Source organism: Podarcis melisellensis (assembly GCF_964234715.1).
Source record: "Podarcis melisellensis genome assembly, chromosome: 15".
NCBI classification, from domain to species: domain Eukaryota; kingdom Metazoa; phylum Chordata; class Lepidosauria; order Squamata; family Lacertidae; genus Podarcis; species Podarcis melisellensis.
In genome coordinates, this window is record NC_138532.1 from 20,402,834 (window position 1) to 20,688,032 (window position 285,199).

General features: G+C 45.7%; 8 protein-coding genes and 2 long non-coding RNA genes across 20 annotated transcripts in view; 6 read left to right on the forward strand and 4 right to left on the reverse strand.

Moving 5' to 3' along the window:
• LOC309357676 (inactive serine protease PAMR1-like) overlaps positions 1-14,581 on the forward strand; it is a 15,830-nt gene extending 1,249 nt beyond the window's left edge. The window contains exons 1-6 of the mRNA XM_081890060.1: positions 1-1,189; positions 2,957-3,091; positions 9,811-9,978; positions 10,504-10,707; positions 12,869-12,937; positions 14,437-14,581. The exon at positions 1-1,189 is cut by the window's left edge and continues 1,249 nt beyond it. Of these exons, the coding sequence (XP_081746186.1) occupies positions 1,123-1,189; positions 2,957-3,091; positions 9,811-9,978; positions 10,504-10,707; positions 12,869-12,882 (588 nt within the window). The 5' untranslated portion in view covers positions 1-1,122 and the 3' untranslated portion in view covers positions 12,883-12,937; positions 14,437-14,581. The remainder of the gene's footprint in view (positions 1,190-2,956; positions 3,092-9,810; positions 9,979-10,503; positions 10,708-12,868; positions 12,938-14,436) is intronic.
• A 20,533-nt stretch (positions 14,582-35,114) lies between these two features.
• ABCG4 (ATP binding cassette subfamily G member 4) lies at positions 35,115-75,127 on the forward strand. 2 transcript variants are annotated; one of them, XM_081889849.1, is made up of 15 exons: positions 35,115-35,897; positions 40,540-40,778; positions 58,423-58,540; positions 59,174-59,306; positions 60,894-60,944; positions 61,103-61,248; positions 62,561-62,684; positions 63,618-63,732; positions 64,152-64,291; positions 65,501-65,599; positions 67,792-67,870; positions 69,763-69,863; positions 70,688-70,846; positions 72,924-73,042; positions 74,441-75,127. In XM_081889849.1, the coding sequence occupies exons 2-15, from the start codon at positions 40,550-40,552 to the stop codon at positions 74,664-74,666; spliced, it is 1,839 nt and encodes a 612-aa protein (XP_081745975.1). In that variant the 5' UTR covers positions 35,115-35,897; positions 40,540-40,549; the 3' UTR covers positions 74,667-75,127. The 2 variants fall into 2 exon arrangements, with proteins under 2 accessions (XP_081745975.1, XP_081745974.1); XM_081889848.1 differs by having other exon boundaries at positions 35,118-35,897; positions 67,702-67,870.
• Positions 75,128-86,163: 11,036 nt separating this feature from the next.
• Positions 86,164-105,952, forward strand: NLRX1 (NLR family member X1). The gene is made up of 9 exons (XM_081889772.1): positions 86,164-86,834; positions 93,170-93,318; positions 94,420-94,501; positions 96,062-96,159; positions 97,209-97,825; positions 98,624-100,044; positions 102,094-102,180; positions 103,550-103,801; positions 104,923-105,952. The coding sequence occupies exons 2-9, from the start codon at positions 93,195-93,197 to the stop codon at positions 105,239-105,241; spliced, it is 3,000 nt and encodes a 999-aa protein (XP_081745898.1). The 5' UTR covers positions 86,164-86,834; positions 93,170-93,194; the 3' UTR covers positions 105,242-105,952.
• Positions 105,953-110,013: 4,061 nt separating this feature from the next.
• On the forward strand, positions 110,014-125,636 carry NHERF4 (NHERF family PDZ scaffold protein 4). 2 transcript variants are annotated; one of them, XM_081889944.1, is made up of 11 exons: positions 110,014-110,049; positions 110,241-110,396; positions 113,054-113,081; positions 113,427-113,491; positions 115,175-115,386; positions 116,273-116,459; positions 117,932-118,068; positions 118,631-118,835; positions 120,734-120,930; positions 122,712-122,906; positions 125,322-125,636. In XM_081889944.1, exons 2-11 carry the CDS (start codon positions 110,348-110,350, stop codon positions 125,349-125,351), a joined length of 1,305 nt encoding a protein of 434 aa, XP_081746070.1. In that variant the 5' UTR covers positions 110,014-110,049; positions 110,241-110,347; the 3' UTR covers positions 125,352-125,636. The 2 variants fall into 2 exon arrangements, with proteins under 2 accessions (XP_081746070.1, XP_081746071.1); XM_081889945.1 differs by having other exon boundaries at positions 115,175-115,347.
• A 142-nt stretch (positions 125,637-125,778) lies between these two features.
• Positions 125,779-136,496, reverse strand: DRC12 (dynein regulatory complex subunit 12 homolog). Of its 3 annotated transcripts, XM_081890027.1 has the most exons (8): positions 136,008-136,493; positions 133,596-133,877; positions 133,282-133,365; positions 132,863-132,919; positions 129,488-129,607; positions 127,350-127,442; positions 126,526-126,656; positions 125,779-126,033 (listed from the first exon to the last, which is right to left on the reverse strand). In XM_081890027.1, the coding sequence occupies exons 3-8, from the start codon at positions 133,343-133,345 to the stop codon at positions 125,905-125,907; spliced, it is 594 nt and encodes a 197-aa protein (XP_081746153.1). In that variant the 5' UTR covers positions 133,346-133,365; positions 133,596-133,877; positions 136,008-136,493; the 3' UTR covers positions 125,779-125,904. The 3 variants fall into 3 exon arrangements, with proteins under 3 accessions (XP_081746153.1, XP_081746154.1, XP_081746152.1); XM_081890028.1 differs by lacking the exon at positions 127,350-127,442 and having other exon boundaries at positions 136,008-136,496; XM_081890026.1 differs by lacking the exons at positions 133,596-133,877; positions 136,008-136,493 and having other exon boundaries at positions 133,282-133,516.
• A 306-nt stretch (positions 136,497-136,802) lies between these two features.
• Positions 136,803-185,041, forward strand: CBL (Cbl proto-oncogene). Its single transcript, XM_081889785.1, has 16 exons — positions 136,803-137,170; positions 147,703-147,950; positions 164,748-164,894; positions 165,981-166,137; positions 166,856-166,977; positions 167,963-168,100; positions 168,830-168,917; positions 169,460-169,591; positions 170,523-170,726; positions 173,713-173,844; positions 174,238-174,615; positions 176,022-176,116; positions 176,967-177,122; positions 178,437-178,540; positions 178,892-179,074; positions 180,867-185,041. The coding sequence occupies exons 1-16, from the start codon at positions 137,024-137,026 to the stop codon at positions 181,148-181,150; spliced, it is 2,715 nt and encodes a 904-aa protein (XP_081745911.1). The 5' UTR covers positions 136,803-137,023; the 3' UTR covers positions 181,151-185,041.
• A 2,482-nt stretch (positions 185,042-187,523) lies between these two features.
• Positions 187,524-238,539, reverse strand: MCAM (melanoma cell adhesion molecule). Of its 5 annotated transcripts, none has more exons than XM_081889846.1 (16): positions 238,424-238,539; positions 212,346-212,476; positions 209,408-209,621; positions 207,971-208,041; positions 206,811-206,898; positions 205,350-205,529; positions 203,935-204,062; positions 202,727-202,880; positions 202,009-202,136; positions 201,026-201,173; positions 200,802-200,923; positions 199,675-199,816; positions 198,441-198,473; positions 189,656-189,797; positions 188,590-188,707; positions 187,524-187,679 (listed from the first exon to the last, which is right to left on the reverse strand). In XM_081889846.1, exons 1-16 carry the CDS (start codon positions 238,494-238,496, stop codon positions 187,650-187,652), a joined length of 1,902 nt encoding a protein of 633 aa, XP_081745972.1. In that variant the 5' UTR covers positions 238,497-238,539; the 3' UTR covers positions 187,524-187,649. The 5 variants fall into 5 exon arrangements, with proteins under 5 accessions (XP_081745972.1, XP_081745970.1, XP_081745969.1 ...); XM_081889844.1 differs by lacking the exon at positions 238,424-238,539 and adding an exon at positions 221,659-221,773 and having other exon boundaries at positions 202,727-202,877; XM_081889843.1 differs by lacking the exon at positions 238,424-238,539 and adding an exon at positions 221,659-221,773.
• On the reverse strand, positions 189,804-196,738 carry LOC309357696. Its single transcript, XR_014163167.1, has 3 exons — positions 194,651-196,738; positions 192,755-192,823; positions 189,804-190,958 (listed from the first exon to the last, which is right to left on the reverse strand). It is a non-coding gene; the product is annotated as an uncharacterized lncRNA (long non-coding RNA).
• A 31,040-nt stretch (positions 238,540-269,579) lies between the features above and the next one.
• Positions 269,580-279,782, reverse strand: LOC309357721. Of its 3 annotated transcripts, none has more exons than XR_014163195.1 (3): positions 279,581-279,782; positions 278,235-278,291; positions 269,580-270,483 (listed from the first exon to the last, which is right to left on the reverse strand). It is a non-coding gene; the product is annotated as an uncharacterized lncRNA (long non-coding RNA). The 3 variants fall into 3 exon arrangements; XR_014163196.1 differs by having other exon boundaries at positions 279,577-279,782; XR_014163197.1 differs by lacking the exon at positions 279,581-279,782 and adding an exon at positions 279,407-279,548.
• Positions 279,783-279,809: 27 nt separating this feature from the next.
• Positions 279,810-285,199, forward strand: part of RNF26 (ring finger protein 26) — a 6,292-nt gene continuing 902 nt past the window's right edge. Inside the window, exon 1 of the mRNA XM_081889915.1 lies at positions 279,810-285,199. This exon is cut by the window's right edge and continues 902 nt beyond it. Within this exon, the coding sequence (XP_081746041.1) occupies positions 280,832-282,337 (1,506 nt within the window). The 5' untranslated portion in view covers positions 279,810-280,831 and the 3' untranslated portion in view covers positions 282,338-285,199.

Below are 285,199 nucleotides of genomic sequence, written 5' to 3' on the forward strand. Positions count from 1 at the left end.
GCCTCTGGGAGGTTTCCCAAGGGGGGAAATGGTTCACTGAACTAAAAAGGTGCCTCTGCTTTAGCCACATGATGGGTACCTGAAGCCTGGTAAAGAAAGGGCTGGGAATTAGTAAATTGTATTTTGCATCTGCTTGCTATTCCACCTCAGCCTTAATCTGGGATATATCTTGAACAGCTGGTTCTGTTTGCTGCACATTCCCAGTACAGGCTCTTAATCCAGAGTTTAGCATTCTAGGTTTTGTCCCAGGAAACTCTGGATCAAGGTTCCTACAATATAACTCGCACTTGGAAAGTTGAGACTCTCTCTCTCCCTTCGCTTTAAGATTGTCACCTGGAAATGACAGACTGGGGCAGCATTTACATGCTTTCCTGGGTTCCCCCTTTTAAAAACAGTCCATTACACAGAGAGAGACACACACAGCCAATATCCTCAGGAGACCCTCCTGTAATCTCCTTACCCATCCCTTTACGGAGCTTGTCTTGCAAAGAAGCTGCCTTCTGTTCCAGAGGTTATCCCAGGTTTCTTTCTTTGAAATGCTCTCTCTCTGTAGTGTCTTGTGACATTTTCACATGCAACAGCCCTGTAAGGTAGGTTTAAGGCAGCTGATAGGACATGGTTTGCTCAAAAGCCACCCAGTCCTAGTTCTCCATACCCCAAATTCTATCCAGTGTGTCTCACCATTCTCTGTGGTCCTTTCCCACTTCCCCACACTAACTACTTGAAAATGACTGGTTTAGGAAAGCATCTATGTTTGGTGCTCCTGTGTGAGATTCCAGGTTTGTGTGAGATACAAGGTTTTCGGAAGAGAGAGAAAAAATAATCGCTCTTGCTGCTGTGGGATTATCTGTGGCATGGAGAGGCGGGGAGGGTTTGTGGAGGGATTTGTGGAAGCTTCCTAACCTCCCCCTGTGCTGCATAGTATCTTGGAAAAAAAGAAGTGAGGGTGATTTTCTCTGCAGTTTGAATGGATCTGGGCTGCTGCAAGGCCCTCTGGCGATCAGTTCAACTTTGCCATGCCCATGGGGGCAGGTGAAAAAACCTATTCCCCAAATTCCACTTCTCCCTTTGAAGCCACTGAAAAGCTGTCTCCTGGCGGGGTGCCAGCCCTGCTATACCACCATGGTGCTGATAATTCTCTTCTTCCTCTTTTCCTTCTGCGAATTCCTCTCGGGCGAGGAGTTGGAAGGTAAGTCACAGGGAGCCAAGGTACAAGGTAAGGGCTGAGCGTCCTCCTTGGTATTGGAAGCTTCATCCATGCTAAAGTAGCTCTTTGGGTTAAGAGGCACTGATTTCTGGGTCAGCGGCTGCTGAAGGCGTGGTGAGTCTTACAAGTCAGGTGCGCATATAAAGTTTCCAACTCATGGTGCATAGTTAAATGATCCAGGTAGCCCCTGGTTTATATTTCACTCTGCCAGAAACTAGTTGGCTGTCCTTGGACAAACTACAATCTATCTGAGCCTCAGTTACACATCTGTAAAATGGGGGAAAGAATACTGACCTTTTTATTGTAATTCAAGGGAAAGATGATGATAAAAGTTTACACACACAAAAACCTGCTATATAGCAAGTTTTTTAAAAGGAGAAAAATACTGACACACTTTTATAGGGTGGCTAGGTTTGCAGTCTTATCTGATTACTTGGGAGCAAGCCTCATTGAACTCTGGGACATGGATAGGCTTGTCCTATAAAAAAGGGTTATCAAGATAATAACTTAATTGCTCTGCATGTTTTGATGCTAAAAGCCATTGTTGTTTATTGTGCTGTGTAATTCCAGGAATTTAAACTAAGATTAAATAGTTCACAAGTTTGAAATTTGAAAAATTTGAAACTTTAAATTTTTCTGATGTCAAGTTTAAATCTTGACAGATTTTTTATTTCGTTTTAAAGACCTCTTGGCCAAACTTCAAGGCAGCCTTCTTAAATCTAGTGTCCTCCAGGTGTTTTGGACTACAGTTCCCATCAGCTTCTGCCAGCATTGTTGTGGGGCACTTTGCAGACTCTGAAGTAGGAAAGTAGCAAACTCCCATTTAAACAGAAAAATAAATGAAATGTTATGACACTAAATAAAAAAATTCCTTCCGGTAGGACCTTAGAGACCTACCGTAAGTCTCTAAGTTTGTTATTGGTATGAGCTTTTGTGTGCATGCACACTTCTTCAGACACTGACACTTAGTATGTACACTACCTAGTTTTATTTCTGTCACTTAAATGCTGGGGTTTACCAAATGTTGTAACTTTTTCATTCAGTTATACCAATCTGGCTGACAGAAACAGGCCGCGATCCTAACCTCACTTACCTAGGAGTCAGCCCCATTGCATTCAGTAGGATTTCCTTCTGAATAGACAAGGTTGGGGCTACAGCTTAGAGCTCTGCATGTCATAAATGGATACAGTGGTACCTCTGGTTACGTACTTAATTCGTTCCGGAGGTGCGCTCTTAACCTGAAACTGTTCTTAACCTGAAGCACCACTTTAGCTAATGAGGCCTTCTGCTGCTGCTGCGCCGCTGCTGCACAATTTCTGTTCTCATCCTGAAGCAAAGTTCTTAACCCAAGGTAATATTTCTGGGTTAGCGGAGTCTGTAACCTGAAGTGTATGTAACCTGAGGTACCACTGTATAACAATCACATACAGTCATGCCTTGGGTTACAGACGCTTCAAGTTGAGTTTTTTTGGATTACGGACTGCCGAAACCCGGAAGTACCGTAACGGGTTACTTCCGGGTTTCGGCGGTCGCAGATGCGCTAAATCGCGCTTTGCACATGCGCAGAAATGCTGAATCCCAACCCACGCGTGCGCAGACGCACCACTGCAGGTTGCAAACGTGCATCCCGCACCGATTACGTTCACAACCCAAGCGTCCACTGTACTATAATTTATTTTTAGGATATAACAAATTATTACACTTTGGGTTGTTGTTGTGTGTTTTTTTTAAAAAATATTCTTTTTCCAGAAAACTCGGACACTTACTGGTCTGGAACTGCCCCCATCTGCATGGGAGGCTGTAAAGGAAAGCACAAAGAACTGAAGAAAAGCACGTGTGGGAATGGAAGCTGCTGCTGGTTGGGGTACAAATCATTTTGCCGGGGTATGTGCAAATCCAGAATACGTAGATTCAAATCCCAATTATGCTGCAAGCTGCAACTGGCGCTGTAGTGGTCTAGGGTCATGACAGGTCAAAGGCCATTACTAATTCTGCTGCAGGGTCCCTGTCGCCAATATCCTGAAAGGGGAGGGGTTTTTTTTAGCCACTGAGAATAATTCTTCTCATCCTTGATGCTGATTGGAACCAATCAAAGTGAAAGGAGGTGAATCAGCCATTGAGGATTGGCTCCTAGGGAGAAGGCACTCAGGAAGAACAAGGAGGAGGAGTTCTGTATGTTCCAAAGCTCTATGGGGCCCTGGTCTTTTTGTCCGTCCCCCCCCGATAAAATATTTAGGGGGTCGCCCTCCATATTTTCTGCAAGTTGGGGGGAAGTGGGGGCAGGGGGAACACACATTTAGGAACACCCAGGTGCTGAAAAGAGAATGGTGTGCAATGCAACATCATGGAAAACAAAATTTTAAGTCACTTTAAAATAAGATGTTGGAGGACTCAAATTCATTTGCCCACGTAGGTGCATAGAAATCTAGCTGAAAGGCAACACATCGGATATCTGAACTGATTGTTGCATTGCATCCCTAGTTGTTGTATAAGTCTAAGATTATTGTATAATTATAAGATTATACAACCTTCTAAAATCATACAATAATTTTGGAGAGCGTGTGGGTCATGAAGGGACCCTGTACTTCTGAATTTGCCACAGCATTACTGGATGCAACTAACTTTCCCCCAAAAAACCAAAAATGTAGCAATATCATTTGTTGCTGATGAGGAATATGGGGTTGTTGTTTTTTAAAGGATTTTTATTTTAGGGTGGAAAATCATTAATAATTTAGCACACGGACCTCCTGCAATCACATGTCATCACCGCTCTTGGGAATGATTGTGTTGTTAATGAGGGCAAAACAGAATGGAGATTGTAAAGCGTTTAGCTAATCGTATAGTAGTAACTGGGAGGGGAAAGGGGCGACGTGGAGGATTTAAAGAGGATTAAACTTCTCTTTTTTAAAAAGGATTACTCAGGTTCACGGTGGAGGAGAGGCTGATCAGGTCGGCTGTCATCCTAGTTAAACAGAACTTCCATGTGACTAGATAGTCTACCTTGATATACAGGTGGGACAAACTCAAGGGAAAGAGTTTGTCCCACCTGGTGGATGAAGCTCCCAGAGACGCCTGGTTAGCCTTGGTTGGGAGCAGAATGCTAGACCAGGTGGACCTTTGCTCTGATCCAGTGGGACAATACTTCAGCAGCATGCTGGCCTGGGACTGGAAGCAGGGCCCAATGTTTGGGGTGGAGGGATGCTTTGGGGGGGAACAAGAACTGAAAATGGAATGAGGCCAACTGAAATTCGGACTCTGAGGATTATGTAAGAGTTTCAGCACCAGAAACCAGCAAAATCACATTTTTTTCTGCATTATGATTTGTTCTCATGATGGCATCTGGGGAGTCACACTTAATCTTCAGTACTGGATATGCCTGCAAAAGTTTTGGGGCAGGCATACCACCTCATTTCCAACCAGTGCATGTCCCCTGACTTCCTGCTAAATCCTGCAACTTTTTCGACCGCAGACGTTCTGCATTTGTTTTGATTTTGTCCTTTATTTATTTATTTATTTATACATACATACATACATACATACATACATACATACGTACGTACGTACGTACATACATGGAAAACTCAGCAGTGGCCAGAGGATTGGAGAAGATCAGTCTACATCCCAATCCCAAAGAAAGGCAGTGCCAAAGAATGCTCCAACTACCGCACAATTGCACTCATTTCACACGCTAGCAAGGTTATGCTTAAAATTCTACAAGGAAGGCTCAAGCAGTATGTGGACCGAGAACTCCCAGAAGTGCAAGCTGGATTTAGAAGAGGCAAAGGAACCAGAGACCAAATTGCTTGAAAATGGTATAGGTGCAATATATTCTGAGCAAAAGGCTAAATTAATTGTTAATGGTATGGTGATGGATGAGATCCCGATAGAAAAAGGGACACGACAGGGATGCCCAATATCCCCCCTATTGTTTATATCGGTCCTGGAGGTACTGTTAAACATGATTAGAAGAGACCAGCTGGTGGAAGGGATACAGCTCGGAGCTAAACATTATAAGTTAAGAGCATTTGCAGATGACTTAGTTTTGACCTTGCAAAAACCAGAAGCCAGTACAAAAAGGGTATTGGAGCTTATTGAAAAATTTGGTCAAGTGGCAGGTTTTAAATTAAACAAACAGAAGACAAAGGTGTTGGGGAAAAATTTAACAATGGAGGAAAAAGATAGTTTCCAAAGGGAAACGGGTTTGGAAATAACAAAAAAAGTGAAATACCTGGGGGTGAATTTAACATCTAAGAATATGAATCTGTTTAAGGATAATTATGAGAAATGTTGGTTGGAAGTGAAGAAAGATCTTGACATTTGGTCTAGACTAAGACTTTCCTTGTTAGGCCGAATTGCTGTTATTAAGATGAACGTGTTGCCGAGATTGTTGTTTTTGTTCCAGACACTACAAATTTTGGACAAGATGGACTGTTTCAAGAAGTGGCAGAAAGATATATCTAATTTTGTCTGGCAGAGCAAAAAACCCAGAATAAAATTTAAGATTTTAACTGATTCAAAGGACAGAGGGGGCTTTGCCCTGCCGGACTTAAGACTTTATTATGAGGCTGCAGCTTTTTGCTGGCTGAAACAATGGCTACTTCTTGAGAATACAGATGTCTTGGACTTGGAGGGATATGATAACAACTTCGGCTGGCATGCATACTTGTGGTATGACAAGGTGAAGGTTCATAGAGGCTTTAAAAACCATATTGTCAGAAAAGCATTATATAATGTGTGGATTCGTTATAAGGATTTGTTGGAGAATAAAACCCCCAGGTGGTTGTCACCCATGGAAGCCAAGGCGGTAAAAAAACTGAATATGGAATCAGATTGGCCAAAATATTATGAAATTATAGAATACGATGGTGAAAAGCCCAAATTACAGAGCTTTGAGAAACTAAAGTCTAAAGTTCGAGATTGGTTACATTATCATCAGATTAATGAGATGTTTAAGCAAGACAGGAGACTAGGATTTCAGAGGGAGAGGTCAAAGCTAGAAACAGAGCTGTTGGAATCCAATACTAAGAATTTGTCTAAAATGTATAATTTGCTGCTGAAATGGAATACTCAAGATGAAACAGTAAAGTCAGCAATGATTAAGTGGGCACAGGATATCGGACATGATATTATGTTTGCAGACTGGGAACAGTTATGGACCACAGGCATCAAATTTACGGCATGTAGTGCCCTAAAAGAGAACATAATGAAAATGATCTATAGGTGGTACATGACCCCAGTCAAACTTGCAAAGATATATCATTTGCCCAATAACAAGTGCTGGAAGTGTAATGAATGTGAAGGAACCTTTTATCATCTTTGGTGGACCTGTCCAAGAATTAAGGCCTACTGGGAAATGATCTATAATGAAATTAAGAAGGTCCTAAAGTGGACATTTGTAAAGAAGCCGGAGGCCTTTCTCTTGGGCATGGTCAACCAAACGATTCCAAAGAAAGACAGAACTTTTTTCATGTATGCAACCACGGCAGCAAGAATTCTTCTAGCAAAGTATTGGAAGAATCAAGAGTTACCTACCCTGGAAGAATGGCAGATCAAGGTGATTGAATATATGGGACTAGCAGAGATGACCGGCAGAATCCGTGACCAGAGGAGAGAGACGGTGGAAGAGGACTGGAAAAAATTTAAAGTGTATCTTAAGAACTTTTGTAAAATTTCGGAATGATAAGATGTCATGGCTATGAAATTAGAGAATTTATAGCTGTCAAAGTCTAAACTCAAGAAAATTTAAAGAAAGTTGTTGTTTTAAAATTGAAAGAAGGATTGCTTAAAGCTAATTTAAAAATAAGGGTGCAGTGAAGGGAAGGTTTGGGGAAGTCATGTATGTTTGTTTGTATGTCTTTTTTCTTTCTTTTCTTTTGCTGTTTATTCTGTTTCTTATACTGTTGAAAATTAATAAAAAAAATTTTTTTAAAAAAAAAAACAGAGACCAAATTGCAAACATGTGCTGGATTATGGAGAAAGCTAGAGAGTTCCAGAAAGACATCTACTTCTGCTTCATTGACTACGCAAAAGCCTTTGACTGTGTCGACCACAGCAAACTGTGGCAAGTTCTTAAAGAAATGGGAGTGCCTGATCACCTCATCTGTCTCCTGAGAAATCTCTACGTGGGACAAGAAGCTACAGTTAGAACTGGATATGGAACAACTGATTGGTTCAAAATTGGGAAAGGAGTACGACAAGGCTGTATATTGTCTCCCTGCTTATTTAACTTATATGCAGAATTCATCATGCGAAAGGCTGGGCTGGATGAATCCGAAGCCGGAATTAAGATTGCTGGAAGAAATATCAACAACCTCAGATATGACACAACTTTGATGACAGAAAGTGAGGAGAAATTAAAGAACCTTTTATTGAGGGTGAAAGAGGAGAGTGCAAAATATGGTCTGAAGCTCAACATCAAAAAAACGAAGATCATGGCCACTGGTCCCATCACCTCCTGGCAAATAGAAGGGGAAGAAATGGAGGCAGTAAGAGATTTTACTTTCTTGGGCTCCATGATCACTGCAGATGGTGACAGCAGTCACGAAATTAAAAGACGCCTGCTTCTTGGGAGAAAAGTAATGACAAACCTAGACAGCATCTTAAAAAGTAGAGACATCACCTTGCCAACAAAGGTCCGTATAGTAAAAGCTATGGTTTTCCCAGTAGTGATGTATGGAAGTGAGAGCTGGACCATAAAGAAGGCTGATTGCCGAAGAATTGATGCTTTTGAATTATGGTGCTGGAGGAGACTCTTGAGAGTCCCATGGACTGCAAGAAGATCAAACATGTCCATTCTTAAGGAAATCAGCCCTGAGTGCTCACTGGAAGGACAGATCGTGAAGCTGAGGCTCCAATACTTTGGCCACCTCATGAGAAGAGAAGACTCCCTGGAAAAGACCCTGATGTTGGGAAAGATTGAGGGCACAAGGAGAAGGGGACGACAAAGGACAAGATGGTTGGACAGTGTTCTCGAAGCTACAAACATGAGTCTGACCAAACTGCGGGAGACAGTGGAAGACAGGAGTGCCTGGCATGCTCTGGCCCATGGGGTCACGAAGGGTCGGACATGACTAAACGACTAAACAACAACAACTCAATCCTTCAGGCTCATCTTTTGCTGGGATGTAGAGACTGTATATTTTTTAAAGGGGGAAATCATACATGAATCTTTTTTCATATGTGATGGACTTGTAAGAAAGCGAGGAGACATTTTGGGGAATGACTTATCCCCAAACACATCCATTCTTAAGGAAATCAGCCCTGAGTACTCACTGGAAGGACAGATCGTGAAGCTGAGGCTCCAATACTTTGGCCACCTCATGAGAAGAGAAGACTCCCTGGAAAAGACCCTGATGTTGGGAAAGATTGAGGGCACAAGGAGAAGGGAACGACAGAGGATGAGATGGTTGGATGGTGTTCTTGAAGCTACCAGCATGAGTTTGATCAAACTGCGGGAGGCAGTGGAAGACAGAAGTGCCTGGCGTGCTCTGGTCCATGGGGTCACAAAGAGTCGGACACGACTAAACAACTAAACAACAACAACAACACATACATACATACATACATACATACATACATACATACATATCCCACCCATCTGGCTAGGTTTCCCCAGCCACTCTGGGCGGCTTCCAACAAAACACTAAAATACAATGACCTATTAAATGTTAAAAGCTTCCCTAAACAGGGCTGCCTTCAGATGTCTTCTAAAGGTTTGGTAGTTATTTTTCTCTTTGAAATCTGGTAGAAGGGTGTTCCACAGGACGGGTGCCACTACCAAGAAGGCGCTCTGCCTGGTTCCCTGTAACATGGCTTCTCGCAGTGAGGGAACCGCCACAAGACCCTCGTCACTGGACCTCAGTGTCCGGGCAGAACAATGGAGGTGGAGATGCTCCTTCAGGTATACTGGACCGAGGTCAGCACCAACACTTTGAATTGTGCTTGGAAACATACTGGGAGCCAGTATAGGTCTTTCAAGACCAGTGTTATATGGTCTCGGCAGCCGCTCCCAGTCACCAGTCTAGCTGCCGCATTCTGGATTAGTTGTAGTTTCCGGGTCACCTTCAAAGCGCATTGCAGTAGTCCAAGTGAGAGATAACTAGAGCATGCACCACTCTGGTGAGACAGTCTGCGGGCAGGGAGGGTCTCAGCCTGCGTACCAGATGGAGCTGATAAACCGCTGCCCTGGACACGGATTTGAGCTGTGCCTCCATGGACAGCTATGAATCCAAAATGACCCCCAGGCTGTGCACCTGGTCCTTCAGGGGCACAGTTACCCCATTCAGGACCAGGGAGTCCTCCACACCCGCCTGTCTCCTGTCCCCCCAAAACAGTACTTCTGTCTTGTCAGGATTCAACCTCAATCGGTTAGCCGCCATCCTCCAACCATCCTGCCAGCATTACACTGCTGTGCAAAAGTGTCCCTCTCAAAGGCGAAAGGAGGAAACATAGCTGAATGGGCAGTCAAGCAGAATGGCATGCAGACGGTCCGTTATAAACCCACTGCTAAAGCACAATTCTTGTGTCAACGGCATGTTGCGGAACACAGTTGCCACAAAGCAAGCATCTGGAGGGTCCCTGTGTGTGTCTTTTTTCTTTCACAGTGAACTGCGGACGACCAGAAACAGAGTTCAATTCGGTGGTCTATGGGAATGACTGGTGGGTCGGGTCTGTGGTGCGCTACAGCTGCCGGCCTGGGTACCTGCTAGTGGGGGATCCTGCTAGTGCCTGCCAATCAAGTGGCCGCTGGACCCCCAAACCTACTTGCCTCAGTAAGTATAATTGTGTGCCTTTCATGCATGTATCCAGAGCTTTTTTTTCCCAGTGCGAACTTGCTGCAACTCAGTTCTGGCACCTCTCAAGTAGGCACCATTGCCAATCTTTTTCTTTTTTAAAAAAAGTTTTTATTTATACTTTTCATGTTTATACATTTCATTAGTTTTACAATCAATATAACATTTCAAAATTTGACTTCCTCCCCCCCCCCTTTTTGCTGTTCCTTAAATTTATTTTTAATATCTTCTGCATATCCAAATTCATTTAACTTGCTCATTTAATTGTCTACTATAGATATACACTGTAAATATATACTGGAGGTTATTACAATAATCCTGCCAATGTTCTTATCTGTTTACAGTTTATTTGTAAATATTCAATAAACCATTTCCATTCTTTTATTTAAAAGGTCATTATCTTGATTTCTTATTTTTCCGGTAAGTTTCGCCATTTCTGCATATTCTTGAACGAGTCATTCTGGCGTCATGCCTGCTTTTATTGCTTTCTGTCTTTCTGCGAAGGGATCTGCCTCCGGGGTCGGATTGAGATAAATGAGCGAGACATCGATGGGAGCTGCTCCTCAACCTGTCCCCATAAGGTGTACCCAGGGGCCTTTCTCAATCATGGCTGCATCAAGATCTCCTCCTGCGTCACTAAGCAATCTGGCTGGACCCGATGGTTCTCTCGCTGTGACTTTTGTGAGTGCGATTGCTACGTCCCTTGTGGTGAGTACACATCCTCCGAGTGCCCCTATTTTCAAGGGACACTCCTGGATTTACAGAAGCCGTCCCGGTTTCTGATTTCATCCCAGGAGGTCTCGCTCTTCCTTAGGATGTCCCTATTGTCATTGGAGAAATTTGGAGGGGATGATGGCATCTGATTGGCTGGTGTGGAAAGCAGCATGCTGGGTTAGATGGAACTTTGCTCTGATCCTGCCAGGGTACTTAGGATATTAGAGGTAAAACGCGGGTGGCGCTGTGGTTTGAACCACTGAGCCTCTTGGGCTTGCCAATTGTAAGGTTGGCTGTTCAAATCCCCACAACGGAGTGAGCTCCCGTTGCTCTGCCCCACCTCCTGCCAACCTAGCAGTTTGAAAGCTCGCCAGTGTAGGTAGATAAATAGGTACCACTGTGGCGGGAAGGTAAACGGCGTTTCTGTGCGCTCTGGCTTCTGTCACGGTGTTCTGTTGCACCAGAAGCGGTTTAGTCATGCTGGCCACATGACTCGGAAAGCTGTCTGTGGATAAACGCCAGCTCCCTCGGCCTGAAACGAAATGAGTGCCACAACCCCATAGTCGCCTTTGACTGGACTTAACCATCCAGGGGTCCTTTACCTTTACTTGGGATACTCTCAGTTTCTGGTCGTACCATTAGACAGAGTCAAGCAGCTCCCTCAGGTGGGGGATAAGGATAGGGAACAGCTGTCTATGGTATGTGGCCTGTTCTGTGCCCCTTAAGACAGCCTTGTTTCCTCAAGGCGAGGTGAAAAATATTGACCAGTGCTGCAGTAAGATTCAGCTATCAGTCTATTTTTTTTTTTATAAAAATTTTTATTGAGATTTTTTACAGATACATATTTAACAAACAAAATAGGTTTCATAACATCTTTTCATTCTATTGCGGACTCCCTCACGTCTCCCGCTTCCACTCTCATCATTAAAAACGAATTTTTCCAAGCAAATTATCATCTTGTTTATACTCTTAAGTGCAATGTTTAGGTTAAACTCAAATAAAAAATTATAATTTTAATGGTAGACAGTTATTTCTGCTCTGGCTTCCTTGTTAGGATTCAACCAAATTACAATACTTTTGTAAATAAATCTTAAATTTCTTCCAGTCTTCTTCAACCCTCTCCTCTCCCAGGTCGCGGATTCTGCCAGTCATCTCGGCCAGTTGCATATAGTCCATCAGCTGCATCTGCCATTCTTCCAGTGTTGGTAGATCTTGGGTTTTCCAGCTCTTAGCAATAAGTATCCTTGCCGCCGTTGTAGCGTACATAAAAAATGTTCTATCCTTCTTTAACACGTTCTGGCCGACCATGCCCAGAAGGAAGGCCTCTGGTTTCTTGGTGAAGGTATACTTAAATACCTTTTTTAACTCATTATATATCATTTCCCAAAAGGCCTTCACTTTAGGGCAGGTCCACCAGAGGTGAAAGAATGTTCCTTCATTTTCCTTACATTTCCAACATTTGTTATCAGACGAATGGTGTATTTTAGCCAATTTCACTGGGGTCATGTACCATCTATATATCATTTTCATTACATTTTCCTTCAGAGCATTACATGCTGTGAAGTTCAGCCCGGTAGTCCATAACCTTTCCCAGTCCTCAAACATAATGTTGTGCCCAATATCCTGGGCCCACTTTATCATAGCCGATTTAACCAATTCGTCTTGTGTGTTCCATTTCAGCAGCAAGTTATACATTTTTGAAAGTACCTTGGTCTTAGGTTCTAGCAGTTCTGTCTCCAGTTTCGATTTCTCCACCTGGAATCCTAACTTTTTATCAATCTTAAACACTTCCTTAATCTGATTCAGCTATCAGTCTAGTTGGCTTTGTAGCACGGAGTCCAAGGGCTGCCATCTTGTCCTTTTTTTTAAACCTCAGGCTGCCAAATATCTTGGGCTAGCCCCAGATGTTCTTAACCATCACACAGGCTTTCCAAGGAATCCTGGGAACTGAAGTTCTAGGAGGGCAATAGGAATCTCTCTCAGAAGAGTCTCCTCAGCAAAGTATGCTTTCCTAGAATCCTTTGGGGGGGAAGTGATACAAAGCTGATATGAGCTTGTGGAGTAGATGGGGGCCCTGGTATTCACCACAGGGGGTCCCCAGTAGTTGTACTGGTGAGAACCCAAAGGCTACCACCCAATTTCTTCTCTTCCACAGCTTCCTCAGGATAAAAAACCCAACCCCTGTGGAGGGGCTGCTCTGCGCGCTGCAACACCTGACTTTTATGTAAGTTTCAGGCACACCTAGAGCTGTGACATTTAATCTATTTAACTTATTTAATCTATTTAACTTGCCTTAGCAAGTCATTCGCCTCACACAGGAGGGAAGACCTCATCCAAGATGGTGCCTGTTGCAAGGTGGGGGGAGGGGGGAGACACCCTTGGCCCTCTCTGTGTCGTTGGACTCAAACTCCCATCAGGCCTTGCAACTGGCGTGACCAATGGTGGGGAATGATGGGAGCTGGAGTCCAGCGACACTTGCAGGGCCACAGGTTCCCCATATGGTGGCTGCTTGCACACCCTGTAAAATAGAGTGCCAATGGTGGTGCAGTGGTTAGGGTGTTGGACTAGGACCTGGGAGACCAGGGTTCAATTTTCCACTCAGCCATGAAGCTCACTGGGTGATCTTGGGCCAGTCACTACCTCTCAGCCCAACTGCGTCACGGGTTGTTGTGGGGATTAAACGAGGAATGGGAGAACTATGAGTTCCATGGGGGGAAAGGTGGGATATAAATGCAACAAATAAATAAATAAAATGTGCACGTGCTTATTTATATGTAAAAAAAAAAAATCGAAACGTTGAAAAAAGTTACTATAATCTGAAGTCAGAGATACAGTCTTCCCCACTATGATGAAAGAGATTGCAGTGAGGCGACCTGTGTGCTTGTTCAATGCAACTATTGATGGGCCCCTGCCTGGTCTATTTCCCAACTTTGTCTTTTAACCCCAACTTGGACCAGAGAGCCCTTCAAACAGAGCAGGTAGGGGGAACCTGTGGCCTCCCAGAGGTTGCTGAACTACAACTCCCAGCATCACCCACCATAGACCAGGCTTGTGTTGGAATCTGCGTTCGGCCAAGCTGATAAAGCTCATCTTCCGGAATCGCCCTCCCGACGAATAATTAACGACCTGAACCTTTGATGAAGCCTCAGGCACATTCCATTCAGCAGAGAATCCATTCCATTCAGCAGAGAAACAGCACACAGAAGTGATGATATTTATGGCTACATGCTATGCTTTATTTCTTACTACGCAGACAGCAAAGAAACATCCTCTCTCTATGAAAGCAGAGAGCAACTGAACAAAGGAACAGGAAACCAGTAACGTCACATCCGTCTCCCTTCTCCCGTGAGACTTCCAACAGCCTGGACTGTCTCTGGAATGTAAACAGAGCCTTGTGACTCTATGCAGCTGCTCAGTGGCAAAACAGAAACTAACAGCTTGCTAGGCGGCTGTAGTCCAGCAATATCTTGGGGGCTACAGGTTCCCCACCCCTGAAACAGAGGATGTCTCCACATAAAAGGCTGTCCTCTGTAAATCAGGACACAGGTTTACCCAGATTCCCCATCCCTGCTACACAAGCACCATTGAAAATCTCTTATTTATTCAAAATGACTAATTCATTTGTATGCAGATTTATATGACTGATGAATGCATTCATGTTCTGTTGTCTAATTAGCTAAGGTTTCCTTCATACGCCAATGGAATCTTTCCTATTGATTTCAGCAGGTCTCAAGCAACCCTTGTTTTCTCAGGGATGTGGCTCACTGATGAAATAATCCCCGCTGGATTCATCTCCTCTTCCTAACCAGTTTCTGGAATGGCGACTGGAAATTTTTTAATTGTGTGCAAATAAACCTGTTGCAAAGAACGCATGCGTTCTGACTCTCCCTGTAAGCAGCCATGTTCTTTTAGGGTGGGGAGGTTCCCAGAGGACTGGAATCCTTAGTTGTCAAGACACACAGGTTGGTGGCAGGACACCTGCTTGACATGCAGAAGTCTCCAGAATTGATCCCTGGCAAGGCCGGTTCAATACCACCTGGTAGCAGTGCTGAGAGAGAACCTCACTCTGAGACCTTGGAGCGCTGGCAAGTGGTGTTCTTTGAGACTGGTGGAGTGGAAGGCAGGGACATAGCCCTCAAATGTCCTCATTAAAATGGACATCCCATGGGGGGGGCTGTGCTCTCGTGCAAGAGCACAGTGCCACAAAATGTGCAAGTGTAGCACCCTGCTTGTGGTTAACGCTTAGCTGGAATGAAATATTCAACGCAGCAATAGAGAAATTAAAATAATAATTTATTTGTCCGACAAATAAATGATAGGCACAGTGGTATATGGTTACCAAAGCTCTGCCCCCTCCAGCCCTGATGGCTAGCACTTATATTTCCTCAGCCCAGCCCCCTTGCTCCTCCTTTGGCTGCCTCTGTCCAATCAGCCTGGTCGAAATTCCTATTGGCTGTTTGCTAGAACCAATCATAAAAGATACACCCATTTCCTATTACCTTTTATGGGAGACAAAGAGCTATATTTCCTTCTATCCATAAATGGCAGACAAGTAGCCATATATCTTACATTTGCCTCGACAAGGCACCTTAATTACCAGATCACCTTTTGCCCCTGCATTCCAAAACAAATGGCTCATGGTATTAAATTCTATCTAAACAGAGATCTTGGGTTCACATTCTCACACACCATCAATGAAATAAGAATCTAACATTTCTTACTTTCTAAATCCTTTGCCTAATTACATTAAGCCAACAAATGTCATGCATAGATAGCTAACATAGATAGCTTTTTAGAAGAAAAGGCCTTTGCAAAGTAAAAAGGAACTCAGTAAAAAACAGCTTCAAAAGAAGCCTCTTCAGTTTACACCCCCCCCTTTCCCAGCCAGCTGCTTTTCCCATTAGCTCTTCCCAAAATTTATTGCCCTTTAACTCTCTCAGTATACCTTAAACCTTAGGAAAATATGGCTAGGGTCTGATGGGAGGCACATGGTATTATTTTCTGTTAAACAATAAATCTTACTATTTACCAACTCTTAATTAGTGTTTTTGTAGCTTGATTGTGAATATGTAGGGTCAGTGTAACATTTGCTCCCAGCCTGTAATTCCCTTTTACAACTTTGAGAAACTTGTCTCCTGCTACTGCTATAAATCAGGGGGGCCCTTGTTCAGGAGAGCAGGAAGATAAACAACTGCCAAAGTACTTAGCCAGCTGGTTTCCGCCTGACATGAAACATACAAACATTTGCAAATATATCTTTAAGCTCATTTTAAAATACAGGCCTTGATCAGATGCCTCACAAGAGTGCAGCCCTGAAAGTCGCACTTTTTTTCAGGGCCGCAATCTCACAAGAGAGCACGGCACCCAAAAGCACATGCGAGCTTGGCCCCAGAATATGTTTCCCTGTGTGTGTGTGTGTGTGTGTGTGTGTGTGTTTGTGTGTCTGTTTTACAATTTCAAATACCCATTTTACATCCTTAAGACATCAATGACCTCCCTTCTCTTTCCATGATTCATTTTACAAAAACTATACCAATCAGTATTCCATTATTGCACCCATCAAAACTTATTTACTTATTTGCTGTCAGCGTAATAATAATAATAATAATAATAATAATAATAATAATAATAATTTTTATTTATACCCCGCCCTCCCCAGCCAAGGCCGGGCTCAGAGCGGCTTACAAGCAACAACAAAAAACAAGTTTTCACACAACTATTTCCCATATACCCATGTACCTTGGTTTACAACCATAATCCATTCCGGAGGTCCGGTTGTAAACCAAAACAGGTTGTAACCCAAGACGGGCTTTTGCCAGTAGGGCCTCCCCCCCAAAAATTGGTTGTAATCCAAAAAAGGGACACGCACTTCCGGGTTTGACATGGTTGTAATCCAATAGGGTTGTAATCCAAAGCGGTTGCAAACCAAGGTACACTGTATTCAATAAACGTTTTCCAATCTCCTTTAAACGTATGTTCTTCTTGTTCTCTTGTTCTATATGTTAAGTCTGCAAGCTGTGCATATTCTGTCAACCTAAGTTGCCATTCCTCTTTGGTTGGGACCTCGCTCATTTTCCATCTTTGGGTTAACAACGCCCATCCCAGTTTTCTGCTGGGACATATTGAAGGATATGCATAGAGGCCAACACTAGGTAGAACCAGAGAGTCAATGACTGGGGGAGCTAAGGAAGTCTAGTTTTGTCCCCCATCTTCCTCCTCTCTGGAGAGTTCTACAAGGGCAACGCGGAGGAGAACAAAGCTGACCAGAAATGCCATTTCCTGGATTAGTTGCAAATAGGAAAGCAGATGGGTTTTTAGGGGGAGGGACTCCTGGAGGAGGACAGACTGAGGTTGGTGGATTAGTGTTCCTTTTTGCCCTAAAGGCCTTCATTGACTTGGCGTTCCATATCTACTGGGGAGGGAAATAAAGGAGCCAGCAGGCATGTGGGTCCATACAGGACAGCTTTATAGGGTCTCTTTCTCTGTTCCTCGGGTTCTCTCTCTCTCTCTCTCTCTCTCTCTCTCTGATACAATTTATTAATTTTATGAGATCAAAAAACAACAACCCAATAAAAAAATCACAGTCTAAATCATACATCTTAATTGACTTCTCTCCCCCTCTCCCTCCTGGTTCCATTTTTTAATACTTATTTATGCACATCCAGAGAATCTTAGACTCTTACCTATTCAATTTTAAAACCTTATACATATTATTACAAGTGACCTTTAAAAGTTTAACTAATGTACAAAACCAATACACAAAGCTTGCTGCTTATGCCTGAACATTTCTCCCTTTTTAAGGAAGGGGTGGGGGGAGAAAAGAAATTGTCTGGTGTGTCCAGTATAGTTCATTACAGTGGAACCTCAGGTTAAGTACTTAATTCGTTCCGGAGGTCCGTACTTAACCTGAAACCGTTCTTAACCTGAAGCACCACTTTAGCTCATTAGCCTCCCGCTGCTGCCGCATCGCCGGAGCACGATTTCTGTTCTCATCCTGAAGCAAAGTTCTTAACCTGAACCACTATTTCTGGGTTAGTGGAGTCTGTAACCTGAAGCGTATGTAACCCAAGGTACCCCTGTGGTTTGTTTTGCCAATCTCCTTCATCTTCTTTGGTGGTGGCTTCTTCCTCCTATAGGGATGGGCTAGTGTTGGCCTGATGTCTGTTCTCAGATGCAAAGTCTTTTGCATGGTAAATCCATTAAGTTCTGTACCATCCAGGATCATTGCTTCAATTTTATTAACCAAAGTCATTTCCAACATTTTCTTCAAATCTTTATATATCACCGCCCAGGCTTCCTTAATAATTTTACATTGCCACCACATATGACAGCCTCTCACACCCTTTACTTGCCCTTCCTGCTTCATCTCCATCAAAGCTTTCAGATCAATTCACACAGGGTATCATTTTTTTATCTTGGGCCAAGTCATAGGCCTCCCATATCAGTTCACATGAGGTATCATTTTTGTTATAAACCAGGTTTCCTCAACCTTGGCCTTCCAGATGTTTTTGGCCTACAACCCCTATGATCCCCAGCCGACAGGACCAGTGGTCAGAGATGATGGGAATTGTAGTCTCGAAACATCTGGAGGGCCAAGGTTGAGGAAGCCTGTTATAGACCAATCTTCCTCTCCCTTGTATTTTCCTCTAACTTTGCACCTCAGACTTTCCTACCTTAAAAGTTCGTGCATTCACCTCTGACAGTAATTTAGTATTTCCCCAAATTTGAGAAGCTGCCTTAATCGCAGTTGAGTGCATAGGTCTCACCTTCTTCATTAAAAAGACTTGATAAACTTCTCAGCTTGCTTTCGCATCTCAAAGTGTCCCTGGCAAAAACAAAACAAAACCCTGCAATGTGGAAAAATCTTTCTCCTCCTTCTATGTGTTCTGCATTGTATAATGATGCCTTTTCTCCCTGCCGCCAGCTGCCTGCAGTCTGGCTGGTGACAAGAGGGATCTGGGGAGGGTGGGAGCAGATCCTCCTTCCAAGGTTAACCGGGAGAGAGAGAGAGAGGATAAAAGCAGAGGATGAAAGAGGGGGAAAACGCTGGGTTTTCAATGCAAATGTTCTCAGTGCAGCAGTGCTGCCCAGAGTTTCCCTTCCCTCCAGGAGAGAGCGGAGGCCCAGAGAGACGCACCAAGGACAGGCTGAGAATGCAAAGCCAGGCAGCTTCCTCAAACTGCCTTTTCTCTTCACCTCTCTACTCGCCCCCAATGCTGCAGACATGTCTTCCTTGCCTAAACAGACTTCTTGGTGGGATGTGCTGCTGACTGACCTCAAGGCAAAGGGCCTCTTAGGTGGGTGAGGAATTTTGTGGAGCATTTAAGGGGCAGGTGGACACCTCACGTTGGAGGACCTTAACCCTGCCAAGAAAACACAGCCCTATAACCTGGCAATCCTCCACTGCATGCTGCTACAATGGTACCTCGGATTACATACGCTTCAGGTTACAGACTCCACTAACCCAGAAATAGTGCTTCAGGTTAAGAACTTTGCTTCAGGATGAGAACAGAAATTGTGCTCCGGTGGCACGGCGGCAGCAGGAGGCCCCATTAGCTAAAGTGGTGCTTCAGGTTAAGAACAGTTTCAGGTTAAGTACGGACCTCCGGAACGAATTAAGTACTTAACCCGAGGTACCACTGTACTGATCCAGGGTTATCTCTGCCCATCCCCACACCTTCTACATTTCCCAAAGTGCCCCCCTGGTCTTTCTGGGTGGCTAATGGATTTGGCAGAAATCAGATTGAGTGGGGAGATCTATGCCACTGGGTAGCATTTCAATTTTGGAGAAGAATTTAATGTTAAGATTTTCTTTAGACCCGGGATGTGTGTGTTAATGAACGGGCAGTAATTGAAGGGGGATTTAATTGATTTGGAATGGGATCCACTGGGAAATTAATTAGGGTTTAATGAATCAAAGAGGAACCGATTTGGAGTGATTCAGGAGGAGTGAAAATTAACTGAAGATTTTATCTGGGATGATCTGGATGAGAAATTAGTAGGCTTGTGGCTTTTGACACTTAAATTCTAAATTTTGCATCTATCCACAGAAATTGATATATGCAGATTTGAATCTTTTAAACTTACCCAGCAATGCCCCTGCCCAGGTCCTAAAAGTAGGCAGCTGGTTTTGATTACATACATACCGTATTTTTCGCCCTATAGGACGCACTTTTCCCCCTCCAAAAATGAAGGGGAAATGTGTGTGCGTCCTATGGGGCGAATGCAGGCTTTCGCTGAAGCCTGGAGAGCGAGAGGGGTCGGTGCGCACCAACCCCTCTTGCTCTCCAGGCTTCAGAAAGCTGTCCGCAAGCCGTGGGAGAGCTGTGCGAAGTTGCGCAGTTCTCCCACCACTTTGCGGAGAGCTGCCTGGACCCAGAAGCCTGGGGGGCACTGAGCTCAGCGCCCCCAGGCTTCGGACTTCGTGCAGCTCTCCCACCACTTGCGGAGAGCTGCCTGTTCTAGGGGCTGGGGTCGGGGGAAGCTCAGGCTTCCCCCACCCCAGCCCCGCACCTGGGGGGGGGGAAATAAATTTTTTCCCCTTATTTCCCCCCAAGAAACTAGGTGCCTCCTATGGGCCGGTGCACCCTATGGGACGAAAAATGTGGTATATCATTTTCTTTGTAGGCCACCTTTGCATAGTTAACAAAACACTCCAGGCGGCTTACAACATGAAAAAACCCATAATTACAAATATAACAAAAGTAGTCACAAACAATAGATGAAATGCATCAAAAAGTACACAGCCAAATGGAATAATTGCCACATAAATCACAATAGGATCTAAAAATAAAGATACAAAAAAATTTAATATAAATAACAGAAATAAAATGCCCCTAAACAGTAAGCCAATGCAAGAATCTGTTGGAGGGTATGTAAAGTCAGTGACAAGAGTATCTGGAGAAGCTGAAATCTCCAAGGATTCCCCAAGGGAGAGTGTGTGCTTCAGATGTGCTTTAAAGGTTTATGCAGCGCAGATTCCAAAGCTGAGCGGTACCTCCAAATGATAACAAATAATAAATAATAACAACAAAATAAGCAAGTCACCCAACTCCTTCCTCTGTTTTTGTGTTAAACTTAGGAAGAATAATGGGGAAAGTGGGGAAAAAAGCTTACATTTGAACTACAGTGGTACCTCGAGTTAGGTACTTAATTCGTTCCGGAGGTCCATTCTTAACCTGAAAATGTTCTTAACCTGAAACACCACTTTAGCTAATGGGGCCTCCTGCTGCTACTGTGCCGCTGGAGCACTATTTCTGTTCTCATCCTGAAGCAAAGTTCTTAACCTGAGGCAATATTTCTGGGTTAATAACCTGAAGCATATGTAACCTGAAGCGTATGTAACCTAAAGTACCACTGTACTGTACTTTGTTTTCACGCAAGAAGCAGTATTAATTACCCACTGGATTCTCCCCTGTGAATAAACCACCAGGGACAAAGCTGGCAATAAGCAAACTCCCCAGGGCTTCTCTCTCTCTCTCTCTCTCTCTCTCTCTCTCTCTCTCTCTCTTGGACATTCAGTGCTTACTCCAGCAGCAGCTTGGCTCCCAAAGGGGGAGTTCTCATGAAGATTCCTGGGAGGATTTTGTGCTGGCTTTTGAACAGAGTGGAGGGAAGCAAAGAAGATATGAAGGGGGGGAGGGAATGAAACTATGCTTGTATGCTGCCGCTGCAAAAGCATGTCTAATGCTATGGTGCCATGGGGCAGGGCTCACCTTTTCAAAGACCCCTATAAGACCCCAGAAGGAACTCGTCCACGTCCTGCCCCACTTTGTACAGTTGCTGCATGTTAAAGACATACTGTACTGAATTGCATCCGAAACAGTGCTGGCCAGAAAGAGGGCATGGGGAGCCCAATGCCAACAGGGTTAGATTTGTAAAAATGCATCTAAGGGCTCCTGCAGGTGACCTATTTCTGGAACATGCATCCTGATTTGTTTGCAGGTGCACCTTAAAGGTAATGGTAAAGGGACCCCTGACCATTAGGTCCAGTTGTGGCCGACTCTGGGGTTGCAGCGCTCATCTCGCTTTATTGGCCGAGGGAGCTGGCGTACAGCTTCTGGGTCATGTGGCCAGCATGACTGAGCCGCTTCTGGCAAACCAGAGCAGAGCACGGAAACGCTGTTTACCTTCCTGCCAGAGCAGTACCTATTTATCTACTTGCACTTTGACGTGCTTTCGAACTGCTAGGTTGGCAGGAGCAGGGACCAAGCAACGGGAGCTCAGCCCATCGCGGTGATTTGAACCGCCAACCTTCTGATCAGCAAGTCCTAGGCTCTGTGGTTTAACGCACAGCACCACCCACGTCCCACCAGGTGCACCTTAGGTGGGGGTTAGATGATACCCAGTTGTTATCACGCATTCAGACTGTATTCATTCTGATTTGTTTGCAGGAAGGTTCTACATTTTCCAGTAAATAAATGGTTTATCTCACACTTTTCAACTGCAAAAAAGTCTGATTCCTTTTTTTTTTTTAAGTGACTTTGTTGCACCGGGGTGACAGAGTGCTTTCAATCCATTTGTACTGCACAAACCTCACGGTTCTGTTATGTGACTGAATTTCCCCTGCAAAATACGGGCAGTCTGGAGACAGCTGCTGTGAGTTCCAGATTGCTAGTACCTGTAGCTTGTTAAATCTCTGCTCTTGCCACAAGAGGGCGCATTCAAGCTAGGATGGAAATTGCCTTGTGGCAGTGAACGGGGCCAAGGGTGTTTAAAAAATGGGCAAGTTTTCTAGATTCAAAGTGTTGGTGCTGACCTTTAAAGCCCTAAACGGCCTCGGTCCAGTATACCTGAAGGAGCATCTCCACCTCCATCGTTCTGCCCGGACACTGAGATCCAGCGCCCAGGGCCTTCTGGCGGTTCCCTCACTGCGAGAAGCAAAGCTACAGGGAAGCAGGCAGAGGGCCTTCTTGGTAGTGGCGCCTGCCCTGCGGAACACCCTCCCACCATATGTCAAAGAGAACAACAACTACCAGACTTTTAGAAGACATCTGAAGGCAGCCCTGTTTAGGGAAGCTTCTAATGTTTGATGCATTACTGTATTTTAATATTTTGTTGGAAGCCAGAGTGGTTGGGGAAGCCCTGCCAGATGGGCGGGGTATAAATAATACATTATTATTATTATTATTTATTATGTCCCATGTCAAGCACCATTCTAGGGCTGGCTTTCCTTTCCCTGCTGCTCAGAATGCCTTCTTCAGAGGCAGGAGGTTGCATTCTAGGCCACATTCACACTATACGTTTAAAGCACTATGATGGCCGATTAGCTCAGTTGGTTAGAGCATGCTGCTGATAACACAAAAGCCACAGATTTGATCCCCGTATGGGTGCTTCTTTGTCAGGGACTGGGCAGAGGAGGAATGATGGAGATTGCCTCCCCATCCTGACCCTTCCAGGGAGGAGGAAGAGAAAGACAGTATAGATTTACAACAGGGGTTTGAGGGAAGTCACAGCTCAGAGACAAATGAGGGGGAAAGTTGGGAAATCATGGGAGAGCCAGAACAAAACCTGGCTGACACGTCATTAGAAAGCATTCCAGACCCTCCATCTCCCAGAACCCGGCGAGCCTTAAAAGTAGGAGAGCAAAGAGCTCAAAGACAGAGGGCACATAGCAGCACCGGTAGAAGTGATGAATGAGGAAGTGGGAGAGACAGGAGGTGGAGATTTACTTGGGACAACACCATTATCCAAGAAGCTGGGTTCTATAGCCTCTCTCTATTAAAAAAAGGGGGGCTGTAAGAAACTTTCCCTTGTCTTTATACTTTCCTGGACAACCAGCCAGGAGCTGCTGTGACAGCATCCTGACAGTATTCTCTTGAAAAAGAATAGATGATCCACGGGATCTACGATTCTATGCTGCTGCTTTAAATAGTCATGGCTTCCCCAAAGCATTCTGGGAAATGCAGTTCAGGGTGCTGAGAGTTGGTAGGAGGCCCCCTATTCCCTCACAGAACTACCATTCCCAGAGTACCCTTTGATTGGTTGTTAAACCGTTCTGAGAATGGTAGCTCTGTGAGAGGAATAGGGGACCTATTCACAACTCTAAGTGCCCTTAACAAACTACAGCTCCTGGGAATCTTTGGGGGAAGCCATGGCTGGTATCCTGATGCTGATGATGTCAGTCAGGGATGACGTCAGTCAGAGGAGCCAATCCTGAACCTGAGGGACTGGAGGTCTGACTCAGTGTGAGATCTTTGCTTCTCTTTATGTGTTTCCAAGTTTGCTCACCAATCTCTACGCTCACATCAATCAGTTTCCTCCAAACCTCCCCCCGCCTGTTTTTTGTTGTTTTTTTTCATGGCACAGGGAAAGATTGGCAGCAGATGGTGATAAATTAATGCCACTCATTTTTCCATATGCCTTTTGTCTTCCAGGCAAGGTGGTGATGTTGGGTGAAGCAGATGACTCACAAGGGGATGGCAGCGTTCTGCCCATGGAGGAAAACCAGACCTCAGATTCTCCTCCTCAAGTAATGCCCTTAACATATAGAGTTAGACCACATTTGCACCATACATACCGCTTTAAACAGTCATAGCTTTCCCCTAAGACTCTTGGGACTTGTGAGAAGGCCCCTATACCTCTCACAGAGCTACGGTTCCCAGAGTTCCCTGGAAAGAGGGATCTGTTGTTAAACCGCTCTGAGAATTGTAGCTCATGGGGTGCACAGGGGAAATCCCCCGCTATAAATAAGTCAGAAATTAAATCGTTAAAACGAAAGGAAAAAAGCGCTAAGGGAAATCACAAAGAAATTTTCTTTGCTCTCCAGCGCTATCTGGTGTTGCACGTTTAGAATACATTCAGAGTGCTGGGTTTTTTTACTAACGTAGCTGAGTCCCGTGAAAGCTGCTTTTGGGGGAGGAGTTCCAGACCAGGGACAGGTGCAGAAACTGGAGAATCCCTTCAGTGTTAAAAAGAAGAAGACATAAAAGCAAAATAAAACGAAGATGTTGATTAGCAAGACTGAGGTGGCAGTCATTTTTTTTATCTGCTCTAAAATTATATTTGCTTCCTTAAGTAAGTCATAGACTGTTCCATATTCCAAAGAAAACCTCTAAGCGGTTCACAGCATCTTAAAAATACCACAAATAAATGCCAAATACAAAGAACTTGCGGGGAGGGGAATCCACATTTTAGTGCAGTGCAGATAACACTTAGATAAGATTTCCTCCTAAACATAAATAGAAGCTGGAACAACTAACATATGGGGACCCATAATAACTACTAGCAGATCCAAAATACAGCAATGCAACAGAAACAATTAGCTTCACCCAGAAAATAGACACGCATGTGGAACTCTCACTTCTGCTTCCGTCTCCCCATCTTAAGCTCACACCAAAAGATGGAACAAAATGACACACTCCCCACAGCTCAGTTGGTTAGAGCGTGGTGCTGATGACACCAAGGTTGCAGGTTCGATTCCCGTATGGCACAGGTGCACATTCCTGCCTTGCATTGCAGGGCATCTGCACCTGCTATCATCAGGGAGCAATAATAATAATAATAATAATAATAATAATAATAATAATAATAATAATTTATTTATATCCCACCCTCCCCAGCCAAAGCCGGGCTCAGAGTGGCTAACAACAGTAAAAGTAACACAGCATTCTAAAATCAATTCATTCTAAAATCAATGCAGAATCAAATTAATGGCAACCATTGGGCTACCCACAGAAATAACAAAATACAACAATAGCAGGAGGCACCTTCAACATGACCCCAAAGGGATTCTCTCCCCCCACCTCCCGGTGCTGCCCTTTGATGTCGCCCCTTCAGGGATGCCCTGTTAAAGACTGTTGCAAAAGTATCACATGAGAAAGTGAAAATTAAAAGAAGAGCAAACATGCAGTGGAAATGGCTGTGACCAGCATGGTAATATAGTCCTGAAGGTGTTGTGGTGGATTAACATTCATAATATGTCACTGCACACATTCAAAGCCATCCCTCTTCAGAAAGGTGGGAAAGTTGCACGAAGGCAAACTTCACCTGCACAGGTAGCACTCCTGATTCTCCCCCAGAGTCAAATCGTCTGCAGCCTGAGAAACCAGGAGGACAACAATTTGATGGTGATGTCATGCAGATGTTCTGGGGAAAAAGGGAGTGAGGGAAACATGACTGTTTTGGAGTAAACACCAAGGTTGCTTTCAAGCGGCCTGTTTGTTGAGCAAGTTAGAGGGTTAGATGACCGCCAGCTAATTACTGAGCATTCATCCTGATTTCAGAGGTGGATTTAGGGGGCATGGAGCAGTGGTGCCGCAGGAGGGCATCTCAGCTGTGATGTAGACTGAAAGGCGAGGGGCAGGGGGATGGTGAACTTTGGTGTCACACAGGGCCCCGCCGAAATCTGAGGTCCCAAAGTCGAACACCATTTGTTTGTGAGAAAGTTAGATGATGTTGCATCTGTCACGGCTAAAATGGCCGCTGTTTCTTTAATGCGAATAAAGCTGGGTCAGCATGACTCAGCGGTCTGCACCAAGTTGTATATATAAGTGAGAAATGTTAGTTTGTTGCTGAGGCTGGTGTTTGGGTTGGTTGGTGCTGGTGTGTGGAGTTATTCAGTCGTGTTTTGCACAAAGACTTTTAAGAATAAAACTCTGCAAGGACATTCTCGTGGACTCTTTTTGTGCCGACAAGGGTCCGAGGACCAGGCTGAAGAGGCAAAGGGAGGTCAGAACCTTTTCCTCCTTTTTTTTTTGCTTTTTACAAACACTGACAGGTTATGGGCCCAGTGTTTCTGAGCATGTGCAGAGTGCAAAACGACTGACAGCATCTCAGCAGGGAGCTGGTGAGTCCTGGTGGTGTATGGAGCTGGTGGCTGTGCGTTGGAGCAGTTGGTGGCAAGCTGTAACTGTCTGCAGCGACGCTGGAGCAGCAAGGATCTGAGGACCAGAAAAGCACTCAGCGTCGGCTACTGGAACAGTTAGAAGTGCTAGAGGACCACAGTAGGCGACTCACAGAGCGGCTACACCAGTTGCAGAGCCAGGCGGGACCTGAGGGTCAACAGAGGCAGCAGCTAGAAGCCGGTGAGTGCCAGCCAGGACCATCTAGTGGGACTCTAAAGAGAGAGTCTGGAGAGTTTGCTGGAGGCCCCACAGAAGGGGCTCAGCAAGCACCAGCAGAGATGGCAGATTTCCAGTCTTCCCAAGTTGTAAATATTGGGGGAGGCATCCCTTTTGAACTACTCTCAGAAAGCAACTGGCTGAGTTGGTCAATTAAAATGCAGCAGTTGTTAAGGAGAGATGGACTATGGGACTGTGTTGAAACTGAGGTTTTGAGGACTGACTCTGCTGAGAAAAAATGGCTAGATGAAAGGGCTCGTGCCCAAATTATGCTGTGTTTGAGCAACTCTCAGTTATTGCATGTAGCAAATGCCAGCACAGCGTTTGAGTGCTGGAATTTATTAAGGGCAATGCATGTCAGAGAAACTGCTGGAACTATAATTTCTCTGACCAGAAGGCTGTTCAGGACTGTTATGAAAGAAGGTGAGAGTTTGGCAACTCATCTTCAAACGCTGAAATCTCTGTTTCTTCAACTACAGCAGAGAGGTAAGCGTTATGATGAGACTGACCAAACCTACATTATTCTTTCAAGTTTGCCTGAAAGCTGGTTGCCCGTGATTAACAGCATGGAGAGTATGCGTCCCCGAGATCTGACCCTTGAGTATGTGGTTGGAAGATTGACCGAAGAAGCAGAAAGAAGGTCAGATAAACAAGCTGAACTCCAAGAGCGGAGGAGTTACAGTCGAGGGGGCCAGCAGCAGAATCTGCCAATGGAGCAACGCCAAGGTTTGGACTTGGCCATGGCAGTGAGGAGATGCTATAGATGCAACCAACCCGGGCATCTCCAACGTCAATGCAGGGCAAGACTTCCAGGAGACAACGTGGAGCAGAGACAGCAATCAACGCAGAAACGTAAGCAGAAGGGGTTCTCTTCAGAGAAGAAGAACACGCGTTCTGCTCAGTTTGTTTCTGCATTTTCTCGAGAGGAGAGGAAGATACCTCGAGGAACATGGTTGCTGGACTCTGGGAGCAGCAGGATTATCTGCAACAGTCGGGAGGACTTTAAGACCCTGGGGAAGCCAGCTGATGGAAAAGACTCAATTTATCTTGCTGATGGTCGTAGAAGCAAGATTGATGGCCTGCAGTGCTTGAACACTACTCTACCAGAGACTCTGTTTGTCAGCAGTTTGGACTATTGTTTGCTGTCTGTAAGCTGTTTGATTAATGCAGGGTATAGTGTTAACTTCACACGGGATGGCTGTCTGATAAAGAATGGAATTCAGGTATGTGGCCATGCAAAGTTGGAAAATGGGTTATATGTAATGCAGGACAAGCCTGTTAAAACAGCCCAGGTGGTTCAGGATAATTTGCCAGTTCATAAGGGGTGTGTACATGAACTGCACAGAAAACTGGGTCACGCCAATTTCCGTGTGCTTTCAGAGATGCAAAAGGTGTGCAAGAACCTAAAAGTAAACAGCTGTAACTGTTTCCTAGATTGCAATGTATGTAAAATGGCCAAATCTAAAAGGAAGCCTGTGGCTTCTAAAAGTGACAGAGTATCTAAAGAGGTTTTAGAACTTGTCCATTGTGACGTGATAGGCCCTTTTCCACAGAAGACTGAAGGAGGCGCCAGATATGCTTTTCTGGTAATTGATGATAAATCACGTTTTAGTTGGTTGTTTTTGTTAAAGCAGAAATTTGAGTGTTTCCCCACATTCAGAGAATGGGTTGCCCAACTGAAAAGCTCTTCGCTCGCCCTGTTGTGCAGTTGCAAACAGATAGGGGTGGAGAATTTCTGAACAAACAATTTGGGACATGGTTGCGATGTAAGGGGATCACTCATCGTTTGACTAACCCTTATAGCCCTGCTGAAAATGGTCTGTGTGAAAGACGTGGGGCTGTAATACAGTCAGTAAAGGACTGCCTGCTAGTGGATGTAGGATTGGGTCACAACCATAGGCTGTGGGGCGAGGCTTTTCTGACAGCGAATTTTTTGATTAATAGAACCTGGTCTAGCTATATAAAAGATATTCCTTATCGTGTGTTGTTTGGGAAAGAACCAGAGTGGACAATGCTCCATAACTGGGGTGCTTGGGCACATGTAAACATCCCCAAAGCTCAGCGCCAGAAAGGGGGTGCTAGAGCGCAGAGACTGCGGTTTGTGGGATATCAGTCCTATGGCAAAGGGTGGCGTTTCAATTTACGCCCAGGACGAGTAGTTCTGTCACGAAGTGCAGACTTCGCTGACCAGGACAGATGGACTGTGATCCATGCCAACCCAGATTGCCTACTGCCCCTGCAAGTAAGAGAAGAGGCTTCTTCTCAGCCATTGGCAACGCAGGAGCAGGAGGAGGAGGAGGCACAGATTTCCCCAAAAGATGTGACAAAAGATAATACTTCTCTAGAGGAAGAGGAAGAAGAGCCAGGGATAAGGGGGGAAGAAGAAGTAATAGTGCCTAGGCGCTCCCAGCGTTCAAACAAGGGTGTACCTCCTCAGCGTTTGACCCTAGGAGGAGTGAGAGTATGCAATGTGAGTTGTGTGGAACCACAAAGTTATAATGAAGTCTTAGACTTACCCCCTGGGGAACGTGCTTTGTGGGAACAAGCTATGAAAGAAGAAATGGACTCTTTTAAACGTAACAAAGTGTTTGAGGTCATAATGCCGCCACCTGGTGGCAGAGTGGTGTCATGCAAGTGGGTTTACAAAAGGAAAACCCTTGCATCTGGGGAACCACGTTTTCGAGCCAGATTAGTAGCCAGAGGGTTCACTCAGATTAAAGGGGAGAGTTATGATGAAGTGTTCTCTCCCACTGTAAAGAGTGAAACTTTTCGCTTAATGCTTTCCATTGCTGCTGTAAGACAACTAGCAGTGCACCATTTTGATGTTGATGCTGCATATCTGCATGCAAATTTAGACCATGAAGTATTAATGAGACAACCCCCTGGGTTTGAAGAGGAGAATGGTGCAGTCTGGCGTTTGAGAAAGGCTGTTTATGGTCTCAAACAAAGTGGAAGGTGTTGGAACCAGTGTTTAAATGAAGCCCTTGTAAAACTTGGTTTTAAAAGGAGTGTGGCTGATCCATGCCTGTACACCAAGGGATCAGGCAACAAATATCTAATGCTCTTAGTCTTTGTTGATGATTTGCTTGTGGCAGGGAGTTCCACAGATGAGATCCAGAAGCTCACAAGTCAACTGGAAAAGAGGTTTAAGCTTAAAGCCTTGGGGCCTGTAAGCAATTACTTGGGAGTAGAAGTAAGGCAGGAAGTTGATGGAAGCTTCCTATTGAGTCAGAAAGAGAAAATTCTTCGTTTGATAGAGCAGTTTGGCATGGAAAACTGCAAGCCAGTTCAGACTCCCATGACACCAGATTTCCCAAAGACAGTGTGTGATGATAAATTTGGTCAGCCTGAGTTGTATCACTCAAAAATAGGATCACTGTTATATTTAAGCCAGTGGTCAAGGCCAGACATTGCATGTGCTACAAATGTTCTGAGTCAACGTGTATCTAAACCCAGTACTGCTGATTGGTGTGCTTTGAAAAGGCTTATCAGATATCTAAAGGGGACATTAAATGTATGTTTGAAGATATCTAGTACACAAGACGAAAAACTAGAAGTATTTGTTGATGCGGACTGGGGAAGCTGTGTAGCTACCAGAAAATCTACAAGTGGAATGGTTATGATGTTTGCCAATTCCATAATTGGGTGGAGGTCAAAGAAACAAGGATTTGTTGCAACCTCATCCTGTGAGGCAGAATATGGGAGCCTGTCGCTAGCATGCAATGAAATCATGTGGTTTATACAGATACTAAAAGATCTAGATTGTAAAGTTGATTTGCCTATCCAAGTGTATGAAGATAGCCAATCGTGCATTGCATTAGCGGGCTCGGAAATAATGAAATCCGCATCAAAACATATTGCTATCCGTCATGCGAATGTTAGAGATTGTGTACAGAATGGGGTAATCAAACTGGAGTATTGTCAATCACAAGATAATATTGCTGATTTGTTCACCAAGCCTTTGCCAGCAACATGCCATAATGAACTGATGACAAAACTGGGTTTATGTATATAATGTATGTATGTATTGTTTCTGTTGGGGTTTTTCGCATTTAAAGAAACAGAAGGGGTGTCACGGCTAAAATGGCCGCTGTTTCTTTAATGCGAATAAAGCTGGGTCAGCATGACTCAGCGGTCTGCACCAAGTTGTATATATAAGTGAGAAATGTTAGTTTGTTGCTGAGGCTGGTGTTTGGGTTGGTTGGTGCTGGTGTGTGGAGTTATTCAGTCATGTTTTGCACAAAGACTTTTAAGAATAAAACTCTGCAAGGACATTCTCGTGGACTCTTTTTGTGCCGACAAGGGTCCGAGGACCAGGCTGAAGAGGCAAAGGGAGGTCAGAACCTTTTCCTCCTTTTTTTTTGCTTTTTACAAACACTGACAGCATCAAGTACAGTGGTACCTCAGGTTACATGCGCTTCAGGTTACAGACTCTGCTAACCTAGAAATAGTGCTTCAGGTTAAGAACTTTGCTTCAGGATGAGAACAAAAATCGGGCTCCGGCGGCGTGGCAGCAGCAGGAGGCCCCATTAGCTAAAGTGGTGCTTCAGCTTAAGAACAGTTTCAGGTTAAATATGGACCTCTGGAACAAATTAAGTACTTAATCTGAGATACCACTGTAACTGTATCCCATGTTTCCCAGGGCATTTTCCTGTCATCTTCCTTCTTACAAAAAGTCCAATTTGGGGTGCGAGGTGAGAGTGGATTTGTTAAGCAAGGATGCCAAACCAGCTTTAACTGTGCAGCTTAAATTTGCCACCCATTAAAAATAAAACTTGTGGGGAAAATTGTAAGGACTAGATATTCTGCAAAGCACAGTGACAGTTAGACCTCCGAAACGCATTGTCTTAATTTGCTCAGTTACTATGTAAATTAGCAAGTGGAAATGTGATGCAAATTTGTGCATTGGGTCTTTTATGTTCCAAGCATAATGGCCCTGTGTGGAAACACTCCATTAAGATGAGAAACTCATAGAGCTGCAGGTGGAGTCAGGAAATGACAGGTGGTCCAGCCACCTGCCCATAGGAACAAACTTAAGGGAAGGGCCATAGGTCAGTGGGGGAGCATCTGCATTGCATGCAGAAGGCCGCAGGTTCAACTCTTGGCATCGCCAGGTAGGGCTTTGACTGAAACCCTGGAGAGATGCTGTCAGTCCCATGAGAAGCGTGTGTTTGAGAGAAGTCGCAACTGTTCACTTGAAGCTAAAAAAACAATGTGAAGTGACACCTCAGTTTAAGGCTGGTTTAGGAGGACTTGTGGGATGCGGGTGGTGCTGTGGGTTAAACCACAGAGCCTAGGACTTGCTGATCAGAAGGTCAGTGGTTCGAATCCCCGCGACGGGGTGAGCTCCCATCGCTCGGTCCCAGCTCCTGCCAACCTAGCAGTTCGAAAGCACATCAAAAGTGCAAGTAAATTAATAGGTAGCGCTCTGGTGGGAAGTTTCCATGCACTGCTCTGGTTCACCAGAAGCGACTTAGTCATGCTGACCACATGACCCGGAAGCTGTACACCGGCTCCTTCAGCCAATAAAGCGAGATGAGCGCTGCAACCCCAGAGTCGGCCTCAACTGGACCTAATTGTCAGGGGTCCCTTTACCTTTACCTTAGAAAGGCTTGGTTTGGAGAAGGGGGAAGTCCTGATAACGTGTTAGCTAGGGCTTCTTTCCCCACCCACCACCCACCCCTAGGAAGAGGCAGAAATCCAGTGGAGACATTTCTCCCACCCTTATGACGGAATTGCATTAATGATCAAGTCTGCAGACTAGTAGGAGGAAATGGCCACTCTTCTATGAATGCCCAGAAGCCCCTTCTAATTCAAAATGTGTGGTTGCTTGGCAAACTCTGTGCATGCTCTGATGCACTTCCTCCTGTTTCAGTGGTTTTGTGGTGTCCCCTAAGGTTCAGGTACAGGAGACCTGTGACCCCTCCAGATGTTGGCGTCCAGTTCTCATCATCTCTAAGCACTGGCCATGCTGACTGCAAAGGCTGATGGGAACTGTAGTCCAGCAACATCTGGAGGGTTCCTTATTCCTGCCTTATTGGATCTGCCTGAAGGCCCATATGGTTCAGCCTTCCTCCAGAACACTGGTGTCCAAACTTTTTTCAAAGAGGACCAGATTTGATGAAGTGAACATGCGTGAGGGCCGGCAAAGCTTTTTTAAGGATTGAAGTTATTGAGCCTTTTTTAAGGATTTTGCCCCAAAGTTGTTGAGCTTTTTATAATGCTGGGCAGGCCAGGTCTTCCTGTTATATACCTACTAGGATTGGCAGGGCATCTGACCCTCACCTGAATCTCATAGCTCTCCTAACGAGAGTCTGCCCACCAGATACCAGGCACGCTACTATTCAAATTAGGCCCCAGTGTTTTTGTTACAATCCCCTTCTCAATTAAGTAATAAATTTTAATCTAGAATTTAAATTCTCAAAACTTTCTTATTTGTTGATTCGAGCAAGTAAACTACTGCTCTCACTTCATTACAAACAGTATTTCTACCTGCAACACACCTGAGCAAACCTGCTCCTCTTCCTTTCACAGATATTTTGTTGCCATTTGCAACTGTAGCTGCCTCTGATTAGTTATCATTTAACTTTTGGGGGAAATAATTAGCATCACACATCATATGCATGGAAGTTGCCGGACCAATTAACCAGCAAGAAGGATTACTGTTAATAGGACCAGTTTTCCTATAACTTGATATTCCTGGACAGTTTTGATGAACTGCAAAAGCATTTTTGGTTTGCCTTCTGTTGCCACCCTGGAACTTTTCTTTATTAGTGCCACTTTGTTTTGTATGATTCCTTGCAAATGAAGGAAAACAACTTTTTTGCTTGTATATGTTGATAATATAATTTTGGTTACTGAGGACAAACAAGATCGCACAAAAACAAGATTGGGTGCAGGCCTGGCCAGGACATAGGCAACCTGACTGTGAGAAAGGTGACCTGTGTGCGTGCTTGCTTGCTTGATTAACAGCTGTTGGGAACTTCCATGTCAGGAAGGAGGGCAGGTGGGCACCCTATCAAATGACAGGGCAGGAGCTACATGGAACAGGGCCTTTTCACTGGTGGTGCCCATTGTATGCCTCGGTCTTTCCAGACCTGCTGTCTTTTGGAACTTTATAATTTAGGAAGACTTTGGAAGAACTGGTTGACAAGTCTTATCAGTTGCTGAGGTACTGTATGAGTGGATTTTATTTGCTGCTATTCTGGGCTTCTGGTCCACCAGGGTTTACAATAGAGTTGGCCAGGATGCCAGAAGGGATACAATTTACGAGCTTTCTCCATTATCTACACAGCAGGGGGTGTTCAGTCAACAGTGCAAAGGCTGAGCTGAAGCATTTCCTGCTGGTTACCTGCTTTCAGCAATAGGAGCCAGACTTTGGACATGCCTGCTCTAGAATGTTGTGGGACTACAACTCCCAGCACCCCCTTGGCCATGCTAGCTGCAAGGGCTGCTGGGATTCCAACCACATTCTCCCTATCACTGCAGCCAACTGGAGATTTTTTTCTTGCTTTTAGGAGCTTTTAGGGCTGACTGCTGTTTTTAATATTGTATTTCATTTTATTTTTAAATGGTTCTAATCCACACCGGCACCTCATGGTGAAGGGAGGGTAAGAAATAATATAACATTTATTTCATTTAATTTCACAAAATGTATATACTGAGTCTTGAAAAAGAAAAAAAAAGACCCAGATCTCAAAGCAGTTTACAAAAAGAATGGGCATCCTCCTCTCTCTTTCTCAAGACAATGAAGTCAAACTTTTGGAGAATCACAGCGGCTGCTGTGGCTGCAGAGACTGGTAACTCGCTCCTGCATTGTTTTTGCAGCATTAGCAGCATCAAAGTTGACCTTTCCGGGGCAAGCCTGGGCAGTGTGTATGACCAAGATGATAAGACGATAAGACGGATGTGGTCCAAAGGAAAGAAAAGCAATACCCTTGATATCAGCTTGGCTGCAGGAGTTGCCGGAGGAGAAACACAAGACGCCATCCAACAATATAATCACCAGTATAACAATATAACCATCAATAAGAATAATGACAACAATATTAATTTTATTATTTATACCACCCATCTGGCTGGGTTTCCCCAACCACCTGTTAAAAACATTCAGAAAATAATTTAAATCAATGACAAGCTAAAAAAAAAAAGCTGTTATCTTATTTTAAAAGTGGAGGCCAGGGGAAACGTTCTAGCCCTCTCTGCAGAGGACTAGGAGCTTGCTGGGGTTTTTGTGGGGGCGGCAGGAGGAGCGCCCCCTCGAGGAGGAAGCGTGTCCCGGGGGCCTGCCGGGCTGCAGTTCTTGGCATGGTGCTTTTTTCCTTCCTCCTCCTCCTCTTCCTCCACCAGCCCTCCACTTCTAAGAGCACAGCCGCCTGGTCCCTTTAAGGGAAGCTGTTATGCTGGCTGGAAAAGCAGAAACCTGACTGGAAAGCCCGGCCCAGCAATCCCTCCCTCTCCCCCCCACCCTCCGGCCCGCCCTGCTAGCTGGTGCTTGTGACATTCAGCAAGGAGGGGATGAACCTGGAGAGACGGAGGAGCCGGCGGCGTCGGGCTGATGGAGCAGAGAGGAACCCTTCCCACCACCAGCTGGGGCAGAGGGGCTGCTAGGGGGCTGCTGCTTGGCTGAGGAGAAGTGGGGAGCAGGGGGGGCTGGCTGGCTGGCGTCTCCCCCCAAGCCCAAGCCCCACCACCACCTTCCTCTGAGAGGATGGAGAAGGACGGCTGCAGGAGCTGAGAGCTGCCCTCTCTCGGTCTGCTCTGCAGTCACTTCTTGGCAGCCGGGCTGGTCCTTGCCCTGCCCAGCCCATCGCAGCAGAGCATCCTTTGGGAAGAGAGAGAGAGGAGAGCCCAGGACCTCCGTCCATCCCTCAGCATCCTTTCCCTTTTGTCTCCAAAAGGAGGGGGGAAAACCGCTGCTGCTGCAAAGAGAAGAGGGAGGGGGGAAGAGAGAAGAAGACGCCAGCACCCACCTACCCACCCCACATGTCTGCAGCTTGGGGGGTGGCGGCAGGCAGGACCCACAAGCCCCGAGCACCCCGGCAGAAAAGGGGATCTTGCTCTCCGTCATATCCAGACACGAGGGGGCTGAGCCAGCAATAAAAAGGAAGAGAAGAGAGCGAGGTGAGTCTGAACTAAGGTGTGTGTGGGGAGGGCAGCATCTTTTGACACTCTCCCCTCCCTCTTCCCTGCTGAAAATCGAATCCTTTTATTATTGGGGGTGTCCGTCCGTCCCCCATGCATTGCTTGAACTGAGGCTGATGTTGGTGTGGCACTGAGATCAGTGGCACTGGGGGGGTTCATGAGAAGCCCTCCCCCTCACTTATACGGGGGGTGTGGGGCAAGGAAGAAGGGTGTTTTTTTGGGGGGGGAAAGATTAATAATAATAATAAATTTTGAAATCAAGGTGAAATCGAGGACCAGCCTGCCTGTCCTTCCTGGATAGCGCAGGTGGAGAGACTGCTCCTCCCCACCGCCCCCCCTATCTCTAGTGCAGCAAACTTTTTGGCATTCCTATTAGAAGGTCCTTGTGTGTTTGATGTGGGGGGCGGGGCAGGGGGGAGAGGATTTATGGTCTGAGTTGGCCTAAGAGTTGCCCTCTCTGCAGGATGCTCTTTTGGGATGCAGCAAATTTGGGGAGGCAGGTGGAGAGAAGAGAATGAGGGTGGAATTCTCAGTCCTGGAAAGGGAATTCATTCTGGTAGCATCAGGAAAGACTGAGATGAGCTTCAGGGGTGGGAGTGCATTTTAATTTGCCAGAATTTCTCTCTTTCTCTCTCTCTACCACACACAAACATCAACTTCCCATCCTGTAGTTTTGGAAGATTGTGGGAAGGGGTGCTGGAAATGTGTGGTTATGATGGCTGGTTTAAAAGGGTAAATATTATTATTATTATTATTATTATTATTATTATTATTATTATTATTATTTTATTATATGCACATATAAAATATCCTACCCAAACCCAGAAGACTAGCAATTCCGATGCCCTAAAAAGGCCTTCAGAACTTCATTTGTTTTGTTTTCAAATAATTGCCTCAACTGGAAGCCATTAAAAAGAAAATTTGACTAGAGGAATGAGGCTTGCAACTCCTAACTATCACTCCACCCGAAGGGAGGGGGTATTTCAGAGATTTCAACATTTGGATTATCAAAAGATTATCGCTACTGGATCATTTGCATGTTTTTGGAAGCCCCCACTGATCTTGGTGGAACTTGTCTTCTCAGGAACCATGCAAAGAGCCAGGCTTCACTTGTTAAATATCTCAAATGCAGAGGGGAAATTGGGAAGAGGTGTCCAAAATCCATAGCTGCCCCTCCTCTAGGGGGCACTGTTTTGGAATTTCACAGGGTGGGGAAATTGACGAGTTTTCAGTAAAGAGCAGGCAAGATTTACAGGAAAAGGCCAACTGGCCTGTTCTTGAATAGATCCGAGATCAGATTGCAAATAAGCAGTGCATCTTAACACCATTCGCTGGCTTAACCAGAAATAAAAGAGATCCCTGAAACATGATCACATGTGGTTTGAAACCTGTGGGGAGAGAGGGTCCTTAGGAGACCAACCCACACTTCTCACCCCATTTCAGTGGCATTTCTGCCCTCCTCTAAGGAACATTTAGACTAAGAAAAATGTGTGTTTGTGGTATGGATGCTTTTGTATTGAGGCCGGGGGGGGGGGGATCTTGATTATGTTTTATTTATTTATTGGTGGGGGAGGGAAGGAAAAGGACCCTGGGAGAAATAGACAGCGCCTTGTGGTGCTTCTGATGTCAAGGACAGGTGCCAGCCCAGCCCCCAAAAAGAGGCTGCTTACTTCTCTGTGCCTCCGTACTGCACAGGAAACTGCAGTGATCAGAAATGTGGGTTAAAGAATTGCAAGGGAGCAGAGTGGGCTGAGCCCAGAGGGAGGGGAAGGGGGAAGAGGAGGGTCCCACAGGCATTCTTCTGCCCACCCACGGGTGCACACTTCCCCCAGAAACCTGCCCAGCTCTCTGCTTATTATTACCCCGTAGGGTTCGTTTTGAAATCCAAGCTTCCAGAACAGGGAGAGGAGGCCAGTTCTTATGGCCTGTCTACCTGCAGCCAAGCATTTTTGATGCTTTGCCTTGAGAGCTGATGGTAAGAGCTGACTGTACCACCCTAGCCTGCCTTGCTTGCACACCTTCTGTTCCTGCACTACAGCTTCTTCCATTGTGGCACCTTTTCTTTCTAACTTTGCCCCTGGATTTGAGCGGCCAGCTCTGCGTTCAATTCATAGCAAGGATGGAGCCTGGCTGTTGGCGCAGGCTAGGCTAGATTTTCTGCTGTGGCTGCAATCTATGGGCATTGTTCAACAGTTTTCCTTTGAGGCTGGTTTTGTCTCTTCTTTATCTGCAAAATCTCTCTCAGGTGCTGGAGGGTGGTGGGAACGAAGGGCGAAGGCTGGGGAGCCTTTTGGTCATACGTTTTGCAGACTCCAGACGCAATTGCACAACAGCCCGGCAATGGAACGATCTTTCAGGCACCTGGGTCCATTCGCACACTCAAATTGCTCTTGTGCGGCTGGGCGTTGACTGGGGCTCCTCCACTCAGTGGTTCTCAGATGCCAACCAACATCAACTCAATACTTTAATGTGGCGGCACCAGTTCTTTGGAACTCCCTGCCGATTGAGATTAGGCAAGTGCCTTTGCTTCATTGATTTTGACGCCTGCTAAAACCCTTTTTGGTTTAGACAAGCCTACCCAGACATGTAACTTTATTGCCTAGGTTTGTTTATTTTGTTAATGTTGATTTTAATCCATATATCGATCACTTTATTGCATTTGCTGCTTTAAAGTCTGTTTTAATGAATATTTTATGCCATTTTCACTTATGGATTTCCCCCCCCCCCCCGGTTAAGCGGTATATCAATTTTGAAGACTAAAAAATAGGTGCACCTTTGTAACACTCCGCTTCTAATACAAATGATGGCTGTTCTCCTCACCTTATGCCAGCCTTATATCTAACAGCTGACTTGATCACCACAGGCGACCAGAAATTGCATGCAGGTGAATGCATGGAATTTCATTCAGGCTGCCAGAGGAAGAATGAACTGCTCCATTACATTTCCACTTGGGAGAAGCCCACAAGAAGGTTTCCCCAAGCTTTGAATTGCAGACTCTCCAAGTGTCCCTATTTTCCAGGGACGTCCCTAATTTAGAAAAGCCATCCTGCTTTCTGATTTGATCCTGGAATGTCCCACTTTCCCTTAGGATGTCCCTCTTTTCACTGGAGAAATGTTAGAGGGTATGGTAGGATGTTCCTATTTTCATTGGATAAATTTTGGAGGGTATGGAATTATCTGATGGCAATCCTGTATAGGGAAGGGTTTTTTTTTTTAATGTTTAATGTTTCATTATGTTCTTATATATATTGGAAGCTGCCCAGAGTAGCTGGCGCAACCCAGTAAGATGTGTGGGGTATAAATATAGTAAAAATTATCAGCATGGAATGGGACATCCCTATTTTCATCAGAGAAATGTTGGAGGGTATGGAATCACTGAAATATTTTTAATGCCTGCTGTCTAGTTTTTGCCCTGCCTTTTCCCAGTTTGTTATCTGGGTTCTGTGAAGTCAGGCCAGGACGGGTTGTGCCTGGGAAAAGGAGAATACTCCAAGGGTCAGGCAAAAAGGCCTGGATAGCTGCATTTGGGTCTCAGGAGAATTAGGAGAAGCCCTGCCTCTGTGTCATGGGCAAGATGTTTTCAAAGCGATAAGGGGAGCTATGGACTTCCTTGGGACCTTTGGTAGGTCACAGCATACCCTCTTGGTTACTTCTCTGCAAAAAAAAATGGCCGGCGCTCTCCTCTTGTTCTTTTCCCTAGTTGGCAGAGAGGAGATTATGATACCTGGAGGCAGGGTCAGGGGGGGAATTGGGGACACAATGGGAAGCAGGAGACCATTTCTGTTCTGCTGCCTCAGCCTAGGAGCTGGGCCCAGGAGGCAGTAGAAAGAAGAATAATAGGAGGCCTATGCATTATTGAAACACGAAGTAAGTGACTGCTGGCTTTCAGACCTCTGGTCTCCAAGGGATGGGGGGCGAGGGAGGCCGTAGGAGCAAGCAGGTGTCTCTGTGCAGGGAGGAAAGATGGCCCATAGCTCAGGGGTGCAAGGCAATCAGTCTTCGCCATCTCTGGTCACAAAGATATCGGGAACATCCAGCGAAGCTGAACGCTGGACTGACAGGAGGAAGCCTTTGTCCACGCTTAAACTATGGAAGTTGCTTCCACAAGGGGCAGCAATGGTCACTAACTTGGGCAACTTTGAAGAAAAAATCAGAATCTCCGTTCTTGCAGCTTGAATCCATTAGTTTGGGTCCTAACCTCCAGAGCAGGAGAAAACAAGCTCCCTCCCTCTTCCATGTGAGATATTTGAAGATGGCTATCGTGTCTCCTCTCAGTTTCCTCTTTTCTACATTCTTCTTATGTAGACGTAGAATCCAGGGATGAAGAGCTGTCAAGAGTTAGATCATCTATCTAAGAACAGGAGGTGGGAACACAAGAGACTTATTCATTACCTTGCTGTTACTGTGAAATATTTATAGCTGGCTAGGGGAGAGCGCTGTTGCACTCAGGGCTTCCCATGGGCATCTGAGTGGCCACTGTGAGAACAGGATGCTGGCCATTGGCCTGATCCAGCAGCCAGGCCCCTCTTATGGGCTCATGTTCTGGATTTCGTAAGAGAGTGAGTAAGTGAGACACTTCTAGCCCAGCAGCTTCCTGATGCCTCCATCCCTTTTTCTGCAGTTCAGTGGCGATGGCCGAGAAGAGCCTTGACCCCGCATGCGTCTCCATCGCCCTGGAGGACACGGTGTGCAATTCCGGCGCGCAGGATGCTCCCCTCCTGACCACCCACTTGAAGAAGGTGGAGAACCACATCACGGAAGCCCAGCGGTTCTCCCACTTGCCCAAGCGCTCGGCTGTGGACATTGAGTTTGTCGACCTGTCCTATTCCGTCCGGGAGGGCTCCTGGTGGCGGAAGAGAGGTAGGATGCTCTCCTGGCTTTTGTGCACATGTGTGAATCGGGGCCCACCGCTTTTCCTCTAAGTCTTTCTTTCCATGGCCCCTCGTGGCTCTGCGTGTGCAAACATCTATGCAGACGTGTGCATGTGTGTGCATAGATGTGATGTGCTGGCATCCCTCTTAAGCAGGAATATAATGGGAAGAACGTGTGGAGAATTGTGACTAATGTACCAAACTAAGCTACATCTGCCTCTGAGTCACAGGAACAGCCTGGCCTGCTTACTGGCTAGTTAGGACATATTTCTTGTCTTCTCTTTCTTCCTGAATGCGAACTGGGAGGCGTCAGTGTTTGCTTAAGTGATATAGGAAAGAAGACCTGCAACAAAATGTTGCAGCATGGAGTGTTCCCATTAGTTGGGACACTCCCTTCCACCCCCCCCCCCCGCCCCATAAGTCAGCCACCATTGCATGCCCACCAAGCATGCTAAGTCCTCATTAGACTGCTGTTTTGGGGTTCCTGCCTTGAGGTTTTCTCCCTGTCCAAACTTTTTTCAAAGAGGGCCAGATTTGATGAAGTGAAGGGCTGTGGGGGCTGACCAAAGTTGTTGACCTTTTTGAGTTTGTTTGAGGATTTTTTAGGATTTTACCCCAGGGAATAAACTGCCACAGGGGCCAGATTAAACTGATTGCTGGCCGGATTTGGACATTCCTGCCCTATAGTTTTATTGCGGGTTTGTTTGCTTTTTTCAAATCTTGGTTTTTCTTTAAACCAGTTGAGCATGGGTGGTGCCATTTTTGGCTACATAAGCATCAGCACTTTCACCTGAACTTCTGAAATCGAGGGATGGTTCCTTATGTGCAATGGAAAGAGAAGGGACTAGAAACTGAGGGTGGTGAAAGGGGGGGGGGAGGAATTGGCAAAAGCACAGCTGCTCACTTTTGGAACCCTCCAAGAAAGAAAATCTTTGTGAAGGTTCAACAGCAATTAGAGGCATTATGCTCCCTTGTAAAACCCGCTCGTCTCTTGCCCAGCTTTCTGGGAAAGGAGACAGCAACGTAGGTGATGAGAGAATTTAGACACTTTGATGGATTTGCTTGATAGCTTGAATCTAAGGTCCTGCAAGCAAGCTTTACAAGACCTTAGCTATCACCTACCTGCCAATGCCAGTGGATATATTAGCTTTTGTAAACAAGGCTGTTGGCAATTAAAGCTGCCATCTTGTGCACATTTAACTTGGGAATAAATCCCACTGAACTCAGTGAGACTTACTATTAAGTAAATCAAATCATATGGTTGGACTGTAACCTAACCAGTAGCTGGTTTAGTGCATAGCACTTTTCATCTTGTAACCTACCCCGGGACCTCAGGGTGAGATGATGATGATGGTGATGATGATGATAAAATCCAATGGGATCCATCCAATGAAACTGAAGGATGGGAGACTCAGGACAGACTAAAGGAAGGCCTTCTTCTCTCAGCGCATAGGGAAGCTGTAGAATTTGCTATCCCAAGTTGTAGCAATGGCTGTCAATGTGGGATAGCTTTTAAGGGGGATTAGATCATTTTAAAGGGGAATTAGACAAATTCATGGAGAGTAAGGCTATCAGTAAGGACCAACGGCAGCTGCATCACCTCTAGTATTAGAAGCACCATGCCCTCCTGTGGCACAATGGGTCACAATATCTGGCTGTCAACTGGAAGGTTGGTGGTTCGAGCCCAGCCAGGGATGGCTGTGGACCGGTTTCCTGCCTTGCAGGGGTTGGATTAGATGATCCTTGGGGTCCCTTCTAATGCTACAATTCTATGATAAGCAACTGTTGGAGAGGGCAGATAAGCTCATATTCTGCTTATGGGCTTGTCACAATGGTTGGCCATTGGGGTGGGGAGGATGCTCTATGAGGAACATAGGACACTGCCTATCAGACCATTGATCCATCTACCTCGGTGTTGCCAGCACTGACTGGCAGCAGCTCTCCGGGCATGCAGACAAGGGTCTTTCCCATACCTGCCTGGAGATGCAGAGGATTGAACCTGACACCTTCTGTGCACAAGGGAGGTGGTCTACCACTGAGCCATCCGCCTTCCCCTAAACAGCCCCTTTGGTTTGATCCTGCTACAGGTCTCTTCTAATGTTCTCATGTGTATTGTTTTTAACACTTGATTGGAAGCCGCCCAGAGTGGCTGGGGAAACTCAGCCAGATGGGCGGGGTATAAATAATAAATAAATAAATATATTATTATTATTATTATTAGTCCAAAACTGTCAGCTTGTTCCTCCTTTGCCATTTAGCCAACCGTTTGGGGAGCAGAGACCCTTGCTTTGCATGCAGTAGGTCCCCCAATTCAATCCTTGGTGTGCCTTGTTAAAAGAAGCTACACTCCATGTACATTACAGATTTAAAGAACCATAATGCCACTTTCAAATGCTATGGCTTTTGCCCAAAGGATCCTGGGAGCTGTAGTCTGTTAAGGGTGCTGGGAAACCCGCAGGCAGGACCTGAGCATCCCATTGACTGGTATTCAGAAGCATTTCTGCCAGTGGCCATGGAGGCAGAGTATCACCATCCTGGCTAGCAACCACTGATAGCCTTCTCCTCCATGAACAGAGATGGAGCGCTACAGGTCCCCAGCCCTTGATCCACCTGAGCCCTGTTCCCACACAGGGCATTTTTGCACAACCCACAATGGCGAGAGAGGTCCCACATCCCATGAAGCTCCAGAGGCAGGATTTATGCCCCTGGAATGGGGACTCCCCACCTGAAGGCATGCCTTGTTCTGCTCCGTCTCCCCGAAGATCGGAGGCCTTGATGCCAGGCAAGAACACGTGATGATAAGGAGATAAATTTAGCATCTGTTTCCTGCCCCAGCCACGGGCATCTTTCCCTCTCTTTCTCTGAGCTCTCTGGGGAGCCCGGTCCTGCGTAGGCGGCACCGTTGCTCCGCGCATATAAATCAGTGCTGCAGAAAGCCGGGGGAGGGTTATGGCAGGTGGGAGGTGGTGGCCTGCCTTAATTAGCTCCTCTGCATGGAATGCCAATCACCAGGTTCCCCCCATAGCAAAGCCCCCAAAAGAAGGCGTTTTCTTTGGAAAGCATAAGGTCGAGAGCACGCCAGCACGGGGCAGCGCCAAAGGGTGCTGAGCTCAAGGAAGGGAGCATTGGGAGCATAGGAAGCTGACTTATACGGAGGTCACATCCACACTGTACATTAAAAGTGCATGAATTCTCCCAAAGAATCCTGCGAACTGTAGTTTGCCAAGGGGGGTGGGGTGGGAATTAAAGCTTCACGGGGCAAACTGTAGTTCCCATGATTCTATTTTTTGGGGGGGAGGGGTGAAGCCTTGTGCTTTGAATGTATGGGGCAAATGCAACCAGAGTCAGACCGTTGTTCCATCTACAGTGGTAGCTCGGGTTAAGTACGTAATTCGTTCTGGAGGTCCGTTTTTAACCTGAAACTGTTCTTAACCTGAAGCACCACTTTAGCTCGTGGGGCCTCCTGCTGCCGCCGCGCTGCCAGAGCACGATTTCTGTTCTTATCCTGAAGCAAAGTTCTTAACCTGAAGCACTATTTCTGGGTTAGCGGAGTCTGTAACCTGAAGCATATGTAACCTGAAGCGTATGTAACCCGAGGTACCACTGTAACTCTGTATTGTCTATGCAGACCCGACAGCGACTTTCCAGGGTTTCAGCCATGCTGGCATCTTCTGAATGCCAAGCAGATGGTCTGCCACGGAGGATTCGTCAACACTTGTGCTTGTCCCATGCTTAAAAAGCACAGGTCCAAGCGGTTTTGTCTTTTCCCCACTCCCCCCCCCCGAAAGCCTGCTCTATAGCGCTTAATCAGCAATCCATGGAAAACCCAATTGCCGTTTACTCCAATTCAGTGCTGGGTAGCACCACCAGGGAAGTGCCCAAAGTGTGCATGTGGGCGCACACTCTATTAAGAAGCACATCGTTCTGGGGAACCACCTGTTAATCCTTATCCACTAGCGCAACTTGCGTAGGCAACCCCGTCAAATGCGCTTCCTAGCCACGCACGGTACCCCAACCAGGGCTTTGATCTCCCTCCTGGCTTGGCCATTCATCCAGGACTGCAGACAATAGAGCAGTAAGGAAGTTGCCTCAGTGGGTGACAGTGATAGGCTGCCTTTGGCTTGGCAGGTCACAGCTTGCGCAATCCTGCACTCAGCGGTTCCCCCCTCCCTGTCCCCGAATGTTTATCCCATTGCTTCAGCTTTAGGGAAGAGGGAAGGGATGGCTTGACAGACAGCGGCCAGTTCTCTATCTGCTGAGCCCAAAGGAGTTTGGCTCTGCCTTAAGCCAGTAAGATCCAGGTTAATCCTACTTGGGATTGACTTTGTGGAGCCCTTGAAGAAGCAGCTTCCTCCACTGTCCCTGATAAACGCTGAGCGTCAGCTGGATCCCCTCTCTCCCCCTAGCCCGGGTCAAGTTATCTGGGAGAGATTTGACCCCTTGCTGCACACCATCCCTAAGGCAAGAAGGCTGGTGGGAATAATTTGCATTTTGCGTAAAAAGCTTGCCTGTGCTTGCGTTGACAGTTGTATGACCCCCCTTGTCCATGATGTGCTGTGTTGCTTTTTAGGGCAAAGGCCATAGCTCAGTGGTAGAGCATCTGGTTTGCAAGGAGAAGGTCGCAGGTTCAACCCCTGGCAACTCCAGGTTAGGGCTGGGAGAGACTCCCTGGTCTGAAACCTTAGAGAGGGGCTGCCGGTTAGTGCAGGCAATACTGAACTTGGTGGGCCAATGGGTTCGAATCGGGAAAGTTCCTGCGTTCCTGGAAGAAGTCCACTGACTGCACCCTGGCAGCTCAGTCAGTAGAGCAGAAGACTCTCAATCTCAGGGAATGGATTTGATATCCCGCTTTATCACTACCCGAAGGAGTCTCAAAGCGGCTAACATTCTCCTTTCCCTTCCTCCCCCACAACAAACACTCTGTGAGGTGAGTGGAGCTGGGAGACTTCAGAGAAGTGTGACTGGCCCAAGGTCACCCAGCAGCTGCATGTGGAGGAGCGGAGACGCGAACCCGGTTCACCAGATTAGGAGACTACCGCTCTGAACCACTGGGTTCGCGCCCCATGTTGGGCAAAGGATTCCTGCATTGCAGGCGTTGGACTAGATGACCCTTGTGGTCCTTTCCAACTCTACAATTCTATGATTCAAGCCAGGGGTAGGCAACCTAAGGCCCGTGGGCCGGATGCGGCCCAATCGCCTTCTAAATCTGGCCAGCAGACGGTTCGGGAATCTGCATGTTTTTACATGAGTAGAATGTGTTCTTTTATTTAAAATGCATCACTGGGTTATTTGTGGGGCCTGCATGGTGTTTTTACATGAGGAGAATGTGTGCTTTTATTTAAAATGCATCTCTGGGTTATTTGTGGGGCATAGGAATTTGTTTTGTTTTGTTTTTCTTTTCTTTTCAAAATATAGTCCAGCCCGTCACAAGGTCTGAGGGACAGTGGACCGGCCCATGGTTGAGGGGGGAGGAGAACGAATTCCTATGCCCCACAAATAACCCAGAGATGCATTTTAAATAAAAGGACACATTCTACTCATGTAAAATCATGCTGATTCCCGGACCATCCATGGGCTAGATTTAGAAGGCGATTTGGCCGGATCCGGCCCCCGGGCCTTAGTTTGCCTACCCATGTTCTCAGGCAGGGAGAATTCCTGACCGTCTCTGGAGATGCTGAGGACTTAACCTGGAATTTTTTGCATGCAAAACCGCTGAGCTTCAACCCTTCACTTGAGATTGCGATTCCTGCACACTGCAGTATGCGTGCAGAAGGTCTGAGTTGCACTGATGGCAGACTCCCCCAGCTGCAAGCAAAGACCCTTGTCTGGGTTAGTGCAGAGCCCCCTGGGGAAGGAGGGGGTAGAGGAAACCCATCCCTACTGTTCTGTGAAAGGTTTGGGGGAGGTGCTCTTTCTTTCTGGGGGATCAGGCCCCATCAACCAGACCCTGGTCTTGGCTGAAAGGAAGACGAAGAGAAAGCAAACCTTGCCGAGAAAGATGCCCTCACTGGCATTGCCTGAGCTGAGTTAGATTTGCAGCAGCTGAGCTCAAGGCAGGCGGAGGTTACTGGCAGTCAATGAACTCGAGTAACCACACTGCTCTGCGCCGCAATCGTGTCTGAGTGGCAGGCCAGCGGCATCTCTCTCATGCTGCGGGGGGAGAGAGTCCTTCCTATTTTTTCCCTGGGTTTTCTTGCAATCGCTCGCAGATTAAAATCTACTGGTTTGTTGTTTTCCCCTCCCCCCCCAGTCCACCTCTTTTCCCCTTCCCCCTCTTCAAACCAAAAAGAGGCATTGCCTGCATGTGTGTAGCTCAGTGGTTCTGTGTCTAAGCTCTGGGGCTTAGTCTGAAGTATAGGGTTTTGCCCCAGAACCTGTTTTCAGTGTTGGGGCTCAGCTTTGCCGAGGAATGGGGGCTGGGAGGAACGAAGAGCTTTCTTTGAGGATGTGCAGAGCGGTTTCCTTATGGCACTGCATAGCGACAGACATCTGAGGGGTTGTCGGAAAAGAGGATTTGGGGCTGGCTTTTGCCCAGGTGACAAATCTGTTTAGGAGGTTCATGGCTGCAATATATGCAGCGAGCAGTTATACACACACACACACACACAAACACACACACACACAGAGAGAGAATGAATTTTTATTGTATTGTAGAGTTGCCGTGAAATGAAGTGATAATGAAGTAAATTTCTTACCTCCCCTTGAAGTGCCTTGATTCAGAATGGAAATAAATAGATTCAGATTTCCAGTCTCTCTCTCTCTCTCTCTCTCTCTCTCTCTCTCTCTCTCTCTCTCTCTCTCTCTCTCTCTCTCTCTCTCTCACACACACACACACACACACACACAATTCAAATCCAATTTCACTGATATTTTTTTTATTGTTATTATCTGTTTTTCACCTCTACGTTCTCAGCATATGAGAACGGCTTGGGTGGAAATTTCCCCAGCTTGTTTTCGCAGGGTTACTGTGCCAGGATCCCTTCAGAAGTCAAGATTAGCGAGGCAGAGAAAGAGGTTTTAGAATGCAGGGGATGGGATCTGCAAAAGAGAGATCAGATTAGGTGGATTATAAATCTGCCATCCTCCTAACCTACTGGACTTCCCTAGCAAAATGCTGGCAGGGATATTTGTGCTCAAATGCCCCTTCCTTCTTCCTGTTACGTGGCATGACTTCTCACTGAGTATAGTTCCTTGCGCGGAGGTGCCCAACCCACCACTGATACAGTTTGTCATTGAAAGGCATTCATGTTCAGCTGTTAAAATTCCAGATACCATTTCAAACATGGAACAGGCTCTGGCAAGGAAAGCTTTCCTAGGCAAACTCCTAGAATAGTAATAGATCCCTTTCCAGCCTGGTCCCCTGCAATAAGCTTTACTCGCCCCAGGTGACCAGTTGGGTGACTGTTAATAAACCTGATATAACAATCATTGTGAAAACATGAAAATATTTGGGATTGTGTCTTTGATAATGTTTCCCTCCAGTCCTGGGTTTCAGCATTCCATACCTTTAAATGCCTCAGGTGGTGGTTAAGGGTCTCTCTTTATAGCATTTTGGTTGGATGGGTGGAAACCCTAAATTTAATGTTATTTTTTAATTCAGCCCTCCCATAAGCAACATCTTCTTTTCAAAATAGATCAAAGGCAGGAAAATCATGCTTGGTATTTGCTGGAATTGGCAAACTTATTCTTTATTCCCAGTGATGCCTATGGTTTGGGGTTCGTTTTGCAAGACAACAAAAGCGCTGGGGCAAATATTTCCAAATGTCAGGGCTGGCCTCAGCCACCAGAACAACCTAGATGGAGTCTGAGTTTGCCGTCTCTTCATTCACCTGCCTTGCAGCTGTGTACCTCATCCTGCAATTGTGCTCTTACTCCCTCACCCCTTTTACTCGGGCCCCTCTGCCTGTATCATCCTCTTTCCTCCCCACATGTCTTCCCCTTGTGCTGTTTCCCTGGGCAGCCATTTTGCCACTTGCAAGGAGTTGTGGGAAAGCACATCCCAGTTGCCAGGCAACCGTAGGGCCGCATAACTCAGCCTGGTCCACAGCACGCCACCGAGAGTTGGCGCACTGCAGAAAGTTGCTTCCATAGGAAATAACTTGAGCTAACTCACGGCAGTGAGCCAAGTCACATAAAGGGAGGAAAAGGCACGAATTTCCTTCTTGTCCCCTAGCGCAGTTAGTTGGTGGCTTCCACGTTACATACTTTGGTGCTGCTGATGAACTGCATTTCCACCATCGACTGGAAGTGGAATTAAATGGCTGGTTTTGCAAGGCACTTAATATAGCACTATTTTCTACAGCAGTGCTTCTGCCAAAGCCCATCTCTAATGTTTGCTCAGAAATAAGTTGCGTTCAGCAAAGTCTCCAAAGAACTTAATTAGAAGCTTCCTCCTTTCAGCTTCTGATACTTTTATCAGCTTCCCTTCCGTGTAGGGATGGGATAAATGATTGATTGCATCTCAATGCTCCTTAATTGCCACATAATTAGTCAGTTTCTGTTCACCATTCGGGGGAGCGTTAATTTCTGATTTCCCCTCTTTTTTCATCCCTCCCCCTTTAATTGTAAAATCCTGCTATTTCATTTGTCAACTTTGCCATTGAAAGAGGGCGGTGTGGGGAGGATGACATCAGTAATTAAAGTTTCCTCCCCACAGGGAACAAAAACTGATTAATGAAGGGGCAATTGATTAATCCCCAGCCACCCTGAAAGGAAGCAATCAACAGGCAGAAGGGGCAATCAGGACATTACTACACTAGGACCTTTGAAACCTCAGTAGAGTTTTGCCTGACCACAGTGGACAGGCTGATGCTGCAGTTGTGCTTTATTGTGAATTAATTGCCACAAATCAAGTCGCGGGGTTGGGGAGAAGGGAGCCACACAAGAAGAACCTGAAATACAACAGACTGGCAACAACCGAGGGGCTCTATTATGGGATGGTTGCTCCTCAGATGTGCATTTATTTATTTTTTGCATGATCCTTATGGCATGTTTGGCATAAAAACACTTGTCTGTATGTCACACATATCCCCTTCTAATCCAGTTTTACCCTTTCCTGGTAAAATCTGAAAAATAAATAAATTGTGGCAAATGGCCTGTTTGCAAGTTAAGTCTTTAAGCCCTCTGGTTGTTAATAAAAAGTCAGTAAGTTCAGGATGGCAATTCCAGACAAAATGCCAAGTGTGGAAGGAAATGTTGTTTGATCAATGAAAGGCAATATTCTTTGAGAATGGACACAGTTGCTACCTTCTTGGCCCCACAGAGAGTTAGGTCATAACCTTTGACTAATCCATCTGGAGTTGAGAAAGGAGAAGACGAAAGCTTTGGAATCCAACAGAACTATTTGTCAGGCAGGAACATAGTAGGCCTGCTGAGGAGCTTTGTGTAGCTTCCACGCCCTTCGCACTGGCAAAATATTGGCCCAGCAGAGTAAGGCACCTGCTTAGCTGTCTTGGAGAGCAGGGACTCGTGAACCCTAACCCTAAATTCACAGGTATATTCATTGTAATAGCAATAGGATTGATAGGAATCATGGATGTGGCCAAGGGGGGCAACTGCCCCCCACCCAAATCAATACAAATCTGAGGTTCTATCCCCCTAACAAAAGCCTGCCCCCACCATCAAAAAACCTGGCTACGCCCATGATAGGAATGTCTGCCTGTCACTCTCTTTAATAGAGATTCTTAAACACATTTACTATGGAATATTCTGAGTAACAATGCAATGGTTTGTACATCTGAAGAAGTGTGCATGCACACGAAAGCTCATACCAAGAACTAACTTAGTTGGTCTTTAAGGTGCTACTGGAAGGATTTTTTTTTTGTTTTGACTATGGCAGACCAACACGGCTACCTATCTGTAAATGGTTTGTACTGTTTCCTAAACCTCTGTCTTCTCAATAAGCATCCACCTCCCTCCACAACTATCAGTCTGGATAATAGAAAGCTGCTGTATACCAAATCAAAACGAGCTCAATATTGTCTACACTCAATATTGTCCACCAAGCTCAATATTGTCTGCACTGACTGGCAGCAGTTCTCTTAAGGCTTCAGAGTGGGTACCTTCCCTGCCCTCACTGGGGATGAGGCCAGGGATTGAACCTGGGACCTTTTGCATGCTAGGCACATGTTGTACCACTGACCTATGTCTCTTCCCCAGTTCCTTCATGCTACAGACTCTCTCTCTAAAGGGATGACTATTCTTTTTATTTATTTAATAGTAAATTTTATTATTATTTTCCACACAACAACAACAAAAAACAAAAAATAACAATACACAATACACAAAACACAAAAACAAGCATATAAAAAAATCCGAATCCTACAAATTAATAATATTAACACTAAAAAGGAAAACAAACATTGACTTCCACCAATGACTTTTCTAGAGTGACAACCTGCTGCTAGTCACATGTCATTAAACTTCTCCAGCAAGCAAAAACGAAAAAGAAAAAAAAGCTAACGCTAATTGGACACTTAAGCCCTTAGTAATGCTAAGCACGATTAGCAGCTGCTCTCTGCATGTTGCTGGGTGTATACTAAGCAGGTCACTGTCGGACATTGATCTGGCGGGTGCAAGTAGGAGTGACTTTGCCAGGTCTTCTGAGGCTCAGGGGAGGAGCCTGGGGAGAAGTGGGTGGAGTCTCAGTGTGTGGGTGGAGTTTAGTGGAAGGAGGAAGCCTTGGTGGGTCAGGAGACAGAGCAGGGGTAGGTTTGATGGCTCAGAGGTAGAGCCCAAATGAGCTCACATATTATTTGTAAAACACCTCACATGTGCCAGGCGCTGTACAGGAATTGAGAAGACGCATCGGTGTGAGACAAAAGGAGAAGGGAAAGCTTTACCGGAGATTTACCGGTTATTGTCTAGGAAGGGAAGGCAAACCCACAAAGCCAAATAGGATTAGGAGAGACAAACAGAAGTTTCAAATAATTTCTTAAACAAAGAAAAGGCTGACCAGATAGTTTTCACCCAGGTGAATAGTATTAATGTGAGGATGCTTTGAATGTGCTTCGAATGAATGTTGCGGATCTGCCCTAACCCTTTTGAGGGTCCCTTCAGATGTCCGATTTATTGAGCCTTCATTCTTATTCACTTGCACAAAGTTCATGCAAGGGTTAGATTGTGCCCATTCTTCATTGAGCGTTTGTTCTGATTTGTTTACAGGGTGGTTATATGACAGGAAGGATATATCCTGATTTGCTTGCAGGGTGTTAATGTATCTTCCTTTAATCATTCATTACACCCACATTTTCCAGTACATTTCTCTGCCACATTCTTTCGTTTGTTTGTTTCCTAAGTGGGCTTGTTGCGCTAGAGGGACAGAGCATTTCAATCCACTTTAGCTGTGCAAACTTAGAAGTTCCAATATCCCTCCTGCAAAATAGAAAACTTTCTGGAGGGCAGACCAAAGTTGAATACAGTAGAGTTGTGGTGTTGTGGAGCCCTCTAGCGGTGGTACTAACTTCACAGCTGCTGATTTATTTACAGTATTTTAAGCACATTGCAAAGTAGCCAAGTTGTTCAACGATGTCTTCCTCTGTGCATGCGTCTGCAGTAGACAGGAGTCTAAGCGAGGATCCTAAAAAACATTTGCCGTGTGGATCTTGCATCAGGCGAGTCTGAAAAAATCTGGCTCCCCCTGGCTGGATTCTGCAAGGGCCTTATCCATAGCTGTCAACGTTTCCCTTTTTTTAAGGGAAATTCTCTTATTCCGAATAGGATTCCTCACAAGAAAAGGGAAAGGTTGACAGCTATGGCCTTATCAATTCCTGTCAAAGGCATCTTGGCGGTAGCTGTGAGAAGAGGATGCTGGACTAGAAGAGTCATTGGTCTAATCCAGCAGGGATCTTGTGATCTTCTTGTGTTCTCCCTCCTCACACATCTAGTTGCAGGTTCAGGGGTAATGTGCGCACGGGGAAGGGCAGGAGAATAAAAGATTAATCACTTTTTCCCAAAGCAACCTTCCCCAATCCTCAAAGTGGCTCAGTGGGCCAGCTAATTAGCAAAACAAAACCCACAGGAGACTTATTAATGACGCAGCCTCCATCTCTCCTTGGTCCTTATTTAATTTATATTCTTTTATTGATTCTGGAGTGTGGTGTTTTTAATTATTATTGTTATTAACACGTATCCGTTGCCTCGTACGAAATGAAATAAAATCTCCAAGTGATTAGACGAGGTAAACTGTAACACACGGAAGCAATTTAAAAACGTGGAAACATTTGAAAACAACCAAGACCTAAAAAGCTTATCCAGTAATGTATCGGTGAAGACAAGTCCTCCTACCCAGCCCACTAAAAGACAGCCCCCACCATAGGAGGCAATATTAATTAACCAAAGGCCTGAGCAGGCAAAAAGGCCTAGCCTGGCACCTCAAGACTGGCAGCGATGGTGCCAGGTGCGTCTCCCAGAAGCTGTAAGAATCATGAGCCATGGGGTGAAACTCACCAAGTCAACCTACATGGTGTACATTTAAAACACATTCGAAGGACGCTCTTTCCCTCAAAGGTTTCTGGGAAGTGTGGTTTAAGGGTCCTGGGAACTGGAGCTCTGTGAGGGGTAAACTCCAGTACACAGAGGGAAAGAATGTGCTTTAAAGCATCGCGGGTACACACCCAGGGGCCATATTTGCCCTTGGCCAAGTCTCTGGGAGGGGGCCACATGCCCAGTAGCGCGTGCGAAATCCTGGAGAGCTACTGTTATGTATTGAGTTGAATAGGATCCAAAATGCAGCAGTCTGATTGGTCCTAGAACAATAGGATTCAGAATGCAGCAGTTTGATTGGTCCTAGAACAATAGGACCCAGAATACAGCAGTCTGATTGGTCCACAGGAGCCACCCAATCCAGCTCCAGGTGGAAGTGAATCCACAACCTGATTGGCCTACAGGAGAATCCCGGAATTAGCCAATCTCGTGGGGCCCATTGTGTAAATAATGTATATAAAGCAGACATTCTGGGGGAACTTCCATTCCTCCTCACCACTATGAGCCAAATAAAGAGCATGAAATCCGCTCTCGACTCCGAGTATATTTCAGCTACTGCTGGTCGGTGTAGACAAGAGTAAGGTAGATGGTCCAGCGGCCTGGCAAGGCAGCTTCTCTGTGTTCCAGCCGCTTGCTCTGTCCGGCTCATCCATCCTCCTGTTTTGCTTTCCATATTGCGGTTGGTATCACAGCGGTTGCCAGTAAGAATCAGATCATCTTGAAATTCTGCCAAAATCTGCCAGTCCATCTGCAGGAGGAAGATGGCCCCTGCTGACCTCGGCTCCCTTCCTGGAACTCAGCATAGCATCCAAAATTGATTCAAGTTCTCCGTTTAGGGGCTGGGCATTCCCTGAAGCGCTGCACACCTCCTCGCTAGGCCTGGTCTGGACTGATTCAAGTCAGGAAGGAGCAGTTGATGAACTAGACTAGGAACCAACGTGTGTTCCCTTACTCCCTGTACCAAATATCACGCCTTTGTCTTCTGAGCTAGGCTGTGGACACACTCTACATTTAAATTTTGAATTTAATTTTAAAGCTAGGGTTCATTTAAAGCATGTGGTTTTCCGCAAAGGAGCCGGGAAACGGTAACCTAAGGGTGCTAGGAATTGTAGCTCTGTGAGGGGTAAACTACAGCTCCCATGTGCGCCAATAATAATAACAACTATTATTATTATTATTATTATTATTATTATTATTATTATTATTTATTTGGCGTGTGGTGTGCATGCAGCCTTCGTTAATCCCAAGGAATACCTGTGCTGAGAATGCTTCCAGGCAACAGCTGCTTTGCCAGCAGCAGTTCAACAGGTAAAGCTTTCCTCAGAGTAAGGAGAGGATGCAATGGTGGAAAGGTCTGAAGCACTTGCTCATGCAGAAAGTCCCAGGTTCAATCCTCAGTGTCAAGTTGTGGGTGAACATATCAGACGACACAGCGATTCTTCAAACAGTTCTTGTTTATTCACAGGCCAGAACAGAACTGAACTGAACTGAAGGGTTCAGCCAGCCTGCTTATATAGAGCTCCACTACAACGCAACAGTAACCACTTTCTGTAACTATCCAATCACTGAACGTCACTTTCGATCCCTTATTTGCATATGTGGACCTGAGTGAAAACTATCTACAGTATCCCCCTGCTGGTCCAGGGTGAGAACTTCAGTACATAACACCCCTCCCCACCGAGATAAGGCGTTAGTTACAATCATAATGGTTTCCTTATATTGAACCACGTAGTGGTTCAATTAGGCACAAAAGCATATCGGTTACATTTCACCTACTTCCATTAGACCGACAGTATTACATGTCCAACAACATAGTCCTTTAAATAAGTTGGGCGCTTGGAAACTTTGCCATACCACCGGGGACCAGTACCCAGGTCCGAGGGGGGCGGCACCAGATTCTTGCTGAGGCTGTGGCGCAACCCTAGGTGGCGTTGAAACCAAGTCCCCTGGATCCGCTGCTGTGGGTGGAACCTTTGCGAGTGGAGTTGGCGGAATGTCAGGCATGGCAGTGGTCTGAGTCTGTGGGAAGTCCGGCAGACCCTCTGAAGAGGCTTGGTTCGGCTCCACACGCACAGTTTGTGAGAGAGGTGTAGGTGGAGCCTCGCCATCTGGCCCAGGGTGAGAACTTCAGTACATAACACTCAGCATCTCCAGGCAGGACTAGGAAAGTCCTTGCCTGAAACCCTGGAGGCTGCTGCCAGTTAGTGCGGCCAATACTAAGCTAGATGAACCAAAGGCCTGACTGGGTATAAGGCAGCTTCCTATCACGTTTGGAGAATGGCACCATGGGCTGAATTCCTGCATCCCTGTTTTGTTGTTATTTAGTCGTTTAGTCGTGTCTGACTCTTTGTGACCCCATGGACCAGAGCACGCCAGGCACTCCTGTCTTCCACTGCCTCCCGCAGTTTGGTCAAACTCATGCTGGTAGCTTTGACAACACTGTCCAACCATCTCACCCTCTGTCGTCCCCTTCTCCTTGTGCCCTCCATCTTTCACAAACATCAGGGTCTTTTCCAGGGAGCCTTCTCTTCTCATGAGGTGGCCAAAGTATTGGAGTCTCAGCTTCAGGATCTGTCCTTCCAGTGAGCACTCAGGGCTGATTTCCTTCAGAATGGAGAGGTTTGATCTTCTTGCAGTCCATGGGACTCTCAAGAGTCTCCTCCAGCAGCATAATTCAAAAGCATCAATTCTTTGGTGATCAGCCTTCTTTATGGTCCAGCTCTCACTTCCATACATCACTACTGGGAAAACCATAGCTTTAACTATACGGACCTTTGTTGGCAAGGTGATGTCTCTGCTTTTTAAGATGCTGTCTAGGTTTGTCATTGCTTTTCTCCCAAGAAGCAGGCGTCTTTTAATTTTGTGGCTGCTCTCACCATGTGCGGTGATCATGGAGCCCAAGAAAGTGGCAGGTGTTTAAAAGCACAGGGACTAAAACAGAGGAAGGGTGAGGAAAGGGACATGACCCCTACCCAAGAATCTGGTGGTGGTGATGCAAAGGAGCTTTGCTTGGGACTAAGAACATAAGAAAAGTCCTGCTGGGTTTGGCCGGTGGCCCATCTTAGTCCAGCATCCTGTTCTCACAGGGGCCACCCAGATACCTGTGGGAAGACTGCAAGCAGGATTTGAACACAACAGCATTTCCCTCTACTGTGGTTTCCAGCAACTGGCATTCAGAAGCACGACTGCCTCTGATCATGGAGGCAGAGCATAGCCATGGTGACTAGAAACCATCTACAGCCCTCTTCTCCACGAATCTGTCTCATCCTCTTTTAAAGTCATCCAAGTTAGTGGCAACCACTGCTAGGGTTGGGTGATATATCAATATATCATCCCAAGCCAGTTTGAAGTCCATACAGTGATACTGTATTGGTTTCATTGTTTTTGACCTGGCAATATATTGCGAATCATGGTGTGTGTTAGGGCTGGGCAATATATTGTCCAAAACTAGTTTCAAGTCCATATCATGATATTGGTTTTATAATTTTTGACCTGGCAAAATATTGTGAATCATGATTTTTGTGTGCTACGCATAAATCACAATGTGGGGAAAACCGTGAAGCCAGCCAATGCCTCTACATAGTTCCACCCTTATTTCAGATATTGCGATATATCAGTATATCACAATGTTTAGCTGGTGATATATTGTGATGTTGAAAACCAGATATTGCATGGCCCTAATCGCTGCCTCCTGTGGGTAAGGGAATTCCTTTTTTTTTAATCTGTCCTAAATCTTCCCACATTCAGCTTCCTTGGACGGCCCCAAGTTTACGCAGAGTTGCCCCAACACAAATGCCTTCTGAACTCAGAACTTTTGCAAACTCTGCCTCACCCCCACCCCTTTCCCAAAACGCCTTGTGGTTCCCTCCAGCTTGCTTTCCCAATAGATTCTGCATCTTGCCCCATGTGCTAACAGAGAGGCAGCTATTTGGTTGATCGGATCTGTGCATGGCCTGTCCATCTTCCGATAAAGCACATACCAGGAGATTAGTGGGGCGAAGGGTTGCAGGAGTTGAGAATGATGAGCAAATTTGGCAAGAACAGACAAAGCTGGAGGCAGACGCTGATTCTCGCGACATAGATCTCGCTCGCTCCCTCTTTTTAAACTCTTTCTCAATAGCGCTGGCAAAGAATGTCATCGTATGTCTTCATTTACACAGAGCTGGGATGGGGTGGTGACTGGGGCATGGTTTCTGCTAGTCATTAATTTGGGCAGGAAATCTGAAGCTTAAAAGGTATTCCTGCTTATCACTGCCTCACACTTTCTTGAGGCTCAGTCTTAGCAACCAGGGTTAGCCATGCAGTGGTTAGAATGTCAGATGAGGACCTGGGAAACCAGGGCTCAAATTTCCACTCAGCCAAAAAGCTCACTGGGCGATCAGTCACCACCACTCTCAATCTAACCTACCTCACAAGGTTGTTGTGAGGGTTAAATGTGGATCACAGAGGTAACTATCTACTTGCACTGGTGTGCTTTCGAACTGCCAGGTTGGCTGAAGCTGGGACAGAGCAATGGGAGCTCACCCTGTTGTGGGGATTTGAACTGCCGACCTTCTGTGGTTTAGACCACAGCGCCATGTGAGTCCCATCCATGGAGTGTACAGTCATACCTCATGTTACGTTTGCTTCATGTTATGTTTTCTCAGGTTGCGTCCCGCGGCGACCTGGAAGTACCAGAAAGGGTTACTTCCGGATTTCGCCGTTCACGCATGCGCAGACATGCAAAATGACACCACGCGCATGCGCAGAAGCAGCAAATTGCAACCCATGTGTGCGCAGACGCGCCGCTGCAGGTTGCGTTCCTTTCATGTTGCGAACGGGCCATCGGAACGGATCCCGTTCGCAACCAGTGGTACCACTGTAATGATGTCACTCGGTATTGTAATAAACGAGGTTCCAAGCCACATAACTTGCTCAATCCCAAATTATGCACCAAATACTAACAGGTGTGTCCTCCACTGTTTCTCAGACATAAGCGGGGAACTTGAGGTCTTCCCTGCATGTTGTTGGACACCAGCTCCCTTCATGTTGCCTGGGGCTGGGGGAAGATGGAGTCCCACAGCACTGGGTGGTCCTCAGCTTCCCCACTGCTGCTCTCTGACTTCTGGGGCAGCCCTCGCAACCTGCCCACCTTCCTCCCTCTTTTCCAGGATACAAGACGCTGCTGAAATGTCTGTCTGGGAAGTTTTGCCGCCGCGAGCTTATCGGGATCATGGGCCCTTCCGGAGCTGGGAAATCAACCCTCATGAACCTCCTGGCTGGTTACCGGTGAGCCAATGCCCTTTCCTCAGAGAGAGGCATGTTTTTACCTGAAGAGATTGGGATCTTTGCAGCTCCTGCTTTCACTGTTGTTGCATTGTCAGATTTATGTCCTGTAATGAGCATATATCACATGATGTTTGATGTCACGTGATGAACACGGATCATCTTTTCCAGAACAGGGTGGGGAACTATTTTTCCTATATCTGACCTGCCCCTCACGGGCCAAATTTGACCAGTAGGTGGATCCTCAGCCAGCGTAGCCAATGGCTTGTTGTGACTGGAGTGGGCGGCGGCTCCACGTTTTAAACAACCCTGGCCAATTTACCATTCACGGACCTCCTCCAGTGCTGACCCCCACATCTTCACTCTTGTCAGTGTGGCCCCTATTTGAGTGTGGGTCATTGGCAAATGCCCAACCACATCGACTGTTGGCGCCAGCTCTCAAGAGAGAATGCCAGGGAAAGCCCATCTAGATCTATCCCAGCCCTTGACCTCTCCCTTCTTTCAAGCTGGGAACGCTGAGATCAATGCAGGTTCTTCAGCTCCATGTATGTAGCTCAAGCGGCGGTGAGCCTCTGGCTTTCCAGATGTTGCCAAAGCACAACTCCCAACATCCCAGGTCACTGTTGTCGTTTACAGGGAGACGGGCATGAAGGGGCAGATCCTCGTGAATGGGCGGCAGAGGGAGCTGCGCACTTTCCGGAAGATGTCTTGCTATATCATGCAGGACGACATGCTCTTGCCGCATCTCACCGTGCGCGAGGCTATGATGGTGAGCAGGGGTCCCGGAAACATTTGGGTGATAGTGTGGGGGGTGGGGGGTTGTGCCAGGAGAAACCTAGGAGGAATCTGGATTTCCAGAGATGTGCAGAGGTCAAGATGGAAGAGAATCATGCCCTGGTGGCAACAGCAAAGGCTCTCTTCCCAACTCACTTCACCTCATGGATTCCACATTATGGAGCTTATAGCCTGAGAGAAGATTATTGTCAGGATCCTATTGGTAGATCACCTCCTGACTCATTCCTCCTCAAACTGCAGAGGACTACAGTTTATTGTTTTTAAGCATTGTATTTTGTAAACGGGGACATGGTTCTGTGGTGGAATGTTTAAGTGTTTTGCCCCATATTTAAACAAACAGTCACTGTCTGTGCCTCAGAGTAGGCTCTGTCAGGAATTTGATTTCTGTGAATTTCAAAGCAAAGACGCCTAATGTGCTTCTCCTGGGGTAAGCTACAGATCAGAATGCCATTATACTTCAGGTTTTGCTTTTTTATATAAAAAAAAAGTAATATAGTTCTTGACAGAAAACAAGAAATACGTCTTATGCTTTATGTTTCTAAATGTATCTCTTGCAGTTAAAATACTTATTTATAAATGAATTTTCATCCAAAAAAATTTATATGCAAATTAATACAGAATAAACTTATGAATAAACACATACAAGACTGACAGGGGTAGGAAACTGGTTCGGCCATCTCTTGTGTCAGGGAGAAAGCCTGTTTAGAACCGTCCACTTTGAGTATGGGAAGATGGTTTATTTATTTATTTCATATGGGAGAATCCCTGAAAAATATGATGCTTCCACAGGAGAACACCATGTGGTTTTGATTTCTTGTGTAGCTCAGCTCTGTCTCTGGTGCAGTTATGGCAGTTCTCATTTTTTAAAACCTGGGCCAGTGCTGGATTTACGTATAAGCTAAACAAGCTATAGCTTGGGCCCCACTCTCTTGGGGGCCCCCAAAATATTAAAGAAAAAACCCCTGGATGTACATATCCGAAATATAAGATAAAAAACAAATGAAATAAAACCTACATACAGCAACAGTGTTTTGTGTTGTGTAGGCTCCTATGATGTAAGTCATGGGCCCCGCCTGCTAGCCTGCTCCCTAAAATATCACTGGTTTCCTCATTTCTATTATTGGGTGCCTAAATTCTGCATGTGCAAATGGCTTTAGATACCTATTAGGTCCATAAATTACCATATAGCATATATTCAACACACAAAAAAGCAGCAATTTGTTGTTGACAAAGGACAGCTGGACATATAAAGGGTCCCATTACCTTCAGTAGCTTAGGGCCTCATCAAACCTAAATCCAGCCTTGACCTGGGCTGTCCTGAAGCTAGCTGCTCTCATTTGAGCATGTAAAACTCCAGGGGTGGTGGTAGAAAGGATTCCTCCCCCCTCACATCCACAGGTGGACAGGGACACCTGCTTTTCAATCCCCCGACATCAAATGGCCTGTTTTTACTCATGCCATTTGCAGGAACCCCAGCAAACTAGACTTCATTAGGCCACTGGATGTGCATTAACCTGCTCAGATCACTTCCTAAGTAGAACATTTTCACTTCCCTCCTCAGGTTTCTGCCAACCTGAAGTTGAACGAGAAGCAGGAAGTCAAGAAGGAGCTGGTGAGTTTGCACATTTCCTATATTTGAAAGCCAAGAGTTGTGTGTGTGATTCCCCCCATGCTGGACCTCATCAAGTAATGATGGCAAAGGCCCACATTTCGGGCTCCTATGGCAACTAAACCTGTCCATTTCCCCCTCCCTCCCTCTGTGGGGTCCAGGTGGACGAGATCTTGACAGCTCTGAGTCTTCTGGAGTGTTCTTACACCCGCACAATGTCCCTGTCCGGAGGGCAGCGCAAGCGCCTTGCCATCGCCTTGGAGCTGGTCAACAATCCCCCGGTCATGTTTTTCGATGAACCCACCAGGTAAGATGCCAAGGCCTTTCCAGGTTTCCCTATCCCTTGAACGTCACCTGGGGAAAGGCAGCAGGACTCTGTTAGTATCCAGTGGATGTTGCAGAGATTCCATGGGCCTCATTCAGCCTCGGTGTCAATTCTGGGGGAGAGGGCAAGAGGCAGTGGTAGGAGGAGGCTTCCCACTGGGCAAGCAATGGTGCATTTAAGGCTGGAACCTGGGGGTGAAGTCTAGGTGCCCCGCAGCTCAGAAGGTGGGGGGGGGAGAGAAATCGCCACCCAAAGAACAGCCCTTGATGGGGCAAATGGAGGCTAGCCCACTATGGCACTCGGGCCCCAATCTCGGTCTTGATTCCTCCAAGCCCATCTGCCTTCTTACTTTCAACTATTTCTGTCTGCTTCCTTCACACCATACATCTAAAGCAGTGCAGTGCCCCTTTAAATAGCCATGGCTTCTTCCCTCAAAGAATTATGGGAGCTGTAGTTTGTTATGGGTGCTGAGAGTTGTTAGGAGACCCCCGACTCCTTTCCCAGAGCTACAATTCCCAGAGTTACCCGTGAAGAGGGATTGATTGTTAAACCAATTGTAGCTCTGCAAGGGGAATAAGGGGTACTGTCCCCCCAAAAACAACTTCAGCTATGCCATGCTGGTACCGATCATGGAAAGAAAACACACACACTGATGCTGTTGCCTTCTAATAACAACAGGGAGCATTCCTCAGTACCAGGGAAAACACACAAGGTAGACACACCACTCTCAATGTGGTGTAGAGCCAGCGTGGTGTAGTGGTTAAGAGTGATGGACTCGTATTTTGGTGAACTGGGTTTGATTCCCTTCTCCTCCACATGCAGCTGCTGGGTGACCTTGGGCCAGTCACACTTCTCTGAAGTCTCTCAGCCTCATTCACCTCACAGAGTGTTTGTTCTGGGGGAGGAAGGGAAAGGAGGATGTTAGCCACTTTGAGACTCCTTCGGGTATTGATAAAGCGGGATATCAAATCCAAACTCTTCTTCTTAATTTAACAGAAACCACTCAGAAGGTACCTGCACATTTCTACACACACACACACACACACACACACACACACACCTTTCTTTCCAGGAGGGCTGGAGACTTATTTTTGTTTTAAAAAAATGAAAGCTCAGAGTTTGGGGCACCTGCCCAGAGTCCCCACTTGAAGCCTTCACGGGTGCCATGATGTGTTTGCACACAGCTGTTAAACCATAGCTTGGCTTACTGTGTTGTGCAAACCAGGCTACTCTCCATTCTCCTCCTTCCGCCGTCATTCACTCCAGCATTTTCTCTCTTTCCCCGGCTCTGCAGCGGACTGGATAGTTCCTCCTGCTTCCAGGTGGTCTCGCTGTTGAAATCGCTGGCCCAGGGCGGTCGCACCATCATCTGCACCATCCACCAGCCCAGCGCGAAGCTCTTTGAAAAGTTTGATAAGGTGAGGGTCTCTGTGCGCCGTCTGCCTCTGAACCAGGTCATTGCCGTGGCTCAGTAAATTACAGAATCCAGATTGCAGTCTGGTGTGGCGCTACTAATACCATTGTGGCCCAGGGGTGTGTGCAGGGGGTCTTAGAGCCCATACTGTACTGCACTGTTCCTGGTTGGAGAGGCAGGATTTAGGATCCTTTGCAGCCTGTCCATCCTCTCACCAAAGCTGCCTCCATTTTGTTTTTGTTTTTTATCCTCTGTGCCCCCCGTCAGTCAGGGCATTGCGGTCTAAAAAGAGCAGAATTCTGTGCACAGCCAAGCAAAATTCGGTGCCAGGGAGAAAGGGAATTTGTGTGGCCTGCGGAAAATGATGCAAGTCGAGCATAATTTCCCAAAAGTTGCAGGATTTGTTCTGCAGTTTTGCATTGTTTTTTGCCAAGTCACAGGAGGGATAGATGAGGACACTGTTACTCTGTCCCCAACCCTGGAATATCTCATTGAGCCGCTTCTGACTGGCTTCTAGATTTCAGGGGTATATCCTCAGCCATAAGGGCTAGACGCCTGGTTGAGAACAAGGAAAGAAAGCTGAGGCGTTCAGGAAGCTGCTACCACATTTTGCTTTCTCTGAATTGTGGCATACACACAGCCTTGCCAGCTGTGTGAGTCAGAACGGCAATTGGCGCACGCGACACCACATCTCGAGGTGCGCATAACCCAAGGCCAGCCAAGCCGTTTTGTGATCCTGAACATCCCACAAGCCCTTCTCCCTGGAAGTAAAAAAGCAAGAAGAATAAATTAAAGAATTAACTATTTGCTGCCCTTTAATGACACCCAAAATCAGCTGTCTGAGGTGGCCGCCTCCCTCCGCTCAACGATAGGGCCGTCCCAATATGTTAGTCCTCATAAGTGTTTTTCTTTTCTTCTCTCTCTCTCTTTCTTCCAGCTTTATATCCTGAGCCAAGGTCAGTGCATCTTCAAAGGAGCGGTGCCCAACCTCATCCCTTACCTGAAAGGGCTGGGCTTGCATTGCCCCACCTACCACAACCCAGCTGATTTCAGTAAGTGATGGCTTTAAAAAAATAGACAAATTGATGGAGCCCGAGGGCTGCATTTTCTTCTGAAGGCCACAAGCCAGTGGTAGGAAGTTCCAGAGGCAAATGCGAACATACATTTTACCTTCGTGCAGCAGGCTGGCTTCACACACACACACACACACACACACACACACCTGACCTCCTTCCCTCCCTCCACCCAGAATCTGACTTCTTGCAGTAAGGAAAGTGATGTGCAAAATGAACCGTAAGTGATAAGGCTTGCTTCACACAACAGCATATAAATTCCCTGCAAGCCGTTCGGAACGATTGCTTAGCAAATAGCCGGCAGTTGCCTGACTTCCCTGCAAAGGTTGTGCAAACAGATCAGGATAAATTGCTCGATAAACAAGGTTGTCTGAAAGCCGCTGCTTTCTCCTTTGCAGTTATCGAAGTTGCCTCTGGAGAATACGGCGACCTAAACCCACTGCTGTTCCAAGCAGTCCAGAATGGGCTCTGTGCCATGGAGGAGAAGAAGAGCAGCCCGACCAAAGCAGATTCCTCATGCCCAGGACACTGTGTGGCAGTAAGCTGGGGCGGGGAAAGGGATTGGCTCTGGCTGCTTGTTTTATGACTCAAGAATTCCAGTGTATACACTCAGACCTAGGGATTATTTTTCCCATTCCTCTCTCCACATCAAAGCACCATCATTAGCAGCAATACGCATGCTGGTGAAGGGCAGGTATCCGAAATAACAATAACAATAAAATCTACAGAGAATCGAATTTGCCATTAGTAATATTTACTTGTAGGGACGCGGGTGGCGCTGTGGGTAAAACCTCAGTGCCTAGGACTTGCCGATCGTATGGTCGGCGGTTCGAATCCCCGTGGCGGGGTGAGCTCCCGTCGTTCTGTCCTAGCTCCTGCCCACCTAGCAGTTCGAAAGCACCCTTAAGTGCAAGTAGATAAATAGGTACCACTTTATAGCGGGAAGGTAAACGGCGTTTCCGTGTGCTGTGCTGGTGCAGGCTCGCCAGAGCAGCTTCGTCACACTGGCCACATGACCTGGAAGTGTCCTTGGACAGCGCTGGCCCCCGGCCTCTTAAGCGAGATGGGCGCGCAACCCCAGAGTCGGACACGACTGGCCTGTACGGGCAGGGGTACCTTTACCTTTACCTTTTAAATATTTACTTACTTACTTACTTTTTTATTTATTTACTTATTTGCTTTCCTATTTATTTATTTTATTTAGTAAACTAATTTATGGATCGCTTCAAAGCATTAAGCCATTGAAGCAGTGCACATGGCTAAAAACAGGACAAAACACAGAAACACAAACTTGAAAACACTAAAACCACCCGTGCTAACTCTAAAAACCACCAGGCAATTTCCTCAGATGTAAACTGGATCATACATAAATGACTGGGAAAGCCATCCTAAGCAAAAATTAAAAAAAATCCAGTAAGCACCTAAGACATCATGATACTAGGTGCCTTTTTAATATGGGCTTGCAACTGATTCCAGAGAGCTGGAGCTGCAACACTAAAAGCCTGGTTCCTAGTGCAGGATGGGTGTGCACCTCTGACACTCAGAAGTGACTCAGATGTATATCACTTATTTCTGTGTTAGCTTTTAGTTTTTGTGGACCACCTTGCATTTCAGTTTGATGGAAAGGCGGGCTAATAAAATAAACCATGATAAAAATCACACATGTTCACCACCCAAATCATGACAGTTCCACTAACCTCCTTCTCCCCACCCCCTTTCTCTTTTTTTGGCCCTGTGTTGCTCTCAGGATTTGGACCACATCGAGAGCCATACTTTTGCCACCAGCACCATGACCCAATTCTGCATCCTCTTCAAGAGGACGTTCCTGTCTATTATGAGAGACACGGTGAGGCTTGGAGGAGGGGCAAGCTGAGAGAGGGAGGAGCTTGAGTTGTGGGAGGAGGAGGAGGGATGTGGGGTGGCACATGGGATATGGGGTGGACGATGTGGCTTGTTTGGGGTGTTGTTTTAAGAGTTATGTGCAGGGAGCAGAGAGACCTTCCCAGGTTTTTGGGATCATGCTGTGATAAGAGAGGCACTCTGCACATGGAACAGAAGCATTATTTCAGGTACTCCAGAATCAGGGCAATGAGGAGATGCTTTGTTTTGAACCCGGGTCCTTCTGCATGCAAGGCACCTGCTCTACCACTGAGCTATATTCCCCAAAGTTAAGACAGATCTCACCAGGAGGGCCAGAATCACAAACTTAAGGCTGTGTATACCCTATATCTTTGAAGCACATTCAAAACACAAAGAATTCTGGGAGCTGTAGTTTACCCCCACAAACTTACAATTCCCAGTAACCCTTAACAAACTACAGTGCTTGGAATTCTTTTTTAAAAGGTTTATTTATTCAAAAGAAAAACAATACAATATTAAAACACAGGGGAAAGGGGGGCAATGACTGGTTCAAGGCGCATCGCGACCTCCTCAAAAAATAAAAAGTTCCTGAGTTCATGTTACATACATAAATGTTGCCAAATGTTCATAATTGCAGTGGCTGCGTATTTTTGTGAGTATTTTCTGGATGCATATGTAATTCAGTTCTGCCAGGTGGCATAAAATGATTGCAGTTTTTCTTTTCCTTGCATAAACCGGGTTCTACGTGTAATTATTGCCAAAGCACGAATCGTTCTATATCATGCTGTAAGTTCAGGTTACCTTTTCCCCCCCACCATGGTTTGTCTAGCAGCAATTAGAAAATGTGAAATCAAGTCCTTAAACTTTATATCCTTATTATGTCCTGTTAAAACATAGGAAGCAAAAATAATTCTCATAATTCTTTGAGGGAAAGAATGTGCTTTGAATGCCCTTTAAAAGGATGGCATGTACCCATGCAGAATCAAGGAACTAAGTTTAAAGCTGATCTTAGGACCAGATCAAAGCCGAAATACAGAGTTCAAAGAGGCAACAGTTGAGTTGCACTCTTTTCCCCACCTGTACTCATGATGTGCATACCAAACTCTCCTTACCCCTTACTTGAGTGATACAGGATATTTTGCTACAGAAATGGGGTATTTCAGTTCTGTCTTACGGAATCTGGGAAACAGGCAAGACAATATGAAGCTGGTTCAGTAGGAATGATGTGTGACAGACAGTGGTCAGGAGTCTTCTGGTGGCTCAGGCTGAAGAGGAGAGGACAACCCAGGTACTGTAGTATTTATAGGCAGGTGAGAGGTTGCCAGGTGACTACCTCCAGCCATTCAGAAGCAGAAGGAAGTGTCCTGGTACTGCCCTCCAGTTTTCTGCTTCCTTCTTTCCCCCCATCAACGTGTGCTGATAGGGGGCAACAACAGCTGGGAAACGAAGGGGCCTCACTCCAAGTCCAACAGCGAAACCGAATCATGGTTTGATCAGGCGGAGAGAAATGTAGGTAGGAGCATCTTGGCCTCAAGTCCTGCCAGTGCTATGGACTTCTTGTGTGGCCACCTTGCTATCAGTCAGCCTCAGTGATCCATCTGTGAAATGGGAAAAGGAGTGAGAAGCATGGCTGAAGTATACCTGAAGGAGCGTCTCCACCCCCATCGTTCTGCCTGAGGGCCTTCTGATGGTTCCCTCACTGGAGAAGCCAAGTTACAGGGAACCAGGCAGAGGGTCTTCTCCGTAGTGGCACCCACCCTGTAGAACGCCCTCCCATCAAATGTCAAAGAGATAAACAACTACCTGACTTTTAGAAGACATCTGAAGGCAGCCCTGTTTAGGGAAGTTTTTAATGATTGATGTTTTAATGTATTTTAAATCTCTGTTGGAAACTGCCCAGAGTGGCTGGGGAAACCCAGCCAGATGGGAGGGTACATATAATAAATTATTATTATTATTATTATTATTATTATTATTATTATTATTATTGCTTTAAGACGGTGAAGCACCTTGCAGATGTTTATAAAGGCTTTGCGCAAAGGGCGAGGTCAGTCGTGCTAAACTTGCCGCATCTCACTTTGCACACAGGTGCTAACCCACCTGCGGTTCATGTCTCACATCTGCATCGGTGTGCTGATTGGACTGCTCTACCTGCACATTGGCAATGACGCCGCCAAGGTCTTCAACAACACCGGCTTCCTCTTCTTCTCCATGCTCTTCCTCATGTTCGCTGCCCTGATGCCCACAGTCCTCACTTGTAAGTGCTCTGTCCCCAGATGGAAGGGAAGCCATACCCAACGTGATGGCATTGCGGTGGTCAGATTTAGACGGGTGTGGGGAGGGCTGGAGCTCCCAAGTCCTTCTTGGCAGCTCGTCCTCTGCTGTGGCTTCCAAACTCCTGGCTTAAGAAGCAGAGAAAGTAGAGAGCCAGACTGTTGGTCTGTCTAATTCACACTGTCTGGCACCACATGCTCTCCCACTGAGCAACATCCCTTCCCCAAGGAAGATGTCAGCAGCTGTTGTAGAACTACTGTATTTTTCGCTCTATAGGACGCACTTTTCCCCCTCCAAAAATTAAGGGGAAATGTGTGTGCATCCTGTGGAGTGAATGCAGGCTCCTTGGCTTCAGCAATAGCAACGCGAAGCCTCCAAAGCGCAGAGGGAGCACTCCCTCCATGCTCTGGAGGCTTCGCGCTGCTTTCGCTGAAGCCTGGAGAGCGAGGGGTCGGTGCGCACCGACCCCTCTCGCTCTCCAGGCTTCATGGATAGCTGCCTGAAGCCTTTGGAGCGCAGCGGGAACTCGGGTTCCTTTTGCTGAAGCCGGGAGAGCAAGACTCTCCTGGCTTTAGCAGAGAGGGAGAGCTGCGCAATGCCCCTTCAGCGAAGCGGGAGGAGAAATGGAAGGGGTGCTGAGCAGAGAGGGGGAGATTTTTTTTTCTTGTTCTCCCCCTCTAAAACAAGGTGTGTCCTATGGTCTGGTGCTTCTTATAGAGCGAAAAATACAGTAACTCCCTCTCACTCAGAGGTGGGGAACCTCCAGCCCATGGGTCTAATACAGCCTGAGGAGGTTCCCTGTTTGGCCTGTAAGGCAGTTTTCCCCAAACCACACTGATGTGCCCAAAACCTCACATCATATATAATGTCAGATGTGGAGCAGGTAGAGGCACAGCTGCAAAGGAACCATCAGACGCCTTAAAGCACACTCTTGATTCTTCCTCAGCAAGTGGGGCTTTTATGTTTGGCATCAGCTCCAAGCTCTACCAAGAGTGGATCCACTTGGAAGCTCCTGAGTGGAGCCCATCCCTGCCAGAGTTGGGTTCACAAGTGCCCCCAACCACCGACCCACAGGCTCCGCTTTTGGAAGAGATCTTCCCCTGCAGTCCAGTTCAGCCCATGCCAGGCTGCAAAGGAAGAAATGAAAGAATTACCGTATTTTTTGCTCTATAAGACTCACTTGTTCCCTCCTAAAAAGTAAGGGGAAATGTGTGTGCGTCTTATGGAGCGAATGCAGGCTGCGCAGCTATCCCAGAAGCCAGAACAGCAAGAGGGATTGCTGCTTTCACTGCGCAGCGATCCCTCCTGCTGTTCTGGCTTCTGAGATTCAGAATATTTTTTTTCTTGTTTTCCTCCTTCAAAAACTAAGTGTGTCTTGTGGTCTGGTGCGTCTTATAGAGCGAAAAATACGGTAGGTCTTTCAATGTGCTCCCAATTCCTTGCTTTGAAGTGAAGCCACCTATTGTTGTGGTGATTGACAGCCCAGCCAGATCCTCTTCCCCAGCCCTGCCCTGGCCCAGAAACAGGCTCCCTTCTTGGCCTGGCAGTTTGGAGGGACAGCTGCTTACGCCATAGGCACATCCCCAGGCTGCAGAATCTACATGCGGTACTGGTGCCTCTGTATTTTTAGGCCAGACACATGGGGGCGCCCAAGCGAGCCAGGAGCAATTGCCACAGTGGCATGGAGAGTCAGACACTTAGATCTAGCCTGAGTTTGGGTGCCTGGGTCAAGACCACCAGTTTCTCAGGGAGATAACCATTTTCCAAGCCTAGCAGCTGAGCTGCCCAGGCACTGGAACCGGAGCCTCCTGTAGGGAAGTACACTGAACCCACAAGTGTGACGCTGTGCTCTGCTCTGTCTCCTTGTCCCTCCAGTCCCGCTAGAGATGTCTGTGTTTCTGAGAGAGCATCTGAACTACTGGTACAGTCTGAAGGCTTATTTTCTAGCTAAAACGATGGCGGATATTCCTTTTCAGGTAAGCATCTTCTGTACTCACGTCATTCTCCTATGCCTGTGTTCCTGACCAGGGATGCCACATTTCCTGCCCCCAACAGAAGCTCTGTGCCTTTAACCCAAGAATGGGGAACTTGTAGGTTGTTGGACTTCATCTCCCTCCCACCCAGAGTCTAATTGCTGTGTGGCAGACAGAAGTTCAACAGGTTCATCTCCCTCCCACAGGGGATTCTAGACTGTGCCTGTTTCTGCTCCCAATGACTTTTGCCTCCCCCAGCTAGCTGCCATTTAAACCAGGGGTGGCTAACCCAAGGCGAAACAACAAGCTGCCCACCCCCCTCCCTCTGAAACCTTGCTTACAAACATCACCTAATATGCACTCTTAATGGATTCTCTTGAAAATATAAAAACCAAATAAACATAAGTCTTATATGGTTTTATATTTTCAAGACAATCCATTAAGAGTGCGTATTTTGTGACTTTCAGAGATTCATTAGTTTTCTGTTTATGTGCTTTCATATATTTCATATTATATAAAGAGTGTATATTGACATTGTATCATTGTATTTGGTCATCGTGTTGCCTTGGATATCACTGACTATTGTTTGCAACACAGGGGTTAAATTGTTTGGTTACAAATGTCATCTTCCGGTGAGATCTCGCAAGAGTCCTGCAAGATCTCGCCGGAAGGGGAAGATGGGGCACCTGCGGAAGCACTGCTCCACAAGATTCTGCCAAGCAAGTCAGCTGCCTCAGTCTGCCTCATGGGTGGGCCGGCCCTGGGTGGTGGAGAGAAACCCCACACTTACAAAGTAGTGCTAACCTGCTTCCTGCTGCCCCCTACAGATAATATGCCCCATTACTTACTGCAGTATTGTGTATTGGATGACGGGCCAGCCTCCGGAAGCCACCCGATTTCTGCTCTTCTCTGCTCTGGCCACTTCCACCGCCCTGGTGGCCCAGTCCTTGGGGCTCATGATTGGAGCAGCATCCACCTCCTTACAAGTAAGACCAGGGAGGAAAGGGGCTGGTGGTGCTTTGGGTTTTCAGCACAGGGATGAAGTCCTGTAAGAGGACAAGGGCTACCCCCCACTGGATCCAAGCAAGATCTATCCAAGATCTATCCTGTTCCCAACAATGGCCATCCAAGGAAGCTGAATGTTGGAAGGTTCAGACCCAAAAAGCAGTTCTTCATGTCAGGAGTTCAGCCTACACTCGAGTAGGACCCTGGCAGAGACACATGCCTGACTGGCATGTTCTCTCCCTCCTGGACGATCGTTTAGGAGCTTCACAAGCTTTCTTCAGCCCGAACATCACAGCGACCGATGCCAACCGACACCAGCACACTTAGGGATCCGCAGAGTTTGCGCATCATGCACGTGACAGATCTCAGCAACTCAGCATTTTGGCTAATCTACTTTATTTACACATAAATACACACGGAGCATTGCAACATGGCTCCCTCTCTCTCTAGCATCAGAGAGCAAAGAGAAAAAGAACAAAGGACAATAGTCCCACTTCATGGAACACAGTAACACAAACATCCTGTCTCCGTCACTTCCCACTCTGTGGAGTCAAAACATATACCGTCATGTGAAAGACAAGAATCCCATGACTGCAATCATGGTGCAGGAATTCTAACACTTCATGCAGTGCTCAGTTAAACAATGCAAATTGCGAAAATCCGCCACCAGCGAGACCCAATTGTTTGAAAAAGACTGGAGTACATTTATTTTATTTTTGAAAGAACATTGTAAATCTCTGACACCAACAGGACTGATTTAAAGGTTTTTGCAGTTTAGAAATCAAAAGGTATCTACAATGAGAAGGAATTTTAAGGAATGAAAGTAGGTAGATAGGGGGAATTGGAAATGCGAGGAAATTATGTAAAGAAGATAGAAAGTCAGCTTGAGGGGATGGAGGGGAGTTTGAGGCTTGAAAGAGTCAAATTATAGGTGATGAAAAGATATGTTATAAATGTTGGTTGAAAAACTTAATAAATATTATCTTAAAACAACAACGACAACTTGCTCCTGCAGTGAGGCAGTAATGGCCATCAGCTTTGGGGGCTTTGAGAGAGGATTCGACAAATGCATGGGGGAGAGGACTATCCATGGCTACCCACCACCATGGCTGTCCTCTGGGAAGCGCAAGAGGGGAGAGGGCTCTTGTGCACGACTCCTGCTTGCAGGCTTCCCACAAGCGTCTGGGTGGCCACTGTGAGAACAGGATGCTGGACTAAATGGGTCATTGGTCTGATCCTGCAGGCTCTTCTTGCAGAAATAACTAGGAGTTGGTAACCTTTGTCTTGGTGCTCTCCTGTTCTTCATATGGAGATTTAATTTTGGTTTAATTTTTTAAAAGGTGAATGTGAACACGTGCCCCAGTACCTGCACACATACCCTCCTGAACATGAAATCCCAGGAAAATCCAGCCATATGGCAGCCCTACCCAAATGGGAAAAGGTGGGGTGGGAGGGAAGAAGTGGTTATGGGGCTGGGACTAGAATACACAGCATGGAAACTTTCCATGAAAAACTGCTCTCTGCTGTTGAATAGATAACAGTGCATGGGATATCTGGGTGGCGGTTGAAATTAAGATTGAAAGATGGAGCATGTGAGTGCCAATTGTAGGGATGGGGGAGAAATTCAATTCCCTTCTCATTTAAAGGTGAACCTCTTTAATTCACACTTTCTGAAACCATAAGAGAATCGAAACACAGCCATCCTGCAATGCAGTTCTCCCTATAATCATAGAATTGTAGAGTTGGAAGGAAACCCCAGGGTCATCTAGTCCCATCTCCTGCAATGTAGGAATCACAGCCAAGCGTTGTGGGCAAAAATGTGTGTATTAAGGTAAAGTGTGCATGAAACCAGCGATAGGAGTGAAAACAACAAACAACAATGCATTCTCTTGGGGAGCAATTGCTTGGCAAAAATGTGTAAATATTAGTCAAAGCCACATGCAAAACTATGGAGACAGTTGCACCAAAACGCTGTTGAATTTGGTGGCATAGAGTCCTTGTCTGGAAGTCCTCTTTAACTTGTGTGCCTCTTTCTCCCTTTCCTCCTTTGTCTTCCAGGTGGCCACCTTTGTGGGTCCCGTCACAGCCATCCCCGTCCTCCTCTTTTCTGGCTTCTTTGTGAGTTTCAAGACCATCCCTACCTACCTGCAGTGGAGTTCGTATGTCTCTTATGTCAGGTGGGGCTCCTAGCGCGCATAAGCGCACCTCGCTGCATTCCAAGGCTCTGCAATGCAATCTGACCAGGGATGTGCGCCAGGCACAGTAGCTTTTGCATCAGTTGCTTCAAGATGGGATTGCTGCAATGTGCTCAATCCGAGGATCAATCTCTTGCACATAACCCGGAAAATCCAGCTAGTGCAGAATGCTGCAGCAGGGTTGTTGACAGGAGGGAAACTTCTGCTCAGATACTTGTACCAGTTGCCCTTTCGCTACCGGGCCAAGTTCAAGGTGTTACTCTTGGTATATAAAGCTCTTGAAAGCTTGGGACCAGGATATGCAGAACTGGTAATGTTATAGGTGCTGCATAATACTCGTTCTTGCATTTATAAGAAATCATTCTTTCAGTGTGGCAGCCTCAAACCTGCTTATTGACACCAGACAGGTGCCTTCACTGTACTGTTATTGTCTCCTGCTAAAAACATTTTTGTTTAGGCAAGCCTATTCAGACATGTAGAGTGTTGACATGCGTTTTAATTTCCTTTTTAGCTGATCTTGGGCTTTAATTATTTTTTGCGGGTTTTCAGTTGTTGCTTTTAAGAGTTGGAGTATGATAATTTCAGTGTTCTTTTTGCAAACCACCTCAAGGGTTGTTGTTTTTTGTTACAACCAGACATAAACTTTATTAAAGAAACGTGCTGTTCTTGGCTATGAAGGAAATACGAAAACCTTGGTTTTAGCTCAGCCTGGTGTGGCAGTGAAAAGGACTGGGGAGGAGCAAAGGAGGACACACTTGAGCAGTAACAGGAAACCATGGTTTGCCTTACTATGTCATGCGAACCAGGTCAAAATATCAAACACATTTTAAAATGGTTTATTTTAATCCAGATTAACAAAATAACAAAACAACAGCAACCCACCATTAAAAATTCCCAAAACATATGAAATACATTCTAGGTTTCTTGAGCAGCATTTAATGCACCAGGTCACACAAGACTCATGGGGTCCTATCAATGCTTGTCTTACTCAGAGTAGATCCCCTGAAGATAGTGCAAATTTAAGCTTATTTGTTTAAATGGGTCTATTCTGAGTAGGATTTGGTTGGCTACAACCAGCAGTTCTTGAAAAAAGGGGGTGTAAAAATATGTCCCATTCTCAACTTTAGCAAGTCATGGGAGTATCTTCAGGTTGCATTCAGCTTAGTCCTGCTCAGAGTAGACCCACTGAAATTAATGAAGCTAAGTTAGCAGTGTCCATAAACTTCAGTCGGTCTGCTCTGAGTAGGACCAGCAGTGAATACCACCCTGTGAACACCCCAGGTTTTTTAGCTTTCATTTGGAAGTAGCCTAAAAGTTCAGGGATCTCTGAATATGCATTAATATTATATTTACAACACCGTTTTGTATCTTGGCATACAGGTACGGCTTTGAAGGTGTGATCCTCACCATCTACTCCTTGGAGCGGGAAGAATTGGAATGTAAGGTGCCCGATTGTCCTTTCAAGGACCCGATAAAGATACTCCAGGAATTGGACGTGGAGGAAGCTAAGCTCTACCTTGACTTCATCGTCCTAGGGATTTTTTTCATCATCCTCAGGCTCATGGCTTACCTCACCCTGAAGTACAAGGTGAAGTCCGAAAGATAAAAAGGGGACTTGGGCAAAATCCCCGATGCCCTTTGGCAGATGCTATTGACTGCCCCACGAACCTACTTTCCAAAGGACACGGGGAAAATCTGTGCGTCGTGGACTCAGAGAGGGTTGATGTTGTTGGGTAGCTGGTGGCTGACGTCACCTCAGTCGAGAAGAGTTGATGAGACATCTCGGAACTGTTTTAATATTTCCAGGCATTCTCTTCATTGGCAAAATGGTCTTTCCTTCCCCCCCTCTCCCTTTTCTTTGGGTAAAATTCTGGAATGTGTCAAAACTCTCTTCCCAGAGCAATATCAGCTGGAGGGGAAACCTGCCCTCATTAGGATGCCCAAACCTTTCCCTAGCAAAGCACTTGGAAGAAACCTGGTTTCTGCTCCACCGGGAGGGGAAATGGAAGGTGGATGGGGAAATGCTGGAATCAATTTGGGCAGGACCCAGGGGGGTTGGGAAAAGGAGACGAGGGGTGGGAAGCAGGGGTGGGGTGGGGTGGGCGAGGGGCAAAACGAGGGTTTTGCTACAGGCAACCACGTCCTCTGCAAAGCACAGTTTTGTAGTGCCGCCGTTTTTGTGCCGTTTTTTGACTTGCTCGCTTGCGGACATAACTGTAGCATGTGTGTCAATATTAAGAAACTGGAAGACTTCTACTAGGGGGGTATGTGTGTGTTTCGCACAAGGCTTTAAATGTTTGCCATAACTGTAGCAATGGGGATTATTTTATTTTTTTTGTATTTTCCTCCCCCCCCCCAATCCCAATATCTCCGTTTCTTCTTTCTTTACAAGAAAACCAAATTACAATCCGTGAGCAATTTTTGCAAGAGTCGCAGGCAGGCCTAGAACAGGAGATCAGAGCAACCGGCTCCGAGAGGATTCTGCAGGATTAGAGGGCCTTGTTTGTAGGGTGAGGTGAGGCTTAAATTTCTTAGTAGCATGTCAGAACACCCACAGCCTTTCTTGGGCTGGAGAGTGTAGTCAGGGCTGTGTTTATGCCGTGATTCCGTGTGAGCATGGAATGTTGTGCTAGCTACAGAATCCAACCCCTTGATGTACCTCAGTTATAAAGGGGGAGGGAAAGGGCTGTCAGTGCCCTGCATAGCTCTTCCACCATCTCTGCGATTGTCAAGATAGGAATAAACAATACAGAATAATGAAAACTGCAGAATAAGAATTCTGCAACACGAGATCAAATATGCAAATGGAGCAATTTTGCATTCAGGTATGCGGGTTGCAGAATCCCAGCTTTTACTTGGCGCAGAATTTTACTTAGTGTCCCATTGGACCTGAATGGGTCTTACTTCTAAGTAGGCATGCATAGGATTGGGTCCCACAAAACTTTGGTGCCCTTGTAGGCTGGAGACAGACTCAAGTGAGAATTAGTACTGGTGCCATAGAACCATCAATGCTCATGGCATGGGCACTCCTCTCTTGTTTCCTTGTTGTCTTTGGTCAAGCAGGTTTCAGAGGGTTTTTTCTGAAGCACAACATAAACTCGGATGGCCTGTTTGACCAGAGAAAACTGGGGTAAATAAAGGACTACACACCATGAGAAATGATAGGTCTGTTATGCCACTTTCAGCTCACTGATAAAGCCATAATCTTTATGCTGCTATAGAGGGAAAAGTGCTGGTCTAGGACTTTTGCATATCCCCAGTCCTTCTTGGATTGCCACCTATATAGCACGATGAAGCCAAGGTGCAGCCGAGGTTCTTTGCCATTCCTTTGCTGGAATACAATCTTAAATATTGAGACAATCAATGGCATATCACCTAATTGTTATTTCCTCTCTTTTCCGTTCCCTCTCTGTCCCTGCTGCCTGTTTACCTTTCTAGCAATCTTACATTTGCAGAAGTTGTTTGTCTGTAGCAGGCACTACCAAAAAAATTGGCAGACTCAAGGATGCTTTTGCCTTTCTCTGAGCCTTTGGTGGCGATGGGCCACTGGGATGACAAAGAACCATTTTGGGCTCCGATTCTTCCTTCACTAGCTCTTGCACTTGGGAAGAGGGTAGTCCCTTGTCAAGAGGATGCCCCAACCTGTAGCTCTTCCACCTTGTCTGTGTTCCTCATGGGAGAGAAAGGGGCAGGGGTGCAGAGTACATTGCCATCTGTAGTAGCAATAACATCCATTACTATGCTTTTTTATGGGTAGCTTGGTTCATCTTTCCCATGAAGTGTATCCCCTGTGACAAAGGCCACCAAAGTCTTTGGCTTTGAGTATATTTACCAGGGGCTGCTGCCCTCGCTCACTCAACTCGCCAAAACCCTGCTAATGTGCTTAATCAGTGTGTGAAGCTCCTCTCTCCCCTCTGTTAAACAGGAGGTCACCTTCTAACAGTGCTCGCCTGCCTGCCATTCATCACGCTGGAGTTGGTGCGGCCACCTATTAGCAGCCATGCAAACTGCAGCATGACGACAGCCTTACATTTTTATTTATATAGGAAGATAAGGTAGTGATACATGAGCCAAAGAGTGAGGATGTCTATGTCAAGGCATCTCAATGCTGTGTTTTATTCCAGATCAGGGTGGTTAGTTGTGAGGCCTTTTAAGAGAGCCCATTTCATGGAAAGGGGAGAAAGAGGTGGCTCAATTTTGTTTTCTCCCCATTTCTCTTTTTTCCAAGTTCAGTCCACCACATTTCTGCAGCAGTTTGTGAATTTCTTTGTTTTCAAAAGTGTTCATGAAAATTTATCAGCATTTTAGTACACATTTCTCCTAATGCACACATTTTGCAAGACAATTTCTGAACTGTAATGCATTTGTTATTTTCACAAATACTGTACATGCATATCAATGCACACTTCCCTCCAATGTATGCTGGGTGGGTTATTATTATTATTATTATTATTATTATTATTATTATTATTATTATTTTGCATACATTATTTGGTTAGAGAACTACTTTGCAAAATTCAGAGAAGTGTAAATTTCAAAGGGCAGCTGTGTTTCGATTCACAAATTGTTTCCAGAAGTATGAATTAGGTAGGTTTCCCTTAAAATGTGGACCAAGTCGGATTTCTTCTCTGTCCCTAGTGATGAAAGAGCAGGTAGAAATCACAGTGGTTTTCATCCTGATCTTGTGCAGCCCTATCTCTTTGCACTTCCAGCTGCTAGAAATGAATAAATTCTATCTGTAAAGCAGATTTTGGAGGGGATTCTTTCTTTTTAAACAAAAAACAACAAAAAAGCAGGCAGCTAGGGTGGATGTTTTGCAATCTGCTGCAGCACTTTAATGCAATCATGTGGTGTCCTAAACACTGCCTTTCAGGAACTAAGCTGCCCCCTGCATCGGCAGAGAAACAGCTTTCCATTTTTAACAGAGACTTATAGCCCACCCTCTCACCCAAACGCTGAGATGGTGAGCATCATTTCCTCATCTCATTTATTATTTTAATAGCATGCCACTATTATTCCTATTTTACAGATCTTGAAAGTGAGGGCTGTATCCAGCGTTCTCTGTCTACTGGTGCAAAGGCTCTTTGCACTATCCAACCAGGGAGTTTTAATGTTGCACAACGGAGGAATCCAGCGCAACAGTTGCCCTAGCAGAAACCTGTTGCGCAACAGATGGCACAATCTGTTGTGCGAGAAAGTTGCTAGCGTCCTGCTTAAGCCTTCTGCTGCGCAACAATGTTATGCCGGCACTTAGCCAGCGAAGCAAGGAGATCGCCAGGTGACTTTAACTTTGCGCTATGTGCAATGTTGCGCTCTCCATGAGCAAATCCAGAAAAATTACCCCTTCCAGTTTCAAACCTGCATTCCCAGCCAGTGCTAGAGACCTGGTCTAATCCAGAAAGACAAACCTTATGAATGCATGGATGGGGGGAAAGCCTGCCCTTTAACTTCCTCCTTCATTAAGTGTATGTCCTTTTATAAATATTGCTGCTGGGACAGGAGCCAAAGACAGTACACAGACAATGAGTGGAAATGTATTGTACCCAGAGCCAACCCTGCCATTAGGCAAAGTAGGACAATCGTCTCCAGCAGCAAATGCTGGAGGGTGGCAGTGACAGAACCCTATTGTGCCTCTTCAACCACCTCCTTGTCCATCCCCCCGTTGGAGATCAGAGCTGTGCATGTGCCACTTGACCAACCATGACCCCTGTAAGCTAGCCTGCTGCCCTCAGTTGCAACGGAGGATACAGTTCCATTGCCAGTGTTGTAGTGAGATTGAACTGCCAGTCTAATCAGCTTATGTTCGTGGAACAGGAGGGACGCCATCTTGTCCTTTGCCTTTGGCCAGCTCTGGATGTATCCAAAAGTTGTGGTTCAAAGGTGCTATGGGATAGCAGTAGGGATGCGGGTGGCGATGTGGTCTAAACCACCGAGCCTCTTGGGCTTGCCGATCAGAAGGTTAGCAGTTCGAATCCCCATGATGGGGTGAGCTCCTGTTGCTCTGTTCCAGCTGCTGACAATCTAGCAATTCGAAAGCACACCAGTGCAAGTAGATAAATAGGTACCGCTGTGGCGGGAAGGTGAATGGCTCTGGTTTCCATCATGGTGATCCGTTGCACCAGAAGTGGTTTAGCCATGCTGGCCACAGGACCCGGAAAGCTGTCTGTGGACAAACACCGGCTCCCTCGGCTTGAAAATGAGATGAGCGCCACAACCCCGTAGTCACCTTTGACTGGACTTAACCGTCTAGGGGTCCTTTACCTTTATGTGGTAGCAGTACTCTATTAAGGGTGTCTTGTGCCCATGTTCTGAGAGAATTGTTTGGGGGATCTGTGGTTTATTGGAGACCTGCCCTCAGGCTGCCTGCAGTAGGGCTGGTCCTACCATTAGGCAGAGCGAGACAGCCATTTTGGGCGGCAGGTGCTGTGTATACCATGAGATCTGGTATGTGCCCCCTAAACCAGCCTGTGGCTGTCGGTTTCAGTGAAGGACACTGTCTCATTGCCAGTGTGGAAGAAAAACCCAGCTGTCTTTCTGGTTGGCTTTCATACATGGAATTGTGAAGAGTAGGGGTGGGTGTGTCATCTTGTCCTTTGCCTCAGGCGGCAAAATATATTGGGCTTCTGAAGGCCTGTGGCTACCGAAAGAAGTTCTGAAATGGGGACAGCCTTTACAAGAAGCTTCCCTTACACTGCGACCCTCCCCTACCCAAACAGCAGGCAAATAAATGCATGATGATGCAGTTTAGAGCGCACACACTTTCAGAAGAAAGCAGATTTGCAATTGAACCCGTTGGTGCTATGAGACTGAGGATGGAAGATGAGATGCAAGAGGGGAAGGAAGCCAAGTGGCCCACACATTCCTCCCTCCTCCGAAGTCAGGCAATAATTTTTTAAAAGGGGTTTTGTTCTCCATCCTGCATAGATTTGGAACAATTCTGCTACAAGCCTTGGAAGGGGTGTGTGTGTCTTCCTAGACATTTTGGTCACTGTGAACTTCACGGTATCCTTTTCTTAACCATGGAAATCTGGGTCGTTCCCTTCCTTGCTTTCCCTTCTTGTCTGTCCTCTCAGTGTGATGGTGTTTTTTGCGGGTGGAATCCTGTATGGGACTTTGTACATACAGCTTTGATGGTACTAAAGCAAAACAACCTAACAGTGCTGTTTTTCTTGGAAAAAGAGGTGCCGGAATTCACCATAAATACCTCCCCTTGTTCTCTTATAATGGCAATGATTCCCATTTGAGAGGTGCCAGGACTGAATTCTGGCAAGTTCTGGCTGAAAAAAAGCCCTGCAACTTAAGGATCCACTGGACCTAGATTGCAAGAGATTCCTGCCATTTAAAAATAAATAAATAATGGAACTCAAGGAGCTTATGCCAAAACTGGAAACACCCACCATTGATGATTCAAAGATTCAAAGACAGCACAATACCTTAGGCATGTTGACTCAGAATTGAGTCCTGCTGCGTTCAATGGGTCTTATTCCTGAGTAAGGGAACATCTAGACTGTTGCTATTTTCCAGTGGGGTTTCAGTCACATGCTGGCAAAGACTGGGAGGTCTTACGCAACAAACAGGCTTCCCCCTTTCTGCGATAAGGAAAAGTTCCGGGCCAAAGCAGTGGGAAGTGTGGGTAGCATTGGCTTTGACACAACGGCCCTCTTAGTATTGCTCAGCCACTTCCAAAAAGTGCCGGGGTTTTTTTGCTGGTTTCCATTTTGAGCCTAGTTCATGGAAGGTTGTTGAGTTCAGTTGAAGGACTCTTAAGCATCCCTCCCTTGCCACTGTGTCGGTCTTGAGGAAACTACCACACTGGGAGGAAAAGCCAGTCTCTCTCAGCACCAAGAGCTCGCCACGTTCACACAAGGTGGGGAGCCAGCTGAAAGGCCACTAAAGCAAACAGATAGGGAACTCCAGATCTCCATTAGGAAGAACTTCCTGACAGTAAGAGCTGTTCGACAGTGGAATTTGCTGCCAAGGAATGTGGTGGAGTCTCCTTCTTTGGAGGTCTTTAAGCAGAGGCTTGACAACCATATGTCAGGAGTGCTCTGATGGTGTTTCCTGCTTGGCAGGGGGTTGGACTCGATGGCCCTTGTGGTCTCTTCCAACTCTATGATTCTAAGATTCAAAGCTGAGTCTTAAATATAGGGCCAGGGAGGCCTGCAAGAGTTGCTGACATGACTTGTTTCAAGTGTACATGTGGAGACCTCCAGTTGGATTTCACACATTAATAAAACCTATATTTATACGGTAATGTTCTCTCTCGTTTCTGGAAGATCTGTGAAAACTACATGAGGGTAGAAGAAGGTCTGCTTCCGTGTTCCTAGAATGATGCACGGTTTTGGCATCCCAATTTCTGTGGCATTTCATGGGGAGCAGAGAGGAACTTTACTTGTCCTTCACTCTAATGTTCAACAAATAAAATACAACATTGAAAACAACTTCCAATACAGAAACAAGGTGGATTCTAAAGATATGCATTTCAAGCAGCCTCTTACAGCAATCGCGGTACCATCCTGTGTCATGTGCAGAGGCAAGATACTATTGAGGTTCCAAGAGCTACTGTGCCTTTCAGTAAAAGCTTCCTTTTTGTAGCTTCTGCCCACCCTTTTACTGCTTCCTGTTTAAGACCATCCTCTTAAATTTGTACTTTGTAACCTTCCGGATAAAAGTTCTAATGGCAGTTCATCATGACAATGTAACAAGGTGATCAATAAGAATCAGAAATAATAAAATAGCAGGTGAAAACACAATAAGGGAGAAAGCTTAAAGCATACTGTGGCTTTAAAGGACTAAGAGAAACTGGGGACGGGGGGGGGCGCACAATTTAGTGAATAATTGTCACTTAATTTCCTTTCATTAGTCTGATGCTGTCCCCATTAGGGGACGGGCAGGCTTTAATTACTACTTACATTCTTATGATTTTTATTTTAAAGCAGAAGAGAACCATGGGTGTTTGTGTGGTAGTGGAGATATGCATAAGAACCTTATTTATGAAAGGAGGGAGGAATGATGTATTTCTGCCCTGTTCAGTCATTCATGCAGGCCCAGGAAACTAGAAAAGCTGGAAAACCCTTCTTAGTCACTTCTCAATAAGATTCCCTCCCCTTGGTCCAAGACCCAACACTGCTTAAGGGTGTTGGGCGACTGGCAGAGAGAATGTAGATGAGGAGAGCGGCTGCCAGTCAGTGTCAAGAATATTGAACTTGATGGGCCAGTGGTCTGACTCAGTATAAGGCAGCTTCCTACACTCCTGCGGGTAAAAATATATTCAGTGGTACCTTGGTTCTCAAACTTAATCCATTCCTGAAGTCCCTTCCAAAACCAAAGCATTCCAAAACCCAGGCATGTTTTCTTAGGGGAAAGTAATGCAAAATGGATCAATCCATTCCAGACTTTTAAAAACAACCCATAAAACAGCAGTTTAACATGAATATTACTATCTAACGAGACCATTGATCCATAAAATGAAAGCAATAAACAATGTACTGCAATCACACAATCAATCAATCAATCAGTAGCTGAACTGGGTTCCACACAGACACAAAAACAAAACAAAAAGAGCTGCAAAAGCAAAAATGCAAATAGCAAAAACAGACAGACCTCAGCATAACACTCAAAACGGAAGTGTGACACTCAAATCGGAAGTGTAACTCTCAAAACGGAGCACATTCAGCTTCCGAAAAAAGTTCGCAAACTGGAACACTTACTTCCGGGCTTGCAGTGTTTGGGTTCCAAGTTGTTTGAGTACCAAGGTGTTTGGGAACCAAGGTACCACTGTAAATATATTTGAAAACCTCAGGTTGTTATGGCCCTTCAGTTAGAATGTTTATTATCTGAAAATACATATCATACCTATCCCTGGATAATAATTTGGGTGTTGTTTTTTTAAAAAAGTTTTTGTTGAACATTTTTCACAAAAACACAGACAACAAAGTACTACAAAATCACCATAGTGACACAAAGCATGAGGAAAGTGAGGTGGGCAGTGAGAGACATACTGGTAATACAGAGGGATTTTTTTTATTCTGAAATTGCAGGACTGAGTCAAACCAAAAAGCACAGATGAGATGCTGGATTACATTTAGTCACATCCCAGGAAAAACGATGAACCTGGATGCAATGAGTCATCAAAGGGCACACCTTGCCGATATTTACATTATCAGGTCAACACACATACAAACACAACTTTTGATGTTGGTAGTAGTAAGTGGGTTGTTTTTTCCATTTCTAAACAATATTAAAATACACAAAAAGGTACAAACTGTATACAAACATTCTATTTCGCAAAGACTGTACCTTAAATTTAAAAAATTAAATAAAATTTAATCCTCCAGTTCACATTGCAGGAAAAAAATGGTTATACCTGTTAATATCTAGAATGCATTGATTTTTCATGAAATAAAGTGAAGAGAGACTGATTTATTTGTTTGGTTTATATCCCACCTTTCCTCCACAGAGCTTAAGGTGGCAAATATTGTTTTCCTCCCTCCCCATTTTATCCTCACAAAAACCCTGTGAGGTAGGCTAAGAGACAGCAACTTGCCCAAGGTCACCCAGGAGGCTTCATGGCAGAGTGGGGTCATGGGTGGCGCTGTGGGTTAAACCACAGAGCCTAGGACTTGCCAATTAGAAGGTCAGCGGTTTGAATCCCTGTGACGGGGTGAGCTCCCGTTGCTTGGTCCCTACTCCTGCCAACCTAGCAGTTCGAAAGCACATCAAAGTGCAAGTAGATAAATAGGTACTGTTCCGGCGGGAAGGTAAACGGCATTTCCGTGCGCTGCTCTGGTTTGCCAGAAGTGGCTTAGTCATGCTGGCCACATGACCCGGAAGCTGTACGCTGGCTCCCTCGGCCAATAAAGCGAGATGAGCGCTGCAACCCCAGAGTCGGTCACGACTGGATCTAATGGTCTTAGTCCAATACTCCGCCACTACACCAGACTTGGCTTGAGAGTTCTCAATCTTGTTTAAAGTTACTCAAAAAGTTGCATACATTCCAAGACACCTGCCTATGAAATAGTGCATTAATAGAGGAAGTAAATTACGCACCAGTCAGGTGCAATTCTCCCATCCACATCTATCCAGCAGTTCTAAAGGAATACGGTACTGAAACATTAGGCTGACTAAATATATAATTCTCCCACAGACCATTCAATCTCCATGAATTTAGGTAAGGACATGAGAAGAGCCTGCTGGATCACGCCAGCGGCCATCTCACCCAGCATCCTGTTCTTACAGTGGCCAACCAGATGCATATGGAAAACCCACAAGCAGGACCTGAGGGTACCTGCAGTTTCCATCAACTGGTATTCAGAAACCTCCATGTGTAAGAAATGGGTCCAAGCTCAACTTATTGAAGCAGCTACAGAGGTTAGTTCAGGTTGCATACTCCCATCGAATTGCATCCATTTTATATTAGGCAAAGAAAGGATGAACTCATTTGCATTTCCTTGGGGGATGAGAGGCGAGACGCTTTTCACTGCCACGGATTCGGGAGGCAGCCTGAGCACCTGGAATGACTCCCTTCCTGCCAGCAGCAGAAACCACCCTTAGCTGCTGATGAAGGCGGCTTGACTAAGAGGCCAAACCAGAAGGGCTGGAACGCCATCATTTCTGGTTTCACAGGGAGTGGTGCTGCAGCTTAAACCAGTGTTGCAAATTCCGGCCAGGCACATGGGTGGGTGGTGAGGGATGCTGAGCTGAAACCGATGTGCTGAGCCACATCAAGGGCTAAACGATGCCAATTAGACTGGTGACATTTGCACATCGCAGTAGGCAAGGGTTCCTGATCGAGCAGAGCAATGCCACATTCTCCCTGCACTTCCTTTTTGTGCGGGTGGTTAAAACATGCCAGGAAGCCACCATTCTGCTCGGCTTCCCGTGACACATGGACCTGACATTCTGATTTCTTAGGAAGAGATGTAGCTCAGTGGATTGAATATCTGCCTTGTATGCAGAAGGGCCCAGGCTTGATCTCTGACATCTCCAGATAGGGTTGGGAGAGGTTTCCCTGGTTGCAGCCCTGGAGAGCTGCTGCCAGTCAGTTTGGACAATACTGAGCTAGATGGACCCAAGGATGGACCCAAGTCATTCTGGACTCACAGCTGTCCATGGAGCTGTCCATGGGCAGCTGTTTATCAGCTCCATCTGGTACGCAGGCTGAGACCCTACCTGCCCGCAGACTGTCTCGCCAGAGTGGTGCATGCTCTGGTTATCTCCCGCTTGGACTACTGCAATGCGCTCTACGTGGAGCTAGCTTTGAAGGTGACCCGAAAACTACAACTAATCCAGAATGCGGCAGCTAGACTGGTGACTGGGAGCAGCCGCCGAGACCATATAAGACCGGTCTTGAAAGACCTACACTGGCTCCCAGTATGTTTCCGAGCACAATTCAAAGTGTTGGTGCTGACCTTTAAAGCCCTAAACGGCCTCGGTCCAGTATATCTGAAGGAGCGTCTTCACCCCCATCGTTCTGCCCGGACGCTGAGGTCCAGCACCAAGGGCCTTCTGGCGGTTCCCTGACTGTGAGAAGCCAAGTTACAGGGAACCAGGCAGAGGGCCTTCTCAGTAGTGACGCCCGCCCTGTGAAACGCCCTCCCACCAGATGTCAAAGAGAAAAATAACTACCAAACTTTTAGAAGACATCTGAAGGCAGCCCTGTTTAGGGAAGCTTTTAATGTTTAATAGGTTATTGTATTTTAGTATTTTGTTGGAAGCTGCCCAGAGTGGCTGGGGAAACCCAGCCAGGTGGGCAGGGTATAAATAATAAATTATTATTATTATTATTATTATTATTAATAATAATAATAATAATAATAATATTAGGATCTGGCTGGGGAGAAGGTAGTTTTCTATGTTCCTGTTTCAATCACCATTCCCCCCTCCCCACAAATGCAACTGAAATTAAAATCTGCCGTGTTGTTCTTTCCATTTTCCCAAGGCCTCTACTCTTCTCTCTAGCTGTACTAGACAGAGGTGGCTACTCAGACTAAGCAACAGCCATTTAGTATTAGCATGCAGAGAACAGAACCTCCATATTCAGGGCAGAAAGCGCTCTGCCCATGCTCAGAAGGCCACTCTTGTTTAGCATTGCTTCTCACATTCCAGGGTTCTTTGAAAAAAGGTTTTGCAGCTAAACCTTCATGTAACACCCAGGAAATAAGAAGAGGGTTGCCAATGCTTTCCCAGACCCCAGAAGCATGTCTTGCACATCTGGAGAAGGTTTAGGACAGGCAGAAATCCCACAGGTGCTTGTTTCCAGCAAAGGGGATGCAGAGTCACAGGAGTGGATATCTCCACGTTTACGCAATTCTGCATAGAGGCGGCTGCATCTGAAGCAAATCCAGCGGGGCAGGAAGCAAGCCGTTCTGCCTGTGCCAGAAAACGCACACATATGCACTCTGTGGTAATCCAGCTCCTATCTTGCTCGCCTTCTCTGCTCAATCTTCCCCTCCCTGGTTTTGTGCTTTTTCCCCCTTTTGGAAGCTCTGCCAGCTGCGAGAGAAGCAGTTTGTAAGGCCAAGTGGGAAGGGCTTTCTTTGCAGGAAGTTACGGCTGCAAAATAAACTGACAGAGGGCAGGAGCCTTCACAGAGACAAAAATAAACCGCCGGAGAGGCGAAGAGAAGCTTGTTCTGAATGCAACGCGAACCTCCCAGAGGCCTATTGAAAAAGCAGATCAACACAGACAGACACACGGCAGACGACAAAAAGACCCTGATGGAAGAAAGGGCACGGCTGCATCGACCATCCGCTCGGAAGATCCTTCGCCGGAGGTAAAATTTCGCGGGTGGACAGAGGGGTCACGCCAGTACAGGGCCAACTCTGAGCCGCTTTCCCGCTCTTCTCTCTCGGAGGGCTCTGGTGACAAGGGAGGGTTGGTAAGGGAAGCAGTAAAGTTATCCCAGCTTCCCCGATTCCCTTCGATTTTTCCTTGGTAGGGGCTCTGGGGGGATGACGGCAGGTGTGTCCCAGACAATCTGTTTATTGAGCATGCGTTCTGATTTGCTTCACAAAGTTTTTTTGTTTTTCCCCAAAAAATTTTTAATTGGTTTTCCAAATTTGAAACAAATATATCAACAAACATCAAAAGAAAACATCAAAAAACAAGCAAGCAAACAAACATATATCCTAACTGTAAAAATTCCACTTTTGTTAACATTAAGTGACTTCCTTGAATCCCCCTAGCTGAGTTTCCATAGAAATCATTGTAGCAGTTCAAAACTAGTTTCACGTAAAATTTACCTAGTCCAATTAACATCTTTCTTTCTTTTCATTTTAACTTTTATCCATGGTATTCTACAACGTCACATATTTAAATCCTAGGCCAATTTGGTACTCACAAGTAATTGTGTTTAAGTTATCTTAACATATTTAACTAAATAATCTTTGAATTTCTTCCATTCCTCTTGATACTCTTCCTCCTTCTGGTCGCGGACTCTTCTGGTCAGGTCGGCTAGCTCCGAAAAATCCATCATCTGTTTCACAAAGTTTTAGGTGTCAGCTGTTCGTTCACTATTCATTCTGATTTGTTTCCTGGCAGAGGTGCCAACTTAAATAAAATATTGGGGGGTACGCCCTGCCCCACCTAACTGATCATAAGACATGGGACACACACACAATTTTAATGGCAATGCCTATCAACTATTGGGGGCAGGCCCCCTCAAATATTTTAGGGGGAAGCAAAGGGCCCTTGGACCCCAGGAGTTGGCTCCTATGTTTCCTGGGAGGTTATATGATGTTGCTTCGAGCAAATATTGTCCCACATTTTCCTTTGCCTTTCTCTGTCACTTTTCTTTTTGCAAAAAGTCTGGAGCAGGTTGCGGGGGGGGGGGGAGCAGGTTTGTTGCACAAAAGCACCAAATTATCTTGAATTGCGCAAGCTGAATTTGCTGGTGTGTAATTGAATTTTGTCAAAAGATAGCAAGAGCCTGGAAACGCCCACAGACAACAAAACAAAAATATACTGTATATGGTATAATCCTGTCAGGTTTTTTTCTCCCAAGAGTAGAGGGAAGTGCAAGGTAGCTAAAAAGCTAGCTCCCTATATTCCTACTCTCTACATTCATGGAGAGTTAACAAATCCCTCCCTATTGCAATATTTAAGATCAGCTCAAACACCTTGGCTCTATTCTATGAGCACCCAAGTTCTTCAGGCCATTATCATTATGGGGGAAATGCAGGGGTGGGTGACAACCCCATGGAGATAGGGGAACCCCCAGAGTCTTGCCAAAGTGTTCCTATAACTTCTTGTTTGTGCTAGCTTTGAATGGACAGAGTTCATTCATTTCCAAGGCTAGAGAGCAATCCCAAGCTATTAAGGATCACTGGCCTTATTTTGTGATACATATTAAACTGTTTCCACTGTTAACCAATTACAAATTGCACAGAAAGGTCCTGAACTTTAAAATTTTAAAAGAGCAGAAATATGTTCTGCCTAACTGAAATTTTGAGGAAAGTGAGTTACAAATGTTGTATCAGTGTTTTGCTTTTAATTGCCATTCAGGTGTATCACTCTTTAGTCCATCTCTCTGCTAACTTTGAGGTGGGTGGGGACTGCTGGAAGCTGGGCTGAATCTGAGCTGGGACTCAATCCAGCATGACAGAGTTCAGTGTTTGATCAGATTCCAGAATTTGTTATTAAAGTTCTCACAATACAAAAAACACACACAACCGTATCTATTTATCTACAACAAATGTTTGATCAGAGTTCAGGATACCCCAAGGCTCCTGAGCATGTACAGAGTTAATTTTCCTCTTCATGCATCAGAAACAAAACCTAAGCCAAGAATGTAGCTCTAAGAAGTCTGAACCCGAGTATCTCTCCTTTAGAAATGAACCAGTAGCTTTAGATTAATTTCATGTTAAAGCTTTGTATACCCCGCTTTTCAAACACTTGTAGTAAAGCAAATCTACAATAAAATTTATTGGAACAAAAAAAGGAAAGTCAAAGATGAAATGAAGCAGTAGCAATATACCCCAGCATTAAAAATGAGTGGCTCCTCCAGATAACCCATTTATTCAGCCTTCAGCATTTGTTTGAACAAAGTATGTGCAGTGGTCTTTATTGCACATCCATCCTGATTTGTTTGCAGAGGGGTTGTGCAACAATGAACATTCATCCCAATTTGCTTGTGTGTTGTTCAGCTGGGCTGAGGAACAACAACTTACTTGTCCCTCTCCCCTTGCTGTTTGCCTTGCCTTGCCAAGGCTTGTTGGTGTGAAAACACACACATCTCAAGGTAACCAAAGAACAGCAGCAGATACAATTCCTTAGAGACAGGCCTGGATTTACAGGTAATGACAGGTGTGGACAGGCACACTCTCTGATGCTTTGAAGCCTCTCATCTTAACTCTTTGATGCCTGCCATGATGGATTCATCTGCATAACTTTAGCCAAGATTCCAGACTCTGTAGCTCGACTTAAGATGCAGTGGCAAAGCCCTGCAGTCTCTAGGATTCTGTTACCAGCTAAGCCAGGGGTAGGCAACCTAAGGCCCTGGGGCTGGATGCGGCCCAATCGCCTTCTAAATCCAGCCCGCGGACGGTCCGGGAATCAGCGTGTTTCTACATAAGTAGAATGTGTCCTTTTATTTAGAATGCATCTCTGGGTTATTTGTGGGGTATAGGAATTCGTTCATTTCTCCCCAAAAAATATAGTCCGGCCCACCACATGATCTGAGGGACGGTGGACCAGTCCATGGCTGAAAAAGGTTGCTGACCCCTGAGCTAAGCTATAGCCACAGGGCTGCCAGCATGTCCATTTGTTTTAGCTTCTCAGATGTCCATTGGAGTTTTCCCTTTAGCAGGAGGTGGTTGTACAGCAGTTGTATTTTTTCCCTGCCTATCGATTTCTGCACATAAAAGCTACCGTTAAAAGCTCAAGAGAAGGCAAGGCTGATTTATTCCTGATCAGTTGCAAACCCCTGGACGCACATGAGGATGTAGCAGGTTCTGCAAAATTGAGCCCATTTTTGCATGCATTTGCTCGGAGAAAATCCATGCCTTCTCTCTCCCTTTTTTGCGTATTTGTGACTGATTTGTACCATGAATTCTGAGAGCAACGTTTAAGCTGCCTGGCCTCAGAGCTCAAATTTCATTTGTCTTTTTCCCCCGCTTTCTAACGGCACAGTGTTCTGAGCTGGCCTCTGCACCAGGAATTGCTAAGAGCCTTCCGTGGCCAGCCTGGCAAGTTCCAAGCCAGGCCTCTGCGGCAAAGCCGGCTGTAAATGTGTCAGTCTTTGTCGGCTTGGTGAAGTCCTTTAGTGAGGCCTGCTGCTTTAAGGGGAGAGGGAGGAGGACAGCAGATTATTATTTCAGCTGGCTGTCAGTGACAGCAGAAAGGCACACAGCAGAGCCACAAACAGACTGGCATTGTGATGATGTGCAGTCACTGGAGATGGCAGGGAATGAAGCGAGAAAGACCTGCTAATTCACCCCCAAGGTGCATGTGTGAATTTTACAAAAAGGACCCCCTCTTCTACTCATCTCCTTCCCAGGATCTCTTCTCTCCTCTGTTTTCCCCTTCCTTCCAAAGACCTTTCTCTCTTTCTTCTCCCCTCCTTATTTACACAGCTAGTGTTGCCCGTGGTGTACTACGGCTGCATGCAACTTTTACATACATGTAGGCAGCAGGCAGAAGTCAACAGGTGAAACTCATCAAATTGGGGGTCTCCCAGAATGAGCTTGGTCTGATGCATGTTTCCTGAAAAGTTCGTTTTAGTGGGACTTGCTGTCAAGAAAGCACACGTAAGGTTACTGGGACTAAATGTGTTGGCTGTTTTTCTTTAAAGTTATATTTTTCCTTACTTCGTAGTGGAAAAGTATAATGAACCATGTTTGGGGCTTGTGTTCAGAGGGCTGCGGAGAAGAGACAGTTGCATGGATTATTGTAAGGTTAAAGAAAGTGGAAGAGAGGGGTTGAAGAAAGCATGGAATGGGAGGTGGGAATTTGCTAAAATGAAATTTAGGAATAATCCAGACTGGGGTGATGTTGTTCTGTGCACAGCCATTTGCACCTCGGGCAGTGCAATCGAATTAGCCATCCTCACAAGGTGCACTTCTAAGCCCACCCAGTCTAAAATCCAATCACACTAGCCAAGGTGTGACTATGCCAAGGAAAGATAACCAAAGATAATCCTATTAAGGCGGGGACCCACCCCACCTTGCCATGGACCAAAAGGATTGGCCAGGAGCAACACGTCACTGATCCAATCAACTTTGGAATTCGCTTTGAAGCTTTTGTCCCCCAGAGTATAAAAACCAGGCTCCTGAACCCCCTCTTGGCTCCTTTTCTGCTGGGCTCCACTGGCTGCCTGAAGTCCTTCTTGCTGAATCGCTTTTCCCTGGATGAAACCCCGGTGTCTAGTGCTGCATTCTTACCCTTGCTTTGCCTCCACTGCCTCCAGTCTCCTGCTTCCCTGGGTCTCTGCTTAGTGAAGCAGAAGTCCTTGCTGCAGCCCTTGCTGTTTCCAACCTGACTTAGGACTTTCGACAAGCTCCAGGACTCCTGCTTTGCGATTGTCCACAGGGACTGAAAAGGTACCTTTGGCTTCTTCCCCTGTTTTCTATTTTCACAACAAATGGTAGTCTCCAAACTTGCTCCTCCTTTCCTGTCTCTGAGAATGTGTGACTGTGTGTTTAGATCTGTTTTTGGCTTCCTACCAGTAGTGAGCATGTGTGTTTTGGAAGCCACCCTCTTGCAGCACCTCTTGGCCTCTGTGGGCTTGCTCCTTCTTGGGCATGTGTAGTCAGGGAAGGGCTCAGGGGTAGGTCATCTGCCTTGCATGCAGAAGGTTCCACGTTCAATCCCTGGAAACATCACCAGGTAGGGCTGGAGGAGAGACTTAACTGCCTAAAATCACCCCCCGACCACTTGAAAATAGCTGATCATCCTGGCAGGCCACTTAATGATCTTTTCTACCTGTTGTAGCAATTGTAATGTGTTGTGCTGGATGTTGTGCAATTTCTAATTAGAATTCTATTTGCAATACAATGAATTACGGCTGGGTGATATATTGCTGTATCGCCCAAAACCAGTTTGAAGTCCATATCATGATATCAGTTTCATAATATTTGACCTGGCAATATTATATATTGACCTTGCAATATATCACAAATTGTGTGCTATGCAAAAAAAAACACAATGTGGGGGAAACCGTGAAGCCAGCCAATGTTTTTTCTCGATTCCTGCAACTTCCCAGGTCCCTCTGGTTAGAATTAGTTAATTCTCCCAAACCATTCTCTTGAGTCGTTCCCCATAATAGAAATGTACTATTTGCTGAGCTATTCCCCACTGAAGGGTTAAATGTGTATATTTGATTCTTTCTGTGCGTGCTGTGAACATTCTCCCCATTCTAAGATCTGTGTGAGTGCAAGTTTCTGGATAAAACCTGCTATTGCCGCTGTCTAGAGTTCCTAATTTGTGAGACTCCTAGAATGTGTGCATGTGAAACCCAGGTCTATCAAGGAGGATGGGGAGGAAACTGTAATCCTTAGATGAAGGGTGGTATATAAATTTAATAAATTTAATAAATAATAAAATCAGAACCGTCTATGAGACCTCTGGTTCCACCTGCCATTAGCTCCCCTGCCACTCACCCCACTGTTCCCATTCTACAGTGGGCTCTGAATCAGCAAATTCAGGTTGCTCAATTAACGTTGATTTTGCACTATTGTGCAGCAAGGACGCTCCCCTCCCCATCCCCCAAAGGTCAGATTGTTTGCTGTAAGGAAAGTGACAGGTAATTTGCTCTGGGAGATAATGCTTGTTTGATGCAACACTGTCTAATCTCCCCATAATCAAATAGTTCTCACTGCAATTAAATCATGCTAAATGGTCATTAAACAGCTTGTCCTGAAGTGACCCTACAGTATTGATGTGAGCTGTTTTGAGGAAGGGAATTATCTGAAAGAAGTGTGAGAAAAAATATATAGTATACAATAGATATAGTTTCAGAGACAGGCTTGCTCAGGAGGCCCCTGGCCTCCAAGCTATGTCTGCCTCAGTGACAAGATTTTCGCAGATCTTGATTATCAGATTCTGGGGGACAGGGTGGTGGTGGTGGAAATTCCAGCTCTGCTTTCTGACCTTTTTACGTGTGTCTTCCAGTTGAAAGGCAGGTTCCTTCGCCACCATGCCGTTGAGGAGATGGCCGTGCAAGGCGGGGAGCAGCTGGAGCAGGCTGAAGCAAATAGAGGCCAAGCAGAAGGCCAGCAGAGGCGTTGTAGCTTCCGCGATGCACCTGGACTCGGCGCTAGGTAAGGCAGAGTTCAATCTCCAGGGCCGTGCTTTCAGAGTCTGGAAATGGCTGAAGTAGTAAGAGTGCCTCTGAGCATGTTTGTTCTTTGGGCAGGGTGTCTTTCCTTCCTGCTCCTTATCCTTAAAAACTCCCTCTCTCAATGCCTAGGGGGTGCAGAGGTGATGGCTCCCCTTTTGCTGAGCTCTTTCCCCAGAGAAACGCACCTGGCACCACTGTTGTCTGTTTTTAGTTGCCAGACATTTTAAAAAAATAATTTGCTCTCTCCTTTGAACCTTAATTTGGAGGGTATGTTTGTGATCTTTATATTCCACTCATCCTTTTAAGTGGGTTGGGTGAGATTTGTTTTTGGGATAGATAGATAGATGATAGATAGATAGATGATAGATAGATCTGCACTTTGGAGTCTTCTTTTATTGCTGCTTTTATATTTGGTTTTAACATTTTGTTGTTGTTGTTCGTATTTTTATTCTGTAAGACACTTTGAGACACTTAGGTTTAAAAAGCGATGCATAACTGTAAAAAATAATTAATGTATTAGGTAATATTGCATTAAAATATGTATATTAGGAGGAAAAAATTACACTAATGGTGATGAATTTTCATGTCACCTTTTAAAAAAAAATGCAAACTGATATGGAAATATAGAGAACTGAATTTAAGACTGGAAAAATTAGAAACAGAGAAACTAAACTTCAGCCTTCCCTCTCCCCACTTTTCCTTTAAGGCTTTCCTTAAACCCCCCCTGTGAAGCCCTTGATATGTCCCCTTCAACCTCATGTGCCACTGAAATTAAGCCCAAGTGCATGCTCCTTGGGGCAGAGACCTTCCTCCTTCCATATTCCTTAGGACTAGAAACGTGCTTTTGATTTTACACATAAGATGGGACTGAACTTGGGTCCCATTGAAATCAACAACCCACTCATTCAGCTAAGAGAACTAAGTTCTGCTGATTTAGTCTGAATCCAGCTACCTTACACGTGGTTCTGTGGCTTTGTTTCTCAAGTTACGTTTATAATAGGTAAATAATAAGTACTAATGTGTAAATAATATAACATAAACCAGTGCTGTAATAACTTTGTCCTGGAATCTCTCCTTGAAGGTGCTGGGAACCGCCTGGTCCTCAAGAGGATCCTGCATGTGGACCGGACCTTGTTCTTCTTAAGATCAGCATCTCCTGTCAGGTAAGGATGCTGTGCTGGATACTGAACTCTTGGCAACCTAGAACACGAATGGGGAGCTACAGGCCCGGGGTCCAAATGCAGCCCTCCAGCCTTCTCTATCTGGCCATTGGAACTTTAATCAGGCCACGCCCCTTATATGCCCTGCTATGCATATAAGTGTTTTTGACTGGCTGGAAGGTGTCCTTGATCTCTGAGAATGCCTCTCGCTTTTCTGGCTGGAGGTTAGAGAGAGGTGCACGAATGGGTGCAGAGGCTAGCCTGCTGTACACAGTGGTCCTCTTTTGTTGGACTACAATGCCCAGGGTCCTTGACCATTGGCCAATCTGGCTGCTGGGGCTGATTAGAGTTAGAGTCCAACAGCATCTGGTTAGCCACCCCTTCCTTGATTAGATAAAGAAGTGGTTCCCAATTAGCAAAGTACTGTGGACGCCCTGTTTTTCAAAATCCAACCCACGAACCCCCTACTTTTGGTAGCTTTTGTTATGTGAATGGTGTCACCATACCCTCCAACATGTCCCAGTGATGTGACCTTTCTGAGAGCACGGTGCCCAAGAAATGTGCAGTTTAGGGTGCTAGAATCTCGTTCAAGACACGGCCAACCCCCTGGATGGGTTATGTGGACCCCCTGGAGTCCATGGACCACCAATTGGGAACCACTAAGACAATGCAAGGGAAGCCTTTTTGAACATTCAAAAGTGTTCTATTACTTTTATACAGTCATACCTCGGCTCCCAAATGCCTTGGGAGTCGAGCGTTCCAGCTCCTGAACAATCAAAAACCAGAACTGTGTGTTCCAGTTTTTGAACGTTCTTTCAGAAGCTGAACGTCCAGTGGGACTTCTGATTGGCTGCAGGTGCTTCCTGTAGCCAATTAGAAGCTGTGCTTTTGTTTCCGAATATTTTGGAAGTCAAAAGGACTTCCGGAACAGATTCTGTTTGACTTCCAAGGTATGACTGTATCTGCCTTCCTCCATATTTACTTTTATCATCTCTTGCTACTTTGCTAGCCATAAATTGATGTTGAAATTTAGACAGAGAGTCTGTCTGCCTGCCTGCCTGCCTGCCTGCCTGCCTGCCTGCCTGCCTGCCTGTCTCTCTATCCAGACATAGGAAGCTGTCCACAATCTGTTCTTTCTGGAAACAACTGAATACATTTTTGTTTGTTTGTTTTCAAGCTCTGGAATGCATTTGTATTTGCAAAAAAACAGAGCTGCCAGCCTTATAGGGGTTCTCTTTTCCTTAGCCACCTGGGGCCCAAATACCTCACATTTTCTTTTCTTTTTTTGAATAAACATTCACAAACTTTTTATTGATAATAATCAGTTAAATAATTTAAGGATTTATTTATTTATTTGTATTAAATAAATTTTATTAGTATTTTCCACACAACAACAACACGGAAAATATCGAAAAATAACAATACACAACACACAAAAACTAACATTCGAAAAACTAAAAAAGCAACAACAACAAAAAACAAATCCATATCTTACAAGTTAATAATATAAACACTAAAAAATAATAATAATACCTCACATTTTCTTTCCTCTCTCTCTTACAGGGACTTTGTCTGTCATGTGGGAGGATCCCAGGGGTTCCCATCTCAGCCAACCTCCCCCAGACCAAGCCAACCAGCACTGAAGAATGTGCCCACCTCTGGTAAATCCACTACTTTATGTTTCCAAGGAGTGATGCTGTTGCTGATCACTAATCTGGACCAGGGAACACAACTAGATTGCCTGGCCGGGGTGGAGTGGGACATGCCTACCACTGCCATTGGGGTCTGGGCGAAAACCCTTCGTGGTTTTCTCTTTTTAGCAAGAGATTTATGCAATTCTGCAATTACATTCAGACGTGCAATTTGATATCGAGGTGTAGAAATGAGCAGCTTGGGAACCTTCGCTTTGGTTATTTTTAATTTTTAAAAGCAGGTTTCTGTTTCTGATGAAGGGATGCTTGAAAGCTGGGATGGAGAGCCTTTTCTGGCTGGGGGCGGGGGCAGATCTTAATCTCTCCAACACCTGACGGCATGGTTCCAACAAATGACTAGGGATGCCCTAGTGACGTCAGGTGATGCTGTGCTTTGAAGTCCCGCTTGTCAGGACTTCAAAGCACAGCGCAGGGCTTTCAAACAGCCTTTTGTAAACATCTCATGGTGATCCTTTGGTTTGCAGATTCTTTGAAGTTAAGGGGCAACAAAGGACTTTCAGACATCCACGTGCTGCTCTTTGAACCTCCAAAAATCAGAAAAGAGCAGTGGAGGAATGTTAGCAAAGGGCTGATTGAAAGTCTTTTCCCCTAACATCATTGTGCTGCTTCTTAATCCCCTGAAATTTGGAGGTTTAAAAAGCAGTGCAGGGCTGTTTGGGAAATGGCTTTCAAACAGCCCTTTGAACAGTGGAAACTGCTTTTTCCTGCATGAGCAAATAGGAATGTGGCTTGCTCCAGCAAAGGAACAAACTGCGTGCTTACCCATACATTGTGTGTGGCTAACAGGGAGGATGTGTAAACAACTCGCAAGCAAGTCAGGATGAATGCAGGAGGAAAGTTCATTGACTTGCAACCTCTCTGCAAACAAATCAAAACAAATGCTCAATAAACCCTGGATCTAATCTAACCTCTCTCTAAGTGTTGTGCTAGCAAATCGGAACCAATGTGTAATAAATAGGTCGCCCAGGAGCCCTAACTCTCACTTTTCTCCTCCGCAGAAGCCATCCAGAAACACCGCAAAAACCTCTCTGACTGGTTCCGCCAGCAGCCAAACGAGGAACGTCAGTTTGGCCCGTCGTTCTCACTAGACACCACCCACGTGGACCCCGTGATCCGGGAGAGCTCCCTGGAGGAGATCCTGAAGCCTTCTCCTGAGATGACCATCCAGAACCAGCTGCAGGCCTCCCGTAGCCACACCATTGGCCTCCAGAACCTCTTTGACGTGGACGCCTGCGGGAATCAGGTGAAGAACGTGGTCCTCTATGGCACGGTGGGCACCGGGAAGAGCACCCTTATCAAGAAGATGGTGATGGACTGGTGTCACGGCCGCCTCCCGCGCTTTGAGCTACTCATCCCATTCTCCTGTGAGGACCTTTCCCAGGGCAGCGCACCCATCTCCTTGCGGCGCATGATCACCAAGAAATACCTTCATCTCCGGGAGCTGGTGCCCACGTTGGGTTCCAGCCACCTCAAAGTGCTCTTCATCCTCAATGGCCTGGACCGCCTCAATCTAGACTTCCGCCTGGCGCACACAGAACTCTGTTGCGACCCCAACGAGCCGATTCCTCCATCCGCCATTGTGGTCAACCTGCTGAGGAAATACATGATGCCAGAGGTTTGTGTTCTGGGGAGATTGTTCTTCATGTATTTAGAGCCTTTGAACCCGCTGTTCCACCCAAAAGCTTCCCAGAGTGTCAATTAAACAAGACAGACCCTGCCCACGAGCTTACAATCTAAAACATACACAACACACAAGGAAAAGGGGATAGGGAGGGAAGAGGGGGAAAATCAGAACTCAGGCACCAATTATTACTTAAACAATTGTTCTTATAATGACTGGCTGGCACAATTCAGAGGCAAGAGGCATCCGATGGGGTTTGATGCCTTCGGCAAAGCTGATGGATTGAGCTCAGCTTCCTATCTTTCATGCTGGTAGAATGGGTGGCTCCCTGAGTGAGACCGCTCACCTCTTTCCCTTGAGATCCACAAATGGTAGATGCTTAGAGAGAGAATCAGCAGCAGAATGCAGTCATCTTCAGCAAACAAAAACCCATTTAATGGTCCATTAAATTAAAATACAGCTGAGGAGCCTATGGCCCTCCATATGAACTCCCTTCATCCCTGACCATTGACCATGCTGGTGGCCAAGGTAGCTGGAAGTTGAAGTCCTACACATCTGGAGTGCCAGAGGTTCCCCATTCTCTGGCATAGACAATTCTGAGCTGGATAGACCAATGGTCTGACTCAGAAACCAGGGCTAGAAAACTACCATTATGTTCTCAACTCACAGTGTCAACAATACTGAGCTAGATGGAAGAGTGTTCTGCCTTGGTATAAGGTAGCTCCCTAGGTTCTGTGTCTTGGGTTCTGACCTTGGATTTCATTGACCAAGCCATGTCTCCTGTCTCTCCAGGCGAGCATCATCGTCACCACACGGCCCTCGGCGGTGCGCCGCATCCCCAGCAAGTTCGTGGGCCGCTACGTCGAGGTCTGTGGCTTCTCCGACATCAACCTCCAGAAGCTCTACTTCCACTTGCGCCTGCGTAGGCCTGAGTGCCTCGGGGCCTCTGGCCCTCCAACAGCGGAGGAAGCAAACGAGCAAGACAACTTGGTGGAGATGCTGTCCAGGAACTTGGAGCGGCACAACCAGATTGCGGCCGCCTGCTTCCTGCCATCCTACTGCTGGCTGGTTTGCACCACGTTGCACTTCCTTTACTTCACCAAGTCGGTGCCCCCCACTCAAACCCTCACCGGGATCTACACCAGCTTCCTGCGGCTCAACTTCAGCGGGGAGGTGCTGGACAGCACGGACCCGTCTGACATCTCCATGATGAAATACGTGTCCAAAACAGTGGGCAAGCTGGCCTACAAGGGGGTGATGTCCCGGCAGACCTCCTTCTCGGAAGAGGACCTGCGCCGCTGCTTTGAGGTGGAGATGAAGACGGAGAGTGAGCTCAACCTCCTGAATGTTTTCCGCAGAGACGTCTTCAGCTTCTTCCTGACGCCCAGCGTGCAGTCGGGCAAGGAGCACACCTTTGTCTTCACCATCCCTGCCATGCAGGAGTACCTGGCGGCCCTCTACGTGGTCCTGGGCGAGAAAAAGACCCTGGGGCAACGGGTGGGCAAGGAGGTCTCTGAGATCATTGGCAAGGTGAGTGAAGATGTGACTGTGGTTCTCAGCATCATCTCTAAAGTCTTGCCTCTGCGCGTCCTGCCGGTGCTCTTCAGCCTCATCAAGGTCTTCCCCCGCTACTTCAGCCGGTTCACCAGCAAAGACCGCGACACCATCGCCCACACCATGGCGGTGGAGATGTTCAAGGAAGAGGACTACTTTAACGACGATGTGTTGGACCAGATCAATTTCAGCATCCTTGGGGTGGAAGGTCCAATGCGCCACCCGGACGAGGCTTCGGACGACGAGGTCTTTGAGCTCTTCCCCATCTTCATGGGAGGGCTGCTGTCACGGCGCAACCGGGCCATCCTGGACCAGCTCGGCTGCTCCATCAAGAACCTGGCAGCCTTTGAGATCGCCAAGGCCATGAAGAAGACGGTCATCCGCAACAGCCGCAAGGGCTTGCCGCCGTCCGAGCTCATGGACTACCTCTTCTTTCTGCACGAGTTCCAGAATGAACGCTTCACGGCCGAGGCTGTCCAGTCCTTGAGGACCATCAACCTCTCCTCTGTCAAGATGACCCCTCTCAAGTGCTCCGTCGTGGCATCTGTTGTGGGCACCACTAGTCATGAAGTGGAGGAGCTGAACTTGGCCTCTTGCCACCTCGACATCAACAGCCTGAAGATACTCTTCCCTGTCTTGCTGCGGTGCAAAAAACTCCAGTGAGTGTTGGTTGGTTTATTGAATTTATATCCTGCCTTTCCTCCCCAAGCAACCCAAACAGACAATTTAGAAACAAAAGCACAGCAAAAACATTCTAAAATAGTTTAGAATTTTCTAAACTAAACTTTGCTGACCTTTAAAACTCTAAACAGCCTCAACTAAGTATACCTGAAGGAGCGCCTCCACCCCCATCATTCAGTCCGGACTTTGAGGTCCAGCTCCAAGGGCCTTCTGGCGGTTCCCTCCCTGCTAGACATGAGGTTACAGGGAACCAAGCAGAGGGCCTTCTTGGTGGTGGCACCTGCCCTGTGAAACGCCCTCCCATCAGATGTCAAGGAAGATATCTTTTAGAAGATATCTGAAGGCAGCCCTGTTTAGGGAAGTTTTTAATGTTTGATGTTTTATCGTATTTTTAATATTTTGTTGGAAGCCGCCCAGAGTGGCTGGGGAAACCCAGCCAGATGGGCAGGGTATAATTAATTAATTAATTAATTAATTAATAATAATAATAATTAAAGCAATTACAGTTAGAAACACACTTCTTATCTAATAATATTGAGATCCCAGGAGCAGTATTCTTCAGCCAACCAAATGCCTGGGTAAGCAGGAATGTTTTCAAATTCCTCCTGAAAGTTAATAATGATGGAGGCAGGTGTGTCCCAGTAGGGAGGGCATTCCACAACCAGGGAACCACCATTAAAAGGGCCCCGCCGTGAGTCAGTACCAACTGGGCACATCCCAGTGTTGGCACCACCAAAGAAGCCCCCCCTCTGCTGATCATAGGGTCCGAGATGGTTGGATTATGTATTCTCTCCAACGTTGCCCTAAGGAGAATTGTTATGTCAGGGCAAGGATTTAAGTTTTCCCAATGGAACTTGCCCTTCTCTCCCCACACAAGTCCTGTATCCTCCCCTAAATATGCTCTGAAGGGCTGGAGGGACCCCTAGAACTGATTCTGCAGGGCATGGGGGGATGTGGAGGGGGGGAGAACAATGTTGTTCAAGCATAAATCCTTGCATGGATGGAGTGAGTTAGTTAGATACCGCCCAGAATGTTCCAGAGTGACTTAGCACTTTGTTCACAAGCTCACATGACCAAGCTGTTGCTCAAAGACAAGCTCAGGAAGTTCCTTTGTACCGTCCAGCCCAGTATCGTCTACTCTGACTTGCAGAGGCTCCCCAGGGTTTCAGGCAGAGAACAGTCTTTCCCAACCCTCACTTCTTGCCATCTTAGAAATTGGCAATGGCAGATTTTCTGCCTCTGGGCTATGGAGGACCCCTTTTGCACCCCAGATTCCACCAGGAAGAACACCCATTGAGTAGACCCAAAGAAATAAAGAGCCATGGCTCCTTGCTTTCAGCGGGTCTACTCTGAGGAAGACTTAGCTGGATACAATCCCATGCCCTAACAATTTATCAGGTTCGTTGTAATGTGTCTTCCCGCTGCAAGGTCACCACAGGCGACCAGGAATTTCATGCCAAAGGAGGAATGGACTGCTCCATTACTCCTCCATCAGCCCACATGGGAGAAGCCCACAAAAAGGATCATAGAATCATAGAGTTGGAAGAGACCAAAAGGGCCATCGATGTTTCCCCAAGCTTTGAATCACAGACCCTCCAAGTGTCCCTATTTTCCAGGGATGTCCCTGATTTAGAGAAGCCATGCCGGTTTCTTATTTGTTCCCAAAATGTCACACTTTTCCTTAGGATGTCCCTATTTTTATTGTAGAAATGTTGGGTGGTTATGGAGTTATTCGACCCCTGAGCCGTCTGGAGGAAATCCTGTATACAGAATATATTTTTTAAAAGTTTTATTATGCTTTTATATATGTTGGAAGCTGCCCAGAGTGGCTGGGGTAACCCGGAAAGATGGGTGGGGTATAAATAGTAAAATAATCATTGTGGAATGAGACGTCCCTATTTTCATTGGAGAAATGTCAGAGGGTATGCATTCTTGCCTTTCGCCAGAGGGTGGCAAACTGTGATTAGGAAGGGAAAAGAGGAAGGAAAAAAGCAAACTGATTTTTGTGTGTTTGTGTCTTCCCTCAGCTTGCAGCTCAACAGCCTGGGGCCAGAAGCATGCAAGGAGATCAGGGACCTGCTGTTGCACGAGAAATGTGGTGTGAGTACCCTAAGGTGAGTGTGAACAGGGAGACTGCAAGTCCCACAGAGAGGAGGGGGTGCGCTCTGTCCCTAAATCTCTCCCAGTCCCCCCTCCAACAGTTTGGTGGACTGGGAGAGGAATTCTCATCCAAAGGAAAGGAAATTCTCATCCAAATAAAAGCTGGAGAATCAGATGATGATGATGATGATGATGATTAATTCTATCCAGCCTTTAGTAAGGAAACCCAGAGCAGCAGAAAACACACCTATAAAATAATATCCTGTCTCCAGTGCTTGTCGTGGGCCTGACTGACATGCATTAATTTCAGTGAGTCTACTCTTGGGTAGAGCTGAGATACAGTCCAACTCTGGATGTCAACATCCCCTCTACACCTTTCAATTTGACCCCCGGCAATCAAGCCATGAATAAAATCTATTAAATTAAATAAGTAAATAAATTCCCCACAGTGCCCAGGTGGACATGGGGTCAAAGTGCATTGTGGGGCAACAGCAGAGCAACCAGATTCTGCTGCCCCCTCACCGCAGCTCTGAACCGGCTACTCTTGTTAACTTTTAAAGAAAATGCAAAAGGTTCTCCTTATGGTTCTCCTGCAGTCACGTGTCTAGTCAACTTGTCTCTTTGAATCCAGGATGAAACCCCTACACCCGTTTACGCAGAGTAAATGCCACTGAGTTTTCGCTGGGATTGCCTTCCCACTCAGTGTGCAGAGGAACGCAGACAACTTCTTTAACAGAGCTAGCTTGGTCTGACGTTCTCATCTCAAACTGCTGTTTTCTGACAGTTTCATCAGCACAGTATTGATTTGTCAAACTGTCTACTGCCTTGCATCTATCCTTTGATTTCCCTTCCCATGAATTCCTGCGTGTCTCCCACGCAGCGAGTCCTGGGCCATATTCCAAGGCATGTCCACCCATTACATGCAAGAGGGAGGGCAAACCTGTCAGACTTCATTGCAAACCTGCATGAACAGGGCCCCGGCCCTATCGTTGAGTAGGGGGGGGGCACAGGCTCTTCCTCTGTGGGCAGCTCTTCCCGCTGTCTTTTCACTGGGCCATGTTTTGCTGTTGGTTTAGGAAACTTAAGAAGAAACTATTTCCAGGGCCAAAGGTGCTTGAGTTCAGAGGTCCAGAGTGCTGCTTTCAAAGTCACAAAGGTGCCCAGAGAGCCTGCACGATAAATATATGATGAATAAATTAGGGCAAAAAATAAAACTTCTGGAAAACCCACTTTGAAAATGACTGTTTTAGACCGCGGGTAGGAAATGTGACAATTATCCATCCTCAAACAGCTGAACACTGTTGATGGACCCTATCTGTAGGGTCACAACCTTGGCTAACCCAACTTTCACTATCTGCTCTTCTTCATTTTTGCCACTCACAGGCTGGCGGACAACCCCCTGACAGAGCAGGGTGCCCAGTACCTCGCTGAAGGCCTTGCTGGCAACACCTCTTTGACTCACCTGTCGCTGCTGCACACCTCGCTGGGGAACCGGGGCGTGGAGGTGATCACCCAGCACTTGGCGCAAAACCAGCACCTGCAGGAACTTGACGTGGCCTACAATTCGGTGTCTGACGCAACTGCCCTCGCTCTGGTGGAGGAGGCCAAGAGGCACGCCACTCTGGAAACTGTCCAGTAAGTCTCAGCATGCTTTCCTGCCGCTTCCTAACTTAATATACTGATGTACGCAGGCACAGAGGCAAGGGAATAAGCTCCTGGGTAGCTAATGACTTTCTGCAGGAGCCATCTTTTGAACGCTCTGCTCGGCCAATGCCTTGGCCAAAAGATCTTAGGTTCCATCGTCCATTACTAGGGATGGGGGAGGCATTCAATTCAGTTCTCATTTAATGGTGAAATTACTGAATTTGCACCTTCTGGTGCAGTACATGAGCTGAAATGCAGACATCCTTTATAGAATTGTAGAGTTGGAAGGGTCATGTTGTCCAACTTCCTTTGAAATCCAGAGTTCTCTGAATTTTGCAGTGTGGCCGTCTAGCAGAGCAGCGTGTAGAGAAATTAATATTGTGGGGTAAAGTTTGCCTAAAAATAGCATTTCTACTGATGAACATAGCATGGTGATACGCTTTATATTAGGGGGAAATACTTTGCAAATATGTGCTTATTAGACAAAGGTGCGTACAAACATTTATATTAGGAGAAATTTGCAACAAAATGTGCCATGAATTTTCAATTTTAAAAATCCCAAACCATTTTTTTTGGGGGGGGGGGGAACGACAGGATAAGTGGGTGTAGCTTTTTAAATGGTGGTGGGGATTTCCTCTCCCAAATTTGTCAGAAGTTGATGCACATCTGCATTTTAGCTAACTGCCTAAGCCTGGGTCCAGGCATGTGGGTGGGAGAAAAGACTGTACCACTTCGGGCTGCAGGTGAGGGGGCACTCTTTTTGGATACTTCTCTGGGTTTTTTGTATCTTTTTACCATTTCCCTGCATAGAGAAAACAAATATCTCAAAGTAAGAGGTTATGGCCCTTTGCCTGCTGAGCTGGCTTTCTATTTGCAGGGACGTTTCGGCATAAATAGTTGTTCGAAAACGTGACTCTCTCCCTCCCCCCACCCTCTACCTCTTGTGGGCCAAAATGGTGCAGCCCATTCTAAAACTCCACCCTGTTAGCACCACATTCTGCTGCCGGTGTTGGTTACTGCCTCAACATGGCGGCTCCTCCAATTGGCTGTTTCTTCTTGGACACAGAGGCCTTTCCCGCCTACTTCAGCTCTTCCTCTTTCCTTCCCTCCAGCTTGTACTTCAACGAGATCAGCGAGGAAGGCAAGCAGGCCCTCCATGCTCTGCGCAAGGAACGCGACGGCATCAAGGTGCTCATCTTCCTGACGATGGGGGCCGACGTCTCCGACTACTGGGCCGTCATCCTGAACGTAGTACAGAAGAACTTGCCCGTCTGGGACCGCGACCGCGTGCGGCAGCACCTTGGCCTGCTCCTGGAGGACTTGCGGTGCAGCCGCCGGGAGACGGCCAATCCTTGGAAGAAGGCCAAGTTCATCCGCGTGGAGAACGAAGTCAAGCGGATGCTGGGAGACCTTCAGCAGGGCACTTCCTAGTGCTCCACTGCTGCTGGAATCTCCTGGAAAAAGCGTGAGCTTGTGCCAGTTTGGAAAACGCCAGGGGAAAGTGTTGAGCCGCACGGTGGGTATAAACAAGCAGATTCATCCGGGTTGAGTGACTGCCTTCATGCCTTGCCTTGTGAGCTTCCTGGAGCTGCCTGATTGGCTGCTGTAGGATACAGGATGCGGGACTACATAGACCTTTGGTCTGTTGCGACAGGGATCTTCGGATGTTCTTATGAGCAACAGTCAAGCAGGGCTCCTGCCTTCATGCCCTGCCTGGGAGCTTCCCGGAGCCATCTGATTGGCCACTGTGAGAAGTTTCTGGGCTACATGGACCTTTGACCTGTTCCGACAGGGATCTTCGGATGTTCTTAGAAGCCTGGCTTCCTTCCACGTTCACAGTGCATGTGGCAGATATAATACCACCATTCTAACTCTGATTCCATGGTCCGTCTCCCACATCTCTCTCATATTTCGGATAAACTGCGTGCCTTAATATGTACCGTATTTTTCTGTGTATAAGACGATGCTTTTTGCTAAAAAAAAAAAGAGGCAAAAATTGGGTGTCGTCTTATACATGGATGGTGAATACAGAGGGGGATGTGCGATTAATGGCAGCAGCAAGCAGGAGATTGACAGCAGCAATTCGGCTGGTGATTGGTGGCTGCGGCAAGGTCTGCTTGTGATTGGCTGTGGCTTCAGCAATTGGGAGGCGATTAGTGGTTGTGGCAAGGCGGGCAGGCAATTGGCAGCTGCAGCGACGTGTGCAATCGGCAATAGCTGTGGCAAGCGATCGACAGTGGCAGGCGATTGGCGGAAGTGATCTCACCCCACCCCCCAAAAAAGCTAAACAATTTAATTTCTTAATTTTGGGTTTAAAAAATTAGGGGTCGTCTTATATATGAGTGCGTCTTATACACAGAAAAATACGGTATATATGTATTTCATCTATGCATATTCATTTAAATGTTTATTTGCTACCTTGTTGGTGTGAGCCAGTGTGGTGTAGTGGTTAGGAGCGGTGGACTTGTAATCTGGTGAACTGGGTTCACTTCCCCGCTCCTCCACATGCAGCTGCTGGGTGACCTTGGGCCAGTCACACTTCTTTGAAGTCTCTCAGCCCCACTCACCTCACAGAGTGTTTGTTGTGGGGGAGGAAGGGAAAGGAGGATGTTAGCCACTTTGAGACTCCTTCAGGTAATGATAAAGCGGGATATCAAATCCAAACTCTTCTTCTTCTTTCATTTTTAATTCAATAATGCAAAAGAGAATTTAGAAGTCAAAACATTGCTCCCAGGTGGGTGGGGTTTTTTGTGATGTCACAGGCATATGCCAATCGGTTCTGTGCAGTGTTGCTAAAAAGCTGCAGAACTGATTTTTACCCAGAGCTTGATCGCCTGGAAGAGAAAACTGAACAGCATGCAGTGGGTCAGTTCCAGACTGATCCCACTCTCCAATAAGATATTGAGTGCACCCCTATAGATACAGACCCTGTGGCAGCCAGGGAACCCTCTTTCTCACTGCTCAGCAAAGGGAGGTGATGCTGAATGAAACTGTTCTCAGCATCCCCACGTGCTATACATATGAGGTGCTGATTTTCAGGGAAAGGCTGAGTTGAGGACCACAGTGAGCTGTGCACTGGCAAAGCTGGCTTTTGTGTGATCAGAGTGAGGGGGTGCTTCTGTGTTGCCTTAAGGAACACAGCCTTCCTAGTCACACTGCTTCTCTCCAACCTCTGCCATCAATTCTAAACACAAATACCTCATGAGCCATGCTTCCTTCCCCGCAGTGGAGCAGATCCTCAGCTTTTCGAAGATTCACAACTTCACACATGGAATCCGCCAGTCGTTTTTGGGGCCAAGGACTAAAATGGTTCGCTTTTATCACTGAGGGCTAGCAGCATGCAGAATCTGGTAGTTCATAGCCCTGCTGGGCTTCTTTCCTTTGCTTGCTGCGGCTGGCCTATAGCTATGCAGCGTGTGAGTCATTCCCACCCACTGTCTCCCTAGCAATTGGATTGATTATTTTGAAGAATCAGAAAGGGAGCAGTTGCCTTGGCTCTGTTGTTCATCTCAGGCCAAGCTTCTAGGCTGGGTTCGGATTGTGTCCTTGGGCTGGGAAGCAGCAAACATGAAAAAGGGCTGAGATGGGTTTTTGTGGAGTAGGGGGCTCATATTTGTTATGTTTGTTTCTGTAAATTGCTTTGAGTTCGCTTTCCTGTGAGGGAAGCAACTAGTAAATATTATTATTATTATTATTATTATTATTATTATTATTCACAGTTGTTCCGCCATTGTGCCTCCTTAAAAATAAAAGCACTTTGTTTCAACAGAACACATCTGGTTCCTGTGCCTCCTTTTGATACTGTCATCAAAAAATTCTAAATAGGTTTTGGGGGGTTGGGGGGGTTGCTTTATCTGCGGGTATGGAGTCCAGCTGCTATGGGGTGAGAGCTGGTTAGACAGACAAAAGGAAGTTCTATTTCGCACAACACATAATGAGCTGGCGGAACTCAATACCGCAAGACGCAGGAATGGCTAGTGGCCAGAACAGCTTTTCAAAGGGTGAGGTTATGGCAGACAGGAACCAGCAGCTCTTTGCTATGAAAGCTACAGAGAGCCTCCAAAGCCAGAGGCAATATACCTTGGAATTGGCTGGGGAGTTGAAAGCAAAAAAAGGACTGTGGGTCTTCATGTCTGTATTATGAGTTTTCAGGAAACATCTGGTTGAGCATTGAAGGAAATGGGATGCTGGATTAGGTAGTTCAGGTGTGGGGGAACCAGATGCTGCTGAACTACAACTCCCATCAGCCCAAGAAAGCATGGCCAATGACTATGGGTGTTGGGAGTAGTAGTTCAGCAACATCTGGAGGGCCAAAGGTTCCCCTGAGCTAGACTTTTGCAAGACTGCTCTTGCGCATACGTTCACTCAATAAGTAAGTGCCACTTTGTTCAGTGGGGTTTACCCCCATGTAAGTATCCGCAGGAAAGTAGCCTCATTTGTTTAAACTTAAATTCCCCACCCCAATCCTATTGGGCTCCAGGCAGTAAAAAGATCTAAAAGATTTTTTCATTAAAATAAAATAAAATTCAAGCAATTCTTGCAATTCTTTTAATCGCCTCTTGTTAAAAGATTTGTAAGAAGTAAACAACATGATGTGAAATTATAATATTATTCTATGCTATAAAGCAACTGTAAGCTAAAGATTATTATTATTAATAATAATACCCCGCCCATCTGGCTGGGTTTCCCCAGCCACTCTGGGTGGCTTCCAACAGAATATTAAAATACAAAACCTATTAAACATTATAAGCTTCCCTAAACAAGGCTGCCTTCAGACGTCTTCTAAAAGTCTGGTAGTTGTTTATTTCCTTGACATCTGGTGGGAGGGCATTCCACAGGTCCGGGCAGAACGATGGGGGTGGAGATGCTCCTTCAGGTATACTAGACCGAGGCCGTTTAGGGCTTTGAAGGTCAGCACCAACACTTTGAATTGTGCTCGGAAACGTACTGGGAGCCAGTGTAGGTCTTTCAAGACCTGTGTTACATGGTCTTGGTGGCCACTCCTGGTCACCAGTCTAGCTGCTGCATTCTGGCTTAGTTGTAGTTTCCGGGTCACCTTCAAAGGTAGCCCCACATAGAGCGCATTGCAGTAGTCCAAGCGGGAGATAACCAGAGCATGCACCACTCTGGCGAGACAGTCTGCAGGCAGGTAGGGTCTCAGCCTGCATACCAGATGGAGCTGATAAACAGCTGCCATGGACACAGAACTGACCTGCGCCTCCATGGATAGCTGTGAGTCCAGAATGACTCCCAGGCTGTGCACAGATCTGGAAATCTGTAAGGGAAATGAAACCTGCCCTGGAACATGTTGGTTGTTGCTTATATATTTTACTAATCACGCTTATTCACAGCCCTATCAAAAGGACAGGGTGGCGCGCGATCAATGTGTAATGGTAAAAAACAAAGAAACAAAACCAGGTCCTCTGAGCATGTGCTGAGTGCTCATTCTTTGCTACACATACGGTTTGCAGAACCAGAGGAATTTGCTTTATTGGCATCCCCCAGATAATTAAGCATCGTTGGTGGCCTATCTATCTATCTATCTATCTAATCTATCTATCATCTATCTATCATCTATCTATCTATCTATCTATCATCTATCTATCTATCTATCTATCTATCTATCTATCTATCTATCTATCTATCATCTATCTATCATCTATCATCTATCTATCTATCATCTATCTATCTATCTATCTATCTATCTATCTATCATCTATCATCTATCTATCTATATTGCTAGCACTTTCAAAGCATGTTGCTTCCCTCAAATAATTCTGGGCCTTATGGGTTTGTTATAGGTTGCTGGGAATTGTAACTCTCTGAAGGGCAAGCAATTGTTATTCCACACTTTCCAGGCCATTCTACCATCCTTATAGCAAAAAGGCTGATTTTGGAGCGAAGTGGGTTGTGTTGTGTTTAAGAGCGTGAGGTCAACTTCAATTGTGCAACCTGGATTTGCCGGTGTGGCACTGAACACCACTTGAAAATATCAACAGCAGGGAAATGTTTGCCCCCCCCCCCAACTCCCCAGGAATGAAAGAATAGCTTTCCTCTCCTTGGTCAGCTCCTGAGAAGAGGTGGAAGTAAGTAAGCACAGTTGCAGTGAAGACTCCTGACCCGTTTAAACATTAAACTCCGGTGATCTCTTTAAAAAGGCGGGGTCCCCAGTTTCACTTGCCACTTCAGGCTGGACCTTGGACCTTCACACACTCAAGCAGTCCTGAAGCAGAAGGAAGGTGAGCTGAGAGAGGTGGCTGGTTGGGGGGCACCCTTAAAGTGGTAGCTTTGGGTTCCCCAAGAAAGGGATGTGTAGCGTTTTCATGGGCACTGGGGTGGGGGTGGTTGTCCCAACAGGGAGGTAAGCAGGCAGCATCTTAACCAATGGGACTGTTGGCCACCATGATAAACTAATGCTTTCTCTCTTGAGTGAGGCTTCCGTGTGTGAACAGCTGCTTCCACTGTACAAGAGATCAATGTCCTACTTTACACCCACATTGTGCAAATTGGGACAGTCCTTTAAGACGGAGCATTTCGATGGCATTGGTGGCTACGAAGAAGCACCGGCGACGACTCAGCTCAAAAGGTAGATGGGGTTGTGACTGTGCGTGGTCCTCCTGGCTTCTGTTTGCAGGTTAGAGAGACCAAAAAACAAACACCATGGTGCTGCCCTTTTGCCCTAGCAGGTTCCTATGCCTTTAGCAGCTGCAGTTCCACAGGTGGAGCTTTCTGCACTGGGGTATTCCCAGGTCATGATGCTCCTCACATTCTTTAAGGCAAAGCACGGGTGTCTTTGCAAGGTGGTGGGGGAGAAGTTGCATATATTTAAAGCACACACACAGCCCACAAGGAATCCTTGTAGCTGTAGTTTACCCCTCACAGAGCCACAATTCCCAGCAACCTTAACAACAAACTGCAGTTCCTGGGATTCTTGGGATGTGTGTGCTTTAAATGTGCTTTAAAAGTATGGTGTGTACACAGCCAGAGAGTGAGAGAGAAGGCAAGTCCGCTGTACAAGAGGTCAATGTCCTCCTTTATACCCACTTTCTCTTTACAGTGGTACCTCGGGTTACATACGCTTTAGGTTACAGACTCTGCTAACCCAGAAATATTACCTCAGGTTAAGAACTTTGCTTCAGGATGAGAACAGAAATTGTGCGGTGGCGCGGCGGCATCAGGAGGCCCCATTAGCTAAAGTGGTGCTTCAGGTTAAGTACAGTTTCAGGTTAAGAACAGACCTCCAGAACGAATTAAGTTCTTAACCCGAGGTACCACTGTATTTGAAAAGCAGGGGACGAATGTCTTACTATATTAACTCTGAAGTGTCAAAAGTTAACTGTGGCAAATGCTCTTAAGACAACCCACTGCTTGGATTTGCCATTTGAGTTTGGAGATACGTACGTCTCTCACATCTCACCTTTGGACTTTTGCTTGGAATCTTGTCTCTCTGTTTAAGGTTGCTTTAGGACAACCTATCGGTTGAGTATTCATTCTTATTTGTTTGCAGTTAGATGACAAGTTAGATGACGTTGCATCGAAACAAGTGCTACCCCCACCTTCCGGTGCATTTTCCTATCACTTTCATTATCTTACTAAGTCTTACCTTTTGGAGAAGCAGAAGATTGCTTGTGCAAGAGCTTCCAATCCGCAGCAACTGTGTGGCCGGAATTGCTCCCCATGCCCTGTTAATTGAAAATTCAAATAGTTTGCCTTTGACTGTGCTTAACCACAGCTGAAGAACAGCACTCTACAAATGCTCAAAACACACACACCCTTTCTTCCTCATTCTTCCACATCTTCTGAGGGATGACTCTTCCAGGACTGGGAATCAGGACTGCAAAATCAGTACTGGGGTGGCCAACTCCCAAGTCTGCACTATAAAGGAAGGCACAAAACTGGTCACTGTCAAGCTGCCAGTTCTCAGCCTTACTTCTTTCCTTTCCATCCCTCCACAAACTGGCTCAGTTTTCCCCAACCTGTTGCCCACCAGACCTGTGGGTCTACAACCCCCATCAGTCCCCGCCATCACAGCCCTATGTTTCTGCCTGGGGTTAGTGGGAGTTGCAGCCCCAATTGCCTGGTGGACTGCCAGTTGGTGAAAGGCTGAGCCAGCAGGAGAATTTTCATTTTCCTCTCATGGCAAGTTGGGGGGGGCAGGGTAGCAACGAGGAACTTGCAGAAGAGAAACCAGTAAGGAGAAGCTGCAACCATATCCTCTTTCACTTGTGATATGGCTTCTGGGCTCGTAGGCTTCTTCATGTGACTGCTCAGGCCAGGGGGAAAGCCACACCATCTCCCCTCCCAGGGATGTTGGAATCAAATGACATTTGGAGGCTCCAACTTCACCATCTCTAGCATGGGCCCCATCTGCACTACACATTTAAAGCAGTATCGTGTCACTTTAAACCAGTGGTCCATACCCCTCGACTGTCCTGATTTAAACAGGACATCCCTTTTTAGGGGAGAGGGGACATGCTCCTGTACGAGTCACCTGGCTCCTGCAAGATTGCATCCCCAAAAGATGTGCATTTGGGGTGGGGGGCTATGATCTCTCATGAACACATGTGCAATGGCTGTTTCAACGGTACACACGGCAGCTACAAATGTGGCTTGCAGGTTTGAGGGAAAGCACATTGAACATGGGGGACGCGGGTGGCGCTGTGGGTTAAACCACAGAGCCTAGGACTTGCCGATCAGAAGGTCGGCGGTTCGAATCCCCGCAACGGGGTGAGCTCCTGTTGCTCGGTCCCTGCTCCTGCCAACCTAGCAGTTCAGAAGTACATCAAAGTGCAAGTAGATAAATAGGTACCGCTCCGGCGGGAAGGTAAACGGCATTTCCGTGCGCTGCTCTGGTTCCCCAGAAGTGGCTTAGTCATGCTGGCCACATGACCTGGAAGCTGTACGCCGGCTCCCTTGGCCAATAAAGCGAGATGAGCGCCGCAACCCCAGAGTCCTGGACCTAATGGTCAGGGGTCCCTTTACCTTTACATTGAACATGAGCATGTTCCAAGATCCTACAAGGTATCTATGGGCTGTGTCCTTGGCTTCACCATAGTTTGGAACGCACTGGAGCTGGAGTAAATGGAAAGATGTATCTACCCTGAGTTACTCCTAAAAGTAAAACATATGTATCTTCATCAAAGGGGAAGAGGATATGCAACCCTTTGGGACGAAGGAGGGTATCTGCCTTTCAGGAGTGAGTATGATGCATTTCATTCACCCCCAAATCTTTCTTTTTTGCAGGGCCCAGGGACACTGCAGAGTCAACTATGTAAGTGCCAAGTTGAGCTACTCCACTGAAAATGAGTGGGTATTCCTGGCATCCCTTGGACAGCAGGTCGAGGGCACACACGGGAGAGCACTTTACACAATCAGAATAGCCTGGTGGGTTGAAACTGGAAGCACACAGCCAAACGCTCCTGTACTGAGGTTTGGGGCAAGCACAAACATATTTAAATTTAACCCACTCATGAAACATATTAAAAACGCAGGCTGCGAATGGGTTGCCAAGGCTGATTGGATTGCCTTTGCCTGACGTAGGTTTCTCAGGAGCCTGAGAACCCGTGACTGCCTCCAAGCTGTGGCTGACACTTCCTTCTCCTTCTTGGTGTTACAGGAAATTTGAATTTAACCCCAGAGATGGGATCGATAACCCAGCCCTGTCACTGGCAGAGGATTCTGGTAACAATGGGGAGCGACATCTGGGGCTGCTGCGTGGGTGGCAGAGGAAGGACCAGCTGTTTCTCTCTTGGTGCTTGCAAAGTGGGAGGCTTGCTTCCCTTTCCACCTCAGGGACCTGATGGCTGTTTACCACCTCGCCCTGCAAATAGCACATTCAGTGGGGCACGCATTTTGATGTGAATCTACTTAATTTGCACTTAGCCAAACTGTGTTTATTTATTTACAAACACAAAAAAACAATTAACTATCACTGTTCGGGGTGGGAGGGAAATGAGCAGGATTTACAATAATTCTACATCATTTGCATCTTTGAGTGTGGCAACGCCTGCTCTTTGGTACGTTCGACAACCAAGGGACTGTCTCACACACACCACAAAATGCCTGCTCCACAGCCAAAAAACTTTTCAGAAACAATATCGCCACCCAGGGCTTGTCCACACTGAAAAAAATGTGGCTTCACACTGCTCTGTCTCCTCATTAATGTATCCAAATGGTATTTTCCCTTTCCATAGGAGCCACTCACAGGGGACGAAGTCTCTTCACCTGCCCCCATAAAATATTAGAGGGGACAGCCCCCTCCCCAGTTGATGAGCATTGAAATTCAAATGGTGTGTGTGTGTGTCATGTGTGTGTGTGTGTGCCATGTGATTATGTGGGGTGGGGCTTACCTGTCCCCCCCATATTTTATGTCCCACGGAGGACCTTACGGTCTTCAAACAAAAACATCTTGGAGGTCCTGGGCCACAGGGAGGTTAGGCTGGCCTCAACCAGAGCCAGGGCTTTTTCGGCTGTGGCCCCGATCTGGTGGAACGCTCTGTCACAAGAGACTAAGGCCCTGCAGGACTTGACATCTTTCCGCAGGGCCTGCAAACAGAGCTGATCCACCAGGCCTTTGGCCAAGGCACAGTCTGACCCCCTCCTTTGGTAATCCTCACAGAACTCTAGCCCAATGGTTGCCATTAATTTGATTTGAATTGATTTTAGAATGAATTGATTTTAGAATGCTGTGTTACTTTTATTGTTGTTAGCCGCTCTGAGCCCTGCTTTGGCTGGGGAGGGCAGAATATAAATTATTTATTTATTTATTTATTATTATTATTATTATTATTATTATTATTATTATTATTATTATTATTAAAATTGGCACCCCTGTCCCAGTGTTGTCCCAGGCCTTCCCTGTTCATATGTGGGTTTTATCCAAACATCCAGGATCAGTGGGTGGGGTTGGTGGGGGCGGGAAGGCTGCATTTAAGTGATGTAAAGGTCTGGGTCTGGATGGGAAAGATGTCATTAGCTGGTACACAGAAGTCAAAACATCTACTTGCACCCTAAAAGAGAGAGAGAGAGAGAGAGAGAGAGAGAGAGAGAGAGAGAGAGAGAGAGAGAGAGAGATGATAGATAGATAGATGATAGATAGATAGATAGATAGATAGATAGATAGATGATAGATAGATAGATAGATAGATAGATAGATAGATAGATAGATAGAGAAAGAGAGAGAGAAGCAGCAGCAGCAGGTGACTTTCCAGATCAACAAGCCAAAAAATCAAATTAAAACTTAAATCGGGCAATGTCAGAAGGCTGTGGTGGGTGCAGAGCTGTGTCAGAATATTTCAGTGCCTACAAGTGCTGCGTTGGGGACCCCGGGTCTGCAGGGTCAGCCTCTGATCTTGTTTTCCACAGAGCCAGAGGGAGGTGCTCAGGTGCGCTTCTGCTTCCTGAAGAAAGAGGATGGGGAGAGCTTTGGGTTCTGGCTACGGCAGGAGGCGGGCAGCAATGGGCACATCGTGCGACAGGTGACGCCGGGGGGTCTGGCTCACCGCAGAGGGCTGCAAGATGGAGACCGGATCTTAGAGGTGAACGGGTCTTATGTCGAAGGCCTGGAGCACTTCAGGGTGAGGTTTGGCTAGGAGTGGTGGCTCCCTGTTTCCCATTTGAGGTGGGCTTTCCCCCCATAGAATTCAAATAGCAATACAACAGAATGCGACTCAAGAAATCAAAGGAGCGATAAAAATGCAAATTAAAACCATCCAGCACCTAGCACAGTGCATCGCAATTGCTGCAACAGGAAGAAAAATCGTTATGCAAGCCATCAAGGCCCTTAACAATTTTCAAGTGGTCCAGGGGTAGGAGGAAATTTGGGGGTCACTGCTCATTAAGAACTTAAGACCATAAGTGTTAAGTTGTGGGTGAACATATCAGACGACACAGCGATTTTTCAAACAGCTCTTGTTTATTCACAGGCCAGGGCAGAACTGAACTGAAGGATTCAGTCAGCCTGTTTATATAGAGCTCCAGTACAATGTAACTGTAACAATTTTCTAAAACTATCCAATCACTGAACGTCACTTTCGATCCCTTATTTGCATAACTATCTACAGTACCCCCCTGCTGGCCCGGGGTGAGAACTTCAGTACATAACAATAAGAACAGCCAATCTAGTCCAGCATCCTGTTCTCTCAGCCTATGGGAAAACCTCAATCAGGATGAGAGCACAGGAGCAGTTTTCCCATCCTGTGGTTTCCAGGAACTGGCCTTCAGAAGCCTCTGACTGCATGTCCAGAGCATAGGTATTCTGGTAGTCTCTATGAATTTGTCTGATCCTCTTTTAAACCTTTCAAATTCCTGCCTCCTGCAGAAGTGAGTTCCATAGTTTAACTATGCGCTGTGTGGAGAAGGAATTCCTTTTATCTGTCTTTGCAACACTCAGCTTTGTTGGATGTCCAGGAGTTCTGCTGTTATGAGTCTCTGTTTTGAGGCTCTTGCCCTCTTTCTTGGCAGGTGGTTTGGAAGATCAAGAGCAGTGGGAAGCAAGTCTCTCTCACTGTCCTGGATGGGACATCCTACGAGTTGGCAAAAGCCCTCGACCGAGACCTTGGCCAGCTCTTGTCCCATCACAACAGGCCACGGCTGTGCTGCATCAACAAGGACCAAAGTGGCTTCGGCTTCAGTGTCTCAGCTCCAGAAGGTAGGTAGTGAAACCCACACTGCGGTTCGTTGCGTTTTTCACCATGAGTAACCAAATTCTGCCATGAGGAAAAGCAGAATTTTACCATCAGATCCAAGACAGTTTGCACACACTGCCCCCGCCCCGTTGTTTATTCTGCTGCCCAGATTGAAATTTGACATTTATTGCAAGGGATATTATTTGTTATTACTTTTTATTGCAAGGGATAATAGAAGGGAGCGGAAGAACAAAGAGATTGCTGTTACTGAGTGGGGAAAATAAATACCCACTGCAGGAAACTGTTCCCAAACTTGATTCTAAGGGTATGTTTACAGAACAAACTTATCATCAGGGTTTAAATCAATTTAATTAACGGTTGCGGTCCCTCCCCCCCAAAAAAAGATTCCTGAGAACTGTAGTTTTTGTAAAGTTCCTTTGAAATCTCTGTTTGAGATTCTTGGTCTCCCAGAACACCCTGCAAAGATGAGAGGGCTTCAAAACCAGTTTTGAGTCTGTAGGGTCGACACTTCACCAAACAGACTAATATTTAAAGACCATCAGTTGCACAAAATAGTAAAAAGTGGAACATCACTGAAAATATGTTTAAAACAATACACTGTTGCAATATGTATTTTTTCCCATCACAACAGTAACTATCACTATTTTTTTTAATTTAAAAACCCTATAAGAATCACTAAAAGAAAAGGTGGAATAATACAATTTATAACTGAACTCAGCATTTTTGACACATTATTATGCCTCCCGCCCAATTTGGAATAATTCATCCCCTTTCATTATTCTAAATCCAAGGTGGCAAACTTCTTCTTTTTGAAATAATTTTATTTTATTTTATCAGTACAAAGTTATAAAAAACCAAATATGTATCCATATGCAGAGACTTCTCCAAATCTCAGGACTTCCACCTACCCCTTCCATGGATTCCCATTTTAAACATTTAAAACTGCATCTTCTTCCAACCCCTGACTTTTATATCAAACCATAAGGTCCCTACCAGAGAGGAATGGCAAACCAAACTGATGGAAAAAAATTATAAGTTCTAAATATATAAGAGACCACTGTAAGCAGAAGGAAACATTGGCAAGATTTTGATTTCATTGGTAGTGAAAATCAACATGGACAACAGGGTGTCAAACTTTACTCCATGGTATTTAAATTCGAGAGCAAAGTAGGTGCCTTTGAGGTAAGACAGAGGACTGCTCAAGCTTTACCCCTTTCATCCAGACAATATGTTTCCTCCCACCCAGCTGCGTTTCTCCCCGAGAAAAAAGGAGGACCCAACATCTTGAGATTCACATTTTGTCTTTGTCAACCTGACCACTGGTCTTGCCAGCTAGGGATGATGGGAGTTGTAGTTTGAAAACAGCTGGGGACCCAAGTTTGGGAAACACTGGAGTAGGTGAAGGCAAAATGAGGCCGATAAATGCTAGTTTTTCCCCTCTCATGCTCCTGTTTTCGTATCTTTTGCTTTGCAGGTGTGAAGGGCACATTCCGACTGTCTGTGCCAGAGGACGGGCCAGCTCACAAGGCAGGGGTGCCAGATGGTTCGTGGCTCCTGGAGCTCAACGGTGCTTGTGTGGAGAATTGGACTCTTGCACACCTTCACAAAAAGGTACCAGGGCTGTCACTCGATGACAGAAATGTTGGCTTTAGCCAACTGACTGAACAACTTGGGAACCAGGTCACATCCAGGAACACCTTTCTATAGAAGGTCCCTCCGAACCTTATAATTTCAATCCTTTGTTGTTGTTTAGTTGTTGTGTCCGACTCTTCATGACCCCATGGACCAGAGCACGCCAGGCACTCCTGTCTTCCACTGCCTCCCGCAGTTTGGTCGAGAACACTGTCCAAGCATCTCGTCCTCTGTCGTCCCCTTCTCCTTGTGCCCTCCATCTTTCCCAACATCAGGGTCTTTTCCAGGGAGTCTTCTCTTCTCATGAGGTGGCCAAAGTATTGGAGCCTCAGCTTCAGGATCTGTCCTTCCAGTGAGCACTCAGGGCTGATTTCCTTCAGAATGGAGAGGTTTGATCTTCTTGCAGTCCATGGGACTCTCAAGAGTCTCCTCCAGCCCCATAATTCAAATCCTATTTCAATCCTAGCTAGAGGGAAAACTCTCCAGCAGCGCACTGTATCCTTCCTGGGTTTGGCTTACCTACCCAAATTTTCGATTCCAGATCAAGCACAGCAACAACCCGATGGGGCTGCTGGTGATCGATGCCAAATCAGAGGAGTTTTACCGGCAACGCGGCGTTAAGGTCACAGCAGCCATGGCTGATGCTTCCTGGGTTCCTTTTGAGGTGAGGAAGCTGCAGATGGTGAGAGGCCAAGACGGATACGGATTCTTGCTGAAAGAAGAAAAACGTTGCTCAGGAGAAAGAGGTGAGGCCCCTTGCCTGGAAAAGAGCCAGAGTCGCTCCACGGTATTTAAATTCGAGAGCAAAGTAGGTGACTTTGAGGTAAGACAGAGGACTGCTCGAGCTTTTCCCCTTTCATCCAGACAAAACGTTTCCTCCCACCCAGCTGTGTTTTTCCCTGAAGGAAAAAAAAAAAGACCCAACATCTTTCCCCCTGCACTTTGAAGGGATGATTTGAGAGGAAACAGAAAATGTTCATTCTGCATTTGCAAGGAATCAATATTTCACCATGGCTGCACTGGAACTCCCTGCCCCTTGAAATTAGCTGCACTGTTTTCAGGTCCACCAATGGACTCTTTTTTTGTTTTGTTTAAGCAAGCCCATCCAGATGTGTACGGCCTAGGACCCTCGTACCTACGGGACCGCCTCTCCTGGTATGTCCCACAGAGGAACTTATGGTCTTCAAACAAAAACATCTTGGAGGTCCCAGACCACAGAGAGGTTAGGCTGGCCTCAACTAGAGCCAGGGCTTTTTCGGCTGTGGCTCCAATCTGGTGGAACGCTCTGTCACAAGAGACTAGGGCCCTGCAGGACTTGACATCTTTCCGCAGGGCCTGCAAGACAGAGCTGTTCCACCAGGCCTTTGGTTAGGGCACAGCCTGACTCCCTCCTTTGGCAGTCTTCACAGAACTTTAGCCTAATGGTTGCCCTCAATTTGATTTGAATTAATTTTAGAATGAAATGATTTTAGAATGTTGTACTATTTTATTGTTGTTAGCTGCCCTGAGCCCGGCTTCGGCTGGGGAGGGTGGGATATAAATAAAATTTATTATTATTATATAAACTGCTTGAAGATTTTGATGCTTCAGCAGTATATAAGCCTTGATAAATAAATACGTTTTGAATATTCAAATGCGGGGAGGGGGCAGGGTTAAGCAACTCCTCTCACTGCCAGTCATCTATTTAACTTCACAGATATCATTTGGATGTTTTGCATCTTTGGGTTGTTGTTGGTTTTTTTGGGTTTTTTCTAAAAAACACCCATTCAGTACAAACTTAATGGAATTTCGCGTGAAGTTTTTTAATGCACCATCTTAACAGAGGCCAAACCAGGTCTGTGTGGCTTAGGAAAAATGTCCTCACGTGCCAAATTAGGACCAGCGCTGGAACTAAATAGGTCCCTGGCCTGGTCAGTCCTAATGGTAGTCTACACTGATAGATAGCAGCTCTCCACGGTTTAAGACCGAGGCTTTCCCAGATCTACATGGAGGTGCCAGGGATGAACCTGCGAACTTCTGAATTTTGATCTTTCACTGAACTGCAGCTCCTTGTCCTCTAGCAAATAGGACAGAAGAGAGCTTTGTTTATTCACTTATGGCGATTTTACTGGAGGAGCACATGTAATAATAATACTAATACTAATACTAATACTACTACTACTACTACTACTAATAATAATAATTTATTTGTACCCCGCCCATCTGGCTGGGTTTCCCCAGCCACTCTGGGTGGCTTCCACAGAGACCAAAAATACACTAAAATGTCACACATTAAAAACTTCCCTGAACAGGGCTGCCTTAAGATGTCTTCTGAATGTCAGGTAGTTGTTTATCGCTTTGACATCTGATGGGAGGGCGTTCCACAGGGCGGGCACCACTACCGATAAGGCCCTCTGCCTGGTTCCCTGTAGCTTTGCTTCTCGCAATGAGGGAACCGCCAGAAGGCCCTTGGCGCTGGACCTCAGCGTCCGGGCAGAATGATGGGGGTGGAGACGCTCCTTCAGGTATACTGGGCCAAGGCCGTTTAGGGCTTTAAAGGTCAACACCAACACGCACACACGTAAAATGCTTATAAAGGAAGCAAGGTGCAACCACTGGGATAATCAACACCGCTGCTTTCGTCTTGCGCATCTATGACTTGCAGGCCAGTTTCTGAGGGAGGTCGAATCCGGGTTGCCAGCTGAGAAGGCAGGGATGAGAGATGGCGACCGTCTCCTGGCTGTGAACGGCGAGGGCACTGAGGACCTGGACCACCAGGAGGTGGTGCTGAGGATACGTGCCGACAGCAGCCGGGTGACCCTGTTGGTTATTGACGCAGAAGGAAGCAAGTTCTACGACTCGGTATGGCAGCAGAATGAGAGAGCACCAAGGAGATTGCGATGGGATCCTATAGAAAGGTTTCCCCTCTACCGTAAAGGTCACAAACTTCTTTGGGCAAAGATAACCATTTATAATGATCTTACACAATGGGCCAAAGATATCATACAATAATAAAGTTAATGAATTGGGCGAAGATGCTCTGAGGTGGGATTCCCTTCCATATCTCTGATCACCTGCACACTGCAGAGAAACTAGCTGAATAGATCTCGCTTGGGGATCTACAGATTTGGAGGCTGGAAGAGGGATCTCAGATAATTCTCTGCACTTGGGCTAAAAACTACATCTCCCAGGATTCTTTGGTGCCCTCCAGAAGTTTTGGACTACAACTCCCATCAGCCCCAGCCAGAATGACTTTATGATGCTGGAGCTTATGGGAGTGGTACTCCCTAACATCTGGAGGGCACCAGGTTGGCAGTGGCTGATGTTGCACATGCCATTTGTGTACTATCAGGAATGGTTTGGGTCCTTTGTCTTGGTCCACGGTGGGGTGGGAAAGAGGATAAGTTGGTTCCTTCCATGATTCTGTAACATTCAAATATAAATATAAATATAAATATAAATAATATATAAAAGCTTAGAAGTTAATTGTATTCAGATATGCATTTCTTTGGTGTCCTTCTTCATAAAGTCCCACAACGGGTTACAACAATGTAACATATACAGTGGTATCTTGGTTTATGAACTTAATCCATTCCTGAAGTCCGTTCTTAAACCAAATCCATTCTTAAACCAAGGCACGCCTTCCCTAATGAGGCCTCCCACCGCTGGTGCCCTCCCACCATTTGGATTCCATTCGTAGACAGAGGTAAAGTTCGCTAACTTGAACACTACTTCCGGTTTCGCAGAGTTCATAAACCGAATAGTTCGTAAACAGGACTGTTCGTAAACCGAGGTACCACTATAGTTATACAAATAGATAAAACCATCAAGATTATAAAACAATCAAAATCATCCAAAATGGAGCAGAGAAGTATATACTCAGCAGAAAAGAGGTGAGTTAGCAGTCACAGGCCATGGTAAAAAGGTTCATCTTCAGCATATAGCAAAATCTATGCAGCAAAGAAGATGCACCTCTGAGGAGAGGGAATTCCATAATTTAGGGGCAGCCATGGAGTAAAAAAGGATGTGGGTGGTGCTGCGGGTTAAACCACAGAGCCTAGGACTTGCCAATCAGAAGGTTGTGGTTCAAATCCCCGCAACAGGGTGAGCTCCCGTTGCTCGGTCCCCGCTCCTGCCAACCTAGCAGTTCGAAAGCATGTCAAAGTGCAAGTAGATAAATAGGTACCGCTCCGGCGGGAAGGTAAACGGCGTTTCCGTGTGCTGCTCTGGTTCGCCAGAAGCGGCTTAGTCATGCTGACCACATGACCCGGAAGCTGTACGCCGGCTCCCTCAGCCAATAAAGCGAGATGAGCGCCACAACCCCAGAGTCGGTCACAACTGGACCTAATGGTCAGGGGTCCCTTTACCTTTACCTATGGAGTAAAAACCTTCTCCTGGGCAGCCACTCCCTGCACTTCTGTCAATAGCCGAACTGGCAAGAGAGCACCCCACCCTCCTGGAGGTCTCAACACCTGAGGGGGTCTGTAGGAATGGAGACAAGTGTTTCATATCTTTCTTGGGTCCTAAGTCATTTTCAGGTGTCAAACGGTAATGTGAGCACCTTCCATGCATCAGAAGGGTTCTGTTGGGTTTGCTGACAATACGCTAATCGTGACGTTTGCGGTCTCTTTTCGCTTTCCCAGGTTGGGTTATCTCCTCTCCTTTTCTATGATGACCATGAGCCCCTATTCGTCCATGCCTCCCCCTCTCCCAGCATGCCCCAGGAAAATAGCAACGCTGCCTTCACACCCTGCCTCTGTCACCTCAGAACAAAACCCCATGAGAACAGACTGCATCCGGAGCAGTCTGACAGCAGCTTGCCAGCCTTCGCGAAAGAGGTAACGATTCAAAAGAGGTAACAGCCATTTTGAACACCTCAGTTAAACCTTTTCCGCCTTTTGCGCTGCAAAGAGTGTGGATCACGTGGTAATATTGTTTCTGGACTGTGGGGCGCCACATAATTAAAGATATAATTTTGCCCCTCCTCCTCATCATTACAAGTGTCATGGAAAGCTCGAAGGACACACCAGTCAGGAAGCTAGAATATTGTTCTCCCTCTCTCCCGGCAGCAACTGGAAACTCCTGACTGCCCCAGAAAGGACAATGTATGGTTCCTTTAGTGAATAAATCAGCAATTTGAGTGCCCTTCAGATGGGGCAGGGGCTGTGGTCAAAATCATCTAGAGGGCACCATGTCGGCAAAAGCTAGCTAAACTATTCACACAACAAGCTTATCCATAGCTCAGTCGAGTAGAGCATGAGACACTTAATCTCAGGGTCATGGGTATACGCCTCATATTGGGCAAAAAGATTCCTGCATCACAGCGGTTTGGACCTCGTGATCCCTTCCAACTCTATGATTCTGTGATTCTAAGACAGACAGACTAGAATCCCTCTTTTTAATATCTAGCTTTCGAAAAGCATGATCTTTGTGTTGGGAGAAGCATCTAATAATTTCCCCCCCAACTTCGATCTAAAGCAGACATCTCCAAACTTGGCCCTCCAGATGTTTTGGGACTACAATTCCTATCATACCTGACCACTGGTCCTGTTAGCTAGGGATGATGTGAGTTGTAGTCCCAAAACAGCTGGAGGGCTGAGTTTGGGGGTCCCTGGTCTAAAGTAATATACAGTTGTACCCTGGTTGTCGAACGGAATCCGTTCTAGAAGTCTGTTCAACTTCCGAAAACGTTCAACAACCAAGGTGTGGCTTCCAATTGGCTGCAGGAGCTTCCTGCATGCAATCAGAAGCTCAGACATTCAGGTTCCAAAGAGCATTTGCAAACCAGAACACCCACTTCCAGGTTTGCAGCGTTCCAGAGCCAAAACATTCCGAGTTGCAAGGCATTCGGGATCCAAGGTACGACTGTATATGCAAGCTGGTTCTGGAGTTCAGGGCTACCGGTTTTAAATATTGAACACTTATCACTTAATAGGGAACTCCTGTGATGAAAAAAGGCCTTATCTGTCTGAGAAGCATGGCAGAGATGGGAGGTGCTGCTTGATTCATGATTAGGAATGGGGGGAGAAATTCATTCAGTTTGCATTTGATTCAATCTAATTTGCGCTTTCTGAAACAATTCGCAAACTGAAAACACAGTCATCTTTTGAAACCCACACTTCTCCAAATTTTGCAATGCTACTCTCCAGCCAAGTAATGTGTTCAAAAATGCATATACTAGGGCAAAGTGCACATGGCTAGAAATGCCTATATTACTAAACATAACGTACAAAAATGTGTCACATTAAGGAAATACTGCTTTCAAAAATGTGTACTTTGCACGCAGAATTGTGTATATTGGGATAAATTTGCACTAAAATGCTGGTGAGGACTCTTAAAAGGAGAATTTGCAAAATGATGCATACTAAACTTAAGTTTGGAGAAATGATAAATGGAAAGAAAAGGAAAACGACAGATTAGACACTCCCTAGGACTCTAGGTCTAAACCACTGAGCCTAGGACTTGCCGATCAGAAGGTTGGCGGTTCGAATCCCCATGACGGGGTGAGCTTCCGTTGCTCAGTCCCTGCTCCTGCCAACCTAGCAGTTCAAAAGCACATCAAAGTGCAAGTAGATAAATAGGTACTGCTCCAGCGGGAAGGTAAACGGCGTTTCCATGTGCTGCTGTGGTTCGCCAGAAGCGGCTTAGTCATGCTGGCCACATGACCTGGAAGCTGTCTGCGGACAAACGCCGGCTCCCTCAGCCTATACAGTGAGATGAGTGCCGCAACCCCAGAGTCATCCATGACTGGACCTAATGGTCAGGGGTCCCTTTACTTTTAAAGACTCATGATCCACCTAGGTTACAAGAATTAAGGTGCACGTACTGTTCTTCAGCGCTTCTTGCACAGCTCCTGCCTGTTTTGAGCTTGCGGAAGACACCTTCCTCCTTGCCTCTCTTTTAGCTGCCCATCTCTCAGTGAAAAGCTGTTGCCAAAGGGGGAGCCCTCCCTGTCCCGTCTCATGGCAGACCAGCCTCTGTGCTGGCTCTCACAAATGTACATTGGCATCCTACGTCAACCCTGCAATAACCATACAAACATTTCTAGCTAGCTTGTCTTCCCACAACACAATTATGCAGGCCGTTTGGAGTGTATACTGTCAGACTGAAAATGGAATTAACTTTGTGTCTCCCCCAAGCTTTTTGTGCCTAATCACCTGGGATCAGCTATTTCTCACCACTCTTTTTAAGCACATCCCAGCCTTCAAATCACAGGTTTGGTTTGATCAGCATTCTCTTTCTTTTGTACACAGGGCGAAGATGCATTGAGCCATGCATTCTAGAAGCTGCCAGGCCATTATCACCGAGCACAACTTCAGCCCAGCTCGGCAGGGAGCTGAACTCCTCTTTGTGGCAGAAGTGAGCACAGCTGCACAAATGCTAGCAGTGCAGTTTGAGCCTCTCTCCCTCATAGGCCTGGCTTTTCCCCCGTCGCACCACTGCCTTGTTGAGCAATCTGTCTCTCCGACCCCTGAAAATGCTCCCTGTGGATTTGGACAAGCAGGCTGTGGTCTCGAAGCAAGGCATGCTGATTAGAGGAAGAACCCTGCAAGAATCAAACAAGAGACTGTGTTTTTTGCCTGCTTTGGGGTGTGACTTTGTGAACAGAAGATTCGTGTTAAAATTAACCTCTGTTCAGAATGACTGCTGCTAAGGGTAGACCTTCCCCCACTACATCAGAAAAGGTTAGTCACAGAAAGGCACTCTGCATGCGCTCAGACACACTCTTTATTATTCCTCCACATTTGGGGGCTGATAGCAGCTTAAGTCACAATATCAAACCGAGTTGAGGATTAGGTAGGAGCTGGGTGGCACATGCTCTAATGACCTCTCCCTTCAGATGTAAAATGGATTAAGACCAAAGTCCTTCAGCTGGTGCTTATAGTCCATGTGGATGACAGTAGCTTCCTTCTCCCAGGTGAGCTTAGCACTTTGCAGTTTGGAGAGGACGCAGTCCAGGCTACCCTGCGGAAAGGAGAAGTCAGAGGCAGGTTGAGGGGTGCATGTGGCACCAAGGGATGGCGACCCAAAGTGTGGCATCTTTCCAGTTCTGTAGCTGCACATGACTGAACAGCTGCTGCTGCTGCAGAACAGTGAGAATATGTACCCAAGAATTTCATGTTTGGACACAACGACACTCAGAATGCTGGAAGCAGGCTTCTGAGTTGCACAGAACACTTCATCGGGCATGTTTCAGAGCAAACCATTATTTTACCATTTTATTTCTAAAAGGTGGCTCTATTTCAATAGCTGGTAACAGATCAAAGAGGCACTACCGTACAGTCTCTGTGTTTGAAAGCAGGCCATGAGCCACAGAAGGGATGCATGGCATCTAGAGACTCACACCTGTGGGAATAAGACACTCCCTCTCTCTCCCTGAGCTTTAGATAATGGCCCACATGCTGGACCCGTTATCTCTTCTTTGCAACCTGTGACCCGCCACCCACCCAAACTCACATGCAGGATTTTTTCATATTCTGTCTCCATCTCGTCAACCTTGCGCTGCATCTCAGCCACGGCCTTGTCCTTCTCTTCTAGCATCCTTGCCTGGTCCAGCTGGCTTTGTAGCAAATCACCTTGGCAGGCAGCTGCAGGGTAGAAAGTGTTGGGCAAAGAGAAAAAGGAGACAAATATGTATGGAAACGAAAAGCACACAGAGAGGACCTTCCAAGGCTAAGTGGTGGAGCTCCGACTTCGCACACAAAAGCCCCCATAGTCAATCCCCGGCATCTCCAGATTTTGCTAGGAGAGAGCCCTGAAGCTCTGGAGAGCTGCTGCCAGTAAGTGTAGCAATGCTGAGCTCGATGGATCAGTGGTCTGACTTGTTATAAGGCCATTCCTTACGTTCCTAAGGTAGAAGGCGACAAATATCTCAGATCAGAAGTTTGGGGGGTGGCATGTGATCGGGCTTGAAAACATCTATTTTCTACTGCTTTTAAGTGGCCTTATACTCCAACTTCACCTGTAGCAAAATGTGCCAGAATGTATTCCCTTAACGCAAGCTTAGAAGGGCTTATAACGGAATTAGGCAAACTGATTTCCATCTCAAGGTTTGGAGGGTTAAGATTCATCCTCCCTCCACCCCGCTACCCCAGGTTCCAGGTGCAAAAAGAGAGAGTGTGTGTTTGCAAAAGAAGAGTATCACTTTTTAACTTGTTTCCCCTCAAAGTCCTTAACTGAAAGATGAACATGGGCAAAGAACAGTTGCTACAACCATACCATGTGTGATCATCTCCAAGACCAAGGGGGTGGGGGTGTGGGTGTGCGCGTGCGCGAAATACCAAGTTGTGCTTGCAAGTTCTGCGTCTCTGCTTCTAAGCGATGGATCCGGGTATCAGTCTGGTGCTGAAGCTGCTGGTACTTGCGGATCATCTCTGGAACGCAAGATGGGAGAAGGAAATGATCGCTCCACCCAACACCCCTGCCCTTCATTAACAGGCCTAAGATTTACAGCCAGGATGGAGGAACCTCCAGACATTGTTGGATTCCCACTTGCATCAGCCCCAGTCAATATGGCTAATGGCTAAGGATGATGGGCGATGATGGGAAACCTCTGGGGGGGGGAGGCAGGTTCTCCACCCCTGATTTGTAGCATCAAGTCTATCTGGTGTAACAGAAGGTAAACAGGAAAAAAAATATCTTGCCTCGATGTGCTTACAAGAGAAGTTTTGCCGGGCAGGGAGGAGGAGGGGTGGGAAAGCAGATAAGAGTCACAAAGGGTCTGTGTGCAGAATTATATACCACAGTGTTAGCTTCGGAGGGAAACGCTACCTTCATCTGAACTTTTCAAAGCCAACATCCTGTGATTGCATTTTCCTGAGGAAGTGTCTTGCGAAGACCAACTGGCTTACTGCGTCATGAACTTCTGCCCACATCCGATTAATGAAGTGGACAGAGAAAGTGATGTATACAGGCATGTACTACCTTGGTTCTCGAACTTAATCTGTTCCGGGAGTCCGTTCGACTTCCGAAACCGTTTGAAAACCAAGGTGTGGCTTCCAATTGGCTGCAGGAGCTTTCTGCACTCCAGCGGAAGCCGCAGAAGCCATGTTGGATGTTTGGCTTCTAAGAAACGTTCGCAAACTGGAATGCTCAGTTCTCCGTTTGCGGCGTTCAGGAGCCGATTTGTTTAGAAGCCAAGCTGTTTGAGTACCAAGGTACCACTGTACATCGTGAAGGTGCAACAGAGAACAGAGCAAGGAGTTAAGCGGGGCAGGAATATGTGCTGATAATTGGGGTACGAAAAATGAGCAATCCTCTTCCTACTAATAGGAAGCATCCCTCACACCCCAAGGCCATGTGAATGTAGCATTTAGAGACTGAGTAAAGTGGCAGGTAGATGCCAAAGACCCCCTTGGAAAGGCAATACTGCTGATTCGCAGATAATCTCAAAACTGTACCAATCAAGTGGAAAGGGAACCGCTGAGTAAAGGGTTTGATGCCCAAAGAGGAAAATCAAAATAAGGCAAAACTACTGAGCCCCTTAAGGGTCAAAATTGACCCTTGAATGCTGCTTCAAATCTTCTGTTGAAGCTCTTCTCTTCATTGCAGGGTCTGGGCATGGCACTCAACTACAGACACATTGCACTTTCAGAAAGTTATTATTCGGGGATAGAATTCAGTCACATAGCAGCATATTGCAAGTTGCACAATTCAGGTTGATTGGAAAGTCTTGCACAAGAAACCCACTTCCCCCCGAAGACCAGAGATTTGTGATAAGGAAAGTGATAGGAAGATGCACTGGGTAGTGTGGGGTAATGTTTGTTTTGACACGACGTCATCTAATCTCCCTGCAAATAAATCAGGGCGAGTACTGTTATAGGTTTAGGAGCTCAGTCTAGATGGTGCCTGTGGGTCCCTTCCAGACCTGTGACCCTGTATCTGTGAGAATACAGAGCATACAAAGGATACAGAGAATACAGAGAATACAAAGGAACCAACTGGTTCCTTTGTTAAGGTAATGGCCTTGGCTGGCCAGTTAAGTACTGCCATTTACATGTCCAAAGAGGTTGCCTGCTATCATAGAGACGAGTGGGTGGACCTTTTCCCACCTCACCTGGCTGGATGCCACATCATCCTAGGAGGGAGAACAAGAGCCCAAGGGGTGCTGTGCATGCATATATTTTGGCTGATGCTGGAAGCTAGAGACATAAGAGACTGGTCTTGCTGTGTGCCAGACCCAAAGTTATGGCTTGGAGAATCTCCCAGAGAACCTGAAGGGGAGGAAAGATCAAGTTGCACATACAGTATGTATAAATAAAACAATAAGTCCTAAAGATACCAATGTTTCCATTGGCCTTCATTCCAAGGCAGCACAAACTCTGGAAAGGTGAAAGCATCCCTGGAGTGTCTTGTTGCTCAGAGATTGGGGCATGTACAACAATACTCAATGAAGAGGTCATCTGGAAGAGCCCCCCACCTTCATAAATATCTTTTTTGTCCCCTCGAGCCTCCTCCAGTTCTTTCTCCAGATCTAGCAGCCTCTGCTTGAGTCCTTCACTGTCAGCCATCGCCTGCCTGGCCATATCCCTCCGGAGAACTGCAGGTCAGAAGGATAAACACAGCAGACATGCAAATGTATCCAATCGAGGCTCAATGCCTATTTTCTCATTTGGCTCCCCAGATCCTTTGTACAAATAATTATCTCCTTATCGGAGAGGGCAAAACAGCTAAAAGGGACTGGTTTGGTTTACAGTGGTACCTTGGGTTACGTGCACTTCAGATTACAAACGCTTCAGGTTACAGACTCCGCTAACCCAGAAAAAGTACCTCAGGTTAAGAACTTTGCTTCAGGATGAGAACAGAAATCGTGCGGCGGCGGCGCAGCGGGAGGCCCCATTAGCTAAAGTGGTGTTTCAGGTTGAGAACAGTTTCAGATTAAGAATGGACCTCCGGAACGAATTAAGTACGTAACCAGAGGTACCACTGTATTTGTCTGTATGAATATTTATATACTGCTATTTTATAGTAACTATAGAGCGGTTTACAATAGTACATAAAACTAAGCAATAAAAACCATTTTTTGAAAAATAAAAAAATCAGAATGAAAATCACACCTCAATTAAATATTGTGGAAAGATGCATCCTTAGTTACCTACATAGGCATGGCACGATAGAAAGGTTTTTAAAAGGAGGGTGCCTGTTGAAAGTACCTGTTGGCTAATTATTCCAAAATACTTGACTGGTGACACTAAAGGCTCCATTTCTTCTTGTGGACAAGTGAGCCTCTTGGACTGCTAATGATCTCAATGTTTGAGCATGCAAGCTTTTGCATTACACAGAGCTCTTCATGCGATAGAATGGGGAAAAGGGAACTCTCACAAATAGGGAACCCCCGGGTCTATATAAAATATAGAAAGCTGACCCCTTGGTCAGGAGTGGGCAGATGCTGAGATCCACTGACAGATATCTGGGTAATTTTCAGGATGTAGGCAAGAGTTTCTGACTCCCAGTGGTTTAGTATGTGTAGTGGTTAGAGTGCTAGACTAGGATGTGGAAGGCCTGAGTTCAAGTCCCTTACTCAGCCATGACACTCACTAGGTAACCTTGGACCAGGCCCTCTCTCTCAGCCTAACCTACCTCACAGGGTTGTTGTGAGGATGAAATGAAGAGCGGAAGAACCATGTATGCCACCTTGAGCTCTTTGGAGGAAAAAGTGGGATATAAATGTAATAATAAAATAATATAAATAGAGCAACAGTATCATCCCTCCCTAAAAACACACATTTTACTAAATTAGGCTGATCAAACAAAGAGAGCCTAGGGTGGCATTCATATTTTTGTGTTACTGGATGGTGAGCTCAGTTCTGCTAATGAAAACTATTCCAAGTGCTCAGAGGGATACTGGTCCTTAACTGTAAATGTACAGAAGCCCCCAGCCCCTCCAGAAAAAGTGATTTTGCATCTGGCTCCGGTTGCTGGATCTTGAGTTTCTAGGGGGAAAACCAAAGTAGTTCTGTCAAACGTGATGTCAGACCACCCTGGCTTACCCAAACCACTGTCATCCTGCAAGCAGATTCCCCCAGTGGCGTAGCGTGGGTTGTCAGCACCCGAGGCAAGGCAAGTAATTTGTGCCCCCTAACCCGTGGATTTGCGCCCCCTAACCCTAACCTCCAGATGTTGCGCCCGGTGCGGCTGGCCCCCCCTGCACCCCCCATGCTACGCCACTGGATTCCCCACTCCCCCAGTCTTGTATTGTTATTTTTGGTGGGTATATTTGGCAACACTGACAGTGCACTGGGATGAATTTGTACTGGACTCTCCAAACATCACTCGGCTTGATTAGCTTGTCCTGCAATACTTCCCAAATGTTGCTGCATCCTTGTAATGTACTCTTGCATTATAGTGCAATGAAAAGTGAGACAAACCTCCTTCCCGTCTTGGAATATTTTGCAGTGTAACAAGCAAGAAGCTCTGGGACATGTGCCCCTTAGAAACGATGTGGTACGCCTACCCCAAAGCTTTCGCAGGCGTAAACACTATTGAAAGTGTGATTGTGTACAATCGGCCTGTTAGCACCATGAACTCACAAATCATCACTGAATCTGCAATAATAATAAAAAAGGATGTCTGGAGAGGCCCCCAAATCTTTTCCCAGCTTGTCACTTTCCAAGATCCTTTGACTGGATATGCTGAGGCAGTGCATTTTTTTCCTTTAAAAAATGTTCAGGGGTACTCTCATTTTCCTACTCATATTGAAATACTGCCCTTCAATAAGGCCAAACTTAGATTCACAAAATGTTTAGGGGTATGCATACCCCTGCGTACCAAGAAAAGCACTGTGCTGAGGATTGAACCTGGGGGCTTGCCCATGTTTTGCATGTGCTCTACTTAGCTGCGTCTGCTGCAATTATAATGCAAAGTATTTAAAAATTACTCCCAGCAGAGTACTCATTTTGGAGTCCATTATTAAAAGGACTGCGTGGCAATCACTTTGCTTCACAATGCACTCGGAAACTATTTCCCATTTTCACTTCTCCATGAAAATGCTTGGATTGGTCAACTGAGAAGGGGGTGGGGTCAGAAAGGGACAGCAGTCCTGCTACTAGTCTGGTCCAGACAGCAGTGCTGGCAAACCCTTTGTGCCTTTGTTCACGGAAGGGTCATAGCTCAGTGGAAGAGCACCTGCTTGGCATGTGGAAGGTCCCGGGTTCAATCCCTGGAATTTCCAGTTAGGGCTTGGAGAGACTCCTTGCCTGAAACCCTGGAGAGCTACTGCCAGCCAGTATACAGTGGTACCTCGGGTTAAGTACTTAATTTGTTCTTAACCTGAAACTGTTCTTAACCTGAAGCACCACTCCTGCTGCTGCCGGAGCACGATTTCTGTTCTCATCCTGAAGCAAAGTTCTTAACCCGAGGTACTATTTCTGGGTTAGCGGAGTCTGTAACCTGAAGCGTATGTAACCTGAAGCGTATGTAACCCGAGGTACCACTGTATTGTATTGTATTGTACTGTATTTGTATCCCACCATTTTTCTCCACAGAAGTTGAGGTGGTGTACAGGGTTCTCCCCATCCCTGTTTTATCCTCACAGCAACCCTTTGAGGTAGGCTAGGCTGAGAGGCAGTGACAGGCTTCCAAGGTGAGCTTCAAGGTTGAGTGAGAGTTTGAACCCTGGTCTCCAAGTCCTAACATGTAGATAGTAAGATGGATTAACCTTCTGAAGTGGTATAAGGCAGCTTCCTATAAGATTAGCATAGAAAGCTTGGCAGTTCTTCTACCTGACCCTTCCAAATATGCCGCCTCTGCTGTAACCTCTTAAGGCCCTCGCGCAATATCAACAAAATCTCCTCACCAAGGTGCTGCTTTAAGGTATCAACCTCCAGCACTGCTTTTCTGTACTTTTCCTCATCTGCGGAGAGAAGGAAAGAGAGAGAGAGAAAGAGAAATTGAAAGACTTTGGCTGGGTACTAATTGCCACTGATACCAAGACCTCCTGATCGATGCGCCATTATTATTATTCATTTAATTTATGAATTGTTTCCTATGAAGCAACCTGAAGCGCTTTCACAAAACAATGACAGATAAAAGTATCGCATATATAAAACGTCAAACAATTGCGCAGGTAAACACAAAAAGCAGTTGCATAGGTACAAAAGCAGTTGAAACAATGGCGTGTGTAAAAGCAGTTTCAAATCCCAAGAGATGCAAGGAAATGGGAATTTGCAAGGTGTGGGGCTGCTGGAATCGCCTGCATGCTGCACAAAGCCTTACCTGGCCCAGTGTTTTTCTTCTGCTTTGCTGATTTTTTCCCCTTCCCTTTTTTGGTGGGGGCCATCCTTGCGCGTTCTCCACAGCCTGCAAAAGGGAGAAGATGAACAAACATTATATTTTTGGTGCATTCCAACTCCTGACGTTCAAAAAAGAGCCGGATCTTAGAACTGGTACTGATAGGGAGATTCTGGAGGGCTATCCTTTTACACGAGGTATACATTTCTTGGCAGCGGAGTGAGGGTGGTCTCTGCTGTTTGGGTGGACAAGTGAACAACTGTTTGTATGGTGGAAGAGAAAGGTGGAGGCAAACATACCTGGGAGCGAAATGTTTCTTCTGCCTTTCTCCCAGGTTCTCACAAGTTAATCTGTGGGCAGTTAACTAAACACTCTTTGCAAGAGTGTCATTCCAAGCAGCCAATGCGCAAGGAGGGGGAAGAGGCGCTGGCTTTTCGGCAAGCCTATCCCAGCTGGCACAGGTTGGGGCTCCTTGTGTCGCTAGGCAACCGTCCTTCTTCGCTGCCATGGTGACCAAAGGAAGCTTGGCAGACACACGGGTGCTCCAGCAAAGGAGGTCTGCAAAATTGCATCCAATTGGCCTGAAAGAAGAGAGGTTGGAGGATTTTCAGGCCCATGTTCAAAACTTCTTTTGCAGAAACAGAAAGGGGTGGGAAGGGGGTAAGAATCAAATAGGCCCCAAATTCTCTTGTGCACAGATCTTCTTAGAGCAAACCCATTTCCCCCATAAAACATTTGGCTCAGCTTTGACACCCAGAACCTCATCTACAACTGAAGGCCGAGTACATAGAACAAGATTTCCACATGTGCATTGCTGACTTCCCCTCTTCCACTGCTGAAGTTTAAATTGGAGGATCTTTGGGGCAGGGATCATTTGGGGAGGGTTGAGGGTTTCTTATTATTTTGCCTTTTATGTTACTTTGAGAAATGTTGTATCCCTTCATGTTGCAATTCTACATTTTATTATTATATGTCACTCAAGTGGCCCCTACAACTAAATATTATTATTTATTATATTTAATAGCCTCCCCTTCCTCCCAAAGGAGCCCATGGAAGCAAACACATCCGTAATAAAACAGTACAATTAATGTTGCAATGTAGTTTGCTCCTGTTCAAGCAGATGCAGCCAGCCACATCTTCTTCTATGGTCCTCTATTCTGTTCCCAGTTCCCCACTCTAACAGCCAGCACCCCATGCCCACTGATCATATTCAGTCTTCATTGGACAGGTTTTTTTTAGGTGGGAGGATCTTTCCCCCTTTACTAGCCCGATTTTTTCTGCAAACCTGCAGGTTCCTCCGAGACTGCCGATTTCTTCCTTTTGTGTGTGGTTGTTGTGGATTTGGCTACATAAATATACTGTAATGAATAAATGCATGTACAAAGCTTACCGCTCAGCAAATGAATTTGCTATTAGTATCTATAATGCTATTAGTATCTCTGCTATCTGCTTTCAGAACACCAACATGGTGCCCTCTGGATATTGGACTACAATTCACACTAGCAGCAGCCCTCATGGCTAACAGTCTGGTACATGAGGAGAGCCCTGCATTGCCTATCCCTGCTTTAGAAAGTTCAGGGAGGCTCAAGTAGGGTTTGCAGGCAATTCCCACACTGCACACAGTTGCCAATGTCATGACTGTATCCATCCTGTGATGCTTGAGAGCAGCTGCCAGTCAGAGCAGACAATACTGGGTTAGATGAGCCGCTAGTTTGGCTCAGGAAGGACTCTGCACTCTGCAGCTATCATCTACTCCCCCAAATTCCTGAAGATCAGACCAGGCTAGGTCCACACACGTAGCAGCTGAGATCACAGCTAGAAAGCATGACATAGCTAATATGGACTGATGGTTATGCGAAAACAGCACATCATGTGGCTACAGGAGAAAAGGGAAGTGCTTGTCTGCTCCCTTTTGAACTTGCTACATGGGATTTGTTTTGTTGTTGTTGTTTGCTTCCACATCTCAAGTTCAGATGGGGGGTGAGGACCACAAAGGCTCAGTGAGAAAGGGCATGATCCCTGCCAAACCTGCAGGATCCAAATAGGACTGATGCAGCACCAGCCAGGCTGCTCCACTTGGTGCTACAACTCCAATTCATGAGACGATTGCAGAGTTTGTGATGTTTCAACAGCTGGGTGCTGCATTTTAGGGCTGACCTCTGACCCCTGAGATTATGCTGGGGTTCTGCAATTTAAGTCTACGGGTCGTGGGAGTTTCCCCCCTTTGCCACAGAACAGCCTTCTTCCTCACCCTCTTCCTGTGGGGTAGTCTCTAAACAGGATCTTCTGTTGGATTGATTCCTCTTAGTTGTTGGTAACGTTAGTGACTCACTTATTTCAAAAGAAAAAGGCTTCTCTCCATTTCTGCTTTCCTATTTAAAGGAGTCTAGTTACTTCCCTTATCTGCTGTGGAACAGAGCCCTTTACTACTCCCAAGTCCCTCCCTTTCCTTGGTACAAATACTCTTTAGTTAGGTTTTCACAACTTTGCAAAGAAATCGATTTCACATGCATGGTGTTGTAACTGCATTCATCCTTAAGGAGTTAAAAACAAAGGGGTCCCAGCAAACCAACCATTGCATCTTTTATTTGCATGCCTGTCCAAATCTCTCCCTTCCAATGCTGGGCATTCACTGCCTCACTAGGTAGTCTGCCAGCTGGCTCAGGTTCGCCAGCTAGGCTTCCTTCAAGAACCCAGGCATCAATCCTTACTTTTATGAAATTTGCATAACTTTGCATATGCCTGTATAGCATCCATGAAGTGCTTCTCGAGAGTCTCGGAACTTTTTTATGGTGCTCGCCGCGTTCCCAGGAGCCTGCTGCAGTATTCCTGCCAACGTTGCCCAAATCCATCATGGCCACCTTGTTGGCCTTTTCGCACTACTGCGCATGCTCGGCGCCGCTCCATCTTTGACCATGCGCAGCAGCCGGCACACTGAACTAAATGCCTTAGTGAGAGCAAAGCCAATCAAGGCGTGACTATGCTAATAAGGCGCTAGTTGGGCGGGGCCTCTTTTTCCTAAGTGGGCCGGTTTTCCTCTTCCCTTCAGCGTTGACAGTCGGGAGCGCGGGAGCGCGTCTCACTCAGCGTGCGCGCTCACGGCACTAAAGAAGAAGAAGAGAACTCACTAAGAACGAGCCAACCACTTTTAAAGGCGCCCGCTCGGTCGCGCGCCTAACTCACCGCGCGCTCACGAAACATACTGAGACCTCCGCCGCCCCTCCCCCTTCGCTGTTTGTGAGAGGGCACTCTGGCCAATCAAAAACGCGACTCAACCCTAGGGGCGGGCTGTTGAAAACGGGCGGCCCAATCAGAACGCGCCTCCCCTCAGGGAGCGTTTCTCCCCTCCTCCACACATACACTCTCGGCTTTCCTCCCACCCTCTCCACTGCCACAGCCAATCAGAGCGCCCCGCCGGGGGAGGCTCGCGATCCTGTCACGGGGGGGGCGGGGGTTTAACGCGCGCGCCTCCCCCTCCGTCGCGCGCAACCTCCTCCTGCCTTCCTGCCCGCCCGCTTCCCTTTTTCTTCGTCAGTCGGGCGCGTCCCCGGCGCTCCTGGAGCCGCCTCCCCTTCTCCTCCGCCGCCTCGACAGTCGGTGGCCAAGCCGGGGAAGGAGCGGCCTGGCGGAAGGGACACGCCTTAGCCGCCCTCCGTCCCTCCCTCAGCCGGAGCCGCCGCCGCCGCCGCCGCCGTTGCCCCTCTTCGCCGCCGCCGCCGCCGCCCCCATGTCGGCCCCGCTGAAGAAGGGCCCCGGCGGGCTGATCGGGCTCATGAAGGACGCCTTCCAGCCGCACCACCACCACCTCGGCCCCCACCAGCCCGGCACCGTGGACAAGAAGATGGTCGAGAAGTGCTGGAAGCTCATGGACAAGGTGCGAGGTCGGGGGGGCTGGGGCGTGGCCGCCGAGGGGGCAGAAAGTGGGGCGAGGCTGGAAGGGGTCGTGGGGGTAGGGCGGGGACGTGGGGAGGGGTCGTGGCCGCTGACGACGGTAGCATTGCCATCCTCCTCATCCTCTCCATGTACCGTTGGATTCCAGGTTTTCTTGCGACGCGATCCTGTGCTACGCAAGAGTAGGTGTGTTTCTTCACTCTGATTCACCCTGTCCTGAGGAATTGCGAGGGCAGTCAATCGATTGCTAGCAGCTCGGTGGGGGGGGGGGAGCCGCTTTATTAGCATGATAATACTAATCCTAATAATAATAAATAAATGCGAGTTCAGCTGCAAAAACTGGGATGGCTCAGTCAAAGTTCAGGAACAGTTAAAGGGTTAGCGTCACTGTCAGCGTCATTTATGAAGGGCCTAATATGTGCTGATCCCTATACAAAAATAATAAAGCCCAAGTCCCTTCCTGTAGGCTCAATCTCTCCATTTCACCTCATCAAGGCCTTGTGGGAGGTTCATTGGCCATTTGTAATGTGGGACTGCTTTCCGGTGTGGGTTATTGTCTTGTTAAAAAATTTTTTAACAGCACTTAGTCATATTAGGCTTTTTATAAGTAATAGATGAGATGGGACAATAATTGTAAATCACTCCAGAGCAAAGAGATTTTATGGTCTATTTTGCAGCTGTCCATTGGAGAAGAAGGGTGAGGCTGGATAGATCCAGGCTGGCTGACCTGGGAAAATTAGGAGCTGAGGGGCAGAAGTGGAAGTGATGGGCCAGAATGAGAGCAGTGAGGCAGGTAGGGCTGGAGAGAGGTGCTTAGTGTTGGCATCAGAAGTAAAATTAGCAGCTGCCATTTGATAAAATGTTTGAGGTGACATACAGCATACTTATTGCATATGTACAGTGGTACCTCGGGTTAAGAACTTAATTCATTCTGGAGGTTCATTCTTAACCTGAAACTGTTCTTAACCTGAGGTACCACTTTGGCTAATGGGGCCTCCCGCTGCCGCCGCTGTGCTGCTGCCGTGCGATTTCTGTTCTCATCCTGAAGCTAAGTTCTTAACCCGAGATACTATTTCTGGGTTAGCGGAGTCTGTACCTGAAATGTCTGTAACCTGAGGTACCACCGTATTGCTATCAGCATACTTCAGCTCATTACAAAGTGAGGCAAGCCGTGGTCCTTGAGGAGTTGAGTCTTTATTTAGTGTAAAGCAGGGGGAGAAGTTGGAGAGGGGTGAGGGAGAGGCAAAAGTAACATGGAATGAATGCAAGCAAGTGGGCAAATCCAGTTGGAGCAGGCGTTTTCTGCTAGCTGATGAAAAGGACTGGAGCTGGGTAGACTAAGGTAGTGCATGGCTTGACCTGTGGAGAGGGAGATGTGATGTGGAAGGGGTTGTAAGGGCCCCAGTGGTTGAATTGAACGACAGTGAGTTGGAGGGTAATTTTGAGATTGCATGCTGAGTTGGAGGAAGAAGTTGAAGAAGGGCCTGCTGTAGATGGCTTAGATTGATGCTCAAGGCAAAGGATTGATGGAATAGGAAGTGGCTGAGCTTGAGCTGGGAAATGGATTTGGAAGGCTGAAGGACCATGGGGAATAGGAAGGATGGATCATTTAGGAGCATAAAATGATTGGCTCCGTTAAAGCAGCTCAAGTTCTAGCTCTCTATAGCTTTTTTCCATGTTATTTCCCCTATTTTAATGAAACCATCACAGAAGTTTGCTCAGACTTCCTGATTAAAGGTTTCAAAATAACAGTTCACATTCACAGGATAGCAACTATGTTTGCTGACCTTGGTGTCCTTTTTTAGGAGAAATGTGCCTAAAGGGTGAAGGACGGGAGCAATAGAGGAACAGGACCTTCCTGCGTAGTTCTTGGGCAATGTGCTGTGAAAGGGTAGACTTGCCCATTTGCTTCTAGGCCTGCTCTGAACCCTCATGAAGGCATGTTTAGAGTGCTACAAAGCTCAAACCGTTTGCTAGACAGGAAGTTGTTTATTGTGATATCATGGCTCAGAGCAGTAGAGTAGCACAAAAGAAAGCTTTGCAGTCTTGAAAGCCTTCATAATCCTACTTTGGAAGCATGCACTTGTGCTAAACTATGGGCAACTGGAGCTTTAAGGGATGCTCCAGCTTTTGTAGGATTTAGACCAGTCTCTGTGTTCTTGATCTTTCCAGTATAATACATCAATTCATTCGACAGTGTTCTATTGAATTGTCAGGTAGTCATTACTGCCGGACTCTGGATTCTGGTGTAGTTTGACAAGTGTGCCATTAAGTTGTGGTAGATGGAAAATACAGATAAAAATAACGTTAAATATTTAATAATCTTTTTATCAAGTGGATGTGGTATTCCAGCTCGTGTGATCAAGATGGCTGATAAAACAGAAGTTGGATTAATAGGTTGCATTAGTTTTAACACAAAGGACATGCTCACAAGTTAGCATATTGCATGGTCCTGAGTACTCAAATAGTCAAGTTTTATGAAACCACTAGTGTCTTTTGGGGAGGATGTAAATTTATAAAATTATGCCTGGCATTGAGAAAATGATGTTTGCTCCCTCTTTCTTAATATTAGAACCTGGGGTTATCCAGTGAAGATGAATGGCGGGAGGTCCAAGTACAAATGCAAGTATTTTTTCATAGACAAATTCCTAGAGGATATGACTGTCAATGGCTGCTAGTCATGGTGGCTTTATGCCATCAACAGAATCAGAGGCTGTTGAACACCAGCTTTTGACCTGCTTTTGATTATCATAAAGACATCTGGTTGGCCACTGTAGGAAATAGGATGCTAGACTTGATTAGTCTGATCTAGAAGGGCCCTTCTTATGTTCTTGCAGTATGGTACTGTCTCACAGATATGCCTGAGCAAAATAAGGCTTATTTTGCTGCCAGAGTATATGAGTGGAAATATTAAGTTTATATAGATTTGAGCTATAAATGAATTGAAAACCAGATACTTTACATTGTATTGGTGAGCTAAGAATAAATATATTTGGAAGCCTGTTGTAAATTACTTCAGAATATGTTTACTCTTTCCTCCAGGAAAATGATATTAATTGCTGTGTAGATCCCATCATAACTGCTTTTGAAGCATATAGGTACCACCTCTTTTCCACACAACAGTTATATGTAGCCTTGTTAATGGCTTTCTATGGGTCCAGAAAAGGAAGTGGGCAGTGCATAGAATTCTAGAGGTGGAGGAGCTCAGCAGGACAACTAGATAATTCTCAAAAAGGAATGGGCATGTGTCAGAAGCCATCTGAATACAACCACTCAAGCATTTTTATGGTGTTATATAGGATTTATCTCAAGATGCAATCTATGGCTGCTGTACCAGTAGCAGTCCCATTGCGTTCAGCATGCCTAGAAGTGCTGTCTTGATTTAACTCAGCAGCTTATGGGAAAAGAAGAGTTGCACACACCAGTTCCTGTCGCCGTCCCCCTGCCGGAGATCAAGCAGTGATCTTGGCACCCAATGCAGAGAGGCAAAACTGAGAGGCAATTGAGTTTTAAGGAAATTTCTTCCTTTACAGAATGTGTGACACTATCAGCTGCTTATGATTTGCCTAAGTGTTGAAATCTGGGAGTTAACTGACCTGCACTGCTAACAGATTTTGAGCAATGATTCTCTGATGCAGGAATTCTGCCTTCTAATGAAGGTAAAGGTGAAATGAACTGGTCCAGTAACATATTGATGAAAACTTCAAATGATGCCTTTTGGTGAATGTAAACTGACTACCTAAATGTATCAGTACTTTGAACCAGTTGTATTTTAATATATATACAGTGGTACTTGGGGTTAAGTACTTAATTCATTCCAGAGGTCCGTTCTTAACCTGAAACTGCTCTTAACCTGAAGCACCACTTTAGTTAATGGGGCCTCCTCCTGCTGCTGCGCCGCCGGAGCGCGATTTCTGTTCTCATCCTGAAGCAAAGTTCTTAACCCGAGGTACTATTTCTGGGTTAGTGGAGTCTGTAATCTGAAGCGTATGTAACCCAAGGTGCCACTGTATATTGTTTTATTCCTTTCTAACCATTTCTATATTGCATATTATTAGTAGGAGTATTTTGGTATATATTAATGTAAATACATATTTTGGTCAACATTGTTCCTCAATACTGTGTTAGTGTGTATATTATTATTATTATTATTATTATCATCATCATCATCATCATTTCTTTGGTTGATATGATTGTCAAAACAGTAATAAATGATGACTTAGCTGCTTATAGAGAATCCTGATCACCTTGTGACAGATGCTTAAAATTAATTCCTCTCAAACACTGTAATCTAGTTGAGAAAAAAAATATATCAGTAGTAGCCTATAACTTTAGCTGCCCATTACAGTTGTAGAGAAGGGATACATGCTATATTCATTTCTGCATAAGTAAATACAGTTCTCTGATGGAAATCTTAATGCTTACCTAGACTAAAGAAGAGGAATTTGTTCAGCAGTGATAGTCACCACAGCTGCTTTGCATTGCTTAATAAAAAATGGGAAGTGTGACTGGCAGATTGACAATTCCCTTTTTACTAGTTGAGTTTTTCCATCAAGCTGGGGTGACCAAGAGATATTGATGGTTAACCCTAGGTATGGCACAGAGCTGACATGTTTCAGAATGTTATTCATAAGCACATGCGTTGGAGAAATGTAGCTTGCAGACTCCAGGATTCCCCTAGGAAGAAAACTTCAAAAGGGGGAACAGTGAGATGAAGGCTATGTTTATGCCATAAATTAGCCGTAATCTGATTTTGATCCAGTTCAGCTGTTGTGGCTTCCTCATGGAAACTTGGGAAATGTAGTTCTGGAAGGCAGAAAGGATAATTCTGTTAGAAGTTCCTAGTCTTTTCCCATAACATCTGTTCTGAAGATTCCTTATGAGAAGTCCTGACATCTGCTGGGCTCTGACCAGCCCACATATTAAACATCAAGAGGCTAGGAGAATGCTTGAACTTCCTACTTGTATTTCCTAGCAGTGGGTTTGTCTTCCAAGCCATCACTCATTCAAGTCATTTTCAGTATGCTTGTGTTTCTCTTTCCTACAATTTGTTTGAGTTTAGAGTACTGAGGACTGTTGATGTTATACTCTCTTTCTTTTCTCTATTGCTTTCATTGGAAGTTTAGCTCGAAGGATGTTGCAGTCCTACTTCCTGTCCTTTACTTTGATCTGCTTACCTCCAAACCTGCTGTAGATGTTGCTGGTGACAGCTGAGCTTTCAGTCTCTGTTTTGCCCTAGTTAATCTTGAGATTAATTTGGTGGAGGGTGGGTTCTTGCCTGTAATTTGTATACAAACCCTTTTATAATTAATTTTAAAATCCATTTCACAGGCTCAGTGGAATGGCAAGCTTGTTAAATTGTCTTTTTAAAAAAATCCTAAGGCTACAATGTGAATCATATGTGCTAGGGATAAAGTATCCATTGGACTTCAAGTACTGTAAATATGTTTAAGATGAGGTACAAGTATTTTAACACCATTGTATATTGTGTGATATTCTTTCTAGTGCTTCAGGTTTTTACCTTCTGAAAATGTAGATGCAGATAGGCCAGTGGATTTCCACATTCTTGAATGAAAACATATTCATGTTCCATTCCTTAAATAACATCAGAGATCTGACCAAATTATGCTGATAATTGAGACAATACTTTATAGTCCACTTTAGTTACATTGCTTCTTTATGTATTAGTCATTTTTACATGGTATTCCTTAATGTGGTCTAGCAGTTGCTGATGGCAATCAACTAAAATTGTTTGCTACAGCCAGTAGTCAGTTTAAATATTAGAACATCCATGTGGCAGTAGACAAAATTTTTACCTGTATTTGTGCATCACATGGTGGCGATAACATGTTTTAGACTGCAAAGTGAGACATTTTTCTATCTTAAGAAACTCTGTAAAGTGTGAGATACACTGATATTAATGTGTATTAATGGGGAAAGCTCCTTAATCCCTCACTTCAGCCACTGTGCTTATAGTGCATTGCACATCTGTCCAGCATACTTCTATGTTGGTGAGCTTTCACTATGTTTGGGGGCTAGTACAAGAGGTGAAAGGTTTTTTAGATGTTTCCACTGTGTGTCATGCTGACATGGGTCAGGCCTCCATGTGAGGTGCAGATTCTGTCATAACTCTGAACCTCTTGATTAAATGCTTTGTAGTACTTTTCCTGCCTGAATAGTAAGCAAGTCATTATCTTTATTCTGCCTGTAGCTATCCTATATATTTTCCTAAGATAATGTCAGGGGAACTGTTTTCCTTGGCTTGATCATGCTTGTAGTTTGCCTGCATTATGTGTGGCGATTAAAGCACATTTTTTAGAGTATAAAATGTGAACAGGAAATACATAGTTCCATATTTTGGCTGCAGGTGATATATTTTAACTTAATGATGCTGTTTATAATTAGGAGTTGAAACATAAATTACAGCAGAATAAAGCAGAAGTGTAGCACATGTTGGTATTTGGGGGAAAAACCTGTAGAAAGTCTGGGAGGTTTTGAACTGGAAAGGAGGAAAGACTACATAATAAGCTGTTGCAGAAGAATGATCTGAGCTTAGACAATGAATACTTAACGTGGGTGTGCAGCAAGCATTTCCATTGGCATGTTAAATACCTTGAAGGGGGCATAATCAGGTAGTTTATTTGCTAAGAATTCAATGAAGAATAGTTACCAACAGGGAAGCAGCAAAGTGGTGTGCCTATTGTGATAAAACCTAATGGCAGGTGCCTTTTTCCTGAGCAGGAAACATTCCAAAACTGCCTGTTTTTGGTTCTGTGGAGAGTGTTTTTTTAAAAAATAATAGCCAATAACTGGGAGAAAGTGTTCTAGTTACAGGTAGGTAGCCATGTTGGTCTGCCGTAGTCAAAACAAAATAAAAATATTCCTTCCAGTAGCACCTTAGAGACCAACTAAGTTTGTTATTGGTATGACCAACTTAGTTGGTCTCTAAGGTGCTACTGGAAGGAATATTTTTATTTTGTTTGGGGGAAAGTGGTCCATTTTATTGCCCCTTAGACACTAACTAGTTCAATGTGGCATGGTCATTTATAGCAAAGAGGCTGATTCATTAGATGCATGTGATGCATTAGATGCATACGATTAGACCAAGAAGGCCATAGGTGAGAAAGGTATGTGAACTGAGAAACAAGAAGGTCCCTCTACCAGTGCATTTGAAAGCATGAACCTATGAAAGCTCCTTCCAGATAAACAAAGTAGCTGTAAAATTTCTGTTACAATTTGCTGATATAAGATATAATGGTGTATTCTTTTCAAAATAGACCCCCAACTTTAAATTATGGTTTGTAAACAAGTTCTTGTAAGTCATCTGTTTGTTGTGCCTTATTAAACATTTAATTAGTAACTTGAGGTTGTTTAGTCATGTAAAAATAAACTGGGGTGAGGTGGGGAACCCAGAGTGCCTTTCCGTTTTATGTATTTTTACTCTGCACACTAGGCATAAAATTAGTTTCGCTGTTTCCCCTTTTTTGTGTGATTTCCTTAAACCATTGGGTAAGAACTTGTGGGTATTTGTCTCGCTCCTTCTCTCTATCTTTGTTCATCAGACAAAAAGAGCTATGTTGTCAGCCTAGGAAAGGTTTTCAAAATCTGATATTGCCTAATTTTTTTAACTTATTATTTTCAGCTGGAATCTAGCCCACTATATTTGTTACTTTTCCTTCCTGCTGAACAATTAAAAGCCTTCCTTGGACATTTGGGGGAAGGTAGGATAAATTTTCACAAATAATCATGGGAAAACCCCTTGAAATGGTCACAAAGTACTTGCCTACACCATAATTGCTTCTTTTAAATATGTTCACACTTGATGTGAAGAGTTAGCAGACTATGGCCAAGGAACAAATGGCTTCAAAAGACAGCTAAGGAGCCAAAGAGGGAGAATGAATGCAGTGTGTGCTAATTTGCTGGTACGCTGCTGATTTCCCAGAGCTGTGAACATTGCATCTGGCAGTAGTTGTGTTCTGCAAGGGCACACGAAGGGAACTAAGTTGAAGACAGGTTTTTGTTTTGTTTTGTTCAAAGGAGGACCAAGTCATACATTCTGGTCTGGTTCAGACATAATGCTGAGGCTTAGCTTAGGATTGATTGATTGATTGATTGATTGATTGATTGAACAAGCTGCAGGGAACTTTGGGCTCCCCTTTGCTTTTGTCTATCTCTTCCAGCATGGTGATGAGGAGCAGTTTGGAAGTTTTCACTTCAATTTTAGCAGTGCTTTAAAACAAAAAGAAAGAAAAAGAAAAAAGGTGTTGGTATTCAACATGAAGTTCTTGTAGTAAGTGCCACACTCAACATTTGGGGATGTGGGGCAGGTTCCTCACTTTAAATAACAGACTTCCATGCTGCACCATAAACTGATTTGGAAACTCCTCACGATTTCAGAAGCTCTTTCAGAAGAATAACTCATGAATTATAGCAGCATGGGAGTCGGGCCATGCTAAGTAGCCTCACCCCAGGATTGCACACTGTGTAGCCTTGACATTCATACACATATTGAAAACATCTGCGGAGTTGAGCTTTCACACCTGCAGCTGTGTACGTAGAGCCTTTCCCATAGTCTGGAAGCCCTAATTTTTTGGGCTTGCCAATCCCATGAACCCCATGAAGGACATCACTTGTACACAGCTGTACACTCAAAGGTTCTCTCCTTGCACGCATTTGTGCTGTTTACATAAATTCTTGGGCAGGGAGCTACTTGGAGTGTGCAACATCAAGTGGAGAGCTAGTTGGTGTGGCTCTGCTCTCTGTTCACAAGTTGATAAAATACTTGAGTTGGTTCTTCTTTGAATGCCATTTTGCAAAAGCGTGCGGCAGGATGCTGTGCAAGAAGTCCAGAGTTCCAGGGAATGCACAGAATTTGTGCAGTTGTTGAATCCTGGTTGTAATGGTTAATGAGAAAAAAGTACTGCTATGAATTACACACATCTCATGAAGGTGAATGGTTGTTGATATGATGCACTGGTTGTGAAACAAACTGGTAGAAGATGATGTGTGCCAACATTGGGCCAAGCCTATAGTTAGAGCCTGGATAGGACCCATCCATAGTAACAGGTGAAACTCTTGTCCAGAATGGTAACTGCTGTTCTTGTAAAACATCTACGATCTGCAGAGAGGAAAAGATTTACTCTTTGGGGGTATTTGTTGCTGTTGGTTGCTTGGATTACTGATCCAGTATTTTCCAAATAAAGTCTTCTGTTTGGTTGTTCCAATATATAGTAAATTCTTTAGACTCCGGGAGCTGGGCAAGTTGCTCATTTTAATACTGTACCCACTATAAAGCTATTTGCGGTATCTCAACAAAGTACTGCATTTGGGATGTGGATCAGCATAGTGTTTGTCAGTCTTCTAGAGCTGCATTTAATATGAATAATTGATCATATATTCAGGTCCATTTCCTTTCTGATAGTTTGGGTGCCAAGTGCCATCAGTGCTTATAGGCGAATCTCACATACCTTGCAGAATTTGACATAGATGGCTGCTCTATGGTTGATCATCTCAACTTTTAAAATGCTCAATCAGTATAAAAGTTTGGGTGTGTACCATATCAGCCACAAACCTTTTGCACAATAACATACATTGATTTAGATGCTCACTAGATTGAGCAAGTCTGCAGTGAGCAGGAGTATCATGTAGTTCTTTCATCACTATTTAAGTAGCAAACAAGAATGAGATGCCCATGATGGAGAGATAAAAGCAAAGTCTGATAGACTGCTTCAGTTTGCTCAATGACTATTTTTATTAGGTGAGAATGAGAATGTTTATGATCAGATTGATTATTCATTTACACAGCAAAGCCTCCCTTAAGTTCCTGTGTCTTGTAGAGGATATTGATTCAATTGAGAGATTGGTCTAGGTTGCACATATTGCTGAACCATAGTTGGCCTGTGTTCCCCACTCCAGCACAGCTGCTAGGAGATCTGAATCATTTGCTTCCATTTTCAACTGACTCCTGTCTTTGGAAGGGGATGATAGTGGAGGGGAAATCCATAAACCCCAGCCTCATGTTTTTCATGTGAAGTAGTTTATTAACTGTAGTTACCATGCTTTTATTCAGATTAATAGTAACCAAGTTGATCTTAAAGATAAAGTTAGTATTTACAATGAAAAAGAGAAATCTTAAATTTTAATCTGATATTTTAAGTTAACAACATCCATTTTTATTCACACTGAATTTCAGTAATATTGTTTTGATTGCAGCTTAAACATTCTTTTTAGATTAGCAGAAAATAACATAGACCTCTTAAACCTACTTCTTGTCTCATGTTTCAGGCTCAGTATTTTGCATGGTTTGAATATAACCTCCTGTAGTGTTGCAACTTGCAAATAAAAATGAATCACATTATAGGTTGCGGCTTTCATAATGAATATTGAGTTGCTAGGAATTCAGTTAAGCATGTTGACATCTTGGTTGTAAATCCATTTCTTGCATTTGCAAACATGGTGGCACTAGTTAAGCTAGAATCTTACATTTCATTATCCTTGTTCATTCTTTATTTCTAGGTTGTGCGTTTGTGTCAAAATCCCAAGTTGGCACTAAAAAACAGTCCACCCTACATTCTAGACCTGCTTCCTGACACTTATCAGCATCTGCGAACCATCCTGTCACGCTATGAGGGGAAGATGGATACTCTAGGAGAGAATGAATACTTCAGGGTGTTCATGGAAAACCTGATGAAAAAGACAAAACAGACCATCAGCCTCTTTAAAGAAGGAAAAGAGAGAATGTATGAGGAGAATTCCCAACCTAGGTAACGTTTTGTGTTCTTAATCGCTTGTAGTATTAAAATCCAAGTGGGTCGTTGGAGAGCACTCTTGAAACTCTTCTTATTTCAGTGGTTCTTGGGCTCTTATGAACTCTTATGGTTTCTTTCAGAACATAATGTTTCTCTGGAAGTTCTTGACTGTAAGTTGGGCTTGCTATTTTGTGTGATGTCTTGTTGGTGAAATCGATGGTATAATTTCAAGTAATTATTAAGAATTGGAGGTGGAAGTAGAAAAGGTCTGGAGATGCAGTTAATATTCATGATAGATGCATGTAGCTCACAAGCCTGTTAACGCGCTGGAGAATTTATGTTATATATATGGCTAATGTTTTGCTTTAGCATTCATAGTATTTTACACATAATATCAGCAAGTTTTGCAAAAACCAAGTAAAGTATGTTGGTATTATCATACGGATAATATCAAGTGAAAAAACAATTATACATACTCCAAAGATACAGGGCTGCTGTTGCCCATTAGTCAATGGATCCTGATGATGAGCCTGCAAGGAGGGACTCAGGCAGATGTTAAGACCTGGGCAGATTTGTATGGGTGTAGATGATCCTTCAAATAGCCAGGTCCCAAACCAGAATAAGAATTGTATTGCTAAGCTTAGCTATCCAACAGATTCCTCAGGGATATTTCACTGCTAATTTTAACAAGCTGGGGAAAAAGGGGATGGGGGAGAAAAGAGAAGTATTTAGCTTTGTGGTTTGAGATAAGGGTCTATTACAACTTGTTCAACATGGTGGATGAGTGCTCTGGTCTGAGTGGCATGGTGGCAAACTATCTCTGTGTGACCAACCCTAAGCTGCTTCCCAACCTTGACATTGCAGCAGCAGAAGGAGACAATCTTCATGGCGTGGAGAAACCCTGGGCTTTGTTTTGGGCACCGAGTGCTCCAAGTTGCAGGCATGGAGCAAGGGCTTGTTTCCACATTGTTTGAAATCTGTTATTCCCCCAGCTCCAATCATGTAGCTAAAGAAGCAGGGAGGTGATTGCCCCTTACTTTATGCTTACTTTATGGTTTTAGCTTTAACATTTGCGTCAAGGCCAGGACAAATCATGCTCCTTTACCAATCTCTGAAAGACATAAGCAGTGTCAAAACTATAGGAGCATCTGGAATTGTGTGTGGTTCTGTTCAGGTCAGCATTTTGTTTTGTTTGTCAAACTGATAGGGTTGCATTTCCCCTTGTGTATTTGCTGAGTAGTTTTGCATGTTACGGGTTGTGTAATGAACACTGACTTCAGGAGGCTGGGGGAGTGTTGGTGTGGGTGGTGTGAGCATTTACTGTACAATGTAAACCTGATTCAGTTCAAATATTATTGGCAAACGAGAGCAAACCATAGTAAAGCAAGTTTGCATAGCAAAGGTAAAATGCAGAAAATATGCACTTCAGCTCTGTGCCTATGAGACCCATCATCTAATGTAGGTGTCTCAGGGAAGGTGTATGTGTCTTGTGTGTCATAATTGGAAGCTTTCATTTTATTCTCTCCCCCCCCCCCCCCGTATTTATATGCTGCCTTTCAGGGCAAGTTCCCCATGACATAAGTAAAAAGCATTCCCTCCTCTCCCCTCTCCTCCCCTTTTGAGGAAGAAGGGCAGCCTTAGATCTGTCTTTAAGAGTTATGGGAGGTACAAGCTTCAAAAGGAGAAGAGGAGTTTGAGGTGTAGGAGCTGCCTGTCGAGGCAGATTGTGGCTAGAAAGTGTGTGGGAGGAGGAGAGTCTGTATATGTACAAAGCAATTTGGTAGGCCAAGCTGTGTTCTAAAAATTACCTCCTGACACTAGTGCATCATTAAAAACACCTTCCAGTTCCAAAGAGAAAGCTGGTAATTTTCTAGTGGATAACAGTGTGTCAAAACTTTGTGAATTATTTTTAAGATCTCTATTGAAGTTTTGTGTGTGAGAGGGAGGGAGAGATGATAGGTTAAACTCTGGATTCTAGACAGTAAAGTCAGCACTTAACTATTGCCACAGTGAAAGTTACACTTCTCATTTGTCTACTGCCCCAGAATTCACTGTTCAAAAAGCATACGCTACTGTGGTTAAAACAGAAAACAGACTTGGGTGCTCTGCATGCTCCTATGCATGCAAGTTTAATCATGTGTGTTTTTCCTAGACTCGTAGCTCTTTCTGTTAACTTGCTGTGATAATACTCATGTCAAGACATTCAGTGGTAATGGCAGTTGACTTGTGCTGAAATTTGATATCTTACACACGTGCAACAGTGTGTTGCTTAGAGGCCTTTAGAGATGTCATACAAAACAACTCCAATTTACACATCTATTTAAAGTTCACATCATTATGAGCCATACATTTTATCTATTATGTAGGCATGTCACACTGAGCTAGGTGCTGTGGTCTTGGTTTCATTGAGTTTTTTACCACCTTGAACAGCACTGAGCAGATACAGTGGGAGGGCAGTGGGAGGAATCCTTTGTTGTTGCTGTATTTGTGTGATCAAATGAATACTGTGCGACATTCACCATGTCTGCATTCTTAAGTGGTATCCTGCAACCTCAAAGCTCCCACTTCCTTACTAAGCCAAAGACTGAGAAGTGAATGGAGGGGGGCATCTAGTGTGTGGGGGATATCAGTAGCCCAAGGTTGACCCGGGTGTGTATGGAGCTGCCACAGATTATCTTCTGGAATACATTTGGATTTGTTATATTTCATGGAAGCAGTCATATTTCAGGACTGCTTGCCTCAAAAGATGTGCTGTACATTTTAGTCCACCGTCAGCTCCAGAGGAATTGAGGTACAAAAATTCATATATAATTATCTGACTGACTGACAAAGATGAAGTCAAGGACAACATATGTGGTTTAAGTTCTGTAGCATGTTATAATATCCCTGAATTCTTAAATCAACCCTTCCCCCTTTATGGGAATTGTATGTCCTGTCCTATATAGAGAGGTTGCAGTAAAATTCTAATGGCAGCCAAGGTGTTGAGCTTGGAACATTTGTTGTCTCTCCTTGCAGCCAGACTTGTGGGGTTGCTGTCTCAGCAAGATTTTGTGTTCGTCATCAGCTCTAGGGCATAGAGGAACAAATCCATACAGGAAAAAGCTGCAGATACTTAATATCTCTTCTGTGTATAAATTGTGCGCAGCCTTACCCAGGAAGGAAACTGATACTACTAAGAGGTTTGTTTTTTGAAATGTTGATTTTGAAATCAAACTGGCTATAGTTATAAACTGCTTAGAAAGCACTAAAGCCCCCAAAGTACTAAAACAAATTCTGTCCTGATAATTTTGTCTCTTAAAGTGAGAAGCTGTGTTAGGAAAACACTAGAACGCATTGTTGAGGCAGCCTATCAAAGCCTGTTGTGAAAGAGTCCCCTGTCACTTCCTTCGAATGAAACTTGCACTTCAGAATGTGGAAAACTTGTGAAGCCTACTTCTGCATTTCAATTAGAGTATCTTAGAGAAAATTCAAAAGCTGCCTATAAAAAAAAAAGTGTCTTGACTGCCAGGTTGCTACATAAGAACGTGAACTGCTTGCTGCCTAAAGAGACCCCCATTGCCATGAAGAAAATGTGCTTAGATGTTGATCTTTAATTAGCTCCACTGGGATGGGCAAACACACCCAGGTTCCTGTAACAAATCCTGGGACCCCAAGCTTTCATTTTGAAACTTCTGAGTCCTAATGGTTTCATGGAAAGTTTGAAAATGTGGTAAGATAGCAATGCATGTAAGTAAAAGGGATCTCAAATTCAGCTCACCACAATTTCCAATAGTCATTAAAGGGATTATTCAAAGTATGCATTTCTGAGGGTAACAACTTCTAGTCCATGGTACAGTCCTTGGTGCTGAACATGTCTACCTTCATCTACATTAGTGCTAGTGGTGGAAGCCACTTTCCCCTTTCCATTTTTTCCCATAGGAATCCCATATCAAGGTAATTCTAATGTTGATATAACAAGTGTGAATATACTGATCCCAATCCAGAAGCTGCTTTCCCCTGCATAACTAGGTTTGGATATGTGAGAATTTGAATAAGAGAGTCTCAAATTCTGGTTTGCATCTGTTATCAGAACCTCATCTCAATGAATTAACAATTTCAGGTTTTGCAGTGCTGTTTATTCATTAAAATAGTCTCCTCATAAATCTCATTTTAGCACTTAATGCTTCATGCATTTCCAAACAGTTTCAAATGATTAGAAAACCCATAATCTTGTTTTGCTTTGCTGGAAATATAATTTAATATAGATTGTAGCCTTTTGTATTAAATCTTGGTGTCTGATAGAAAGGCACTAAGGAGATGTGGCGTTGAAAGATTGCACAATTGCTTTATGTCAGACCAGTGAACTTGAAACAGGATCCAAATGTAACTAGGCAAATTCCAGCATGCTTTGTGTGTTAAATAGCTGCAGCTGCCATCCAATTACAGAACTCATAATCAGTTATACAACTAATATGATTATGATGATTAATCATTAATTGGCATTAGTGACCAGGAAACTGAGCGATAGATCAGGAAAGGTCCTGGTTTGAATGTAGTTTCTGCCATGAACTGATGTGATGGCCTTAGGGCAAGCCACTCTCTCTCAGCCTTGCTCCTCCCCACTTGTAACGTAGGGGATAATAATATTGATTAACTTTACTAAGTTGTTGTAAGGACTCTATTACTGCAATACGTTGTATGTGGGCTTGCCTTTAAAAATGGTCTGGAAACTACAGTAGATCCAAAACAGGGCCACAAGATTAATAATTGGGCTGGGTGTTTCAACCAAATTATGCAAGTGCTTTGTCTTCTGTGCTGGCTCCCATTCTGGCACTTAGTTTTAAAACTCTAGTCTTAATCTTTCAAGTGCTTAACACACAGGTGAGGAAACTTTGACCCTCTGGGTGTTGTTGGACTACAACTCCCATCATCCCTGGCCATGGAACTTGTGAGAGTTGGAGTCAAGCAACATCAGGAGGGTTAATGGTTCCCTACCTCTATCTTAATGGCTTGAGACCAGGTTACATAAAAAAGATACTCTTTCCTTTCTAACTGAACTTTAAGGTCCCATTTAGAGGACCTGTTCCTGGTGCCCCACCCAGGGAATTGAAGTGAATGTCTACTAGGGATAGTTTTTGGTAGCGGGATCTTAGCTTTGGAATAGCTGCTCCAAAGAGGCTTACCTAGTACCTTTCTATGTTTTTTCTAGTGCCAGCTTCTTATTTCTTAAAAATTAGAAAAATAAAATAAAATATTTGCAGTTGAACCACTGAAGGGATCCACAAAGACTTTTAAGGTAAAAATGTTAGAGGCTGTGTCCAGCTCAACTGTTGATTTTTTCTGATAGTGGGTTTACAGCATCTAATTATGTCGACTTCCTGTTTCATGCTGGTTCCTTGGCGAATCAGTCCGCAGAATCAATGCAATGCTAGCTGACTGGCTGCAGACTGGCATGGTGGACATGTAATTTGATGGCTCTAAAATCTGTCTGGATGAGTCTCCTACTAAGCAAAAGACAGTGGGCACTTCATTTTGTATATCAGTTTGCCCTGCAGTTCTCTGGAAGGTGACTTATGCTTCTATCAGTGAGAGTGAAGTGGAATTTCAATCGCTTCCTGTGTTGAAAGTTTACTTGAAAGTAGTTCCGTTGTATATCTATTTTTAAAAACTGATTACTCTGTGAAAGGCTCTGAAGCTGCACAAATCTTATAAATGTTGACATAGGATGTTTAAGCATGACTATTCAGCACTTCTTTGCAAGGGTCAGAGTAAAAACTGATAGCAGCAGGGCAGTTGTTGCTTACATGGAATATCGTCCTGTTACAGGGACTCGGTGCAATCATTCATCGGCCTCAATGGGGTCTGACATGTTAGATCAGAGGTGGAAAACACATGGCCTACATGCAGCATTTGGGCTCTTTCGTGAGCCAGAGATATTCTTTTAGTGCTTCCCCCCTGCCCAAGGCTCCATACATTTGTTTGAACATGAGCTTTAATGACTTTAGAGAGAACAAAATGGCAAAGACACAGTTGCAGCAGTGGCTCAGGATAACAAGAAAATAAGAAGCTCCAACTAATTGCTTTTCATTTACATTTTTGTAAGTTAGGTCTGTAACTTAACCCATCCCACTTAGGGTTGGTATCCGAAGCACTGCCATGCCACCTCTTCCCCTCAAAGGAGAATAAAATGTATGAGCTTGTAACAAGAGGACGTGGTTGCTACAGAATGTTTGGCCTAAGCCCTTCAGGGCTTTATGGGTTAGTACAAGAATCTTAAAATGCTGTTTTTAATATTTGGTTGGGAGCTGCCCAGAGTGGCTGGGGAAACCCAGCCAGATGGGCGGGAGATAAATAATACATCATCATTATTATTATTATTATTATTATTATTATTATTATTATTATTAAATGTGCCCAGAGAAAAGAGAGTGAATAGAGACATCAGAGCAGTGTGCTTTGGTGGTGGTCCATTTCTTTGGGGAGATGGGTTGCTGCCTTCTGTACCAGAAGAAGCATGTGAAGTTTTTTCCAGGGCAGCCCCATATAGAGTGCATTTCTTGCACACACCCCATGTGCATGCAGTCACTTTTGGCTCTGAGTTTTGATACTCATACTTTGGTTTGATACTCAACCAAAATGTTCGTCAATGGAGACGTTCGAAAACCGAAGTATCACTGTACTGATTCTTCGGTTTTCGAACGTCTCCATTGACGAACATTTTGGTTTTCAAACGCCGTAAACCCAGAAGTAAATGTTTCGGTTTTCAAATACGCCTTGGAAGTCGAACATACCATGCATCTTCCACTGAGTGCAAGATCCTGAGGCCTAGCTGTCAGCCATTGAGTTTTCGGTTTTCGAACGTTTCAGAACTCAAACGGTCTTCCGGAACGGATTACGTTCGAAAACCGAGGTATCACTGTACTCAGAAATTACTGCAACCTTCTAGTGCAAAAACAAGCAAACACAACACCCACTAAAGGTCTGGGGACTAAGAGCGTCTCTGAAGTGAAATACTAGCCTTGTTTTACAGAACAGCTGAAACTAAGCCTATTCTGTTTCTTGATGAGTGTGTGGCATTTGTTAGGGAAGTCTCCAGTGAACATTTGGGAGCAAAGCTCGCTGAATTGACTCTTGAAATGCTTCTTTGTCATGAGATCTAATATCCATATAATCTAATTTTTCTGCATAGACGAGTTTTCTTTCCAAAGGCAGACCTAAACCTTTGGACCATGTTTACTGTACCAGTCTGTCTTTAAGCTACTGATGCAGTGAGAGTAAGCACATGACATTGTGAGGAAACATCACATGTTAGCACTATTTACAGCACCCAGAGAAGTATAAGGGTGCTTTCTGAGTGTAACTGTTCTTACCTTGAGGTGCATGCTTCTCGTTATCCAAAGTTATAAATATGTAGCATTATTTGTGCATTGTGTTTTTTAAGTGCTTGAGAATGCAATATTTGGCTTCCATTTCTTCTCCCTGCAACTAAAGGTGTGTGTTTTTTTTGTTGTTGTTAGATTCAGCCAGAAGTTGTTATGATGGGAAAAACACAGAGGTGGGAATTGGGAGGACTATGATAGTTAACTTGACTAATTCTGGACAACCAATCTGCAGTTCTGGACTCCTCATTTCTATACAGCTATGGCTACACTGCCTTAGTATAATTATCAACATCTTTGCTTTCATTGATTCTAGTAGGCCTGAGATGTGCACTTTGAGAGACTCCAAGCCTTCCTAGTAAGATGTAAAATATGTTATTGCCCTCTTTTGGGAAAAGTTGGTTTTAGCAAAGTGGGCTGCCAGAAAGGGGGGAGGAGAGTCCAACCACCAACATTGAGAGTCCAACCAAACCAGCTCCCCCAGCCCCCCACCATCACAGCCAGTCAGGCCTTCCCCATGAAGTTTTATAGCAGCCCTCCAGTTCCTCGTGCCTCAGAGAAGGTGTCTGGGTTGCTGCTTGCTTCTTGCCCCATCCTTGATGAAAGCCTGGCTGGCCACAGCAGAAGATGTGCTCAGCTTGAGATAGTGTCCATTGCTAGATTTTCATCCCGTCTTGCTGCTGACCTCCTTCCCTAAAACCAACATTTTCCAAATGGGGAGAGAACAAAGTTTGCATCTTGCTAGTAAGGCTCAGGGTGTCTCAGAGTGCACATCACTTTGAGAGACCCGGAATCTTTCTAGTAAGATGTAAAATATGTTTTCTTCCTCAGTTGGAACAAGTTGTTTTTAACTTGCAAACATCTTGTATCTTCCCTTCATCAACCTGTGAAGAAAGCTTCCCTGATACAGAACATCTGAGTTACTTAAGAAAAGCAATATGCTTGTTAAAAGTTAATACAGTAATAGAGCAGGTCTCTAATGAGAATATGTATCTTCTAAGGGAGAAACATTCTGATTTTTCCACCATCAATTTTAATGTTAGACATTTTGAATAAACAGTGCTTGAAGAGAACAATTTGCTTGCACAAGGTGTCCCTAGGTACATTTTTAGTCTTCCTCACAAAATGTAAATAAGGAAGCAGGGTTGTTATTTTTATAGGGGATATTTGTATTTCCAGGAGTCTCGTGCCTTTAAATCTATTCATAAAATTAGTGTTTGTAGAAAATTAGGCATTCCCAGTATTTCTTCTTACTATGTGTGCATAGAGGAAATGGATGGTGTACTTTTTGTAACCTTTCTGCAGACTTGTCAATTGTAGGATCAATATGTCTCCAAACTGTTTTTCTGCTTAATTACATTACCATTCACATTTTTGGCTAGAATTTTCTAATTATAAGAAATTGTAAGTACATTATTTTAGGGCCAAGACTAGAACAGTAATTACATCCTTAATTCTAATGTTAGTTTGAAAATTGCTACGTGTAAAATGAGCTCCCTGCTGGAGCTTCTGCTAAATGTGCAAAGTGTATTAACTCTTCTCTGCATGCTTAAAGCAATACTGTAGGATTCTGAGCATCATAAATCTAATTAATTATAGAAACCTGTATCAGGAAGTGATGCGTAGACAATAAAGAACCTTATTTTGGACTCTCTAATTATCTGTGTGGTATGTAGCTTATTTTTACATTGGAATTTATATACTTCCTGCCTAAAATAGCCATATGCCCAGAAGGGGTGGATTTTGTAGGTTGAATAAATTATGCAAATTATGCAAATTTTCACTTTTCATTTGCATACTTTTACTTCTGCCATAGAAATGAAGTATGATATGCAGGTCATTAAAGCACAAGTTACTGATCACAAGGGATGGATGAATCTGTTTTGGTTTCTCTCAGTTCCTCATTTTTCCAACCTTCAGTTTAAAAGTTGCACAAAATTCATATGTGCATAGCTCCTAATACTGTATATGAATTTTTGGATACAGTTTTGCCAAGCATACACATTTCTGTTAGCATCTCCTCTGATGTAGTGCAGTTTTTCCCATTGTTTTCACTGATAGGGAATTAAATGCATTCTCATTGGCTGGAGAATTGAATCACAAAATTCTAAGGAGTGCAAATTTCGGAGAATCCTCTGTGTTTTGGTTTGGGAAGGGTGAATTGATGATACTATGTTGGTATGAAAATGAAAACGGAATCAAGTTTTCTCCCATCTCAAATGGTCACTGGGAGTTTCCCAGTACTCCTGTGCTTCTAAGCCTGTTCGTATCCTTCCCCCAAAAAATGAAACCCGAGATTCAAAGAATGCTGAATCCTGTTCCCAGTGCTAAATTCCACATTTACCCTCTGCTTGCTTTTACTGTAGTTGTTGGGTTGGTGCTTAATTTTGTTTAAGGTATCAAAAGTCAGTCTTGTGCTAATGGGTAGCAGCATAAGCCAAACTTTCTAGTGAATATGAATTATACTAGTTTTGTTGGTTTGCTCTTAGTTCTGAGAGTAAGATGAAATCATTCTAGGAACCCCAGTAGGGGTTTTGCCAAGTACAGCAGGTACTGGTTGGGCATGTGGAATTGTCTGATTATCTTACTGGTGCAAAGAAAGTCGTAAGGGGTTAAAAAGGGGTTTGCTGTCTTCTGCAAGACAAACGCTTACTGTGGAAGAATGCTTTTATCCAGCAAACAGGAAACAGGAAAGGAACAGCCTGCTGCAGGTCAGAGGGGAGCAGGTTCAGAAAGCTGAACTGGGGGAAGTGGGGGCCCATTGAGAGGCTGCTGTGAAGGTTTCGGCAGGACTGGAAGTACTTGGTTGACCTGTTGACTTCCTGCAAGACATATGGAGCCAAAACAGTAATGAAGGGGCGAAGGAAGTAGTACAACCACAGCACAGGGGAGGGAGAGAGCCGAGGACAATATCCGTTCAGTGTCTTCAAAATTGGATCTTGCATGGCTTGTCTAATTTTTAAATCTGTTATCTGATTGAACTACTTTGACTACAAGAGGTTGTGGATGCTTATGTTTTGTGAAACTGGAGGCTGTAAAGCTGGAGTGGAAAGGTGATCCCATCTCCAGTTTCTTAAGTTCTGAGAAACTCACTTAATAGTAGGATTGAATTAAAAGGACTTGTCCCATCGCTAAGCAATTAATTTTTCAACAGCTATATCAGTGTTCAAAGTGATTGCCTGTTCAGGAAACATTGGTCTTGCTCTCAATTCTTTATTTGCTTTTAGCAAGGTTATCACTTAGCCAAATCTGATTGGCTGCATAGTGACATGACACGATCCCTGATTGGCTGGAGTTGCCTGTGTGACTGATCCCAGAAGAGGATGTAGTAAGAAGAAAATGGAGAATTGTTAAGCAGAAAGCAGATGGGAGAAATAATATTGGTGCACAGGTTTGTAAAAAGGGAAACTAACTTACAATTAACACTTCTTTCAGGAAGGACTTCTGTCCCCTGAAAGCACTGCTTTTAACGTGACAGTGGAAATGAAACAGAAAAACATTTAACACAGCCCTGTGTTACAGTAGATTTAAATACAGAGGCTCTTGTTAAATGCTGGTAAATGACAATATATGCCAAAGAACGGCTGTTTCTGGGCTACAGCTGTGGCCACAACATCCAACACACCATTAATTCTAGACAAATGTTTCTTAGTAGAATATGCATAATGATGCCTGGCATGTGCTGAGCGCTTCTTCCATATGCTGTTGCATCTGATGCCTTTGCAAGCAGGATTTTCCTTAAAAACATCTTTACAAGTTACAGTGGTGCCCCGCAAGACGAACGCCTCGCAAGACGAAAAACCCGCTAGACGAAAGGGTTTTCCGTTTTGGAGGCGCTTCGCAAAACGAATTTCCCTATGGGCTTCCTTCGCAAGACGAAAGCCCATAGGGAAATCTCCAGGGACAGCGGGGAAGTGCAGCGCGTCTTCCCCACTGTCCTCGGACCTCCTCCGAAGGCTGGCGGTGGGGCGGAGAGCCCTCCTCCCCCCGCCAGGCTTCGGAGGGCTTCTCTGAAGGCTGGCGATGGGGCGGAGAGCCCTCCTCCCCCCGCCAGGCTTCAGAGGGCTTTTCCGAAGCCTGGCGATGGGGCGGAGAGCCCTGCTCCCCCCGCCAGGCTTCGGAGGGCTTTTCCGAAGGCTGGCGATGGGGCGGAGAGCCCTCCTCCCCCCGCCAGGCTTCGGAGGGCTTCTCCGAAGCCTGGCGATGGGGCGGAGAGCCCCCCGCCAGGCTTTGGAGGGCTTTTCCGAAGGCTGGCGATGGGGCGGAGAGCCCTCCACCCCCCACCAGGCTTCGGAGGGCTCTTCCAAAGGCTGGCGATGGGGCGGAGAGTCCTCCACCCCCCGCCAGGCTTCGGAGGGCTCCTCTGAAGGCTGGCAATGGGGCGGAGAGCCCTCCTCCCCCCGCCAGGCTTCGGAAGGCTCCTCCGAAGGCTGGCGGCGGGAGGAGGTCTCTCCGCCCCACCAGCAGCCTACAGAAGGCTGCTCTGAAGGCTGGCGGCGGGAGGAGGGTTTTCCTTCCCACCGCCAACATTCAGAATGCTGTTCTGAATGTTGGCGGTGGGGAGGAAAAACCCTCCTCCCACCGCAAGTCCCGGGAACAGAGGAGAAGCGCTGCGCGCCTTCCCCTCTGTTCCCGGACCTGTCCTGAAGGCTTGCGGTGGGAGGAGGGCTTTCCTCCCCACCGCCAACATTCAGAATGCTGTTCTGAATGTTGGCGGTGGGGAGGAAAAACCCTCCTCCCACCGCAAGCCCCGGGAACAGAGGAGAAGCGCTGCGCGCCTTCCCCTCTGTTCCCGTACCTGTGCTGAAGGCTTGCGGTGGGGAGAAAAGCCCTTCTCCGCACCGCCAGCCTGGCAAGCGGTCTCCATAGGAACGCATTAATTGATTTTTAATGCATTCCTATGGGAAACCGTGCTTCGCAAGACGAAAAACTCGCAAGACGAAAAAACTTGCGGAACGAATTAATTTCGTCTTGCGAGGCACCACTGTAAATGCTGCCACAAACTTGCTGCTGCTGCTCTCATTATGGTGGCTGATGCCAGATCAGTTGTTCTTTCTTTTCTTTTCCAGAAACTAAAGTAACAATTTTAAGTCAGACCCTCTGATTAATCAGGCCACATTTGGTATTGTTTCAAAGTGAGGAAATTCCATTAGAGTGTTGTTGTTGGTGGTAGAAGTAGTAACAACTTTCAGGATAGAAATGTAGCATATGAACCTAAACAGTAAAATGCATTATTAAACATAAAGTAAGAGCAAGTTTAGTAAATAATAACTAGTAACTAGTAAGCAGGCACATTTGTAAAGCTTCATTCATGGGATGGTGTCTAACTAAAGTGTCAGGTGTGAGTCACTTGGGAGAGCTGGGAACTTCTGCTTTCAGTAGTCTTCCACACATTGTGCCAGATCTACCCAAAATTGCAAGATAAGACTTGAGTAACCAGATGCTCCTAGTGTTTACTAGCAAGTCTGTGTTCCCACCACCATGCTACCATTTTGGATGACTGTTGCTTGATCTCCTCTAAGTGAAACAGAAGTGGTTTTAATGGGTGCTTTTCAGGAGCAGGTGCTGGCCTGAAGTTTCTGTGTCCTTCCTGTGTATCACCGGATGGCTTGAAGGAGAATAAATGGTGTTTACCTTGTTAACCGACTTTCATGTGTAAAATTAAACGATGTGGGTTTTTGTTTTCTTTCAAGCGTGCTATATTCCCAGTTAAGCCACAGCTCTCGTTCATTGCCAGGTGGATTCTGGATCTCAGGCCCTGAATGGTTCCCTTTAGAAATGTGTTCATGCCCTGCCTGCCAACCACAGGCACATAAAATAGGCATTCAGGGTTTTAGCTTTCCCTCAGGCTTGTGAACGTTGTAATTTTATGTCCTCGTTTATACTTGCAAATAGACTTTAAATTTATGCTGCTTAAGCACCTGAGAGCAGCTGTTAAAAAGTTAGCTCGGCTAATTGTGTTGCTCAGTTATAACTTCAGTTTCCTGGAAAAACATTTTCCATTGGCAAAGTCCAGTGAGGCAAGAGATCACGTTTCCTATTCACACTTTAAAGATGCTGCCAGTGAGTTGGATATGTACAACTTTGCAAAGCTGTTGTGTTTGAGTATTTAAAATTAAGTTGTGGTGCTCCTACAGCATCTTCTTAGTTTATTACCTTGAGCCCACCTATGCAGTGCTCTTTCCTAATCCTAATGCAAGGCAGTATTAGCTGAGATGCTGAATAATCTTTGTGTCTGTGGGTTCTTTGAGACATGTGATCCTTTGAGTATTTTAAACAGCCATCCTCAAAAGTATCTACGCAGGAGAGTTCAAGCGCTAGTGCTAAAATCATGCTTACCTCCTTTTCATTTTTAAATAAGAGCTGTTCTAGCTATTCTAATGAAAAACTAATGGGGCTGTTCTAGCTATTCTAATGGGGAGCATGTTCAACACAGCCACAATACAGTGGTACCTCGCAAGACGAATGCCTCGGAAGACAAAAAACTCGCAAGATGAAAGAGTTTTTCGTTTTCTGAGTTGCTTCGCAAGACGATTTTCCCTATGGGCTTGCGTCACAAGACGAAATGTTTTGCGAGTTTGTTTCCTTTTTCTTAAAACCGTTAATACCAGGGTGCATCCGTGCTTCGCAAGACGAAAAATCTGCAAGACGAAGAAACTCGCAGAACGAATTAATTTCGTCTTGCGAGGTACCACTGTAGTTGACTTGTCCTTGAGTGCACATTCTCACTTGAGCAAGATATGGAGGGGAGGGGGGCCTGTCATTTTCCCTGTAGTGACTCAAATGAGTGTCATTCTAAAGGAAGCTAAAAAGATGCTAAAAATAGGAGGGTGGCTATCTCATTCATTCCAGTATTGTAATCTTGGCCCAAGAAATGGATGGGCAGACATAGTGCACACAGCTGCCATGTTAGAGCAGATTTTGATGTGGTGAGGGTTAGTGCATTGATCCAGTCAAGATGTGCACAAGAGAGGCCCGAGTTCCAGTGGTTCATGAACCCTTAGAAAAGGTTTCCTCCTCACTTAATTCCACGCTTGAACCATGGGTCTTGACTCTCTTGTCACAAGCTTCAGTTCATCTGGAAAATCTGCCAGTGTACCTGTCTCAAGAATTCCAGTACAGCCCAATCTTAAAAATCTGGATTTGACTAGTTTTTGTAAGGAAAGAAATCAGTGGGGAGCTGCCTGATGCTGCAAATGGTTGGCTTTTGTACTATTTTTAAGTGATTGCTCTTGTCTCCTTGTTTTGTTAGCCACCTGGGTGTCTCTTTATTTAAGGTGTAATGCCAACATAAAAATGTTTAGGGCAGCATAAATTAAAGGTGAATAGTTGAGAATGAAGTACTCGTTTGTACTTTTGTTAAGAAATTGGGCTTGGCTTCATTAACTTCTTCTAGCATGCTCAATAGATTATCTGAACATTGCTAACATAATCAACGCATACTACCAGGATCTGCCAAGATGAACAAGTTTGGAATAGGCAGACCTCAGGCTGTGCTTAGCTGGTGCTACACTGGTGTAACTCCCTCAACCTGGCGCCGCAGTGCATATTCCAGCAAAATTTCCTCAGCCTGACTGAGACAGGGCTATGCTGGCTCAGCCAGTGGAACTTACGTTAGCAGAGTTTACACTGGTGTAAGTCCCTCAAAAGGGGCTTTCCTGCAGTGTGGCAGGGAAGGAGAGAGTTGCACCTATTCCAAACTTTTTTCAGCTCAGTTACGTAATGTGGCAACCTGGCAGAACCTATGCGGGCAAAAAGAGTGTTGTAAGTGAAACTTTATTTTAAGGGCCTGTTTCCTCTTTTCTTGGTTTGGGCCATCTCAGCCAGCAGCCAGGAGCCTCCTGAACAGAATTTGGAATAGGCTTAATTTATGCCAGCTTCCTATATTTAGGATTGCTTTGTAAGGTCGCTTATGGTTGCTCTTGTTTTGTAACATTCACAAACACCTTCTTGTTTGCAGGAAGTGAGTAGTGATTGGCATTTTTAAAAATTGAAGATTTAGAGAGTGGGAACTCTCTCTTGCAAAGCTGCACATCTGGAAAATAGTCGTAAACAGCATCAGTTTTTGTGTGTGTAATCCTTGAAAGAACGTAGTAGGTGTTTTAAAAACAACCACCACCAAAAATGTATTAGGTGAATAATGACAACGGGTGCAAATTTAGGAGTTACACAGTACAAGTTTGAGCTCTGCCCCCCCCCCCTTATAAAAGAAGAATATACATTCCTAGCAGCTCATGTAGCACTAATCGGTTAAAAACACAGTGCAACTTAGTTGACCTTGTCTCACTTTTTGATACAGAAAAAGATAACGAAAGAGTTAACGGCTTTAAGAAAAAAACTGTCTCATATGATTAGAAGTGAGTTGAAGTCTGGTGTAACAGATTAGGCATGTTGGGGAGGGAAAGACCCCTTCTGCTGCACTGAAGATCAGTGATAGACACAGGGCAGCGGCAATGTCCCTTCAGCTGCTGCTGACTCCAGTTGTCTTCCCATCGTTGTTCCATTTTAAAAAGTGGGAACTCTCCTTAAATTTGCAAGAACCAGTCTTTGCATATTGCAGTTTTCTGTGTGTTTTAAACATTGCAAAGGGAAGCAAGCCTCATGTTTCTCTGGGGCATTTTAGTTTTATTTTTCTTTAGAAAAACTGCCTGGTGTAAAAAAAAATAAAAACCTTGGCCATGAACCAAGACTTCCCTCTTTGAGCCCTTAATTTTATTGTAAAGATTTATTTTATATATGCAGTTTCAAACTATGAAAGCCATTTTTAAAAGTGTATATGCAGAAGGGAACAGTTGCATTGTGCTCTTTGAGGGACAGATTTTTGTGTTCAGGTATCAAGGCAGGAATTTAGAACTTGGTGAGAATTTACTTGTAAAGGAGTCAGCTGGCAAAATTCTGGTCCTGGCAAAATTCTGGTCCTGGCTGCAACACGAAGGGAATACATTGTGGACCCTACGTGCCAATCCATTCATTCCCCTTGCTTCTGATTCTGCCAGCCTCTTTCTCTCACCTCAGATGCCCTTGTTTTTCCCCCTCTTTCACCACCTTCAGATTTGGGGATCACAAGGTGCTTTCTCTATAAAAACTTCCTCTTGTGAAATCTTGAACTGATCCAGGTTAACGGAAAATGGAACAGAAAGGTAACCAAAAAAACAATGAAACATTGAGCAAGGGCTTGTGAATTCTAGCTTGGTAATAAACCTCCTGTGTAGCTTAAATCGTTCTCACCTTTCCATTGCATATCTAAAAGTAGATAACATACTTTTCTGCAAGGGACTTGAGAGGTAAATCTAAGCTTCACAACTGCTGTGCAGTATACTGCAACAAATGTATCATTGTTGGAAAAAGCATTCCAAAATGTGACTCAAAAATCCGGCTTTCTGCTCCTTTTTCTATCCCCCATCTGGCTGTTTGTTTCACGTTTCAAGACAGATCTGTGTTTGTGATCCTGCAGGCGCAACCTTACAAAACTGTCCCTGATCTTCAGCCATATGCTAGCAGAACTGAAAGGCATTTTCCCAAGTGGACTCTTCCAGGGAGACACATTCCGGATCACAAAGGCAGATGCAGCAGAGTTCTGGAGAAAAGCTTTTGGGGAAAAGTAAGTACTCTTTCCAGTATAAGTTTCTGCTTTGGCTCCAGCAAATCTGTTGGCGATGGGGGCGTGTAAACGTGGAGAGGCTGCAGAAAACACCTTTCTGCTGGTGTTGGCATCTGTAAACAGCATAGGATGGAACTGCGAGGGGGAGCCCACACAGGAGGTTCCACAGGAGTGGCTATCAATCCTCACCTTCAGGGATCTTTCTGCCAGAAACAGATGGAACGACCTGAACTTCTCCTAGCTCCCACTGTGGCCACTATCCACTCACAGGGTCACTACCCGAGAGTTTGTTTCAGCCTTACTGTGTCATTGGCATCTTGGTCCTGGCTCTTATGCAGTGTTGCATTGATGTTAGGGTGACACATAACGGAACAGAAGACAATGATGAATAGTTGCAAAATAGGCCCATCACTCAAATGAACCAGGCATTGCATGACTTCTTACTAGTTCTGTAAGACACAATACCACTGAATTAGTCTTTTTGTATCTGCTTTAGGCAGAATGGGAATTAACATGTCCCTTGGATGCAGGGATGGAGACTGTCATAACTCTAGATGGTTGTCTGCAGAGATTAATTTAAGTGTCGTTGGACGGGGGGGTGGGGGAGGCGGAGGAGGCAGGGCCATACATTCATTTCTAATAGTGTCTGTTTATGAAATATGCATTACCAGTCTCCTGAAAGGTACTTGGAAAGTGCTGGTTAGCAAGATGCTCGCTCATAGATTGGCTTCCCTCCTTCCTCCCCGCAGTTAACTTGCCACTAGCTTAACATCAGAAAGCCGCTAATTAAACTGGTTTACATGAGAGACCTTGTTTAGAGAGAGATTGTGTCGCATCTTTTTCTCTTGCAACTACACAAATATAAGTGCTTCAGACGCCACTTCCATCAGTTAACTGAACAGCTTCAAAATTAGAAATGATGCTGTCCATTTGTCCTTTAGCGTGAATCATTTCTCTTACGCAAAATGTCTTGTTCTTGGCATCCTGTTGTGTGCGTTTCACATTCCTCCCTTCCGTTGTGGCTGTGAATCTATATGCATATGGAGTTAGGGAGTTTCTGAGGTCTTCCTTTTCTCCCACTTCCAGGACCATTGTTCCATGGAAGACCTTCCGTCAGGCCTTACATGAAGTGCATCCTATAAGTTCAGGGCTAGAGGCAATGGCACTGAAATCTACTATTGATTTGACATGCAATGATTACATTTCAGTGTTTGAATTTGATATCTTTACCCGCCTCTTTCAGGTAAGTAAAACAAAAGGGAATGGCTTTCTTAAACCCAGGTGAAGCTTCACAGTTGACAAGCTTCCCTTGGTCTATAGTACGCTTATGGTGTTGTTATCTCTTGTGTTAGTGGTGAGCTAGATCTGTTGACCTGCCGTTGCCATTTCTGACTTCTGGAAATAGGAGGATCATTTTTGGCACAAGGGGACTGTTCATTGCAGCAACTTTGACAGGAAAGCTCCCTTGCATCAGCCGACTTTGTTCTGTGTCAGTACAGAAGGTTGGGATTCATTGAGAATTCAAATCATAGTTTAATCACACACTTCATATTAAGCTTCATTAGCTTCCAGCCTCTGTTCTCTGATTGGAATATTAAGCAGCCCATTCTACAGGATGGTTGATCAGATAACTGAGAGCAGGATTGTAACATTCATCTTGCGGAATCCGACAAGATTGTGTGCCACAGTTTTAAATCCACTGGATGCTTACTTGGGAGTAAGTCCCACTGAACACAAGTTATACCCAGCCAGATGAGTGGTTAACAATAACAATAATAATAGTTATTATTTAATAAACCTGGGTAATCTGGCTGCCTGAGAAATAGCAGAAGAGGCCTAGTCTGATTAAGCAAAGTGTTTACGTTTATCTTGGGTTGGAAGTGGGAGAGGGGGGTGGAATTGGACGGCCGATTTTCCTATTGAAATGGCAAAGCTATTTTGTTGGCATTCTTCTCCTTCAGCCATGGTCATCTTTGCTCAGGAACTGGAATAGCCTTGCAGTGACTCACCCTGGTTACATGGCATTCCTGACGTATGATGAGGTCAAAGCACGGCTTCAGAAGTTCATCCACAAACCCGGCAGGTGAGTTCTTGAAGGCAGCATCCCTTTCTGAATCCTCTTGTTGTCCTACTGTCTACTGCACTCTTGTCAAAGGAAGTTTGACATGACTCAAGGCCGCTGGAAGGCACTGTGGCATTGCTGCCGGAGATCTAAGCTTAAGGCAAGACATAAAGGGTTTTAGCATTAACCCATTGGTCTCCCTAAACTTCAGCAGTAAAAATAACAGGGCTGCAGAGCAGGTTGTTTTAAGAGGTGTGGGGAAAGCTCTTCATTTTTGAGAAATAAGGACAGGATTTAAGGTCTGTCACTGATGGTGTGGGTAGTTTTACAAATAACAGGTTTGTGTGTGTGTGTGTGTGTGTGTGTGTGTTGTGTGGAGTGCTCTCCACCTTGAGTAACAAATCCCAAAGCTCATTTAGGGCAGTGATGTACCGCCAAGTCATCACTTCTGCGTTGTGTAGTCCAAAGCAAAATCCAGCACTTGCAAGTCTCTTCAAGTCTCTACTCCACCTCTCTTGTCGGCAAGCCAGGGGTGGGTGAAGGAGTTGTGCCGGAAGTGTCTAACCTCCTGGAAGTCCGGAAAAATATTCCGAGCCCACGTGGTAGCTTTGGACCTGGCCAAGGGACTAGAAAACACTGGCTGCAAGCTTTGACGTGCTCTTCAGGCCTAAAATCCTGCAAATATATCTCTTTCTGGGAAAGAGATTATTGCTTTACATTGCCGAAGAGCTGCCTTCTAGGTATTTCCTTCAGAAATGGAAAGCTGCTATATAATGTAAAACTAATTTACTGCCTCTAGGAAGTCAGGAGCATCCTTGCAAGTAAGAAGGCTCAATTTCATGTTGAAAGAGGTCTTCAGATAATTTGAATCCTTTCTGTCTGGCTGTAGGGTTCTGCCTTTGATCTGCAGGCAAAACTGTTTCAGCCGTTCCATCTGAAAGAAAGAGCTCTGTCCAGCTAGCAAGTTTATCCTGCCCTCAAGTCTGTGTGTTCCTTTTATTTTCAGTTACATTTTTCGTCTGAGCTGCACGCGGCTTGGCCAGTGGGCCATTGGTTATGTCACTGCAGATGGAAATATTCTCCAGACAATCCCCCACAACAAACCCCTTTTTCAAGCACTGATCGATGGTTTCAGGGAAGGCTTGTAAGTAACTCATCAATGTAGTTTGTCATGACTCCTGCCCGTTTCTGTTAGTGTGTCTGTAGGATGATGCCCTTCAGATGCAGGTTTTACCTCCTTGGCTCCTGCCCCTGGAAGGCAGATGGAAACAGCTGCATTCATTATGCTGGGACCTGGCAAAGGTGTAGTACTTTTGAAACATCAAGCAGTGATAACTCCATTCTCTATGATTTTTTAAGGCATTTTTCCATTCTGTTGACCACATAACTGCACAACCTTTAGGCTTATACATTCACAGTTTTCACAAACACATGCTTAATTGTCAGATTTTGGAATGGGCTCTAAATTTGAGATTATTCTTGCAGTCCTAAAATGTGTGTCAGTTTCGCCTTTCAGCTTTTAGGCTCTTCAGTTGGACATTGTGCTCAGAGCACAAAGAGCACAACTGTGATGCAGTTGTGGCCTTGCCCAGTTGTTCGGCCAAGGTGTTGTGGCAAGAGTGACTAGGCGAGGAAGTTGAAGTTAAGAGCACTTGTCATTTATCAGCACCTTTGTTTTAGCACATACGGCAACCAGAAAACAAGCTTTTAAAAAAAGCATTCTTCATTTTATAGGTGCTTGACTTTAAAACAATTATTCATCAAAATCACCCCCTGCTGTTCAAAGCATTATATTTCCCAACTGAAGGAGTTTCATCTGGTTGTACTGTAGACTTTTTATTTCTTTTGAACCAAACAATGTTCTGCTCTGTAGTTACTTATATCCTGATGGACGGAATCAGAATCCTGACCTGACCGGTTTGTGTGAGCCCACACCCCAGGATCACATTAAAGTTACGCAGGTGAGCAGAGACTGCCACAACTTCATTCCTTTCTTTCGTTACATGTTGGCCAGCAGCATTACAGTGGTCCTGTTGCAAGCAAGCTTGGAAGACTTATTTTTGGCCTTAACTCAGCATAACTCAGAGCTCAGCTTTGGGAAGAAAGACCCTTAAATCTCAATTGGATCCCAGGGCAGTCAGGAACATGGTTCAGAGTGCAGAGCTTGCAATGTTAATTTTTTTCTTCTTATTCAAGGGCATGACTCTGGAAACCTTTGTACTTAAGGGGTGGGGTGGTATAATCAGGCCAATTCCATTTTGGTGACCTTTGACTGCCACATCTTTGGAGGAGAAAATATGTGGCCATAGGTTAGGCCTTTTTTTAAAGTGCATGCCTTAAATTTTTCATTGCCACTGGGATTTTGAAAGCCATCTAGGTGATGCTCTTGATTATGGTAAAGAACACAAATGTTACCACCTCGTACATTTGGGTTATCTGGCAGTTATTACAAGGAGCGGCATTATTAAACCTTCTCACATGTTCTTTTCCCTCTTGCTCTTAGGAACAGTATGAATTGTACTGTGAGATGGGCTCCACCTTTCAACTCTGTAAAATTTGTGCAGAAAATGACAAGGATGTGAAGATAGAACCCTGTGGCCACCTCATGTGCACTTCCTGCCTCACCTCCTGGCAGGTAAGGAATTTGCTTCCTTTCAAAGCATCTCTTGGCCCTCCGCAGCTTTCATGCCAGGATGACCGGCCTATGCTTATGTTGTGTATTGATGAAGCAGATACTGGCAAGTCTACAAAAGATGTCTCTGTGGGGGTTGGGAGTTGCCTTTAGGCCACGTTGTCTTCAATGCAAATAAGCGGCTATGCACAGGAAGAGCCTGGTGGCTGGATCAGGCCAGTGGCCTATCTAGTTCACATTCCTGTTCTCACTGTGGCCAACTAAGGTACGTAGAAGAAACCTGAAAGCCAGACCTGAGCACAACCACATCACCCTCCCAGTTTGCGATTCCCAGCAACTGGTATTCAGAGCTGTACTAGGTTGTAGCCAACCCTAGTTCTACTCATTTAAGTTAATGGATTAAGTTAGGACCATTAATTTTAACACATCTACTCTGAGGAGGACTAGCACTCCCAACAGTGGAAGTAGAACATGGCCATTGTGTTTAGTAGCCATGAAGTTGTCTAATCCTCTTTGAAAACTATCCACATTGATGGCTGCCACTGCCTCTCACAGGAATGAATTTTATCGTTTAACTTTGCACTGTGCAAAGAGGTACTTTCTTTTGTCTCTCCCGATGTTCAGTTTCCTTCAATGTCTACGAGTTCTATTCTAAAGAGAGAGTGAGTGAAACACTTTCCTTGACTCACTTTTTTATGACATTGACAAAGAATAGTTCTAGCAGAAATGCTGCAGTTGGGGGGCACCTCGATTTTCCTTTTCTTTCCTCTAGCTGGCATTAGTATGTTCTTACTGACAAGGTTTCTTCTCACCATGGGTACACCGTTATCTGTAGGCTGCCTTGAGGCCTGTCAGAGAAAAAGGCAGGGTATAAATAAATATAACAACAACAACAAACTTATAGCCAATCATCTCTCCTTCTCTTTTTCCGCAGGAATCAGAAGGCCAGGGTTGTCCGTTCTGCCGATGTGAAATTAAAGGCACAGAGCCCATTGTAGTGGACCCGTTTGATCCCAGAGGAGGGGGAGGTCTCCTGCGGCAAGGGGCTGAGGGGGCTCCCTCCCCAAACTATGATGACGACGATGATGACAGGGCTGATGAATCACTCTTCCTGATGAAGGAACTGGCTGGCGCAAAGGTAATTTATTTTATTTAGATCTTTCTTGTCTTCAGCTCAAGGTGGTATCGCATGTAGCTCCCATGAGGTCTCCTATCTAGGCATTGACTCACTCCAGACCTGCTTGCTTTCAGCAAGGTTGCAGCTGCCTCTGCCTTCAGATCATGCCCTGGGACCTGACTCCTTCCCAGTATGAGCTGTGTTTGCTGATCTTGCCTAACATCTCACTTGTCCTTTTGGGTGGCTTAAGACTTCCTGGATTCAAATGCAAGTTGTAGATCCAGTGGTGGTGCTCTGGTGATGGTATGGTTGCCTTAATCCTCTGGAGCAGATTTTGGAGGGGGCAGGGGGTTGCAAGGGGGAGAAGGAATCACCAAATTTGCTTCCTTCCTCATTTTGTAGAAAGAAACGACTGAGTGAGAAACCTTGGCTACAAACCGCTGCCAGGAGATTTCTCTATCACACACATATATATGTGGATCTGCAACAAAACGTTACGTTGTGGAGCTTTCCTGTTCAAGATGCCTGCGTGCCAGCCATGCCCATTCTACTCCACACCATTCTGTTCTGATTGTCCCCTTTCAGCAGTCGCTTAGAGCATGCATTGCACCCAGCGTGTTTTGGTCCTCATGAGGCTGTTTTTTCATACCGTCATAGAATTGTGGAGTTGGAAGAGGCCTCACGGGTCGTCTAGTCCAACTGCCTCCAATGGAGGAATCGTACCTAAAGAATCCCTGCCAAATGGCCATCCAACCTCTGCTTAAAAACTTCCAATGAAACAAGAGCCCATTGCCTTCCGAGGGAGACCATCCCACAGTTGAACAGCTCTTACTGTTGGAAGGTTCTCCCAGATTTTTAATTGGAATCTTCTTTCTTGTTATTTGCATCCATTGGTTTGGTCCTGGCCACTGGAGCAGCAGAAAACAAGCTTGCTCCATCTCTCATGTGACAGCCCTTCAGATATTTGAAGATAGCTTATCATATCACCTCTCCAGTTTAAATATACCCAGCTCCTTCAAGTGTTCCTTATAAGGCTTGGTTTGCAGACCCTTGATCATCTTGGTTACCCTCCTCTGCATACCTTTCAGTTTGTCAGTATCCTCCTTCAACTGTGGTGCCCAGAACTAGACGCAGTATACTCCTGGTGGTATCTGACTCAGGCAGAATAGAGTGATACCAGTACTTCCCTTGATCTGGACACTATATTCTGTTGCAGTACAGAACATTAGGGTTTTTTGGCTGCTGCATCACATAGTTGACTCACATTAAGTTTGGGGTTACTGAGACCCCTAGATCCTTTTCACAGGTACTGCTGCCGTCTGTTGTCCCTATCCTTAGGCTTTTCTGGCCTAAGTGTAGAACCTTAAATTTGTCGCTGTTGAAATTTGTTTTGTTAGTTTTGGCCCAGTTCTTCAATCTGTTAAGGTAATATTGAATCAATCTTCTGAGGTATCGGCTACCCCTCCCTCAATTCTTTCACCCAAGTCTTTTATAAAGATGTTGAACAACAGAACCTTGCAGCACCCGACTTGTCCCAGTTTTCCAGGATGGCAAGGAACCATTAGTGAGTGCTCTTTGGGTTTAGTCAGTCAACCTGCTACAAATCCACCTAACAGTAACATCATCTAGCCCACATTTTACTAGCTTCTCTGCAATAATATCATGGGGGACTTTGAAAGCCTTAGTGAATTCAAGCTATGTACATCCACAGCATTTCCCTGATCCACCAAGCTTCTAACTCTCTCTGTCAGAAAAAAAGAAGATTAATAAGATACAGTGGTACCTCAGAACTCGAACATAATCCATTCCAGAACACCGTTCAACTTCCAAAACGTTCAAGTTCTAAGGCACTGCTTCCAATTGGCCGACAGCTAGGTTTTTGCACAGTGGAAGCCGCGTTGGACGTTCGTGTTCCGAGAAACATTCGAAAACCAGAGCACTTCTGGGTTTTCGGCGTTCAGGAGCCGAAATGTTTGAGAACGGAGCCATTCGAGTTCTGAGGTACCACTGTAATAGGAATAGTTTGTCTTCTTCCTTTTAGCAGCCTTTTGCATTGTTCTGTTTTGTAATTCCATGGTTCTCCCAAGCCCAGTGATTCTCTCGCATGTGGGTCAAGCTGCTTTTGGCTGTAAATGGATCCGTACCTGGAGAAGGTTCTTAACCTTGGCCTACCTTAAAGCAATTTTATAATTGCATATAGACTTCTGGTATTTGGTTTGACTTGTATGTGAACCATGTTGTTCTTTGTTTTGTGCACATAATCATGGCAAGAGACCATTTACACAAGTATTTCCTATTTCTGTGTCAGCTGGGCCTGTGCTCATGATGACAGAGCTCGCCATCTAGTGGCTAAATAAAAAAAAAAAATAGGCAGGTTGAAAATCCTGTGCCTGTGGGCTGGGTTGTTTGGATATTTAATTTCTATACAACTTAATATATTGAAAGCCTCTCTAAGTAGTGTACAGGAAACTGAAGCAACCACAGATGAATAAAATATTATAAAAAATGCACGGTTACAAATAAAAATGTTACGCTGATGCAACGTTACCAATATATAAGAATCTGTACAAATTCATTTTCCTTCTGACACACCTGCCACTCAGCTTCCAGGTTCTCACCCAGGGTCCGAGCAAACTCTCAGCTCACCCCCCCCAAAAAAAAATTCCCACAATGAGAAGAGTTCCTGGAAACAGTGGACATCACCCTTGCCTCTCACTCTACAGTAGATGTGCTTTTCATGGGCAGCCCAAGGTGGGCATGCAGTGTGGTGTGCAGACTTGTCGGTGACAAGTCTATATTCAGAGCATGTTCCTTTCGAAATGAAGTATCAGGGCTGTGGGGGAAATTCAGCGTATCTCTATATGCTCAGCACTGTGTTCAAGGTAAATTACTAGCTCACAGCCTCAGGCAGTGGGAACTTTGTTATTAACACACACACACACACACACACACACACACACACACACCCCAACACCTTTAACCAGGGCTTTCTTTGAACTATTTGCAGGTAGAACGCCCTCCTTCTCCATTTTCAATGGCTCCTCAGGCATCACTCCCCCCAGTACCTCCCCGATTAGACCTTCTGCAGCAACGAGTGTCCAATCCATCAGGAGCTTCTAGTCCAGGGACCACCTGTAAGGTACAAACTCCACCTGTCTTCTTTTGTAGTGGTGAAAGTAGGAATGACACCTTCCTCTTTCCGAATGGGGTAATCTTCCTTTTATCCGAGGAGATCTGTGTGGAAGCTGTCTCGTGTGTTTCATTATTTTGCTATCTGGACCATCTCTTCCTTGGGTGCAAACCAGGGTACGCATTTGCTTGCCATCTTGTCTGACGTTTGACACTCCTGGCCGCCGTACTGATGGATATTGTGTTACTCAGAACAACCATTTAGTGGTGCTTGCCCTCAGGACATGCCTCCTGCAGTTGCTACCGGGATCAGGTTTTTGTGGGACACCAGGATTCTGATTGCAAGCTTAGACTTCACTTGCCAGCTTTTCCCATCTTACTTACTGGTCTTTGTTTCTCCTAGGCTGCACCCGGCTCCCTCCACAAGGACAAACCTTTGCCGATCCCTCCGACGCATCGAGATCTCCCCCCTCCGCCACCTCCGGACAGGCCGCATTCCCTTGGGCCCGAGAGTCGGCCTCAGAGGCGGCCTCTGCCCTGCACTCCAGGAGATTGTCCTACCAGGGACAAGTTACCCCCTGTGCCTTGTAACCGCCAGGGGGACCTCTGGTCGTTGCGGCCGATTCCGAAAGCTCCAGCTGTAGCCCTAAGCCCCAACGAGCCTTGGGCAAGTCGGGAGTTGACGAACCGGCACTCGCTTCCATTCTCGCTGCCTTCTCAGATGGATTCCAGAGCTGACACTCACAGGCTCGGGAGCACTCTCAGCCTGGACACCCCGGCAGTAAGTGCATCTCAGGCCAGCGGCTGTGTTAGTTTTGCACACTCATACGCCCTGCGTGGAAAATTGCTGCTCTGTATTATTCAGACGCGGGTGGCGCTGTGGTCTAAACCACAGAGCCTAGGGCTTGCCGATCGGAAGGTCGGCGGTTCAAATCCCCACGACGGGGTGAGCTCCCGTTCCTCGGTCCCTGCTCCTGCCTACCTAGCAGTTCAAAAGCATGTCAAAGTGCAAGTAGATAAATAGGTACTGCTCTGGCGGGAAGGTAAACGACATTTCCGTGCGCTGCTCTGGTTCACCAGAAGCGGCTTTGTCATGCTGGCCACATGTCTGCAGACAAATGCCGGCTCCCTCGGCCTATAGAGTGAGATGAGCGCACAACCCCAGAGTCATCCGCGACTGAACCTCATGGTCAGGGGTACCTTTACCTTTATTATTCATTAAGTGTTAAATGAAAGATTTTGGAGGAGGGATTCCAGCTCCTTCCCGCCAACTCCGACCTAGTGAGATCTCACAGAATAGTCCTTGCCTGTGAGTTGGTTCATACACTTAGCTGGAACTCCTCTGGAGGGTGTGGGGGTGAATCAGTATCAGTGTTATGCCTTCCCCACCATGTGTGCAGCATAACCAGCAGAGATGTAGGCTGTAGACACTGACATCTCTGGGATCTTATCTCACTTTTCTCATTCTGTGAATCCATGTGCATGAATTGAAAGGGGCAGGGTTGCACAAATGGTGCGTGTATTTGGCTTGGTATTCTTAGGTCTCCTGTGTTAGGTGAATGTGTGCAAGTGTCTGTGGTCTCCCACCCCATCGACACACAGAGAAGGCCTAGAATGAACTGGACTGTAGCATTACATATTAAACAGAACAGTTAACATGGAAAAACTCCTGTAATGCCAGTTGCTGTTGAGTTCTTTGAGTGGGCTAGGAAGCAGTGTGAAGAGGACTTGTCCACTGAAACCACAGGTACACACACCCAACAATGACTACTTGGGTCATTGCAGGCAATATTTTAGCCACTAAGCCAACAGTATCTGGTTTGTCCAGAACATCCCTACTGGACTCAGGGAACTGTTTTTTATAATCTCACTGAACCAGCTTCCTAACACTGTATGCTTTACCCATAATAGCAAGCAGCCCATAATAGCAAGCAAGGAAAAAAAGCTTGTTTTTTCCCCCACCCCTTGCCCTGCTTGCTTGGTCATATTTTTTTCAAGCATGTTTCCAGACAGTAGCTGTTTTGAAATTGCAAAGCAAGTCTTTCTGACATACGGCCCTTTAGATTGGGTAACAAGCAACCCCTAGGAATTCCTTCTTACCATGAAAAGGTAAACGTGGGCTGCCTGGGGATGTCTCCCTTTTCTTTCAGACCATCTGCCAGTGCTGGTATTTGATTTGTCTTGCAGAATCAACCTGGCGGGGTCCCAACTGGCTCAGACAGTGAACATTCTAAAATAAAACCTTCTTCTTCTGCCAACGCCATCTACTCTCTTGCTGTAAGGTATGCTCTGGAGCGGGGGCTTTGCCGACAGAAATTTCCTTGAATTGCAGCCAGTGTACAATTGATGTATACCAAGGGTCATCAGTGGGTGCATTTCTGAGATGGATTACTGTACAGTCATACCTCGTGTTGCATCCGCTTCATGTTGTGTCTTTTCGCGTTACATCCCACAACAACCCAGATTTGCACCGTGCACCTGCACAGACACGGCGATTCGAGTTGTGGGCATTTCACGTTACGGACGGGCTGTCTGTAACATGAGGTATCACTGTATCGTGTTTGAATGCAGACCTCCAGCCTTGTTAGTTTCAGCATGTGGATTCTCTTGCATTTGTCACTTACTGTGCTCCTTAGAGGGGTAGGGGGTGGAAATATAAAATAAGTGCAGGAACTATGGAATAGATCAGATATTTTACGTTAATCTGGCTGAATTGGAGGTTTTGAAGTTTTTTTTAATGTTACTCTGTTTATGTTTTTGAGTTATTTCAGTCCCGAAAATCAGTCAAAATGTCCTGAGGACTCCCAGAGTTGTAAATTTATAAACCCGTCTGGAGAGTGGTTAGAGCATCGCAACCCTAAAAGGGTATAATAAATCAGCTTATTGAAACTGACCCTCCTTCCCCATTTACCCACGAGGCTCTGAGGCCTCTGCTACCTGACAGATGCCACCATGGCACACCTTGAACCGCCCCGTGTGACACACAACACGTCACAGTGTTGCGTTCCTAGAATCTGGTTCTTGAGCTGGAAGCCCCTTGTTTGACACTTTGTTCTCAGAGAGCCGATTGCTGCTATTTTGTCCTTGTTCGATGTCACCGTTGACTGTGAACCTTCTCGCTCTCTCCTCTAGACCGTTGCTTGTGCCAAAGCTACCGCCTGGAGAGCACTCGGAGAATGATGAAGACACAGAGTACATGTCACCCTCGTCCTTGCCTCTTGTGCCCCCTGGCTCTGCTGTACAAAAACCAGAGGCCAAATTGCCCTTGGAAATGAGTCAAAGCTCACGGTGAGGCGGCCCATTCAGGGCAGTACAATGGCTGGATTATTTACTTGCTTGCCATTGGGTTTATTTATTTTCCCATTTCTAGATCCCAAAGGCTCTGAGTCAGTTGTGATACTTAAAAGCAACTACTGATAACTTGCGGATTTATATCAACACTCCATCTGAGTCCCACTTTGAAAGTTTTGGCATAGCCTTTGAAAGACAGCCCATCATCCAAAAGTTTCTTCGTTATGTCCCTTGATTTATGTAGTATTGCCATCTGCAGTTGAGTTGCTTTGTGTCTGGGTGTGGGTTCCTTTTGAATGTGCCCAAACACCTGCTGCAGAGTCAGATTCATAAAATATTTTGAGGCAGCTGTCAGTCAGCCCCTCCTCATAAGGATGCATCCTTCATTTGCCTTGCTCAGAAATCTTGAGATGCACTTGGGAAGTTATAAATACAAAAGGATATTAAAGATGTATTACGCTCAAAACAAAACAAAACAAACTCTGACTTAGTTTTGTACGGCAAATGTTTGAAATTCAGTTTTGAATACAACCAAAACAGAGACTTGCCCTTCTAGGGTGATCCAGATCCTTTGGGATGGGGGGAACCTCTGGTCCTCCAGAAGGACAGGACTCCCAACTATCAGGAGTGATGGGAGTTGCTGTTCATCAACAACTGGCAGTCCACAGCTTCTAAAGCTTATTCTGGTGTGGCAAATGCTTGCTCTTCTCACCTCATTTTTGTCACTTACTTTTTTAAAGGGTGTATTGCATTTGTATCTAATGTACAGTCGTACCTTGGATCCTGAATGCCTTGCGAGTTGAACGTTTCGGCTCCCAAACGCCGCAGACCTGGAAGTGAGTGTTCTGGTTTGCGAACGTTCTTTGGAACCCAAACATTCGACCCAGCTTCCGATTGGCTGCAGGAGCTTCCTGCAGCCAATTGGAAGCCCCACCTTGGTTTCCAAATGTTTTGGAAATTGAACGGACTTCCGGAACGGATTCTGTTCAACTTCCAAGGTACCACTGTACTGATGATCCATTTCCCAAAAACAACTCAACACGATACACAAAGTTTCTGTGTAGCAGTAGAAAAATACAGAATGGGGCCTTGGAGTAGAAATGTATTTGAAAATATGGTGGTGAGTGATGCTTCAAGGTTTGCACAATGTAGGGGGCAAATGGAGCGCAGTTTTGCTAGGCGGTTGGCAGTATGTAGCCCAGATATGTTCTGGGTGCTGATGGCCCTAGGTACTAGATGGCCCTGTCCTCCTGCAGGATCCAGCCGAGTTCCTGAAGCCAATGCCCTTTCTTTTTCTTCTTCTCTGCTTAGAATGTTGGACTGTGACCAGGAAATGGACGGGTGCACCTATGAAGCAATGTTCAACATCCACTCCCAGGCAGCTCCTTCTGGCTCTGAGGCTACCAATATTCCTGGTAAGTTCCCAGAGGAGAAACATCATGATTCAACCAGGAGAAATACCACAGACGAGTCCTCTCACTTTCACTGATGGGATTTTTGCTTTACATAAGGAAATCAGGGTGTCCGTAAAAGAGAGCCTAATACAAAATAAAAAAGGTGGATGGTGTTTCGCAGCCTGTGACATTGGGACAAGTTTTGCTTCCCTTCGTTGCACTTTCTGATGTTTGTACAACATCCTCCGTTTGGGATTTTGGCTGTGAAGTGTCTCCCTTTGAAATGTTTCCACTCAGACAAGGTCTGCCGGAACTGGGGCTGGAGCCAAAGGTGTCTTCCTTGTTTTGTAGTTTCTTGCTTCTTCTTTTAAGATGGAGGGGATGTAGCTGCTGCCAATGCCAGCAATGGCCCCGAGGAGTCAGAGAACGAGGAAGATGGTTATGACGTGCCCAGGCCAGCCCTCCCGTTGACTCTGGCTCGCCGCACCCTCTCAGATATCTCCAACGCAACCTCTGCCTTCAGCCGGACCTCTCTGGATGGGGAAATCTTATCAGGTTCGTCGGTTTCATATAGTGTTTCTGTGCTGCCCGACAAAAAAAGTTCTTTGGGTGTTTTAAAGCATCAATCAAATAATAAAGTACAGATTTGAGACCACAATACAAAAAGAAAGCATAAAGGTTTAGAAGCAGAACATATAATCAATACAGGCAACTCCCCATTTACGCATGTTCAAGGCACAATCACACACACACATCACTATGAACCCAGAAGTGGCACAAAAAGGGGCAGAAATGGTGTCTAGCAATCCCACAAACTTTTGGACCAACCTTTGAAGCCTGTGAGGTATTGGAGTTCGAGCAAGGAGGTTTGAAGCATGTGCGGTGGAGTTTGGTGGTGGTTGTTTTATTATTATTATTATTAATTTTATTTTGATTGATTGAATTTGTATACCACCCTCTACCCTGAGGTCTCAGGGCGTTTTTTCCAAGGGTTTTTCAAGGGCTTACAGAGGTTTGGAGGGCATTTGCAGGCTTTTTCAATGGTGTTCCCAGAACATGTGATTTCATTTAAATGCGTGGTGCCTTGGAACGTAACCCCTGCATAAATGGGGAGCTTTCTGTATAAGCAGTGGAAGATTTTTAACTACATTTTTTAAATGAAAAAAGCTTCCCCCCCACTCGAGACTTAAAGAGATGAATAAAATGCCTGGAATAATAATAATAATAATAATAATAATAATAATAATAATAATAATAATAATGGTGTTTTATATTCATTTATACCCTGCCCATCTGGCTGGGTTTCCCCAGCCACAGATAGACGCCAGGTAAGCCTTTGTGCGGAAAGCATTCCACCAGCAGGCTGGCATCAGGGCACCCTTCCAATTTTGCTGCATGGTAGGTCTTACAGGCCAGCCCTGTACTCCCCTCTTGCGCAATTCCATGGTTCGTGAACAGTGTAGGGCAGAAGCATCTGCTGTGGCTGACAAGCTGCTCTCCACCTGTTGCCAAGGGGATCTTTTGCACTAGATTTTGATGCTGCAAACCCGCCGGTGCCACATCCCAACTTGTGAGAGAGCTCATCCGTAGCCCTTTGTGCTCTGGAGTGAGCTCCGAGAGGGACTTGCGCATGCTTTTCCTCTCTTTGTTTGTAAGAGACGCTGGGAACTTGGCAGGCAATGCGGTTTTGAGGCGTTCCTTTTTCTTGCGCTTTCTCAAGCATTTCTCAGAATGCCTGCAGCATGAAGGCTACTTCTGCTTAACATCAGCATGCCAGATATGACGCAACCTAAACCACAAAGTTTGCCATTTCTCAACCTCCCCGGGGTGATAAGAGAGGATTAGTAGTCAATTTCAGCTGTTGAGGATAACTATTGCATTGATGCAAGTAGCACCAAATTTAATTGAGTTTTGATTCCAGGTAAAACATGTGGCTGTTCCTCTAAGCAATTGACTAAAGTGGTGTATCTCACCTTGGCTGATGAAGTTAGCGTTTTGCCTATTTTTAATCTTTAGGTTGTACATAAATAAAATAGTGCTTTATATTGTGTATTAATGCTCCTGAACAAGGGAGACCAGGTTATAAATAAACGAATTGGCTATCTGGGTGTTCAAGCTGCTGAATATCTGAAATCTGTGAATCTTTCTGCATACAAGGTTGCAATTATATTCCGGTTAACCATAGGATTTAATGGTGAAGAGTTAGGTCTTGTGAAAGAGAAGGATTTCGGCTGCAGATTCCCAGATGTTCAAAGAGCATGAAGCTGAGGCTGTGTGACCGTTAAAATGTTCCTGTCCTCCTGCCCCTGCCCCCCCTCCCCAAATCATTTGCTTCTTTCTCTTCCAGGTTTGTCTGATGGCTCCCAGGTCCCAGAGCGGCCTCCGAAGCCCTTGCCCCGGAGGATAAACTCTGAACGCAAAGCAGGCAGCTGCCTGCAGGCTGGTGGAACAGGGCCGGCCCCTGCTCCCTCCCCGCAGCTCTCCAGTGAGATCGAGAACCTCATGAGCCAAGGCTACTCATATCAGGACATCCAGAAAGCCCTCGTCATTGCCCATAACAATATCGACATGGCCAAAAATATTCTGCGGGAGTTTGTCTCCGTCTCCTCCCCCGCTCACCTAGCCACATAGCACACATCCCCTTGGCCCTGCCTGGGACACCCCTGCGCATCCAACCTGCCTGGGCAGTCTCCTGCCCAGCTTCTACCTAGAGGAGGCAATGGGCTCCGCGAGAGACTTCCTGCGAAGGCAGGCTTGCCTCGACAGAGAGTAATCGGTCATCAGGGTTTCATGCGATTCCAGGTTTCCAAGCAAACGGAACAAAACGGAGCAGATAGGTGCGTCCTCTCCAGTCTGTGTGTCTTTTGGAGTCCCTCCCCTCTTGGCCCCTCCCTCCCACACGTCCTCGTTGGAGGGGGCGGTTGTGTCGCTTTGGAAAGACCTCTTGGTTCCTGTGCTGGTGGACAAGAGGGCGGGAGCGGAAGGGCGTTTGCCGGGGTGTCTTGTGTCGTGCTGTGAATTAAAAGGGGATGCCAGTCTGTCGAATGGCGTCTCCACCTTTCTTGTGGCGTGCCCTCCTGTGGTTCAGGGTACTGAATCGGGGCCTCTTTGCTGCTGTATGTTTTGGCTCAGGCTTTTTAGACCACCTGCTACCGGGTACAGATTCTCGACTAAGGAAGTGGTTTTGGTAGCATCCTTCTGCTACAACACCCTCCCTCTCTCACCCCACAACCTCCCCCAAATGTTCTCCTTGTTCCCTTTCTACATCTCCAGTCATTTCTGGCTCCTCCTCGGTCTGAGTCAGGCTTCTCCTGTTGCCAGCATTAACCTGACGCACACTGGATTTTAAGGCATCGGAGATGCAAGACGTCTTGCCTGCTCTCGGGCTGGTGCGATGATTGGCTGTAGCTGCGTGGCCCCCCAGCTCCAAGCATTCTGTGCTGTCCTGCTTTTACGTAACCGAGGCTGTTGAGGACTGGAGCAGCTGCCCTTTAACACACCCAGAGCTGCTGCTTGGTCAACGTGGCATGTCATTTTCGTAGCATCTGCAAGTCCCGTGTCCATCGGATCCCTTATTTCCTTTCACTTCCTGTGGATGAGAGTTAACTGTGCTGGATTACTTATGCATTGATGTGGGCAGCTGCATCCAGCATCTGTGGAAATAATTTTTGACCAGCTCAGTAGTCAAAATGCAACAACTCCCTGCAGGGCTTTTGTGAAAGGGGATGATTCCCCACCCCCCGCCTCCTTCGCTCTGCTTGTTGCATTTTTCTTTTTAAAGTTCAGGTTCTTTTGACAAACAAGTCAAAAGAAACCGTAACAGGAGGGGAGAAAAAGAAGAGTGTGGCTTCTGAATGTTGCCCTTGTTTGGGCAGGTTAATGGAGGTTCAGAAAGATGAATTTGGACCTTGATGGCCACCGTCTGGCTGATGGACAGCAGGCAACCTGAATTTAGAGGGCGCCTTCCCTCTTCCATCCTCTTCCTCAAGCCTTCACTACAGTCTCCCCAATTACAGCATTAGTCATGTGAAAATTTATGTCTCAAAACAAGTTGCATGTTTGGTTTTCCCTGCAGTTTCTCTGTTTAAATAGGCCTGGTTCCTCTGCCTCAGATAAGGATACTAAGACTTTCCCCTCAGAAGGGGGGGGGGCATAGAAAGAGGCTGCTTATCTTGTGTTTCTCTCTAAATGGGCAGCCTTGCTTGTCCACGAGCGCTTGGATCCCTGGGGAATAACTGCAGAGGATGTCAGAGATGGCACCGGGTTGTGCAGGTGGCGTGAATGCACCTAGCTGGCACTTTGTTAATTGTCAGCAGTGCTGTTTGAATGACACACTATGAAGATTTGAAGACTGGCAGGAGTTTGCTGTTGCCTTCAGTGGTCCAAAAGCAGAATTGTTGACCTGGCAGCTGTGGCCCTTCTCTTGCTGCCCAGAGAAAGAGTTGTCAGTTGCCAACACCTCACAGAGGCTTCAGAAGCCCCCTCCATGCATGGGACGGGCAGTGGCAATGTCGGTCTGATCTTGCTGCTTTCATGTGAAACACTGTGAAGATTATTACCTAGGAGGTCTCTGCTAGAGTGCATTTTGAATAACTTGATAGCATTTAGGAGCAGGTGAGCAGAGGGTCTTTGCAACAACTGCAGAGTAGAGAGTTGTGGCCAGGCAGTTTAGGAACCAAGGGGGCTGTGCAATTTCAGAGTGTGAAATGTTGGAGCAACCACTGGACGCTCCTCTTGGATATTTCTTCCCACATCCGGGCCACGAACTCCACATCAGTTTTGGAGACTAGTTTGGTGAGGACTAGCTCTTTGCAAAGCTGATTTCCTAGTCCGCCGGAGAAGCTGTTGGCATACCACTGGAAACTCGGTTGCAGTCAGCCTTAATCTCTTTGTGCAAAGCGGCAGCACCAACTTGCCTTTGCAGATGGGCCTCTGCAGATGCTCTCCATGCCCTGAGCAGGGCCATCCTCGTTTCGGGACGCCTTCTGCCTGACAGGAACACTCCACGTACTATAGCTGACCGGACTTTACTGCATGTCTCCTTTTTGTCCACTTCTTGTGTCTTACATTTACATGAGAACTTTTAAAGTGGCTCTTTCTCCTCGAACCACATGAATGTCTTTGTTTGCAAGCACAAGGGAGGCAGAGCGAAAAACGCCTCCCGGGGTGTGTTCCCTGCTGCTTTAAAATTTTTTACCTTATTATGTCCCCCCCCCCCCTGTGTCTCTTAATCTTTTTAAAAAAAGAAAAAAGGTTGACTTATTTTACTTAAAGCCAAATGTATAGTGCCTTTTGAATGGGGGAAATGCTCTATCTCCAATCTTGCATCTGAAGAAGAGACAGATTTAAAATTTGACCAGGGAAATCCATGGAGCTGCTCCTTGGAAGGAGAAAGCTGTCGCCCCAAAGCTAACATAGTGGTGTGTTTGTTTTTTTTGTGTGTGTGTTGTTCAGCCTGAGCAGGTTTTCTCTACCTTAGTCCTTAGTGTTGGGGAGTTGTTCGTATTGCTGGCTGCCCTAAGCTTGGATTGAAGGCAGTAATAGCGCAACTCCGACGCAGGATTTTGACACAACCAGTGTGGGTCACCCAAAATATCCCAGTTTGTCGCCCCCCGTCCCCATCCTTTTTCTTTTTAAAAACAAATGAGGCTTAAGACTGGAAGCAAAATACAGCTGCACCTCCAGGCACATGTGCCAAGTTTCCTGTCAACTTCCGAACCTCTCTGTGTGCGGGGATGGAGTGCAATCTTCTGGGATCGTCTGTTGAGGCTCCACTTGATTCCCCCACATAGTTTTGCAAGGAGTTTCCTGTGGATTTTGTCCTGAAGTATTAAATGTCCAGTGCCTGTTCAATTTGCAGCGTCCGTTTTGCAAATGCTGCCTCCCCCATCTTAGAGCTGCATATGCATTTGGGGTATGGGTGTGCGGCTTTACGAATGTCACTTCGAGTAGCCAATTTCGGAGCAGTGCGACTTGCCATTGGCGGTCCTGTTAGCTCACTGGTGTACAACCGCTGCTCTCGTGACTAAAACTGCAAGGCGGGGGGTGGGGGGGCTAGGAAAGCTGAAATGCTTAATGGATAAATTACCTTTGAGTGGGAGAGAGAGGTTATTAGTAGCTTTATTTCTCCTGAAGGTTGAGAACCAATTTTAATATCAGTGTTAAAAAATAAATGAATTCAGATTTTCACTGACTATTTTAAAAGTTATAATAATGTCATTAATATAAAAAATATATTAGCAGTATTTAATCCTTTCAGACCTGTAAAGAATAAGAACAGAAGGTAAATATTCTTACAGAGTAGCTGAGCTTTAAGGTTCATTTGGTCTAAAGTCCTCATTTTGTTCTGCAAAATGCATTGTTAATGTTTTTAGAGGTTATACTAATGTTATTTATTTTTTATTTTTCATTCTTGTAAGCTGCCCACGAAAGAGCTTGTGGAGGATTTAGGGTATTTCATGTGTGTCAGTAAAATAAAAAAACAAAGTTTTATTTTTAAATAAATTTCTTTGTTGTAGCATATTGCTTCTGTTGTGTCATTTGCAACTCCAGTGAAATTGGGCCTCCTATCCCAGTAAGTTTTACGTGTACTCAAACTTCACAAAAGTGTACCGTGGCTGTCTCCCTGGAACTGATGCTCCTTGCTTAGGATCTCTGCTCACATTCCATCCAAGTCAGAGCTCTGCTTCTAGATATGGGTTGTATGATTTGGTGTATTTTAAGTGCTCAAAAAAAATATTATCATGTGGTTTGGAAACCTGTGATCCCCCCAGATGATGTTGGATGATGACTCCCATCTTGTTGGGAATCATAGAATTGTAGAGTTGGAAGGGACCCTGAGAGTAATCTAGTCTACCCCCTTGCAAGTTTAACAGCATATGAAGTACTGCAGAAATGAGGACTAAACTCCAGCATTCTAGTGGCCTTTGCCTTTTCTGTAAGCTGGCATCCTTAAGTCAATGAAAGATAAGGCTTTCATTGGGACAGTGTTTGTGGACAGGGCCCAATGCCTTCTGCAATTTTTCCTATCTGAATTCTTGCCCCTACTAGCCTGAGAGGAGGTTTACAATTCCTTCCGTTGCCCACAGAATCTGGTTTCACTTACGATTGTGACAGAACTCCCACCCACCTATACAGAAATGCCAGGCAAACATTGCTTACATTGATAGAAGTGGAGAGGGGAAAGATGTATGTTTAAAATAAACTAATCTTCAGCAAGAATTTTTAGACACAATGCGTCATGTTACCTGCTAATCCATGCCTGTGTGAATCAGGTATTTTAAACCTTCAAGTGCTTTACAGTGGCTGATATTTTCCCCTTGCCATGCATTCCATTCATTAGGAAAGAGCCAATGCTTGAAGACTTTAGCTTTTTATTTTTCATATACATATATATATATATAAACCCTGCAACTCAGACACTCTTAAATTTACACACATCAACAAAAATATATAACAAAAGCATTTTTTGTTTGTTTGCTAATTTTATAGCTTACACGGAAAGCGCAACATCCCCTTCCTCCCCCCGTTTTTGGTTGATGAGTTTGCACTTTTTAACCACTCGGAAAGCAAAGAGTGTCTAAAGCAAAACCTTAACTGTTTTCCCCAGTTTGTGTTGAAAGCTGTTCGCTTTGCTTTGAAGGGAATGGAAAACCGAACTCTGCAGGAAGTAATTCCGTATGGAAGCAGCTAGCTACAGTATTTCTGTCTGGTGTCCATTTAGAATTCTGGGGTGTGGACAGAGAAGCAGAAAGCTTTTCTTAGGCACTGGACCAGAATGGTGAAGTACGGCATCCTATAATACTTCCTGGCATGTTTAAGGACGAAGAGAGTTGTCATCAGCGCCTGCTCTGAAGGCTGAATGACAATCTCATTTTGGTACAGGCACCAGCTTCCTTCACATTCTCTGTGTGTCACCTGCTGCTGCTGCTATCAGAACAGAGCAATTCAAGATGAATTCCAATGCACTTGATCTGTTAGCACAAGAATTTACTCTTCCGCACCCCCTCATCTGCCCCCTGCTCTGGAGGGTTGAGAAAACAGATTTTTTTTTGGGGGGGGGGGGGAACCACCAGGGAGGAAGCATAAATCCTTGTGCTAACAGAGCAGGTTCCTTGGTGCTACACTGAAATAAAACCCAAAATAATTGTAGAAAACTACCTCATGTGCTTAACATCCTATTTTAGTGCCTTGTTTCTGCTCCTGTGGCCTAAGGAGAGGCAGGACTTCCAAAGATTGGCAAGTGTGTCACCTGCAGCAAGGTAACCCAGAAGATCTGCAGAAAGGTTTTTTGGGGGGGGGCAGAAGGGACAATAACCTACGTTCTCGGGTAAAAACAAGTGTGACTATACAGTGTTTGTACAAAAAAGAGACTTTATTCCTGTCATAACATCTGAAGTGCAGAGAGAGCCTCCTCTCTGTACAGTTATCCTTTATGTTATATTGGAAGTAAGCAGCACAGACTTCAATGAAACTGAGTCCCTAGTAAGTGTCCTTAAGACTTCCATTCCCACCCCACCCTCTGCCGTTTTGAGGGCTAGGGCTTCTGAAGCGCAGCTGATTCCTTCAGCACCTTGCTGCGAAGAACAGCAACAGTTCAAGGAACAGCTGAGGCAACTCTGGCTTTCCACAAGTATTCTACATGCCAGACGGAGCCAAACCCATCACACACTCGCCATTCTCCAATCCTGTCTATAAGGTAAGATTTTTAAGTTTTCTTCTCCAATTTACAAAGTCTCAATAAAAGAAAATCTCTAACCAATTCAGCTCAGCAAGCGCTTCGCTGTTATATTTTTTCTTTTACAAACTGACTGAAGCCCCATACAATTATGGTAGACTCTATGTTCCTCTACCTGCCCCGCTCAAAAACCCCTCCTTAACGTGGATTCTCTAAAGGGAGTAATTTTTAAACTAAGACTCCCTTTTTTTTGGTCTGAAAACTGCTGATTTGCTTCAGCTGCTTTGTCCTTCAAAAACCTGAGGGTGAGGTTGCAAAGTATTTGCTGTGCAGCCATGTTGTGCCTTTTGCTGCTGCTGTGCCTGAAAGACTATGACCGGGGGAGCAAGAGGGGTGGAGGCATCGAGAAGGAACAGGAGAAATCTTCGAAGGGGCGCAGCTGTCTCTCCTTTCTCAGTTCCTCAAATCGATGTATTTCTCTCCCTTTTTTAAAGCAGCAAAAGAAAAAACAGAGTTACATTGCGATTATGGCCCAGTAAAATACAAGCACACCCACTTCTGTTGTCCCGCAGTGTGATATAGCCGAGGTAAGATGATGGCAGCCGTTTTGAATGAGATTGCGTGACTGGCTTGGAGGCACAGTAAAAAGGAAAAAAAAAGCACATGCAGGACCATTTTTCTGTATTGGAATAGAGAAGCTCCTCTGGCTAGACTGCAGGAGAGAGGCAGGAAAAGCCCTCCCATAGGTGGTTGCTAGAGAAAAGCTGAGGGGAAGAGAGAATGGGGCTGCATGCACACTGTCCACATGTAGCACGAAAAGCTGCTTGATGGGAAGCTGGCAGGAGGGGCACCTGCCCAACGCAGGGAGCAGCAGGGGCTGAAGTTGCTGGATCAGGGAGACCTAAGGGGAGGGGCAGAGGGGCATCTGCTGACACTAAGAAACCCACTTTTGGCCCATGCTAAAAGGCATGGGGGAAAAGCGAGAGCTGTACCCCTTACACAGAGAGACAGGCTCTTCCTGCTTGGATGTCTCAGCAGTGGAAAATGCTAAGCTTCCCCCGTTCAGTTCACTATTACAGTTTATGAAGCAGTGGTGGGCTTCCTAACGTAACTGCAGCACATTCAAGAGTGGGAGTGGGGGGCAGAAGGGCATAGCAGCTGGGCCAATCTACACCAGGGCTAACAAACCTCCCCCACCCTGAACATCATTTTTTTCTTTAAAAGGAATGGATAGCACACAGGCCGACAGCCATATGTGCAACCCAAGAAAGTGGATTTGGGGAAGGATGACACATTGCATCAAAAACAATGTTTTTATATACACCATGTTTTTATACACCACATCTGGGTCCTCTGAACCATCGCCTCTGCTAGCCATGGCAAACTGGCCTACCTGGTCACCTGCCGATCTCTTCTCGCCGTTGGCGCCCTGCAGGAGCCCCGCCTCTTCAGGAAGTTTATCTGACTTAACTTCAACTACAATCTCGTCTTTATGCGCTTCGGGCTTTGTGCTAGGGAGGAGGGAGGGTAACAGTGTTGAGACGCATCCCTGCAGAGTGGGTGGGCTGCAGGCTGGGACAGAACAGCAGTTCCCGGGGGGCTTATCATTCAGCTCCTCTGGGTCCAGCAGAGGCTTGAGCTAGGCAAGTGCTTCAAGGGAGTGGAAGGGAACCCCACCACAGACCTTGTCCCCGCTGGAGTCTCTGGCCAGCTTTGGAGGCGCTTAGAAAGCTTGCGAGGGACGCAGGTGGCGCTGTGGGTTAAACCACAGAGCCTAGGACTTGCCGATCAGAAGGTCGGCGGTTCAAATCCCCGCAACGGGGTGAGCTCCTGTTGCTCAGTCCCTGCTCCTGCCAACCTAGCAGTTTGAAAGCACATCAAAGTGTAAGTAGATAAATAGGTACCGCTCCAGCAGGAAGGTAAACGGCGTTTCCATGCGCTGCTCTGGTTCGCCAGAAGCGGCTAAGTCATGCTGGCCACATGACCCGGAAGCTGTACGCCGGCTCCCTTGGTCAATAAAGCAAGATGAGCGCCGCAACCCCAGAGTCGGCTAAGACTGGACCTAATGGTCAGGGGTCCCTTTACCTTTATAAAGCTTACCTTTATAAAGCTTGCAAAGCACTATTTGACCAGTGACTTGGGTGGGACAGAAGTCAGAAAGGCGTAATCTCATGGCCAAGGGCAAATGTCTTCTGCCTGCAGCCATCACTGATCAAGCTTTGTGTGTCAGAGGAGCTGCTCCCCCCCTAAGGCTGCTGAGTGGGAAATGACACTGCAAAGGGCCTAGTGGGCAACAGTAGTTCAAGGTCCACCCAACTTCCTCCCTCCCATGGGATCAGAAGCGCGCTGCTTGGTGCAAGGAGACTGGGAGGGGGCAGGAAGGGAAGAAGCGTGGTCTCTGGTAGATGGATGAGAGGGAAGGAGGGAGGCACCCAAAAGGCTGCAAGATGTGTGCTTACATCTCTTGTTTGCCTGAGCGGCCACAGGTGAGCTTCCCTTTCTTGTGCAGGAAGTAAAGGACGGCGCCCAGGACAGCAATCGCCAGGATGCAGATGACGACGGCCACAATGATCACACCTTTGCTCTCCTGTGCTGTCTGCTCTGCTCGGGGGAGGGGGGGTGGAGGAGGAAAGAAAATCCAAACAGAATCACCCTTCTTGCAGCCACAAAGCAGCTCTCAATATTTCCCTGGCTTCCTCCCAAAGTGTAGCTTGAACCAGCACTGAGCCCTTGCAGGTTGAAATAGAGATGGGCCTCTCTGAGCATGGGCAGAGGGCCACGAAGGCACAATTCCTGCAGGCATCACTTCACTGTTCTGTGAAGATTACGGCACTGCTGCCATTTCCGCTCACGGCTTTGGAAGAACTGCCATTGGGAGGAAGAGAGAGAAAAAGCAGTTCTGGGCAGATCTAAAGCAAAGACCTGCTGAAATGCAAAGGCCACCCAAGCAGTTGCTGGAGGGTTCTGGCAGCAGATGTTTTGGGACTACAATTCCCATCGTCCCTGATCGCTGGTCAGGCTGGCTGTTGGGAATCTGCTGGGAGTCCAAAACGGTTGAAGGGCACCAAATTGGGGAAGTCTCCAATACATCTCAGGAGATGGAGGGAGTGGAAGGCTCCTGGATCTTATGGCAAGACTGCCCCTCCTTCCTTGCAAAGCTATGCCCCATAATGCTTCATGGCAAGGCTCCATATGTTGCTGTTTCTGGAACACAGAGGAACAGCACAACATGGAACTCAAATTCAGCTCGTTTCTCTTTTTAAAGGAAAAAAAAGCAGCTTCCTAGTCCTCTTGGCAATGGAGTTTAGTCAACACCTGCTCCAACCTCAGGAACTGACTTAGATTCCCAGAGGGGCAGGAGGGCAGCTGACTTATAGCTCCTGAAGACTAGTAAAGAAAGAAACAAATAAGACAATCATGCACATTGACGCAGCTTCTCTTCCCCCGCCCCCGCCGGTAGCACAAAACTCTTAATTTTTGGTTGTGTTTTTCAAAGCACGCACAGCCCTGGCTACTGTCTCTGAGTCTGGAGTCAAGAAGACCAGCCAGCAAAATGCTAACAGGCGGCAAGAGCAAGCGTTGGTCCGATTGGCTGAGGAAGCCCCTCAGGATGAGGCCCCCCCTAACCAATGGGAGAGGCGGCTAGAGCGGAAGTAGAAAGGATACCTTCCTCAGCCCTTCCAGGAGTTTGGGAAGTTGATGTCTGGTTGTACCCAAACTCAGAAGTTTCGTTCCCTGGCAAGGTGGTGTTGGAAAAGTCATCTGGGCAGCGGCGGGTGGAGAATGCAGGCAAATGTTAACATTGAGTGCTAAGGATGCTGGGAAGCTCTTGGCTTCCAAAGGAGAGGATAGCTCACATGCCCCCTACCCATCTCCCCCTGCCTGGAGCGGCAGGTGTTAAAATGAGTCCATACAAATGTTCTGTGCCAAGACCCATTTTCAGTGAACAAACAAACCAAAAAAAGGTATTCAGTTCCCCAGTAAGCAGATTCCTTCCCCGCCCCCCCAAAGTTAACAGTACGACAAGCTGATCAATGAAGTATTGTATTGACTTACTCAAACACACACCCCACCTTAGATTACAGGGTAGATTACAACATCAGAAAACATAATAACAGGCAATCAGTAGAAAACAAAAACATCTAAAACATCTAAAATCTGTATCAACAATCTCCACCACAATAGGCAATGAATTTGCACATTGAGCAACGTCTAGATTTCAAAAGAAAATTTATATACATATTTACATATTAAATTACACATATTTTATTGTGCTTTCACTATACAGAGCAAGAGTATAGCCTAAAAGAAATAAAAATGAGATATAGTACCTGGATCCATGGGAGGTCCATTTGATAAAGGACACAAACGTCAGTTTTGCAAGTTTATGCCAAACATTTCCCCTCTACAGCATCCCACTTCTGTAGTGACCCGTCAGCTACAACCCACCCCCACCCCCGCCAAAGCAGGACAGGGCTGGATTCCCCAAGAAGAGAACGTCAGCCAGAAACCATCACTGCCACCACGCCCTGCCCCACAGCACACCCCCTTCTTGAACCCCCAAAGCATCCCCTGACATGCTCTCCAAGTTCAGTTTCAGTAGAGGTCGAGCCCTGCAAATCGGAAGGAAAAGTTTGGCTCTGAGCACGTGCAGAGGGCTATGCAAGCAACTTCCACACCAGCCTGAGTTCTGCCTTATCTCATTTTGGAGGGGAGAGATAGAGAGAAATTTAAGTCCAGTTGCCCAGCTAAACGGCTCCCAGTGTCCTCCCCTAATACTTCCTTTGCTGCCCACAGGCTGCTGTGGAAGAACTGCAACTGTTTTTGAGAGAAAGAGAGACACGGAGAGGGGGCTTTTCTCAGGGGCCCAACATAGGCCTGCTTAAATGCAAAAGCAACCTGAACGGGTAGTAGTGGAAACAACTTTCAGATGCAGACTAAGAAATAGCACAATATCACGGAAGGTGCTGGAGGGTGAGGGGCGGCTCCTAGTTGCTGTAGCAAAGCTGATTTTTCCAACCAGCCCCATCTCCCAACAGAGCTACCCCATACTGTATGACATTGGGGGGGGGGGCAGGATTGGAATGATGTGCTACACGCAGGGCTGGGCATCATCTGAGATTTCCTGGAAGCGCAGAAAAGCTGCAGGGCACAGAAATCCAATTCGGCTCCTGTTGCTTTAGAAAAGCAGCTCCCTAGCCCTTCAAGACTGTAGGCATTTTGTGAGAGAGCATCTGGTTGCTGAAACCTCAGGAGCTGAATGAGATTGCCGGGGGGGGGGGGCAAACTCAAGCACATTCACAGAAAAACGTTAGTTCTTCTTCCTGCAAAAAACCCCACATTCCACTTTTTGTTGCTGCTTTTCAGAGTGTTCACGTAGCTCTGACGTTTCCCTGTGAGTTTGACCAGTCTGCATCAATGCTAACAGGCAGCGAGAGCATGCGTCAGTCCAATTGGTGGATAGGGACCGTCCCTGGGGGTTGCCCCACACCAATGGGAGAAGCTGCCTCAGCAGAAGGAAAAAAAGATACCTTTCAGCAGGTGACTTCACGACGTACCTTCTGCTGTCTGGTTGTACCCAAACCCTGAGGTTTCATTCCCTGGCATGGTGGGGGTGGGAAAGTCCTCTGGAGAGCAGCATAAGGGGAAGGGAGGCAGTGTTAATGCCCAGCGCAAAGGATTGTGGGACTCCTGTCATTTGCCGGATCATGTTGGGCTTCTTACCCGGAGGACAATTTCTTGCCCTACCCCCTACAGCAGGCATGAAAGAGTCTATAGGCAATAGCACACAAACAATCCTAGCCAGGGCTCTGCTTTTAGTATGAACCTCTCACAGGATGTTGGAATGGAGGGTTAATAAACCCAAGAGGCTGGTGGCAGCATCTCAATTATGCCAGCAACGTTTTACCAATACAGCAATTAAAAGCCATTCTAATTGAAAAACAATTCCTCAGCTGTTGAAAAATCAATTAAATAGCACCAAAGTTAATGAAGCTTTCAGTCTAGGAATTGTGAGTTTTTAGCAAACCAGCAATTCATAAGTGCTAGAGACAAATACTAAAGGCCAAAAACTGTTACGAAGTACGGTAATGCCAAACATACCTCATCTATGGCAATCCATTCCCAGAGTGGTAAGCCAGACACAACAGCCACACACCTTGCCTCCTGCTTTTAAATGAAATGGTGTGGAGCACATGGGAACTGGCTGGGCTCTCCAAGCCCCAAAGACAAAAACAGCAAGCAGAATGCATATATACATATACCACCCCCTAGTCTCACTATATACAGTAGTACCTCAGGTTAATTACTTAATTCATTCTGGAGGTCCATTCTTAACCTGAAACTGTTCTTAACCTGAAGCGCCACTTTAGCTAATGGGGCCTCCTGCTGCAGCCGCACCTCTGGAGCACGATTTCTATTCTCATCATGAAGCAAAGTTCTTAACCTGAAGCACTAATTCTGGGTTAGCAGAGTCTGTAACCTGAGGTACCACTGTAATCACCTTTCTCATATCCAGAAAACAGCTCTCAATATTTATCTGGCTTCCTCCCAAAGCTTAGCTTGAACCAGGGCTGAGCCCTGCAGGTTGAAATAAAGATAGGCCTCTGAGCGTGGGCAGAGCATCATGAATTGCCACACAGACCTTAATTCTGGTATTCTGTGTATTTTGTGAAGAAAATTACCCTGCCATCATTGCATTGCTGCTTGTTTCTGCTTGCCCACAAAGACCAATTCAGAAGAAGAACTGCTGCTGCCTTTGGGAGGAAGAGAGAGAGAGAAGACCTTTCTGAACAGGACTAGCAAGGATCTTCTCAAAGGGAATCCAAGCAGCAAGAGCTTTCGGGGAAATCAGGGAAACAGTGCAGTATCAGAGAAGATGCTGGAGAGAGGATGGGGAGAGGCGCCTGGACTTTGTCAAAACATGTTCTCTCTCTCCCTGGCCTACAGAAAGGCTACCCCACAAAACAATTCACTGGATATGCTCCTATCAGGATGAGGTGTTGCCTTCAATATCCTAGAAGCACAGAAAAGCAACAGAACATGGAAATCCAATCCAGCTCCTGTTTCTACTGAAAAGCAGGTTCTTAGCCCTCAAGACTGTGGGCATTCTGTGTCAGCAACTGACCAAGACCTGCTGGAACCTCAGGAGCTGAATGGGATGGCCAGGAATGCAGCCTCAAAAGGAATTATCATGCACATTCACAGGGCATTTTCTTCTCCCTGCAAAAAACCACATCCCACTTTTTGTTGCTCACATTTCAAAGAGCTCACATAGCTCTGACCTTTGCCTTTGGGTTTGGCCAGTCTGCATCAATGCTAACAGGCAGCAAGAGCATGCGTCTGTCCAATTGGTGGATGGGGACCGCCCCTGGGGGTTGCCCCACACCAATGGGAGAAGCTGCTTCAGCAGCAGAAGAAAAAGATACCTTTCAGCAGGTGACTTCACGACATACCTTCTGCTGTCTGGTTGTACCCAAACCCTGAGGTTTCATTCCCTGGCATGGTGGGGGTGAGAAAGTCCTCTGGAGAGCAGCGTAAGGGGAAGGGAGGCAGTGTTAATGTCCAGCGCAAAGGATTGTGGGACTCTTGTCACTTGGCGATCATTGATGGGCTTCTCACCAGGAGGATAATGGATTGCCTGCCTGCTATGGCAGGCATGAAAAAGTCTATGTGCAAAGCTATACAAATCTTCCTAGCCAAGGCTCTGCTTTCATTATGAACCTAAATGCAGGCATTGGAATGGAATGTTAATAAACCCAAGAGGCTGGTGGCAGCATCTCAATTAAGATGTTTTAATATGGCCATTAAAAGCCTTTCCTCAGCATATTTGGAAAAATCAATTAAACAGCACCGAAACTTGGTTAATGAAGTTTTCAGTCTAGGAATTGTGAGATTTTAGCAGATCAACAACTCGTAAGCACTTGAGACCAACACTTAAGGCTAAAGTGCATTTAAAATGATACAAAATACAGGAATCCAACAGACAAGAAGAGCAAGTCTTTCAGGGCCATGCCAAACATACCTCATCTACTGCAGTGGTAAGCCAGATACAACAGCCACACACCTTGCCTCCTGCTTTTAAATGAAATGGTGTGGAGCAAACAGGAACAGGCTGGGCTCTCCAAGTCCGAAGACGAGAAAAGCAAACAGGACGCACACAAACACACCCACCCCTCCCACTTAGAATATTTAATAGCCTTTCTAGTATCCAGAAAACAGCTCTCAATATTTCGCAGGCTTCCTCCCAAAGCTTGAACCAGGGTTCAGCCCTGCAGGCTCAAATAAAGATGGGCCTCTGAGCATGGGCAGAGCGCCATGAAGGCAATTTCCACACAGGCCTTAATTCTGGTATGTTTGAGGTGTGCGTTTTGTAAAGAAAATTACGCCACCATGATAGAATTGCTGACCGGTTTCTGCTTGCCCACAGAGACCACTTCAGAAGAACTACTGCTACCATTGGGAGGAAGACAGAGAACGAGAAGGCCTTTCTGAACAGGACTAGCAAGGACCACCTCAAAGCGAAAAGGCACCCAAGCAGCTGCTGGAGGGATTGGGTAGCAAGAGCTTTCAGAGACATCGCAGAAAAGGTGTCATAGAAGATGCTGGAGGGAGGATGGGGAGAGGCTCCCAGACTTTGTCACAAAGTGCTCTCTCCCTCCCTGCCTTCAGAAATAGTTAACCCCCCAAAAAAATTCACTGGATATGGGGGGCACTAAACATGCTGCTATCAGGACCAAGTGTCACCTGCTATTTCCTGGAAGCACAGAAAAGCCAGAGAACATGGAAATCAAATTCAAGTCCTGTTTCCTCTCCTTTCCTTTTTTTTTTTTAAAGCAGGTGCCTAGGCCTGTTGCCCGTGATGCAAGAGAATGTGTGGCAAACACCTATTGAAATTTCAGGAAATGAATCAGATTGCCAGAGGGGCAGGGGAGGGAGGGAGGGAGGGAGAACTATGCACATTTCTAGCTTTTCTTTATCCTGGCACAAAATTGTGCTTGCTTTTTAAAGCACATACCTGTGCTTGATCTGAACTCAGAAGACCAGCCTAACAGGCAACAGCATGCATTGATCTGATTGGTTGGAGAGGATTCTCAGAGTGCCACTCTGCAACCAATGGGAGAGGCTGTCCTAGCTGAATTATAAACAGATACCTTTTTGTGTGTCATTCCCAGCGGTACCTTGCTGCATTGCTGCAGGAGTTTGGGGAGTGGGTGTCGGGTTGTACCCAAACTCTGAAGTTTCATTTTCTGGCAAGGTGGGGGTAGAAAAACCATCTGGAGAGCAGCAGGCGGAGAATGTAGGTAATGTTAACAATTTAGCACAAAGGGATTGTGAGAAGCTCTTGGCTTCCAAAGGAGACAATGGCTTAAATGACCCATTGGAGGCTCACTCATTAAATTAGGTCTGCAGAATTTCAACGATTCATCAATTTAGAACAAATTTCACCTAACTAAAAAGGTGCCGCCCTCAATAACGCAGTCAGAAGCTTCCCCCGGTTAATCTTATTGATTGAAACTGTGCATGAAGAAGTTCTGGATTTAAAAAGGGGGGGAAATGGAAACTATATATATAAATTAGACATATTTTCTTGCTCTTCAACTATAGACAACGACGGTATGTACTAAAATGAGAAAAAGTAAGTTATAGTACCTGTTTACATGGTGGTTCTATTTAATAAAAAGACGAACATTCACAATCTACAGCATCCCTTTCCCAAAGTGGTTAACCAGATTCACCTCCCGCTGCCACACGCCTCTCAAAGCCCCAAGAAACAGAACGGCAGGCAGGAAGACCAAACCCCCTCCCCAAATTCTCTTCTCTCCAAGATTAGGAGAGGATACAAATTTTAAGACTTCCTTGCTTAAGAAAAGAAAAGAAAAAGTAGACCTCTTTAAAAGATTTTGCTAGAGATAAAGACAATGGATGAGTGTTATGACAGACTGCTACTATTTGCAATTTCCAGAAATGATGGAATATTTTTTCGTTTCGATACGTTTTTCCAACTGGATGGGTGGTTATTTTCATTATTCTAAAACGGATCTTTACTGGGATTTTGTGTTTTTTAAAAAACCTATTTTAGTTGTTTTTATGACTGCAAATCATTTTGGGCTTATGTGAAAAGCAATTCATAAATTAATAAAACAATAATAATCTTTTTAAGGAGTTCAGGGCCCTAAGGTGCAAAGGTTGGCATCCGGTACAGTCTCCCTCAGGCCTTCAGAGGGTGGTGACCAAATATTATCACCCCTCTCCTGACATCCAGCATAACCTTCTGCAAGGGCAAAGGGGGCAGAGCAGATAGGCACCCCTCTTCTTCTCCTCTCACATTTTATGCATTTTACTTACTCAAAACGGATCCCACCTTTCTTCTAGGATAGAACGAATGAGATGGTGGCGGTGCTACAGGGGGTTCTCAAGCAAATTGTCCATCCAGGCACCAACCAGCCTCATCTTTGCTGGGTTTCAGAAAGGCCGTTCACTTCTCTTGGTGCAGCAGCTTGGGGCCCCGACAGTGGAATTCAAACGTCAGTGCCCTTCCTGATAGGCGGTGAGGGCATAAGCCCCCGCCGCCTATAAGGAGCCGGATCCTAGCCTGCACCCTGTATTGGCAAATGGGAATGCAGGCTGGGACACAGCCTGTTTATTCCTGTGCCGGGTTTCCCCATCCCACTCACCCACGGTTTACGCTGATAGGCAATGAGTTACAACTCATAGCAATTTGTTACAACTGGTTGAGCATTGGGACAATCCCTTGTTTTGGACGTAGTCCCTGTCTGCCCCTCCAAATGCTGGGGAATGCTGTTAAAGGGATTCGGGGGGAGTGACCATGTCTACATGCCCAGAGGGGCCAGGGCCAAAGGCATTCCCCCACAGCAGTCCCTGCAGGGGTCACACTATTGGATGTAAGTTTTGGAACCCCCGCCTGGACTGACCACGCGTCACTCCCACCAGGCGGGCCAGAAGTCTTTAGATTGCCCCATGCCCAAACCAAATCTCTTTCATCTGTATTTACCCAAAACCCCAGTCTCATTGGTCTCTTATTTAGATGGGTTGGGGTATGGGATGTCAGATGCCTGGTCCTGCAAGTAGCCCTCCTTGTTCACCTTCAGGCCACTCACACCCTCCCCAGCTTCCTCCTTCCTGCAAAGCCCACGTCATCTTCTATGGGTTCGCTCCCAGAACATTTGACAGCACATTCATATCTCTTTTACAGTCATAAATGCTCGGTAAGGAGGGGCTTACCAGTCTTGGCATTGGGAGTTCCTCCTTCTTGCCCTGAAGAAAGAAAAGAAAGAGGAATAAATACAAGCTGGAAGTGGACTGGTTCATCACAGGTTGCCTGCTTTGCTGTGAAAGGAAGGGGCTGACACAGCCACTGGCTTCATCTGAAGCAGACAAATGAAAACTCAGCATGGTGTACAGTGGTACCTTGGGTTAAGTACTTAATTTGTTCCGGAGGTCCGTTCTTAACCCGAAACTGTTCTTAACCTGAAGCACCACTTTAGCTAATGGGGCTTCCTGCTGCCGCCACACCGCCGGAGCACGATTTCTGTTCTCATCCTGAAGCAAAGCTCTTAACCCGAGGTACTATTTCTGGGTTAGCGGAGTCTGTAACCTGAAGCGTATGTAACCTGAAGTGTATGTAACCTGAGGTACCACTGTATAGGAATTTCAGGGTGTTGGTGTCGTAAGATGCAAGTCCACACCCCCTCTCAGGATTCCCCTTTACACCAGGTCATGGGAAATAACCACAGCCTCTCACTGAACAGCAATAGTCACATAAAATGACACTCAGTGTAGAGCCATGGTTCCCAACGTGGGGCACATGCCCCACAGGGGGGCAATTTGATTTTTAAGGGGGGCAATTCGAGAATGACTTATTAACAGTTAATGGCCTTTTAGACTTTCTCCAAGTGAATAGTTCACTTTTTGAATAATAAGGGTTATATATCACCAGGGGGTGGCGCCCGGATTTTAGAGATGTTTAGGTGGGGCATGGTCAAAAAAAGGTTGGGAACTGCTGGTACAGAGGAAATACTAAGCTAGATGGACCAGCAGTCTGGCTCAGCATAAGACAGCTCCCTATGCTCATGAAAGTGGAGTGACATTTTCAGCACAGCTTTACTTCAAACCACTTTCTGGGCCTGACAGACTGATGCACCTTGGCATACTTGCTTCTGGTGTTGGGGACAGCTGTGATGGAAGAAATAATGTTGGAGGGTACCATTATTTCCCCAGCCCCAGCCCTTCCCAGAAGGGCAAATGTACCCGTCACCACCAACACATTCTGTGCTCATTCAGGCTTTCGCTTGGCTCACTGCTTTCCCCCGCAGAAATCCGATCTTTACTGCGGAATTGGAGCAAACGTCCATTGGGTTTCTCATGCATTGAAGTTTGCTCCGATTCAGTCCTAAAGAGCGGGACAAGCGGGAAGTGTGGCTGAGCCCTCTTCTCAAGACAAAAGGGATGGACTTACTCTGTGCCAGCATGAAGTGGTGCTGAGTGGTGCCCATCCTGTTTTTGGCGGTGCAATTGACTCCCGATTCTAGAAGGGCTTCAGTGACTTGGAACAGGACTGTGCTGTTGCGCTGATGACCCTGCATGACTGAAGTAAAGACCTGTGGAAAGAAAAGGGAGGGAGGATTAACGCGCCTAAGGAGAATTTAAAACAAAACAACCCAAAACCGGGCAGCAAGAACTGTGTCCCTCCAGATATTGCTGCTCTGCAACTCTCATCATCTCTGACCATTGCCCATGCTGGCTGGGGCTGAAGGGAGTTGAATGGCCAAGTCAGGGATGAGAGGAGTCGCAAATCAACAATATTTGGAAGGACACAAGTTACCCACCCCTGCACACTAAAGCATATTGAATGGGGGAAAGACACATTATACTTTAGACTTTATGGGATTGCCAGAGATGACCGGCAGAATCTGCGACCAGGGGAAAGAGACAGTGGAAAAGGACTGGAAGAAATTCAGAATATATTTAAAAAATTGTTGTAAAATTGAGGAGTGCTAAGATGTCAAGGGGTAAGAACTAGAGAATTACAGCTGTAACTAATAAGTTTAAGGAAAATTAATAGAAGGGAACCAGTAGATAAATTGACTAATGGGTTGCTAAAGAACTGTAAAACAAGGATGCAGCGAAAGGGGGGTATGGGGAAGTCGGAGGAAAGAAGGTGTATGAAAACAACATTATGATTTTAATGTCTTGTATGTATTTGTTTTTTGTTTTGTTTGTGTGTTTTTACTATGTGTTTAAAAAATGAATAAAAATTATTTTTTTTTAAAAAGAAAGACACATTATACTTTGTTGAAACAGTCTTCGGACATGAAAAATATGGAACATTTGTTAAATATTATTGCCTTCTGCAGCATGTTTCATAAAGCATTCACATCCCATAAAGCCTTACAAATACCCCTGCGAGGTTGACCACTATTATTATATCATTTTATATTATTGGGGGGCGTGAGGTAGACAGCAGTGGCTTAAGCAAGTGCACCAAGTGAATTGTTGATGAGGTGAGATTTGAATCGGGGCCTCCTCGCTTCACAGTTCTCCCTTTATTTCTTTTAATTAAACCCCACAAAGAGCACATCTTACCGATCCATTGACACTCCATGAGATTAGCAAGGGGGGTGTCGAGTACCCGGTGCACGTTAAGTTCACCATCTCGCCTGATTGGACATGCACCACTTCCTTCCGTGCGACCAGCACTGGTTTTGCTGCAAGGAGAAGAGGTGGCTAATTGTTGTTGCTGCCCCAGCACCCAGGACTGGGATGGGGGGAAAGATACTTAGAGAGAGCTGTCACTGTGTGATGCCTACCATGGACGGTCACTTGAACCTGTTTGGAGCGGGAAACAGCAGGGGTGCCTGGCATCGGCATCTCTACAACACAGGTGTATTTGCCTGAGGTGTCGAAGCCAATGTTGGTCAAGTTCAGAAGATTCCCCTTCTCAATCACCCTCCCTTTCTGGAAAAGCACAATATACATCGGGCGGTTTAGTTTGGTCAGAATCAAGTAGATACTTTCAGAGTTAATGCTAAATACATTACAGTGGTACCTCGGGTTACAGGTGCTTCAGGTTATGGACTCCACTAACCCAGAAATAGTACCTTGGGTTAAGAACTTTGCTTCAGGATGAAAACAGCAATTGCGCAGCAGCGGCAGCAGGAGACCCCATTAGCTAAAGTGGTGCTTCAGGTTAAGAACAGTTTAAGAATTGACCTCCGGAACGAATTAAGTTCTTAACCCGAGGTACCACTGTACTTCTGGTAAATGAGCCATATAGCTGCTAGAGGGCTGAGAAAATTTGTGTCCTGGGCTTTTTAGAATTGTATACCCATGTATTATCTGCCCCTCAAGGGGTGCATTGGTTGGCAGATGTGAAATATACAGTGGAACCTTGGTTCTCAAAATGGCTTATGTGATGAACAAATTGGCTCCCAAATGCTTAAAACCCAGAAGTGTTCTGGTTTTTGAACGCTTTTCAGAAGCCGAACATCTGATGTGGCTGTCAGCTATTGCTTCCAGGGCACCTGCACCAATCGGAAGCCACACCTTGTTTTTTTAACATTTTGGGAGTCGAACAGACTTCCGGAACGGATAAAGTTCGAGAACCAAGAATCCATTTTATGCGTTTACCAACTGGTCAGCAGCCAGACAGATAACCAGCTAACAGAGCAACTGTGTGCATGTTTACATTGTGTGCAGAGGGACTTCAATGTGGCTTATCACAAAGTAAGTGTTTTTGGATTGCAGTCTAATACACCATTAACTCAAGTCAACAGCCCTAAAATGAGAATACCTTTTCCCAGTGGAATGCCAAGGGCTTGGAGCCTGTTGCATTACAGGTAAGGAGCGCATCCTCTCCTTCCTGCAGCTGTCTGAGCGAGGTCACTGGAGGCACAGAGGTTATCACAGGCTCATCAAGATCTAGGGGAGAGAAATCATATAATTGAGGCAACACAGATGAGATTCCTTCGCTTCACCCCATCTTTATGCACTGTGGAGAAGCACCTATTTCTCTCTGGCAGTTACATCTGCCTAGGAATCAAAACCTGAAGAGCCACATCATTCTGATAAACAGAACAGCTCAGAACATCCATGAAGGCTTTGCTGGGCAAATAGGAGTATATCCACTGCCTGTCTCTCACTGCCTCCAGTGCTTCTACTTGGCCCTCACACATCCCTCATACTGATGAAATTTTGGGTTCTCTGACAACTATGGGTGCAAAGTTTAGTTCATAGATTGGCTGGCATGTTGTGAAAAACGTCTTAGTTATTTTAGCACTGTGCCTGTATTGTAAGGCAGATGTCAAAACAAAAACCACCTCTCCCAAGAAGATTCCTGTGAATGCCATATTCAAAAGCAAGGAATCCCATCCCCACATTTATGCAGTTTTAAATCAATCAGCTCATGCTCCCGAGAACAGCCAGCTAAGATTTCTCAAAACCGGATGAAGGCTCTAATGAAAACCCGTCAGGCCACTTTGTCCTGAATAAAACCCGCAGGTCCTACTCACAGTTCACCAGCAGAGTCACGTTGGCCGTCAGCTCCACAAGCGTAACATCCTGCAGGTCAAGCACTTTGCACAGGTAGACTCCGCTGCGCTCCTTGTTGATGTTGTAAAGGTGCAGGAACCCCTGTTCAGAACCCTGTTCGGAGACTTCCTCCTCCTAGCAGAGTGCAAGACAAAGAAGGACAAAGGCTGAACCTGCACACTGATGACAACAAGGAGGAAATACTGCCCAGCCAAGAAACTCAAGTCACCAACATCCTATCTATCTTTTCAGGGCAGGGTTACATTTTCCTGCTGCTCCTCCCAGATAGTTGATGGCCTGTCTGTTCTAGGTTTCTGATTATTTTTCCCAGTGTTGATTTTTTAACTCAAACATGTATTCAGGGTCCCATCTCTTCATCTTGTTCTTTATATCTGCATGGTGGTAGTGCTTCTGTTGCAACCCGCCTTGAATCAGGGGATGACCCCTCAGCTGAAGACCAGTGTGGTAGACAGTACTAAGCTAGATGGATCTAGGGTCTGTGGCTTGGTATACGGCACCTTCCTCTGTGCTGCAAGCTCGCCTTCATTCTTTTTTTATTATTAAAGATTTTCTTGTTTTACAGAAGTATGTGTAATGTCTCTCGTATTTTTTCCATGTAACATTTTTACAAATCCGTTTCATTTCTTGAGACATTAGTGGGGGTGGGGTCGGGTGGCGATGTTTCTATTATGCTTAATGTACGTAGGGTTTGGTGTCAGCGTTGCTTGTGCTGTTCACTTGTGTTCCTTTGGTGGTGAGAGAGGCTGGGGTTGGCCTAGGGTGTGGTTGTTTGTTTGTGATTGCTGTGGTGATCTTTGTTTTCGTGTGTGAGTGGGGTGGGTGGGTGTTTTCGATCAGGTTAGCCATACTGATTTGTATGCTGTTGGTGGATTATTGTCATTGTCTTGTTGGGCTGTGTATGTGATAAAAGGGAGCCATACCAGGGTAAAGGCATCTTTTTCTGTTTGTCCCTGTGTCAGTTTCAGTTTATTGGTTAATTTTTCTAGTAAGGCTGTTTTCCCAGATTATTTGGTACCATTGGTCCATGCTTACTCCTGACAGGTCTCTTCAGTGTCTGGTTATGGTGTTTCTGGCTGCTGAAAGTAGGTGGGTTATGAGTTCTTTGTGGTGTAAATGGGCATTGTTGTTTAGTAGGGCCACAATGCCCCAAGATGCAATCAAAGCTCACCTCCATTCTGTACAAAGTATACAGAGGTGGCGGATTCCCATCCGCTTCGCAGCGCAGGGTCACATTATCTCCCTCCTTCACATCCGGGCCTGGAGCATCAATCACGAAGCGGAGACTCTCAGAGGGGTCTACAGAGAGGGGCAGAGAAAAAAAGAACCTTCATTCGCCTTCTGGTGCTTCTCCTAATAAGCACAGGCAGAGAAACCTGGGAGACACAGCAGATCAAAGAATCCTAAGAGCTGGAAGTGGGTCTTCTCATCCAATCCCCTGCAATGCAGGAATCTCAACTAAAGCGTCCATGGCAGATGGCCACCTAACCTCTGCTATAGAGCCTCCCAAGGACGGAGAGTCCACCACCTTTCATGGCGATCTGTTCTGCTGTCTAAAGAAGCTCATACTGCTAGAAAGTTCTTCCTGATGTTTAGTTGGGACTCTCCTTTGTCACTTGAAGCCACTGGTTCAGGTCCTAGCCTCTGGAGCAGGAGAAAGCAAGCTTGCTTCCTCCTCCTTGTGACAGGCCTCTTTTCCAGGCTAAAGAAACCCAATTCCCTCAACTGTTCCTTATAAGACACTTGGTTTCCAGACCCTTGATCATCTTGGTTGCCCTCCTCTGCATATGTTCTAGCTTGTCAATATCCTTCTTAATATTGTGGCACCCAGAACTGGACACAGTATTCTAGATGTGGTCTGACCAAGGCAAAACAGAGCAGCACTATTACTTCCCTTCATTGGGATACTTTCCTTCTGTTGATGAAGCCTAGAATAACATTAGCTTTTTTTTTTGCTTTTTTTTTTTTGCTGCTGCTGCATCACACTGTTGACTCATGTTAAGCTTGTGGTCGACCAAGACCCCTAGATCCTTTTCACATGCGCTGCGCGTAAGCCAGGTGTCCCCCATCCTATATTTATGCATCTGTTTCTTCCTGCCTAAGTTAGAACCTTACACTTGCCCCTATTGAAATTCATTTTGTTAGTTCTGGCCCAGATCTCCAATCCATCAAGTTCATATTGAATCCCAATTCTGTCTTCTGTGGCATTAGCTACCCCTCCTAGTTTGGTGACATCTGCAAATTAGATGAGCATTCTCTAAATTCCTTAATCCAAATAATTTATAAAGAGATAAAGAACTGCTGGGAGGGGCAAGGAGGAGGGGACTGCCACACCAATTTTTTATGATTATGATTATTAAAATTTATATACCGCCCAATACATGTCATGTGTTTCCCCCCAATAACAGCACCCATGTAGCTCCCCTTAATGTACTGGTTGGTCCTCAAGGTCGCTTGGGCTGTGGGGTCCTGGGCTTTGGCCCCAAAGTCCATCCCTAGTTGCACTTTTGCATGAGGCTCGGTCTTCTCCTTTCTGAGACCTCCCAATGAATGTGCTCAGTGCTGCTAAAAGGAGCACAGCCTTACAATGAACATCGACTTTGAAGCTGTCCGACTTGGATGTCTTGTTATTCCCCATCAGGGTGTAACTGACTTGGCAGTAGAACTCAGCACTGCGGTCTTCTTTGGTGACTTTTGCCGAAAGGGTGCTGCGGACAGTCCACAGGCCACTTGATTCCTTGATGAGCCCAGGACGGATCTCAATTTCTGATTGAAAGAGGAAGAGAGGAGAGGTTTAGGAAAAGCATTTAATTTGTGAAAAGTGTGCATGGGTGAAAACCCGCTGGAGGAAGGGTCAAGTAGAAGACTATTCTGAAGAGCAGCTACAAACCTTACATGTTACTCTGCGAAGGAGCAGTTTATGCTGCAAAGGTCACCTGGCCTTGTTTCTCCAGCTAAGATAACCCTTACTGCAAACTCAACATAGCAGGGGTAGGCAACCTAAGGCCCGGGGACTGGATGCGGCCCAATCGCCTTCTAAATCCGGCCCATGGACAGTTCAGGAATCAGTGTGTTTTCACATGAGTAGAATGTGTCCTTTTATTTAAAATGCATCTCTGGGTTATTTGTGGGGCCTGCCTGGTGTTTTCACATGAGTAGAATGTGTCCTTTTATTTAAAACGCATCTCTGGGTTATTTGTGGGCCATAGGAATTCGTTCATTATTATTTTTTCACATGGTCTGAGGGACAGTGGACCAGCCCACAGGTGAAAAATGTTGCTGACCCCTGTGCTAACAATTCACAAATCTGTAGCCCTGTTGTCTTGCTTTTCCCATGAGCTGTGATGCCCCATATTGTATCATTTAACATATTATAACCCACTTTACAGGCAAGATCAACTCCCATGACAGCTTACGATTACAGTCTGCTCAATATAATTAAGGATAATTAAGTCACTTCCTCCAGAGGCCGAGGATGGAGGGAGCTGCCAATGACACCAGAGGATGGGTGATGGAGATGCCGATCCATGAAAGCAGCCCTTCCTTCCCCTGCTGAGCTGCCCCAACTTGTACTATTCACCCATCATTACTCATACTGTTCTACAGCCAAGACTCTGCCTTTTGGGGAACCATGGCCTATTGTCACAATTCCCTTGAAGGACTCTGATTCAGACCAGGAACTGCAGGCACTGGAGCAAGAAGATGACAACGGCAACTCAAGAAAAAAAGAGGAGGCACGTCCCTCCAAAGGCAGCAGCTTGGAGCCCCTATAGGAACAGGGCTTCTCGTGAGTAGCTGGCCATATTTGCCTCTGCTTAAAAGCATGCTGGATATGCAGGGAAACTTGATAGAATAACATCACAGCTCCTGTGCCACATTGGAATTCTTAATATGCATCTTGGACTTGTGAACCCTGGACCCTTGTGCCTTGACTGGGCCTAATTCCTGCTAAACCTTTGCCTTGTAATAAGCTTCTGGACTGTACCCGGCTTTTCTATGCCTCCGAATCTGCTTTAATAGATTTAGCTTCACCTGATAATGACTCACCATTGCCATCCAACTTCAGAGGGACTCCATCCTTGTACCATGTGAGGGTTGGTGTTGGATAGCCATTGCGGCTGGTGCAGGTTGCAATCTGAAAGACAGACAGACTCAAACACTCCATACTCTTCAGGGCTTATAGTCCATGGGTTCAAATCCCAGACCGATTTATCTTGTTCCATTCCAGATCCAGACCAGATTATATAAAAAGGCTTCCTACTAGTGCAACAAAACATCACTTCCATAAATCAAGGCTGGGCAGTTGGCTCATAGTCTCCTTTACAATATCTTGATAGCTGTGGGCTGTGAAAAGTCTCTAACACCCCACTGTGTACCATTTCATGTTGTAAGCCTAGTGATTTTTCGGTGCTAAAATTACCTTCTTGCTGCTTCAGCAAAAAAGTAGTCTTTACTGCAACATTCCCCTTACTGCTAGCAATAGTCAAATTTGGCTCTCTTGAGAATGTTAGGCTTTTGGCCCTCCTGGCTGGAGAGAAAAACTTGGACGTACAAACTGTCAGGCAAAGGAAACTCTGGCCTGGGCTTTAGGTGGTCAGTGTGTGGAGTCTCAGTGCACTGCCACTCCCTCTCCCTTTCCATTCCACTGCTAGATGAGACAAAGGATTTGCCTCTAGGTTAAGGTTACCAGATGTCCCCGTTTTCCGGGGGCAGTCCCCAGATTTACAAATCAGTCCCCATACAAAATCAGTTGAAGTTGAAAAGTGTCCCTGGATTCATTGAAAAAAATCTGGTAACCTTACTCTAGGTTTAGCCTGGTTTGAGTGTAATTCAAGGAGTACTTCTACTGTCTGCAGACCCCCACATAGCCAAGGCTCTATACTCTAGACATCTCAACATTTACAAACTTGCCCACTGGACCAAAATAACTACAAACCTACAAAGTGTATATTTTTAAAAAATATTAATAAGCAGAGAAGGCCAGGGATGGAGAATTCTGTGGCAGATACCAAATCCAACTTTGTGAAGTGCAATTGCCACATATAAAGCTTTAAACAACATAGGACCCAAATAGGTGAAAGACCATCTCCTTCCCTACTTGCAAGTTTTAAACTGTTTTTAAAGTTGTATATTAATTTGGGACCCTATGGTAAAGGGCAGGTAATTAATAATAATTGCAGGTGCACTAAACACGGCACAGTTCTTACCTCACTCAAATGAGGGTCTCCTGTGCTGATACCACGATTAGTCTTCTGAATCTCAGGTTTTTCTGGAGCTTCTAAAAGAAGAAAGTAACCAGGCAGGGCTAAGTGGTGAAGCAGAAGGGAATAAAACAACCACAGCCTAGACAGCATGTCCTCTTACTGTGCAATAAGCCCCATGGCAAAAAGGACACACAATAAGCCCCCTTACCTTCAGTGCCCCATCAACTCTCTGCTCTCATATCCTAACTCACCCCCAACAATGACTTTCGTTCCTCTGGCTACACCACCATTCAAAGGTATTTTCCCTCTTCAAAAGGCTTCACTCTTTCTCCCCTTCTTGACCATAAGCCTGGAACAGACTCCAATACAACCTGCACAAGTCCACCTCTCTTACTTCCTTCAAATCTCTCCTCAAAACCAACCTTGGCGGACCCCATATTCTACCGTAACCAAGCTTAAGTGTATTAACTGAAATACCCATATATTCATCCTCTGGTCACTTCTCCCTCCCCTGCCCTAGTGCTGGACTTAAGAGATGTAAACTCCTTGGGTCCTGTTCTCCTCTTCTTGGCAGAGTGTCACACACATGGAAGGCCCAATCCCGAGCCTTCCATTTAGTAACTCAAGAGGTAGAGGAGAGATGGGTTGTTTGTCCCCCTTCTGCTAGCCTACCCAGTTTCCATACTGGTCTGGGGGAAGGAGGGATGACTCACTGTGTTCCTGCTAGGCGGCTTGAATTATTTTACTAGCCTGGCTTAAGGTCTGCATTTCCATGCTAGGTGCAAAGGAAGGGTCTTTCCCCTCTTCCATGGTCACCATGAAATAAACAAGAATTATGGACCAGCAACTGTTGTGGGCTTATTTACAAGGCTGACCTCTATAAATATTAGCACAAGTGGGTTAAAACCCAGCCTCCCCAGTGCAAAAGGCTGCCACCAAACTGCAGAAGAACAAAGTTTGGGTCCCAGGGTGTGTTCTGAAGCAGCCACCTTTCTAAATGTAAGGAGACCCGAGTCTGATCAGTATGTGGGAACCAAATGTGCACCACACCTTGGGTTCCCTTACGGGAAGAAGGTGGGATACAAATGCCAAACCAACCCACGACTGTGACACTAACAAATGCCATGAGCATAGAGAAAGTGTCATGATAACAGGGGCAGAGGGGGCATTAAAAAGGAAGAAGAAAAGCTTGGCGCAACGACGCATCAGGCGCACAGCCATTCTGTGAGGTTCAGGGGACCACAGTGGTGAAGGATGTGCCTCCCAGTGACTAACAACAAATCTAGTTGGGATGAAGGGGGTGCTGTGTGGTTGCCTGTGGACAGTTAAGCACATACCCCACTTGCAATCCAGCAAGGTATGCAATCCAAAGAAGGTCTGGATTGCAAAAACACTGTGTATTGCACCTGTTGTGGGATAAGGGCCCCCAGTACCACTCACTGGAGACACGCAGTTCACTCCGGTTCTCAGCGACGCCGTGCATGCCGAACCCCACCTGGCACACGTAATTCTTGGCATCCTGCAGGACCACCTTGTTAATCTTGAGGAAGAAATCAGGTGTGATGCTTAACCGGTCATTGGGAGGCTCATCTTGGTGTTCTTTGCCCTGGACCATGTAAATGAGCTTCTTCCTTTCCATTTTGCCCTTCTCCATCTAGAACATCAGGGAGAGAGAGATAGCATGCACTACAATGCCACAGGGCAAAACCCGACCCTCCCATCCAAGGTCATGCATGCCCTACTGCCAGTGGCCAAGGCCAAGTAAGGAGAGGATGAGTGTTTGAAGAGAGAGAAAGCACCTGTGGCAACAGGACTTGACAGCTGTCCATGGGTAGAGAAGGCCAGGAAGGGTTAAGAGTCCTGACTTCCGAAAGAAGTCTAGGTGCTGTTCAGGAGCACATGGACATCCAAGCTGGCAAATGGCTGGGAGAAGCATGGAAGGTTGGTAACACGCAGGAGGAGTTTGAAGCATTTCCCCCCCAGTTTTGGCCCTCATCTATGAATGAAGCTCAACTTCTACCCTTGCTGCTGTTTAAACAGCTGCCCGTGCTTTTACACATTTAAAAGATCATTCAGTCCATTTATGAATGGACCAGGAAGCGTGTGTTTGTTTCTGATGTCACAAGATTCCAACCAATAAGCCTAGTGCATAGATTGCTCCTGCCACAAACAGCCTCCCCTTGATCTCGATTTCCTGAATGTCTGCATGCTCTCTCTTTTGCACTGATGTTCAGAAGAGATATTCTGAATATTTTAAAGTGCCTTTAACTGTGCTTTACTGAGAATTTTAATGTTTTTATATTTTTGTAAACCACTTTGGTTTTCTTACAATCAAGCGATACATAAATTTTGTGAAATAATAAATAAGAAAGAAAGAACAAACAAACAAAAGAGATATACTGAAGAGCAAAAAGTGCCATCTATTTAAAAAGAAAAGAAACTCACAATAAATCACTTTTTATTTTAACTGCCAACACTCCATTGCACAAATTCATTAGGATGTGCTTTACAGCTGCCCCTATTTTTTAAAAACCCTGGATTTTTTTAGGCCACAATCTTATGGGACTAAGTCCCATTGAGCAGGACTTACTTCCATACAGGCATTCATAGGCTTTTACTATTATTGTGTCTTCAACACGGTGGCTTTGTGCATTGCATTCAGTTAAAGAATTTTGATAAATGCAACACACAACTGGTGCAAATCTAGCCAATTATGAAAGCTTACTTAAAAATTCACCAGTATTTAAAATGTCAAAGTGTTAGAATGAGATGTTCCCTGGTGCCTACAGTTATAGAATGCCTTCATTCAAATAAATCCCAAATTTGGTTTACTCAAGTTGCTTTGAAACAGGGTTAGGTCACAGTGAAGGAGCTTTCTCCTCCTAGAGGGACTGCCCAGTGGGTGATTTGCCACACGATGGCAGTGTGGGAAAGCCTATAAGAACTCAGTCCTGCTGGATCAGAGTAAAGACCCACCTAGTCCAGCATTCTGTTCCCACTGTGGCCAACTGAATGTTTATGGGAAGCCCACAAGGAAGATGTGAGTGCAACAGTTCATTCCCATGTGTTCACCAGCAAGTGGTATTCAAAGGGCAATCTGCCTCTGATATAGGAGTCATGATATTCTTGTCCTCTGTGAATTTTCTAATCCCCTTTTAAAACTGCCCAAAGTTGGCAGTAATCACTACATCCTGTCACAGCAAATTCCATAGTTTAACTATGTACAGTGTCAAATACTTCCTTTTGTCTATCCTGAGTTTTTCCACATTCAGCTTAACGCAGTAAAGACCTCAGCCCAAAGGAATTACGCTGTAAGGCTAGAGACATAGGGTTGGCAGGAGAGATAAGAACTAATAAAAAGGCAGTGAGGATGGGGGTAGAGGGGAATCTGGTGGAAGCAGAGAATGAGAGATTTCAGTGAGACACAACAAAGGGTTGCTGAAAAATAGGATTTAAAAGGGAGACCAGGGGATAGGGGAATATGATTAACGCACAAGATCATGCTTTGGACAATGTGGACAAGCACAATGGAATGTGAAGGGGCTAATTGCAGATTGTGAGTTCAAGCCCCATGTTTAGCAAAAGATTCCTGCATTGAATCATAGAATCATAGAGTTGGAAGAGACCACAAGGGCCATCAAGTCCAACCCCCTGCCAAGCAGGAAACACCATCAGAGCACTCCTGACATATGGTTGTCAAGCCTCTGCTTAAAGACCTCCAAAGAAGGAGACTCCAATAGACTCCATTGCAGGGGGTTGGGACAAGATGACCCTCGTGGTCCCTTCCAATTCTATAATCCTTTGATTCCATGATTCAGAGTGTTCCTCCAGAGCGACAAATAGCTCTGCATCCTCAAAAGCTTCCATTCACTTTCAACTCTGGTTGAGCCCAATGAAAGCACAAGGACAAGTCCTCTTTAGGTGTTCAGTTTAAAATACTCAAGAAAAAGGTGTGTAAGGAACTAGGTGCCCATGCACTGGCACCACAATGTCCCTGATACATGTTGGGTCCGACAGCTGTCCTATCCCCAACCTTAACACATTGCATCAAAAGGGGCTTTCTACGCATGTTCAGCTGAATGCACTTCGAAGCCTCCTCCTAATTCTGAACCCTGATAGTGCAGAGTTCCAGACGGCGGGGATGGTTCTAAGCAGGTTCTCTAAGCAGAATGCACTTAGAAGCCCTCTTCAACCTTCCACACTCAACAGGAGAAGGTCAGAAGAGGAGCCCATTGGGAAGTTGGGAACAAGGGTAGAGAACATGTTCCTGGCCCGCTGTGCACTTCTTGCCTTCACAAGTTAAGGAGGGGACTATGGTGTTTCTCCATTCCCAACCCTCTCCCCTAAGCAACCTTTCCCAAACCCTCTTTTGACTTACCGAGTACCAGTTGACGTAAACGTAGCTGCCATTCTCTGGGAGGGCGAATTCGCATTTGATAATGGCTGTATCCCCAAGCTTTGCCTCCACCAAATCCGGCATATAGACTGCCACATTGCTATCCGCTCCTCCTGAGAAACAGGGGGGGGAAACATTTGAGGTAAGAACTCCAGGCAACACCTCAGCTGCTTTCTAGGGAGAGCAATTTTTGTCCTCCCTTTCCAATCCTCTCTGGGAAAATATACAGTCGCACCTCTACTTACGTATCCCTCTGGATACGGAATCTCTGAGTTACGGTCACGGCAAACCTGGAAATGTATACTTCTGGGGTTTGCCGCACACGCATGCACAGAAGTGCTCAATCGCGCTGTGCGCGTGAGTAGAAGCATGCCTCTATTTACATTATTTTTGGATTGTGAAAGAATTAAGTTCGTATCCAGAGGGTCCACTGTATTCTTTTTGGGACCTCCAACAAGTGAAAGAAGGAATGCAATGCCCATGCTGTGAATTTCCTAGCAGGCAAAAGCCCATAATATTTGCATGACTAACTTGTTCCACGGATTATTTTAGTCTCCCTTCCTTGCAAGCTCTTCACCCAATGTTAAGCATCAGCGGCTGCAACATCTAGTTGGTTAAATGGTTACATTTCTGGGAAACATTTTTAAAAAATAAAATAAAATAAAATACAAGTATTTATAAGAATATAATAATCCGGCTGCTAGAAGCAGGACATGAGTATAACAACATTCTCCCCTCCTGGGGGTTCCCAGCAACTGGTATTCAGAAGCACCCATCCTCTTAATCATTTTGATTGCCCATTTTTGAGCCTTTAAAAAAAAGGGAGGGGAGACCCCACAGGTTCATTTTAGAAGAAGCCTTGCCTCCTGGGACATAAAAGGGACTAACCCTTCTGAGACACCAGTGTGACATCTGCACACATGATCTAAAAAAGAAAGTACGGCTTTCCTCTTTAGAACGGTTGACTGCTTTTCTCACACATCAATTTTCTAACCACTTAATGAACTGAATATCTGTACAATTAAAACCCCTACCATTAATTGTCTGAATACTAACCATATAATAAATTGGCAATAGCATTTTACCCTCCCCCCAAAAAAGAGAGTACAACTCACATACCCTGCAATATTTCACATCTGTACCACACCCACTTAAAAGCAAAGGAGAAGTTGTTCTTTTCCCCATAATATGTTATCATACTTTTAACCACAGTTCACACCCATTAATCCAGGGGTGGAGATGCTGTCGTCCTGCAGTTGTGGTTGAACTCCAAATCCCATCAGTCCTAGGTCCTGGCTGCAATATATATTTAAAGCAACATCGTACCACTTTAAACAGTCATGTCTTCCCTCAAAGAATCCTGTTCAGGCTGCTGAGATTTGTTAGGCAAAATCCCCTTTCCCCCTCACAAAGCTATAGTTTCTAGACTGATTTAACAGTCAATCCATCTTCCCAATGAGTTCTGGGAATTGTAGCTCTCTGAGAGGAATAGCGGTTCCCTAACAGCACTCAGCACTACGAACTATAGTTCCCCAAGACCGTTTGAAGTGGTACGATACCGTTTTAAATGTATAATGCAGATAGGACCCTAAGGAGTATGGCCAATGGTCAGAGATAATTGAAGTCCACCAATATTTGGGGGTCCACAGCACCCACGGTTCTGGATTATAGCAATAAAAAAAAAAAGATTAACCACAAACAGACAGGATTTTTTTTTAAAAAAAAAAAAGAATACAAGTGCTTTTAAAAACTACAGGTAGCAAGCATTGTCTTTAAAGAGGCATTTTCACATCACTAAAACAAATTAGAAAAGAATCCCCCACGGTCCCCTCCAAGTATCAATAAGTTTATGTGGATTTCCCATTGACTTTACTGGTTGCTTGGCAACAGGGAGGATGGCTGGTCTCTGAAGAAGGCCTCTCCCCTGGAGACTCCTGGAGAGGTCATTCCATATTTACCCCCGAAAGTCTTTAAACTGGTTCAATAGTCATTTCTGCCTCTCTAGGAAACTATTCAGGATCCTTTGCCAAATATTCAGCACCTTGGCTACACAGAAAGCCTCAGGATCCTTTGAGAGAAGCCATGACAGTTGAAATTGGTATAAAACCAGCTTACAAATGTACCCCGAGTACACCATCCTAACCCTACAAGCAAAGTACCTCAGAGCATGTGCAGAGTACACTTCCTTTATGAATGTTTCCCAGTTCATGATAGTGTGTCTCTTCAGTTGGAAGAGGCTTCCACCTTATGCAAGAAACCAACAAGACTTTCTAATTCAGCCACACACCCTGTATCCCATCCCACCCTCAAACCATCCCCATGTGAGGAATTCTATATTACACTAAAAAAAACACAACTGTTTCCCCTATTTTATACTGAAGACTAGTTTCCCCAGTAAAAAAAAAAAGTATATTCTCCCTTGTTCCATTTCCCAGAGGCTGGTGCATTTCTTTATTTTCCCATCAAGATGCATATACCCCTTAATCAGCAAAAAAGCAGTTTACATAGAACAATATAAAATATTCATAATAAAATGCCGATGAGATCAAACTCGAAAAAAGAAGTAGACATAAAATTTATCAAAAATTCACAGGTGAATGGTAGGAATCCTTTCTGTAAGTCAAATAACTGGCTTTTTTCCAGGCCTATCTTGGCCCGGGGCTCTTATTCTTATTTTTAAAGTCTGGAAGGACAGGGGAAACAGCAGCTGTGTTTCCTCCAAGATGCACACACAGAGGCTGCTGTTTCTATCAAGCCCAAGAAAGGGAAATTGGCTGCACCCACTAAAGTGACTTTCCAGATGCTGTTTGCAAGGGAACAGGTGGAGGATCCGGAGATTAGGCCCCTACACAAGTAGGTTTCTATTCAACCCCAGCTGCGGGCAGACCTGCCAGGCAGCTCCAATTACCCTCTTCTCTTCTTCCTCCTCACCACCAGCCATATCCTGCCCGCCCATTCCCCACCTCCCATTTGTTCCGCGATGACATCACAGATCCCCCAAGCAGGATGCTGGACCCGTCTGGGGGGGGATATGACCCTTTTGTTGAACATCTGCTGGGGTTTGATTCATCCAGACAACAGACAAACAGAATAGGCTTGGACGTGTATATATGGCATTACATGTGCATTTAGCTGGTGGGATTAGAGTACCACCCCCACCCCACCTCCATCCTACAAGGAAATCCCAAATTACTTCTGCTGGTGTTCTTTGCTTTATCTGGACAAAACAGATTTGGGGAGGGAGGGAGAGACGCCGGTGTTGTTTCCATGTGTTACTGAGACACTGCTTCCACAAACAGCGAGAGACCTACCCACCACCAGGTCCCAGGGCAGCTTACAGCAATTTTAAAAATCAGCATTAAGAACTTGCAGTCACAATAGCAGGGTTGGTCCTAAAACACGTCCATTAGATGTCAAGGCCAAGGGTAAAGAGGTGCATCTGCAACACTGAATTTAAACTATATGTTGAAGATGTCAGATGGACCTCTTTAGAGAGGCAATTCCACAGCCTAGGGCCTCTCAAAGGCTTCCACCATGACCTCCAAACCTCTGAGGGTGGTTGAACTACCAATAAGGCCCCATAGCTGATCCTAATGCCCAGGATGGTCTGCAGGGAAGGAGCTGCTTTTTTTCAGATGCCTCTGGAAATGCCAGAAGCAGCATATGACAGCAAGAACCCTCTGAGAAGACCTGAACCCCTAAAGGGGAAGGCTGGAGAAGACCACCATTGCCTTCAGTGACTATCTCATCTTTCTCAACTTGCTTATCTTCCCAAGTTCCTATAGCCTCATCTTAACAAGAGTTAATCACATGCATCGTTTTTTGACAACATTATAATTCTGAATCAAGGACCCACAAGTATGGCGGTCGGAAATTTAATTCTGACAACCAGCAGGGAAAGGCTCCGCCACAGAAGTAACACACACAGCCACCAACCACACAAGTGAAGTAGAGAGCGGTTCTTCCAAAATGGCGTCTTGATATGTCTGAGACTGGTGTTCAGTGCCCGTATCGTGGGCTGCAAGGGACAGACTGCCACAAAAGCCCACATTCTGCCCATAGCTTTTTTCTCTTGGAATACCCCCCTCACAAGGCAGCAGAAAGAAAAAGGGACACCTATTCTCCACTTGTGAGCAAGAAATAAAAAATAAGAAAAGGAAAAGGAAACCCATGATGGGCATCTGATTGGTCACTCAAGATCAGTGGCCATTAAGAGACTACAGTTCTATGAAGCTCAGCCATAGCTAATGTAAGAACATTATGGAGCCTGGTTCCCAAGTCCTCTTCCCACAAGTCACTTCCAGACAACCTGTTTATTTAGCATTCACTACAACTTGCTTGCTAGGAGGCTAGACAACACTGGGTCAAGCAAATGTTATCCAGCACATCTTCCTGTCACCTCCTTACCTCTAAAAGTCCTTTTTTAAAAAGGGAAGACGTTTTGTTGTGGTGTGTAATTTAATCCCACCTGAAAATAGTGAGGTGGGAATACCCAGAGACCAACCAAATGCCCATGGAAATCCTACAAGTAGACAGGAACAGGATAGCACCATCTCCTTGAGTTGGAGGGTGCTTGTTCTGAATATAGAGCTCCTCCTGCCTCTTAAAGTAACACTGGACACTTTTATTGCTTTTTCCAAATGTAGAGGAAGGGTCACAGATGAAAACCCTCTTGTGCAGCTTTCAAGACTGCTGAGCCATCTTGTTTGTTCAACTCCCCTGTTTGACAGCTTGAGCAATTTTTACATTAACACCAGCCAAGACTCAAACTTCTCCTTTCACTGGTGCGTGCCGTTCACCATTTCTTAAATTTCCTCTTCCACAGACTGAGAAAGCAGCACCTATAATTTGGTTCTTCCATTTCTTTAGTTTACTGTAACAGCCACTGGGAGCCTGGTAACTTTGGGATCCGTAACTCAAAATATATGAGAGGTGCCAACCAGCACAGTTGTGCTGGCCAAGGCTGGTGAGAGCTGTAGTCTCAAACATCTGGAGGGCACCAGGTTGGCAAAGGTTCTACATGAAATTTCTCCACATCCTTTAGGTCACACACAACTGCGGACATGGGTCGCCTGGTCCCATCTATCATATTTGCTTTTTATTGCTGAACCAGCAAAATGTCCATCCAATTGGCAGGGACATTTATGAAAATCCTGTTATGAAGTTGAGCCATAAGCCCAGTGGATGAGCATTTGCCCTGTCATGTAATGTGTCACCAAGCCAGCCACAGAGTCACATTCTAGAGCCAGCCTTTTAACAACTAGCTGGTGGTTGAGAACCATTGACACCTTGGTCCATGCCTGGCTGGAGATGAAAATTCTACCAGCTAATGGGCAGGCAGCATGGCAGAGAGAACACCAGCTCCTTCCTGTATTTGGTCCTCAGGATTTTCTCCAGGTGATACTTCCTCCTCAGCCATTCCTTGCCTGGCCAGAATGTGTCACTGAGCTGTGATAATGCCTCTCCCTTGCCAGGCTGGAGGTTAATGATGGGTGGTTTGAGTATGTAGAAACTAGTATATTGCGCAAAGGTAGCGTTTACATCTTTTAATGAGGTGAAAGAGGAGAGTGCAAAATATGGTCTGAAGCTCAACATCAAAAAAACAAAGATCATGGCCACTGGGCCCATCACCTCCTGGCAAATAGAAGGGGAAGAAATGGAGGCACTAAGAGATTTTACTTTCTTGGGCTCCATGATCACTGCAGATGGTGACAGCAGTCACGAAATTAAAAGATGCCTGCTTCTTGGGAGAAAAGCAATGACAAACCTAGAAAGCATCTTAAAAAGGAGACATCACCTTGCCAACAGAGGTCTGTATAGTTAAAGCTATGGTTTTCCCAGTAGTGAGGTATGGAAGTGAGAGCTGGACCATAAAGAAGGCTGATCGCCAAAGAATTGATGCTTTTGAATTATGGTGCTGGAGGAGACTCTTGAGAGTCCCATGGACTGCAAAAAGATCAAACCTCTCCATTCTTAAGAAAATCAGCCCTGAGCGCTCACTGGAAGGACAGATTGTGAAGCTGAGGCTCCAATACTTTGGCCACCTCATGAGAAGAGAAAACTCCCTGGAAAAGACCCTGATGTTGGGAAAGATAGAGGGCACAAGGAGAAGAGGACGACAGAGGATGAGATGGTTGGACAGTGTTCTTGAAGCTACCAGCATGAGTTTGACCAAACTGCGAGAGGCAGTGGAAGACAGGAGTGCCTGGCGTGCTCTGGTCCATGGGGTCACAAAGAGTCGGACACGACTAAAAAACTAAACAACAACAAAGCATTTGCATTCATTGAGCCACCCCACTTTTGCCCGTGGACATGCCCACCACTGGAATGTGGCCCCCAGAAAGCTGCCCCAGAACAGAATGTGGCCCTCGGGCTGGAAAAGATTCCCCACTGCTGGGAAAGAGAAACCCCCCAACTCAATGCCTTCCGATTGCCTTCCTTCCTAGCTGCATACTTGTTGTCCCCAGCCCTGGATGCACGACCTAAGTCACTCCAAGGACAATAGGAGATGGTTTTAAGGGCTGCAGTCTTTGATGGAAGGAGATGCAGGGAGGGGTGGAGAGGGGTTGGAGCTTCAACGTGGAAGGGATGCATTGTTAGAAAGCACCCAGCCTTCAGAACAAGGCCTGACATGCTTTATGACAAGACTTTGGTGTTCTCTGACAAAAGGCAGAGAGAAATATAGAGAGAAAGGGGTGGCTCGCTTAAATGGCTTGAAAGAAACTAGATATCATTACTGAACTGTGCAAGAGAGAAAGCAAACATGCTGAGTTGACTCTCTCCTCAACCTGCCCCCTCTTCCTCCAGCCCCTTCTATACACCCTCAAAGCATCTCCAAGGAGTCAGGGAGGAACAGACGGAAGCTTGCAGGTGGGCCGGTGGTTGGGCTGATTCCCGGCTCAGCACAGATAATGGAGCCTCTGGCTGGACTCCAGGGGAGAAGTAATGAGTTCAAATCGATCTGATGCTATGGTTGGGGCTCCGGGGAGCGAAGGCAAAACAGAAGAGAGGGTAAAACAATTTGCAGTATATTAAACAGAGTGGTAACCAGACCTGTGGGAGAAGCTCCCCTTGCCCCCTCGCTGTATCCATTTCAAATGACCAAGAAAAGATCCACAGAGACTGTATCCCTCAAGGACACATGTCCCTTTCCCCCAAGATTGGATCCGGCCCATCTAGAACTCAGCCAACAGTATGAATGGAAGACAATGCCCAGCTAGAGAACAAGATCCCCGGAAAGACAGCCTGCCTTCTCTTGGTAGAGCTCACCTGAAATTACTAATTGCAGATCTGAACCAGGGTAATTAAAACCAGGAATTTGGGGGGGGGAGAGAGACAAGGGAAGGAAGCCCCCCCCAAGAAGATAGCAAGGAACTTTTGGATCAATACAAAAGACTTTGGCGCCAGAGGCGAAAGACCCAGACTATTAAGCAAAGGAGTTGCAGGGGAGACTGGCCTCAAGTTTGTGGTGTGCAAACACAGACGTTTGCTTAGCAAACAGACAAGACTGATGGAGACAAAAATTGGGTGGAGCAATGGATATAATTTTTACCCCTTTACAGTAGGCTAGCTCTTACACACTCCCTTTCCTAGTCTGCACCCAAACAACAACAACAACAACAACAACAACAACAACAACAACAACAATAATAATAATAATAATAATATATTTATTTTTTATACCTCTCACACTCTGGACAGCTTCCAGCATATCTAAAAACATAATAAAACCATCAGGCATTAAAAACCTCCCAATATAGGGCTGCCTTTAGATTAAAGAATTATCAGAATTCAAGGCAGGCACAAACACCCCTAAGGAGGGCTGGTGAAAGGCTGGCCTAGGGAGGAGGCCATAGAGGCCTAAAGGGCCACATTTGGCCCCTCAGGCATCTAGTTCCCCACCCCAGTGTGATCCCATTGAGTCAGGGTGATGTAAACCACCCCCCAATTCAATTAAGCAAAAGGTTAATAAAGGCAGGAAACCATTAGTGAGCTGCAAAGGAAACTGGAGCATAAGCTTGCAGTGAGGAAGCCTTAATGGCGTAGAAACCGTGGGCAAGGAAGGATGGAGCCATCTCTCTCTGGCAGGAAAGCCCCGCTCTCCATCACGGAGGGAAATATGAAAATCTCTCTCCCTCTCTCTCTTGCAGCCCAGTTACTGTAAATTGCAATCAATATTCACTACATTTAGCCTTAAAGACTATTATAACCTCCATCACAGCAAATATATTTCTATACAACAAGGTCAAGCCCCCCTCATAAGCTTGCAGGAAGCCGGCATAAGACTGGGCAGACTTCCCCAAGACTTCTAAGAACTGATCTTTGTGGGATCTAGAAGTCTACAGCAAAAAAAAAGAGGAACCAAAATTTCAGACATGTGAGGTGGAAGACTAGACTCTGGAGGGAGAGGGAAAACAAAATAGATGGTGTAATGGAAAGAATAGCAGATTGCAAGGTAAGCAATCAGTTCATGCCACTGGCAAGGTATCTGTACCCCTTGGTAGCTGTTGGGTGGAGAGAAAGAGAAAGAAGGGGGAGAAGGAAAGAAAGAGATGGGGGAAAGGGGTACCCTACTTTGGGGTCTGGTTCCTCCCGCTGCTGGCTACATTGCTCCCCACCATCAACTCTGGCCCCCAAAATACCCCCCTCAAAGGGATGCACATCCTTTGACAGGGGGAAAAACAGTCCTCGTATCCGTGGTCCACGGGCTGCTTCTTGGTGAACTCTTGGGAGCTGGTGCTTCACCCAGCACCCCTTTATCCCAATATTCCAAATTTGGACTGCCCCCTCTACAGCACAGAAAGAGAATCAAGGAAAGGAAAGGAAGAATTATATTTAAAAAATATCAGCCTAAAATAGCCTGCACTGCAGAGGTCGATAAATAGATGGAAAATGTGACACAGCTGAAACATTTTGACTATACTGACTGTCAGAAGGATGGAATTTATGAAGAGAGCCAAAGTAGATAAAAGAAAAGAGGTTCTTCATTATTGGGGCAATTGAGATAAAAGTGAAGGTAGGAATGGGCAAGCTTTCAAGCTTCGCAGAAATCTTCATCGCAAAATCACCTCCATTTCCAGACTTTGCTTCCCCCTTGCCTGGAGGGCAGGAAGCTGCAAAGCCAAGTCGAGCCACGCGAGGGTTGATGTCAGAATACCAGTCCACCCATGTGCCCTCCTAATCCATCTACAACCACCCACCCCCCTTTGGCACCAACCATTTCCTGCCAGTGCCATGAGCTCATGGCCCAAGAATTGCCTAGCGTGCGCCACTCAGCACAAGTCAGAAAACGTGCCTTTTGTTAGCCCGCTGTCCGAAAGCTGGCACCCGGCTCGTGGCTGGCACGTCGGATCAGCTGCTGCCAACGCTCTCAGGGAAAGGAGGGGGTCGTGCATGTGAGGGAGGGGGCGCAGGCCAGTTGGCGAAAGTGAGAGCTTGGTCCCACAAGCAGTTGGGACAGATGGAAACGGCAAGGGGGAATGAACTCGTGAAAGGTTTCTTCACTCCTGGTGCATTTCTGTTTAGGAATCACAGTCCCAACCAACTTCACTCTTCTTCTGGACTGGGAACTCACTCACTAGGCAACCCTCCCCCCTGTCAGGCAGGCCCCAGGCCTGAGGAAAGAGTTCAGAAGGGTCCACCCCTCCCTCTTTTTGGGAAGGCGAGTGGGAGCCCGCCAACACAATGGCTTTATTCAGGGCGCAGAAGGCCGCAAGGAGCCCTGGGGAACTTTCCAAGCCGGGGCAAAGGACACAGAAGAGACCGGCTGGAAACAGAGACCCGATTCTCCACGAAAAACGTCTCCAGTTTCCAAACGCCCACCGAGTTCTGCCTGAACGAAGGGAGTGGGTGGGGGAAGCAGAGGAGGGGGCTGTTGAGGTTTTCGAGCCCAGATCCATCTGCAGCAAAGGCCCTATGCAGGTCCCAAATGGGTAGGGGGACGGTCCTGTCCAACTGTGCTGTCAGATAAAAGCTGCTCAAATGAACCCCCCCCCCAAAAAAGGTCATTTGGGGGCATCTAAAGCAAGATTCCATGGACATGAAAATGAAGTATAGACACTATATGCTGAAGATTCCAATTCTGGTGGGAGCAGAGGATTAATCCTTAACAGACATATAGGAACCATGACACTGTTAACAAGTTGCTTTAAGAATACACAAGATTAGAAAATTAGCATTACTCTGTCTATTTAGCCCTGTCCTTTCTTCTCCTGAAATCTCCTTCCCTCTCAGAAGACAGCTGGGGCATTGCTGGTAAGGCTCGTCTGAAGTTAGGTTTCCAACCCGGCTGCCACTGGAAAGCAATTCGCTACACCTTTTGCCATTTATCCACCCTTTTGAGCACTCTCAATTACCTCCATTTCATTTATTATTCCCACCCTGTCCACCAAGGAGCCCGGAGTGGGGTGCATGGTCCCTCCCCTTTCCTCCTCACAATGACCCTGCGAGGTAGGCTGAGAGCATGGTTAGCTCAACGTCACCCAATGAACTGTAGAGCTGAGCAGGGGTCTAGCAGCCCGCAGCTCCCCCTGTCGCCAATTCAACACCCTACCTCAGGAAAGGGGTGACCTTTCAGGTGTTTCTGGACTACAGCTCCCATCACCCCCCGAATGCTGGCTTTGCTAGCTGGGCCTGATGGGAACTGTAGTCCATTAACATCTTGAGAGCCACAGGTTCCTCAACCCTGATCAAAGTGATCATAGATTCGAACCACCAACCTTATGATCGCGGGGATTCGAACCACCAACCTTATGATCGGCAAGCCCTAGGCTCTGTGGTTTAACCCACAGCGCCACCCGCGTCCCTTCTGGTTAACAACCAGATATTGAGGTGCTGCCTGCTTAGATAGACCACTGGAGGGGTTCTAGGTCATTGCTTTGCATGCAGAAGGGCCCTATATTCAATCCCTAACATCTCCAAATAGCCAGTACCGACCACTCATTGCTCAATCTGATCAGAGCCAACTGAACAGCATCTTCAGATCTGGTTTGGGTACAATTGGTACAGGCTCGGATTTAGCACCGAAGTGAAACTGAGTATAGAAAAAATGTTGGTGTAATAGTCAAGCCAAGCCTTTATGGAATTCATTTCCAGTATTAACCGCACAGCCCACAATTAGAGAGATCTCTGCTTCCACGAAGTCCAGGCATCCAGACTTTTAAATTCCCAGGAAATACAGTACTCATTAACTGGCAGGTAATTGCATGAAGCCACAGCGGGGCTGAGCAGGGTGGGGAAACAGCACAGAATTACGATTAGAAGGGGAAGATGAGAAACCGGCAGATCATATTTTACTTTCTTTTAGCTACTTTTGCCAAAAAGAGCTAAGCCAATCAGGCGCAGAGCAACATTATGATGGAGCGGCAACCGGCAGACCTCTGAAGGAGTGGGGGGAATCTGAGAGACAAAGTTGCAACTCCTACATCTATGGCAATGGAGGGGAGCCAACGTGGTGCTTTCCAGATGCAGCTGAACTATCATCCTGGGGCTGATGGGAGTTGTAGTCCGACAGCATCTGGAGAGCAGATTGGCTACTCTTAACCAAGGGGGATCTGCTTTATTTTGAAGCCAACATTCTTCAAATTCTGGCAACTTAAAAACAAAAAATCCAAATGCTGTACGAGGTTATTCATTGAGTCCACATTTATATCCCAAAGTGCAGGTTATAATCTAAAAGAAAACAAGAGATTAAAATGCCACTTAATAAAACCTCAAACCCTCTAGAAGGTGCTTACATTGACATACAGAGCCCGAAGTGACTTGGGGCCCCACATTTCTGAAGTATTGACTCCTCCCATGTTCAGGTCTTGAGATCTGCAGGGAAGGCACTGACAGGGACTTCCCTGTAGTAACCTCCCGGTTGTGAAATGCCCTCCCTTTGAACTGCTTCTGGTCTCATCACTGTACAGTGGTACCTCAGGTTACATACGCTTCAGGTTACATACGCTTCAGGTTACAGACTCCGCTAACCCAGAAATAGTACCTCGGGTTAAGAACTTTGCTTCAGGATGAGAACAGAAATTGCGCTCCAGCAGCGCAGCAGCAGCAGGAGGCCCCATAAGCTAAAGTGGTGCTTCAGCTTAAGAACAGTTTCAGGTTAAGAACGGACCTCCGAAACGAATTAATTACTTAACCTGAGGTACCACTGTATACGTTTCAACACTGGGGTCAAGAGGACCCACCATTCTGCACAGGCTTTGGGTGAAGGAGGAGATCAGAAAACCCCTTCCATTGCAGCGCTGTTGCTCTTTCTCACTGCCACTGATTTGGTTCGATTTATGGTCTAGTAAGGTTTATGCATTGTTTGCTGTACTGAGATGTATACAAAAAAAAGAAAAAGGTAAAGGACCCTGGATGGTTAAGTTCAGTCAAAGGCGACTATGGGGTTGCAGTGCTTATCTCGCTTTCAGGACGAGGGAGCCAGCGCTGGTCCACAGACAGTTTTCCGGGTCATGTGGCCAGCATGACTAAACAGCTTCTGGTGCAACGGGACACCGTGAAGGAAACCAGAGTGCATGAAAACGCCGTTTACCTTGCCGCCACAGTGGTACCTATTTATCTATTTGCACTGGTGTGCTTTCAAACTGGTAGGTTGGCAGGAGCTGGGACAGAGCAATGGGAGCTCACTCCATCACGTGGATTCGAATGGCTGACCTTCTGATCGCCAAGCCCAAGAGGCTAGACCACAGCCCGTCCTGGGACAGCGTAGTGAAGGGTGAGCTAATAATGTGTACATTAAATCTCCCATCTTGAAGAGCTTGGGCAGGAAGCTTTCGCAAAAACCTACAGGAAAGTGTAGCTTGCTCCTTTTGACTTCAACATCTCCTACAGTGAAAGCAGCACATGAAATGGCTTTGTTAGTGTGCATTTAGGTGTTTGCAAGAAGACACCTCAGGCTTTAGCTGAGAAAAAATGGCATTCTCTACGCTGGAGGAGTTCCCCATCATCGATGAGGGAGGTGACAGTTACTAGCATGTCCCAACCACCTTAAGTCCAGGACCCTGCCTTGGACAAATCACTATCCCTGGCTCAGTTTTCCCAATCCATACAATGGGAACATCAGTGACCCTACTCATAGTGGAGATCACATCGAAGTCTAAGAAGCTATTAGCAAATGAAAGAACTGGCAGAAGGGTGGGAAACGGTGGCAGAGGGCAAGCAATCAGTTTTCTACCTGAAAAGCAACTGCAGGAAAAGAGAGAGAGAGAAAATGAATGTATCAAAATAGGTCCGGGTGGAAATATAACTAACAGAATAAAGCCCTTGTTAGAGCGAGAGCTGGGGGGGGGTGTCTTTCAAGGGGGGGGGGCTGTGTGCCAGATTTGGAATGGGAACAATCTGGACGTTTCAGCTTTCTAGCTTCACTCACTTCCCCAGCCCAGGCCCCATCTGTCTGGCGTTTGCAGCTCAGCCTCCCAGGTGACAAGTCCTGCAGCCCCAACAATCATCAGAAGCAGGCCTTTTGTTGTTCAAATTTCTTTGGCAGGTGAACGTGGGCAAAGGATGCTTCTGGCTTGGAGCGTGTGCTCATGTGCACACAATTGCACACATATAACGTGGAAGGAAAACTCTGTCTGTGAAGGAGAGGGACCTGTCCTTGCCCACAAACAGATTTTCTTTGTTTTGGGATGGATGTTTCTAAACCTTCCCCCAAAGGCAAAATAAATTAAAATATCCCAAACATCAACCTCAGCTTTAAGAATATTTATTTTTCCTTTTTTGAAGCGCAACACTCAACTGCTATCTTTCATTTTCTGCTGACCAGGCCGATCTAGTAGGAACCGAACAAGCACAGAGACAAAGCACTGTGGCTTGCAGGCTCAAGAACCCTGTGATGTTGGCGACCTGTTTTCCTTCATTTTCTATATGACATGGAGCAGAGGTGTGTGGAGAGAGTGGTTTGACCAGAGAAAGCCAGTGTCAAGGAGAAACCAGTTTTCATTCAGAACTCCAAAGCTAAAGCATTTGAGCAAGGCTGAGAGCTTTTTTAAAAGAAAAATTGAATACTAAGGAGTGGCACAATACATTTATTTGCAGTATGGAGAAAAATTTAGTTTTTCCTCCCAGTTTCCCATACTTCTAGAACTTGGGTTCATGGCATAACTTCTTCAAACCCTGTCTAGCTAATCAGCAGAATTCACTGCCCTAAGATGTGCTGATGGACACATGACCTCAAATGGCTTTTAAAGGGGGCAATTAGACAAATTTATGGAGGCGAAGAGGTTTACCAATGGCCACTAGTCATCATGAAGGCCAAGTAGAACCCAGGTTCAGGGAACAACAGTGGGGAAAACTCTTGCCTCCAAGCCCTGCTGATAATGCCAAGGTTGCACGTTCGATCCCCGTGTGGGACAGCTGCATATTCCTGCATTGCAGTGGTTGGACTAGATGATCTACTGGGTCCCTTCCAACTCTACAATTCTATGATTCTCTCTCAGCCTGGATAGCTCCATTGGTTAGAGCTCCCTGGAGGCATGTGCATGACACTACAGAAAGCAAGATGGAGGACTAGGTGGGCTTTTGCTCCAATCCAGCAGGGCTCAGCCGCACAATTCTTCAGAGGCACCAGCCTTTGGGCTGGAACTAGCTGCGAGTTACAGGTACCTTTTTAATTTCTACTGGCATTTCAACCGCCAGAGTCACCTGTGCTACAAAATCTGTTTCCAAAGACCTGTCAGCTGCTGGAGAGAGAGGGGTGAGGGTTCTGTCAGTCTTCAGGGCGATGTAGAGGCCTGCAGAACCTGATTTTCCTGTGCGGTGATGGCCAAAGGGATATATATGGGTGGGACAGCAAAAAAAAAGAAGGCATTTGTCACCATGCTGCTAGGAAAAAGAAGATCAACCTGGCTACTACCCCCAGGTTGACCCAACAGCCCAAATTCTTCCCCTGTGATGTCATTTATGGAGAGTGAAAAGGAAAGGGGTAGTTAACACACATGCTCCTCAGAAGCCCTTCTCTCTACAACAACCAAAATGAATTTGCGTTTTGAGCACGCATATCAAACACACAAACATGCAGCTGGATAACTTTAATTCCATTACTATTATTATTCATTCAATCTATGACTTACCCTTCACTGTTAATGTTCAAGGGCGAGTCACATCAATTTAAAATAAAATATTTTAAAAATAGTTTGAAGGAAGGAAGGAGGGAGGCTGAGAAGCCTCAGCAAAGCCCTGCTGACACTCTGGCTCATGAGGAGACCCTCCCTGGAGCCTGAAGGGGTCTTCTTTGGGCTCTGGGGTAGGTCTCCTCAGGAGCCAGGAGGACTCTGCTCCCCATTTTGCACAATTTCGTGTATGCGCAGGGGGGTTCGGAATGCAACCCCCATGTAAATGTGGAGTCCCATGTAAAACAAAACAAAATGCACACTGCTGCACTCAGGTCGTGCTTGCGGGGTTTTCCTCTGGCCGTCCACCATGCAAAGAGGATTCCCGACTAGCTGAGCCACAGGCCTGATCCAGCAGGCTCTCCTTTTCTTCTTATCTCCATGTCTTCTTACATACAACCAGCCAGGGGTGTCTGTATCCATCAATGGCTTTGGCTCCACCTACTGTTGGTCTTGGGATGCGGGTGGCACTATGGGTTAAACCACAGAGCCTAGGGCTTGCAGATCAGAAGGTTGGCGGTTCGAATCCCCGCAACGGGGCGAGCTCCTGTTGTTCGGTCTCTGCTCCTGCCAACCTAGCATTTCGAAAGCACATCAACTGCAAGTAGATAAATAGGTACCACTCCTGCGGGAAGGTAAATGGTGTTTCCGTGCGCTGCTCTGGTTTGCCAGAAGCAGCTCAGCCATGCTGGCCACATGACCCGGAAGCTGTACGCTGGCTCCCTCGGCCAATAAAGCGAGATGAGAGCCACAACCCCAGAGTTGTCCACGACTGGAGCTAATGGTCAGGGGTCCTTAAAGCATTAAAGCAAGATTAATGAGTGGTGCCACAAACACTCTGAACCAGTGGAAGCTGGTCCATTTGAGCAGATGGGACATTGCCCCATCAACCATCATCAATACCCACACCTCAGTGTTCGAAATTCGCCAGGCGCATTTTGCTCCTAGCTATCGACCACTTGCGACCAAGTGAAGATGCCCAGGTGCCAGGATGGCGGCTCCACCATCTGGAGACGCAAGCCTGGGGATCTTTGGATCCCCACTGTTTTCACACACAAGCAACACATCCTGTAGAATTCTATCCACGATATTTTATCTGCACCATCAGAATGAATTTCAGGAACCCAAAGCTTGTATTGAAAAATACAAGCCATCTTGGCCCCCAAGTATGGCAACTAGGCATTCCGTTTTGGCGACTATAAGCCTGGTTTACCTTTACTGTTGGTCTTCCTGCCTCCCTACAATTCCCAAATGCCCGGGCCCCAGCCAAAGCAGAACTGCACTGCTCTCCCCCACTACAGGCAACGAATGATCTTGGTGCAACAGCTTTGCCACCAGAAAGAAGCGCTTTCATTCAGCAGAAGCCAGCAAGATAAGAAGAACCGTTGCAAGACGATCCACCATCCCGCCCGGATGATTTCCAGATTGGGCGCACACAGCTCTTTCTCTCCAGCATGCCCACAGAGACGGCTGGGCCAGGATGAGGACGGAGGGTCATGGGAGAAGCGCGCAGCAGCCTGACTCACAGGGAGGCAGGTTTCGGAGGGCCCTGCTTGAGTTAACCATATTTAGCTTGCCTGGGAACTATCAGGACGCAAGACTTGCAACCCGGCCAAGAATGATGGGACACCAGCCGGCCGCTTCCAAAAGACGAGGCAGATAAATAATTTTTAAAAGGGTTTGGATGGGAGTCAGCCAGGCAGAGAGAGCTCCTGTCTTGTGCGTGTCAGCCTGGAGAAGGGACAAAGGGAGAGAAATGGGATGCTCTGGCCCAGTGGGAATTTAACTCGCTTTGAGAACGGAAGAGGGGCTGGATGGGCAGGGAGAGAAGGAAGCTCCAAGCAGACAAAGCACAGAATAATAGGCATGCCAGAAGGGTGAAAATAGCATCTGGAGGGGATAAAAAAGGAAGAGCAGGGAAGGGCACTTGGGAGGGCGGAAAACTCCATAGAAGGGAAAGCGAAGGCTGCCTCCCATTACGAAGGAGTAGCCCAGGAGGGACCTGATTTATATTCCACTGTCGCTCAACACTAGGTTGCATTTTCTTTTCCTATTGACTCACTCTATTTCTACCCCATCTTGCCTTCAAGTAGCCTGAAGTACAAACCCAGTACAACCCTGGAAGGTGTGTTAGGCTGAGAGGTAGCAAGTGGCCCAATAAGCTTCAAGGTGAACTGGGGATTTGAACCCTGGTCTCCTAGGACCTAGGTCTCAGTCCAACATCCTAACCACTGCACTACACAGATGTTAAAAAGGTAAAGGGACCCCTGACCATTAGGTCCAGTCGCAGATGACTCTGGTGTTGCAGCACTCATGTCGCTTTATTGGCCAAGGGAGCCGGCGTACAGCTTCCGGGTCATGTAGCCAGCATGACTAAGCCGCTTCTGGCGATCCAGAGCAGAGCACGGAAACACCGTTTACCTTCCCGCCAGAGCGGTACCTATTTATCTACTTGCACTTTGTGCTTTCAAACTGCTAGGTTGGCAGGAGCAAGGACCGAACAACGGGAGCTCATCCCGTCACGAGGATTTGAACCGCCAACCTTCTGATCGGCAAGCCCTAGGCTCTGTGGATGTTACATGTTCTATTTAAAAAATCCATCCATGCACACAATGCTTTACAAAGGCCCCATCTGCACTCTACATTATAAAGCAGCAGCGTAGCCCTCCAGATGTTTTGGGACTACAATTCCCATTATCCCTGACCACTGGTCCTGTTAGCTATGGATGATGGGAGTTGTAGGCCCAAAACATCTGGAGGGCCAAATTTGGGGGTGCCTACTAGACAGTTGTGAGGCTGAACTCGCTGGGGAGCTGGCCTGATCCCAGCAGGCTTGTCCTTGTGTTCTTATGTCCCTGAAAGAATCCCGGGAACTGTGGTTTGTTAAGGGTTCCGATAGCTGTCACGAAACCCTATCTCCACCCTCAGAGCTACAATTCCTAGAGTTCCCTGGCAAGAGGGATTGATTGCTAAATTTCCCCAAACGTGGGCCTCCAGCTGTTTTTGGACTACAATGCCCATCATCCCTTTACTACTGGTCCTGCTAGCTAGGGATGATAGGGGTTGTAGTCTAGAAACAGCTGGAGACCCAAGTCTGGGAAACCCTGCTTTAGAGCCTACCTCAAATCCACCATTTCCCATGAAAGTTAAGGGAGTGTTGGGAGGGGAGACCTCACTGAGAGCAAAGAACCTCTTTGCTACAAAAGCACCTGTCAAGCTTTGCATGTGATTTAGCAAGCTTTTAAAACACAATGTGTACCTTCGTACAGGAGCCAGAAAGGTCAGCCTTTGCAGGGAAGGAAACAGATCACTTCAGACTCACTGGAGGAGAATGATGTTCGGGGCACGACTTTGGGTCAAATGCTCCCTGGCTCCAGCCCTTCCTTGGGGGCGACAGCTCAGAGGCAAAGAGGCGGCCGTATACACCGGGGTAGGCAACCTAAGGCGGATGGTCCGGGAATCAGCATGTTTTCACATTAGTAGAATGTGTCCTTTTATTTAAAATGCACCTCTGGGTTATTCGTGGGGCCTGCCTGGTGTTTGTACATGAGTAGAATGTGTCCTTTTATTTAAAATGCACCTCTGGGTTATTCGTGGGGCCTGCCTGGTGTTTGTACATGAGTAGAATGTGTCCTTTTATTTAAAATGCACCTCTGGGTTATTCGTGGGGCCTGCCTGGTGTTTGTACATGAGTAGAATGTGTCCTTTTATTTAAAATGCATCTCTGGATTATTTGTGGGGCACAGGAATTCGTTCATATTTTTTTTCCAAAATATAGTCCGGCCCACCACATGGCCTGAGGGATCGTGGACCAGCCCACGGCTGAAAAAGGTTGCTGACCTCTGGTATATGCAGTGGGCCTTGGATCCAATCTCAGGCCCCTCCAGCTAAACGACAACAAGGTTACCTCAAACTTCCCAGAAAGCTGCTAACAGTCCAGGTGGTCAGTACTGAGCTCGATGGAACAATGGCATGTCTCACTCAGTGCAGAAGGCAGTGTTTGTGTGTCCTCAGCCCATGGAATGGGTCTCTCACTGGGAAAATGAGTGAGTGTTTTCGGGAGGGGCTGTGAGGAGTTACTATCATACCAGAGTCACGCCTCTCCCACCCCCAAGCCTAAGCTGTTTAACATTCCTGGCCCTTATTGTACATAGCAATCCTCCTCCAAGTTTTCGCCTTTTCTCTTCCTCACACCCTTTTTAAGCTTGACTTTGCCCATCCCCTCTGGAAGGCTGCATTTAAGGCAAGGAGGGCTCAGAATGTACCCTGCAGTGCAATCATCATATCTCCCCCAAAAAAGTATTGGATTTCTCACTTTGTCACCAAAAACAAAGCTGTAGCCTACTCAGAGTAGACCCACTGAAGTTAACAGGCGTGATTACCTTGGTTCATTAATTTTAGTGGGTCTACTCTGAGTACAGCTTAGTTGAATACAACCCAAAGGGTGGAAATTCAGCATAGCTTAACCTGCAGAAAGGCTCTCCCTTCTCCTCCCATCCCACAGGTGTTTTGAGGGTTCATCTGTTCCTCCAGAGCAGATTTCAGGAAGGTGGAGTGGGGTAGGAAGCAGGGAAATCTCACTGGACTAGTGGGAATCTTTGCACTGGCTTCTGCTACCAGAACAGGGTAGCTGAATTGGGCCTTAAGTTTCTGGTCCTCATGGTTTGCTTGCCAAGCTGAAGGAGGTCACGCCAACACCGCAAATGTAGGAGTGCCTTAAAAATCACGACTAGCACCCTTGCTCCCAGAACTTCTGGACTCTCGTTATCTGCACCAAAGGACCATTTCCAGCATACCTTCAAGTTGCAGTGGTTACACCGGTTTTAAGACTCTACTTGTTCCAATAGTGTGCAGACACCCACAGACAATTCTGCTGGGTCCTTTTTAGTGGCCGCAAGGGGGCAAGTGCTAGCCAGGGTCCAGTCCGTACCTACGCAATTCCGAGGCATGGAAGTACACTCACTTAGGATGTTGTTCATGTTACTTTTGCTCCCACGACAATCCTGTGGAGGAGGACAGTATTTTAAGTTCCCCTTCTCCAGAACCAAAGCACACCGTAGCCACTTTCTGTGCAAAGAAGCCAGAGCAGATGTGAAATGTGGAGAAAAGTTCATAGCTCCGTGGTAGACCACCTACTTTGCAAGATAAGCTCTCAGGTTCATTCTCTTGGAATGTCTGGAACTCTGGACAGCTGCTGCCAGCCAGTGTAAGCAATACTGTGCTACATGGGCCGAGGGTCTGACTCAGTTACAAGGCAGCTTCCTGTGTCCCTGTGAGATCAGGCCCTCAGATCCTAAGTGAGCTCTTTGTTCATTGATCCACACTGGCTCTGACTCAAGGAAACCAATTAAACAAGCCGTGTTAAGAGGATGATGAGCAACTATGACCTCATCCATTAGAAGAATTACAAGTTCAGTCATTAAGGTGTGAGGAAATTACACATAACTATAAACGGGAGGGGGGAAGAGTGAGCAAGAACCTGATTGACTATGAGCATCAAGCATAAGGGGGTTCATCATTCAGATCCCCTCTCTCTCTTTTAAAAAATATATTTGTAACTTTTCAATTTTACACCTTAAAATAAACATTTTACATACTGTTAAATATCCAGAGACTTCCCTCCTTCTCTTTCCTTGGTTTATTAGTCTTTCATTCCTGCATATTTTCCTATAACCAGATTAATCTGTTCTCCGCTTTTACATCACTCAAACATGAATTACACTGTTGATGTTATCTCCAGGCTGCCAGAGCATTCGGATCCTGTCTCCTTGGGATAGACATTCTCTCTGCCCCTGCAATGTGCCCTATTTTACAAGGTCAGAGGAGTGTAAATATGAGAGTGTTGGGACTGGGAGCTGGCAGACCAGGGTCCCAATCCCCATGTTGCCTAGCCTACCTCTCAGGCTGTTATGAGTATAGCAATTGAGAGGTTGGGGAGGAGAATAAACAAACAGTGTAGACCACCCTGAGCTCCTTGGAGGAAATGTGATACATAGACATTAAGAACCAATAATAAATAAAATAAGCATTAATGGGTGGTGCCACAAACACTCTGAACCAGTGGAAGCATGTCCATTTGAGCAGATGGGGCATTGCCCCATCAACCATAGTCAATACCCCCACCTCAGTGTTTGAAATTCGCTAGGCACATTTTGCTCCTGGCCACTTGCGACCAAATGAAGATGCCCAGGTGCCAGGATGGCGACTGGCAGCTCCAACATCTGGACACGCAAGCCTGGGATCTTTGGAGCCCCACTGTTTTCACACATGAGCAACACATCCTGTAGAATTCTATCCACGATATTTTATCTGCACCATCAGAATGAATTTCAGGAACCAAAAACTTGTATTGAAAAATGCAACTTTCAAGCCATCTTGGCCCCCCAAAATGGCAACTAGGCATTCCGTTTTGGCGACTGTAAGCCTGGTTTAAGGAGCCATTTGGTGCCTAGCTTGTATATCTGAGTTTATAACACTGCCTCCTTGCTTACTACCAGAGCAGGGGCTGGCACTGCCTGTGAGATTCTTCCTCTTTGGCAGGGGTCAGCAAACCTTTTCAGCAGGGGGCCGGTCCACTGTCCCTCAGACCTTGTGAGGGGCCGGACCATATTTTTTTGGGGAGTTGAACGAATTCCTATACCCCACAAATAACCCAGAGATGCATTTTAAATAAAAGCACACATTCTACTCATGTAAAAACACGCTGATTCCCGGACAGTCCGTGGGCCGGATTTAGAAGGCAATTAGGCCAGATCCAGCCCCCCCCCCTCCAGCCTTAGTTTGCCTACCCATGCTCTTTGGCCTCAGCGCTGTCCTTGTTGAACTCAGCAGGGAGGAGGATAGGAATAAAAGTGGAATTACTTCTGCCAATCTCTGACTGTGGCTCCACCTTCTCTTGGTCCCTCTCTGCCCTCCCAGTCCCACCAGCCACCAGTTATTTAAAGCGATATCTAAAAGCTATGTTATAATGAATTAATACACCAGTTAGCCTCTCATGGGGACCAGCAAACCAGTGGCCGTTTGGTTAGCAGCGAGACTGCTCTCCTTAGTCCACAGGGACCAGGAAATTATTTTTCCCCCTACATCCCAAGGATGTATCAAATGCATAGGAGAGCCCCAGGTGAGCAGCTTGCTCTGGGCTCCTAAAAATAAACCAATATGATGTTAGGAATGTGCCCAGCCCTGCAGCTACACACTGAAAGGCCGTCCTTCCCACAGCCACAACTGCAGCAGCAGACTTCAGAAAGAAAGACGGCAGCCGAGCTGCAGTGGGAAGTGCTGAGCAGGTCGTTCCCATTAGCCAGGGGGTGGGGAGTGGAATTCAGGCAAGACTCCAAACGACAGAGCCTCTTTGCAGATATTTTATGGCTCAGCTTCTGGGATGAGGGCTCGAGGAGATCTCACGAGCCACATGGGACAGCAACTGCAAATTCTTCCCAGTTGCTAATGTTACCCTTCCGCTTACTCTGAAGGTGCAGCGCATACCCGCTTGTTTTATGCAAGGCGGGGCAGGGAAATAAATTTAAAATGCATAGCTGGGGCTGTGCATGACCCCACACAGCAAGGTCAGAATGCTGTAGGAAGCTGCCTTATAATGAACCACACCTTCGGTTTATCTAGTTCAGTATTGTCTAAACTGACCAGCAGCGGCTCTGATGGGCACCATTATGTCCCGGAGGTCTTCCCTGCTGCCCACAAAGCCCCTAAGCCAGCGGTTCTCAACCTGTGGGTTCCCATATATTGTTGGACTACAACTCCCATCATCCCTGAGCTCTGGCCTTGCTAGCTAGGGGTGATGGGAGTTGTAGTTCAACAACATCTGGGGACCCACAGGTTGAGAAAGGCTGCCCTAAGCCTTCCCCACCCCAACACATGCAAACACTCACTGCCCCCTTGAAAGTGATGAGAGTGGCTACTTTTCTCCCCTTAAAAAATACATAGAGGTGAAGGATAGAGTGCTGGGCGATATATCACCCAAAACCGGTTTGAAGTCCATATTGTGATATTGGTTTCATAATTTTTTGTCCTGACAATAGATCACGAATGATGATAAGTTTGTACTCATGCTACGCAAAAATCATCAGGTGGGAAAAACTGTTAAGCCAGCCAATGCCTTTACATAGCTCCACCTTTATTTCAGACATTGTGATATATCAGTATAAATATCATGATATATCATGATGTTGAAAACCAGATATCGTCCAGCCCTATTCAGGTACCTCATTATTTTAAATGCAGTTGGGGTGTGTAGCTTATCCAGAGCAAGGCCTTTTTTGTGTTGGCACCTTTCTCTGCCCTTCGTTCCATTTTTGCTACTAGCTTTGCTGTAACAAAATCACTGTAGCTTTGCTGTGTTATTTCAAAGGACTCCACAAGCCCTCTGAGTCGCCAGATAAGCCTCCCACCGCCCAATTGCCACGGACTCTATCTGTAAGCTTAAACTGCTACTTTACATAAATGTTAATGTGTTGACTATGCATCTCATCTCATTGTTGAGCACTGCCCTGGAGCGTTTGGGCAGAAAAGGCAGGTTATAAATATTTTAATGAAGAAGTAATAAATAAACCAATACAAAACCAGGAGAAAACTGTATTCCCTTATCTGAAGAAGTTTGCTCATCCTTTTACTGAAAACACAAAAGCTTTGCAAACACAAAACTGGAGACTGTTTGTACAAACGAAAGGAAATTGTTGTACAAACGTTACAACCATTCGTCAGCTTTTGGTCACATGTAGAGTCCAAATTTTGAGATCCCCATTTTTGGAGGGCAGGGGAGACTCATACTGAACAGCATCTTAGGAATGCTGGAGTTTGGGGGTGCATGCCTACAGGTTTGCTATGACACACCAACAGGAAAACTGGTGCCACAGCAGCAGCCTTAGAACTTACACCCTGGATGATGCCGTCCTTAAAATCTCAGACAAACAGGCTCCGATGATGCAGTCTGTTCCAGACAGAAGCTGAGCTCAGAGCATGTGCCCAGAATCCCTCTGTGCCCTCGTTTTTTGGTGGGTGGGGGTGGGGAGAAGGCAATGCCGATCCTCCTGTCATCTCAACAGGGCTTTGGCTTCACTCACTTCTCAAAATCTATAAATGCTCCCTCTGTCCGAATCCCAGTGAATACACTTAGCATTTGCCTAAACTTCTGGGGGAGACATGGGAACCTTCTCGTCAATAGATGGCCAACGGGAACTTTTGAGGAAGGGACTCAGCTCATGGGCAGAGCAACAGCTTTGGATGCAGGTTCAATCCCCAACAGCATCTATCTCCAAGCAGGTCCTTGCCTGAAACCCTGGAGAGCTGCTGCCAGCCCGTGTAGGCAGCACTGAATTAGATGTCCCATTGACCTGACCTGGTATAAGAGATAGCTTCCTACCACCCTACTTCTGGCTTCAACCTTCCTCTCTAGGCATCTTAGAACAAGTCTTGCAGAATCAAGGGATGGGATGTTCCGCCCCCACCCCAAGTCTCTGCTTCACCCAGATCCTTTCCCCCATACTATGGGGGGGGGGCGTGTAGAGCGGGGAGCCTGAGGCAGCCAAATTCACAATAAACAATCCCACTGAAAACAAAGCATGAGCTGGGGTGCTTAACCTGATTAAGACAGCTCAACCCCATGGGAGGGGAGGGCAAGGAGCGTGCTTTATTTCAGAACAATAGCGTCTGCCAGATAATAAACTGTGGCCATATAGTAAGACTCAGCCCCCCCCCCCTTACAGTATGTTCAAAGCGATTCACGTACAATTATCAGTCTTCATAATCTACAACTCTTGATTATCAACGCTTCCCGCTGTGCACAGCATAGGAGGTGCACAGATCCTGCCCGGAGGGGCTCAAAACGTATACGAATATGTACTATAATAGGAACGGGGGCTGATGCACACCCCCTTCCACCAACCAGCCTCTCACGTCTGTAATAAAACTCCTCCCCCCCCCAATTTTCAGTACTTGGGGGTGGGCAGATTGATCATTTGGGAAATCCCCGTCCTAAACCCTTACAGTACAAAGGACAGGCTGTTTCCCTTCTGGGACTTCTCTTTACCCCACGAGGCTCAGAGGCACTCGCAGAACGTGGAAGGTTTTGACACCCAAATATTCCGCAGTAAATCAAAGATGGGGGAAGGAAAGGGTTTGCAAAAGGGGAGAACATGGAGGGGTTTCTAGACAGCGCTTCAGATTTTCAAACGGGGGTCTCAGATATCGTTGGCAACAGGTTTTCCTTTCTTATTTTTTTTAGCTTATTTTCCACATAGATCTGTGATTTAGGGGGGAGCTGGTATTTTTATGCCAACGATGTCGTGTGGACTCGGGGGGGGGGATACTTGCATGCATCAGGACCCCCAATCCCATGCAAAATATTTTTTAACAAAAATATGGGGGGGAGGGGGAATCCAACCAAAATCCCCCCCCACCTGGTGGGCCGGTTTGCACACAAGCCCAACGCAACACGCCCCCTTTCCTGCCACCAGTTGCAAATCACTTACAGTAGCGGTTATACCGCGGAGGAGAGGCAGTGAGAGAAGGTGGGTGTGTTTTTGCAAAACCCATTCTGCAAACTGTGTGCGTCTCCTTCCCCACCTGTGTGTGTTTATTTATATTTATATGAATCCAGCTCTAGACACCTCGAAATATGCATCTCCTCGTGGCTTGGACAGAAATACATTGGGTGGGGTGTGGAAGCAACCACCCGGGGGGAACATTCACACCTTCGGTTCTAACACCATAAAAAACTAATCGTAGCAACCCGGGGAATCCTTGCAGAATTGGAATCGGAGTTCGGCAAGAGTTAACAAGACAAAGCACGTTTCTCCCGCGCCGCCTTGATTTGCAAACGGAGGGGAGCAGCGCCGCGGTGCCCAAGGCTTACCTGGGACAGCGCTGCCCTGCAAATCTGCAGCGCAAGTTGCCCGCTCAGCCCCTCTCCCTCTCCCTTTGTTGCCCGCCACTCACCTCTGCTGCAGCAGCAGCCGGCCAGGAGCAGGAGGCAGGCGCGGGCGAAGCTTGCAAGCCGGCAGCGACTCATTGTTCCCGGTGCCAGAGCCGAGAGTCCAAATGCATCGGAGGGGCTTGGAGGAGAAGCCCAGAAAGCTGACGTCAGGTGCGAGGGGGAGGGAGCTGCATGCACGGGGGGAGGGGGCTGCACTGCTCCGAGGGGGGGGGATACACACCCACCCACCCACAAGAGCACCGGGAGCCCAGCCCTCCTCGCACGCTTGCTCCAGAAGACTCGCCTGCAACAGCAGAGAGGAGTCGCGCTTAAGCGGAGCGCCAGGGGGCGAGGCGAAAGCCTACCTTAGACCCCCTTTCTCGCTAGAGCCCTGCTCTTAATGCAAGACTTCGGTGCAAAAAAACCCTGGAGAGGAGTCGAACCTTTTCAGCCCGTGGCAAAGCAAGGAAGCCTTAGTCCGTTGCAGCAAAAACAGACGAAGGGGCTTCTTCCTTCCAGACCCGGGTTTAATCCTGTTGCTCACAAACTGGTCGTGGGCAACAGGTTCTTCTTGTAATTGCTCTGGTTCCCCTTCCCCTCCGCCTGCTCAGAAAGGCTCGATCAGGATCAAGGCGGGGTGGGGTGAGGAGAAACAGGGGTTCGCATTTGACGAAGCTGCAAAAAAAAAACACCCTGCATCTATTTCCACCTGCCGGGAAAAGATGTTGTCTTACGTGCTATTTTTATTATATTCATTCATTTCTCTCCCTGTTGGTTGGGTCTATTGTCTTTTGCCATGCTGTTTTGCTTATAGCAAAATAAATTATGTTGTTTATTCTAAGCTGCCTTGAGGCTCCGTTTGCAACATGGTGGGATTAAAAAACAAACAAACAATAACTCAATAAATAAAGATGGATGGATGGTTGTGACCAGTGCACTGGGACAGGAACTTTGCTAGGCTCTTTCCCCAGGGAGCTGGAAAGCAGCAAATTGCTTCCAATGATAGGACAACCCAGACGACTGTTAGCTGAACATTCATCCTGGTTTCTTTGCAAGGACATTAGACAACGTTGGCTATTTGATGAACACCCTGATTTGTGTGGAGATGAGGCGATGTTACGTGAAGGCAGTGGCGTAGCGTGGGTTGTCAGCACCCGGGGCAAGGCAAGTAATTTGTGCCCCCTAACCCGTGGATTTGCGCCCCCTAACCCGTGGATTTGCGCCCCCTAACCCGTGGATTTGCGCCCCCTAACCCTAACCTCCAGATGTTGCACCCGGTGCGGCCGGGCCCCCCTGCACCCCCCACGCTACGCCACTGCGTGAAGGCAAGTGTTATCCCACACTTTCCAGTACGTTTTTCGGTCATTTTCCTTAGTGCATAAAGTCATATTTTGGGAAAGCAGGCTGGTTGCACAACACCACCCAAACCAATTAGTACAGGCAATTCCCAATTTACATGGGGGTTACGTTCCAAGGTACCAGGTGTTTAAGTGAAATGGGGGTGTATTTGAAACATCATTGAAAAAGCTTGCAAACACCCCGTTCCAACCCTTTTTGTCGCGTTTTCGGGTCATTTTCAGGTTCAACGTGATGCACCCTTGTAGCGCCGCATGTGCCTTGAATGCATATAAATGGGGAGTTGCCTGTAACTTGAATTTGGTGGGATATGACTGAATCCCACTCAGAAATAACAACAGGATGGAATTGCCCAAGGTATACCCAGAAGTAAGGTCCTAGCCACAGCTCATGGTTAATGAGGAGAGAGAGAGAGAGCTTAACTGTTCAAACAATGCATTAAACCAAACCTTAACTCAGCACAATAACAAAAAGGACAAAGGAAAGGGAACGCTCCTCCCCCGGGGTCTCAGTAAACTAAGGTTTGGTGCAAACCAAGCTGATATGAACCGGTTATTGCAGCTGAAGATCAAAGCTTTGGTAAGCTCCAGTATCCTGAGCCACCTAATGCATTTCTAATATTTGTTTGTTGTTTTCAAATAGTAATTACACAATTGCAATTCCACCCCCTCCAAATATAGTCAGCAAGAACTAAAAGGGGCAGAAAACACAACCTCTAAGAGGTACGTAAAGGACAGCCAAACAATCTCACCGTGGCTGAGTTAAGAAGTGAAGCTTCTTTTACTGTATTTACAGGAAGAAGGGATCAATCACAGCACATCTGGTATGACCAGCCTATTGGAGCACATTCTCTTCCCCAGGTTCAAATCCTTGCTGCTCCGCTTCCTCCACTTAGTCCAGGCGTGGGACCTTTCCCATGATGTGGGCAACCTTCTGGGGGCTGCATTCGAGTGCTGGGCGGGGCCAGAGGATCAATGGATGGGAGTGACTCCCAGCCTCTGTGCACTTGGCTGCATTTCAGCCAGGCGAGAGCCAGAGGTTTCTGTGCCTGCAGCTGCTGCCCACCCCCACCCCCACATCTCTCCATCATCCAAGTCAGCGAGAGGCATTCTCGTAACTGAAGGCCAACGCAGTCAAAAGAGGGTTCAGAGCAGGGTAACTCTTAAACATGTGGTCGCTGGTTCTGAGGTTCCCTACCCTGCAGTCAGTCCATTAACCACTTTGGAAAAGGGTTTGTGTGGCTGTTGCCTTGGTAAGAGCTTCGTTCTGCAACAGAGCTTTCAGATTTACATTCCAGAGGAGCTGTGCAAGTGCAGAAATCCAAAGATTTTTAAAATTATTATTTTAAATAATTTTTATTAAAGATTTTCATTTACCAAAGCACATGCATTGTCTCTTGAAGGGCTGGCCGGTGTGACCTATCACCCGGCAAACTGCCAGATTGCTGCAGGGAACTCTGGATCGCACGAGAGACCTGCCTGACCCTTTGCCCTAGTTGACTGTCCAGCCTGCCTTGCAGATATTGCAATTCCCTTCCCCCACCGTTTGTATCTGTCCTTTAGAATCCAGGTGTTGCACTCAGGCGGCATGTGCATGACATTCAAGGCACGCCGGCATCTTGTTTTTTCCTACCGAGTCCACACACATTCTGGACCTGCTTCCATTTTGTTTTAATGCCCCCAACAGCACTTTTTCACAAGCTAGTTTCATTGCAAAAATATAAAGCTCAAGTCAAATTGATTTTGCATTAACCATTTGTAAAAGGATGGTGGCGGTTCCAGCAATGGTGGGGGGTGGGCTGTAGCCTCACCTGCCTAATGATTTTCTGGAGAGGGGAGCCATATATCAAGAAAGCAATTACCACTTCCTTATTCACTGGCGCATGTGCAGGGAGGAAAAGGCATGGGTAACCCAATCAAAGGGAGGGTTTTCGAGACAAATGTCTTCCAACAAAAAACGGTGGTGGGGGTGGGAGTTCAAGTGCGGATCAAACCACCCTTGAGGGCTGCAGAATCTAGACTCACTCTGAATTGAAAGCAGCATGTTGAAGACAAGCACACACAATTCTGTACAGAGGAAAAACTAGTTTCCAGTACACCTAACACACACACACATCGCCTGTTTTCCAGAAAAGGTCTTTTGCAGTTTTGAAAGTGAAGTGGAAATGCATTGAAAAGTGTGAGATAAAATAAATAGTGAACAACAATGCTCCCCCCCCCCGAAAAATAGATGCTGTACTCACCACAAGTTGTTACAGTTAGTGTCCCACTTTTTAACAACAACAGAAAGAGATGCCCGGTGCTGCGTACCCCTGAGTACCCTTAAAATCTCTGATTAACAGGAAGATGTGTAAATACCCTGCAGGTAAATGGAGATGGTTGCAGGAATGAAAGTTCATTGTCATCCAAATGCAGCGTAAACAGATCCGAGCAAATGCTCAGTAAAAAACCGGACATAGTCTAACCTCACTGTAAGCTTTCTGCAAGCAAATCAGGATGAACAAACAGATTGCCCAGAAAAGCCTAGTATTAGCCTCAGCCCCCACGCTTTGTCTGCAAAAGAAGATAAAGGCATAGCGACTTGCCAAAAGGCTCCTAAAACCCTTTCAGACACCTTTATATAAATGTGTGGAGTGGAGACTTAGCTGGATCATGCAACCCTAACCTCCACATGTTCGTAAGAAGGTTTAGAAAGAGCCCCTGTGCATATGATTGCTTCTGTACACCTTTAAGAACGCAGGGCTTGAGGTTGGCAGGAAAAGAGGGAGGTGGACACCAATATTTGGAGCCGGTTGTTTTTAAGGCCACAAATTGATTGATTGATTGATTGATATTGATTGATTGCTCGCTCCAGGGAGCTCAAAGTGGCCTACAAGGTTATTTCCCCTCCTCTTAAAATCCTCACAACTCTGTGAGGTAGGTTAGGCAGAGAGGTGGTGACTGGCCCAAGCTCTTTTAATGACCAATGGGATCAGTGCTCATGGAGTGTGATGGAGAGGCCAGGCCATTTCCCTCTGGTGGTGCCATGCTCAAGATGGAGACTACAGACCTTCCCCAAGTCTCACCTGACCATGGTTAATGGTAGAAGAGAAATTCAAGGCAAAGGCCAGGCTACCTGGTTGACAGTTTTTAGCCTGGTGCAACTTTAGCTCTCTCAAAAGCTTCGCCTGATCTGGAACTCCTGCAGCAACCGGCCCTCTTGCCGCAGCCATCCTGCTGGTGCACCAGGCAATGCCTATGAGATGCCCTCAAGTTTCTTCTCTAGCATCATAAAAAAAGCCCTTGTAACTCTAACCCCGGAGGAACTGCAGGGCAGGGTTTCGGAACATTCAATTTGTTCCATTGCTTAAGCTCTGCCATTGCTTTCTAATTCCCATTTAGCTGAGACAGCTTGGCGTTACAAATGCACACAGAGTATTTTTGTGTGTGTGCTGAGTGTCCCTGATGTCTTCCTTCTCCATTTCAGTCTCAAAATCAGAGTGGGGTTGTTTTTTTTAAAGGACCTTCCTTGCACCAAGGCAAGGGGACCTTCTCCTTCAGCGAGAAAACACTTTAACCCATAAATATTACTAAGCTGTTATCTCACGCTGGCCTGTTTACACAGTCGCCTAAGCTGACATAAACACCCATTTAACTGGCTTCAGCTTCCAATTTGTTTACACTAACGAAGAGGCAAAGCAGCGGAGGGGAAAGCAGGCAAGAACAGGCATGTAGGGCAGCAAAGCATTATGCAATTGGGGGCTGCCACACTTTTCACCCCAGCTCATCGCAGAGGATTAATAAATTACAGGAGCCTGTCTGGATAAGACCCAAGGTGTCTCTTGCCAGTACAGAATCCTGCTCCTTACTAAAGCCAACTGGATATCATTGCTATTTATTTATTTCACTTTATATTCCCACCATTTCCTCCAAGGAGCTCCAGGTGTTATCCTCACAACAACTCTGTATGGATGAGCAGGGATTTTAACCCTAGTTTCCTAGGTCTTAGTCCATGGTATTCAGGCCTATACCATCCTCTGGAAAGGGGTTGTGCCGCTCATCTCGCTTTCAGGCCTTGTCCACAGACAGCTTTCCGGGTCATGTGGCCAGCACAACTAAACCACTTCTGGTGCAGCAGAGCACCGTGACAGAAACCAGAGCACACGGAAATACTGTTTACCTTCCTGCCACAGTGGTACCTATTTATCTACTTGCACTGGTGTGCTTTTGAACTAGGTTGGCAGGAGCTGGGACAGAGCAATGGGAGCTCACCCCATCGCTGGGATTCGAACCGCCCACCTTCCGATCAGCAAGCCCAAGAGGCTCATTGGTTTAGACCACAGCGCCACCCGTATCCCCATGGGTTCTATTATTATTATGAGAGAGGGAGAAAGGTGTGTGTGTGTATTTTCCAGCCCAGTGGTTATTTTGCTTGCCCTTTTCTGCATCTTCTCTCAGCAGTATAACATCTCTCTTGAGATGCGGCCTTGATGACCAGAACTAGGCTCAGTATCTGAAGGGTGGCCTCACCATTGATTTCTATAATTGCATTACAATACTGGCCATTCCATTTTCGACCCCTCTCCTAATAATCCCTAGTGTGGAATTCACATTCTTCACAGCAGCTGCTACATGGCAGGGTCAACATCTTTATTGGACTATTCACCACAATCCCAAAATGTACAAACAAACCCCTTCATTATTTCTGTTCAGGGGATGAATACAAGAAACAGGGCCCCCGAATAATTAGGAACTCTTAGCGTACCTCCCCCCTCCCTCCGACACACAGTAAGTGATCCTTGGAAACAGTGACATTACTCAAAACACTCAGGTGAATAGACTTTGTGAATTCAGTGCAAATATCAAGGCCTGGGAGAGTTAGATAGTAATCTAAAAGGCTACAGCTAAATTATCCAGAGATTCCTTCCTTGGGTAAACAAAGACCATTGGTTAAGTCTGACACCTTCAGGTATTGCTGTTTGTGAGGGCAACCTTTATGTGGCACACTGATCTTCCGCAAGGTTGCAGTCTGATCCGAGGTGGGTTGAAGCAGCAATACCCACCACCACACAAATATATGGTGAAAATGGTTGCCCAAATGCATGTTTGCATTAAAGGTGGGTCCCAGGTTTGGAAAAGCCAGAGATTGCTTATGTAGCACAATACCACTCAAGGGATACATCAATCCAGAATCACTTGAGTTTCAGCTTCAGGGCTTAGCTTGTAACCTCACATTGCCCAGAACAACGTGAAAAGCTACACAATGTGAAAAAAACACACAAAAAAGCCAACAAACATAAATCCTAACTGTACATAATCCAATCTTAGTAACATTGTTAAGTGACTTCCTCGAATCCCCCTGACTGAGTTTCAATGTATACCATTGTAACAGTTTTCCAAAACAAATTTCTCATAAAATTAACTTAATCACTTCACATCTTTATTTCTTTTCATTTTAACTTTAAACATATTATTCTGTAACAGCACATATTTAAATCCTAAGCCTATCTGGTATTTGCAAGTATTTCTATTTAAATTACCTTAGCATAGTTTGTTTATAAATTTTGGAAAAATCAATAAAAAAACTTGGAAAACACACACACACAAACCTTTATCCTACTTAAAAAACAATACCCACTCAATTAAATTTTGCACTGAAAAGACCTGCTAGCTGGATATGCAATGCAAAACTCATTATATTGCTATACACCTGTTTGTATGTGAGTATTTTTCTTTTATGCTTCTTTTCCAGCTGTGCAGTATACCTCTGTGGGACCTCTGTGACACTTGTTCAGGCTTATTGTGGCTCCTGGGATTCATAAGCTCAGAAAGGGACTTGCTATAAAGAAGAAGAAGCTGATATTTAACTCTACTTTCACTTGCTTCAGTTGCAAAATGTACAGAAAACATGGGCATGGTTATGACTGCCCAGAGGACTCAGCAACACGGGCAATAGATAAAGGCAACAAATAAATGAACAAGCAAATAAATAGCTCTGCGAACGTCAAGGCTTTGCCCTTCGTTGCGGCTTCTGATCCTGGGGCAGAGAAGCTTGAGAGCAAAAATGCCACCTTGACAAGGGTCCTCTTGTCTTTCCCTCTCTCTTCCCCTGACACACAGATTCCAGATTGGAAACGGGTGGGCACAATAGCTCTGCGGGGTGGAAGGGGAGAGAAAGTTTGCCTTGCGCCTTCCTGTCCTTCCAGTGTGAAATGAGGCATAGCACAAAAGTGGCAGCCTCGGCCCTCCCCAAACTCCTTAGCCAGCCTGTGCAGCTGTCGGGTCATGCCTAGTGTGGCGGCTGTGGGAAAGCCGTTATCTGTCCCGTAAGGCAGAGTGGGGGGGGGGGCAGAAACCAGGCGGCGGCAGCGGGAGCCTCTTGCGTGCGCTGAGAGGCTTAGACAAGGCTCCCACTGTCCAGAAGGAGCCCCTCGGAGCCTGCCTCTTTAGCGAGCCCTTCAAAGCAGGCGTGGGCAGGACTGGCCTGTTTGCACTGGGCCCAGAGTGGTCCATTCAAACCTCTCAGGGGTATCACACGCTGACTATCACAACATCGGCCGGGAAAGGAGGCAGCCCTTGAGCTCAAGAAAAGAACCACAGAGAGGCTCTCCCACTAGCCTGCTGAATCTCTGCCCCTTCCATAAACACCCGCCACTTCTCTCCCCGTCACAGCCAGTGGCTGCTAAATGTGCCCAGCGTGATCTCTTGCGGACCGTCTTTCCTTGTCGTTGCCCATCTCCCTTAGGGATGGCTACCATCCTAAAGGTAAAGGGGACCCCTGACCGTTAGGTCCAGCCGTGGCCGACTCTGGGGTTGTGATGCTCATCTCGCTTTATTGGCCGAGGGAGCCGGTGTACAGCTTCTGGGTCATGTGGCCAGCATGACTAAGCTGCTTCTGGAGAATCAGAGCAGTGCACGGAAACGCCATTTACCTTCCCACAGGAGTGGTACCTATTTATCTACTTGCACTTTGACGTGCTTTCGAGCTGCTAGGTTGGCAGGAGTAGGGACTGGGCAAGGGGAGCTCACCCCGTCGCGGGGATTCGAACCACTGACCTTCTGATCAGCAAGTGATAGGCTCTGTGGTTTAACCTACAGCACCATCCACATCCCTGGTGGCTACCATCCTAGATGGCTTTAAAAGAGGACTGGACAAATTCACAGAGACTGTTGATGGCTGTGCTCTGCCTCCACAGTTGAAGGCAGCAATGCTTCCGAACAGCGGTTGCTGCAATTCACAGGAAGGGAAGAGGACTCTTGTGCTCAGGTCCTGCTTGGGGGTTTGTCACAGGCATCTGGTTGGCCAGTGTGAGAAGAGGATGCTGGACTAGATAGGCTTTTGCAGGCATAGGCAAACTCCGGCCCTCCAGATATTTGGGACTACAATTCCCATCACCCCTAGCTAACAGTGATCAGGGATGATGGGAATTGTAGTCCAAAACATCTGGAGGGCCGGAGTTTGCCTATGCCTGGGCTATTGGCCTGACCCATCAGGGTCTTTTTAAGTTCTTACGGGAAGCTTTCCCAGCTAGATGAATATGGCTGCAAACACATTACTATTTGTTCTGACTCCAGTGTGCTCCCACTGCTGGTGTTTGAAGCCAAGTGATCTTGACGTTAGCCTATCTGGTCCAGCAGCCTGTTCTCACAGTGGCCAGACAGATACCTGTATGAAGCCTGCAAGATAGACATGGAAGCAGCACTTAGGATCCCCAGTAACTGGAACTCAGAGGCACAATGCCTCTGGCAGTGGAATTAGCACACAGCCATTATCACTAGTAGGGACGCGGGTGGCGCTGTGGGTTAAACCACAGAGCCTAGCACTTGTCAATCAGAAGGTCGGCGGTTCGAATCCCCACAACGGAGTGAGCTCCTGTTGCTCCTGCCAACCTAGCAGTTTGAAAGCACGTCAAAGTGCAAGTAGATAAATAGGTACTGCTCCGGCGGGAAGGTAAACGGCGTTTCCGTGCACTGCTCTGGTTCACCAGAAGCGGCTTAGTCATGCTGGCTCCCTCGGCCAATAAAGCGAGATGAGCACCGCAACCCCAGAGTCGGTCACAACTGGACCTAATGGTCAGGGGTCCCTTTACCTTTTAGAGTTGATGGCTGTGATTGCCTCCTTTGGGAGCGAGTTCTATAGTTTTAAGAATGCGCTGCACGAATACTTTCTTTCATCTGTCCTGAATTTCCCAACATTCAGCTTCACTGGCGTTCTAGTGTTCTAGTTCTCCCTCTAGAGAGAGGGTGGAAAGCTTTTCTCTGTCCATGTCTTCTCCATGCTATGGATAATTGCATACACTTCTGTCATGTCCCTCTTACTTGACTTTCCTGTAAATCAAAAAGTCCCAAACGCTGCAATCTTTCCTCAAAGTGCAATTGCTCAAAAAGTTCCCTCAACTGCCAGGTCCCTTAATCCCTGGGAGGACTGTGCTATACTTCCATATTTCATTCTGTCTTCTGTTCACTTCCCCCAACAATTAAGCCACAGTCTGATTCCTTCGTCTTTTGTTTCTGTAGTGATGTACAGCTCTTTTGTCTTGGGCACAGAGGGGGAAAAGGAAAAAAAGTAACTGGAGTGGGGGGGGGGAGGAGAGAGAGAGATAAAGGGCTTGGCCATGGAAATGGAGGCAGTGATAGAAGCCTAGAAGTTGCCAGAATCAGCTTCTTGATTCATCTCTTTCCCAGGGTTCATGTATGAAATAAAAACCTTGTAGCATCATACTAGTCCTCTGTTGTAAAGAGATGGCCCTCTACATATGCTTAGGACCAGTCTTGTCTTGATTGTGAGATTTAAAGTGGCTGATAAATCATTCAAACCCTTGGCGAATTCATTGATGGAAACCATTTTAAGTTGAGAAAGCAAATCATAAAAAGAGCTTTAGTAGACAACTAAGTTTAAAAGGGGGGGGATTGTTTTTGTTTCAAAGTGGTCCTTCAATTGGGAATGAGAACAGAAAACAATAAACCCTAGAGGCCTCTCTGAAAAACGAGTGGTAGTTTTTGTTTATTAACTTGTAAGTTAATTTTGACATTGTGCCCTTTTATCTACATTTTGATAGATCAGTCGGTTAAAGTGCAGACAATGAATCAAGTAAACATTATTACAATGTTGTCTGTTCCGGAGATGCAGGAGGAGATGGCTTTGCCAGTCCAAAAGGTCCACTGAGTTGGGCCTCATTAAACAATAGGTTTGCTTTGTCCCACCCCTACCAAGCCAGCACCCAAATACCTGAGCTATAAGAGCAGATAAGCACCTCCTTGGAAGGTCGTCTGCCTGGTGCTCCTGGAGAAATGCAAAGTGTACGTGCACCTTACAATGAAACTGCGGCTTCATGTTAAACATGCAAAGGTCAGTTTAGTCACCCACACCCCTTCCCTTGCCCTGCCCTGCCCTGGGACACAGTTTCAGTGGAGCCTGCCTTTCTCTGGAAGCCCGGTCCCCTGCCCTTCTAGAGATAACATATTCTGACCCACCACCATCAATTCTGCCTTCCTTCCTGCTCCTTTCAGATTGGAATGGGTTTGGATGAATCATCAGAAATGATTAATTCCCCTTCCGAATGAGATTAGTTGCTTAAAATGGCATCATTGGGCTGAGATAAGATTGCGGGCACCAAAATGTTCCTTTCACAAGCAGGGAGACTGACTGGTGCAGCAGCTGGAAAACAGAATACAGGCCAGCAGCAAGTGGATTCTGCCCCCAAACAAGGAGGAAATAGGATCTTTACCACCGGAAACTTAAGAGAGAATTGGCTGCCAGCTGACCAGCTTATTGAGCATTTATTTGTGTGATTTGGGCTGTGCAAAACACATTTGAAACACAATTGAATGCCCACTAAGCATTCCGGACACCACATTTTACGCCTTAAAGGTAAAGGTAAAGGGACCCCTGACCATTAGGTCCAGTCGTGACCAACTCTGGGGTTGCGGCGCTCATCTCGCTTTATTGGCCGAAGGAGCCGGAGTACAGCTTCCAGGTCATGTGGCCAGCACGACTAAGCTGCTTCTGGCGAACCAGAGCAGAACACGGAAATGCCGTTTACCTTCCCGCCGGAGTGGTACCTAATTATCTACTTGCACTTTGACGTGCTTTCAAACTGCTAGGTTGGCAGGAGCAGGGACCGAGTAACAGGAGCTCACCCCGTCGCGGGGAATCGAACTGCCGACCTTCTGATTGGCAAGTCCGAGGCTCTGTGGTTTAACCCACAGCGCGACCCAGGTCCATTTTATGCCTTTCAGAACTACAGTTCCCAACAACCAACTACAGCTCCCAGAACTCTTTGAGGGAAAGAATGTGCTTTGAGTGTGATGTAAAGATTTAGTGTGTTTATACTGCCTTGCTTGCACAGAGTGTGCAGCGAGTTATTTGACGGCCGCTATTTATAGAGCATTCTGATTTGTCTAGCGGGATTCTACAACGTTGTGTTGAAAAAATTGCAGTTCTGTGCTTTTTCATCACTTTACTTGCCACAAAAAATTATGGCTTGTTTTTGAAGTAGGCTGGCTGTGCGGGAAGACATGCAATTTTTACCGCTTGCAAAATAACAACAATATGGAATAGCTGCTGAAAAGCAATAAAAGTATAGCAGCTGCAATCTTTTATTATTATTTTTTTAATGTAAAGTGCTCTTCTGGCCATGCAGCAGTTTTAGATCCCTTTGCCAAAGACTGGAAAATGAACGTATGAATGAATGGGCGCAGGAAAATATTGACACTTACTACACAAATGCCTCCCTGTGGAACAGCTACACAGGTCTATCAGGCCAGGATTCAAAGTGATTTCCAACCTTTAAAATTATCTTTCCTTGAGCAAGAGTTCTGTGTTGCTCAAATGTTGGTTTGTTTACATTTTTTGGCTGCAATGCGGTTCTCGTGGTCTCTGTGCAAGGCAAGTTCTGTATGGACTCTTGCATCAGGAAAGTGTGTGTGAGTTGTGATGTTACACCAGCACAGCCAAGCACGAATCCAGGTGGTGCACCAACAGGATTGCACAACTGCACAGTGTGTTGTTTTGCATCAGTCAGATGTGGCTGGAGAGGTGGGGATCTGGTGACTGGGGACCGTATATGACACAGTGAATTCTATGCATAAACTTTTCCATAACAGTATTGCATAAACTTTTCCATATCTTCAGGACCCTTTACAAACACAAACACCTTCTTGGAAACACTTGTCAAGGCAAAAGAGGGAGCGGCCTCCGTTCGGACTCTCTCTGTTGCCTTTAACACTTCTCATTTTTATTTTATTTTCTTGGTGTCATTGGTTTAAGCTCTGCAATTTGCTGTCAAAACAAACAGCAGATTAGGGACTGAAGAAGGTCAGCCAGTTTCATTCCCATTCAAACAGCTGGAGATCAAAAGTTCAGACCAGACCCGGTGTCTGTGGATAAGGGCCAGCCCAGCCAAGGATGCAAATCAGAAAGGTGTGTGATTTTAAGGAACTGGCTGTGGGTGGTTTCTGCAGGACTGGAGGGTCTGGGACAGGGGTCAGCAAACCTTTTCAGCCACGGGCCAGTCCACCGTCCCTCAGACCATGTGGGAGGCCAGACTGTATTTTGAAAAAATAATAATGAACGAATTCCTATGCCCCACAAATAACCTAGAGATGCATTTTGAATGAAAGCCCACATTCTGCTCATGTAAAAACACTAGGCAGGCCCCACAAATAACCCAGAGATGCATTTTAAAGAAAATGACACATTCTACTCAAGTAAATGGGATGCGGATGGCGCTGTGGGTTAAACCACAGAGCCTAGGACTTGCCAGTCAGAAGGTTGGCAGTTCGAATCCCCGCAATGGGGTGAGTTCCCGTTGCTTGGTCCCTGCTCCTGCCAACCTAGCAGCTCGAAAGCACGTCAAAGTGCAAGTAGATAAATAGGTACCGCTCTGGTGGGAAGATAAACGGCATTTCCGTGCGCTGCTCTGGTTCGCCAGAAGCGGCTTAGTCATGCTGGCCACATGACCCGGAAGCTGTACGCTGGCTCCCTCGGCCAATAAAGCGAGATGAGTGCCGCAACCCCACAGTCAGCCACGACTGGACCTAATGGTCAGGGGTCCCTTTACCTTTACTCACATAAAAACCTATCAATTCCCAGACCATCCGTGGGCCAGATTGAGAAGGCGACTGGGCCGCATCCAGCCCACGGGCCTTAGGTTGCCTACCCCTGGTGTGGGAGATAAGGTGCAGGTTCAATATGCGACACGTGTCATAAAAGACTTGCTGTTCCAAGTCAAACGAAAGTCCCATCAGTCCTTGCATTCTGATTCTCAGAGGGGCTAGTCAACTGTCCCTGGGGAAGCTCCTAAATGTGACAAGGTGGTCCTCACCATCCTCTGTTGTGGGGTGGGGTTTTTTGCACCTGTATCTGGTTGTTCTATCTGAACATGCATATTCCAGGCCTAACTGGAAGTGAAGCAGGAAGCTAACATTTGGAGCAATCGCTCTCAGGGCTCCCTGGAGAGGCACAGAGCTCTGCCGGACAGGAGTCAGCTTCCTTTGGACTCCTCCAAGTACAGACCCCAAGTGAAGTCAAAATCAGATCGCGTGGCCAGCCAACACACTGTGAAATGTTATCCTGGTGGCCAAGTGTGATGTCTATCATTTACATATATCTTGCATGCGTCATGTTCAGAATTTCCTGAGAACACAGATTTGAACCTCCTGGCTAAAATGTTGAGGCGTCAAGGCTCATAACTTTTGTAGAGATATTAAATAAATATTGTCATGATCACTACGTACTTATTCTGTTACAAAATGCACACATTGTGCAGCTGTATAAAAAAATGAAGCTTGTGAAATCAGCCCTCGACAACCGTCTGTTGAGATGCTAGAAACTCAGTCCCAGCTCCTCCTGGTATCTCAGTCTTTCCAAGTTATGGAAAACTTATGAATTTTCAAATTCCTCTTCAACCATGAGTGCTAAAAGCATGCTATGTCCGGTGCCAAATTAGAAGTTATAAATTTCCTGGGGTGGTGCTATGGGTTGACAGAATACTCACACCAGTCTGATGTGATATGTATATATACATGCAACTAATGTGAACTCAAACTATCTGAGGGTGAACTCTTTGGGGAGAAAAATGCCTATTTATTAGCAGGGCTTAACAAATTTAAATCAAAGAGACAGGCCTTGATCCTTGCAGGTCTTAACTCTGGGAAAGTTTGGGTCAGAATTTTTATTACCCTGGCTCGTTTCCCATAAACACATAAGAAAATAAGCTGCAGCAAAATTCCACAAGCAGAGAGACTGGGGAGAAGCAGCTCTGGGGTGAGGCAGATTCAGTGGAAGCCCCACCCCCAAATTCCACCCACAAATAGCATTTTGACCAATATGGGGTAGCGGCAGCAGAACTGAAATAGTAGCTGGTGCAGCCCTCAGTGTTGGGTTGCTGTAATGAAAGATTGTGTGGAAGCAAAACTGCTGTGTTTATAAACATTTAGGCAACGCTCCGCTCCAGACCCTTAACAGGCAGCAAAGAGTGCTCTCCCTCTGTTTCAAAGCAAATGGAGTGGGGAGAAGAGGTTACATAGCTGTTTTTGATTTCAATTAAGGGGAAGATACACATTTTGTTGTGTTTCCTCTCCTCATCCCTGCCCCAGCAGCTCTCCACAAAGGCTATTAAGAAAGCATCATGTGGGGATAATGGGATGGTAGATACAGGAGACATCTCACTGGGGTTCAATAGCATCTGGTTAACAGGTCTCTGAGAGATGTGGATGAAAACCTGATATTAAAATCACACTTTTCGTTCCGTCCAGGTCCATCTGCACTGTGAAACCAACACCTGCTAAGCTTGGTCATTTACTGTAATTGGAGGAGGATAAAGGTGAACAGGAGGTGTCTACCTTTAGTCTCACATGGACCGTTTTGAAGACAGCTTTATTGTTATACGCTTTCTGCTCTTCCCTTACATCCCCCTTTATTCAAAAACCACTGATCTGACAGCAAGCGTAGTTCCCTGTCTGTGATAACTCTGCTGAAATCTGCACTGGTTCAATTAGAGACCGGATTATCATGCTCCCTTGCCAGTCTTTCCTCTTTCATGTTTGCTCTTTATGCAGAAAGACCGAACTATTCCAGTGTTGCACGAGTGTGAAAGTAATAACACAAAAGATCAAAACTCTGGATGTGCAGATAACATCATTAAATAGTTTAGGCGGCATGGACTGAGGCTGTGTTCACATTTCTGTTCAGTGTGCACTCACTGCATTTCTAGTCCTGAGTTTTTAATCCATGTACACACAATGCAAAACAAAATGCATGAGTATCCTTTTGCGTTGTTTCTCAAACCAGCTTCACAGTGACTGGAGTCCTTAAGTCTTGGAGTCCTTAAGTTGCTCCTTATTCTTCTCTAGCCAAGGTGCAAACACTTTGGCGTAGGGTAAAGACATTCCAGACATGTCAACAGCCCCAGCAGGGTGTCCAAATCTGACACTATTGGTTACTGTTTTACAGACCCTCCAAAGTGTCCCTATTTTCCAGGGACAGTCCCAGATTTACAGAAGCCACCCCGGTTTCTGATTTGATCCCAGAATGCCCCGCTTCTCCTTAGGACGTCCCTATTTTCATCAGAGAAATGTTGGGAGGGTGTGGTGTTATCCGACCCCTGAGCCAAGGAGACAAGTAACTATGCAACCTTTAGAAGACATCTGAAGGCAGCCCTATATGGGGAAGTTTTAAAATGTTTTACAGTGGTACCTCAGGTTACATACGCTTCAGGTTACATATGCTTCAGGTTACAGACTCTGCTAACCCAGAAATATTACCTCAGGTTAAGAACTTTGCTTCAGGATGAGAACAGAAATTGTGCTCCGGCGGCGCGGCGGCAGCAGCAGGAGGCCCCATAAGCTAAAGTGGTGCTTCAGGTTAAGAACAGTTTCAGGTTAAGAACGGACCTCCAGAACGAATTAAGTACTTAACCTGAGGTACCACTGTATTATTATTTTTTACACATTGGAAGTTGTCCAGAGTAACTGGGGCAATCCAGTCAGATGGGCGGAGTAGAATTATTATTATTATTATTATTATTATTATTATTATTATTATTGACGTCCCTATTTTCATCAGAGCAGTGTTGGAGGGTGTGGTTTTAGTCACCTTTGTGAGATACTGTAACATTCTTGCCTATCTTCGTGACAGGTATCCCCTCTAAACCAGGGAATGGGAGCCTTTCCCCCTCTGGCCTGACTACAATTCCCATCCATCTCTGACCATTGACCATGCTGATGAGAGCTGGAGTCCAACAACACCTGGAGGGCCACAGGTTACCTACCTGCATCCGAACCCTTCCCTGATAGTGGGTGCATTCACACTGGTAGTGAACTGCTGAATATGGTTCTGCAAGAGCTTTGGCACCATCATTTCAGCAGAAAGAATATCAAGATTTTGGCAGCAAGAAGATAAAGAAATCAAAATACTGCTTCAGGTTGAAGGGTTGGAAAAAGCTTGATTCCATAGTCCACATATATTACGCAAATCTGCATAGATATTACTAATTATGCATAACTTCTATTACAGATAGGTAGCCGTGTTGGTCTGCCATAGTCAAAACAAAACAAAATCCTTCCAGTAGCACCTTAAAGACCAACTAAGTTAGTTCTTGGTATGAGCTTTCGTGTGCATGGTATGAGCTTTCGTGTGCATTCTGAAGAAGTGTGCATGCACACCAAAGCTCATACCAAGAACTAACTTAGTTGGTCTTTAAGGTGCTACTGGAAGGAATTTTTTTTGTTATAACTTCTATTAGTTAAGGTGAAATAGCATAACCCCCTCTCCCAAAGCATTGGGCGTCCTGTTTAGCCTCTCCCCCTACTGACTGACCTCCAGGATTTCCCCTGGCTTTACCCACCAACATAAAGCCTGTATTCTCATGCTTAGGGACTAGAACAGGCTTCCTCAAACTCAGCCCACCAGATGTTTTTGGCCTACAACTCCCATGATCCCTAGCTGGCAGGACCAGTAGTCAGGGATGATGGGAACTGTAGTCTCAAAACATCTGGCTTAAGGAAGCCTTGACTAGAAACTTTAAAAACAACATCAATAATTATTATTATCAGTGTTCTAAACTGCTGGCCCAAAACTCTACACTTGAGTGTTGTGTATGTGCTTGAATAACAATAGACTAACTACTGTTCTGGTAGCAGCAAGAATATAGAAGTAGCTTATTGGATTGGATCAAGAATCCATTTGGTGCAACATTCTGGTTTATTATACTGAATAACTTCAAGCAAGTTCAGAAGCGAGGCATTCAGGGGCAAGTATGAGACACATCTATTTTTCATTATTATTAGACAAACTCGTGTAGTTCATAAACCACTGTGTGAGAGAGGTTATACTCTGCCCCCTCCTCTTCCTCTGTCTTGCTTTATTTGTGGATTATTAACCATAGCTACAAGGATCATTGTTTATACAGCATGGAAGGCTGGTGGGGAAACTGAGATGGCTGAGACTAATGAGAGAAGAGGAAGGAAAACGTAAGCTGTGGAGGAAAGGGCTGAGTTTAAAATAAAACACATCTGGATTTTCAGGTTGGGTTAGCACAAGACCACGGTCACCCCCTTCAGAGGCAAGCCACATGCAACACACAAAAGGAACTTGAGTCACACCATCAGGACGCACCCCACCTTCTCTGCTTGATGCAAGCAAGGGGAGAACAATCAACTTGTTGTCTAAACTCCTGAGACCCATCTCCAGCCCTTTCTGTCAAATTAAGGGGTGGGAGCAGAGAGGGGAGGCTGCCTGAAACAAAGGACAATATGGTGCCTCTACCCCACATTCAAAGTACAAAAGTATACTAGGCTGGTCATTGAATCTCACTTTGGCAGCAGGACAATTTCCTCCATTTCACCTAAGGGCAGCAGAATAGTGCCCTGTGTGTGTGTGTGTGTGTGTGTGTGTGTGTGTGTGTGTGCAGGGCAGGCCACACACAGCTCTCTCTACCCTTTGCCCCTCAATATTTGTTGCCTGAAGCAGCTGCCTCACTCTGTCTCAGAGTAGGGCCAACGTAGTGACAGGTGAGCATAGAGTGAAGTAAAATTGATGGAAGGCAAAAGAGCAACTCAAAGGTACCACGCAGAAGGAAAACCTAATGAGGATTTCCAGATTATAAAGGGAATAAAGATCCCATGATGTCATGCACCTTTTCCAATTATTTCCTATGTTACTGCTATACTTGCGTCGAGGGTATCTCTCTAATCTCATACCCTCCAAAATTTGTCTGATGAAAATAGGGACGTCCCATTCAATAGTAGTAGTAGTAGTAGTAGTAGTAGTAGTAGTAGTAATAATACAGTTTATACCCCACTCATCGGACTGAGTTGCCCCAGCCACTCTGGGCGGCTTCCAACATATATAAAAACATAATAAAACATTAAACATTAAAAACTTCCCTATGCAGAGCTGCTTTCAGATGGCTCGGGGGTCAGATAACTCCATACCCTCCAACATTCCTCTGATGAAATTAGGGGCATCCTAAGGAAAAGCGAGTCATTCTGGGATCAAATCAGAAACCAGAGCGGCCTCTGTAGATCCAGGACTGTCCCTGGAAAACAGGGACACTGGGAGGTCCGTCAAGGGTGCCACAAGGTATGTGGCAGAGGATATTTGCAATGATGAGAATCTCAAAGCCTTCCTCTGGCTGATGACAGCAACCAGCAAAATAAGGCAAAGTAAGGCTGGGTCCCATATTTGAAGAGGCCACCAAGTGAAGCTCCAACAGCAGTGCAGTCCCTAATATCCCCTTCCAACGCTCTTTTAAGCACTGAGGAGACCGTCAGGGAGTGTGCATTAGGAAAGATGGAAGGGAATTTGGAAAGGTCTCTTCTCCAAAGTCGCCCACTCATCACCCTACCTGCGAGCACCCACAAACCATGCAAACGTTGTGCTCAATAAGGGCAAAATGCTTTTTAAAATTTTATTTCTGGGGTGTGACTCCAGCCACCCAGGGCTTAAGGCATTTTCGCCAGGGGACAGGGTATAGGACAAAGTGATGAGCCAAGAAAGAGACACAGCCACATTTATGATGCCTGCGTAATCTCTGGCAGAGGCCGAGGAATTTGCAGAGCAGAGGGTGAGCAAATTAGGCACAGAAGTATTTTAAAATGTGTGGGGGTGAGGATGGAGGGGAAAGTGGCAGGAATGTTTGCCCAAATGACTATAGCTGGTGAAAAGGTGTACTGCAATATATAGGTGCCTCGTGGTGATGTGTGTGGAGTTTAGCACTACCACCACCCAAATTCTACTACCAAGAAGTATTAATATAGTTCTTTGCCCAGGTGCTCCAAATGTCAGTCGGTCTTATTGCCCCCATGTTGCAGATGTGGACACTGAGGCTCATAAAATAGTATCTTGTCTAAAGCTATCAGGAATGTTAATGTTAATGGTTGAGGTGAGTCTTCAAAACATTGCCTTTCTGGTTCACAGCAATTCACACACTTTTTCTTTTTGTTTATTATAAACATGAATATGGAAACACGAATAGATGGAAACATGAATATAAACCATGAATGGCTCCCTCCCTTCCCCTCAGGGGTGCCAACTTGAATGAAATATTGCAGGGGCCCAGGTAAGCCCCGCCCCACATAATCACATGGCATGGTGCACACGCACCACTTGAATGGCAATGCCCATCAACTTGGTGGGGACTCAGCCCCCCCTCAAATATTTTATTGCAGGGATCAAACCCCCACAACCCCTAGGAGTTGGCTCCTTTGCCTCCCCTTCAAGCCACTGAGGTGTGTTAAGTTCCATGTCTTACATAGTAAACAACTTATGCATAAACTGGTTTGGAAATTCTGGGGATACAGACTAGAAAAAGAAAAAAGGAAAGGGGAATTTAAACAAAAGGGTTTTTTTATAAAAAAAAATGTGTTGATTGTGCAGAGGGCTGATTAGTGCAAGGAGAGAAATCTGCCTTCTATTCCTCAGTCTGCAAAAATGGTTCTCTCACTCTCCATTTGTCTTTGCAGTGTTTCTGTGCTAAACCACTAGCACCCCACTATCGACAGCACATGAAAACCAGGTGATGTAGACATACTGTACTTACGGTAACCTGCAATCTTCAGCTTGACCCAGGTTATGAAATCTTACTGTGTTGCTTAGGTTCTGTTTCATTCCAAAATGAGTTCTAAGCAATGTGCAGGGCCTCTGGGTAAGCAATGTCCTGTTGTCGATGCCTCTTGACTACAGCACGCACCCATGCTTGTTTCCAGAGCAGCCGGCAGCATCTGTTCACACAAATGTCCCTGCCCTTCATTCATTTGCTCCTGATTAAACAGCATCCCAGAAAGCCCTGGTCTCCTCTGTGTATTAGAGGAAGGATGGAAACAGAGGGAGTCAAAAGAAAGAAAAAAAGAAAAAGAATTAGCACACTTGTAAGTGATCTTGCTCAGCTAAAACTTTGTCCAGTGCTGGCATTTCTAAAAAACACACACTCCAAACCACCCAAGGGGATAGGGGAGCTATAGTCTCCATGATCTCTGAATCCTCCTTCTAGTCCCAGATAGTTTGGGGCAGGCTGTCATTACTCAGCAGAGAGGGAAATGAACTGTGCACATGATGAGGCAGCTACATTTTTTATTTTATGTTCACCTGCGTGGAGGCACAGAGCCCTGGCATTCAAAACAGCCCTGGTACAATGAAGCCCCAAGAATCATCTCTCTTAGGCGATGGAAAGAGCACAAGAGAGGGGCTTTGAAAGGGATGTTGCAGCAGTGCCAAAACCATGCGGATAGAAAGCTGTGTGTGCATTGTTGCTTACTCTGGCTCCAGCACGCTATCATCGCTTGACGTTCGAAGCCAAGTGCACATGACATTAGCCACAATCCACCTGTATCCTGTAGCTTTTTGATAAATACTCCCGTTTGATGTGTTTTCCCACAAACCAGCTTCAGCCCAGTTAGGCTATGGAAGCCGCGGTTAAACTGAGGTGTGTACATTTTAGGCATTGCATATGCACAGATGAATAATAAATAATAATAATAATAATAATAATAATTTATTATTTATACCCCGCCCATCTGGCTGGGCTTCCCCAGCCACTCTGGGCGGCTTCCCCCCCAAAATATTAAAATATTGTAATACATCAAACATTAAAAGCTTCCCTAAACAGGGCTGCCTTCAGATGTCTTCTAAAAGAATGCTTTAGGGGAACAGAAGTTCAGTGCAAGGAAACAAATCAGGTAACGGGTGTTGTGCGAAGACATCCCCACACTCCTTCTGGTGTGAACAGCAACATAAAAAAGCAAATCAAAACACAGTGGGCGGAAATGACTAATATATACATAGCCCAAACATATAAATCCCTTTGACCATACTAGGTGTTTTGTGTATGGGCACAGGAGTGAAGCTGGTGTTATCATATATTTGGCATTTGGACTGTCAGCAATAACGTCACACTTTTCTAGCGTTTTTGGTTTTATTTTTTCTTTCTAGGCCAATGCAGACTAGAGGGGAACATTCAAAATTTGGAGGGCAGAGCAATGATTCTGCCTCCAGGAAATGGGCTGTGCATTTTTGAACGGAAGAAGCAAGAGGGAGTCCCCGGGCTTCTATTTTTAAGCTCCTTTTTTGGTTTGCACGAAGAAGAAAAAACTCTTGCGTCCATGTTGCCCTTTAGCACACGCACGGGCAAAAAGCCTCCGTTGTCCTGGAGCCAAAGGGATGACAAGCAAAGCACTCAGCAGCACAAAGGCTGGGGTTATTTGGCCAGCCAAGCGAATGCTGTGGACGGCAGGAGGAAAGTGAGACCGCAGGAAAGAGAGCAGCTGCTAATCCTCCTTCCTGTTCTAATGAACTAATTAATCACGGTCAATAGGACTGGCAATCAATTCCATCCTCAAGGAGCATGCCAGGTGGGCTCCAGGCAGGAGGGAGGCTCAGGTGGCAGGCAGGCTTGCAGCGGCAATTTATCCCTGTATCTGGGAAACCCCCAAGCCGTGGATGGAGATGGGATGTCACTGTCAGTCAGCACTGTGCATGATGCGGGACTCCCGCTGGCAATTCCTGGCACACAGACATGGATCAAGTCTTGATCAAACAGTGCCTCTGAGATTTCCCTCCTCAGGAGACTGCTCAGACACTCAGATTCCTAGTAGCCATGTCAGCCCCTCAGGACACTCCTGGGTGAAGGCCTTTTGTGGGTTTCAAGCACAGCTAATAGGCCCTATTAGGCGTACTGAGGCAGTCCTATAAGGCAGCTGATTTTGTTTGTTATGAAAGGGCTGCAAATTGTCCCAACATTTAATTTATTATAGTTGTATTTTTGCTGCCAGGGAGGGGGAGAGGTGTTTGTGAGGGTTTGTGCTTCAGGTGTCAAAATAACCTGGCAGTCCTTGGATACTGTGCACCTTGATTTGGGATGGTGGGGGACCTTTGTTGCTCTGCTTCAGGCAGAAAAAATGTCTAGGGGAACCCTAGTTTTGAGAACGCAGACTTAGGAGAAGCAGAAGACAATCATCAGTGGGAGAAAAAATGCACCAAGTAACAACGACAACAACAACAACAAATTTAGCCATGGTAGAAACTGCCATATCTGGATATAGCTTCTGTAAAAAGGATGTTGGAGTAAGTGAGACAATACTTTGTCTGGATCTTTTCCAAAAGTGCACAGGCTGCATGCCATCAGGAGACGGTGTTTTCAAAGCAAAGACTAGCCCAAGAATAATGTTCGCAGGGGAAACACCAGGACATACTTGCCCTGGAATCATTCCCAGTCTTTAATTTCTACAAGGAGAGGTTGGTCAAACCAGGCAAATTTATCTCATCTCGAATCCCTTCAAGCTTAGGGCCAAATGTTGCAGGGCTGGTTGTAGTTAAACAGTAGCAATAAAAACAGCACTCTTTGCATGGTTGGAGGCACTCTTACTATTTTGGATGATTCTGGGGCCGAGCTCTGGCACTCAGAAACACGCTATGCAGCTGTGCTGTGGGCTCACATCCAGACATACAGTATTCTATTCTTCTTTTAAAAGCAGCTTCTGCTTTGTCATTTATAAATTCAGGCACCAAGCAGGCCTGCATCTCCTGACCATCTCTTGCATCTGCTACTGTTGCAGCAGTCTAGGTCTTCCTGGATGCAACAGCAGCCCAGACAGACATCTTTGTGGTTCTCAGCAGCAGCAGCAGCATCTTTCTTACACTCTGCCAGGCACTACCCAGACACTGATGGGTGCTGTAATCACTGGTAGGCGAGCAAGGGCAGAACGTAACAGTCCCTTCCCACTTTGGGCTTTGTGCCAGTACCTATTCATAAACCACCTCACCGCCGTAGCAGGGAAACAGGGAGGTAGAAGCAGCCAGGGCCATGGCTCTGTGATCCGTCATCCTTCTGGACAAGGTTTTAAATAATTCTGCCTGGCACTGCCTCTGTCTCCTGCACGGCACGTCTCAGCCCAAGCAGCTTCATTGCTATGATGCCAGTGGCTCAGACTTTTCACATCTTTCTGCAAGTGCTCAAATTATTCAGTGCTTGTTGTGCAAGAGAAAAATGGAACTGAGAGTAGCCAAGACTGGCTTGCAACTTCTCATCTTGTTTCTTTTTTATTTTGGCAGCATTTATATAAAGATAATTGCGCAATATTTTCGTTAGCAGGATTGAATCCTGGGATAGTTTGCAACAATATAAATTTGCTACATGTACAACCAGGGTCTATTTGATTGGTCATGCAAGAAGCAAAGAACAGTAAGCTTGAGTTCTTGTGAAGCTGAACTGAATGCACTGTCTTATTCACTTGTGGATTGTGAATGGTTGTTACAATTGTATAAAGTCATGAAAATTCCTGTAAAGTGTCCGGTCCAGGTTTATCAGGACAACAAAGCATGTTTGGCTTTGTTGACTCCTGAAAGTTGTAAGCAAAGCACGAAGCACTGGCAATTGAAGCTGCAACATGCTAGGGAATGTGTTCAGAAAGGACTTGTAACGGTGTCCTACATGCCAGGTAATGAAATTCCTGCTGATTTATTGTCCAAGGTTGTTCCAAAGGATCAAAACTGTACCTATATACAGAAACTGGGTTTGTACTGAGATTGTACTGACACACTGCCCAGTGGTGTTCACAGAAAGGGGGAGGATGCTAGGTTTATGTTTGTGCCACTGGTGCAGTGCGTGGAGTCACAAGACTCTGTTTACATTCCAGGGATTCCAGACTGTTGGAAGTCTCACGGGAGACGGATGTTCTTGTTACTGGTTTCCTGTTCCTTTGTTCCAGTTCACAGAGAGAGCATGTATATTTCTTTTTTGTCTGCGTAGTTAGAAATAAAACCTAGCAATGTAGCTCAAATTTCTCGTCTCTTCTGCTGTGTTTGATACTCTGCTGAATGGACAATGTGCCTGGAGCCTTATCAAAGGCTCAGGTCGTTAATCATGATCAGAGGAGATTCCGAAGGCTCGACCGGAGGAGTAGCTCAGTCGTAGTGGAGATTCCGACAGTGAGTTCCTTCATAGATGTGGAACTTAAACTTGAGGACTTTGGCATGTTCCGACTGGCAGCTCTCTCTAGGTCCTATGGTTAGAGGCAGAGGTTTTTCACGTTGCCTGCTCCCTGATCCTATTCAACTAGAGATGCCAAGGACTGGAACTAGGGCCTTCTGCATTCAAAGCAGGTGCTGTACCATTGAGTCATGATGCTTCTGCTGCAGGAATGTTAATAAGGAATTGACTTGTTTGGGCTCCCAAATATTGTGAGCTCTTTTGGTGCAGTGTTTTTAGTGGCACCTGCGTTTGTTCACGGAAGGCTTACATTCTGTTGCTCCTGTCTTTATGGGGGAAAAACAATTATCAAAATGCTCAGTCAGTACAATCTTGAGGGCCAGCTGGCTGAGTCTTCCCCGCTTTCCAATAGCCTGATAGAAAACAAGCAACTGCTCCACTCTTGAACATTGTGAGAGTCGATTATCAGGTTTTGCAATATAAGTAGCGCATTTATCTGTGATGGTGCTCACCTGCACATGCGACCATCACCTCTTTATTTTTGCTGTCTCTGGCTGCCAGTGTGTTGTCACCCATGACCCTTCTATCAAGATACGAGGACCGGCTGCTCATTCCTGTTCCTGGAGGAAGAATTGTGAGGGGAGAGACTCTATCAGGCAAGGCCCCACCCTCCGGCCCTAGGAGTCCTCATAAGGGAGCTGTTCCTGGAGGAAGAACTGTGAGGGGAGAGATTCCATCAGACAAGGCCTCCTTCCACCTGCCTTGCTCTACCCTCTGCTTCTCAATATGTATTGTATTGTTTTATGTACTGTGGCTTGCCATTGTTTTATTGATTATAGTTTAGATATTATTGTAACTGTTGAGTAGATTTTTGTTTAACTTTTATATGTTGATATTATTATACTATTCTAATGATTGTTGAATGTTACTTTTTTGATGGAGGTTGCCTATTTTAAAGTTATGTTTTATTATCACATTTTTGTATTGCATTAGATTGTTATGAGATGTACATTTTTTGTTTCTTCAGCTTGTAAACCGCCTTGAGTATTGTAAGATAGAAAGGCGGTATACAAATTAAAAAGGATGATGATGATGATGATGATTCCCTGTCCCCAAAGCACTGAAGGTAAGTATCTGCTCTATAACCCCACCAAAGGATATATACTTACATTGAAAACCATGCTTTGTGGTCCATCTAAAGCAGCTTCAATTGGGTTTTGTACACATAATCATTCACTCTGTCTCATGAGTGCTCCTGTCACTGGTGTTTGAATCCAAGTGTACACAGTGTTAGCTATAATTCATATGTATTGTGTCGATTCTTGAGAAATACTGCTGATTGATTTGTTTTCTGTCAAACCAGCTTCTATTCAGTTTGAACATGTAAGCTGTGGCTATGCTGAAGTGTGTACATTTGAAACAGTCATTGCACATTTGCAGATGATGGCTTCATAGGGGTTCTGGTGTGTGTTGAGGCATGGGGGAACAAACTACTGGTATGTAATGTATACCCTCCAAAATTTCTCCGATGAAAATAGGAATGTCCTATTCAACAACAACAATACCCCATCCATCTGACTTGGGTTGCCCCAACCACTCTGGGTGGCTTCCAACATATATAAATACAACGTCCTATGGAAAAGCGAGACTTTCTGGGATCAAATCGGAAACCGGGGACAGATTCTGTAAATCTGGGACTGTCTCTGGAAGATAAGGACACTTGGAGGGTCTGTGTAATGTGTGGAGAAACAAATCAAGCAATTAAGTAATGGTGTGTATAGTAGTTTAAAACGCAACATGAGGTGCAGCAAGGAAGAACAACTCTGCTGCATTTTAAGCTGCTGATGTGTGCATACTCCCTACTCTCTTGACTGGCAGCTAGAGCTTGGCCCATGAACAACAGATGCCAGAAATTAAACATGAGGCCTTATGCATGAAGCTCATGTGTTCCACCACACATGATGCCTCTAGAGGAAATGGATGTTCAATGATACTGGAAAGCTGCTTAGTACCGGGGAATGGGACTGGGCTTCAGTTATAATAATCCTGCTGATGTACTTTGATAATAATAGTACTGAATGTATCCATGTGTTTTCTTGTTTGAAACCACAAATGAATCCACAAATGAATAGAGCCTGCCTCATTCTTACACTGTAGCTTCTTGCTACAGATTCCTGAGTATTTAAAAGCATCTGAGCACAAGTAACAGAAATGAAATATATTGAAGGGTGAAATATATTGAAGGGTGTGTGTGCGTTTTCTTATGTCAATATTCTACATTCTTAATCTGGTTTAATGTCATACAGAGCAGAAGTCCTAATCAGTTTGGCAAGTACGGAATGAACAGAGTGAGGAACACAGCTTTTCCCATCATGGTGCTGCATCAACTAGAAAGTGCTGTTAACGGAAAAATCCGAGGGCTTCCTTGGACAAAAACAAAGACACCAACCAGGATAACTTGGAGCAAAACCTGTAGGCTTGGCCTTTATTGAACTGTTGCAACAGGGTGCTCCCCTCACTTGCAGGAGAGAGGACGACACAGAAAAATGGTGTGCAAGGCCTTATAAAAACTTTTGAAATTCCCACCCTGTAGATCAAGACCACCCCCAGAAACATCATGCATACATCACAGAAAGGAGGGGTTGAGGGAGGGGTGGTGGTGGTAACCTGAGTGTCCTGTCACCTGGCTGGTTCCCTTCTCCCCCTCCCCATGAGTCATTTTCAGAAGACAAAAGGTAGTCGCAGTTTCCTGCCCCCTGAGGGGGAATCCAACCACTGTTCTTTTGTTATAGTGTTGAATCCACTCGTGTATGCAGTCGGTTGTGTTGTTGATGGTCTTCTGTCTGAGACCATCAGGGTTGGCATAGCAACTGGGCAGGGCTCCTGTGTATGTACTGGTATGCTCAAGGATTATGGCTGCCCTCTATCAAACCTTCCCATTTTGTAGTCCTTCCTTCATGGAGTAAAATAAAAGTGGAACAGTGCAAATCCGATGTATGGTTTATTTTCTATGAATTTATAAAGAAGCGTAGCGCATGTAGTGTGTGAGTGTGTGTGAAGTTTGTACAAACTGAATGATTGGGGGGGGGGGTTTCCTGCTACAGTGCTTAATAACCTTAACCTTAATAACACAAGACATTCTGTGTATTCGAGTATCTATCCACTTACAGTAATGGAAAATGAACTGTTTCCCCCCCCCCACAGCAGACTCAGAAAACTCAGCCATCATTTGAAACGAGGCAAAAAGAAAACAATCAGCTCTGTCAATTATGATCTAAAAGGTGATGGCTAGGAGGATATCAAGAACGGAAACTTCACACTGGAAGGGAATTCCTGATAAGGATTCAGAGCTAAAAAGCAGTCCAGCACAAAGCTGATCAGTAGGGCAGAGAACAAAATTCACCTTTAGACCCTGAATAATTAGGGGAAATCCTCCAGGAAGCAACAAAGGAATGTGTCTGTGTATATACACACATACCTTTGTTCCAACAGTGTGCGTTTTTGAGCCCAAACCCATGAAGACGGTATCTGGCTGCAGTTCAGGAAGCTGCAGCTGAACTCCTGTAATCATAGTTCTTCAAATGCAGAAAAACAATAATAAACTTACTTTATGGACTACCATGAGTTAGGTTTCCAAGAGCAAGACACTGAATTCATTGCAAAAAATGGGCTGGGGGTGGGGAGAGGGGCCTGCTGAGCTCTTTTTTCAATCTTGGCTACCCTGAATTAATTCAGGGCTGCTGGCCTAAAGAAAAAGCTCATCTGCCATTCACTACTAGAGAGGAAACAGCAAGACTGAAGAGGAGAAAGGTGACTTGGCTTGGGAGTTGTCATGGCTGCCTGGGTAAAAATATGGAACATATGATGACAACATATATATGCAGAATAGGAGGGCTGGGTGGGTAGAGGGCATTGCAGAGAGTGGTGATGTGTAAAGGAAGAGCTCAATGGGACCATGTGTGTGCCCTAAGGAGAATCGGAGCAAAAAACTGCAGGTTTTTATATGGTTAACACATTCTGTACACCTAGTTAATGGTTTGGGGAAACAATATTTGCTAGCCGCTTTTCTCAGAATATCTATACTGTATAGAAGATGGCAATTACATTGGGATGGGGTTCCAAGGATGGGGTTCTCCCGCTGCCAAACAGGAAAAACCTCTAGTAACTTAATGGAATTACTCTCATCCTGTGGGAAAGCCTTTGCAGGAAATGCTTCCTTGTACACTACTAAATAATGCTTTGGTGTCCTCCAAGAAACCCATTTGTCATCCACTGGGGCTCACCAAAAGCTGAAATCTCTGGCTCTTTGTTCTAGCTAATTTTCCCCATTCCTCTAACACCCACACAGTCCATTCTTAAGAGATTCTTCTGGGATCAATCCAGTCTGCTCAGAGTGAAACAGAACCTTCTTTTCTGGCTGTTGACCTGAGGTTTGGCTTACAGTTTAACCCTTACAATGCATATTCTCCTTGTATGCTAGATAGTGGCACTGGGAGTCTGTCTTCTTTTATCCTAAGATTTGCCTCTGGGTTCAGTTTTGTCTCCCAGACTATTTAGCAATGTACAGTAGCTTGGATATTTTGGACAATGTGCTATCAGTATGCTGACTACATCCAGCACTGCTTCTCTGTTTCATTTGATGCAAGCGAAGCAGTGATATTGCTTAACAAGTGGTTAAAAACTAGTGTTTGATTGTATGAAAACAAGTACAGTGGTACCTCGGGTTATATGCGCTTCAGGTTACAGACTCCGCTAACCCAGAAATAGTGCTTCAGGTTAAGAACTTTGCTTCAGGATGAGAACAGAAATGGTGCTCCGGCGGTGCGGCAGCAGGAGGCCCCATTAGCTAAAGTGGTGCTTCAGGTTAAGAACAGTTTCAGGTTAAGTACAGACCTCCGGAACAAATTAAGTACTTAACCCGAGGTACCACTGTAAACAAAAGCTTGGTTCAGATAAAACACATTTGCTCATGCTGGGTAATTCAATAAACCAGAATGCTGGTGGTTTTACCTGCTGTGGATTAAATCACTCTCCTTCTTAAGGAATAGGCTTTTTATATATTTTTTCTAAATACTCAGGGACTAGCTGTCATCTAAAATGAAGTTTTCAACTTCATCTGCCATGGCAGCTGTGTTCTCTCCTGGAAAAAGAGGGACTCTTCAAACTTGACACTTCCTTTTGTACCTAGATTCTAAATGAGACTACTGCACTGTACTCTACGTGTGGCTGGCCTTGAAGACAACCTGGAAATTTCAACTGACTCCAAAAGCACTTGCACTCTATGCCTGAGGTGCTGAAAAACTCAGTTCTTTTTGAAAAGGAAATTTCTACGCTAGGATTCTGGAGCAAAGGACCATTCTAGATTTTTGAAAGAGTTTTATTTCTTCTTTATGCAACCACCATCTCTAGGCATCCTTCACCAATCATTACATGAAGCAGATTACACTCGTAATAAAATCCATCCACAAGCAAACTTGTTTTCTCATGCCTACTTATCAGAGTAGCTTGGAAGCCAGGTGATGCTTGCTCACAGTGTCAAAACAAAGAGACAGATCGTGAAGGGGTGATTCCTGTTGAGTTTTGTAGCCACATCCCTTTTCAGTTGCTGGTGCTGCAATCTTCCCCTTCCCCTTTCATAGCTCCATATTTTATAACCACCTCAGAGAAACCGACAGCTGAGGAAAAGCCAGCTCAGATGACAAAGCAATGAAAGAAGCGGGTGAACTGGAAATGCAGCAGGACAAATATCAGCCACCTGCCTATCAGTGACAGATTTGCAGGGTTTAGCCACCAGCTGGGCGTCCCGTCCCCCCCCCATCAGCTTTCACCAGCTTTGCTTGCCTTTTTGCTTCTTCCACAGCTGGGGCCCCTCCATCCTCTCGCTGGATAACAAGGCACCTGCTCTTTTCCCTCAGCTGTCCAGAGTTTCCACCACCGTTTCAAGCACATCGTAGTGGTTAGGCAAAAGCAGTTAGACTTGCACGTTTCTGCTGCTCCTAAGAGAAAACACAGCATAGCACATGACACCAAAATAATTTTCTTAGAAGCACTATATTTTTAAAATCTTTTGCTGAATGGTGGGGCATGGATCCGTGCTGGTACTTATCTCTTAAAAGTGTGGCTGAATGTTCAGATTGCAGTCAATATTTTGTAGGGCTCATGATCAACCACATCCTACACAGCAGTCATAACAGCAGTGGGCACACATTGCTGGCTTAAAATGCAGCAAGGTCATTTTTTCTGCTGGGTTTTGAATCACATGTATACGTGATTGTGTTTGCAAGTCTCCTACACCAGTGGGCAGGGGGTGGGCCCAGATGCCTTCATATGGTTTACATTTCAAATTGGATCAAAGCTGGTTGGGGGGGTGCATCAAAACACATTACATTCTCAAAAAACTTCAGGATAGATGTGGATCGTGGCTAATGTCATGTGTTCCCAGTGGTGGGAGTGCAATGGATGCAGAGGAAATGTGACTATGTACACAGCTACTGGGATGAATTATGTAGACCCCTGTGCAAATTTCGGTGGGTTTTGTGTTAGAAAAATGTAATATTCATGCAATAAAAGCATAACATTAAGCATTTAATACCCATGCAGGTCTTATGCAAAGACTACTAAATAATAGTCAGCCATGAACAGCTGCCACTAAACCACCTTTAAATTGCCATTTTAGTGATAGTGCTGGGAGACTTCTGGCCACGCAGATATTGCCAACCATGACAAGTTTTTAAAGCACTTGGAGAGAAACTGTTTTGTCTTTGCTAGAAGACTAAGTCACACTTTCCTACAATAGATGCTATTGCCTGGAATTCTGGCAATTCTCAGTGCCAACTGCCAGAGGCTGTTCTCTTCCAGGGCTCTGCCCGCATAAATATAAGCATAAATGACTCCTAATGAAATTAGATAAGGGAGGCTGGTAATTTGAGAATGAAGCATGAGGCAGATCTGGGAAGTTCATTCAATTCTCAAAATCAAAAACAACAGTAAATCAGAGTCATCTGAGTCAAACAAGCATGTAGGAAACAGTGCACTATATTCTTGAAGCAAGGATGACACAGCTGTAAAGGGACAGCTGTTGATTTTTTTTCCAAGCAAATGAGTGTGTGCCCACCTTCAGCAACTGCCTGAAACAAGAACCAGCTTTGCAAAGGAACTTGGAGTGAGGCAATGCTTAACGGTACTTTCCAAGCAGTAGGAAGTTGAGTGTCCTTCTGTTCTGCTGTAGGCCTTCAGCTGCTGCATGTTAACTGAGTCGCCTCGTTATTTCCAGCTTATTGCCAAGAGCTGCACTCATGCTTTTGTAAGAGAGATTCCCAGATCCTGTGATGTAAGCAGTTATGACAGAGTGAAATAACAACCCCTTATCATGACTCAGGTATTGTACTGCAGCTTTGGGGATACAGCTGACACATGATAATACCTATCTCATGGTGTGTAGGGTCACCTTATAAACTGGAGTCTCCAGACTTTAAATGTCTAGGAAAAGGGGGAGGGCAGGTGAGGAGAGGAAAGCAGCAATAATATGGGAAGGAACTTTAAACTGGGGTTGCTGAGGAGAATGGCCCAGAGCCGTGCAAAGACTCTATTATTATTACAGATAGGTAGCCGTGTTGGTCTGCCATAGTCAAAACAAAAAAATTCCTTCCAGTAGCACCTTAAAGACCAACTAAGTTGGTCTATTATTATTATTATTATTATTACTACTACTACTATGGCTCTTTGGGATTGGCCATCCATATTTTTAGTGGACCAATACCTGGTGTTATCTGTTCTGTCCATTTTCAGCTGTATTGATGGCCAGGAGGGTTATGCTGATTTAATTATGTGATTTTATTTTGTTGTAAACTGCCTTGAGCTGTGTTCCCTGCACTGGAAAGGCAGGGTATAAATTCTCTCAAATTTATTACTAGAACACAGATGTACTATAGCTACAAGAAATTTCAGAGCATGATGTCTCTGTCTGTACTCAATCCTCCAAGCTGAGTGCTGAATTCTAAAATGTCCTCTGCTCTCTTGGCTGGAAAAAGTGCCAGGAGGTCAGCCTCCGCCAAATATTTCAAATGGGCACACCAATAATATTTTCTGTTTGAGACCTGCCTATCAAATGCAATGTCCAGTTTGGAAGTGAAATGTTAGGTTCAGGGAGAACCCACTGCATGCAGGAGGAAGTTATGAATGGGACTGGAATGAAGAGCCAAAAAGCCCCTCCATTTAAGCAGATAGAAGTGCCATGGTACACAGAGTGGCCACTTCCGGGCTGTCACTATTTTCAGGTGGACTTCAATCACATTAACACAATCCAAGTTGTGCAGGTTGAATTAGCTCTCCAGGGTGATTTAGTACTCTTGTTCAACAAGCCTACTTCTCCCTGCCCCTGCTCCCCGGACTTTTTGCCATAAGGAAACTGATGAGGAAAGTATGGGATGACAGTTACTTGACATAATGTCATATAAGCTCCACAAGACCAAACCAGAATGGATGCTGAATAAATAGATAGCATTGTCTATCCTCCCTGCAAACGTCGTGTAAACAAAATCAGCATGACTGCTCAATAAACTGGTCAACTTGAAGCGACCAGTGACAGAAAACAGTGTTAAGGAGCAGAAAAGAAAGCATAAAGATTTAGAGGAGCATTTCAGGAACAAATCCTAGCTTGTCCTGGGATGCCTCTTATATGCTTCATTTCCCCCAGCTCAACAGCCTGCCACAAATAAAACTGAATGAAATGGACAGAGGCCATCTTTCTTTCTTTTTTTAGGGATCACAAATCCAAACATTACCATAAATGCCGAAAGCATCTCCAGCTCTGTTACGTTGTAAAGGGGTGTGTGAGATGAGGAGCAGGGGAGGACGGCACAAGCAGAAAGAAATGTATGAAGTTAGAGGAGAAAAGACAATCACACCAAAGAAATCCAAAAAATGAAAATTGAGGGGAGTAAGTTAATATCAACATGAAAACAGAGACTGTTATGGTGAGAACTGAAGAGATTGGCTCATTGCTAATTTAACAGGATTATAAATAAATGAAATCTGGTGCCTTTTTTGGTAGCTGCATTGACTGCACGATTCAGATTATTAGAATAATGATAGCATGAGTGTTGTGTATACAGACAGTAATGACGGTATCTTTGAATGGAGAAATACAGCTATGGTTTTGTTTAAACAGCCTACAAGCTATATTTTCTCCCCCCTCTCCTTCAGTCCACTGTTAAGTACTAAGAGCATGTGTTGTGGATGTTGGGTAGTGTTTTCCCTTTGGCCTTTTAGTCAATAATAAACAGCATAAGAGCCAATTGCAAGCTCACGTGTAGCAATGAAGCTGTTGTGTGTAGTGTAATAATTTTAGACCAGGGGATTTCAATGTATAGCTGGCCTCTCTAAGTATAGAGGGAACAGATGTTCAACCCCTCAAGAAAACAATAAAGATCAAAATGAAGGCAACAGTTTGGCTAGTACAACTAATTCTTGTTTTATGGCCAGGAAAAGGCAGATCAAAGAAGAAAGCAGAGAGCATGGATAAAACTGTAATGGCACATGAAGTGTGTATTATCAGTCTTGCCACCCACATTGCAGTCAAAATACTCTCCCCTGCTCTCCCGCTTCAGATCACTTGTGCATCCCAAACTTCACTAGCAAGCTTATTGGCTCTCCATGTTGGATGCTTACTGTTACAAAGTCATACTGTACTACAGAGCTTTCCAAACCTTTCATGTTGGTGACATACTTTTTAGACATGCATCATTTCGTGGCACAGTTATTCAGTTTTACTAGCAAAACAGTGGTTAAACTAACCCCTTTCCATTTTTATTTATTTATTTTTTTGAATAAACATACACAAATTTATTGACGGTTGACATAATAGATAGATAATTTAAGGATCTTTACAATTTTACAATATGCAGAGAATGACACATGTTGGAAAATCAGAGAGGAACTGAGGGAAGTTTCGTGGGGGTTCTAGGGAGGGGGGGAACTGGGGGCGGGAAATGAAGATGATATGTTGTGATAATTTGTTCTGTAAAATTCTTAATAAAAGTATTTTAAAAAAATAAAAATCAAAAATAAACCTCTGGTGGCACCCCCTCTCCCTAGTCATCATTCATGTGAGTTTGGTCTATGAGTTTGCAAGGGCACAATTTATTTTTTCATGCACTATGACACCCGAGCGAGCGGAAACGCAAGCTTCTCAAAAGTCCCAGCTAACCACAGGTCTCCACCCTCGCCTTTCCAGCCACGAGAGGAGCACAGGGAGCGTTCACGCTACACACTGCAGCCGATACACTAACGTGTCACGACACAGTTTGGAAAGCTCTGCTGTACTACATGTCCTTGTCCAGGCACGAACCCCCTTACTCTTTTTCTATGTTGCTGTTTGTCTTGCTACACTGCTGTAATTATTGAGAGGTATAAAAGATTAACAATAAATCTCCTTAAAATACATAAATTGAAACTGTGTGTGAACACAGTTGACATATCCAAGACAAGGAGTGGTATCTGGGACCATATCTTGTCCCCTTCCCCCAAGAGAAATGACACCCTGGAAGCACCAGGAGACTATTGCTTACACTAGCAGGGCAGTGGGTCAAATCCTGCCTAGGAAGACTCTTGCTCTGTCTACAATTTCAAGAACCATGCTTTTATACTGTAATATTTAAGAAGAATTTTCCATACAACTAGCTTAAGAGGTATTCAAGAGTTGCAAAGCTGCAACCCACATTGTCCACAGCCACACTAAGGATATGATTAACAAGCGTCCACAGTGAACTGTCAAAGATGCTCTCCTAACTGAGCAAGTGAGAAGATCTTCTGCTCTCTTTCCCATAGAACATTTTTCTCCTTCCCTTCCCTTAAAAAGCCTTCTGCTTGAGGGTCTTGCTCAAAGAGCTTGCCATCACTGACTTCAGAGCTCAATGGGTGTGGAATGCTGCTCTCCAGGGAACCTAAGTGCTAACCCTGCAGTTTGCCTTACAGTTTACATACAGATTCTTAACCTGTTGCTTTCAGTATTGTGGGGAAAGGAATGCCAAGCCCAGAGCACTTGTGTTTGGAATCAGGGAAAGGAATGTAAGCTTGATTCCTTGAAGTGAGCCTCTTGGGGTGGCACTGGAATAGTTATGGATGCTTGGAAAGCAACACAAAAATGTTAATTTCCAAGCAAGAATGGGCCCCGAATGAGGGGTTGTCTCTGTGTGTTTGTGTTGAGGAGGGTCATGCCTCAAGAGAAGAAATTGAAAGCATGACACATAATGTAATGCTTGGGATGAGAGCATAAATCTTGCTGCAGCATGGCTGTACTGAGCTATGGGCAGGTGCTGAGCTTCCCGCTGCCACCACCATGATGAAGCACTGCAACCCACAGCCCCCTCCCCAATCCGCTTTTATTGCAGGCCTTCATATAATCTTATCCATATGTATTATGTTCAAATATGTCTTATGTTATGGAGCTTAGCTCCTGAAATGCTGCCAATACACCTTTGTTCTCTTTATCTGCTGTGTCCCACTCCCATCCCACTTCAGTCCTGGTACTCACTATATGTCCCAAGATATACCTTATGGGTGTCAATCTATATTATGTGCACAAATGTTTTCCAGTAGCTAGGACAAGACCTTGCTGTGCTAAATTTCATCTGTGGCTCTGAGCAGTGTTAGAAACTGAGATATGAAAGCTAGGAGCTAAATGGCACCTTAAACCTAGGTTAGGGGCACAACAACAGAATGTCCAGGCATGATTTTTATATAACAATACAAAGCTGAAGATGAATGAATATTCTGAAGAGGGTCTCTTTCCCAGTCTTCAGAGAGTAGTTGGAAGTGGAGAGGCAGGAAAAGGTCCTTTCCTTCCACTCTGCAGTTTTAATCTGAAATCTTAGGTGCACTACTGTGCCCAGAGCTGAAAAACTGCTCGCACTAATGAAATTCCCTGTCACAAAATGCACCTAGAACAATGGGAGTTTCGAACACTGGCTCTGAGGTTTAAGCTGTTTTCATAAACAATGCACCAGTTTTTTTGCCTCCCCTTCCTGCATCTGCAGTTCAGATGTAAAAAACTGGATGGATAACAATATATAGGCTAAATGTCCATCTGAATTTAAAGTGTCTTTCATTCACTTTCTATCCATCAAGCTTTCTGTTCCAGTACGCAGTATAGAAAGGAATCAGTCTAGTCATATCTGCATGGGCCATTTCTTTAAATACTGTTCCCTGTGCTGTTTATGATTTAAACTAATAGCAAAGGAAATTGTGCTAAGAAGAACTGCTCTTATATCTTGGCTTATTCTTTCAATCTAATTGGTGTAAATACTCAGTTCAAGTTTGTTTTCTACAGCTAATGAAGAAAACAGGACAAATGTGATAATATGCAGCCCTGCCTTTAAGACCAGGGCATCTGGCTTTAAACAAGACTCAGATTCTGTTAAATCAATTAAGCTTTGACTCTCCTAGACTTTGGAGAAAGGGCACCTGCACAAATAGAGTACAAACAGCTCTTCATAATGGAAAAATACAAACACCAAAGAACACTAGGAAAGCAGAGCTGGGGGGAAGCAGCAGACAAGACGGCTTTGGGAGCAATAGCAGAATGTTGCTAGGGACGCCACTGTAGAGAACACTGCGCTGCAGGACTGAACTGAAGCCAAGCTATTTTTCCATTACCTTGGCCCAAAGTCATGATTAACCCTATGACTTCCCTGTCTAAAACAATCTCTTTCAGTACAGTTGAGAGATTTTGATGCTTCAGGATAGGCACTTTTGCATCCCAGCTAAACCACAAATGTGGAAAATTATACTCATAAGAAGGCATACTGTTTCATGTGTTTTTCAGCAACCACAATTTTCTGCAGAAAGGTTGTGGGGTTTTTTGTACCAGAAGCACAACCTAGAGGGAATAAATTCACACTCTGCCCCACACTAGAGTACACATTGTTGGGGGGGGGGGGAATTGCCTGAACAAGTGATTGTCTGTACATGATACAAGGACAAAATGAATTAAGACAAGTCTGGCTGTTGAATCATCACATATCATAACGCCTAGCAACAAACAAACAGAAGGAGGGACTTTTTGTGTCAGGTCTTCTACTGGAGGCTTATTGTATGCTTCTTACTGCAAATACTTTTCTGAAGAAGCTAAAACAACTCATGAATTCTGGAAGGAATGGTAAAATGTTCCATTCTGTTCCAGTCATAACACTTTCTGAAGTAATGTCAACTGCTGTCAAAATAATGTATATAAACAGTTTGAAACAAAAAAAATGGAAAACAAGAACTATTCTAAAATAATATGTTTTGGTTGACTGCAAATAAACTGTCACATAACTTCCTTGCTTTCTTTCCACTGCCAGAGGGAAAAAGTTTTTATATTCCTTGGAGCTTGTCTTGCCTATTAAATAATAAATGTTGTTACTGAATGTTTTATTATTATTTACATCATTTCTATACAGTGGTACCTCTGGTTGCGAACGGGATCCGTTCCGGAGGCCCATTCACAACATGAGCAGAAGGCAACCTGCAGCGGCGCGTCTGTGCACACACGGGTTGCGATTCGCCGCTTCTGTGGATGTGCGCAACATCATTTTGCGTGCCTGCGCGAGCAGCGAAACCTGGAAGTAACCCTTTCTGGTACTTCCGGGTTGCCGCGGGACACAACCTGAAAAAACGTATCATGAAGCAAATGTACCATGAGGTATGACTGTACTGCACAATGTATTACAAATATCTAAGTGGTGTATAGAAAGCTGAAGTGACAACTTAAACAAGTTGTGGTCAGTGTGGGAAAGCAAAATGTAGATAGACCTTTCATTTGATTGAGCAGGGCTCCTCCTTATGTTTTAAAATCTCTTTTGCTAAAGCAAATGGAAGGAAATCTGTGGTGATAACCTTTTGCCAGGACAAATAGAAAGGCATCGGTTTTGATAACCTTGCTACAACTTTTGGAAGGTATAAATCTCAGCAAACAGGAAAAGAGGCTGCTTTTGTTTTGCTTTTTTGCAATTTAGCCTTGAATGAATTTAACAGCAATTTAGCCTTGACTTCTTGCTCAGAAAATCAGCATTTGTAGCTTTTTCTAATTTCCCCCAAGCACGCACAAGACGGATCAAATTTCTTACTAGGTTTAATTTAAAACTTGCCAGAACAGGTTTTAAGACCCTAAGTACTGAACAAGCATTTTTTAAAAAAGAAAAAAAAAGGTGATCAGTGCAACCCCTCATGGTGGGCCAACAACCAAGCATATATGCTTGCCCTTGTAGCTAAAGCACCTCTGTCACAGGTAAACAGCACCCAGACATTGCAGGTGTGTGTGTGTATAGGGCTGTTGATGTGAGAAAGGAAGCATAATATGTGGTGAACAAAGAATAGCCTTCAAACTGAATTAGGTTATCAGGTCTCCTGAGGTTCAGAGTACAGAACTTGAGTCCTCAAGGGTAGTCCTTGTGGAAAATGGAGCACTACTTGGGGAAGAAAGCTCATGCCATTCTTAATGTGGTATAGGCAATTGACAGGGATGCGGGTGGCGGGTGGTCTAAACCACCGAACCTCTTGGGCTTGCTGATTGGAAGGTTGGCGGTTTGAATCCCCACGACGGGGTGAGCTCCCGTGGCTCTGTCCCAGCTCCTGCCAACCTAGCAGTTTGAAAGCATGCCAGTTCAAGTAGATAAATAGGTATCATTGCAGTGGGAAGGTAATCGACGTTTCCATGCGCTCTGGCACTCGTCACAGTCCTCCGTGCACCAAAAGTGGTTTAGTCATGCTGGCTACATGACCTGGAAAACTGTCTGCAGACAAACACCGGCTCCCTTGGCCTGAAAGCGAGATGAGCACCGCAACCCCATAGTCGCCTTTGACTGGAGGAAGCTCACTGGATGTCCATTCCCTCCCTCTTAGCTTAACCTCTTAGCCACAGTCTTGTTGTGGGGATAAAATGTGGGGCGTAAGAGAGCAATGTAGCCCCACCTTGAGCTCCTTGGAAGAACATGATATAACTAGATTGAATTTCGTTTAAAAAGGCTGAAGAAAGCAGGATCACTATCTTCCTTCCTGCTTCCAGAGATCATTTGCTATGCTATGTGCATGTTCACCTCTCAGTCAGTCTATCCCACAATGAGAGGAATAGAGAATGCCAGGGCTGGAACAAACTGTGGAGATATAAAAAGATGGTTTATATTTATGTGGAATTTCCAGGCTCACAGGTAATCTACCTCAGGAAACCAATTACTGGTAGGAGAGACTGGGGGGGGAAGGGCAGGGAGACAGCTGTTGATTCCATGTCTTGCTTGGGGGCTGCTGAACTAGACAGGCCTTTGTGTTAACTTTAAAAGTGCATAAGAGACAATTCTGCAGGGTGGGGATGCCATAATATATGTTTCTGCTTCCTTAATCCAATATTTAACCCTCAGCTTCCAAAGTCTCTGAAGCAAGGACTTTTTAACAAAGCAAGCATTTTAAGTCAATATTTTTCCAGAGTTCCCTTCTGCATTGGAATTGTTTTGAATATTTTTTTTATTACTTGTTTGCCACCCTGGGCTCCTTTGGAAGGGCAAGATATCAATGTAATAAATGCATCTTGTTCCTGCCTACTCAGAAGTAAACCCCAGGTTTAGAGGGACTTACTCCCACATAAGCATAGCCAAGGCAGGGGGACGGGGACAACTGCCCCCAATCAGTAAAAATCATTGCAAATCAAAACAAATCTTAGGTTCTGCCCCCCCCCAAACAAAAGCCCCCAGGAAAATCCTAGCTATGCCGATGTACTCCCAGGAAAATGTACAGCCTAAAACCCCAAAACCTTGGGTCAAACTTTGAGACCTGGGTAAGGACCTGCCCCCCCAACTTTTAAACATTTACTGAAGACTTTTCAATTCCATCAGGCTTATGCAAGCAATTAAAAATAGGTCCTTTCACAATAGTTAGCTGATTCTTAAACATTTCGTGTTGTTTTTAATTGTATGCTTTTGTGTATCACTGGTGTCTGATGTTTTACATGGGGCAAAGAAAGGAAAAGCTTTGCACAAAGCAAAATTACTGGTTTCCTCTGGATTTTCCTTCTATATAAAACAAACGTGTTGTTTCTCTCACTCTATTTTGTTAATAACAAAATAGCACCTTCAATGAAATAGCAGAAAGGATTCCTTCTTCACTTTTTTAAATGCTACAAAAAAATCCCTCCCCCCGAAAGTGTGGGGGGCGTGGAAATGAGCTCCTTCCTTCGGTTTGCAAGCTGAGCTCCTTTCACAAAATCGTGAAATTTCACCTCAGATTTAAAATAACAAAAGAATCTTTTGTCTACACTTGCCCCCCCCTTTCAAACGAGGGGGAGAATCCCCTCAAGAAAAAAAGGCGGGAAAATTATACTCCCCGTCACAATAATACACTCTCCTTTTAAACGTGGGACCCCGCCCACCACAGAATCACGTGACCTACTAACAGTCGGGCAGCGTCTATCCTCCCTTCTACTATTATCCTCCCACTGTATTGGGGCGGGGCTTCCCCCTCTCAACGGCCTCGGCAAAGCCACGCCCCTTCGGCCGTCTCCGTCAACCGCCCAGTGGCGTTTTTCAAAACTGCCCAATCGTGGCACGGAGGCGAAAAACAACAACGACGACGAGCAAATCACGCGCTGGACGGTTAAACGTCCGTCGGGTTCCCCTGGGTTGATTGGCCGCGGAGCGTTGGCCCCGCCTACCAAAATGGCGGCGCCCATCAGCGCGAAGGTAAGAGCTTCGGATGCAGCGGCGAGTGGGAGCGATTGATAGACTTAACGTGATCGATCTCCCCACCTTCCTTATTCCGCTGCTTGCAAGTAAGAGAGGGGGACGCAAGAAGGTGGCAACGGTTGTCAAGGCGAGGAGTGGGTGCTGTCTCCTCCCCTTGGGGAAGGGGGCTGCGGAGGGAGACCCACCCGGTCTGGGCTCCAGTTCCCTAAGCTAACTTCGGAGACCTTCTTCAAGGAGCCCCCTCAGGGGGAGGGGATTTCACTGGAGCCTTTCGTCCCCTCCCCCCTCCCCTGCATGCGTCCCTAGTACACTAGCGGGCATGTCCTAGCTTGCCTCCCTCGTCTACTGTATCCCCCGCTTTTTCGCCACAGCGGACTGATAAAAATCTCACCTTTCGTCTGATGGGGGTCTCCCGTATTTTCCCCATGCAAATAAAAACACGCTCGCTTCTACCCCTTTTGCTGTCAGCATAATCCTTAAATAAAAAGCTCAGCAGGAAGAAAGAAGCTCTCACTTGTAGCATATGGGGACATTTGCTTAGATCTCAATAACTCTCAGTGAAGTGAGAGTATTTTTTTCTTGTCAAGTGACTGATTTAGGAGCCAGATGTGCTCCCTTCGGAAAATGGAACAGTTGCTACATGGTCTGAAATAAATACTTTGTATATTCAAATTGGAGAGAGACGTAACTAAAAGCAACTCCTCTTCCAAACTGGGCATTCCTACGAATTTTAAAAGAAGGGATTAAGCCTCAAGGACAAGGGAGCATCAATGTTTGTCTTCAGTGCACTTTCCATCTTGATGCCGAAACAGTCCCTTATTTCATAAAACTCTGAAATACGTAAAAATCCATTCCTAGGATACTGGGACCTCTCCTTTCAGTCTTTTGGGAAGCGTTGCAGCTCCCTTCAGTGGCAATCAAACTCTTGTCAGTCCAGTTATTCCTATTTTTGCCCACTCTCCATGTGGAGCTCCGCTATGGATCTAGTGTTTTTGGTTATCAATGGTGTGGGAATGATTTTGGACCTCTTGGTTCTCTTGCTGGATGTCAACTTCTTCCTCTTTTCCACACTAGTGTCCTTCATTGTCTGGCTCATTGCATTTGTTTGTAGCCTGCCCAATACCTTGGTTGCTTGTGTGATCCACTGCTGGAATGGGATTACGTTATCCTCGCTATGCATAGCCGAGGCATTATATTATTTGACTCTGGGCTCTGTGCACACCATCGTCAACATGCTGCGGGGCTTCTTCTCCAGCATGGAGAGCTTGAAAGTAGTGGGCCACCTGTTCACCCACCTGACGCTTAAAAGCAAAGAAATTATGCACCGTGGTTTCTGGAACCTGGTTGGATCCGGCCAGTCACTTCTCAGGCAAGTGTGCGAAGTGTGTGCCATCATCATGAGCCTTGTGGCTTACTTCGTCAACAGCATCATCAACATCTGCCTCATCGGAACCCAGAACCTTTTCTCTCTGGGACTGGCCCTGTGGGAAACTGTTGTTGGCCCCTTTCTAAGGGTCACCGATATTTTTGCAGCTTTTGTTGCACGGCTGTCCAGCAGTGCCATCGCTATGGCCATCCTCCTGTGGACTCCCTGCCAGTTGGCGTTTGATCTGCTGGCCTCTGTGAGCAAGCTGCTGCTTAATGTTTTCTTCCTCAACCTCTATGGTTTGATGCTGCTGTCTGTGATTCTTGCCACCAGCATCTTAATCCTCAACCCTCAGCTGACGTGGACACTGGCAAGCCAAATGTCTGGCTATTTGAACACCATGCCTTCTTACCAGCGCCTGCTCAGAGACATGCGCCGCCTGTATCAGATTGTACTCTTGTCATTGGAGATGGTTTTGAGCTCGCAAGCTTGGCGCAGGTTAGCTGACTGGAGCCTCCAGATGGCCAGCTGGAACAGAGGTGGCAGGGGAGGAAACCACCATGTGGAACAAGAGCAACAGCTTTTGATTGAGGGCAACCAAGAAAGGCCAGGAGGACCTGCTGTAGTTCAGGGACCAGCTCCTCCTGGAGCAACTCATCCAAGAAGACAAGGACCACCTGTGACTAATCAGCAGGCTGTACCCCGTGCTCGCCAAACGTGGCAGGCAGCAGCTCGAGGCAGCAGGAACCAGCACAGAACAGAAGATGATCTGGAATCAACTACACAACGGAGTCTGCAGTCAGGGCAGCACTTGCAGCCTCCTGGTGAAGGACCAAGCACATCACATGCCAAACCTGCAACAAAAGAGCAGCTTAATGCTCTGGAGGACGACGATGACCCATGGCTTCTTCTCAAAGAACAAGAAGAGCGGAAGAAATGTGTCATCTGCCAGGACCAAACAAAGACAGTTTTGCTACTTCCCTGCCGGCATCTTTGCCTCTGCCAGCAGTGCACTGAAATCCTGCTTCAGCAGGCCATATACCAGCGCAACTGCCCACTTTGCCGACAGATGATCCTGCAGACTCTCAATGTCTACCTGTGACCTATGTGGAGGGGATAGCTTTTTCCACATTCCTTCAAGCTTTCCATGTGCATTGGCCAAAGCATGTGGGGCTGCTGGTATTTTGTACCTGCTGCTTTCTATGGCAGCTGGTTGACAGCAGCTTTATGCTGATCGTTGATATTGGCAATGGCTACCCTTTTTATTTCCAAAGAACTATTGCTAGTCAGTGCAACTAGGAAAATACTGTGGATGGTTTCTATGCACCTCTGTTTTCATTTTCTTGTTGCTGCCACTAGCCAATCACAGTAGTCATCTAGAACTTTGCTGTTGCTAAAGATGCTGAGCCATCATGTTGAATATACAAAAGTGTGGCTTAAAAAAAACAACCGGTAAAATGTCAGCCAGAAGCTGACAAGTAATTAAGGTAGATTTCTGGTAAGGAGCTACCTGTTGCAAAGAGAGCAGGTGCTGAAATTGTAGATTTTTTGGCTTTCCTATAACTTAGCTTGTAAACAACAACAACAACCCTTAGCAGGCTTGTTTGGTAAACACTTGGGAAAAATATGTTAATCCTTCCTCCATTCTTTTACTGGGGGTATGAAACAATATTCTCACCCCGGCATTTCTTTCTAGAGCAGGGGAATGTTCCTGGACTACAGCTCCTGTAATCTCTGACCATCAGCCATGCTGACTAGGCTGATGGGAGTTGGAGTCCAATAATGTCTGGAGAGCCATAAGTTTCCCATGTATGTTCTGATAGTGAGACTTCAGCAACCTGAAACTGACCAGTAGGCCAGTTTCATGGTTCTCTTCAGAATATTGTCTAGTTACCTTAACATGTATTTGTGCATTCTGTAGTAGGAAAGTTCATAATTCCAAGCACTGGTGTGTAGATTTCTGACAGGTGCTATACATAGAAAGCCTCACTAATTTAGCTTGCACTTTTAAAAACCATGCACCCCAGAATTCCTACTTTCAAGAAGTACTTCCTAATACCCAGTGAGCATCTTTTTGATGTGTAATTTTGAAAGAGCTGTGGTAGCACTGTCATTTCCCACCCCCCTCCAGGTTTTCTGTGCTCATTTGTTTCAAGACTTCATATAAAAAGCAAGTTGGACACCAAATGTGCAGCTGTGGAGCACAGAGACACCACACACAGTAGTTCACTAGCAAGCTGAAGTCAGGATCCTCTTGTCTCTGCTGGCATGTAACTTCCACAGGTCACCTATGCAAAACTATTACATTCCAGCTTTATTGCACAACTGATTGATTGATATATATTTTCCCTCTTTGGGGTCCAGCTGGGGAAAGCTGATGTAACCAAATATAGTCGTAACAAGTGGCAAGCCTCTTATCAACAGTGCTGGAGACTGCATGGTTTGACTCCAGGCTCTGGTGTGGACTGATAATAAGATAAAGTTTTTTATGACTACTTGTCTGGGTAAGATTTGAACAGGGTGGTGACCTCAGTAAGAAAGTCTGGCTCTGGATCTGATCGCTTAAGTCCGGAAGATGAAACCAGTCTCCCAGGTGCAAGTAACATTCGTTCTAGAAGGAAAATTATGAAAGTAGGAAGGGACGTAGGCTAGAGTGGTTTGTTTTGACTGTTGCACTTGGCATAAGAGTAACCTCTGGGCTCCCTTTTTCCCCAGACCTAGTCAGAAAGCATCCATAGCTCTGCGTCTTGGAAATTGGGCACGAGAGCAAATCCAAAAGCATAGAAAACTCAGTGAATAGCTGCTGCTAATCGTCATCTCTCCTGTGTCTAAAATGTGGAGATGAGAAAGACAGATAGTGGTTTACCTGCCTCACCTGCCACCCTGACCAGAGCCACCTGGTTTCTTGAATGTTTAAACTGGGGAAAAGAAAGCTGAGAGGTAGAGGTATGAAACCCTGACAAGTTTTATATTTGTTGTGTTCTTTTGAGCTTTCTAAATTATTGAAAGCTGTTCCTAGTCATAAATGGAGCGCTGCACCTGGGCCAGAGAGATTTTTGCAGCCTTGTTGAAGCTGTGGCATAATGTGGCTTGATCCTGACTGTATAAAAGCACCGGATATCAGTGTCCTTTACAGAATCGTTTTAATAGCATTAGAATGTGGCTGGCACCCTGGTCCTAAGTGTGTGCTTTGAAGTATGCCCTGTTGATTTTAATAGCGCTTACTTCCCGGTGAATATCTCTTTGTAACAGATGAGGTCCACAGCTGAAAGGTCAGGGTGTCATGAATTCCACCATCGTGACCTTACGCAGCACCCTTTGCAGCAGACTTGAGCAACGCATCCAGGAGACCTTGCCTTTCGTAACACTGCTCAGTGCCCTCTGGGAAGGTTGTTCAACCCTCACCCCCAAATGCTTCAGGGGCTAAACTTCACTTTGCAAAATGAGAATGAAGACTGGAATCTCAAAGCAGATTTTCCCGTCCTGAAAACTAGAGTGTCTACCTTGTTGAAACACATTGTCTGCTAAGTCAGATGCTAAGATTTGAGGACACTTGGTTTGAATGTTGCGGGGGTACGCAGTGTGGGGGGTTGCAAAATCATATTTTTTTCAGTTGCATTGTAAAAACGGGACTATTTAAAACCCTCCCAAAGTGTGGAGTTTTGTTTTTTTAATTGGAAAGTCTTCTGCATTATGTTTTAAATTTTCTTTTAATTCAAACCTTGCAGTTAAATCTGCACAGTGCAGCTGAATCCTAACAGAGCATTTGCCAAGTTCCTTGGATTTGAGGGAGATCTGTGGCACCACTCTGAATGATATGATGTACTCTTGTGTGGAGCCAAAGGTTTGGTAGCTGAAAAATGGATTTGAGCAAATGCTAAACTGAGTGCCTTAATGATGGCAGGTCAGAAAGGAAGACAGTGCTGAAGGCAAGCTAGCTATAAAGCTAACAAACTCAAGTGAG

What these genes read in the sequence shown, in the direction of transcription:
- ABCG4 (XM_081889848.1), top strand. Translation starts at nt 40,550, where the DNA reads ATGGCCGAGAAGAGCCTTGACCCCGCATGCGTCTCCATCGCCCTGGAG. An exon ending in AACCTCCTGGCTGGTTACCG is followed by an intron (nt 58,541 to 59,173) that starts GTGAGCCAATGC and finishes TGTCGTTTACAG; the next exon opens with GGAGACGGGCATGAAGGGGC. An exon ending in CCGTGCGCGAGGCTATGATG is followed by an intron (nt 59,307 to 60,893) that starts GTGAGCAGGGGT and finishes TTCCCTCCTCAG; the next exon opens with GTTTCTGCCAACCTGAAGTT.
- NLRX1 (XM_081889772.1), top strand. Translation starts at nt 93,195, where the DNA reads ATGCCGTTGAGGAGATGGCCGTGCAAGGCGGGGAGCAGCTGGAGCAGG. An exon ending in AGATCAGCATCTCCTGTCAG is followed by an intron (nt 94,502 to 96,061) that starts GTAAGGATGCTG and finishes TCTCTCTTACAG; the next exon opens with GGACTTTGTCTGTCATGTGG. An exon ending in TGTGGTGTGAGTACCCTAAG is followed by an intron (nt 102,181 to 103,549) that starts GTGAGTGTGAAC and finishes TGCCACTCACAG; the next exon opens with GCTGGCGGACAACCCCCTGA.
- NHERF4 (XM_081889944.1), top strand. Translation starts at nt 110,348, where the DNA reads ATGGCATTGGTGGCTACGAAGAAGCACCGGCGACGACTCAGCTCAAAA. An exon ending in GCGACGACTCAGCTCAAAAG is followed by an intron (nt 110,397 to 113,053) that starts GTAGATGGGGTT and finishes TCTTTTTTGCAG; the next exon opens with GGCCCAGGGACACTGCAGAG. An exon ending in CAGTGTCTCAGCTCCAGAAG is followed by an intron (nt 116,460 to 117,931) that starts GTAGGTAGTGAA and finishes TTTGCTTTGCAG; the next exon opens with GTGTGAAGGGCACATTCCGA.
- DRC12 (XM_081890026.1), bottom strand. Translation starts at nt 133,501, where the DNA reads ATGTATACCTCGTGTAAAAGGATAGCCCTCCAGAATCTCCCTATCAGT. An exon ending in GAAGAAAAACACTGGGCCAG is followed by an intron (nt 132,920 to 133,281) that starts GTAAGGCTTTGT and finishes TTCTCTCCGCAG; the next exon opens with ATGAGGAAAAGTACAGAAAA. An exon ending in CAAAAAAGATATTTATGAAG is followed by an intron (nt 127,443 to 129,487) that starts GTGGGGGGCTCT and finishes CTTGCGTTCCAG; the next exon opens with AGATGATCCGCAAGTACCAG.
- CBL (XM_081889785.1), top strand. Translation starts at nt 137,024, where the DNA reads ATGTCGGCCCCGCTGAAGAAGGGCCCCGGCGGGCTGATCGGGCTCATG. An exon ending in GCTGGAAGCTCATGGACAAG is followed by an intron (nt 137,171 to 147,702) that starts GTGCGAGGTCGG and finishes CTTTATTTCTAG; the next exon opens with GTTGTGCGTTTGTGTCAAAA. An exon ending in TCTTTACCCGCCTCTTTCAG is followed by an intron (nt 166,138 to 166,855) that starts GTAAGTAAAACA and finishes CTTCTCCTTCAG; the next exon opens with CCATGGTCATCTTTGCTCAG.
- MCAM (XM_081889843.1), bottom strand. Translation starts at nt 221,758, where the DNA reads ATGCACGACCCCCTCCTTTCCCTGAGAGCGTTGGCAGCAGCTGATCCG. An exon ending in ATACTTTGTACAGAATGGAG is followed by an intron (nt 202,881 to 203,934) that starts GTGAGCTTTGAT and finishes GCACTCTGCTAG; the next exon opens with GAGGAGGAAGTCTCCGAACA. An exon ending in TGGCATTCCACTGGGAAAAG is followed by an intron (nt 201,174 to 202,008) that starts GTATTCTCATTT and finishes GTGCTTTTCCAG; the next exon opens with AAAGGGAGGGTGATTGAGAA.